A 288,358-nucleotide genomic window follows, 5' to 3' on the forward strand; every position below is an offset into this window, starting at 1 on the left:
GATATTCTTGACTACTACGGAGATACCCGGCGCGTTTACGCACCACCGGCTCCCTCCCTAACCTTAATCCAGGGCTCCCACTGGCGCCGACTCCAGACCCGAACTGCTCCCTACCCTATTCTCCTTCATGCCCGCTACCCCGATCAATTCCTTTCTTCTTGTAAGCTCTGCGGGAAACCGGGAGACTTCCTTCATGTCCTCCTCACATGTCCTGCCTTCCCACACCCTCCATCCCCCACCACGGCGGAGTCATACTGGGAGACTCTCCTGGCCAGCTCCGCTGCTGCTGACCAGCGCCGGGTAATTACCGACGCCCTGAAGCGGATAGCCCTCCAAGGGCTGTCCTTTGCCCTGTAAGGACAGCCCCCAAAGGGTTGCCTCGTGCCATGTTAGGGGGTTTGCCCCCCTCGGTATTTGGAAATAAATGTTTCCACCACCACCACCACCACCACAACCTCGGAGGTGCGCTGGAACAATCCTTGTCATCGTCAGGATTTCCTTCACCATCACGAATCGGGTTTGCGCTTAAATTGGTTTTTTTTGGGGAAAGGAAATGGCGCAGTATCTGTCTCACATGTCGGCGGACAATTGAACCACGCCGTAAGGGAGGGATAAAGGAGGGAGCGAAAGAAGAAAGGAAGAATGAGGTACCGTAATGGAGGGCTCCTGAATAATTTAGACAACCTGGGGATCTTTAACTGGCACTGATATCGCACAGCACACGGGTGCTTAAGCGGGTTTGCGCTTCAGGGTTCCACTTCACATGTGTCTTAGACACCAACATTTATTCCGCCGGTGGCGCAGGGTTCCCTAACTCAATTGGTAACGAAATACAGAAACGGCTTTTTTACTTTTTGCACGTCTTCTGTATGTGCAACAAGCCTTTTCTGCATTTAGTTGCCAAGATTTGCACATCTTGAGTGTACCCGCCGCAGTGACTCAATGGTTAAGGCGCTCGGCTACTGATTAGGAGTACCCGGGTTCGAACCCGACCGCGGCGGCCGTGTCTCAATGGAGGCGAAACGCAAAAGGCGCCCGTGTGCTGTGCGTTGTCGGAGCCCGTTAAAGATCCCCAGATGGTTGAAATTATTCCGGAGCACTACGGCACCTCTTTCTTCTTTCACTCCCTCCTTTATTCCTTACCTTACGGAGCGGATCAGGTGTCCGCCGATATGTGAGACATATTATACTGCGCCATTCCCTTTCCCCAAAAACCAACTTTCAATTTTCATCTCGAGTAATTTTATATAATATAATTGGTTTTTTGGGGAAAGGAAATGGCGCAGTATTTGTCTCATATATCGTTGGACACCTGAACCGCGCCGTAAGATAAGGGATAAGGGAGGGAGTGAAAGAAGAAAGGAAGAAATAGGTGCCGTAGTGGAGGGCTCCGGAATAATTTCGACCACCTGGGGATCTTTAACGTGCACTGACATCAAAGATCAGTTTCCATCTTTTGTAATCTTGTGCAATTGCCCTCATGCTTCATCATGAGCTAATCACGCGCGCGACGTGTACGAATTTATTATTGTGTAAATAGTTTGTACATGTTACTTCTCCCCCCATCCTCTCTTCCTGTCCGCTCACCTATTTCATTTCATTTCTCCATTTTGCCTGCTATCCTTTATCTCCACTGCCCCAGCTCAGGTGCTTCAGTATCGATGGCAGATGCAGGGGCTAGCAAAAATCTTATCCTTCCTTTTTATAATCATTTTAATAAACCACTACTACTACTACTACTACTTGCCCTCAAAAACGTCAATGAGAGGAGAACGCTAGAAGTGCCCGAAGAGCCTGTAGCGCAAACCAGCCAAGGCTATTGCTGAGTGAACGCTTAATCCCTCTCTTCACCTGAGAGGAACCAGCGTGCCATCCTTTGAAATAATCCGTGTGCCTGTCTGGTGCTTGTGCAAATGTGCATCCCGATTTACACATATGTGATTCTGGCCTGAAAACCCTACTTTGATGCGGAAGCCAAGGTGCGCAGTGAATGTTCTTCAGGTTATTCTTGCTGTATCACGTGAACGGCTCCTGAGACCCACCGCTAACTTTTTCACACTCATCCTTTGTCCAAAATAGCAGGCCAGAGACAGGTTGTTTCCGCTCACCCTTTCATCCTGCCTCTCCGTCTGTTCTTTCAAAATATATTCGTAACTTCATGTCGATAGCCCGAGAGTGCCTGCTATATATTATTGAGAGCGTTATTGTCGCTCTGCTGATTTCACTTTACTTGTCTGGATAAATTTTGACTAGACTGATCAGGCCGATATCCGCTCTTACTACTTCCGCTACCTCGCTACAGATCAATGAGATCATAACGACTTTTCCTTCTCGTGGCGTTGCAGGTGATTTTACTCGTGTTTGAAACAACATTTTGAAGCCAAATGCTTGATTTCCCCTTTCAGGTCTCCGTCGTAGGCTGCCAGTGATCTCTTGATAGTGTAGCCATAGTACATCTCACTTGAAATCAGTAATTTGATTTCGCTTTCAAGGTAACAAGCTGCGCTTTTTTCCCACAGAACTGAAAATGAAATTTGTTTTTTTTTTTTGGGGGGGGGGGGAAGGAAAGGGCGCAGTATCTGACTCACATATCGGCCGACACCGGAACCGCGCCGCAAGGGAAGTGCACCTCGAAAACTGAGCTCTCACCTGCCTCGTTCACTTTGTTTGAGGAGATGCCATGCACAAAATAAAGATGAATTCGCGGTGCCATCGGCGTTGTAAGCTGTTTACAAACGCGGTACACAAAGTCCGTTGAGTAAAGTAAAGGATCACATAAAAGAAAACGGCAAAAGCAAAGTTCCGATAATAAATGTTTATTTGGGTCATATTTTTTGCAGCTACGTTTAACTGGCTTTCGGTGCGGGGCCGCATTCCTGAAAAAGAAAATGATTCACTTTCAGTATAGCAAGAAGCGATTTCAGAAGCACTAAAAATTTGCTGAGGGCACATAAGTCAGCTTACGTGCAGGAATGCGAACGCATGGAAGTTTCTATAACGCGAATTTTTTTTCCACGGCGCCTGTAGCCACTGCGGTTTTGTCAGTTGTTTTAATTTTTATTTCTTTTACTGTTTTCTTGTTTATTTATTTTAATTTTTCACTTTTTTAACGTTTTCTTTATTACTTATTTACGTAGGTATTTTTATTTTTATATATTTTTACTCTTTACTTTTATTTGTTTTTTAAACTACTTACTGATTGACTAATTACTAATCCACCATTACTTAGTAATTGCTAAGAGTATATGAGTTATAGCAATTCTGCCATTGCGGGGCTTAAGGGGCCTTACGCGGCTGGGATATGGGGGCCCTCGCACATGTGGCGGGGGCTCCTTCCCACCAGGGGTATCTGTTGCTTAACCATTGTCGTCGCTTCAGATGACGCGGTTGTTGCGACGCGCGTCCTTTCTTTCCATCTTTCCTCTCGCATCTCTCAACTCTCCTGCAATCTGCACGTGGCGGCGATTGTGGCTCAGCTTGAGCCAGTGGGCAGGCCCCATGCACATTCCTTTCTATTCTTCCTGCAGTCGCAACAACAGCATAGAGGGCAAACCGGCCGCTGTCTCGGTCACGTGAGGGTGGGGGGGTCTCACTTTGCTGACCTGAAATTTCCGGCCGCCATCTTGATATATCGGACGGACAAGAAACGTTCGAATGCGAGTAGTAAGAGCTAACTCTATTAATAGGCGTTGTTTAACGGTCTCTCGGTATCTACACCCCTAAGGTAGCAGGTAATCGATCCAGCCATTCTGAACGTAAAAGCGCCAAAACACAAGGACACAGACTAAGGCAGACAACACGAGCGCTTTGTGGTCTGCCTTAGTCTGTGTCCTTGTGTTTTTGCGCTTTTACGTTCAGAATGGAAAACCAACTCGCCCAAATGCAGCCAGTATTGGATCCAGCCATATTGTACGCGAATCCTGGCGTAGCGCAGGCTGTAGAGGTGCTTGGTAGGGTGAGATGTAGAGACGTTAGGATGATGCGGCCTCGAGGTAGCCTAGATGTGAACTGGGAACAAAAGAAGGTGCTAAGGCAGTAGCAGATCAGCGCGTTAGTGGCAAGAGCGAACGTAAATTCAAGATCTCTAAAGATGAGATATACCGCTTTAAAGAAAAACGATATCTATGCTCAAGAAAACGGTGATGATCTCGTCTCACTGCTGACTGGGTTCTGGTTAACTCTCTGAGGAGATGAAAGGCCTGCTAAAGAAGCAGAATATGAAAGCCCTGAACCGGAGGTAGACGGCAAAACTGTCAACGCTAATCAGTAAACCTAAGGTAAATGACTTGAGGAATTATAAAAGAAAGAGAATAGAGCAGGCTGTAAAAAAGGGATGTAGCTTAACAGCAGGCACGAGGAAATTAGCCACTACAAAAAATCCCATCTACTGACGTCCTAGCTAGGTGACGAGGAGGGAACTGTCGTTACCAATATGGACATAACAGCCAAACTAGTTCAGCAGTTCTCCATGTATCTCTGCAGCAGTCGGGATAGCCGGGATGGCAGTCATGGAGCCAGTAGTGTGAACGAAGATCCCGCAGGTAACGATAGGAGAAGTAAAGAAAGATTTGCAGCAAAAGGCAGCCGGTGACGATGGGGTATCTGTTGATTTGGTGAACTATGATGGAGAGATTGGTGTACAGGAGCTTGGCACCCTGTAGGCGCAGGGGTCCACGACTTAAGGAAATATGCGATTATTACAAATCCAGACACCAAACTCTTCCCACACCGTGCAAAGGGCTGGGGAAGGCCAACGAGCGGGTACTCCTGCGCCTGCTCACTAACACGATGCTGCGCCCGGCAACTCTAAAGCGTTACAATCCGCAATTCGACATTCGGTGCTCGCACTGCGGGGAGTTGTCTGACACCTACCACATGGTGTGGGCCTGCCAGCAGAACCCATCCCTACACCCTATCCCAAACCCCACCCGATAGTACTGGGAGGCGACCCTGTCCGGCTGCTGCACTCTCGAGGCCCAAAGGGCCTTAACGCAGCACGCCCGGGCTGCGGCAAAGGCCAGTGGGGTGCCTGACTAGGCATCCCACCCAGTGGTTGTAAGGGCATGACCCTGCAGGTCACGACCCCCAACACCTCTCTCTATGATTAATAAATGTTTTCACCACCACCAACGACTTCGAACGTACCGGAATCTCGAGAGAGGGTAACAGTATCTTAATCGAAAAGAAATGGGACGTCAAGGACTCGGAGACTTGCAGACCGATCAGCTTACTGTTCGTTGTTTACAATGTATTGACTAAGCTAGTCTCTAATCAAATGAGATCAACCTGAGGCATTCGTCAACGTTAGGACCTGGCTGGCTTTCGAAAATGCTCCAATTGGGCTCCTACTGGCGTCCAAAAGCCGGACTGCTATTGGAGCCCTGAAATGAGGACACCACCCACAATAGAAGAGTTCGTCTCTATCTTGATTTTCCAAATAAATGCTTCAACACCACTCTTGACGCAAGGATGGCTCGAGACCAAGCGGGAGCTTTCACCACTTGTGCTCAGCAGTCTAAAAAGCAGGTTGTTTGAAACATGCATGTAGCGGTTGGGGAGATTTATATATCGAGCAGAGATCTGCTTACATCGGCACTACATAAATTAAACTGTCGCGGATTAGGGACCTTGATGCCCTCAGAGATGTCAACCGACCATATTTGAAGCGAGAACGCAAACGCGTTTCATATATAAAAGCTGTTCATTTCAAAACCATATAAAGTTTACGCCTGCAGTCACAGCTGAAAATGCTAAGGTACTCTGACAACCGTGACAAATGCCTGCCGCTTTGTGAGCATTATAAAAAATGGCTGGGGTCCAACTCAGTTATGCCTAATGAGACGCACGAAAGACCGGCCTCCATCGCTCCGCAGAGTGGAGCCCCCAACGGCTGCGTCTGAAACCAGCGCGGAGAGGCGCGCGCTGTATACGGCTAATCACGTGGTCAGACCACGTGGTACGGCGGAGGCTCGGCGCAGGCGGAGCTCGGTTCCAACCAATGCCTGTCCCGTGGTATGACGTCAGGCGTGTGAAGCCTGGCTCAAGGTTGAAGTGAAACCCTGTTCACCTTGAGAGTTGGCGCTCGAAGAGTGGAGCTTTCGCTCCTGTGGTAGCTTCCACTACGTCTGTCGCGCACAAACGCGCTAAGCCTGCGAAATTAAGAATATGCTGCGAAACAAAACGGCTTTCGCGTTGTCTACATTGTTCGCATATTTGGTTGCAAATGTGCCCTCTGTAGTCTCGTAAAAAAGTGTGTCGCGTGAGTGATTGTTAAGAACGATGGAGAGAGTGAGAGGAAAATGGACGTAAAGGCAGGGCGGTTAACTATGCGATACCCAATATATGCTACCGGACATGTGCAAGAAGCAAAAGGTTTTTGCTCTGGTTCCTGGGCATCTTCGAAATCTGAGTGCTTCGTAAGGGTGCCTAAAAAAAGGGCAATGCTTTTCTACCCTTTTGTATACGCTTGTCTGGAGCGTCAGTCTTCTCGAGAAGTCAAATGAGAAGGTCTGATAAAATGAGAAGGTCCGATAAAATGAGAAATTCTATAATCAGCCTATATAATGCGGATTGAAATGATGGATATTTGAAGACGCTAATTTTACTTCTAATGAGCTAGGAGCAGAAAATTAGTCGCCACGCCAATGATAATGTAATGGAAACTAACAGTGGTGTACGGAATTGCTTTTTGATACCCCCAAGAACGAGACTTATAAGTGACCACAACTGCGTCCGGCAAACGTAAAGAACCAAGGACAAATGAGCCTGGCCATTCAGAAATTGATGTTGCAGTGAGCGTTAGGACTGTGGTCTTATGACAGGGACTCAGGTCTATTGCTCAAAATATGTGTACACACTAGGTGATTTTTTTTTACCCTTTACGGATTCAAAATTCAACCACTGTGACAGATACATCGATGCGGTCTGTGCAGGTGAATTGTAAAGCAATGAGAACAATATGTACATGATGGAACTCATTAATGAGACGAAAATTAACGGATATTTCTTAATAAACTTTTTATTTAAATTTACAGGTGACAAGACTATATAGCGAAACTGAAGGCTTTCAACATCGAAGGTGAGCCAAGGTTTTCTATTTTCTTTAACGGCAAAGTGGTTCGGAAAAACTTTTCGGACGCAACCTATTGGTCAGATTTTGCTATTTTGCTCCGAATGTCCAATGTTATGATTTCTTTGCGTAAGTTGAAAAGCTAACATAAACCAGAGATGTGACTAAGTGTCACGTGGTTTTATTAGGCGACTTCAATGTTCCGAGTATCACATGGGCCTCAGTGAATACAGATTAGAATTTCGATGGTTTTAACTCCATAGCTGACACACTGTTGTTTCCTGTGTCTTCCTTCTCACTTGCAGAGTTAAAGCACTTCGCTAATCTAGCGGGGAACATTTTAGATGTGATACAAATTTTCACAGTAATTGTAATGAAGAGTGCATCGATCCACCAGTGCACCAAGATGTATGGCATGCTCCGAATGCTCTACACTGAAGTTTGTTTAACACGGTAAATGCAAGCTGTACAAAGGGATACGCATTTTCACAAGGTGATTATTATATAATTTACAAGCGAATGAAGTCTATTTACTGGTCTCCAGTGTTTGACTTGCCTGATGCAAATATGACGGTTTCATACCTTACGAACATTGTTACTGAGGTTATGAATACATACATTCTTAAAGTTGTTAAAAAAAGTCTATACGTCTTTTGGTTCTCAGCGGAGCTTAAAAAACTTCGTATGAAGCTTAAATGCCATCGACAGTGGAAGAAAAATCCCATGGAATGCTTGTATCACCGTTTTAGCACCCTAAGAGCGCAGATAAAAGCTGTTTAACAGCGCTATAAGCGCTGACATGATAATGTTCATGCACACATGAACGATGATCATAAGCGTTTTTTGGCAATAGTGGTTAGGGCGCTCGACTACTGATCCGGAGTTCCCGGGTTCGAACCCGACCGCGGCGGCTGCGTTTTTATGGAGGAAAAACGCTAAGGCGCCCGTGTGCTGTGCGATGTCAGTGCACGTTAAAGATCCCCAGGTGGTCGAAATTATTCCGGAGCCCTCCACTACGGACCCATTTGTTCCTCTCTTCTTTCACTCCCTCCTTTATCCCTTCCCTTACGGCGCGGTTCAGGTGTCCAACGATATATGAGACAGATACTGCGCCATTTCCTTTCCACCAAAAACCAATTATTATTACTATTATTAATATGTGCGTAGTAACAGGAGATCTTAAATTACGACCGCTGAGTAATCGATTCTTCTGGCGACATAGTTTCTGGTTCCGGCTTTGCTGCGCGCACGCTCGCAGATCATTTTCCACGGGTATGCTCTCGAGCGCCCAGCCAAAGCCTCCTATATTTCTCATGCCCGGTCATCGACGCCAAGATCAATGGGTGCCGAAAAAATTGGTTTTTGGGTAAAGGAAATGGCGCTGTATCTGTCTCAGGTATCGGCCGACGTAAGGGAAGGGATAAAGGAGGGACTGAGAGAAGAAAGGAACAGGTGCCGTATTGGAGGGCTCCGGAATAATTTAGACCACCTGGGAATCTTTAGCATTTTTTTATGGTTTTTGGGGAGAGGAAATGGCGCAGTATCTGTCTCACATATCGGCGGATACCTGAAGCGCGCCGTAAGAGAAGGGATAAAGGAGGGAGTGAAAGAAGAAAGGAAGAGTTGCCGTAGTGGAGGGCTCCGGAATAATTTCAGCCACCTGGGGATCTTTAACGTGCACTGACATCGCACAGCACACGGGCGCCTTAGCGTTTCGCCTCCATCGAAGCGCAGCCACCGCGGTCGGGTTCGAACCCGGGAACTTTAACATCTGTAGCATCTGTAACATCCGTCGCACTATTCGTTAAGGCTGTGAGCGCCGTTTCTCGGCGATCGGCAAAAGTACGCGTGCAGCGATGAATGATGCGCCCGCCACAAAGAGGCGCTAATACCTAAAGCCTCGTTAATCGCCACGTTCATTGTGGCCTTAAACGAGGGCGGATAATCTCGGAGGCCATGATCGCGGTGCGCCTAGTTTTGGCCCTGGCCGTGATGAGGCGTTCGGGTCGCAGACAACGCGCTCGGGGCAGATATATTGAACTGCGCGCGAACCAGCAGTGCATGCCGGCAGCATGCGCCCGTTGGCGCTGGTAGCCTTGATTTTGCTTGAACGGTCGCTTTCGATCCGGTGCCCAGACATGAAGAATATAGGAATATAGGAGGCTATGGCCCAGCATTACGCGGAACATTTAGAAGAGTTTGGAGACGAAAACATTGCATTTTTTGTATGTCGCGTCGCAAGATGTCTGCTGCGAAGCCATTCGTCTGCTGAAAGCAAAACTGTATGTTGACCATTACAGCGCGTCATCTTTCGTTGTAAGAGGCCAGACTATGTTCCTTCTTGGTGTGCTAGCGCACCTTTTTAATCTATGCTTATCGCAAATGGTATTCCCGGAAAACTGGAAGATGTCAGCAGTTATCCCAGTGCATATGAATGGCACTTCTCTTGATGTTAGAAAGTACCAGTGACTTTCCTTGTTTTGACATTCTCTAAAATAGTTGATATTGTGCTCCGAAAGCCAGCTGCTTTCTACTTCGAGAAAATAATATTTGATTTCATCATGACTTTACGAAAGCAAGATCAACTCAATCTAACTTCGTTTCCATTTTCGTTCACGTTACTCCAGTAGTTGCCAACGGAGGAAAAACTGACTGTGTATAGTTTGGTCTTTCCAGAGCTTTCGATTTAGTAATTCACCCCTTATTAATTACAGACTTAGAGCATTTGGGGTAAGCGTTCCTCTCTGCCTCTCAAATGCCTGTTTTTGAAGATTGACATTTGGCACCACAGTGTCGTAAACGAAACTTTAAAACTAGGGTCACATTCTATGCTGACACCATCAATTTCCCAATGTAATCTTTCCTCCGGAACTAAGAAATAAAAAGTGATTGATTAAATGTTGTTAATTAGCAGTATTAGTATTGAGCTACGACTGTTCATAAACAGCGCCTTGCTGTATAGCGCACCTGCACAGGCTGCACGTGCGTGTCTCTCAGACTTAAAAAATAAAAATGTGTAAACGTTAAGTGCCATTCGGTATAGCATTTCCGAGCAGAGAGACCAAATTCGTGTTTGCAAACTCAGCATTTGAGGACGCCGGAGGCGGCCTAGGGTATCGACTACGTCATTATCTGCTTTGGTGCGCGGTTCGCTTATCATGGCGCATGACGCACAGCTGTATAGATCTTCATTGTCATTAGCTAATCCAGGCAAGCAAGTGAACGTGTAATCATTTAAGTCTGCTCCAATAAAACAGGAAAAGAGGACATTGCAAACGGCCCTGATGTCGTTTCTGTATATATACTGTCCTAGCTTATTCGTGCAGCTCTACCGTTTATTAAGGCGACAGCCTTTCTTGGCTCATGAGTGGCGTGAACGGAAGTTGTAGACTGAGGCGGTGCGCAGAAGCGTCCGCACTTGTGTGGTAAATAAAATAATAACGAAAAAAATTCGGAGTCTAGGCGGGAATCGAACCCTGGCCGCCGGCGCGCGAACAGGAGACGCTGCTGCTCCGCCATGACACTTCATTTTTTTTCTTTATTGCATGGAAGTACACCCACCCTAAGAGCCGTCAAGTCCGACTTAACCAGGTCACATCTCGAAACCCGTCATACACAATCACTCCAGCATCCAGCTCTCACTTTGCCTGCACATCGAAATTCCGGCAGACACACACACACACACACACGCATCGAGGATAGAGAGCCAGGCAGGAGGCGGATTATGCGCTGCATATAGCCCCCCCCCCCCCCCCCCCCCCCCCCCCTCCGTAGCACGCTCTTCTCTGAACAAAGGCATCGATGAACGTGGCGGCTGTTCCGCAGGCTATACAGTCCCATGAGCACTCAAAGATCGCATGGAACCTTAGAATCTTCCATTGTAGGCAAAATTCTTATAGTATAGGACGTAATCTCAATGTCCTTTTTGAGATTTCGTTGATGACTGTCCTAAAAGTAACACAGCATCATGACAAAACACAAATCAATGATCAGTAGTATCTGGCTGCTGACACAAGCGACAGTTCACAGACCATGGCACAAAAGTCCCCTTTTCACGAAGCCACGGCTTGACAGGCAAGATTGACATGTGAAGTTTAAAAAAGGAAGTCTTTACTGCCGATTGAACACACATCCGTTGCGTCCGCTTTAGAGCACCATCGTCTAAAGAGGAGAGGTAAGGCTGCCAATATTCATCGGTAGAGGAAAGAACGTCTCAATCAAAACTTTTGCCACTTGTCTTCTGGATTCACTGCATTGAAATTCTAGGGAAAACCGTACAGTGAGGAAATTGAATGTGTCGGCGCCTTCTTTAAAAAAAGATAGCTTTGGTTTCAAATTTGGTTAGCCCTGGTGAGAGGCGAAAGCTTCCTTTGCATGGCTACGTTCACAAACGCCACGCACACACTGCCGAACGGATTGTCTGCAAAGCGTCGATGAAATGCCCGATGGGGCAGTTGCCACCTGCCACGGTGGGCAGATTGTGATGACGTCAGTAGGTCACATGACCTGCCACGTGACACCTGTCACGTAACTGCACTGACGCTGCCCTCTTGAAAACCTAGCGTAGTGAAGCTTTCGCTTCAAACACCCCACAAATGCACCCTCACTCCTACGGCCAGTGGGCGCAGACAGAATATGTAAATGAGCACTGAATCGTCTGTTAAACACAGCTTGGAGAAATGTTTATGAGGGTTTAATGTCCCAAGTCGACTCAGGCTATGAGGGACACCTTGATGAAGGGCTCCGGAAATTTCGACCACCTGGGGTTCTTTCACGCGCACCGACACGGCACAGTACACGAGCCGCTAGAATTTCGCCTCCATCGAAATTCGACTGCCGCGGCCGGGAACGAACCCGCGTCTTTCGGGTCAGTAGCCGAGTGCCATAAGCACTGAGCCACCGCGGGGGCCGCTAGGAGGAAGGGATGATTTTCTGTTTTTTCTGTTTTAAAAAACGAAAACCTTGAAACATCAGCCTCCAGAGGGAGACACAAATTGTCTCGACGCATGACTCTCATTGAGAGCGCACAGAAAAGTCGCAAAAGTTGTCCGCACGGTGTAAGAATATATTTAGGTGCTGACACAGCGCCCAGCGGCGCGACCAGATCTTGTTCGGTGCTCCTTGCGCTTCTCTCGAACGCGGAGAGATGGCGCCACAAGGAGGGGGCTTGTCAAGTCGCTCTTCTGCGGGGGCCGTAATGCAGGTGCTGCGCGATCCTTTGGTGTCGTAGCGTGTACTGACGTGCGGAAAGGAACAGGAGGATTAAAACTGCTGTCTACAGCGAATAATTTTTTGCGACTTCGTGTTTTACTTGCTCTGACTGCATGAATGGGTGGAATAGCAGTGAGGACGCTGCCCTGTGATCCTTTCGAGGTTATTATAGAAATGCATTCAGTGCAAAGTATATTTATTCCTTCCGCACAAATGCCGAGAGCATAGTTAACTGCCCCGGCTCTTACAAATAAAATGTCGGCCGCAAAGCGCATGCTCACAGATTTGGGGCAAAGAGCCTACGCGTACGTTCAGATATCGCTTGGGCAGTGCAATGCGCCGACGTGTGAGATGATGCCCGCCGTATAAAGAACATAGCTAAATTTTGCCAACTGCGGCTGCGTTTTTATGGAGGAAAAACGCTAAGGCGCCCGTGTGCTGTGCGATGTCAGTGCACGTTAAAGATCCCCAGGGGGTCGAAATTATTCCGGAGCCCTCCACTACGGTACCTATTCTTCCTTTCTTTCACTCCCTCCTTTATCCCTTCCCTTACGGCGCGGTTCAGGTGTCCAAAGATATATGAGACAGATACTGCGCCATTTCCTTTCCCCAAAAACCAATTATTATTATTATTATATTCCTTTATGTACAGAGAAACCTCAACGGCCTCACCCGCACTTCGCCTACATCAAAATATTGCCTCCGCAGCCAAGAATAGAACCCGCGCTCTTGTGCCGGGTCGTGGAACGCTTTCACATACGAACGAGCACAGGGACCGAAACTAACCCAAGTGTGCATTTGCGACGCTTTAGTGGCTTGTGCAGTGCACTTTTAGCGACGCGACGCGCAAATAGTTAGGGGAAGTTCCCCTGGCGTTCCTCGTGCCAAGCTAATTTTTTAATTACGCCGACACCGACGATGCTGAGCTGTTTGTTGCCTCACTCAAGGAAACACTGGCGTGCATGCGCAGAGGTAACATACTCACACGACTCCAAACTGGGATTGGCAGAGAATAATTGCAGTTGGCATGGTAAAGCTACTTGTTGACTTCAATAGTGTTGAGCCACGAAATTCTCCATCGAGCGTTCTAGGGCCCGGCAAATTATGCAGCTGCATATTTGTTATAAATCTTAAGGACATGTCTTCTGCCTTTCACGCGATCATGTTTTGTTGCACCAAAATATACAGCGGGTGGAAGCTGGCCACGAGATCGCCGACCGAAATTAATTGCTCCGCTGCCACGACATATACAGGTAACGCTGAGCACCAATAGAATGTTAAAGGGACTATGCAATAAATTAATTGTCCTCGAAGGGGGCGGTCTGCAGTTTGCAGGCGTTGGTGAGTGGCGACACCACGGGTTCCCGAACATCCGCAGGGACATCCCCGCAAGGGGATGATGGTGAACAGTGCATCACCACGGACCCCAGCACCCGCGCCTAGCCGTGCGTGGCATCGCCGTGTCCGGGGAAAAGGGGCTCCTGGTGGTTGAGCCGATGCCGAGCGTTTGGACCTTTAAGGCCCCTCGGCGGAGGCAACACACCACTTTGGCCCCAGCTTCCTGTAGACGGCACCTCCGGCCTGACCCGACCGGGGGAAATCGGCAGTCGCCTTTTCCTATCCTTCCCTCTATCTTTCACTTTCCTATCTCTTTCTTACAACTTTCCTGTATCCTCCTCCCTTGTCGGTTTTTTCACTTTTCATAGGCGGCTAGGGCTAACCCTGTGTGGCGAACTATCCTGGGTTTCGTCATATTTGGTTATAGCTACAGTGTACAGCTGGCGTGGGCAGGGCTTTCTTCTAAGTTCCTGTCCCGTCTCCTCGTTGGGCTCTATGGTGGGCGGTTGGCACTGTTGCCGAACCACATATTCATCTTATGGCTTCCCATTCCCTAAAAACTGATCGCCCTGACAAAAGGAGGTGGACCGATGCCACTGCAGATTTCATAAAAAGACTAAAGAAAAGTTTTGCCAAATATCACGTAATAAATTCCGAAGTTGAGTAAAGCCAGCCCGAATCTTGTCCCCCTTCCATGCACAAAAATGTCTGACAGATGCCCTATGCTTAAAGTACAAAGGGAGTAAAATTGGCAGCGGAGACCTGCTCCTCGAACTTGATAATGAATCGCAGCAAGGAAAGCTCTCGAACATTCAATCCATTGGAGAAGTACCTATCACTATCACTGCACATAGATCGTCGAATACCGTCCGTGGCGTAATTTCCGACCCTGACTTCCTCCACAACACTGAAATAGAAATGTTGGACGGTCTCGTGGACCAAAATGTGGTAAATGTTCAAAGAATCACAATCAGAAAAGACGATGAAAAGAAATTCCTAGTAAGCACATGATCCTCACATTCTATGCAAGCACAGTACCCGAAACAATAGACGTAGGTTGCCTGAAAATCCAAGTTCAAACATATTTACCCATTCCCGGCAGGTGCTTTAACTGTCAAAGTTATGCCCATGGGTCAAACAGCTGACGCTACCATAAAACCTGCGCGAAATGTGCCTGAAGAGAACACGCAACTGAGAACTGCGATTCAGTGGCGTCCTTTTGTGCCAACTGCGAAGAAGGTCACCCTGCTTACTATAGGTCTTTTCCAAGGTGGAAAAATGGAAAAGAAATTATAACCCTGAAAACGAAAGGAAACATAACATTCAAAGAAGCTAGAAAACGGTTGGCACTTGCAAATCCGTTTCTATTTACGGCAAAGACAAACTTCTCGGATGTGGTGCGCAGAGGTGGAGCACCACACCCGGCTCTGGCCACTGTCCAGGCAAAGCCTCTGCCAGGGTCATCCCCAGCCCCGGCCGACGCAGCGAAGGCTGCCCTGCTACCCCTGAAAATGGGCCCGCCGGCCCCTCACTCTGCAGCCCGCAAGGCTTCCTCCAGTCGGGAGAGGCCTCTAAACCGCACACTTGCGGGTTCCCCGCGCTTATCCAGAGCCTCTAGTGAGGCAATGGACACAACGGAAGACTCCCCCCCCCCCCCCCTGCAGCAGCGGCACAACTCTCTTGAGAGGAAAAGAAAAGAGAGGACCCTTGGTAACGGGACCCTCAAAACCAGGAACAGAGGTTTAATTGCACTCCCAAAGCTCATTCAACATGGCGTTCCTAACAAGTTGGAACTGTCGAGGAATTAAAAAAAAAAACTACAGCGATGTGACAGATCTTTTAAACTCTGTTTCCGCTGTGGCATTATGCCTTCAGGAAAGAAGCCTAGGTTCAAAACATATAAACATTTTAAAAAAGTATAAAGTCTTTCGGTGTGACCGAGAGCAAGCGAGTAGGCTCTCTGGAGGTGTTGCAATTATCGTTCAGTCTGGTCTTCAAACCTGTGAAATCAAGTTAAAAACCAAACATGAAGCCGTTGCAGTCACAGTTGTTCATTTTAAAACCATAACAATATGTTCAATTTATCTGGAGCCACAACTAACAGTTACACTCCATGACCTAGAAACACTTTAGGAACAACTACCAGAGCCATATTTGTTAGTCGGGGATTTTAATGCGGGCGCCTCTTTCAGGGGAAGTGAAGAAGCTAACACTAGAGGTCGCTTTTAGAAGATTTTATTCTGTGCAATAATGTCTGTCTAGAGAATTCAGCAAAGCACACATGTTGCTCCCCAAGCGCAGGAAAAATGAGCTGTCTAGATTTATCGCTTAGTTCGCCGTCTGTTTTTAATGATTTTAAATGGGATGTCATCAACAACCCATATGGCAGCGATCTCCCTGTACAAATTAGCATAACATCTTCATCGGTAATAATCCCAACAAAACCGCAACGTTGGAAACTTCATATAGCAGACTGGAAACATTTCACAGCAGAAGCCTCTTTAGAAAAAATTATTTTAAATAATCTCAACATCGACGAGACAAATGAAAAATTCGCAAATTGTATTATAGCTGCCGCACACTTAGCTATTCCTGAGTCCTCTGGAGTTGAGTGACAAAACCACAAAATGTGGTGGACAGAAGAGTGCAAGACAGAAAAAAAAACAACAAAACAAAGCATGGGGTAAAATTGGAACGCACCCAACACAGAAAAATTTGAAAATTGAAAAAAAACAAACCCGAGAGCTAAAGCTCGGTACGTCCATCGTAGCGCCGAGAAAGCATCATGGAAAAGTTATATCTCATCTATAAACAGCCTGATCTCATAGAAAAAAATGTTGGAGCGGGTTGAAAAATTAAATGGTAGCTACTCGCCCTTCACAGTTCCTTTTCTCACATGACCAGGTACACAAACAAATACAGCAGAACAGGCAGACATACTGGGGGAGTACTTTGCTGCGGCGTCAAGTTGCTCACACTTTAGCCAGTCATTTCTAAATACAAACCCACAGCGAGAAACACAGGCTCCCAACAAGTGGACGTCTTAATGAAAAATACAATTGTCTAATTACCCTCCAAGGAATCAATAGAGTACTGTATGCCGGGGAAAACAAACTGCTCCAGGACACGACCAGATACACTATGAAATGCTTGCCCATCTTTCCCTGCTTGCCATAGAAGCACTCTTGAATTTCTTTAGTAAAATATTCATAGAAGGAAAAATACCCAACGAATAGAAAAGAGCCATTATAGTGTCATTTATTAAACCTGGAAACCTGCCAACTTCTCATAGCAGCTACAGGCCAATAGCCCTTACAAGCTGTCTCGCGAAATCGTTTGAAAGTGTTTTAAATATCAGATTAACTTTTGTCCTTGAAACTCGCGAACTTCTTGACATCCATCATTGCGGTTTTAAAAAGGCATGCTCAACAACTGACTACCTAGTTCGCCTTGAAAACACAATCAGCACTGCTTCGTGGTGTTTTTTGACCTGGAGAAGGCATATGACACAACGGCAAGGTTTGGGATTCTTCGCGGCCTTGCAGTACATGGCAACCGGGGCAGGATGTTAAACTGCTTAAACGACTTCCCGTCGAACCGTTCATTTCTTTGTACAGGGAGATCGCTGCCAAATGGGTTGTCGATGGCATCCCATTTAAAATTTTTCCCTTTCCAGGAACTTCGTTCCAGAGAACGGCGTTCCTTAGGGGCGTATTTTAAGCACAACTCTCTTTCTTGTAAAGATTAATTCTATTAACAAAATAATTCCGAAGCCCATTATGTACTCAGTATATGTGGACGATCTGCAAATAGCCTGCACGTCCTCCAATTTAGTAACATGTGAGAGACAAAAACAGTTAACAATAAACAAACTACAGACATGGGCAGAAAAAAATGGTTTCCAGTTCTCCACGCAGAAAACAGTGAGTGTTCTGTTCTTACTAAAACGAGACCTACAATTCAACCACGCCTTACATCAAAACAACACCGAACTACCTGTAAACGATGAAATAAAATTTCTAAGTATTAATTTGGCCAAAAAACGGACATTCCTACCCCACATCAGTCCTCTCAAAAAGAAAGCAGCCCGATCCTTGAATATTATCAAAGTACATTGCCGAAAACACTGGGATTCCGATAGGACATGTCTTCTACAAATTTATCGCTCTGTAATCCGCTCTACCTTAGATTATGGATGTATAGTATATGGGTCAGCGAGACCATCGTATCTTAAAAGACTCGATGCAGTGCATAATTTAGGTTTACGTCTTTCTATTGGTGCATACAGGACATCACCCATAAGTAGCCTATATGTAGAAACTAATTAACCATCACTTACAGACTGAAGAACCATGCTTACCTGCTCGTGCATCCTAAAAACCCGTTCCCTGCAAAAACATCTACGTCATCCTACAGCTACAAAGTGCCCATCTCGAACGCTCTTTGACAACAAACCGCAGGCTACCGGACCACTGCTCTTGCGATTTGAAGAGATGTGCCAAAATCTTGGCGTGCAAAACACACTACCTGGTATTGCGCCAAGACGAGAGCCCCATGGTAAAATTTCCCCGCAATCTGCGATTTCACTCTTACACACTTCCGGATGAAACTAAAGCCACAACAACATATCATACAAGAATTTTTTGCACTCGAGGAAAAGTACAGTACTTTCAGAGCTTTTTATACAGATGGCTCAAAAGCAGACGCTTACGTTGGAAGCGCAGTGGTACAAGGGAATTGGAAGGAAATAGTAAGGCTTCCACAGTGTGCCTCCATTTTCACTGCAGAATGCTCCGCCATCTGTTTAGCCGTACAAAAAAAGTTGGACTGAGGCTTAGCTAAAGTGTTAAGCCTGGATATCTCGAAGCGAAAATCTTCGTGGCGATGCTCGTGGTTTAGCTGAAGGTTTCGTACATAGGGTTACAATTTGGGTATACCTTTCTAGCTTTTCCAAAACGTGTTATCTTAGGAGTACGAAGCTTGTACAATCGTCTAAGGTCCCACAAATGCCATATTATTTCACAAAAGTCACACACGTGGCCGAACGGGTTGTCCACAAAGTCTGTCGTAAAGACCATGGTCGCGCTGGCACTTTCACCGAGTTTCAACATGTAGTCGGTGTAGCGGCGAGTCTTTACCTCTTCCTCCATAGCGTCGTCGTCGTCGTCTTTACTCTGTTGGCTGCTAACACTGGTAGCAGACGCGGCTAAGAGCCGCTTTTGAGCGTCTTGTCGCCGTTTAGCGAGACGCTCCTCTCGTTGCTCGGGCGTTTCGGTTGCTCGTTTAGCTCTGGCCTTCTCATTCTTTCTTCGAAACCGCTCGACGTCTCCCGAGGTACAGTCTTCGCTCACCTGGCCACTCTCAAGTGACGCAGCCAAACGGCGCAATTCAGCGTCCTTTTGCCGCCGTTTAGCAAAGCGTTCCTCTCGTAATTCTGGCGTTCCAGCCGCTTGTCTAGCCTTGCACTTTTCATATCTTTGCTGCTTTTGAGCCAACTCCCACACTACCACTTCTGGGTCTTCTTCTCCTCCTTCCATGGCGAAAGGTCAGACGACGGAGGCAGCGCGCGGTGGCGACGACGGCTGCAGCAGGCGCGGCCACCTGCGCTTCGCGTGACGTCACCCGGTATCGCGCATGCGCAGCTGTGACAAATCTGTAGTGTGGCTCACGCGAAGCCCGGTGTTGACGAGCCTAGTGAAGCTTTTCGCTTCAAAGTAGTGAACGAGAACCTCGCAAACAGTATTATATACACAGACTCGCTAAGTGTACTTGCAGCCCTTCACTCTAGACAAGCAATCAATTCGCTCCTGGGTGACAACATACACAGCATAACAGCCATAGCTGAAGGTCAAAATATAAAACTCTGCTGGGTACGTAGCCATATCGGCATAAAAGGCCACGAAAGAGCAGACTTCTGCGCTGCTGAAGCTCATGATGAGCAAATCAAGGAAGTAAATATACCGGCAAAAGTTTGCATCAACTTAATTCAAAGTAACATAAGACAGAAATGGCAGTCTGGGTGGAGCAAAGAAGTAAATTACAAACTACACAACCTAGAACCAATTATAGGTGAATGGAAATCCTGCACCCGGGTGCCGGGAACGTTTTAAGGAAGTGAATATCTGCCGTCTTCGTATAGGACACACGCACCTTACACACAATTTCCTGCTGAGAAAACAAGATAAACCTGTTTGCGAGGAATGCGGAGATGAAGGTACGGTTAATCATATTTTATTTGCTTGTGAAAACTATAAGAAGCATGGAAAAGGTACTTTACTCAATTTTATAACGAATACATTCCTTTTCATCCTGCGCTGCTTTTAGGAGATAATGCAATTGTTGATATGTCATGCGTTTTAGTTTTCTTAAAGAAACGGGGTTTCTCGAGTAACTCTAAATTTTCTGCCCACTAGTCTCTTGAATTTTGGTACACCTCAGCCACTTTCTCACCCCAGAGGAGAAGGCTGAGGCGTTTATTTGATCAGTTGGGAGCCTCAAGATCCTTGCCAGAGCAAGGATGGCCGCCGGGGTTACCCGACGCCGTTTAAAACTTTTAATAGTACCAATTTCTAATTTTTTTTCTTTGTCCTTATGGGGTAGGTCTAACTTTGCGAGCACTCTAAACCACTGAAGATTTCTAACATTTGCATAAAACTACCCAGGAAATTTCTCCACACCTTGAGCTTGGCGCATGATGGCCTTAGTTTCCTATTTGCCCTAAAACCCAACACGGCAACCAATAAATTAATTGAGGTCACATAAAGCAGACGAGAGATATGCGTTTCATCACTCGTCACCCCAGTGCAAGAATTTTTGAGCTAGCATCAATAACAACCAAGGTATAGAATATTAAAAATTACGCTCCTCCTCTCCCCCTCAATTCTTACACGCGGGGCACCAGAAAAAAAAATTACGTAAACAGGTCAGGGACTGGGCCCCGCCTATGAACATGTCATCCGCTGACGTTATGTTTGCAACATCGGGTTGTCGCACCCAGCGCCCCAGCAGCAGCATCGGTAGCGTCTCCGCAGTCACGCTTCGCTTTTCTGGATTGCGGCGCACGTTGGATTCTTTTGCTTGTCGTCTGTTGTTGCGGACGAAAAAGACACTGCGGGTGGCTCCACAACTCCCGACAGAAAAAGGCGGCAGAAGTAAATTGAAACCATATGCGCGAAGGCAATGACCTGGCTCGCGGTTGACCGAAGGGCTCGCGCGGCGGCACGAGCAGAAGACATTCACGGCTACCGGAAGTGTGCCCGTGACGTAGTGGCTGCCGTGGCTGCAGCGAATGACAGCGTGTGGTGGCCTGCCGACGTCACGGAACAAGTGGCGTATATTTTCACGATTTTAGTTGCAAAATCGGTCACTAAGAGAACACCAATATATCCCGCGAATTTTGAAAAACACGGTTTTTAAAAATTCATAATAAATTGCCGGCTCAGTTCCAAAGGCTCATACTTAGTGTGAATGCTCCTTAGCATCATTTGTGAGCATTAAAAACATTCACAAAGTGACTTTTAATTCATTGCATAGTCCCTTTAAGTACACGGACCAATGCTCCAGAGAACAAACCCTCGCACCATGAATGCCGATGAAGACGGAGCTTGCACTTAAGTGAGGAGGCGCCTCAAAGTTTTATGATGGAAGAAGAGCATGCTCCTTCATCAGCTGACACGCATGGTGAACTCCAGCCACCTGTGAGCAGCTTCTTTTCAGGGCTGCATGATGGATTTTCACAGGCCGGCTCCGAGGGCAGTGCGGCAGAGGCGGGTGCGCAGCGCTTGCTTGCCTGTTTGCCTACTCGGTACACGTGGCTGCAGACTCTCGTTTTCTAGGAGGCTTTCTTCAACTTGCCTCTTTTGGCAGAGATTTGGGACACCTGGGAAAAATACTGGGCACAGCATTCGAAGAGAGTATCGATCTCTTGAGTGCATTTAAAAGTGCCTTGCTATTGAGGTCAGCGTAGTGCGATTTTATATCGTATGCTCTGGAAAATGCTTCGCGCAGACGTGGTAGCTCGGTTGCAATATTCTATCTGCTCCGGTGATTGCCTGGCGCCAAAGTTCTAGGCAAGCAGGCTCCGACGGAGCTTGAAAAAGTGACTCTTGGTCAGGACAACTCTGCTAGGACGATCTGCAGTTGGTTAAGAAGCACTTCTTACCCATAATCGCGTCTAGTCGGCTTCTGGAACCGGCTGGATCCCTCAGGTGTGCCACCGCAACAACTAACACATTACAGCCGCTATGTACATACATAGGTCGCAACGGCCATGCATGGCATCGGCCTGCGCCACCCTGTGCGTTTGCACAACGATCACTGCGGCTGTTCCCAAACCAAACTGCGACACAAAAAGCTGGTTCTAGCACAGTTTGTTCGCGCATGGTGCCTAACACAACGCGGAAGCGGAGAATCTCATTATCCGCACCTTGAGACGCACTGTGGCAGCGGAAGACACCGACAAACACAGCTTAAAACATCACCGAAAGCCGCGCAAACCGCCTAGCCGCGTCCTCCGCTCCGCAAGCGAATTGACCCTTCACCGCAGCGCCCCCGCGCCGCTGCGGTCGGCGCATCTACTAGAGGACGAACATGACCTGTGCGCACCCTCTCGGCCGCGGTGGGCGGGCAGTGTCAACACCTAAAATATTCTTACACCGTGGTTCTCCGATACGACTCATTGACGTTTGAAGCTGAATAGAGACGCGTCTAGTGAATGCACAGTTCTTACCGACGCATCTTCGAGATGTGTATTCAGGCCTACATAAGTAATTATGGGCATGTTAATTACTGATGTCGCAATGAAGCGACTAACAAATTTCCTCCCTGCTTGGAGTGTAGTCGTAGCGTAATCATGTGGCGCGCGCTGATAACCCCCCTCGCAATGTACGGCCCTGGACCAGCAGATGGCGCAGGTGGCGGTCAGTACTTAGCCTTCGCATCTTCATAAGAGGTGCACTTCATAATTTTTTGAGATCTTATGAGTACTCACGTAGTGAGCTCTTAATATGTGGCCGTGCCTGAAAACTGGTGCTATGAGCTCACGGTATCCTCCTGTGATGAAAGCCGGCTGAGTGTCAAAGCTTGTTTGCATGAGGTACCCAGTCGAGGTGTTGCGCACGAACACGGTGACGATTTCTTGATTCTGCAAGCTCACTGTATACTCGTGCGTCTGGTCTCTGTTGTTTGGGTCTTTGAATACGACCATGAACCTGAAATAACATTTTAATACGTACTCAGGGGCGTTGTTCACGAGCGAATAATGGCCCTAAAAACGCAATTTCGACTCCAGGTGATGCGTGGACAGTAAGGGCATCTTACAGACCGTTTACTGCGTGCAACGATTTGCTCTGAACTGGAAAGCATAAAAGAGTGCAGACTCCTTTCGTGCAATTTTTGTTCCCTTTTCGATGGTGGGGGCCCCTATGGAAACAGCATAGTAATGTTCCTTCTAACATATTTCATTTATTCGTTTTTCTTTTTTTCTTCTTTCGATACCCTAAGGACCCTTGCGGACGTTACATAAGAAGGCAGAGGGGATTCTTCAATGGAACCAGCATAACTGATTTACAAGAGAAAATAAAGAGGGCTGAAAGCACGAAAAAGCAAGCTAAGAAGCCAGGCACAAATTAATAAGGAAAACAAAATGGCCAGGAACAGGTTCTTGACGAACAAGAAAAATACACAGGTAGCAAGGTAGGTAGGCAAAGCAGTTCGGCAAAGATGAGGCATTCCACCTTGGGAAGTTACGAAATGTGTCATCTAATGTTGCTCAGGACGTAGTGGCCGTCTCTGTCACACACACACACACACACACACACACACACACACACACACACACACACACACACACACACACACACACACACACACACACACACACACACACACACACACACACACACACACACACACACACACACACACACACACACACACACACACACACACACACACACACACACACACACACACACACACACACACACACACACACACACACACACACACACACACACACACACACACACACACACACACACACACACACACACACACACACACACACACACACACACACACACACACACACACACACACACACACACACACACACACACACACACACACACACACACACACACACACACACACACACACACACACACACACACACACACACACACACACACACACACACACACACACACACACACACACACACACACACACACACACACACACACACACACACACACACACACACACACACACACACACACACACACACACACACACACACACACACACACACACACACACACACACACACACACACACGCACGCACGCACGCACGCACGCACGCACGCACGCACGCACGCACGCACACACACGTGAAATAAGAATAATCGGGTGAATTTTCTGCATATGACCAGTGGCGGAAGGAGGTTTAGCGATATTTTCAGTACTCGTGCAATTGCACGCCAAGAGCGTTCTAAAAGAATTAATCGGGCAGATTGTTTGGAAGAGATTCCAGCATGTTGATACAGTGGGCTTAATAATTATCCGAATTTGTAAAACCCGATCTCTCAGATTTGATCACTGTTTCAGGACTCACTGTTTTCAGGATCGGTCGATCGTCGCGGTAAAGCTGTTTCGCATTAACACCTATTGTTTCGGTGCTCTGGGGAGAAAATAAATTGAGGTTTTCTTTGAATTGCGGTAACGGCCCCTAAAATCTTGGGCACTGCGGGTTCAACGGAAATGTGAGGACCGATGCTGAAGCGAAGAGCTCCTTCAGCAATGAATGACATTGCTAAGGTTCTGCCTTTCTTTATACTGGTCACCGCTTGGCTTCTCTTGCGCTTGAGAGATATTGGGTCCAGGCAGACTCGACACATCCGCTTTGAGTAGCTACGTCGGGCTACTGACATCTTCGGTTTCGCTTGGAATCTCGCGACTACGTGCATGCTTGCCACACAGACTCCGTTAGACGTCGCTTGCATGCACAAGTACTTATATTTCATTGAATTGCCGGACTGTGCAGCATGCACCACGGGTGATTCCACTATATGAGCGCGAAATACAAACGGTGGCAACTTACACGAAGCATTTGGACAACAGGCTATTAATGGAGGACTTACTGTTAGGCGCTTGTCCACAGAGCTGGAAAGCTCTTTAGTGAGTGCGGGCGCTTTCAAATATTTTGAGCGACGCGGGCCCTCAACTCGAGACTGACATGACAACAAATGTGCCTGTGTATATTTTCGTCTTTCGTCTCACCACATCGTCACCCTTCACGACACTCTTCTCCTCTTCCCCTTCCACAGTGCAGAGTAGGAGGCCAGGTATTCATCTTTCTGGCCGACCTGTCTATCCTTCAAACCAATAAAGTTATCTTTTTACGCACTTTTGATGGTTCAAGTGGAGGATTCTTCGAATAAACTTTTAATATTAGAGTATTATATGGCATTATATGGTGACTTTATGGAAGTATTAACTGAAATCATTCTGCTGATGTTTGTCAATTACTCGCATCCAGTTTAAATTTAGGACAGAATTAGAAAACCAGCGAATAAGATTGACAATAGCCAGAACATTAATAGCAAAAAATAATGCATGCTAGGCGAGGGGAGATCTTCAGATATATTGAATTTTATAGTGAAATCGTACGATTCATGGAAGAGGGCGTTTATAAACTGGTTTTTATTCAAAACCCGCTTGTCCAAAATTTCAGGGTATGTTAATTATCACCGTAGACGGTCAATTCTTGATGTCGCGCACAAAATCCGGCGAAGTTACGTTTATTTTTTTTGTATGATCAGATGGACCCGCTGCGGTGGCTCGGTGGTTAGGGCGCTCGGCTACTGATCCGGAGTTCCCGGGTTCGAACCCGACCGCGGCGGCTGCGTTTTTATGGAGGCAAAACGCTAAGGCGCCTGTCTGCTATGCGATGGCAGTGCACGTTAAAGATCCCCAGTTGGCCGAAATTATTCCGGAGTCCTCCACTACGGCACCTCCTTCTTTCTTCTTTCACTCCCTCCTTTACCCTTCCCTTACGGCGCGGTTCAGGTGTCCAACGATATATGAGACAGATACTGCACCATTTCCTTTCCCCCAAAACCAATTATTATTATTATTACGTTTATTTTTTGTATAATGAGATGGACCGTAGAGGATGATCCGGAAAGGCGTCCACTTTTTTTCGAGGATGCCCAGTAGCCGCATAAGGTGACCCGACAGACAGGGCCTTCGACGTTGCGGCCTTGAACGCTGGCTGAAACATTCTGGTCTGTTCGAGCATTCCCGCTCGAGCTCTTGACTTCAAAACCTTCATCATCAGCACCGCTGCCTATAATTGGGGCCGGTGTGTAGGCTCCTCTCTCCTCCCCTAGTGCGATGCGCGATAAATACAAAGTAGGAAGGAAAATGGCTCAGTACAGCTCATGGAGAGAGCGCGGCAAATACAAAAGTGAATGCAAGTATATGCGCAATAGGCCCTGTGAGCAGTCCAGGGATGTATAAAAGTGGGTCTAATGTCCGTGGAAGACGTCAGATGGGGAGCGAATGCACTAAGGAGGGTGTGCTTGGCTGCTGCACACTGGGTGGGGCTGAGAGGTGGGCGAATATATAAAACGATTGCCGAGGCAGCAGCGATAAGAGGGAAACGTTGTGGAAGGTTTTCGCTTCCATGAAGGGCGAGCACGTGCAGGCTTGCGCAGCAAGTCGTCCGGCGAAAGTCAGCGGCTTGGACGGACAGTAGAATACTGGGAGGGGGGGGGGAGAAGGCACGGGCTAGCATGCACTGCGGGTCCGCTGCATGGCAACCACGGGGGGGGGGGGGGGGGGTGCGTTTTGGTGCCGTCGGCAGTGGAAGACGGTGGAGAAACAAAGCCGGTGTGTGTGCTGGGGACTTCTGGCGGGAGGGCCGGGATGCCCGGGAAATGCCGTCCGTGCTAGTCTTCAGGCATAGGCCTTTTCACGAAGCCCCCCCCCCCCTCCCCCCCCCCCAGAAAAAAAAAATGAGCCGACGCTGAGGCAGCGATCGAATATCGAGCGTTGACACATACAACATGGGGTCACCGGCTGGAATCCCTGCCCCAAGCTAGACTCTAACTTAACTAGTAAATCTATGCACGCGAAATTGTATGCCACCATCCCGAACACTGTGAAAAATGGTTGAGCCGCAGTGTCCATACGAAGACTCGTAAAGATGTGGAATTGGGGGTACAAAGGTCGGCAGTTCGAACCCCTGCCGCGAAGTTTATGCTGCACAAAACGCTGAATCGTATGAAACCATCTGGGACATTCTGCGGGAAACGGTTGGCTGACAAATTTTGCACGATTTTCGGGACTAAGTGGCCCGAAATTGACTTCTGTCTGACAGGGATATATATATATATATATATATATATATATATATATATATATATATATATATATATATATATATATATATATATATATATATATATATATATATATATATATATATATATATATACTGGATCAACACATTTAAATTTGGAGTTGTAGTTCTCAAGCATCACGCTGCCGCGTGTTATTGTTTTATGCCATTATGTAACCACCTTGGTTACCATGGCAACCACTGGGTTACGATTTGCGTTATAACGTATAACGCTGACGCTGAGATCCAAAACGCGAGAAGAGCTTAACGCTCTAATACAATGCTGTTGCTGCGGAGGCCGGCTTATTCCATTCTATCCGTGGAAGTAGGATAACTCGGAGGCTCGAAACGCGGTCAGTAGAGCTAACGCTGTAAAATGTTTTGAACCGAAAGCTTCACGACGCTAGGTAAAGCCGATTTCACCGTGCGTTGCCGGTTGACCTTCAAGTGAGCCAGAGGTCAGGTGTGGCTGTAGGTCTTACCATATGTGGTCCACCATGGTGACGCACCATTTTACCTTTGACCTTTCGATTCGCTGGTAGAGGGTGGTAGAATAGGCCGCAGCGTTCATTGGGTGACCAAGCTCTCGCGATCAACGATTAATTTAATCGCCACCTGCCAGGGTGGCAGGGTGGTCGCGCTGCCTATCCGGTGTGCGGAACGCACTGAACCTCACAGATGGCAAGCCGCGTCTGGTTGGCTGATACACCACAGCACTCGCTCTCTAACCAGATTCATCATCATCATCACCATCATCAGCCTGAATACACCCACTTCAGGTCAAAGGCCTCTCCCATGTTTCTCCAATGAACCTTGTCCTTTGCCAGCTGCGCCCACCCTATGCCTGCAAACTTCATAATCTCATGCGCCCACCTTACCCTCTGCCGCCCACTGGCACGCTTGTTTTTTCTTGAAATCCACTAAATTACCCTTAAGTACCAGCGGTTATTTTGCATTCGCATTACATTCCTTGTCCAGGCCCATTCCTTCCTCTTGATTTCGACTACGGTGTCATTAACAAGAGTTCTCTTACCCACTCTGCCGGCTTTTGGTCTCTTAATGTCACAACTCTCATTTTTCTTTCCATGGCTCGCTGTGTTGTCCTTAACTTAAGCTGAACCCTTTTCGTTAGCTTCCGCGTTTCTGCCCCGTAGGTGAGTACCGGTAATATACAGCTGTTGTACACTTTTCTCTTGAGGGATATTGATAACCTGCTATTCATGATCTGAGAGAACCTGCCATGTGCGCTCCACCCCGTTCTCCTCCTTCTAGTTTTTCCCTCACAGGATCTGGATCAGCTGTCATTACCTACCCCAAGTAGACATAATCCTTTACCCCTTCCAGCACCACTTTGCCCGAACCAGGTTCAGCAGTAGTTAAACCGCAGCTATTTTTTTAACGTTGGGCAGAGCCCGGGGTGCGTAATCCTCAGCTCTACCTGTACTACTAGAAGCAGAGTCAAGTATCCATGCAGTATGCTGGAACTCTTTGGCCTGCTTGTCCCATATCGACAGGGATTCCTTATTGGCTACTAAACAACTCAAGAGTTACAAAGACAATAAGCATCCCTCAGGAGATACATTCCCTCAAGATGAAAATAAAGAAGTGCATGCACATACGCTGGACACAAGAAGTTATTGTTACGTGAGGCCAGCCGAAGTATGAGACGAGATGACTGATGGCAATGAGATGGGTTAATGGCCGCTGGCCTAGCGCGCTGGCCATAGCGCAGGGAAGTTGGCAGTGGCCGGAGACTGAGCGCTCGCTCCAGGCCAGCGGCCATTAAACCATCTCATTGCCATCAGTCATCTCGTCTCATACTTCGGCTGGCCATCACGTAACATTATTATCACGTAGCGATGACGGGAGTCCAGGCAGTGAGGAAGACAGCGAAAAGTGCTTCTAAAAGTAAACTCTTTATGGGAATGACCTCCACCCACAATGAACTGAATCACTCGGCGGGGGCGAAAGCAACAAGCGTGCTCGGCGGTCGTCGAACAGGATGGCCGCCGCTCTCGGCCGTGCTCAGTTTAAAGCTGATAGCGAACTTTCAAGATACGGCGTGCAAAGTTAATACAACGGTCTGGAAGAACCTAGAATCGGCTCCACCTGGAAGTATCAATCGAGATAAATCTGATCGCGTCTTGCATCACAAACAAAGCGATAAAGCCCTGTGCCGGCAGCTTTGAACACTGAACAAAGATTACAAAGATTCGCGACAATATACAGAATGATCACCAGGGCAACGCAGATGTCCTTGCACAGAGAAGTCGAAATACGAATGTCTCACCCACTAGCCTCTCTTTTCATCTCCGCTCCGCTCTTCCCACTTGCGGTATGATATAAGGAGAATTACACGTGCTTTGAGTACCCCGTCCACTTACCCCCTCTCTCACAACTTAAAGAGGTTGGAGGTATGTTTTTGGGAGGTATAAACGTGAGCAGGTTCATGAATTTTGTGCGTCTGCCACGGACAAAGTTTTGTCTTAGGATTTTTTTTTTCAGTTTCGTCGAAACTGGTGTTATAGAGAAAAGAAGGCAGACCATTTTGCGCAACTACGCAAAATAGTTGTGCCTACAGACTGATAGCTGGAAGTCGGAAAGGGCCCACTTTTCACTACTGTCTGGACAGACAAATTTAGTTCCACGTGAACGGTCTAAGAAAGCTTAATGGAAAGGAGAACTGGCGCGCTCCTCCGAGAGAGCGCCTCGACTTCTATGGGCAGCTTGTGCTGAGCTGTAGGAGACGGCGACTGCAACGCTCCATCATCAGCTACCGTGACCATCGACAGACAAGGCACGGCCCCAGCCTCCGTCTTACGATGTTCCCGTCCATGGGCGTCTTTCATCTGAGGACGACGCTCCGTCTAGATCCGGTGGCGAGAAACTCAAAAGCGTAACTGCTCGCACGAGAATGGCTTGCCTGCTGGGACGCTTTTATCGGTCTTGACCGCAGGGATCATTGAACCTGTGCAACTGTTGTTAACCTCACTGGCCGCCTTCAATGGCTCACAGCGCGCTCCGCGACGCGATGGCGTTTACGACAGACGGACGGACGGACGGATGGACGGGCAGGTGGGAGGGAGGGGGCGGGCAGGCAGGTAATGTAAGGTAAGGTAAACTAAGGTGCGGTTAGGTAGGTAGGGAAGTAGGTCTTTATATTCTATAAAGGCCCATTTTTGAACACTGAATTCGAATCCAAATTTCGCTGCTGCACTTTAACACTAGTTCGTACGCCGCTCTAGCTCAAGAGGTTCTCTACCGGAACCTAGTTTTAAACAATTTTATGAAAAACGGTGTTGGTGCGTGCAGTTCAAAATAGTTGTTGTCACTTGTTCGGTTCAGGTCTCTTAAACACCTGTACTATTTTGAAACATAAGCGGAGCGTCTGCACTCCTTCTTATCAGACGAATTTGAAAGACGGGCGCTTGCCCAATAAATTATCTTTCTGACGTCACCGTCCTTCAAGCAGATCATGCACTCTCGTGCATTATGCAAGCAGAGGCTAACGAAAAGGGTTCAGCTTAAGCTAAAAACAATGCAGCGAGATACGGAGAGAGAAATGATAGGTGTAACGTTAAGAGGCCGGAAGAGGGCAGAGTGGGTGAGTGAACACACGCGGGTAAATGACATCCAAGTCGAAATCAGGAAGAAGAAAGGGGCTGGGGCCGAGCATGCTCTGTGAAGGCAAGATGTCCGCTGGTTCTTAAGAGTAACGGAGTAGATCCCCAGCGAAGGCAAATGTATCAGAGGGCGGCAGAAAGTTAGGTGGGCGGATGAGATTAAGAAATTGCGGGGATCCGGTGGCCACAGCTGGCACATGACAGAGTTAATTGAGTTAATTGGAGAGATATGAGAGATGCCTTTGCCCTGCAGTGGGCATAGTCGGGCTGATGATGTTCGATGAGAACAGTGCCCGACGCCAGCGAGACCTACCAAGGTGTACTGGTCGTATATCGCACTCTGGCTTAGACACACTGGGCATTGCGGGCACTAATCATGCGAGGCAACGGAATCAATGATCCGCGCCGGACCAACACGAATGTGTAGGATGCAAGAAAAGCGCATATCAAAAAGATTTATACAAGCGCGAGTCGAGAACTGTGCGTAGCACGGGCAAATCATTCTTCGGCTTATACATTAGAGAAATGTTCCTCTCAGCTACGGGCTAGTGGCTATTACCAGTTGAGGTAAAATACCAGCCCTGATTATGGAGTTGCGATTGCACTGTGGTGGCGCGCTATGAGGTTAAATGAAGGAAGAGACTCGCGGGCGGCTGGAATAAACCAGTATGTGCCACTCCAACAGAGGACAACTACAACAACAGCTTGCCCACGGCTCTTGGTGAACCAACTAACGCCTTCTTCTACGCTGGTGACCTGCAATATGGACAGGAACGCTGCGCCCCATGACGCTTCCCAGGCTCCGACATTCCCACGTACCTTCCGTTGATGCCTATGCCGTCCGTATTTCGCCATTCTTGACGCAACATCCCGACGCCTGGTTGTTACAAGCCGAAGCCCGTTTTCGCCTGGCGAACATTACGTCCCAGTAATCCTGGTTCGGCCACCTTGAAGCCTCGCTGCTCGCCGAGGTCGCGCTCGAGGTCCGCGACATCCTGGGAAGTCCCCCAGCTGCGGATTCGTATGACCAATTCAAGGCAACTATTCTACAAGGCATTTTGACATCTGGCCTGGTTCGAACCCGACCGCGGTGGCCTCGTTTCGATGAAGGTGAAACGCTAAGGCGCCTGTGTGCTGCGCGATGCAATCATGATCATGATGATGGTGATGACCAACCAACCAACAAACCAGCCAACCAATTTGACCGCAAGAGGCTGCAGCAGCTCCTTTCCGCGTCAGAGCTCAGCGACCGGCGTCCATCGCGACTTCTTCAGCAGATGCAGTGCCTGCTTGGCGACTGCGCAGCCACTTTTGACTCCTAACTCCTTCGGGGGCTCTTCCTGCAATGTCTTCGACCTTGGGTGCATATGTTACTGAAGACGGCCACCGACACGCCAGTTGCGACTTTAGGCGATCCCGCGGACAAGACCGGGGACGTCGCCACGCTCCATCAAGGGCCAGCCTCTGAGGCATGAGCTCGGTCCCCAGCTCTGGACGATCCCCCAATTTCGACACCATCCGTGGCGTTTTCTCAAGAACTTGCCGAGCTGCGCAACGACATGCGTCGCCTCCAAGACCTCGTTGCTGGCGCCCTGCGGTCTTCCAGGCAGGGCGTTTGCAGTCTCCGCTCCCGTCCTCAGCGGCGATTTCAGAGCCGTACCCACAACAGCTGGCTCCGTTCTTCGCCGCCGCCCATTTTTCGCGACACTCAGGAGAATCACGGCGTGCCGCTCTGCTGGTATCTCCGGCGTTTTGGCGCTGCTGTGGAGCGTTGCAGACGATCCTGTGGATGGCAGGGAAACACACCGAGAAATCACTAATGGCGACGAGAGGCTTCCCGGACAATCAAGGTCGCCTCTTCTACATTACCGACTCTACCAACAGACTCCTGTTTCTTTGACACAGGTGCCAAGTTCAGTGTACTCGCTGCCAACGCTGTGGACTACTGGTCCGCCGCTGTGTCATCTCCAAGCCGTGAACAGCTCGCAGATACCAGTTTACAGGAAACGATGACTCCTCGTCAACCTTGGTTTACTCCAATCATTTCTTGATTACGCCGGTCATAATCTTGGTGTCCGAGGTCCCCCACGCCATCCTTGGAGCAAAATTTCTCTGCCATTTCTTCCCCTGGTTGACATGACACGCAAGAAACTCTGCGATTTGGCTTCCAGGCTCTATAACTGGCCGGAACCCCATTTTCTGCCCCTTCGCCTTTACCGCCAGCTATAGAGCCCCTTCGCCATACGGGCAACTGCTGGGAGAGTTCCTGTCTTTGACAGCCGCCCCGACTGGATAAAATCTATCAAGCACGACGTCGTGCACCGCATTATTACCAGTGGTCAACCAACGCATGCAACAGCTCATCGCCTCGCTCCTGAAAAGCTCTGCATTGCCCGCCAGTAGTTCGAGCGCATGGTAGAGATTGGCATCGCCCAGCCATCCTCCAACTGTTGGTCGCCCCCTCTGCACATGGTCTCTAACAAGTCAGGCGACTCGCGCTCTTGCGCGTACAATCGCGCCCTCGTCTTGGCCACTCATCCTGATCGTTACCCCTTGCCTTAATAGCTTGATAGCGGTTCAGAATAATTATGTTCCTGCGAATGTTGGGGGACCCGGGGTAATAGCACGCGGGAATGCAGCGTGTGCGCTTTCGATTCCAACATTCCCAGAGTGCCTTGGAGTCCATATGACTGCGGATTCGAAGTCTGTATCTTCTTCAGTTCTGAGTATTCTATTTGCGTGTTTTCCAATCCTTCCTCTCGTATAGTTAAGACATTCAGTCTGGGAGTCCGTAATAACACACGGTACCTTCCTGGAAACGATCGCCGCTTCCTCAGTCTGGCATCGCGTTGACCGGTCCTGCCGCGTCCACGTAATTTGCCTCTCCCATCGCGCCCCGTGTTCTCCTGATGGCATTCGCCCTAGTCTTTCTTATTCTCTTGTGATATTCGGTTAGCATATTTATCACAATGGGTTGCACCTCGATCTTGCTTCTATACTGATCTCGCAAGTCCATTCTTTCCTCCGCAGACCAAATCCATGAGAGCTCTAGTCTATCGAGTACGTCCCTTGCGGTCCTGTTTCCTAATAGCCGCATCCTCTGCGGTATCGAATGGCGTTCAGTAATTTCATCTATTGTGAATGCCGATGTGTAGTAGTCTTTCTGTTCTTGCGTTGACCGGGATACCAAATGCTCTTTTATATACTTTGCGTATTATGACGTCCAGCTTGTTCTCACTTTTCTTCCATTTCAGATAAGGTGCTGTGTAAGCAATCCTGCTCACAGTAAAAGCCTGTATTAACTTTATGAGTTCTTGTTCTTGAAGTCCATGCTTGTGGTTTGATATCCTACTAAACATTCTTGCCACTTGGTCAGCTGTTGCCTGCAGTCGCCTAATCACTTCCGCGTTGTTGCCCTTGGCATCTATTAAGAGACCTAAGATTTCACAAGTGGCGCCTCTTGAATATGCGCTCCCCCCACGAATACTACAACAGGGTCAGAGTCACCTGTCTTCCTAAATATTGGTAACTCTGATTTGTTAGGCGCATATTGGAGTACGCGGCTATTAGCGTATTCTTGCACGGTATCCGCCGGACATTGTAGTCTTTCCTGCATGCTGCCAATTGAACCTCCGGAGGTCCAAATCGTAATGTCGTCAGCATGCAGCGCGTGCTTGACACTCTGTATGCTGTCCAGCCTACTCGGTAGTCCTAACAGCGCAGTGCTGAAGAACAAAGGGTACAGCACAGCCCTCTGCGGTGTGCTCCTACTTCCCAGTGGCGTGAACTCCAACTTTGCTTCTCCGACATTGAGCCTAACTCTTCGGTTCGAGCCGCCGCGGTGGCTCAGTGGTTACGGCGTTCGGCTCTTGACCGGAAAGACGCGGGTTCGATCCCGGACGCGGCGGTCGAATTTCGATGGAGGCGAAATTCTAGAGGCCCGTGCACTGTGCGATGTTAGTGCACGCCAAAGAACCCCAGGTGGTCGAAATTTCCGGAGCCCTTCACTACGGCGTCCCTCATACCCTGAGTTGCTTTGGGACGTTAAACCCCCACAAACCACAATATCTTTGGTTCGAGAGAAATTCTTTGATATAATTATACGTCCTTAAACCACAATTGCAGTCTTGTAGATATTTGAGTATGACATTGTGTTTTACATTATAAAAGGCACCTTTGAGGTCTAATGCTAGAATTGCCCTGGTCTGAGAGCCTCTAGGTTTGCCGATGATTTCTTATTTTCACTGTAAAAAGTACATCTTGAATCTAAAGGTTTGGTCTAAACTTGAACACTGTTTTTGGGAAGAGGCCCCTTTTATCTTAATGTCGGTAAATTATTTTATACATAACTTCTCCCATCAACTTACCGGTGCACGACGTCAGCGATATTGAACTGAAATTCTCGGTACTAATCTCTCTACCGCGTTTCAGAATAAAGACACCTTCTGCCGTCTTCCATTCCTCGGGAATCTTTCCTTCCGACCAGCATTTATTCAAGAATCCTGTGATATCCTCCAACGGCTGGTCGTCCAAGCTAGCTAGCATTTTAGTCGTCACCCGATTTTCGCCACGGCAGGTATCCCTCCTCATGTCCACGAGTGCGTCACGCACCTCCCAGGTTGTGGTCTCCGTGTCCATTTCCTCATTCTGTGTGTTCGTGCATTCTTCCATGTTCAGACCGATACCCTGCGATTGTATGTATCTCCTTTTAATTACTGCAATGAGCTCCCTTTCATTCCCCTTGAAGCTGTGCATGGCCTTCAACAGATTTGTTTCGTGGTCTGTTTTGCTCTTTCCTGGGTTCATCAGACATCTCAGTATGGACAAGGTTATCTTGAGGTTTAGTCTGGCATTTAAAGAGTCGCAGAGGTTGAGCCAGTTAGCCATGGCTAGATTAGAGGCATACTGCTCCGCGTGCTCCGTAAGCTCTGCTATTCTTTTCTTTAGTTTCTTGTTTAGTTTCTGCCCCCTCCACCTCTTTGTGAGACCCCTCCTCGCTTCCCATAGATGCAATAAACGCCGGAAAGGCCGGAAGGCCTGAAAGTTCTTCTATGTCTTAATCTTTTTGGCGCGCGGCATGAATAAACCAGTTTGCTTGTGGCAACATCATCTTCTACAGCAGAAACATGTTAGTCTGCCTAACCGCACGTCGCTGCAGAATTGTGTGGTTAAAAAACCATTTTATTCACAAAACATACTATGGCAATTATCTTCTACGGTTTTATTTCGCGGTTAAAGGAAGGGTTACTACGGAGGTTCTAAGCAGCTATCACAGGTAGTAAGAAGAAAGTTAGTAAGGGAAGACTTTTACTAACTATATCTTGAAGAGGGTAGTATGTAAAAAAAAACGTACTAATATGCAATAAGAGTTAGTAACTGCTGCGTTTACTACCGTCTGACTACCCTTTATTTAAGTGTCTATATGCGCTGAATAGTGGTGTAGCTTTTGGTTTCATGCTGGAAAAAGCACTAAAATGACCCTTCTTTCCGGCGCAGTCACCACGAAAAGAACACATAGTTTACAATGACGCTATTACATCACTTGATTCCTATAAGTACTTAGACATCCACTTAAGTAAGGATCTAACCTTGTCGCATCATATTCTCCACGTCACTGATTCAGCTAATCAAGTTATAGGGCATTTAGGTCGTAGCCTTTCCTTAGCCCCCGTCTGCGTTCGATAAAACTTGCTTACTTAGCATTTATGCGTTCAAAACTTTAGTTTTCATATGCTGCGTATCAACCCTAATTTGCTAACCTTATCCCCGTGCTGAAATCTGTCCACAACTGCGCTGCGAGATTCATTTTCTCGGACTATTCTTATCACAGTGGCTTTTCGCCACTAAAATTTCACCTGCATCTCCCTACACTGGCAGGTCGTCCTAAACCTCGCCCAGTTTGTATATGCAATAAATATTATTTTTATCGCACTTTCAACCTTGAAGGTCCCCTAATATTCATCCTAATGCCATCTACCTCAAGCAAACACGAGCCGAAACGTATCGTCAGTCTTTTTCCTCACAACAGCCAGCGACGCGATTGGCCTTGCATCCCAAGTGGCGACAATCATCAGTCCAGTTCACTTCAAATCCGCCATCTAATATCATCTGAATGCACGTTAAAACAATTTCCCTTGCGGACATTTAAGGAAAACAAATAATTAATAAATAAATACATGTGGGTCGTTTTTTTATATTATTCGGTAGCTGGTGTCAATCAAGCTTAACATAAGGTTTCAATTACCTTAAATACAAGCGCACGACCGAAGCTCGCGAATAAGAATATTGGTATTACTCCAATGAAACTGGAGACGCTAAGGCGATTAGCACTGGAAGAGGAGAATTTTTAGAAAAAGCGCTTCAGACTGGCAAAAAGGAAAAGACGGAGGCAGACAGGCAAGAACAACTACAGAGGCGAAGCTATAGTAGGATAAAATTTAAAAAAAACAGCAGTTGTTAACTTAGGCCACGGTCCGCAGCATACTGTATTACTCGACTAGCCAGTCACAAAAGAAACATAATCAGCTTTTCAATGTTTGACTTTATTAAACAAGCCAGGTATAAAAAATCTAGAGCTCATAACTTTTTCTCGAGATTAGCTTTTTGTTTAGGTAACAAGAGAAGTTTAAACAACGGACTACTTTTTTTTGTCGCGCAGCAATTCTGCGCGCCGGTCCTGAATGTGGGCGGACCTTCACTGCAGAGTTTAGTTGTATCCGACTATAGTCTTACTTTTGCGCTTTCTCTGCTTTGCTGTGCTCCTATGACTGCGCTTGTTTTTTTTTTGTTGCAGCCTGGATAGTTTTTTTTTGTAACAAAGCATGCTCAACCAGTTGGCGGAGGTCCAGAAGCATAACGTCCATAGCTTTTATGACCCTATCAATCCGTGTACTATAGCATGATACAACTTAAAAAGAAACACCACTTGTTAACAATGGACCTAGGTCCGCGGCGCACTGTTACTCCGCTAGCCTGTCACAAATGTAAACAAAATCAACTGTTTAATGTTTGACTTTATTAAAAAAGCCATGGTATCAAAATTTCCGTTTATAACTTTTTTCTCATGATTAGCTTCTTGTTTAGGCGTCAAGAGAAGTTTTAACAACGAACTACTATTTTGTCGCGCAGGAATTCTGTTCGCCGGTGCTGAATGTGGGCGGAGCTTCACTGCAGACTTTAGCTGTATCCGACTATGGACGGTTTTCTACACAGGCAGATGTGTAGAGCGCGGGTTGAGATATATGTTGAGAGATATATGTTGCTGGTCATGTCTGACGGCGAGTTGCTAAGCTCAGGTTTAAAAGCAGCGCGCAGGACTTTAGATAATTAGTTACTCACTTATTGCCGGACGTAAATTCTACCGCATACACGCAGAAGGAGCCTACCATGAGAGAAATGTTCTGAAAGAAATATTGGTCGGTCTGAAAGACAAGCAGTTCTCCCCGTTAGTTGACTTCAAAATTGGGCAAACAAAAATTAACAATCTTTCCCACTGCCCTTATTTATTTATTTAGTTAGTTAGCATATACTGCCGGCCTGTGTTGCAGGCCTTAGGCAGAAGTGGGGTAATGACATAATTATAAAAGCGTTAAGTCCATTGCAACAGAAGTAGCAAGCGAACAGGGTCAAAACCAGAGAGAAAGAGAGAACTTTATTGTCAGGAAGATGGTGATCTTCTTGGGTTCCATCAGCCACTCCAGGTGGCCGGGAGTTTAAGTGTGTCGTTGACCTCCTGCGCTCTTGCCGTGACTCGGGACTGAACCTCAGGGTCCGGGCTGGCGAGTAGATTCCCATTTTTCATGCGCGGGAGACGTGGCTAGATCTGCCGGAGGCGGACACTCGTGCAGTCCCAGGTTATGTGGTCTAAGATGGCAGGCTCGCCGCACAGCTGACAGTGCGTATTTACCAAATCGGCAAGGATATTGGAATACGTCCACGAGTTTGGCTGCGACCGCGTTTGCAGCCGCCTCCACGTGGTAGCCTGTTCGCGGCTGAGCGAAACGTGCGGGGGAGGGAGGCTCGCTCTGAGCTCCCTGTAATAGTTGTTTATGGCCTGACATGTAATGAGCGTCTCGCCCTTGGGGACATCCGGGTCCAAGACCCCCTCACCAGCTCGGCTGACAAAACCGTTGAGCATACTGGTGACAGGCATCGTGTCTTGGAACACCCGCATGGGCCGGGACCCACAACAGATCCACTTCCTTCCTATCTTTTGGCATCGTAAGAATAATTTTGTATGCAGTGGCGGAGGTACGTCCCCTCGCGAAGTTGCGAAGGGCCGTTTTGGAACCACTGAGAATTCTGCTGGTGCCTTCCTGAACGATCTCTAGTGCTATTGCAGCCTCTTCGGCCTCTTCCACTCGGTCCGTGACCACCGTAGCCGCTACTATGTAGGAGATGCTCATTGTGGTCAAACGAAAGCGTCTTTGCATGTTAAAACGTGCCGTATCAACATGCACGGTACTATCGTTCCCTCGATACTTTTTTCTTAACGTCTTCGCCCTGGCCCTCCTCCGGTTTTCGTGATGGTCCGCTTGCATGTTGTTGAGGATAGGTTTGAACCGGATGCGTTCGCGCATCTCTGTCGGTATAATCACCTGGTCTGAAGGTCTTCGCCCAGTATGCATGAGCTTCGCAAAATGTAGAGCCCCGTATCTGTCTGCCTGAGTCGCTGCTCTTGCGATGTAAGTTGTGCCTCAATGAGCCCTTCAAGGGTGCTGTGGGCTCCAAGAGACAGACGTCTAGCGGTGATACAACATTTTGGGCGAGTTGGTTACCTACATTCATTATTACAGCGCAAAGACGGCACAGAACAAGAAGGGGACACAACAGCGCTGTTGTGTCCCCTTCTTGTTCTGTGCCGTCTTTGCGCTGTAATAATGAGTCTAGCGGTGGACGTGTATCTCGCGGGCGGGGGTGGGGAGAGCCGCCTTTTACGCCTGCCTTATCCGGCAGTTCAGGTTTTCACCCTCTGCTCTCTTGAGATCCAGGTAAGGGGTGGCGTACACGAGCCGACGGACGACGAAAGCCTGAACGAGCCGACATGTGTCGCGCTCTCTCATGCCCTGTCGGCGAGTCGCAGCACGCATAATGAGCCGTATGGCCTGCTGGACCGAGGCCGTCAACCTGTCCAGCGTTACTTTGTTGCATCTCTTGGATTGTATACGCATTCCAAGCACCCGTATCATGTACACTTCCGAATTTTCGTTGCCTTGGATTTTGAGTTGTATCCTATTCGTCTTCGCTTTGAAGTTCCATTCGTCGTTACGGATGACCAGCAGTCCCGACTTTTGTGGGGCGCATTCCAGTCCTGCCCAACGGGCGTGGGCATCTACGACATCCGCCGCCGAGGCTATGACTAATACCCTCTATGCCGTCAAGTTTTCCAGGGAGCGTGATCAGCGCAATGTTGAATAAAAAGGGCGATAAAAGTGACCTCTGTGGAGAACCCTTATTTCCCAGTACAAACAACACAAAATCGATTACAAATCCAGAGAACTGGTAATGAAATCGAACTTGGCAACGAACGAAGGCATCGAACTTGCCCAAAACAGGGATACATATGAGCGCTATGCTTCATTCAGAGCTTGTAAAAATAAATTCACCGATCTGCAATTGACAACGCCAGCGGGTAACCCGTTCCACTTAGCGATGGTATGGAGAAAGAACGAGTATTTAAAAACATTAGTTTTACATGAAAACGTGGCAACTTTTTTAGAATGTTAGGAGCGTGTAGGGCTGCGAGATGTATGCTCCGCAACTTCTGCGAAACAGTGCCCCCAAGGCAGGAAATGTCATAATAACAATAAAATAATTTCATGGCTGTACTTTTTTCAGCTCATTTCTCCAAAACAGTAAACCGCTATCTATCGTAATAACGTTAATCAGTGCAATTAGACCACCATCACTTCTCACTGGTCTAATTTGTGTATCATGTGGCTGTCGACGTTACAGGTGTCTTTTTTTTAAGCGAAAGCTTCACTACGCTACCTCGTAATGATTTCGCTGTGCTTGCGGTCTTGACCTTCAAGTGAGCCAGAGGTCATACCCTTACGGCGCCGTTCAGGTGTCCATCGATATATGTGATGCAGTTACTACGCCATTTCCTTTCTTCAAAACCAATTTTAAAAACCAATCCAATTTTCTTCGAAATCAAAGGTAAGGAGCATAACTGACCCCATGGGACGGTGGACACCTCAGTCGCGCTTTTAGCTACGTGACGGTAGTGGCAGATCTGCGCTGCATGCGTCGACATTCAAAACGCTGTAGCAGAAACGCGGCACTGAAGTTAAAGATCCCCAGGTGGTGGAAATTATTCCGAAGCCCTCCACTACGGCTTCTCTTTCTTCCTTTCTCCTTTCACTCCCTCCTTTATCCCTTCCCTTACGGCGCAGTTCAGGTGTCCGTCGATATATGAGACAGATACTGCGCCATTTCCTTTCCCCCAAAACAACACAACCAAACTAAACTATGGGCCGTCGGCGTTCTTTGTGTTCATTGGCGTTAGCGTTGACAACGCTCTAGACTCCGACAATTTGAGGAAAGGAAGGCGCATAACTGGCTGCCTGGGGCAGTGGACTCCTCAATGGCGCTTTGAGGTACGTGGCGCTGGGGAGAGATATATGTGAGCTGCATGAATTAGCGCGGCCACCGCTGTGGCAGACGAGCGCCACTGCAGCAATAAGCCGCAGCGTTCATTGGGTGACGAACCTCTCACGATCAACCCTTTATTTAACCGCCACCTGGCAGGGTGGGGCTTTGCCTATCCAGTGTTCGGAACGCACTCAGCGTTAGAGGCCAAGCCGCGTCTACTTGCCGATACACCACAGCTTTCGCTCTCTAACTAGGTTCAGCAGTAGTTGAACTGCAGCTAATTGCTTAGTCGAAATAATTATCAGACAGCCAGTGGCAGAGCTTGCTTGGGAGAGTCATCGTGAAGAGCTCAAGAGTTTATGACGATGTTCGCACTCTGATGCACAGTTGTAGAAGCAGCCGGTTTGCGCAAGGCTGCGTGATAGCCCAGCTAAAACCGTTCGCACTGCGCCTGCGATCGCTGGATGTTCAGGCATTATTATAAAGTGCCATTTTGGTTTTACGCAACGACCTCGTCCTGCAAGAAGCTATCTTTGGCCACGGCAAGCCTTAAACTAGAGTCTGAGATGTCTCGTTATTTTAAGGCTACAGGCGCTTCAGGTGCATCTTCCCGCGATAAAACTAAAATATTGTACGTACCAGTTTATTGTTTGGAAGTTCTTGGTTCCCAGACTCGGCGGACCAATGAATCGACATGATGTAGCTTTTTGGAGCTTCAACGTAAATATACCAGGCGTCGGTGGCTGAGGGCGAGAAAAAGTACATTGCTTATGACATAACTCTAGATAATGTTAAACGTGTGCTGTTCACGAGCAGCACACTGAAACATATTTCGTCGTTAACCATGCAGCAGATTTATGAAAATTAATTCCCAGAATGAGTGCGCCGCAGGCAGAACTGCACAGACCAAGCCAGTGGGCACTGGAACTTCTTTGGACGTCCTGCAGACATCATTAGCGTCCTCAGGACGTCAATGGGCGTTTTAATGCCCATCGGAAAATGAAACATAACATAAAACGCTCCCAATCAGGATGTGAGAGAAGGTGAGAGGTAAGCTAATCAGCAAATAGAGGTAGTGAGCTTATAGGCATAAAAAACTTTCAACCAAACATTTGGTTCACGCGCTTACCAAGGCAGACCTCAGTCAAATAACTGGCCTTAATAAACGCTGCCACGTGCCTACGCACAAATGCAAATTGGTACTGAGCATCGACATACTGAAAAGAGAGGAGACCTGGGAACAACATGTGACACTGCTGACATTAGAGATGCTAACAATATAGAAACTATAATCTATGAATTTTTCTGTCATCAGGTTGCACACAGATCATTGTCTGACTTGCCTGCAAACTGAGGGATCCTTTTTGCAATATAGCATCACGCAGGAATGACACAACAAGAAGGAACGATTTATTCAGGCAGCCCCTTTTATAGCCCGCCGGTGAGGTGACGTTGTGATCACGTGGTCAAGCCAAGGTTTGCCGACGACGCATCATCTCTCCCCCCTTAAAGAGGAAAGCGTACAGGTGGCCGTCGCTGTTTGGTTGATCTTCGCAAACCAGGCGGGCCAGTTTCCGTCCCGGATGCTTCTGGGCTATCTTGCGACGTGGTCGGAGCGTCGTCCGCAGGTTCCCGCTTGCCAACTTCTCCAGGGGCTCTGTCTTCTGATTCAGTCCGACGTCTCAGTTGGTCCAAGTGCCGCCGCTGAAGACCTTGCTCCGAGTCAACGGAGACCATCCTGGAGCCCTGTTGACCATGCACTACTCCTGGAATCCACCTGCGACCTGCTCCGAAACTGCGCATCCAGACCGGTTCTCCCACATCCAATTTAGTCGCACCTACTCTTCGCTGGCTTTCTGCCGACTTCTCACCGGGCGTGATGCAATCCATCTTTGCTCTTATCTGGTAGCCGAATAAGTGTTCCGCGGGCGACTTGCCATGCTTAACAGGCGTTCGGCGATATCGGAACAAAAACCGAGCTATACGCATTTCCAGGTCTTTTCCAGGGTTTTTCTTTAGCCCTTCCTTGAGCGTGCGCACAGCTCTTTCGGCTAAACCATTCGATTGTGAGTGATAAGGGGCTGTTGTGAGTTGCTTTACGTTGTTTCGTGCCAGAAACTCGCGAAAAACGGCGCCCACAAATTGTGGACCGTTATCTGAAACGAAGGTTTTTGGAAGGCCGAAGCGTGCAAATATTGACCGTAGTGCGTCCACCGTTGTTTGCGATGTGGCAATTTTCATTGGAATTGCTTCTATCCATTTTGTTTCAGAGTCTACGACGACCAATACCATATGTCCGTCCATTGGGCCTGCGAAATCTGCGTGTAGTCTGCTCCATCTTTCCCCGGTTGCTGGCCACGCCAAAGGTATCTGTGCCGGTGGCATCGCAGCGGCCTGTGCACAAATAGAGCATGATTTCACCAGTCGCTCTATGTCAGAATCGAGACCCGGGTACCAAAACAGCGTTCTCGCCGTGCTTTTCATGGACGTCATACCAGGGTGCGTCTCATGGAGCAGCCCCAACAAACGCTTTGCCGCCGCCATAGGTAGAACCATGCGATGTCCCCAGTACACCAAATTGTGGCTCACGGTTAGCTCTGTTATTCTGTTGAAGTACGCCCGGAGATGCTCAAGATCCTGCGGTAGATACGGAGGCCATCCGTCGGCAATCCACCTTTTGACCTGTTGAAGAGTGGCGTCTCGGTTTGTCATTTGTTCAACCTCCCGGGCGCCGACCGCCGTTTCCTCAAGACACTGGGCATACAAAACGTACTCGTCGGGAGCGACATCCCGCGGCTCCGTAACCGGCAATGGCAAGCGACTGAGGGCGTCTGCATTGGAATTCTCGCTGCCCTTGCGGTACTGCAATGTGTAGCTGTAGTTGCCAAGGAACAAGGCCCAGCGCTGGATTCTCGCAGCCGCCATCGGTGGTATTGGTTTGCCTGGATTGAATAAACCAGTAAGAGGCTTGTGGTCGGTTACTAACACGAACCGATGTCCATACAAGTAGTCCTTGAACCGTGCGACGCCGAACACCAGTGCTAGTGCTTCTTTTTCTAACTGAGAGTAGTTACGCTCTGCCTTTGTGAGTGTCCTGGACCGGAATCCGATGGGGTAGTCAACACCGTTCACACGGTGGGACAAAACGGCCCCAATGCCTACTGATGACGCATCGCACTCAAGCCGCAGTGGCTTATCCGGGTCGTAATGAGCAAGGAACTTGGAAGCCACAATTGCCTGCTTAACTTTCTGAACAGCTTTTTCTTGTTCCTTGTTCCACTCCCACTTGGCCCCTTTAGCTAGGAGGGCGTACAGCGGAGCCAGCACAGTGGCCAGATTGGGCAAGAACTTGCCGTAATAATTTACAAGTCCGAGAAAAGCTTTCAGATCACTCACTGAAGTAGGTTCTGGGGCTTCGATAACAGCCTTGATGTTATCGTCCTTTGGTCGCAGACCCTTAGCGTCGATCCGATGGCCGAGAAAAGTGACTTCGTCTTGCCGGAATTTGCACTTATCCTTGTGCAGTCGGAGACAGTACTCCCGCAGGCGTTGCAGCACCCTCTTCAGCCTTGATACATCGTCCTTTTTTTCAGCTATGATAATATCATCCAGGTACACCTGAACTCCTGGAATATCGCCCAGCAGCGCGTCCATCCGCCTCTGGAATATAGCTGGAGCAGAACTTATGCCAAAAGGTAATCGGTTGAAACAGAAGAGGCCTTTCTGAGTGTTCAGCACTGCTATCTTTTTGGCATCCGCGTCTAAAGGTAGCTGGTTGTAGGCTTGGCGTAAGTCCAACGTCGTAAATACTTCTCCGCCATTCAGCTTAGCAAAAATGTCGTCCACTCGAGGCAACGGGTACTGTTCCATCACTGTGGCTGCTTTCACTGTCATACGAAAGTCTCCGCACACTCGGAGAGACCCATCGCCCTTTAAAACGGGTACCACTGGTGTTGCCCATTCGGCGGTTTTCACAGGCGCCAGGACATCTTGCGCAACCAGTTGGTCCAGCGCTTCAGACATCTTGTCCCTCAAAGCGTAGGGAACCGTACGGGCCTTAAAAAACTTTGGACACGCATCCTCTTTCAGCTGCAATGTGACCGGTGGTCCCTTGCATACGCCGAGTCCTGGAGCAAACACGTCAGCATATTCGTTGAGCAGCTCTTGCAGTTCCGTGCTGTCAGCTTTTATCTCGACTGGTTGCACACTCGCGACCACACGCGACAGCATTGCCACCCCAGCCTCGTTGAATGCCTTGATTGTGTCTCTGCCGCACAAAGATGGTCCGACGCTGTCGACCACTACGACCGTACCCGGAATGCCTTTCCCGTCGCATGTAGCCGTCATACTGAGCTGTCCGACAACTGGAAGTTCGCCCAAGAGGCAGGATAGCTTAAGCTGTGATTTGCGCAATGGCGGCCACAGCGCCTCGTACTTCCGGAACGTCGCTACGGAGATGACACTCACGGGTGATCCTGTGTCCACCAGCATAGTAAGAGGGACGTTATTCCAATTAATGTCCTTGTATATTGGCCGAACCTTGCGGATGCTGGCTTCTTGGTGGAGAACCGCTGCAATAGTGTACAGGGCTTCGCTGTCGTCCGAGCTCGTGTCCCCTGCTGCTGCCATTGCGTAGGAGCCCTGGCGTCGTTGGCCTCCCGGGTGCGATGCGTGCCGAAGGAAACTTGTGCTGGACTGGCACATTCGGCGCAGATGTCCTCGTTTGCCGCACCGGTAGCACACCGCGTGAAGGTGTTTGCATTCCGCCTCGGTGTGCGACTCGCCACCACACCTGCCACATGTATCGCACTTCTCCAGCCTTGGGCGCGGCTTCGATGAACGACTCTTTTGACGGGCAAAATGTACCTCTCCTGGCTCTGAAGAGTGCATGCTTTTGGCGTTCTGGGAGGCTTTCTGTGCCGAGACAACAAAGTCTTCCGCCTCTTCTAGTGTAAGCTTCCGTTGAGTCAGTAAGTGTCGCCGGACGTCTTCATCTTGCACACCGCACACAATTCTGTCCCGTAACATGCGCTCCAGTGACGTTCCGAAGTTGCACTTCTCCGCTAGCCGCCTAATTTCCGCAATGAAGTCCTGGGCAGACTCCCCGTCTTTTTGCGAGCGCCTGAAGAAAGCATAACTTGCAGCGATCTCGTTAACTTGCGGAGCATAGTGGTCTTCCAAATGCTGGACGACTTCTTGGTAACTCAGCTCATTCACTTGTTTTGGATGACACCGCCCCTGCACCACTCGCACCGCACTGTCTGTGAGCGAAGCTATGAGCAGCGCTCGCTTCTTCGTTGGTTCCGCGATGCTATGGGCTTCGAAGTAAGCCTCCAGCCGAACACGATACGTAGGCCACGTACCTTCTGCATCCGTGAATTCCGGTGGCCGCCCGGCACTCATTCTTGCGCACGTAAGTTCGCCTAGCGCCGGCGCGCTATCTCGTCGCCACTGCAATATAGCATCACGCAGGAATGACACAACAAGAAGGAACGATTTATTCAGGCAGCCCCTTTTATAGCCCGCCGGTGAGGTGACGTTGTGATCACGTGGTCAAGCCAAGGTTTGCCGACGACGCATCACTTTTATCAAGTGGATACCAGTACCAATTTTTTGAAAAACAGAGTGGTGCAACATCTGGTCGCTAAGGTATGACACAGAAAGAAGGCTCCAACTTTGTCTTAGGCATCTTGTGTCTGTTGGACGGCTAATAACACAGTAGACCACTCAAATGCGTCAGGATGGTAGGAGTGAATGGTACTGATGTAATCAGATGGATGCGGGCCGCAAAGTAGAAAGAAAGAGAAACCGGGAGTGGACTGCGTACCAGTGCTGTAGGCAAAAGTTATACAGGTGTGAATGAGGCCCCAGTTCGTGTGGTTGGAAGGGACATATATCGCAGTAGGTCACCTAGGGTGGGATGAAATTGTTTGATGAGACTATTTGCGGATGGTAGGGGGCACAAGTTCTGACGAAAGGTCTTGCATTCAATTCACTGGGCTTTGCACGCGCGTGCTCGAATCCCGTCCTCGTCGAAATTTCTTTTCCTTTCATTTAATTTGAATGACAGGTGGAGCGGACAGTTTTTGTGCACGTTTCCTGCGGACAGGTCTTGCGCACACTAATGAGGCAAGAAAGGCTTTCGCCTTAACACAGTGGTTGCCAACATCACTATATAGGCAACAGGGGCATGTAAATAAATCGTACTATGATTCGTATAATGATCGAAGGGCCCAGGCTATTGGCATAGTAGCGGCTACAGCTCACCAGCAGAGCGATAGGGGATGCCTTGCGGCGGCGTTAGCAGACCTAGAAGCAGTGGACATGCACGAAGACATACTACTCACGCGCTGTGTCAAGTGCAGTGAAAGGTAAAATCATTCGAACAATTTGCTCCTAAGATTTTCCACGTGCTGAGTGAGTGAGTCACCTCACATTGAAGCCGGATTTCTTGTCTATACAGCGAATTCTCTGAAACAAGCACTGGTATCCATCCTTCTGCGCAGACCCACGTCAAACTAAAAATAACCATTGACTGTGTTCGACAGCCCCTGCATGCACGGAAAGAAGTTTTTTTAGCCAAGATATTCCGGCTCTCCTTTGCAACTGAAGCTGTTTTCGAAGTCGTTGAGTTTAAAAGGGCCGAGTGTGTGAAACATGCTGGTAAAGCCTGCGAAATCGTGTTGCCCTAGCATTTGAGATGGTGGCGTAATCGCCGAATAATGCGGCGTCAGCGTTCAGGCTTCTCTGCAGTGCACAACGACGGGAAAGGCTACGATAATGACGTCACGTACGATGGCTCTGGGTTTCCAGTGAAAAAACGGTTTTTGCATGGAAGAAAACCAGCGCCATCGAAGGTGAAGCTCACAAAGCATTGTTTGGCGGCATCGGACGACGCACAGAAACATGCAGGCGAAGGCAGTAGACTTCTGAAATTTCTGCTAAAATGACGTCACCACGTGTTTCTCCGCATTCTGCAACTCAGTGATGAGAAGCCTGAACATTGTCGTGGTTTTAATAGACGATTACGTTACTATTTTAAATGCTAATGCAAAAACACTTTTTGTGCTTAATCTAGAAGCTTCCTAGATTCGAATACTTCAATATCCTCGAATTTTCAAAAAACCAGTTCAGTTCGCCTTTACGGAAGAGATAGCCCGGCATGTACCCATTGTATTGTCTAGTAGGCTGCTGGTCTGGGCTTATTGACAAACAATGCTCGATCTGAGGCGCGCAGAGAGACACGGGCGAAAGAATACAACCGAGAAGCGCCCGGTGATTCTGTCTCTCCCCTTATCCCCCCCCCCCCCCATGGCTTTCTGTGCGATTTATGTCAAACGCCTTCGTAGACACTATTTTGTCGGTATGTCTAAAATCGCCGGCGGGGCCCAAGCCAAGTTTGCTGAACTGTCCGGAGATGTGAAAACGCAGCTCAGCGGAATAAAGTAAGACACGCTTTGCCCATGAAAATAGAAATAATAATAGAAACAATACTAACCCACTATGCTGTTCTGGTCAACATCATCGCCAGAAAAATTGTTGAATTTGGCCTGAAAAATGTAAAGAAACAAAATATGTCACTGGTCTTGAAGTACTGTGAAATATTTGGACTTGTGTCTGTTTCAAGGAAGCATGCAAAAAAAATTGAACAAATAATGGACATCGGAAACCACACTATAACAATCACGGTCATCACCGTTAGGCTTACTACGCCCACTGCAGGGAAAAGGCCTCTCCCATGTCTTGCCTATTAACCCCGTCCTTTGCGAGCTGCGGCCCCCTTATCCCCACAAACTTCTTTACCTCATCCGCGCACACACCTTTCTGCTGTCCCCTGGTATGCTTCCCTTTTTATTGTAGTTGAGTTGAGTTGAGGTGCTGAAGGTTACAGGTGGGGTTAGCCTTGCTTATTCAACCGGCAATTGCTCCACCGTAGCGCCCCTTCTATGTTAATAATGCCCTAAAGCCTGTCACATCTACCCCGCTATACGCGCAGTCTCTTATAATAAACACATTCCTCTCCCGCAGTCGCCATCTATGCACACAATCACTCAACACAGTCCACATCACAGTCCACTCCAGAAGTCACCATCTATGCACATATTCAGTCACAGTAGAACAAAGGCCATTGCAGTGCCACAATCCACACACACATTCACTCAAAGTATAACGTAGTCCACTCCAGAAGACACTATCTACGCACATATTGAATCACAGTAGGCCATAGTCCGTTCCTGCTGTTTTTTTTAGAAACAAGATCCGTGTCCTGCTGAAATGTTAAAAGGAGGCATGCAGCCTCCCTTCCGCATGTCTGGTTTCCACTCGGGTAGATAATGTCCCGAACTGTACTGTGACGGATTCCTGTCTTCTTGAAGGAAGCGAACATCAAATACCTTTCCGCGTTGTACTCTGGGCAGCACATAATATAATGAAGTCTAAGGTTGGACGAAATATCGTCTGGTCGGGTAGTAGCGTCATAGGAAAACAAAAATACATGAATCGCCGACCAAAGGCTTGTGTCAGCGTTTGTGTGGTCGGCGATTCATGTATTTTTGTTTTCCTATGACATAACATAATGTTCGATATTCCCTCACACACCACATAAAGAACAGAGCGGAGACGATGCTATGCCCGTCTTATGCATCCAGGCAGGAGTGCGAGCAGAGGCCGTGCGAATTCGATGTAGAAGGGTCGCCTGAGATCTCAGTCCCTTGGTTACACATGTCTTGTGGGGTGGACTCGACAGGGTACTGAAATGATCGAGCACCGTTTTCCTGTAGAGACTTTTACCTTCTTGAGGTACTTTTTTTTATAAATTCCTTGAGAGACCTTTATGGGCGAGATTGTCTGCCACCTCATTACCATTGACTCCTATGTGAGAGGGCACCCATTGGAAATGTAAAGTATCTGCTGTGCAGATTCTTTACCAAGCGCAGAGAGCTTATAGACAAGGCGTCAGTAGAGAATCCGCGCTCTAACCTCTGAAGGGCAGATTTTGAATCAGTCAGGATGACAACAGGTTGAGCCGGACAAGACCCTAACTTCCGTAAACCCGCCTCAATAGCAACACTTTCAGCCGTTGTGGAAAATACGACAGCAGTAAAGCCTACAGACCACACACAGTCCTAAGAAGGAATGTAAAAAGCGCTAGTTTGTTGGACCTTGTCCACAGAACCATCCGTGAAAATTTGAAGATGGCGGGCATACTCTGTTTCCAAGTGTTCAAGTACAAGCGAAAGCGTTGCTGCCAAAGGAGAGCTGCGCTTTGCACTCACATGGGCAATCGTGACTTTACAGTCGAGGGTCGGAAAAGACCAGGGGGGTTTCAGCCGTTTCCTTTGTCTTCGGACATTAAGGCCTAAAGAACTAAGAGTATTGAGTGCCAAGTAAGCCTTCGACTCATATCTCTTGCAGAGCTGCTGGAGAAGGGATCGCCCAGCTACCGTCTCTCCTAGGCGGCCAAGATTCGTTAGTAGTCTCTGAGAAGCGACAAGGCTAAGAGGTTTCAATAGAGACTCATGAAGTACTGCCTTATTCGCAGCCATCTGAGGAACTGCAATGGCTCTTCTTAGGCCCTTTCTGTGGACAACTTCGATACGTACAAGCTGTCATGCCGAGGGGAAATTAACGGTAATTGATACATTATGCGCCTGACCACCAGCGCTTCATGAAGTTTGACCATTGAAGAAGGATGGTTTCCCCATTGCTCACATGCAATTCTACGGATCACATTGAGACGCGAAGATATAGATGAAACAATCGCGTCTACAGCTTTTCGCCACTGCAGACGGGAGTCAATAATGACGCCCAGGTAAGGCGTGTGGTTGAATTGACGGACGCAAGAGTGACCGAGGTCTATCTTCAACCGCGCTTGACGTCTCCCTTTACCCGGAAACGGAACAAAGCCGGATGTTTCCACTGACAGAGACAATCCCACACCTTGAAGGTAAGCTTGTGCCGAAAGTAGAGCTTGTCGAGCTATCAGCGCTCATCGCTTGTGTTGGTAGCCAGTAATCCAAATACAGATGTCGTCAGCATATATTGACATACACACTTGCCTGCAATTTTTTGCAACAAATCCGGAAGGCCAGTCATTACGAAGTTAAAGAGCGTGGGGGAAAGAACACTTCTTTGAGGCACACCTCGTGATAAAACCCTATCGGTGCTTGAGGTACTTCCTAACCGTACACGAACCGCGCGATCACTTATAAACTTGTAAATGAATCTTAACACATGATCCTGTATGCCCATGCCTTGCAAACTGTTTAGAACTGAGCTCTGAAGCACGTTGTGGTAAGCCTTCGCAACGTCAAGAAAAATGGCTAATGTGGAAAGGGCAAAAGCTCTGGTGTTCAATGTGACTGACCAAGTCTAAAACGCTACCTTGGGAACTAAGACCTCGGCGGAATCCTGTCATACGTGTTGGCAGTGCCTTCCCAAGACGCACAGCTCATCGGCCCAATATTGCAACAGGATGGTCCCATCCTGGTCCTTTGTAGGGCCAACTTTGCCAATACAGTTCCAATGTTGGGCCAATTACTTGTGCTGCTTGGGTTGTTGTCCTCAAGCCACCACGATAAGCGTTCATTTACTAGCTTCTCCATCAACTTAGATACACAGGAGGTCAATGACACAGGGCGATACGAGGCAAGGTCTGTCATGTCTTTGCCAGGCTTCAGTACTGGAACTACATGTGCTACCTTCCATGACGGAGGAACATCGCCAGTCTCCCAAACTCGATTAATGATGTTGAGGTGCTCCTTCCTGAGTTCCAAGGGCAGATTATTGAGCATTTGATTGGCGATGCCGCCGGGACCTGGTGCACACCGGCGCCGCAGGCCACTGAGCGCAGTCTGAAGCTCGCGAAGCGTGAACGGGACGTCCATGATACACCTGGAGGAAGCAGGTGGTGTATATATATCTATTACAGGATTAACACGTACGAACGCGTCTGCAAATTCCTCTGCCAAGCACTCAATAGGCTTTTCTTTGCGCATTGCAAGAGCTTCAAAAGGCTTCTAAGGGCGAGATTCTCCAGCAAGGTTGCCAATAACTTGCCATATTCTCGTCATCGGTGAGAACACAGTCAAACTAGCGCAGAATGAGGCCCATTGCAACCTTTAGAGCTTGTTCGTGTGCCGTCGAATGGCAGAATTCAGCCCATTAAAGGTTGCCTTCAAGTATCTGTCGTCCTTCTTCCGCATGAGTTGGCGCTCCGTCCTTCTCGCTGCACAAAGGTTCCTGAGTTTTAAATCCGGGGCCGGAAAATGATCAGGTAACTTATCCCCCGTAGTTGCAGCTAGCTTACTAAAATAATTTTGTCAATAACATCGCCAGAAACACGTTCTAGGTGCTCTCCGTTTTTGTCCCAGTTGACCACAATGCTAATTTTAAGACCATGCATACGAAAGTCGGCAGCAAACACAAAAATCGGATAGTGATCACTTCGCAAGTGGTCAGGCGCTGTTGAATACCTCACGCGGACGTCAGGTGAATGCAGTGTCAGGTCTATAGCTGTCGCTGAGACTGGAGGCCGGAATAAAGTTAGTCTTCCTTCATTGGCAACACACAGGTCCAAACAGTCAATAACGTCTACGAGTGCATCCACGGGAATCCGTGTTCCTCTCACCCCAGACGGCATGATGGGCGTTAAAATCACCGGGGATGATTCAAAGAGCGGGGCAGCAGTCGCAGAGCTGCTGTAGAAACAAATCCAATGCTACCTTCTTCCGCGGGTACACGTACACGGATGCAATAGAAATGGTTCGAAACCCGCGCTGTATTCTCACAGCCGCTACCTCGATGTCATCCGTGCGAAGATCGGCAACGCTTAGAGAAACATGTGGAATTTCCCTTCTTATGTAAAGCGCAGCACTTCCGGCTGGAAATGACTTTATGCTGCAGTTTTTATGGGCAACATATCCAGTCCAACATCTCCCGCTTGGCAGGCCAGCTTCTGACAGGGCCAATACTGGAACACAAGTCTATTTCAAGAATAGCTTTAGTTCAGCTAACCGACTTAAAATTCCAGCGCAGTTCCATTGCAATATAAACGACACTTTTCGGTGCATATTAGATCCACGAGGTTTAGCCCCATCCTTATTAGATCGAAAGGAAGTTCGCTGCGAATGTGTTAAATAGGGACTCAAAAGAAAGCACTAGCTGTAGGAAGTTCTTCAGGTTACCAGGCGCCATCGCTGGAACATGTGAACGCAGGGCCCCAAACAAAACATGAAGAAGGTCATACATACCTTGATTTTCGAGCTCCTTGTTTTGCGCAACGCACTCACAACATCGATAAAAGATGCCTACGGGGACACACTCTTGACTGCAGCAGCTGGGTTTTTTTGTCACTTGTGCATATGAGAGTCCCCCTTGCCGTCAAGTCTGGCTGTGATCCGGTCGCTCAGGAACATGGACACTTTTCGCTGGAGGTCGAACAACGGACTCGCACGCAGTGGACCTTGGCGTCTTGCTGGACTCAGGTCTCTTAGGGACATTGTTGGGTAATGCAACAACATCAGACTCCAACTCTGGGAACTCGTCGAATCCTGGGACAGGCGTCTCAGTCGGTTGGGTTTTGGGACCAGCAATAAAGGATATTCGATGGTGCAGAGCGCTCACACGGAAGGGGCAGCCTCCGAAACTCGCTGGATGATCACCACCGCAATTGGCGCAAGCAGAATCGGCCTTGCAGGTTTTAAGGTCGTGGTCGCCTCCACACCTCTTACAGCGTCGATCCTTTGTGCAAACTTTGGCCACGTGCCCAAAACGTTGGCATCTAAAACAGCGTGCCGTGCACTGCCGGACAAGGGCCACTCTTACTGCTCGTCCATTGCGCCGTCACCTGATCCCCGTCCAGTTCCTCAGTCCTCCCTGCGCCCACCTGACTCACTGCCACCCCGTGCTGCTAGTTCGCTTCCCTGAACCTAGGATTGATCATCATGTTATCATATCAGCAACTGCAGTGTCTGTGAATTCTCCAGATCAATTTTCGTGCGGCCTCTGAGTTGGGAGCTGAATATCAACACGATAGAGTTGTTAGGTTTGCAGCCCATTCTTTCTTGGGACTCCACACGACGCACAAGTCGTTTCACGCGCCAGACACTTTGTGGCTTCACAAGTAGTCGCGATCTGATAACCCACTTTGGTCAAACCCCAATAACACACCCAAATTACGCATGTGTTCTTAGGAATGGGGCAACCCCAGGTTAAATTTGATGCCAAAAATCTGAGAGCTCTGCGGGAGCTTGTCATCCTACTCTCCCGTCGAGTCATCCAGCTGAAGAGCCCCGTGCATGGTGAGCCGACTAAGAATCGGAGCTGAACCCAGCAGTGATTGAATGGCCGCGAAAAGTAAGATGGGATTCTTCTCTCTTAAATCAACCCCCTTTTCGGTGGGCTCAACCACTACCGGGATCCCGACCGTTCGTTGCTTTCGATGACTCACAAACTTGAAGCCCTCGTTGTCCACGTCAGCCATATCGGCCACTGACTCGTCACCGACCGCAATCGTTGACTCATCTTCCCCACTGAACGATGAGGTCTCGCTGGACGGGTAGTCGTCTCCATGTTCTGGTCGTTCCACAGCCTGGGAAGCCATGGCCGCCTCTTCCGAGCCAGTCTCATTAGATTGTCGTGGTCCTTTTAGGCTTGCCGGCGCCGGAGCAGCCGTACTCTTCCCATAGGGACAGTACCGCCTTGAATATGCTGCCGTCCTCTAATATTCAAACAAAATTAGGTAAATGAGGCAAAATTAGGCAAAGAAACGGAGCTGAGGCGACAGTAGGTCGAACAACGTCGTCGTCTTCCTCTTCCTCCCTTTTTCTTTGTAATCAGTTCGCTACTGTTAACGACCATCGGTTATCTTGCCTTTGCGTTACATGCCCTGCCCAGGCCCATTTCTACTTCTTCATTTCCACTAGGATATCATTAACCCGACCTGTTCATTGAGCCACCTTTCCCTCTTCCTGTCCCTTAACGTTACACCTATCCATTATCCTTTCCATAACTCGCTGCCTTTTCCTCAATTAAACTTCTAAGTTAGTCTCCACTATTCTGCCCCATAGGTGAGTACCGGTAAGATACAGCTGTTATATACTTTTTTCTTGAGGGATATTCGTTAACTGTCATTCATGATGTGAGAGGACCGGCCAAATGCGCTCCATCCCATTCTTATTCTTCTAGTTATTTCACTCTAGTGATCAGAATCTGCGGTCACTACCTGCCCTAAGTAGCCGCGTATTCTCTTACCACTTCCAGCTACTCGCTACCAGTTGTAAACTGTTGTTTCCTTGTGAGACTGCTAAGTACCACTTTGGTTTTCTGTACATTAATTTTTTCACCCTCCATTCAGCCCTTCCTGAGTAAGTCAGTGATCATGACTTGTAATTTTTCTCTCTAGTGACTTAACAAGGTAATGGGATCAGGTAATGGTAGATTACTACCGTATTCTCATTAACTGTTATCGCAAACTTTTTCCCCAATTCGTCTCTGAATGCCTCTTTAAACAGGCGGTGAATATCACTGGCGATATATTATGTCCCCCTGCCTTATACCCTTCCTTATTGCAAATTTTTTTGGACTTTATACGGACTATGGTGGCTGTGGAGGCATAGATATCTTCCAATATTTTTACATGGTTCGTCTACATCCTGACTACGTAATGCCTCCGTGACTGCTGAGGTTAATATATGAAGGCTATACTTAGGGGTCGTTATATCTTGTACCCTTCTCTATCACCTAATATAAAATTGGATTTTGAAGGAAGGAAATGGCACAGTATCTGTCTCATGTATCGGCGGACACCTGAACCGCGCCGTAAAGGAAGCGAGGAAGGTAGGAGTGAAAGAAGAAAGAGAGAAAGAGGTGCCGTAGTGGAGGGCTCCGGAGTAATTTCGACCACCTGGGGATGTTTAACGTCCACTGACATCGCACAGCACACGGAGGGGGTGGCTTCCTCGCCTTAGGCGGCTGGGATCTAGGAGCTCTCACCAATGTGGCGAGGGCTCCTTGTCTGCGGGAGTATCTCTTGCTAAACCGTCGTCGTCGTTTCGGATGGTGCGGTTGTTGCGACGCGCATCCTTTCTTTCTATCGTTGCTCTCACATCTCCGTCCATTCGGCTATTTTCTGCACGTGGAAGCGATTGTGGCTCAGCTTGGGCCAGTGGGCATGCCCGTGCACTTTCCTGTTCATTCTGCAGTCGCAATAAAAACAACAGCAGCAGCGTTTTTCCTCCATAAAAACGCAGCCGCCGCGGTCGGGTTCGAACCCGACCGCGGCGGCTGCGTTTTTATGGAGGAAAAACGCTAAGGCGCCCGTGTGCTGTGCGATGTCAGTGCACGTTAAAGATCCCCAGGTGGTCGAAATTATCCGGAGCCCTGCACTACGGCACCTCTTCTTCCTTTCTTCTTTCACTCCCTCCTTTATCTCTTCCCTTACGGCGCGGTTCAGGTGTCCAACGATATATGAGACAGATACTGCGCCATTTCCTTTCCACAAAAACCAATTATTATTATTATTATTATTATTATTATTATTATTATTATTATTATTATTATTATTATTATTATTATTATTATTATTATTATATAGAAGCGGTGGCGTTTCTAGATTACTGATTACTGATGTATTTCTTCTAGAGCGCGCTTGTTGCGATATAGTCGTCACTGAAGTTTTCGCTGATCCCACGTAATAGCGCATGCAAAGAAGTGGAAGCCGACGCGAGCCTATTCCGTAGTGTGACGTCAGCAGCTGCTTGCAGAGTTTCTTACATTTGAGCAGCCGAAAGTGAATGGCTAACGGTTACCAGCTTGACCGGTCGCTCTACGCCGCTGTCACAGGATACGCCGCGTTACGCCGGGAGGATTTCCGCTCCGATGGTCACCGCCTTGCGCGCGTAATTATGTACATGGAACTAAAAATTTTGGAACAAACGCGCGCTAAGGAAATTTGTACCAAATAGAATTATGTGGGGATACGACTGCCTATTATTTTTCGGTATCACATGCCGCTTATTGGAGTCACTAAAAAGCTGATTAAACAATTCTATTTAATTAGGCACCTGAGAGGGTCGATTCTTATCTCACTTTGCCGCCGCGGTGGCTGAGTGGTTATGGCGCTCGGCTGCTGGCCCGAAAGACGCGGGTTCGATCCCAGCTGCGGCGGTCGAAATTTCGATGGAGGCGAAATTCTAGAGGCCCGTGTACTGTGCGATGTCAGTGCACGTTAAAGAACCCCAGGTGGTCGAAATTTCCGGAGCCCTTCACTACGGCGTCTCTCATAGCCTGAGTCGCTTTGGGACGTTAAAACCCCATAAACCTAAACCTAATCGTATCTCACTTTGGGTCCCCTTGAAGCATACTGGTTGCGCCGAGGTGGATTTAACGTAGCTCCAGAGCCCAATTTTAAGAAATCGGTCAAGTCTAATTTTTATCACCATATATATCTTCAGTCCTTTACTCGTGGCTGAAAATTCAGCTTTTTTATAATTTTTGCAAAATACGAACAGAACATTGCTGAGGAATATAATACACTTGATCAGTGGTCTGGGACATGTACTACTTGACGACTGGTCAGGCGGGACACCTCCTGCAGCCGAACCAGGTCTCGATCCCTCTCCCTTTATCAGTTAAATCCTCGCCAGGACCGGACAACCACGACAGTCCCGGCCCAGACCCTTCGGACCCAACAGCGCCACCAATGCTTGAAATCCTATGAAGTATAACCTGGGCTAAGGTCGTTGCTCCCGCTTTCTCCAATACCCACTCTCTACCCTCTCCATTCTGTTTTGCGTTCTCCTGACCGGATGTGAACCGTAAGGTAGAGCTGCTCGAAAGCACTGGCATCACTTGAAGCACGTGTACATGAGGTCATTGAAGAGTTCAGTGATTAGGCAATCACTTCCATCGCCCGCAGTGCCTATAGCGCTCAAATCCGCCCTTCCCTCCTCTCCTACCTCCCCATCCAGCGACCAGCGGGACACTCGCCACGCGGTATCTCAGGTGAGTGGTAAAGAGCCAGGCCGAGACACAGCGTAATGAGCGCACGACACTCCACCATTCCCGAACAACTCCAATTCTGGCAATGGGACTGTTCGGTTTACAAACACAAAGGAGCCTTCAATTACATCATCATCGACTTGACTATGCCCACTGCAAGGTTAATGCCTCTCCCATGCCTCTTCAATTAACCCTGTCATGCGCCAGCTGCGGCCACCGTATCCCCGCAAACTTCCTTATCTCATCCGCCCACCTAACCTTCTGCCGCCCCCTGCTACGCTTGCCTTCTCTTGGAATGCACTCCGTCACCCTTAAGGACCAGCGGTTGTCTTCCCTTCTCATCACATGCCCTGCCCAAGCCTATTTTTTCCTCTTGGTTTCGACTAGGATGTCATTAACTCGTGCTTGTTCCTTCACCCACGCTGCCCTTCCTGTTTGTAAACGTTACACCTATCATTTCCCTTTCCATAGCTCGCAGCGTTGTCCTTAATGTGAGCCCATATTTCGTTAGCCTCCTTGTTTCTGCTCCATCGGTGAGTACCGGTACTGTTATAACGGTACTTTATATAGTTTCTTCTTCAAGGATATTGGAACTCTGCTATTCACTGTATGAGAGCTCCTGCCAAGTGTGCTCCAGCATCGTCCTCACCATCAACATCAGCCTATGTCCGCTGCTGAGCAAAGGCCTCTCCCATGTCCATCCAATTAATCCTGTCTTGCTAGCTGCGGAAACCGAGCTAGCCCGAGGTTCCCAGCGCCGCTTTGCCGTTTAGCTTCGACAGCCAGGAACTGAACAGGAATCATCATCTAGCACTTTAGTTTATTAATGCGAAAGCATTACTAGGCTATGTCGGTGGGGTCGTGTCATCACAACGTGTCAGCAGCAGTTGTGACGTTCTCAGAATAGTTAGGATCAAACAAATAATTGTAATCGATAGAGAATGACGTGGGGATGCTGCGCAAGAAAAAGTACATCGGTAGGATGACTAGTTATTTAAACAGAGTCAAAGATGTCGAAAAAACGTTGAAACAGCGCGCATATAGTTAGTGGACGGGAAAATAGCCATGGATGGCAAAATAGTAGAGAATTGTGCAAAAGGCTTTTGAAAACAGTGTTCGAAATGGATTGAAATGTGTTTGATGAATGAAAACTATTCGATTGAAAAATTTCATTCATATCGAGTAATTAGTTCATTAATTAGAAGCAAAACTCATTGGACAGTTGAATAGGTTGGACGGGTATATAGCAAGTGGACGGGAAAGCAACCATAGCGCCAAGCTGGAAAAACCAAAATGGGTGATTGAAGGCGGGTGGCGGTTAAAACTTTACTGCCACAAAATGGAAGGGATTATTTGGGGCTGGGGTGAGTCCAGGGTGGCCTCCAGTCGGGGGCGACCTTTTGAGCTCGCGTGATGAGGGCCAGTTGCGTTGTTTTTTCTTGAACTGGCCAAGAGCTTCCTCCGCCGCTTCCTCCGCCTATGTTGCTGGCAAGAGTGTCGTCGTCGGAGGTTTGCTAGCGCATTCACATAATATATATTGTCTTGGGTGGCGTGCGTCCCGTCACCGCAGCGCTGTCATGCAAGGCCATATTCAGGGGCTAAGAATTGCCTTTGTTTGTAGTCGTCTGAGTGTCGTAGCTTGCGCCCTGTCCAGGTAGGGGTAAGCGTGCTCGCAATGCGAATTCTGCGCAACCTAACTCTCGACCACAACATCAGTCTCGTATGGGTTCCGGCTCACGCGGGTGACTCCGGAAACGAGGGGGTCGACCGTCTAGCCCGAGGTTTAACCAACCGGGCGCGGGAGAGCTCTCGGGAACGGATGCCCCTGCCGAGGCGCCTCGCTCGTACGCGGAGATTACAAAATTTTATCGTGAGCTAAGATGCACGTATCCCGCCCACTCACCCCGACATGAGTGATTGGAGAGAATCAAAGATAGGCAAAGAGGGGCAAGAGTATCAAAGAGAGGCAAAGAGGCGCGACGATTGTCGAGGAGGCGTCAATGTTTTCTAATTCTCCCAATGCGGGTTTCCGCAGTGATCTCAAACGTATTTTTTTACGCTTCGCTTCCATCAACGGGCAGCCGCTAAGAGTACTGTGCGACGTAGGTGTTCGCGCTGCTACCAGCGGCTGCGAGGTACACAAATACAGAATGTTTGGAGGAGAGTAGCGTATTGCCTGCTCCTCGCAAAGGTATGCAAATGAAAACATAACAAATGCTAGCGCTGAGGCGTAGATGCAGGGAGGACTTTGCGCAGACCGTCCTCATTGCTGCTGTGTTTGCAAACCTATACCCCAGCGATCCGGCAACTACGTGCGCAATCGTTGACGCCGCCCTGGAAACTGATGTCACACGCTTGGCGCTGCTCAGGTATAAGCGCATGCTAGCACTGCGAATGGACTCCAGGCCATCGGGGTCTTCGATGGAATGAGGCCGCACACGCGGCTGTCCGAGCTCTGATCTCTTGGGTACCTCATACCGACTCTGATACCTCGTATGCGGGACAGCCCTTATTCCACTTTTGTGAAATTCTGAAATATTATGAGTATAAACATCTACGCTGCCCATCACCGGCAAAAGGGCTTGGGAAAGCATAAGAACGCGTGCTCCTTCGACTCTTCACTAATTCTCTAGTATGCCAGGCTATAATGAGACATTTCGACCATATGGTCACTGGCCGGTGCACGCGCTGTGGGAGGTGGCTGACACCCAGCACATGGTGTGGGCCTGCCAGAAAAACACAGCCCTTTCCCCAAACCCCCACCCTACCCGAGAGGACTGGGAGGCGGCCCTGCTCGGCTGCTCGGACCTCCAGGCCCAGCGGGCATTAGTCCAGAGGGCCTGGACGGCGGCTTCTACCAATGGGGTACCGGACTAGACACTCCACCTAATATGTAAGAAGGCTTCCCACTGAGGGAAGCCCCCGAATACCTCTCTGTATATACCTATGTCGAATAAACGCTTTTCACCACCACCAGCGAACGACCTGGGGGGCCGCGGTGCCGAGAGAAGCAGAGGACGCGCCGAGCCGCGTCACCGTCGCTATAGCAACGCTGCGCTGCGCATGCGCTGGGAGCAGGTGGGGGTGAGGTCAAATGGTGAACAGGGGTGGGCAAATGCCCTCATTTTTACTTTTCTCCCTCACCCTCATTCTTGAATTCATGGCCCTCCCTCAACCTCGTTCTCATTTTAAAAAGTTATCCGCCCCTCCCTCAGCCTCATCTTCACTTCGTGAAATGTGCTCTCCCTCGCTCGCCCTCACTCTCATATCATCGGCCCTCCCTCACCCTCACTAACAGTCGTTTTAATGAAAACTCGAGTTATTTTTGAAGTCGCCAACTTCTGGCGGTATTGCTAAGAATAAACAATACAAGACAAGCCTTTAAAGCACTAATGGGCGAGAGGCTAGATGCTTATACTGTTTGTTATGAGTGTGCGTGTACCTGTGTGTGAGTTGCTTGAGCTAATACGTTAGACAAAACCAATACAGTTGCGAGTTGGGCCCTAAAATATCACTCTGCCTTTACTCCTGACACGCTCTGCATGCATACATGTGCCCCGCACTTATAACATTTCATTGTTATCTATATGCACTGCTAACATGAGTCAGCGCGTTGTCGTGTCTGTGTACATAAACTAATTTACGCCAAGAATATTTATAAAACAATGTTAGTAGCGTTTACCACGACAATTAGAATAAGTGCTAAGCACAGAATAGACTCAGAACAAGGAAAGTTTGTAGCGCGCTTAATTACCATTGCCAGATGACATTGCGATGGCACTGGATCTTATGAATTTCACAGCTTCTATTCTCCCGCCATTACTTGCGGTCTGCTGCTTGCTCGTCTGATGAAGCTTTCATGCGCACAGATGGGAGATGGTGAAGACCACGCTTTCAAACTACAGCGAGAGAGAGAGTGGCAGTTTAAGACGCGTGCCACGCGGGTAGGTGACGAAGACGACGACATTGCGTGCACAGCTCGAGAGCTTGGCAGTTTTTTAATTATTATTAACGAGATTTATTGCCTCAGGGCATCAATAGGCGAAGGAGTGATGAAGGATCCTTTATTGATGAAAATATTGGAAAAAGGTTAGCCGAATTTCTGAAGTCCAGTAGTGAGCGATGGTGTGGTCCCTGCATCCAGGCAATATTCATGTATGAAGCAGGGTTGCTCGGTGTAAGACCCGCTTTGAAGTGCCACAGTAAGTGGTTAATGTCGGCTTCAACGTCCTCGCATTTATATATCGGACACCAAGGCCTAGGAAAACAATCTCGATACTGTGGCCGCTTCCGAGTGGCGGCAAGTGTGAGGCTAACCCCGATCCGTAGTAAATACCACGCTTAAAAAAGCAGCTGTGGCATGGCATAGTTGTGTGAAGCAGCAGCCTGCGGAACTGATTTTTTTAGCGTCGCCGCGGGTTCGAATACCACTCCCGCAGCTGTAAAGTTTTTTTTATTTCTTTAGTACCTTCCCCCAGTGCGATGCCAGCTTTCCGCTGCAGTGAGATTCTTATGCTGTCGGTTAAATTAAAACATTATTCACGCCCCTCGAAAACTCAACAGCTAGCTTAAATATAGCATTTGGGCTGAATATTGGTAATCACTAATTCCAAGAGTCTGGAGTGAACGGTTCTTGGGGTTTCTCTTTTAGTGTCCTAGCACATAAAATCCGCCGAGAAGGGGTTGTCTGACTGTCCGAAGCCTGCTTCTAGCTCGTGGGCCACCTTCGTCACATGACACTGTGACGCCATCACCGGATTGCGAGCAAACTGCCCACCGTGGAAGTTCAAATAATGATTACACGCGAGAGATTCCTCAGGAAAAACATGTGTCTCACAAGCCCGACCGATGGCAGGGCAGTGGCCCGTAGCCGAACCGCTGCAGCTCTGCTCCAGGAGCGGAATCAGGGCTCCCAAGTATCTGTAATTGTAAACAATGACCAATTCTACAGCAGTACAAGTCTACAATGATGCAATATCACGCAAACATACATCTTATAATACATCAACCAAAGTAAGCCGGTTCAGGCCAAACAAAAGCCTAGAAAATCAATATAAACCATACAAAACCTGGGCTAACTTAACCCTAAGCTAAACTGGCCATGATTTTTACGGCGTAGCTGTATACCTCTGCTGTCCAAGGATATTTTCGTGTCGTCGTCGTCATAAGCAAAAAACGCCAGGCTAAAAATTGAATGCTAATCCGAATGGAAAAGTACCCAAGAGCATTGAAATCGTATATCCTACTGATCATGAAGGTGTCGTAAAATGAAAAATAAAAATATAAAAAATCAACATCAAATAAAAAGAAAAAAGAATATATACAGTATAGAAATCGTATATCAAATTGATCATCGCGCAGTCGTAAGATAAAAAATTAATTTTGTCGCGTAGAGGTGACGGCAGTCGAAGAAGCGATGAAAACGGACAAAAGGTCTCCTAAAAGAAAACTGCTTATTGGGCTGAGTTGCTCCCACAATGGACTGAATCACTCGGCGGCGGCGAAGCGACAAGCGTGCTCGGCGGTCGTCGGACAGAATGTCCGCCGCTGTCGGCCGTGCTCAGTTTAAAGCTGATATCGAACTTTCGAGATAAAGCGCGCAAAGTTACTACAACATTCCGGAACAACGTAGAATCAGCTCTGCCTGGCTGCGATCAATCGAGATAAATCTAGTCGCGTCTTGCGTCGCAAACAAAGCGATAAAGTGGTGTGGCGGCAGATTTGAATAACGAACAAACACTGCAAATATTCGCGGCAATATATACCGGGTGTTCCGGCTAACTTGAGCCATTAAGGGTTAAAAAATGTTATTAGAAGCAGGCAAGTGAAACCAGTTGCATATTGGTGACAGCCATCTTGCGCACCACATGCAATTTTTTGTTTGGCAATTAATTATTAGTGCAGTTAAGTCTCACTATCTAAATTATAAAAAATGATTTTAGGCAACAAATTGCATTTGAAGAGTGGTCGAGCACCTTCAGAAGACCGCACCATCATTTATGATAAGGAAACCCTCACGTGCGTCTTTTTTCCCCAGCACCAAAGAAAGCCCGCGAAATGCAAGATAAACCACGTAACTAACGCACTTGCGCGCCGCGATCGTGCTGCTCTCAAGCGTAGGTTGAGCAAACGAAATCGCCTGCAGCCTTGACTCGACGGCCCCGCACCAGCTGCAGGCCGATATGTTGGTGGTGCTTTGTCGTCTACGTCAGCCAGTGGCACACATGACGGTGCGAGTTGCCGTCGACAACATATCTGCCTGCCGCTGGTGCGGGGCCGTCGAGTCAAGGCTGCAGGCGATTTCGTTTGCTCAGACCACTCTTGAGATCAGCACGATCGCGGCGCGCAAGCGCGTTAGTCACGTGGTTTATCTTGCATTTCGCGGGCTTTCTTTGGTGCTGGGAAAAAAAGACGCACGTGAGGATTTCCTTATCATAAATGATGGAATGGGGTCTTCTGAAGGTGCTCGACAACTCTTCAAATGCAATTTGCTGTCTAATGCCAATATTTGTGAATTTAGATAATTAAAATTAATTTAGCTAGTAATTAATTGCGAAACAAAAAAATGTGTGCGGTGCGCAAGATTTTCTGTCGCCAATATGCAACTGGTTTCACTCGCCTGCCTCTAATTTATTTTTAATCCTTGGCTCAAGTTAGCTGGGACACCCGGTATGTGTATAAGGTAAAGTAAGGTAAGCAAAATTTATTGGATCTTTTAAGAAATTCGCGGCTGCAGGACCCGCGTTGTCCTCGTCTCAGGCGGTCCCGGGTCCTGTCCTCGCAAGGTCGGGCCCCTATTCCAGGGCTCCGCTGAGCCGCGCTGCCCCGCAAGCGTGCTGCACCAGGGTCCTTTGGACTGTGAGCTCGCTGCTGACGAGCCGGCTCTCCCATTGCTCCGCACTCGGGTGTTCGTGTTGGTGGAATGTTCTGTTTCGCTCACACTCCCACGTGATGTGGTAGAGTGTCGGCACCGCCCCGCACCAAGGGCATGTGGCTCTGTACTGTGTTGGAAACATCTTGCTCAGTAGGCGTAGGTTGAGAAAAACACCCGTCTGCAGCCTGCGCCACCCGGTCGCCTCCTCCTTTGTTAGCGCCCTGTGTGGCGGTGAGTACCTATATCTCATGCCCCTGTATAGGCCCAGGTGCTCCGCGTACCCCCCGTCGCAGGCCTGGGTGTAGAAGTCGTCCGGTTGCCCCGCTCGGAAACTCAACTCGCGAGCGAGGCCGTCCGCCTTCTCATTCCCCTTAATGCCTGCGTGCCCGGGTATCCATATCAGGTTGTGTATGTGTTTTCTATCCAAGCATTTTACCTTTCTGAGTATGTTTAGGGCCACGCTACCTATTCTACCTCTAATGTTAGCTCTGGTTAAACCTGGAATTACGCGATAGGTACAGCTTGCAGAGTGGAGCTTGCTTAGTTTAATTGCAAAGTCAGTCTTTAGCCGCTCCGTTTCGCTGGGCGTTCCTTCATCTTCGTTCCACTTGACACGGCGCATGCGCACAGCTGTGGCAGCTCGGTTTCGAAGGCGCGCAGCGCCGCCGGCAGCAGCAGCTGCTCCGTGCCACGTGGCTCGTCACGTGACCAAGCATGTGACGAACCACGTGATCAGCCGCGCCGCCGTGCCGCCGGCAGCTGCTCCGGACCACGTGACCAACCACGTGACAGCGTGGCCGCGCCGCCACGTTGAAGGCTAGAAATGATACCGTAATGTAGCTATCGCTACAAAAAACAAAAATTCAGGGGGGCATTTTGTTGACCTAATGTGCGGCGAGGCGAAAGCCTTTAGCGCGGTGTTGCTGCTTGCGTCGGTGATGTGTGTAGATGATTTTGATTAAAGACTACAAAGAGCGTTTTGGGTGGAATCCTTGCAGATCGGCGTTCATGAGGCGTCTGGCAAGTTTGCTTTGGGAACGCTCCTCTCGAACGATGGTCACGCCACTTAATGACGTCACACACTCATAAACCACACAGCTCTATCATTTTCTTTGCGATGCCACCAGACTTATCTCGATTGATCGCAGCTGCGCACAACTTCTTCAGACTGTTGCAGTTGCTTTGGTGCCTTATGTCGATGACGACATTTAGTTGCTGGATGTAACGGATTTCAGAAAGATCCATGGCCGCGAGTATGAGCCATTAAAGGCTTTCGCCTTGAAAGGACCAAAAATTTCAGCAAGTAAAATTACATTGGATGACGCTCAAGCCTTCTAGAGCGGGACGCGACAGCGTGTTGCAGCGTTGTCATGGAGTCCACGGAACGCTTTCGTCCGTTCGTCGCGACGCCTTGCCCGTTGGACAATTTAAGGAAAGGAAATGACACCTGTCGCACATATCTTGGTGGACACCTGAACCGCGCCGTAAGGCAAGGAAAATGAAAATTGGTTCTAAAAGAATGGAAATGACGCCTGTCTCACACATGTCGGTAAGGAAAGGAATATTCACCGTAAGGAAAGGAATAACAGGGTTAAGTTGGTTGAATTCTTGACCAGACGGTATTCCGTCGAACGTTAGACTAAGGAAAGGAATATTTCCGATGCGTGGTGCCGACAATTTCAACTACGCGTTCCGGTAAACATTACGTTTGCAGCAGCTTCGAAAAGGGTTGACGTCATTCGAAGCCCTCGTGTGAAGTGCAAACCGCATAATCTATGATAACGGCGCCTGCAAACAATGCGAAGCACGTTCCTTCTCCCCGCGTGTGTTTCCCGGTAAATATTACTGTTGCGTTTTCGTGTCTTTGTCGTAAGCAGTGAACGCTAGGCTAAAAATTGAATGGAAACACCATCTCCTTTGACAGCTTCGCTGTCCAACCACGTTCACAGCGTGGAAGGGAGTCCCAATTTTTTTGCTTGTACGTCTATTCATTACACAAATGCTCAGTTTGAATTCCCTGTTATGCCTGCAAGAAATTTGGTTCATTAAATCAGGCACGTGATTGGGTGCTCACACGTCTCACCAGGGAGTGAAATAAACCAAGAGATGTACCTGTTATTTCGAGAGCAGTGCACATCGTACAATGCAAGGCGGAGCCAGCGTTGAATCAGACCGAGGTGGTTGAGCTAATTCATTATTTTCATGGTAGGAACACAGTGGTTGGCTTTGCTCACCACACTGCGGCACCACTTTCCTGTACTGAAATTCCGGCGAAAATAGAAAGAAGATACGACTGTACTGAACTATTGAGTAAAGCTGAGATTTGGGCGAGGTGGTAAGCATTCATGGTGGGTGAACAGCGCAACAAAGGCGGGACAAAGGCAAGACAAGCGCTGACTATATATAGCAACTTGTCAGCGCTTGTCTTGCCTTTGTCCCGCCTTTGTTGCGCTGTTCACCCACCATGTACTGAACTACTCACAGTGTGAATGAAAAAATTTCCACAGCAACGCCGCCAACAGGCTTTGATTTGGCAGTGGAATTTCGTAAAAAAGCATTTTTTTTTGCGCTGCTTGCAGTTCTTTCAGACCTCACTGTTCTGAAATTATTTCTTCCTGCAAAGAAGGGCCCCGCCGCGGTGGCTCAGTGGTTAGGGCGCTCGACTACTGAACAGCAGTACCCGGGTTCGAACCCGACCGCGGCGGCTGCGTTTTTATGGAGGAAAAACGCTAAGGCGCCCGTGTGCTGTGCGATGTCAGTGCACGTTAAAGATCCCCAGGTGGTCGAAATTATCCCGGAGCCCTCCACTACGGCACCTCTCTCTCCCTTTCTTCTTTGACTCCCTCCTTTACCCTTCCCTTACGGCGCGGTTCAGGTGCCCAACGATATATGAGACAGATACTGCGCCATTTCCTTTCCCCCCAAAACCAATAAAAAAAAACAAGAAGGCTTACAACTTGGGAATTCCACAGCCTCACACGGTATAATTTCTACGTGTTTTACTCTACAGTCTGATCATCCGACAGACACGCAGCTGATAATGAAAATGTTGACTGCCGTATTACGGTTCCCGTTGAACGGTGGCCACAGGCACGGCTTAACCAACGACCCTCGTTAGCGCACTGCACAGGGTGTTTAACCTAAGACTTTACACAATTTTTAAAAATAGGCTTTTTAGTTAGAAGAGAGCTTTTCTCGGCGTAACATTTTTAGCAGTGTAGTACATCGCGGCGACGGAGGTGTGCGGCACCTGCCCTTCGTGTTCGTCTCGTGCACGTCCAGACTGCAAAATCTATGTCTTCGCTTGGAATCTTCACACTAAAAAGAAGCACTTTAAAACGGGAAATCATTCCGGGCTACACTGACAAAAAACGTTAGCCCGGAGTACGAGTCGAGCCATCACCCTCTCCCTCAGACAGTGCTTCTTGGCCTCCCTCACCCCACCTCATGTCTTCCCTCCCTCACCCTCACCTCACCATGTCTTTCCTCCCTGACCCTCGTCCTCACAAATTTTCAAGCGCGCATCCTCCCTCACTCTCATCGAGTGAAATCCTCATGAGGTGAGGGTGAGGACACCCTCATGAGGGCTCGCCCTCGTGACGATGGCCATCTGTGGTGATGAAAGTCCCTTCTGAGGGTTTTGCTCTCAACTTTGTGGATCCAGCGTTTGGAGGAGCGCCGCCGTTTAATTACTTAGTATGCAAGCTGCGTCGATAAATGGATGGATGGATGGATGGATGGATGGATGGATGGATGGATGGATGGATGGATGGATGGATGGATGGATGGATGGATGGATGGATGGATGGGTGGGTGGGTGGGTGGGTGGATGGATGGATGGATGGATGGATGGATGGATATGTGGATGGGTGGGTGGGTGGGTGGGTGGCAACTTTTATTTCCACCGGAAATGAGTCCCTTACTGCCCCCCGCCCCCGGCACGCAGGCCAGTAGGACGGGGGCCGGAGACTCCGCGACTAAAGGCTAACAAAGAGGTTTTTGTCTCTTCGCGGCCTCAGCCTCCAGGCGGATGTCTTGTTTCTGCCGAGCGGGATCTTCGCTCTGCGGCAGGGCTTCCCAGCTCCTCCTTTCCCACGGCTCCTTTGTAGGGCTTCCCAGCTTTCTCTGCTGTCAATATCTTCTTCGATCCGGGGCAGTCGGCGCATTCCCATATTATATGGTCTAGGGTGCCCCTCTCCCCGCACGTTTTACAAAGAACGTTTTCGTATTCCCCTGGTAGGACGTGAAAGGCCTATACTGGGTTAACGAAATTTCCGGCTTGCAGGCGCCGCCATGCTGTCCTCTCTGTATTACTTAGCTTCCTATCCCGTGGTGGCACCAGTTTTCTGTTTAGCCTATAGTTCTAATTGATTTCGGAATAGGTTTGCGCGCCCTCGTCCAGGTTCAACGGTTACCCGGAAGTAGAGAGCTCGGGCTAACTCGCGTGCCGCTTCGTTGCCGGGATCCGACGAGCGCCGGGGTCCATATTAAGCTGACTTGCCGGGTCAGCTCTCAGCCGGACAGGATCCTCGCTTCTTCCGGCGAGATTCTGCCTTTTCTTTAAATTCCAGATGGCAGTTTTACTATCGCTGACTACGAATTTTGCTTTCGTTCCAATGCAAGCGAGCGCTATGGCAACTTCTTCGGTCGTCTCTACGTTGCGGCTGCGAATAGTGGTTGCCGACGAGGGGGCGCCTACTCCGTTGACTACTGAGGCAACCGCCGTGCCTGACTTCCCACTAGCCGCGTCCACGTAGGCGACCTCTTCGGGCTTCATTTTTTCGAAGCGTTTCGCAAGCACCTCGGCTCTCTTATTCCTCCTCTCAGTATTATGCTCCGGATGCATGTTCCTCGGGAGTGGGGGTATTGCTGTTTCCTCCCTACATTTAGGGGTGATGTCAGTTTTATGGTGGGGCCCGTGGTGCTATGCGAACTGCCTCTGCGTATTCTTCCCAGCTTTTGAGCACCCCCTAAGAGAGGAGTTTCTTCGTAGATGTGCACATCGGGAGTCCTAGGGCTCTCTTGACACATTTTCGAATGAGGGAGTAAATTTCCCTCTTTTCATCCGGTCTTATATTTAAGAAGGGTGGGGCATAGCACACTCGACTAAAGACGTAAGCCTGTATTAATATTTGTTGGCTTTTCTCTTTAAGGCCTCTACCCCTGAGAGAGATTCCCCTAAAGATGCCTAGGACTTGCGACGCTTAGGCGTCTAGATTATTTATGACGCCGTCGTTGCATCTGTTTTCCGGCATATAGAATCCCAGGATTATGATTTGCTCCACTCTAGAAACGGTTTGACCCTCCACTTTGATGTCGAATTTTGAGTTTGTTTTTCCTGAGGGATTTGGGATTATAGACGAAAAGTTCCGGTTTTTGCGGTGAGCAAGAGAGGCCCCTATTGTCGGCATAGGCCACTACCGTGTCCGCTGCCTCCTGCAAGCGGCGTTCTATGCTCGCATCGCTTCCCTGGTTGATTCAGAGGTTGACGTCGTCCACGTATATGCTGAGTTGCAGGCCCTATATTTTCTTGAGGGCCGTCCTCTCATGGCCACGTTGAAGAGGAAAGGCGACAGGACGGAGCCTTACGCGTTGTGCCCTTGCTCTGTGGCTCCACTGCGGGGGACTCAATGTCTTGGAACTTTATGCAGACGCTTCTGTCTGTCAGGAAGTCTTTTATGTAATTGTAGGTTTTCTCTCCTACACCTATTTCTATTAGGCCCTGGAGTGTAGCGTCGTGTTTGATGCGGCCGGACACCTTTGTCAAGTCTAGCCGTAGGATCACTTTAGAGTCCCTCGATTTATCGACCATGATGTCGTATTTTAGTCGGAGCATGACGTCCTGTGTGCTCAGTCAAGGTCGGAAGCCTACTATTTCGTGAGGCCACAAGCCATTTTTCTCCGTGTGCTTTGTGAGCCTAGCCTGCACGACTCGCTCCATCAGTTTCCCTACGCAAGAGGTTAGGGAGATTGGCCAAAGATCTTCTAGCTTTGAGGGCTTGGCAGGCTTTGGGATTAGGACCACGTTGGCCTGCTTCCATTGCTGGGGTAGTTTCCCGCTGTTCCAAGCTTCCTTCTTGTACTCTGTGAAAGCTCTGTTGGAGTCGTCGTCTGAGCTTCTATGGATCATATTTGGATCACATCGGGTCCCGGGGCCGATTTAGATTTAAGGCTTAATGGTCCTGCCTTTGCCTCTGCCTCCGTAATCGGGGCGCCCAGTGTAGCGTTCGCCGCTCCCGTGTACGCCGGGAGGGCGGAGGAGGTGGTGTCTCCTATCCACATTTGTTTTAGTTTATCCTTGAATTCGGCGTCTGTGCCTTCGTGCGCGTGTCTAGTTTTGGCCAATCTGATGCTCGATTGGGTTTTGGATTTTGTTGGGTCTAGTAGGTGACGTAGCAAGCCCCATGTCTTGGAGAAGTTCATGCCCCTTTCCATTTCTACGCGACTGTCACACCAATTTTGTTCGCACAATTTGATCGGATAACTTTCGATTTTTTTGTTGTGTCTAGCTGGCCTTCTGCGAAGATTCCTGTTCCGTGCAGAAGGCTAGCTAGACACAAGAACGAAATCGAAAATTATGCGATCAAATTATGAGCAGATAAATTACAGATGTCGCGATTAAGCGAGTACAGAAGTACGTTTCCGATAAATTTACTTCTTTCTTGGCGTGTCGTAGCGCATTCATGCGGCACACACGCACACACTGAAAAGCCCCCCCCCCCCCCCCCCCCCCGCAATGTACGACTCTGGCCTAGCAGATGGTACGCGCGTAGTAAACCAACGGCTGCCAGCTCGGCCACTTAGCCATGCCCCAAGATGAAAATTCAAATGGCCGACCGTGCAAAACTTTTGAATTTCCGCGCGTATGAGACTTCGGTTCAGCTGTAATTTTTTAAGCGAAAACCTTCACTACGCTAGGTAAAATAGTCGTTACGTAGGCCGGAGAATAACCTTGTACGACCTTCAGCCCAACCATGTTAGCCGTGTATGATAATATGAGGTACAGTTATGGGGTCGAATCCTTGACCCTGACCTTGACCCATGACCTTTAGTTGACCTTTGACCTCTGACATTTGACCTAAAGAACATCCTATGGGGTGATGTGAAGATGTGAAGTGACATCCGATGGGGTGTCGTAACGCCATGTGATACCACGTCATAGCCACGTAGTCGTGTGGGTGTATATATATATATATAGAACGCTTAGCAATTGTGCTTGCTTTTCGCTGAATTCGAGGGTTAGCCTTGTTAAGCCACTGCTAATTTTTGTTTTTTGTTTTTGCTGCTTGCTGCTTTGCCTTTGGATAGATTTTCTGAATATACTCACTCGTAAAAGTCGTCCATCCATTGCAACTGCGCTGGAGTAGAAACCAGGAGGTTGAAAATGGGCGTCCTTGATGTCAAAGGGTCCTTGCGGCCCACTGCCTTGCGCACCGGCATATTGTACTTTGGTGCCGTCCACTATTTGCGTTACGTACCAGTTTGTTCCGGTGGGACTGTTGTAAACGAATTTTACTTTTGTTACGTCCCTGAAAAGAGAGGCGACGTAGTGAAATTCAAAATACATGGTCATGAAAGTGGGAAGACGCTGCGTCGCGGGTCGCGTTGTCCATACACTGCGCGTAGAGAGACTCTACAAACTTGTCATGGAGCAATGCTTGCCACGGCTTGTGGCAACAGGCAGGTGTGCAAGCCGTCAAAATGTACCACGACGGGTACTTGGTCGAAGTTCTTTCCCTGAACAAAAAGAACGATGGAACCGGCGATGTGAATATATCTTAGCTTCGACACAATTGACCTGCCGGGCTCACATAGGCTTCTCTGAAAAACATGAATATACACGTGAAAAGATATGTTTGAGAGGGAGAGAGTGAAGGATTGATTTTGTTGTACTTAAGCTGACAGTTCGTCTAGTGCAAGTATAAATGTAAGCACAACTGTTTTGAGCCGTTTCGATGAATGTGTTTATGCATGTGGACACACGTTCTAAACTGCCATGGCACATTCTAGCCTCAAACGTTTCAGCAAACAATTTAATATTGTTGTTGACGGTTGAAATTGAGGGAAAAAGTGCTCGAAGCCACGATGGACATCACTAATCTTCAAAAGAAGGTTTATGATAAAACCAATCAGCATGTTATTTAGCAAATCATGAGACATGGGAAGAAAGGTGAGAGCAGATTTTTGCTGACTACGGTTTGGTTGTATGGTTTTATGGGGTTTAACGTTCCAAAGCGACTCAGGCTATGAGGGACGCCGTAGTGAAGGGCTGCGGAAATTTCGACCACCTGGGGTTCTTTAACGTGCACTGACCTCGCACAGTACACGGGCCTCTAGAATTTCGCCTCCATCGAAATTCGACCGCCGCGGCCGGGATCGAACCCGCGTCTTTCGGGCCAGCAGCCGAGCGCCGTAACCACTCAGCCACCGCGGCGGCTTTTTGCTGACTACATTTATTTACCTATCAGCATTCGCTTCAAATGAACAGATGCAAACTGCCAGTGTACCTGAAAATATTCCTTTGAATTTGCGCTACGCTATATTTAGGAATATTAAAACTTCGCTGAAGCACCCGCGATGCATGATATGGTAGGAAATTTCCAAGTAATTTCACCGCGTAAAGGGTGGGATTGTAGGGCTAAGCGTCGCCCATTGTCACCATTCCGTGGAATCTGACGGCTGTGCTTGGCGCAACGGTCAAAGCCGGGCCCAAGCAGATGGGCACGAACGTGAAGACCAGCGGCGAGGCAGCCGCCGCCTTCAAGAGATGACGCCCGTGCACGGGCTCCTGCCGAGTCCTGTGTGACGGGAAGCTTTCACGTCAGTCATGACTCAGGCTTCTTCACGGGAACATCTGGCATGTCCCCCCGTAGCAGAGAGTACCGCAAGCTTGATAAGTTTCCCTTGGCGATGACCCCTGAAAATGGCTCGGTCAATCTCATCAGGGACCACGTTGAACTACTAATAGAGAGTTGTAGGATGCCAGAGCCCTGTACGCTTGATCCCGGTATTCCTTTTTAAGATTAGAGAGGCTTGGAGATTTTGACACAACATGCCTTGTGTGCCTGAAAATGTTCCTATGACGGGCCTGTTCGGCCTACGACGGGCTACTAGAGGAATCCCCCAGAGTGGAGCAGATAGATAGATAGGAAGTTAATAGCTTTCCTCTTTAGCCGTGTTGCTGCGTCTGGTGGATGCCAGTGAGTAATTACTCCTTTGTTACAATCTACTCCATTTTGTGAGATTGACTAACGCTCTTTCCACTTCGAGTTATTGATCGATTCGCTCTCGCCCTACCATAAGCTTGTGGTCCTGGTTAGCTCAGCTGGCAGAGCGAATGCTCCGGAGAAGCGGGGGTCCCAGGTTCGAACCCCGGACCAGGTCGAATTTTTCAATAACTGGGAAGTTTCTGAGAAAGCTGTCTAGCTTTCTTTTGTACCGCATGCTGCGTTTTGGTGGGTTCCAATGAGTAATTACTCCCTCACTACAAATCCCCTCCATCTTGGGGGCTTCCCCTAATCATTTGACTATTATAGAAGTTGGAACCCAGTCTAACGTCATCGCAATAATCTACCGTCACCACGCGTTCATACTGCAAAAGGTCCTACCACAGAGCACCTCAGTTCACTTACATAAAAAGTCTCCAGTTTCTGTTAGGCCATAAAAAGTCTCTTGACTCCTTGCTTTTGCCGGCTTCTACAAAGCGCTGGAATTGTCTCGAGAAGGGCATTGTTGGTATACACCATCCACATATGTATAACCAAATTAACGTTTCTGCTAGCGCAGTAGGAACAATAGCTGTTCCTTACTTTGCGCAAAATAATATCGTGCGCAATGTGAGTGTCTGAGATTCCACCAAATAATGTATTCTTCTCTGACTGGATACATGGGCTTCCACAATGAATGCTCTCAGAAGCTTTAAAGGGCCACAGAAAAGGGCGTTTGTGGTTGGCTTTAAAATGTTTGCGCTGTGTAGACTTCAGTCCACCGAGCGTTCATGCCGCGTACGAGTCCTCAAAAGTGAGCGGGAAACTTACAATAAATTTTTTAAAATTCCCGCTTTCGCACCTCGCGGCGACGCGCGGTGCCGAGCTTTTGCTCGAAAACCTGGCAGACGACGTCACGTCTTGCAAATGACGTCTGCAGGGGGGGGTTATCATTGGTTCACAGCGCCAAATTCTTTCCGACTTCACGCGCTACTGCGGCCGCGGCCACTCGGCGCGCTCCGCAGCCGGCGGAGGTAGGGGAGGGGCCGAGTGAGTGGGGCTGGCGGAGGAGCGCTGCCGTTTTGGCGTGCGAGAGGAGAGGGAAAGGTGCGAAGACGCGGAAGCTCAAATTTTGTCTGCATATAACTCAGCATCCACAAAACGCATTAAAGTAATTCTTGCTGGGTATAATTGTGAACCGTCGTCTTTCAACATCCAAGACATATCGCACCTTTATTGAGACCCCCTTTCTGGGTCCCATTAAGTTTCATGGCATATTACTTGGTGATCTCAAAAAATGTAACATGGCGACATTTGCTCTGTTTACTTACGCGTTGCAGTTTTTCTTTTGTGTAACCCCTTCCCGTCAAGCAACGTTCCTATTTTGGAGCTTCCGGGGACACGTAATAAATTTAAACACTAGTTATTTTGTTGACCAGAGAAGTTTGTTCCCTTCTTATGGGGCCTGGTGAAAAGTTCGATGAGCGCGAGATTACAGTTGAGAAGCGAAAAGTTAAGTTCATCCCATTTCAAAGCGGAAGCATGCAGGCAACGGGCGTTTGTACAGGGGTCAGTGTCAGCGCGCTACAACAGCGACGTCTTAGTAAGAAAATGTTTGTGTCTGGCGTTACTTACATGTCAAGCGCGCTTTGCGAATACACATCTCGGTCGGCTGTTGCAGTGCTGCTCCGAGTTGGGAAAATTTCGAGCGCGGACCACAAAAGGTCGTAGCACAACAGGAGTGTATGAGTACTCACGCCTCGGGAGCGTAGAAGAATACACGGACTCCCAGGCCTTTGTAAAAGGGAGCCCTCACTTTTTCGCTCAGTGGTTGTTGCAGCCTTAGGCCATACTGAGTTGCAGAAAAAACAACAACGAGCGGGCAGTTAGAACAGGTAATGATGAATAACAGGAATAAAATAAAGCATCACTGCTCATTACGTTCTCTCGGGTTGTGCTCCAGTCTGCCCTATCTATAGTGAAATCAGCGGAGTGCCAGAAGTCATGAGTGCTCTACAGAGAGCCTGCTAGCTGAAAACTGCATAACAATACAAAAACGCGAACGGCACATCGACGTTATCCCCATCGCTGGAAGTTTACGTGAATGAACTGCTTGAGTCACGGTTCCTTCAAATATTAAATTTTCATTACCATGCAAATAAATTTCAAACATTTCATGACCATGGAGCACATAAACGCAGTTACCAATACAATTCTTTCACGCTTGCAGCAATTTCATGCGAACAACTTCAAGCTTTTTTTTTGTGGAGCTAATCTTCGCAGAAATGACTCTATCAACGTGTCATAAAATGTTACGCGGGAAGAGAAAACAGGGTGATAGTTTTTCTTTCTAGTAGGAGAGAGAGTTTGGGAAATATTGTACACATTAGGCAGAAAGTAGGACTTCCTGCGTGTTGAATGATACATGTTCGGCACGTGAACTCCCGTCGCTCAACATCAGTTTGTGTCCTTGCGTCGAGAGTAAAAAAAAAACTTTTCTCAGTCTTCCCTGTGTCGTGGAAGTCGGGAACTCTCAAGTTCCGCATTAATAGGCTGCCAGCGTAATTTATAAACGCAATGTTTCTTTGAAAAAAAAAAGATACTCCGCACGATCACCTCTTTGAATGCAGTTTCTCAGTACATAGTCTCCTAGCGTCCGTACATCATACATAGCAGCATAGTTAAGTCCGCGGATTCACTCGGATGATATTTTACGCCATAACATGCACCACGCTTTCCACGTACGCGCGCTCGCCTACATTCAGCTAAAGATTAAGCTCACGGCCAGGTCAGAGCTTAAAGATGGCAAGAAACGCAAAAAAAGAAAGCGAGACTGGGAGGCCCTTGTTTAAGGCCACTTCCGAGCCTCATAAAAGTGCCACAATTTGACAAACATTTCACACGCGTATATTTCCACAGTGAGTCCTTATATAAATTGTCTATACACAGTCTATAGACTTCACAAAGACTCTATTGCCTTGCTATAGATGTTTCCTTTTGTCTATTCATAGTCTATCGACTGTCTAAAGACAGAAGTCTACTAAAAGTGTATGGCCATAAATGTATATATTGTCTATAAGACTTGTATTGCCTGCACACTGTTCTCTAGGGTTTGTCTATGGAGAGTCTATAGACTTTATAGACAGGAGCCTATGGACAGCCTATAGACTGTGTAAAGAGATTTTTGTAAGGGCTAGCTGGCACCATAAATGTTCCGGCGGAAGGAAACTGCGGAGACCAGCCCTGCCGATCTCGGTTTCTTCGCCTCTTCGACAGCGCCTCCTCACTTTGCTATTTTGTGGATCATTTATTGAACTTTGACAACGATACATAGGTTGATGGGGCCTGCTAAACATCATAAAAGAACTGTTTTATCTACCGTCTTTTATCTCGCTCTTTTGTTTTTACATTTATCTTTGCGCTTAGTATACAAACACACCATCTGCGGGGATGCATTTCTGACGGCTGCGCTGCATCAGCACTTTGTACCGGTCGCTTAAATTTCATGAGCAGAGTAAAAAGCCTTCATTCCACAGCCTGCACAAAATCCGAACACCAACGAAGTTTTTTGTTTAGTTCATAATAAAGTTCGTATGTTAACCCCCAGGACGAATCGACCGATTCGACAGTAAACACGCGGTATCTTGACCAGCCACTCGCCACAGTTGTAACAGTCGTTTACGCGACGCGTTTGCATGGTAGGCATTTGTAAGAGCTCGTTTCCTTTCCTTCATTTTGGGAACTGTGTTATAAATAAATAAAGGTTGTAGAGAAAACTCTCCTGGAAAGGTAAAAACCGGCGGAACAATTTAACAGACGCCTGTACAACAAGGCATAGCCTGGCGTGCAATAACTCAAGGAGTCCGCCCAGGCGTGGAAACTCTTCCGTATCGGAGACCTCACTTCTGGTAACCACTTCCGGTTTGGTGACATGACTTCCGGCCATCACTTCTGGTTTGTGATGTCCCTTCCGGTGTCATTTCCTGTTTGGTGCCGTAACGTGGGATGTAACGTCCGCTCGCTCAGTCATGACTATGCAGCACGCGTCATCATTGACTTCATCATATGTCACATCATCAGTGAATGTCTTATCAGGTGTGACCCAATAGAGTTCCTGTATAACAACTAGAGTTCCATGTAGGTTCGCCATTTCTCTCCGCCAAACATCCAAGTTCTGAGGAAAAGCCGCAAATCTCGCATGCAGGAGGCAGTCTTGGTGCAGTGGTTAGGGCGAATACGGTTGCATTGGAATACACAGCTTGCTAGTAATGCGTCGGCTGCACCAGGGACTATCCCAATCAGTTACGAACAAAATGCTCGCCACGTGGTGGATGGTTGGCGCCATCTGCTGTATATGCCGCAAACCCCAAAGGTTTTCTTTTAACAGTCCGCGAACACTTGTGATAAACTGGCGTGTTGATAAAAAAACATCGTTTTCAGTGAACATGTGCACTAGGACAAAATAAAATGCTGCAAATCACGAGAACAGTTGGTGCATGAATGCACTGTCAACAATGGTGTAGTGCTAAGCGATGCAAAGGAATTGTCTTCTCCGCAATGAGCACATCCTTTCCAACCATGTGAGCGCATTTATCCAATAGAGGCGCGAGTAGAGCAGGGAAATCAAACGCGCGAGTCTAGGTACCTTATACAGTAACTCTAGGACACAAGACGGCACACTGCCAAATGACCGGACGATCTCATTATGCTCTCAATAAAAGAACGTTTTTAAAAATATAAAAATAACTGATATAAAAAGAACAGACTCACAAGGACGACGGTCTTCCTTTCCCGCTATTTTCTTTCTGTCAACATTTCCCCAATTGGCTCCACCAAGATACGCGCCTTCAAAACTTAGCTGTATTCCACAGCCAGCGAATAATATGACAGCCAGCTTTTAATAACCTGTCACCTTTGCTCCACTGGCATGATTAAAAGCCAAAAATGTGTTCAATGAGTAGTACTTGTGAAACAACTGCATTCTAGTTTTTACAAAAGTGACGAGCAGGAATGATTATTAAAAAAACTGTCATAAAATTAAGGAGGGAGGAAAGCAGGGACTTTCGGAACTGCTGAGCATTCAAGTGCAAGGTAAGAAAAACATGCAAGAAATACATTCAAGAACGGATACACACAAACATAAACATGCGCGACTACGTAGACGCAGACACCAATACTCACCTACACGCTCCTCACATACACACGTGCAGAGATCACAACGTGTCTTCATAGAAGTCATATCTAGCCAACCCATAAGTCAAAAGAGGAAATAAACCTACACTACAGCAGATGAACATCAAGACAAAATGTTAAAATAATCCGGGAGAATGCAACTAAAAACCTAGGCGAAAGCTGCGTCAATCATAAAACACACAACCAATATTATATAATATACGCAAACAAAGCGGCACATCACACGCGTCCTTTCAGAAATGTTGTCTTTGTTCAACAGTGCCAAGGAAGTTTCACGAAATCATTTTGCTCCTAATTTTGTTATCAGAAAGGCCTCAAGGATTTCTCAATGCACTTTGGCTTCGGCACGTGCCACAATAGTAGTGCCACTATACAATTGTTTGCATTTGTACGTCACGATATGTTAATGCAGGTTCCCTCTTTTATAGTTTTTTTTTGCATTCCTCTTGAGCGCATTGATTCTCTCATTGACACACCTTCCGGTCTGTTCAATGTATATGCACCCACAAGTGAGAGGCAGGCTGTACACGACGTTGGTGGAGCAGTCGACTTACTATTTTGCTCGCTTCTTCTCACGTCCAACACGTTTCGTGGTTAGAACTGTACAGATGCTTGGTAGCTTAGTAGGCGCGGAGAAAAGAAATTTTACGTCATTCATGTTGCCAGTCTTCAGCATGCGAAATTTCATCCATATATGGAATAACCTGAACTTGCTGTCTTGGTCGAGGCACACATGAAGTTTTCTTGCTACCGTTCTTTTTAGCTTTTTAGTTGAGAGAAAACTGACGCCACCCAATATTTTTTTAGCCCAACGTTTCGGGACCAACTCGGTCCCTTCTTCAGGGGTGACTAAAGTGTGCCAGCACAGCAGCGGGTTGCTGCCTTCGCTCTGCCTTGGTTAGCACGTGGCGCAGTCCAGTAAAGTACGCGGGGGAGAGCGTTCCTGGAGTCCTATTCATCGCCGCCTTTGTGAGCCGGATGTGCCATGAATCCACATCTCTACTCTTGAACAGGCCTGGCTCCACGGCCAAGACGCTTATATTTCTGTCACACGGCAAGTTTCAGTGGCCATCGAGTCGACGGCCTGCGAAATTTTCAATCGCCATCGAACTCGAAAGAGTTGTGTCGCTGCTACACGGCAAATCTTAATGGCCATTGAAATGGTTCTCGTGTCTTACGCCAAGCTTGTGTGGCGCCACAATCGCCACTTTGAATTTTGCAAAAATAACAAAAATAGTTAATAAATGTATACTAAATGCTTGAATACACGCATACGCGCATGTCGTTTAAAATCCTTTTAATTGCGCGCACGCGGCGGGCAGACGCAGACACTGCTGTAGCCACTCTAATACAAGACAAGCCAAAACCAAGGCAGTCCAACTGCGTCGGAGCGCTGCTTCGTCAGGCTTAAGATCTGGGTAATCGCCTTGATATCTGAAAAACTAGAGCTATTTGTCTCTTGAAACTTTACGTGAGGGTAAGAATGGACAAATCGAAGGCGAATACAACAGCTTAGAACACGATATTTTTTGAGGGATTAGCGACGAATCTATTATCGCTGTGATGCGGGCGGGCAGGGCGCTGCCGTGTCAACGCTAAGGACGCAAGCAACGCAAAGACCGCAACGAAAAATTAATGCGCTTAATGCGCTTAAAACCAGTCTTATACAATTTTAAAATTATTGTACTGACTGAATGCATTAAAGTTTAGGCGAATAATGTTTTCTCATGCTTTTGTACCGTGAATGTGTCGTGTACGAAAGTGCGCTTGGCGCAGCTCGAAGCAACGCTAGCAACCTTGGGCTGCGCTCGAAGACCCTCGAAATCTCGATGGAGTTCCGTGCTGCTCCGTTGACTCGATAGACTATTGACTCGATGGCCATTGAAACTGCCCGTGTAGCAGCGCTCGATCGCTTTTGAGTCGATAGACTATCGGTTCGAGGGCCTTCGAAATACCCGTGCAGAGGAGGTTGCGCTTCGGAGGATACGGGTCCGGGTTGCCCTAATTCCAGCTGTGACACGCAAGTGGCCGCATTTCAAAGATTTATATCCCCGCCCCGGGTGTACAGTCTGCAAGAGCAGAGACCGCGAGGCGGATATCCACCACCTGTTGTGGGACTGCCCGGCGCTCAACCCGACAAGAATTCGGCACCTGGCGGCAGTGGGACTCTCACAGGACAATCCGGATTCTTGTATTGCCTGGACATAGGGTCCATATCAACGTTCACTTCTTGATTTCATCAAGTCAGTCCATCTTTTTTCGTTTATTTAATCATTTTTTCATCTCTCACTTCATAGTTTTTATGCCCTGAGGCAATAAACATCGCTTCAAAAAAAATTGGCATTACCTCCTCGAAGGCTATTTGGGGGTCGGCGCGCTCGCAGTGTTAGGCCAGGGGATTGGATTCTGAATACTTTAGCGGGATGCCATTTTTGTGTTGCCTTATTCTTTGGTGGAGGTTTTTTGTTTTGCCGATGTATGAAGCCGGGAACTTGGAGCATGGGATTTTGTAGACGACACCTGATTGTTTTAGTCTGGGGATGCAGTCTTTCGGTCGTGGTAAGAAGCGGCTTATTGTCAAAACAGGTTTGTGAGCTACATAGATTCCATGTTTTCCGAGAATGCGTGCGAGTGACTCGCTGGTTCACCTCACATATGGAAGCACAACGCGCGCGCGTTTCGTTGTTTCATTGTTGGCTGATCCCCCTGTCCTCCGAGCTTGACGGCGACCCACGCGTTGAATAAAGCCACGTGTGTAGCCATTCTTCTGTAGGTCGGCGAGAATGGTGGCTTCTTTTTCTCCGCTTGGAAGGAGCAGATTGACTTTGCTCTCCTCAGGAGAGAGGAGGCCACGGATGCCTTGTGGGTAGTAGGTAGGCTGGTTAGAATTAAAATTTAGCTAGCGGCCGGTATGAGTCGGCTTCCTATACACACAAAACTTTATATCTACCCCTTTTCTTCTTATGAAGACGTCCAGGAATGGCAATGTGTTGTTCACTTCCCGTTCCATTGTGAACTGAATAGAAGGCTCGACTGAGTTGAGCTGTGCAAGGAAATTTTCGACCTGCGATGTTTTCAAAATGCAGAAGCAGGCGTCAATGTAACGAATGAAAACTTCTGGTTTTTCTTTAAACGACATAACTGCTTCCTCTCCGATGGTCCAATTGTCAGGCAGGCAGCAGTCACCGAGATCGCGGCGCCCATGGCAGTGCCGCTGGTCTGCTTATCAAATTTTCCTATGAAAGAGAAAGCAGTGCTTAGGCAAAACTGCGAGAGCCGGCAGAGTTCTTCTGGGTTCAGGCTCGTCCTGGTGCCTAGGTCAGCGTCCACTTCTAGGGCTTGCTTCGCTGTGGAAATGCAAAGGGCACAGGAACGCTGGTAAAGAGCGAGGCCACGTCGAACGAAACAATGCACTCGTCCGCTTCCGTGGCTGGAGTTGCGCATGTGGTCAGGGGCGATAGGACTCGCTGGAGGTAGGCCGAGAGTGCTTTAAGCGGTGAGATGGTGAAGTCGACGATGGGGCGCAGCGGAAAGCCAGGTTTATGAATTTTTGGCAGTCCGTGAAAGGCCGGTGCTGAGCCATTCCAGCAGATCAAGCGTAAGTAGAGATTTTTTGATTCCGGGTGTTGCTTGAAGGTGGATGCTAAAAGTTTGTTCATTCTGACCTGAAGTTGCGAAGTTGGATCCTTTCTGAATTTTTCGTAAGCTGCGCCGTCGAGGAGTGTTTTGACTTTTTCCTCGTAATCCTGTCGGTCGAGAACCACCATTGCACTTCCTTTGTCAGCCGGGAGGATGACGATGTTTTGGTCGCTGCGAAGGTCTCGGAGAGCTGACATTTCTCCTTAGGACAGGTTCTCCGGCTGTCGGCCGGGAATCTTGGACAGAGCCCTGATAGCTTTTAGCCCAACTTCTTCGCGTGCGGAAGATTCAACATGCTTGATACCGTCCTCCACAGCTGCCACTGGTTGTGCGAGGGCTGGCCTCGTTGACGTGGCGTTGAACCTGTGGTCTTTCTCTAAGCAAGACGTTTCGTTTGCAGACAGCGATCTCAATGATAGGTTGGTGACAAAGCTGGAGACGTCATCAGGCGGTCTACTTGCCTTGTCTCTCTCCTTTCGCAACTTGAAGAGCTTTGCTGCGTGTGATCACTTCTGTTCTTTTCTGCTGTGTTGGAGGAACAACTTCAGGCGAATGCCTTCCGTGAGTCGTTAACGTTGTCGGCGCAAGAACAGGTCCAGCTCCCTCCGCCTCAGGATGTCACAGCATTCATGTATCCTTGCGTGCACCAGTCGTCGCTCAGCCTGGGATACAATCTTCCCGACTTCCGGAGTGTGGAATAGGCGCTTAAGTCGAAGGCTTTGTGGAGCTAGAAGCATATCTCGACAGGTCTTGGTGAAATCCAGGTGGGTCTTGCACGTGGCCACAGTGTGGGAGCAGGTGACAAAACGCTTGGCCAGCTGTGCTGTCTGCAGGAATTGAACGAAAATATCTTCGACGCAAGTCCGTCTGGTTGGGTTCTTGAGATAGTTGAGAGAAAACTGACGCCAACCAATATTTTTAACTTTACCCAAAGTTTCGGTACCAACTCGGTCCGTTCTTCATGGGTGACTAAAATGTTCCAGCAGCAGCGGGGTGCTGTCTTCGCTCTCCCTTTGTTAGCACAAAGAGAAAAGCTTTTTTTGCAGCAGACTTACTGCGACACTGCGTTGATTGAATACCCTGTTTTCTCAAGACCATTTTTCTGGTTTTCATAGCTGTTCTTCACTTTGTGCGAACAGCTTCTGCTGAGTGCGGCTTGAAGAAGACCAGCAAGGATATCATGTTTGATGATCATAGAGTGGGTGCTTTCACGAGCCAAGAGGATTTTTTTTTGGTGCGTAGGTTACTCTTACAGCAAGGAGTGGAGCCAGCCCCACAAACGTCGAACAAGAATTGGAACTTGAAGAAATTGAACTTTATGGCTCTGTGATAATTGCAATTTAAACCTCAAGCCTTATTTTTCTTCCCCGGTGAAGAGGCGTACAAGTACGGACATGGCGGCATCAAATTTGCATCCAGGTGCTAATTTAAGCATGAGAAGGTGGTTATCTACGGGCCTCAGGACTTTGTGACCAAGAATCTCTACCAAACTGTTGGAAATCCGTTTATCTATGGCAGACAAGTATACCTCACAAAGCACGTGTGCGACAGAAGACCCAGTGCATATCCCCTCTTTCTGCACATAGAGAATTTCTTCTTAAAGGACCTAGCCGTGGAAGTCAAGTACAATTCAAGGAGGGTAATGAAGTTGTTTGTGATTAGACCGGTTGCACTCTGGAAGCTGATTCAGCTAGTGCGTTCAGTCTTCTGCCGGACAGTTTTTAGGAGTTTCCAATGTGGAACGTATCGTAAAGGTCTTCCACGTCTTTACAAAAGGCCGACTTGGCGCAGTAGAGGCTTTGAAGAGCATTGGCTTCTTCAACTGATCTTTTAATCGAGGAAGAGTCTTCGAAGGAACGACGCCTCACCCGGTGCTGCAGAAACTTGCTAACTGCGGCCTGCCATATGTTACCTTTTTTCGGCACAATTGTCCTCAGTGGGCTTCTGGTTTGTGAGTTTTGCCTTAACGAGTACCTCAAAGAAGTTCTCCGACGAACCCTCTCCAGGAATAGATCTTGTACAGCAAACCCCCCTTTTTTGCTCTTCATGGATACAATAAAGATACGTGACCCTTTCATATCTTACCAAGCGGCGATTTGGCTGATTCAGCGCGCACGTGGGTATTCCGGGCACTGTCAATGACTATGATTTCTCTCGGGTATTAATGCAGATGTGGTCTAAAAAATAAAGCTGGTTGGAAGTTTGCGCTCTGTCCGGTCGTTACGGTTCTTGTCTTCCTATTTTGAGGAAGTATATTTGTTTAATGCCCAATTGCAAAATAAACCAACTCGCCCGGCAGAAAGTTTTATTCAACAAAAGCCCCGCTACTCGTATAAAGTTTATTCTTTTTTTCTCTAAACATCCCTCGTTTTATGCCAAAGCGAGACCCATTACAGCACTCAGTGCAGTTCGCAGTCACTCCGCAAGGCAAAAAGGAAGCGCTGCGCACAAAAAAAAAAATCTTCGGCGTGCGTCTCCGGGATGCTTTGCAGCATTTAACACGCACTATACACAGAATGAACTAAAGAGATTTAACGTCAATGAGTCAGGACGCTAGAGCGCAAAGTCAGTGCCACTGGAGGGCTCCTTTATCGCGTCACCCGACTCGAAACAGCGCCGCGGCGCGGCAGCTCCTGCCAGCATGCAAAGCTCTGCCGAACCTTTGCGCGAGAGCTTCATGACCATGAAAGGTACTTAAGGACTCTTGTTTAAGTATGTCTGGTTTCTCTTTGTCATTTTTTGTGGTATGGTTACTCTTCTTGCCAGAGGTATGTTACACAACTACGTAAAAGAAATCAGCCGGAATTTCACTTACCGGATAATTGACATGCATCCCGTACCTCTGAAAGGCTGCGACACGGCTGCTGAATATTTCCATGGGCATGTCTGCCAGAAAACCAAAGGCGGCCATTTTGACGCAGGCAGCGATGACTCGACAATCGGATCTCCTGCATAATGCAGAGAGTTAGGTTGAAGGACTTCCACAGAGCTCGGCAGCGGTTTTGGTGATTAGCACCAACTGTGAAATAGCATATCTAGCATAGCCATTGACCCAATGCTCTGAGGAGTGCGTCCATGTTAAAACAGGAATGATTTAAAAAAGATCAGATGCCACGAAAAACGAGCAGGACGAAGAAAAAAAATTCAGAGGGCACTTAAGGCAGCCTGCGGATTGCGAAGACGAAACCATTGGTGTTTCATCGTAAGTGTTCGACCATGAATCAGGCTGCGCACTAAGAAAATACATGAAGACACATCTTCTAACGCTGATCCACAAAAGGTCCGAAACAAACTCTTGGACACCCGGTTAGAATTTCCATTCGCGATCCCGTTACATAACACACGTAGCTGAGGAGGACGCCATTGCGTTGGATGCACCTCACCCAACTTCCAAAACAATTATTTCTGACTCGCTAGGGGCATGTCGGGACGTCGAGCAGGGCTGGGTACCGTACCTCGGCTACCGCCTTCTCCAAAACAGCGTCTACACCGGGGACCCCTCTCACCGTAAAATCGTTTGTGCTCCTGCTAATAGGGGCCTACAGGGAAATCAGGCAGCTGACGCCGCCGCCCGCGCGCTCTCTCACCGGGCATTCTCCTCCGACCCCGACGATCAGGAATTCGAATTCACTCCTATATATATATATATATATATATATATATATATATATATATATATATATATATATATATATATATATATATATATATATATATATATATATATATATATAGGAGAAAAGGCGAATGAAATGAGGGGCTCGCTTCACAAACATATGAAGCCAACATTCACGAAACCATGGTGCACAGGGGAGTGTTTGTATTTTTCTATTAATTTGTAGTGCCAATCAATTGGTTTAAAGAAAATCACTTATAAAGCAGCAGAAGAACAACCATGCCGCCGGCGAAATCCGAACCCACGACCTCCGAATAAAAACAGCAGAACCAAACCAATCGACTGGCACTACAAAAAAAAAATATAAACATTCCCATGTGCACCTTGGTTTCGGCGCCTGTTGGCTTCCTTCATATATATGAAGGAAGCTAACAGTCACCGAAACCAAGGTGCACAGGGGAATAATTGTATTGTTTTCTTTACTTTTTTATTACTTCGATTAATCTGTCGCTTAAAGAATATTACTTACAAAGCAGTAGCTGCTTTATAAGTAATTTTCTTTAAGCGACAGAGTAATCGAAGTAATAAAAAAATTAAAGAAAACAGTAGAATTATTCCCCTGTGCATCTTGGTTTCGTTGACTGTTGGCTTTCTTCATGTGTTTGTCAAACGAGGCCCTCATTTCGTTTACCTTGTGTGCTTATATATATATATATATATATATATATATATATATATATATATATATGCACAGTGAAAAGGTCACAACTGGTTCGATTATCTAGGTTTATTCACCAACGGTTTCGGACGGTGGACCGTCCTTCATCATCAGGACGGTCCACCGTCCGAAACCGTTGGTGAATAAACCTAGATAATCGAACCAGTTGTGACTTTTCACTGTGCAAGTTTTCACTGGCCCGTTGAGCAACCCTAACTGCTTCCACTATATATATATATATATATATATATATATATATATATATATATATATATATATATATATATATATATATATATATATATATATATATATATATATATTCAGTGTCATTGAACAATTTCTTTAAAAACCTAAGCTGGGAAACTACTGTTGACCTTATTTTCGATCGTTGGCTGTTATTAGCTCATTCCTTACTTTTGCTCCGTCATCGGCGTTGGCGTCCGTATACCAACATGTCCCCAAATTTGCTGCCGGCAAAGTGGAGAGAGAAACACTACCTTCCAACTCTAAGGTGATTAAGGTTGAAGGGTTGAAAGCGGGTAAAAAGAAGAGGAAATAGGGCGAGAGGCGACGTGTGGCCCAGAGCTTGGGCGACCACCTCGGCTGGTTCGAAACCCACCGCCGGTCAAGAAATGAGTAAAAGCGTTCCCCGGCGCGGCACCCGTCTTTGTTCTTGATTTTCAAACCACAGCTAACGCTCATACACAACCGGCAGCCTTAAAATGGCCGTTTCGAAAACGACAAAACCCGAATACGACGAAACTGGGAATATGAATCCCGGCTATGCAGATTGTTTCACCGAAGACTTTAGACAAGTTTTAAAAGTGGCGATTTTGAGTTAGAAGAGCACTTTTTTAAGGCGTAGCAATGTCAGCGGTGTAATACATCAGAATACAGATAAGGCATGCTAATTAGAAGGTCGCATAACTAATATTGAATAGTTAACTTTAAACTAGTACTTCTAGGCTCTTTAATTACTGTGAACCGCGGAGATCATTGTAAGTAATATCCATGCAAGTTTTTAGGATTTAGAAAATGTTGTTACACTCTGCGCTACGGCCGAGCAAGTTACAGATATTTACTTGGACTGGAGAGGTTGCTTTGCCTGCAACTCTCTCGAAAGCGCATGTATTTTGGCGTGATGTAGCCAGAATTTCTTGGGCCACAGCACCGAGGATAACTGCGTTTTCGAAATTCTAAAAACAGATATAGATATTACATAAGAAGGGCTACATGGACTCGCAGTAATTGAGCCTATCAGCACTAGTTAAAAATATAAATATTCAATATTAGTTAACCCTCCTTGGAATTAACATGTCTTAGCTCTACTCTGGTGTACTACATGCCTGACAATTTCACGCGGAAAAAAATCGCTCTTCTAATTCAAAAAGCCTACTTTTAAAAAAAATTGTGTCAAGTATTAGGTGAAACACCCTGTATATGATGTAAAACAATATTACTACGCTTTGCATCGCGTGAAAATGGTGGTTTTTTTATGGGGGGGGGGAGGAAATGGCGCAGTATCTGTCTCATATATCGTTGGACACCTGAACCGCGCCGTAAGGGAAGGGATAAAGGAGGGAGTGAAAGAAGAAAGGAAGAAGAGGTGCCGTAGTGGAGGGCTCCGGAATAATTTTTTTTTTTGTGCCATATTACTTGAGGAGAAGAAGAAGAAGAAGGGCTCCGGAATAATTTCGACCATCTGGGGATCTTTAACGTGCTCTGACATCGCACAGCACACGGGCGCCTTAGCGTTTTTCCTCCATAACAACGCAGCCGCCGCGGTCGGGTTCGAACCCGAGAACTCCGGATCAGTAGTCGAGCGCCCTAACCACTGAGCCACCGCGGCGTGAAAATGGTGGACGAACTCGCTTTTTTTTTTCAGTCATCAGTTGTCGCCACACACTTTGTTCTCGAGCCAGCTCACAGAAAGAAAATGAACTGACCGCGTTAGGGAGAAAGCGCAGTCTGCAATAATTCGACGCTATTTTATGACAATGATCTGCGCGGAAGTGCAGTCTTTGTCAAAAGTATATACACCCGAAGGAGTCTGCTTCTGAGTCCTGAAGTGCGGCTCCTATTGCTTGCTCGGGGACCCTAATGTCCGGAAGTCGGGAAGAACTTAAGTCCTCAACCCTCCGAAACTTCGGACTGTCATATGGGCTAAAGGACCCCGCTATACGGCTTGGAAGCAGACCCCTTGGGCTGCATATTTTTTACAATGACTGCACATTATCTCCCCATTTTCAACCATGCTTATCGTTTTGGCCCGTGTGCTTCCCATTTGTTAACGACTTACCTATTACAGGCCGCGAGGGACGTTCGTCGAAGCTTTGTAAAGAAAAGAAAATGCAACCAATCTTGAATTGCTGCAGCTTTCTGATTGCTCTCCGTGCTCGAATATTCGATGGGATTCGTTCCCGAACACCGCTGAAATACTAAAGCAACGTTCCTTCAGCAGCACTGTGCTCGGGTAGGTGTCGCTCCGGTCAAGTATGATTAAATGTAGCGATATATCTACTGACGGCTAATTTTTTTCTTGTGCTTACCGCAGCTTGAAAATGGTGTGAAGACCCGCAATTTTTGTTGGATCAGCTTTAATCGGCGCCCTATTTCGTGCTCCGAACCAGCTCGTCAAGTAAAACGAATTGATTATGCTAGCAAATACAACCTGAAGTAATTCAACTCTAGAATTGACACCGCGATCTGCCCAGAAATACATGATGTCCCCAATTTCAAGCCTGCTGATCGTACCGGCAAGTTTGTTTCCTCTCATTTGAAGACTTACTTATTACGGGCCGTTAGAGAAGCTCTGGACATGCTTGTGTATAAGTCCTGTAAAGATAAGCGGGGGCAACAAACCTTCTCAGTTCCTGACTCGAAGCACGTCGTATCGGGTGGTCACTTTCTGGCGGCTACGAAAGAACGAAACACGAGTGTGCTGTTTGACTGATGACAACAGGCAAGACCTCTATTCAGGTTCTGCATATGGTTGCCATGACAGAGGCCATAAGTAATCACTAGCTGAAAGGCAATCGCAATGGAATTGAACGGGAGTGATACCAAACTAAGGATGTCTCGTAGCTCAAGGGAGCGAGCCATCGGTTCAGCGTAATCGAACTGTTGAAGTAGAAAGAGCGTTGTGTGGGTGCAAATCAGCAACACCTCTACCTGCACAGATAAGCTTGGAGGTTTCAAACTTCGTAGTGGCGCCCGCATACTAAAATTAACGCTTATACGGTGTCTGGACTCTGTCACAATATATAGCGCTCCGCCAGTGCCACGTAAACACAAGCGAGGACGGGAGGAATAGACCGTACGATGTTCTGCTCTATTCACGCATTAAACGAGAAATTCATAATGGAACATCGCCTTTCGCTTATAATATCTGAGTATACTGACGAGGTCGGTAACAACAATAACTGAAATGTGACCGTACACATGTTAGCGCTATGCCATTTATGCACAGAAATACGGTTACCTAGGAGACATTTGAGAAGGCTAAATATTTAATTTACTTCCTCCCTTTCTCATCTTAATATCGGAATGAAGGGCACTATCATAGGTGACTCCAAATTAGGGAAAGTTTCACAATAACGACCAACACTAATCAAAATCCGTAAGTAAGCTAAAATCACACCTGCGTAAGTCACTGTTCTAATATACGTGCTGGAAATAACGTACGCGATTACAGCGCGGCGTTTCTAGATGGGCAGACTTGCACGGACCCACCTTAATGCTTTGCACTGGAGTGCACGAGTGCTGAGTGAAAGTATCGAAAATTTTCAAATTTGTACAGCTGCAAATTGCAGATAAGGGCGCTCGACTGCTTCGGCCTTTCGAAAGCAGTGAAGCCTTTGGGCTCCGCAACCTGCACGACCCTCACCCTACCTTCGTTTTCTGCCTGTGTTGCGCACGCTCACCTTCCATCTCTTGACCGGTCCTTCGACCGTCTCAGTTGCGGATATGTAGTGCGTCAGTCTATACCGTCCGCTATGCGGTAGCGATTTAGTTTTGTAGCGATAGCTACACTACGCCAGCCACTTCGCGAGGTCAGCCTGGCTGCACGCTCAGCCGTGGCACCACCGCTCTGCCAGCTGTGAGCATGCGCGGAGTGAGGTCATAGCCCGCAGCTGGTGTGCGCGCCGCGCGCCTCGCCGCTGCACCGACGGCGGAGGCGACACCGCCCGCCTCGTCAGTTGTGCGCATGCCCGGATTGACGTCAGAGCACGCAGCTGGTGTGCGCGCCGCGCGCCTACATTACACTAGATTTCGAGCCTTCATCGTAGCGGCGCCGTGGCCACCGTGGCAGCTGCCGGCGGCGTGGCGCGTCAGCGAAACCAAGTGGGGTGGTGAGTGGAGAGGGGGAAAGGAAGGAGAGAGAGAGAATCACGTTCAGGGACGAATATGAAGAAGGAACGCCCAGCGAAACGCAGCGGCGAAAGGCTGACATTGCAATTTCGACTGAGCGAGTTCCACTCGGGCAGCTGTAGCTATCGCGTCACTCCAGGTTTAACCAGAGCTAAATCACAGCCATTTCTATGTTTATTGGCTTTAACGTCCCAAAGCGGCTCAGACTATGGGGACGCCGTTGTAGATGTCTCCGGATGATTTTTGACCAACCCGTGTTCTTTAACTACACCGACATGGTGCAGCACACGGGCCTCTAGAATTTCGCTCCATCGAAATGCGACCACATCTGCCGGGATCAAACCCGCGTGTTTCAGGTCAGCTGCCGAGCACCGTTAAACAGCACTGAGCCATTGCGGCGGCTAAGCGCGGACTGGTGCACGTTTGACTGATTGCGTGTATGTGCAGAAAACGCCCATTTGCCGCTGCTCAACATCCTGCCTGGAGGCTAGATAGGCACATTATACAATTTTAGAGCGCTAGCTGTAATTAGCTCGTTCTTCAATTTCACGCCGCCGTCCGCAGCGCCACCTGCCAACGGAGGTAGATGGCAGAAATGTCATCCCCCTCTCCTCTTCTAAGGGAGAAGGCGGAGACGAAAAGCGGGAGAGAGAAGGAGAGAGGGCGGAAGTGTACGGTTGCAAAACTTTAGAGCCGAGATGTGAGATAGATACTGCGCCATTTCCTTTACCCAACAACCAATTTTCAATTCTTTGCTCAACAATCAGGGGAGAAGACCGAAAGAAAGGAGATGGTGAATGGTGGCGGTGTCGTTACAAAAACTTCTTTAGACAGCCTGTAGACTCTCCATGCACTTCTGTCTATAAAGTCTATAGACTGTCTATAGACGAACCCTAGAGAACTGTCTATGGACAATACAAATTCGATAGACAGTCAATAGGCAGTCAGTAGATTTATGGTCATACACTTTTAGTGGACTTTTGTCTCTAGACAGTCTCTAGACTACGAATAGACAAAAATAAATATCTGCTGGAAGGCAGTAGAGCATATAACAACTCTATAGACTGTGTATGGACCGTTTTTAGAAGCGTAGACCAAGTGGCTGAGGCGATCCTGCTTTCCTGCGCTTGGCATTATAAGTACCGTGTTCTTGGTAGAGGCCCTTTCTGGGAAAGCCTCGTTTCAGACGCCTCAGACTCCAAATGCGGTTCGTATTACGCAGCCATCTTTGTTTCGGCGCAGATTGCACATCTATAGTCTTTCTCCGAGCACAATATTCCATCTCTCTTCTATTCGCACGACGCAGTGATAGGCTGGTTGCTGCCAGTCGATATGTCCTTACTGTTTGTTTTCTTCCTTACTACACCCAGTTCCTCACTGCATAGACCTGCAGTTCTGCCGCTGTAATCAGCTGTTGTCCCACACTTCCTTCTCTGATCCTGCTCACCAAATAAATGAACTGAGCGCACCACAAAATGGGATCTTCAACTATCCGACACCAGAAAGGACAATGATCTGTACGGAAGTGCCTAGTTTCCCCACTCTCAGCCGTGTTGATGGCGCTGGCCCGCGGGCTGTCGATAACTTTAGGACTTACCTATTAAGGGCCACGAGAGCTGCTCCGTACTTCCGTGAGTCGGATTCCTGCAAAGGTAAGAGGGCGACAGAGTTTCGTAGCGGGACCCACCTCTTATCGTGCGGCTTCTTTCCGGCGGCGACGCAAGATTGCAGAGCTGCTGTACTATTGGACTGATCAAGGCACACAAGGACTATATGAAGGTTCAGCATATGGTTGCTGTTGACAAGAGGCCATAAGTAATCAGTAGCTGAAAGGCAGGCAGCCTGCAATTGAATCCGTGTGATGCACAGGCATGAATGTAGCATAGCTGAAGGAACCGTGCATTTAGATCACCGGAGCCAAATCATTCCAGACGACTGAATTATGGCTCCGTCCACCTATATTTCATCTTGCTCAGAGAAGCTTGGAGGTTTCCAACTGCGCTGTGGTTCCTATGCAAACGCCTTTCTAAAAAAAGTAGCGCTTGCGGACGATTAAGAAGGCCCAAGAAGTGCACATTATTTACGCTCTATAATTACTTTGCTTCTGAAGAGTGTCAAACCACACTATTTATTCTGCAACAAAGTTGACCAGCCAGTAAAGGCAGAGAACACAGAGATAGAACACCAAACTGGAGGGTTTGACGATAAGAAGCAGAGTTTTCTAAAGAAGACAAAGGGAAATAAAAAGGGAAAAGAAAAACATCTTTTTAAAGATTAATGTAGGCGATGACCTCGTGAAAACAATTACGGCAATGGGATGCTATTGACAATTCATAATGACTATTAAAGCGCTAGCTAGGATGAGGCACCTAGCAAAGCAAAGAACGACAAACGGATTAGTGCACAACATTAATCAATACGAACACGCCCATTTTTTAGTTGCCTCAGGGCTGGCAATTGTTCAGATATCATTAGGTTAAATAACGATAGTTGCCAAGTAATAAAATCGAAAAGACTTAAGTTTCTTGTTTACATTCTCTCCTTAATCCTCACACCGCCCAAGGGAACGCAATTGCTTCAGCAAAATTCATTCTGGTCTTTGACAGGGATTGTAAAAACAAAGCCAAATACGTAACATCAAGTAATAAATGGTCCGTAGAACTGAATATTAAAAGAGACCATTGGAAATTGCTCAGGTGATTACACAGCGAAGGCTCTAAGTGCTGGGACTTCGCGACTACGATCATTTGCACTGAACTGCGCAAAATTCCAATACAGTTTACTGAAAAAATATTTGTTGCGCAGAACAGCAAGCAGCGGTTATACAGAGTACTTCACCTGATACTTTACATAATTTTTAAAAACAGACTACTTGAGTTAGAAGAGCGCTTTTTTCCGGATTAGCGTTGTCAGGAACGTAGTACATCAGAAGACAACAACGACGAGCTAACTACCAGGATGGTTAACTAATACTGAGTTGTTAATTTTTAAGCATTGCTTTTGGGCTCCTTAATACCCGGCGTGACACCTGCATGAAGTGATATTCATATCAGGATTTACAATTTCGAAAACACTGTTACCCTCGGCATTGTGGCCCAACAAATTTCGGCTATTTCGACGAGTTACGCGCACTGGAGAGGCTGCTTTGCCTGCAAGCTTCTCGAAAGCGCATGTATTTTGGTGCGATTTAGTGAAAATTTGTCAAGCCACAGCGCTGAGGGTGACCGCGTTTTTGAAATTCTAAAACCTATGTTTATTAAATACGGTGGACTTCAGACCTCTTAATGATTACGGAGCCTCACTGTGATAGTTAAAAATTTAACTATATTAGTATTAGTCAACCACTATGCTAGTTAGCACGTGTTAGCTGTATTCTGAATTACTGCACCGCTGACAGTGCTATGCGAAAAAAGCGTTCTTCTAACTGAAAATGCCTATTTTAAAAAAAAATTGTGTATAGTCTTAGGTGAAACACCCTGTATATTAGTCGAGAACAAGCCTTATCTGCGCGCATGCGAAAGCTCCATGCTAAAGCTTTTACCATTAGCCATTTTAAAATTATTTCTTCCTGTTACCATCACTAGGTGGTGTGAAATAAAATGTTAGGTCCTTAACACCACCGGTTTGTTATTTTTTGTATAAAATCCAGCACAAGACAATTTTGTATACCTTGCGTTTGGCGCATGATGGCCTTAGCTGCCTATGTGTCATAAAACCTAACACGCAACACAATACTCTCCCCTATCCGCTAAACGCAGTGGTAGTGACCCGTTTGGTGCTGGTCGACACGCCCATGCCTTTGCAGCTCTTCGTTAGTACAGCAACATGCACGGATGTACTGGGTTCTGCCTTTTACCAGCTGAATGCAGTGTAGTGCGGGAATTTTGAATTGCAATATCCGCTGCCGAACCAACGTCACAAGCTCTGCGGGTATCCTAGCTGCTACACGCTTATTTTTCGTCTGTCTTTACACATGAAATTCTACTCTCTTCTGTCTGCACGCGCTAGTGTTGTACTGTGTTAAAACTCTGCGGGAGCTTTTAAAAAGTCCTCCCACAAAAGTGTATTACTGCGCCCCGCATAACGTGTGCTGCGCAAGCTTCGCCGAATAATTCGATGAAAACATGAAGTGATATGAACAGACACAGTTGTCAGTGCAAATCACAATCAAGACAGTCTGGCGTTCAGTTGCTCAACCACACAGTTAATATTTTCAATCATGGCGATCCATTTTAATCGGCCTTAACGTCCCAAAGCGAAATGTTGGCAATGAAGAACCACATGCAAATAGGGAAAAGCAGGGCTTCAAGGGATGGATTTTACAGGAAGTAGGACTAACAGCGACAAGGAAGTAGCATTTCTCTAACGGCCTGACCAACATTAAGAGCAGGAGTCTTCTCCGCTTCCTGCACGAAAATACCTCACATTAGTTCCTACAGTATACAGCGGGCCCAAGTATCCCTTTATAAAAACTGCGCGAAAACAATGAGGTGAGGGCAGTGGTAAGGTAAGTAGAAAGATGTTGGACAGGCAGGAGGCGGCTTCAATAGCTCCGAAGGAAAGATCAGCGAGGATCCGTACTGCAAAACACCTACGCGCACACCTTCAGCTGTTGTTGCGGAAAAGGAAACCATGATAGACCTGCAGCACTGGGTCAGGGCTTTCACATGTTGCGACGTAAGGAGTGGAGCTCGCTTCCGCTTAAAAGAGGAGGGGAGCTCCGGAAGAGCTGGCGATAAACTGATTTGGCGCGTGAAAAGTAGGACAGCATGGCTCTATGAGCTTTGTGACAGAATGGAAGTTTTAAATAAGTCATACATAGCACAGAGCCCAAATCGCGGTCTAGCTCAAAAAGGCTGCCCCAATCTCTGTCTTCGTCTTCGCTTTTTTTTTTACAGAGTTGCCAGGGTGGCATAGCCACGTCAGGCTATTTCTAGGGTCTGCAATCTGTTTTGAACTGTACTTTAGAAATAAAGACAGGAAGAAAGAAAGCAAGGAAAGAACGAAATGAAGAAAGCGAGGCAAGAAAGAAAGAATGAAAGAGAGAGAGAAAGAAAGAAATGAAAAAAAGAAGAAAAAAGTAAAAGAAAGAAAGAGAGAAAGAAAGGAAGGAAGAAAAAAAAGGAAGGAATGAAGAAAGAATGAAAGACAGAAAGAAAGAAATAAACAAAGAAAGCATTCGAACTGCTGCAGTCCCGACCATATTTCAGCTCTCTGAGTAGATCAAATGGTTATCAAAGTATGAATATCGATACCACTATTATTGGAGAGCCTTATCACCGTCATACGGTAAGCACGCTAACTACGTTAACGTTGCTACCCTGGAGTAGCACGCCAGGCCGACAACCAGGCCGACCTCTCCTGTTCCATTAAAGTTCTCCTCCTCCTCCTACGGCCAGCGCAGCAACGGTAGCTACGGCAACGCGTTAGTATACTGGCCGTGGTGCTATGCTACCACTGGGTTTCTCAAGAGTTAAATGTCATCCGTAGCCGAATGATAATGCGACCTTTATGTATAAAGGTATACTTTCAAAACGTAAGCCTAAGGCTCAAAACCGGTTCAACGCTGGTTAGTGAACGGGCTCGTCGGAACAGAGAATTGACAAAATTCCGCCACACTTTCTCTTATTTTTTCAGCGCTGAATCTTGGCCTAGGGGTTATGTTACGACATAGTCCTACAGAGCATGCGTCCCATGATGCCATCCGGCCGGAGGTAGCGCGCGATTTGGCTCAACAGGTTAGCGACTCTGAGGGAGATCGAAGAAGGGTAGGCGAGATACAGCATGAAGCTATCAAGCATGATGCCACGAAATATCGCAATTGACAACCACTTCCGGAATAGGAAGAAAAGGATGGACGTCAATGAAGTTGAAAGCTGTTCTCAGGTAAAGAAAGCTGCTGGCAGAGCAGACATTCTTGGAGAAGGTGTTTGTCGCGTGAATAGATAAGAGGAGCCAGAGGGCGTATATTGCAGTGTTCTGTTTCGTGCACCTTTCTTTCGGATCTCTGTGATTGCTGTCGTCTGTCGCGGCCTCCATCACCTGAAAGCCACGATCAACGACAAACAACAAGAACAGAAAACTGAAAGAAACGCTGCCAAAATATGGCAACAGGATATAGCCCTTGGCGGCCCCATGATCACTGCGCAGGCTACAATATTTCTACAATATTGGGACGTCACATTCCCCCCCCCCCCCCCCCCCGGAACGCCCCTCCGCACAGATTGCGGACGAGAAGTCCGCGAAGAGACTTCAAGCTCAATGAAGTGGTTCGTGATAAAGTTTTAATCGGACTCTAACGAAGAGACAACAATGGCCAATCTGTTTCTACTACTACAATTCCTAATGGAACTCAGATTTAAGGATATGCTGTAATGCAACTACACTTTTAAGCTACATTTTGCAAAAATGCAGGGCTTTTAAATGCTTCCTTTCATTCCAATACCAAATGCGATCTTTTACTTCTTCAGTTTAGTGGCATTTAATCTGTAGTTTTTAAGTGTCCGTGAAGTTCAAAATAACACGCTTGCAATGTATACGTTTGGAAAGCCCTAATGAAAGCCCATGTTACTGAATGCCTGCCACACGAGTCATGTCACTTCATGTTTGACTTAATGACATTGAATCTAAATGTAATTTATACTTCCTAAAGGCAAACATTCGACAGACGCCAATCTGGAGTCGCCCCTGATGAAGGAAGCGAGTAGACTGATACGTCGTGTCATGGTAAGTTCGATGACGTTCTTTACCCACAGCAATTAAACTCAACTTATGCGTATCGAATGTTTTGATACAAACACGTGTTATCACCTTGCCTGGTGCTTGACACTTGCCTTGCTCACCCACACGTCTTACTCATACAGGAAAGCACAACCATTTCTCAGAAACAAATAAATATAACAATTTAATGCCTCAAAGGTAAATTCACAAAGGGCAAATTCTAGCACAAAACCAGCGACAAACATTCGGAAGAAAGTGACCAGGCTAACGCAAACAATAAAAAACCTACACAGGGTGACCGAAAGGTGACCGATAGAATTTCGCAAGTTCAGGAAGTGGATTCGTTTTAGATGGTGTTCCTTCAAAGCTACAGTAGCAGGGACTACACCCGCGATTTTCGCGAAAAAAAGTGTTGTTCTCGTCTCAGTAATTAATACCGGCGAGCTGTAGTCTTTGTGTTTGGTTCACATGGTGTTGCTTCATAAGCGGTAGGCACACCAGGTACAGTGGTACTTTCTACACAAACAGGCCTTGCTCCCGGCCTCCAGATCCCAGTTGAAGGGGCTAGCTTCTCGCTGGCAGTTGCACTATATTTTGTGATTGGGCGGTTGAGGCTCTTCGCACCTCAAGCCAACTGTTATGGTCGGGTGCTGTTGAACGCTGCGTATTGCGCCACGGAGTAAGTCTGCACCGTCTTGAATCGCGGGAACACCATGCGATTGCCGTCAGCCGAGGACCCCACTATGCGACCCGTGTTGAAGCCGTCGGCGTACTTCTTATGACGGGCCTCGTGAATAGCAGGGTAGTCGTTCGATTTCTCGAGCAGGACACCAGCAGAGGACCAGTGCAGCTCATTCTCGAAGATGCCCTCGTTGCTGTAAAGTGTCCGCCGGGGAGGAAACGGCACAAAGGCGTAGAAGAACTCGATGTCCACAGACACCGCCTTTCGTGTCGCATCGATACCGGCCTCGGCACTCCAGGCCTGCATGAGCTCGTAGGCAACGCGGCAGAACTGCGTGAGGAATAAGACAAACTGATCATCGAAGTAGGAAAATAATTCTGTGGGCACTTGGCGATCTGAAGTGCTCGAGGCGAAAGCCTTTCAGCGCCCACTTTGGCTGCTTCTTTTAATCTTTCATTTATTTTCAAATTTTCATTAAAACTTTTTTAAGTTCCTTTGTTTCAATTTTTTATGTAGTTATTTAGTTCTTCATTTTTATTTTACTTTGTTTTCATTTTGTATTTATATTTATTCATTTATCTAATTACTAATTGATGCCTAATTACACATTAATGACTGATTTCTAAATAATGATTATATACTAATCGCCCATTACTCAGTAATTGCTAAGAGAATATGGGTTACAGCATCCATGCCATTGATGACATCATGGTGTGACAGATTTCGCGGACGGACGGACGGACAACGATGAGCCATTGAAGGCTTTCGCATTAAAAAACGCTACTTCCGCTCCAACTTCTCTAATTGATATAGAACCTTTACCAAGGCGACCACATCAGAGTGAGAGGTTCAAGTTCATGCAGACTGGCTGGCTACAGCACATCCCTTATGGCCCGACTCACAAGTGGTAACATCATCTGCTGTCAGCATATCATATGCAATATGTGCTCTGGTTAGGTTGACAAGGACTGATTTAACGGCAACACGAATGGTTACAGCACGGACTCTCTCCTTGTCAAATTATTGCCGATTATTTTTAGTGACCCAGGTGGCTCAGCGCTCTCAGAAACACGGCGCAGAACGCTACGCGGGCAGGCGCAACTAACGATAGAAGCGAATGGGTCAATTGGAATCGACTCCACCAAAGGGCTATACTTAAATACAACAGGTTAACACCATTTCCGCTTTGGGCAACCACAACAGCCTTAGCCTGCAATCTTGTGGCTGGCCTGGTTAATTTTAGGGCTGAGCGGCAGGTTGAATTTAATCCAACATTAAACTGAAACAGTGGTCCTGCAGGACCCACGATGCAAACATGAGAATGTTGGCTCCATAGTTAGAGTTGTACAGGTAGGTGTAAACTTCTGGATGCTTTCAGAAGGTAGTTACAAGATTGTACGGCCAAAAAAGAAATTCATGATGCAACAATTTTCATGGATGCACTTCTGCAGGGGAAGGTCTTGCTTGTGGAAAACAAGATGCGCGAAGCTGACAACTCACACTACAAGAATACCTGTTTGGATATCCTCCAGCAAGCAGCATTTTCTTACCGGCTGCTGGAAGAGCATGTCCAAGTCATAGAAGCTGCCAATGAGATTGGTGTAGCCAAAAAGTATAGTTTTTTACCTCCAGGTGTTTTAACCGCTTCGTATAGTACGTAAAAAAAGTAAAACTTAGAAAGAAGCAGCATTTTAAACAAGTTCATTGGGACCAAGACAGGTAAACTGTGTAATGAAATAAACTTCTAAGAAACTGCTACAAATTCGATTCATTTAAAACTTTGCAATTCGCCCTTTTTGTACATATTTAGGAATTTAAAACTCAATTAAAACTTCTGCCTAAAAAATTCGTTTTTATCAAGCGAAAGATATATGCCTCCCTACTCTGAGCAACAGCCAATTATACTACATTCTTTCCACTGCAGCGACAAGAGGCACCGTCATCAAATCTTTGGTTTGGCTGAAAAATAGGAAGAGATGTAATCGTAGCCCTGCTTGAAAAATCTGGTTCACGCTCAGTGACTAAATATAATCCCATGCAGACTTCCAGTCTTCCTGTCTTTCACCGATATCACCTGTGGGCTTGGCATCTGAATATGACGCATCAGCTCCCGATCAGCCGCCTGCTGGCAGTATTGTTCGAGATGTGACGTCGACAAGAGCTTCAGCTATAAAAGAAGGCCTGCACAGCTTCATCTTCAGTGGGCATGGCGGACCGCGCCGGAACATCGCACTAAGCATGCCTCCGTTCTTGCTTATGCAGGTCAGTGTCGGTTATGCTTACAGAAGTGACGACCCCTTTTTGCTGGTCCTGCCGAGCCCACGGCGTGTTGTTTGTATAGCATACGAGTGTCTACACGTTTGTGAACTCCTCTTGTGTGGAGATGTTGAAAGTAACCCGGGTCCTGATGTACAGGTAATGTTTGATAAGATTTTGGAAAACCAGAAGTGCATACAGCAGGACGTGTCTGATCTGAAAATTCTGCATGAAAAGATTAATACAGCTTTCATTTTCCTGTCTGATCGTCTAATTCAAGTAGAAAAATCTGTCGAGCAACACTTGAATTCTGCTCGTCAGTCTCTTCATATGCAAAACCAAAAATTGGTCGGTTTGGAAGATCGTAACAGGCGCGCAAACATAGTCATTTATGGAGTATCAGAAAAAGAGGAAGAAACTGAAGAAGATTTAAAGCAAACCGTTCTTAACGAAGTATTTCACAAGCAGCTTGATGTCTATGCTTCATCAGTAGACCATTTCCTCAGACTTGGTAAATCAACCAATAAAAAGAGGCCAATAATAGTTCATTTCCAAGATCTTGATGAAAAGAACGCCGTGTTTAAAAACATAGGGAAACTAAAAGGCACTGGCATTTACATTCAGAACGACTACTCTCAGGAAACATTACGAAAACACAAGTTACTCTGGCAGTCAGCTCGAAAGGAAAATGATGACGGCCATAAAGTGAGGTTAGTTCACGATAGACTGATTGTCGACAATGAAACGTTTGTCTGGAACGACGCATCGAATAGCCGTACTAAAATCGCCTCGGACCCTGCACGGAACTCCGACTGACTACCCGCTCGCACTTCTGCAAACTATCGACACTTAACTATTATTAACCTCAATGCTCAGAGCATAGTCAATAAAACAGAATCGCTTGAAGTCTTTCTGATCACTCATAGTCCCCACATAGTTGTGATAACTGAAACTTGGCTTCACTCTGGCGTTAGTGACGACTGCGTTTTTCCTCCCTCTTACCATGTCTTCAGGCGTGATAGGGGTTCCCGCGGCGGCGGCGTCGCTATCCTATTAAAACGTGATACTAAATGTGAGGTTTTGCTAGCAAATAGACAACCATGAAAGTTTATTCCTAAAGGTTAATTACGTTGGTCACACTTTCATTCTGGGCGCGCTGTATAGGCCTCCAGATTCTGGTCCTGACTATATGCGCAAATTGCAGGATCATATGTATTCATTTAGGAACAGTAAAATCATTATTTCTGGAGACTTTAATATTCCAAATATGAATTGGTGTACTGGATCTTTTGAACCTTCTGAAAATGCAGACATAATTTCAGACCTAATGATTGCTCATGACCTTGTACAAGTTGTAACTGAGCCAACAAGGGTGCTAGGAATGTGCAATTCCGTTTTAGACTTAGTATTTGTCAGCCGCTTGTTTTCTGTACACATGTCTTCTGTATTGGAGGGAATATCAGATCACAGACTGGTACTTGTTTCTGTAATAATTTTCCTTTTGTGATAAACCGCGCAAAAATTTGCATAAAGATATAAGAGACTTTTCACGTGCAAATGATGAATCAGTACTTGATTATTTAGACATTGCGTTTGACAGATTTTCGGGTGAAGATGTTTCAGTTCTGTGGGATACTTTCAAGGAGCACTCTGAATTTTGTCTGTTGAATTTCATTTCAGACAAAAAAAAAGCTGTAAAGAAAAAGAATCCGTGGGTTAATCGCCACATTATTCATCTCAAACGTAAAGTAAAGCGCCTGAAGCGCTCGAAATGGGCAAACATAGATCTTTTAGCAGAACTTGCAGCTGAACTTTCTTCGAATATTAGATTTGCCAGGAAACGGTACTTCACAGAATGTCTCCCGGAACTCATAAAAAGTAACCCTGCTAAGTTTTGGAATCATATCAGAGAGTCTCATAAGCCGATCGAGCAAATAGTTGCGAATGGATGCGTTTTTAGGTGCTAAATGGGCATTGCCACTGCTTTTAATAATTATTTCCACTCTGTATTCTCAGCTGATGGAAATGAAAATGACGTTTTTTTTTTTTGCGATCCCTTTGAACCTTTAGACATTGTATCTGATGGGGGTGCCATTGAAATGCTACTCCGATTAGATACGAAGTGTTCTTCCGGCCCAGACGGCATCCCTAATGCATTTTTGCGGCGCTATGCTGAATCATTGTCTCGTTTTTTGTCCAAAATATTTCGTGCTTCCTTATCTTCTTGCTCCCTGCCGCCTGATTGGCTGACAGGGAACGTTATTCCTGTTTATAAAAATGATGATCGACTCTGTGTAAACAACTAACGCCCAATCTCTCTAACGACATCCTGTTGTAAGCTTATTGAACATATTATTGCCAGTCATATACTTGCAATATTAAACAGTAATGGTGCGTTAAACCCTTCTCAGCACGGCTTTAGGAAAGGATTCTCTACTACTACCCAACTGATAATAGCCATTCATAATTTCAGTGCAGCTTTAGACAAGTCAGGCCAAATTGATGTTTTATTTTTAGATTTTGCCAAAGACTTTGACAAGGTACCACATAACAAACTTCTTTTAAAACTGAAGCTCATTGGTGTACCACCTCCGCTCATTGCTTGGATTGCAGCTTATCTACAACACAGGACGCAGTTTGTGGACATTGGCGGTAGTTGTTCCCCCCGCTCCCTGTAACCTCTGGGGTCCCTCAGGGAAGTGTGCTTGGTCCTCTACTTTTTTTAATTTATGTAAATGATCTAGTTTACGGTATTAACCCAGCTGTTAAGATTGCTTTGTTTGCCGATGATTGCATGATATATACTCCGGTATCTTCCGTTTCTGACCAGGAACATTTAGATAATGCTCTGCTTAGTGTCGTTTCCTGGAGTGAAAAATGGGGTATGGAAATAAATACTCAGAAGACTGTGCTCTTGCGGATAACAAGGAAGAAAAATCCGTTTTCCTTCAACTATTGCATTAATGGCGTTCCGGTTAAAGAAGTGCCAAGGTATAAGTATCTTGGTATTGTAATAAACTCACAACTAAAATGGAATGACCATATAGACCACATTAAATCCTCAGATTTACGTAAACTTGGTTTTCTTCGCAATAAACTTAGGGGTGCACCTAGCAGCTGCAAGCTATTAGCCTATAATACGCTTATAAGACCAAAACTTGAATATGCCGCCATCGCTTGAGACCCCCATGCAAAAAAGACATAGCAGAATTAGAAAAAATACAGAGACGCGCAGTACGTTTCACATTTAATAGATACAAGAGAACTGATTCCCCATCTTCGTTAATGGCAGCAAATTATATTAAATCACTTCACGTCAGACGCAAGACAGCCCGCCTATCCTTCATTCACCAGCTAATCCATGGAAAACTAGGCATTTCTCCAGTCCCCTATGTGCAGTTTTCAGAAACGCGTAGAACTCGTCGTCATCATGATCACACCTTAGCACCATACTTCGCGCATACTAACACTTTTAAATTTTCTTTTTTTCCACAAACGATTCACGAATGGAACGCCCTGCCTCTACAGGTGATGTCGGCTGTTGATTTTGACAAGGCACTCTGTGAGCTATTTTAAATATATGTACTACATTACACAATTTTATTGTTCTGTGTTTTACGATGTCACTGTTGTTGTGTTGAGTGAATGTATTTTTCTGCCCTCCCTGCCTAGACTCAAATGAGGGTCTGCAGTATTGTGGAAATAAATAAATAAATAGATCCGAGCGCCTCTGTGAATGTATGATGTTCAACAAAAATTTAAAACTGCTACTTTGATTATCTGAAGATAGGAAAATGAGAAATACCTTTTTTAAAACAGGATACAAGAAACACGTAATTAGATGCTGTGCAACCATAGTGACTCCTGCTATACTAGTCACTAAAGTAATGACTAAGTGGCGGATACCCTTGTCACGAAGTGTAAAAAGTTTTGTTAACCAGGAGTTTGTTGAAACTTTTGTGGCACGGTCTTCAGAGCGCTTGTGACAAAGTGAGTGAGTGGGTGAGTAGGCGAATGGAGATCACAGTAAGCCGCTGGCCTCACCCCGGAGGAGAGGCCGCAGACCAGCTGATCAGATTCGGCCAGAAGGAAGATGTCGGTTAGCGCGCCATTCAGGGCAGAGCTTTGCCTCCGGGCTTTCAAGTCAAAGGCATGTCTTGCAGACTTCTGGTTCGATATAACCTTGTAGCCTGGAAACCTTAGTGAAAAAAGAAAAAAATCCCGTCCATTATCAAAACAAGTATAACGGCATGACTGCTTAATATAGATACTTCGGTACCGTAAAAAACCGCCCTTAATGGGAGTCTTGCGTAATGAGAAAATGTAAAGAAAACAAAAAAAATGGTTTAAACTTTGGTTAATCCTGGTGAGAAGCGAAAGCTTCCACGGTGGGCAGATTGTGATGACGTCAGTAGGTGACATGACCTGCCACGTGACACCACGGGACTTTTGTCAAGTGACTGCACTGATGCTGCCCTCTTGAAAACTTAACTTAGTGAAGCTTTCGCTTCAAAAAAGTTGGCGGTGGTTTAGCTCCGGTTAAACCTGGAGTGACGCGATAGCTACAGCTGGCTGAGTGGAACTTGCTCAGTTGAATTGCAAAGTTAGTCTTTCGCTGGTGCATTCCGCTGGGCGTTCCTTTTTAATCATCGCCCCGCCAGACACGGCGCATGCGCACAACTGTTGCAGCTCGGTTTCCGGCGCGCCGCACCGCCGGCAGCAGCAGCTGCTCCGCACCACGTGGCTGCTCACGTGACCAACCACGTGGCTACGTGGCGGTGGCGGCGTCGCCACGCCGTGGCTGCGCAGCCACTGGCACGTGCCACCGCCACGCCGAAGGCTCGAAATGCTGCCGTAATGTAGCTATCGCTACAAAATGTAAAACAACAAAGTGTATGACTAAGGTATGCTTCTGCACATACTTGTCACCTGTGATGTGGAAATCGCACAAATTGTTCAATATGAGAGCTCCAAGCGCGTTATGTTAGGGGTTATTTTTAATACTATGACGCAGTCGGCAGCCCCTAGTGGTTCATGTGAAACATGGTAGTGTTTCTTGGCGTGAAGGCACATCTATAGTTTTCCACGTCCAATGAACTGCGAGTACACGTCTGTACTGAGTCGGCTCAGAGCGCAGCACAAGCTGCAGGCAATTATTCTTCCAAGCTGTCCACTGAACACGTAAGCTGCTGACGCACGTACATCAGGTGAACTGGCAGCGTAAGGCAGGCAACCAACAAAATGTACACTACCAATCACGCATTTGCGCTTTCGCACTGCCCTTCGCTGATGTCCTGCTCTCAAGATACAGGAAAAGAACTGTCTTGTTGGGATAGTCTAGGTTGGGTCTCATCGCTGGCTGCATTAAAGTGACAAAATTCATGGCCGCAATTGTGTTCTGCGCATTTCATCCTGTCTATTGTCCAGATAACAAACATCCCTTTTAATGAGGCGTAAATGCTTTGGGCAGTGAGCGCAGTCAGTCTGATGATGATGGTATAACGCATTGAAAAAGCCTTGTACCCACATAGCCTGAGCATATTTCAGACATCAATAGTAACATAGGTCATATTATTGACTTACAACTGTACATGTTTTTCCTAAGTTCTGTCTCTCAGCCAAGCACGGCCAGTCAAACATGGCCGCAAATGACACAGTTCATCCTGCACTTAAATCCCAACTACCCTACCTACACTTCAAGCAGCCGTAAAACTGATATACCGAAAGCAGGATGGCGTAAAATAACCGTAGGCAGCAAAAGACCCTGTATGTTTGCATGATAGTAGCTAATATAATTCAGTTCAGTTCAGGACTAGACTTATATAGGGAGTAAAATTCTACTCTGGTTACTTGCACATTTAGCTTGCATGCTTCGGGAAAAAGCTTGCAGAGGCTCACGTGGCATTGCAATGATACCTGAACTTTCATTTAATAAATGAACAGTAGCAAAAATTTTTTACAACAGACGATATAAAAATATCTTAAAAGTAGTGTATTTTTTCATAGAGTGCTATTGCCAAGTACTATATTTTGTATATTTTGTATGGTTTACAAGGACAAATAACTAATATGCTACGATAGAATCGAACCACTTCTGAGACAAAATCCCTAAGCCCAAGCGTACTGTGTGATAAACTACAGTATAGACTAATTAGAAATTCACACTTAGAAATGTCCTTATTGTGCGTTGACTTACTTCGATTTTATCTCCTCAATAACGGCTGGGTCGTCAGTAGCAACGAAAACTCTCCTCTCTATGGTCTCCCCTTTCAGCGTCAGCCTGTTGTAAAACTCTTCGGCATGATGCATGTATTCGCTGACAGCGTGGTATATAGCCTCCCTCTTCTTGTCTGTACGTCGTATGTGTATCCTGTGAAGGAAGAGTCTTTATTAAAGTTTTAAACCTGTAAATTACTGGAATTGGCATTTACATCAGTTGTGACTATATGTGCAACAAGCTGCATCATCAGCGGATTTCTAACACAGCACCAAAATGATGGACAGCCAAAGGAAATGAACGTAAACCACAAAGAAACAGTGCAAAGATGAGCACTGCACTATCGAGCGTGCAGTGTCAGTGTAGTGAAAGAAATGAAAAATAAGTTTGCTTTCGTCATGCCAATATTTATTTATTCGACAATGAAAACAGCAGCCAGGGATTTCTTACGATTCAAACTGAACACCTAGCATAATTTGAGGACAAAATTGCTAATTCAGTTAAAAAACAGCTGAATGAGTTCAAAGATCGGTTTCTGCTATCCACTATGATTTTAACCATAGGCTACATAGGTGTTAGCATACATCAAAGGCAGTGAAGTAACTGAAGCTGCATGTCAAATCAAAATCCGCTTTATGACAAATTTTATTGGCCATCACCTAGAATGTAAAATAAGAGGAAAGAAAAGCTTGAGGCTTATGGCTTATGGGGGTTCACCACCCAAAAGCAACTCAGGCTATCAGGGGTGCTTAGTGAAGAGCTCCGGAAATTTTTACCACCTGGGGTTTTTTAACGTGCATTGACATCGCACAGTACACGGGCCTCTAGAATTGTGCCTCCATCGAAATTCGACCGCCACGGTATTTACTTAGCAAAACAAACTCAGCAGCATTACAAGGTTCTGTAGGTGTATGGTTTAACAGTCATTTTCTATATTCACTATGACACAGAATAATTGATTAGAGTACTTGATTTTGCTGATCCCTAATCAGAATTAAGCATTAGTGCTGCATCTCATCTATCACCTAAATGCTTCGAGCAGCTGCAATTACATAAGTGCTGAGAAACATAAATAATGGCAAATGATTATTCGCTATTGACGTGGTTCAAAAACATTTCAAAGCCATAAAAATTATTCCTGATTTGAACAATTTTATTTGGCACTACTGCTCATGAACACGCGCTTTCCAAATAAACTCTACTTATTCTGTAATAGTAAATACTTTCTTTTTGACGTTTACGCTGAAATGAGTCCCACCATAAGTGGATTCGTTTTGGACTGCATCACTGTTCATGTACACAAAAGGTATATATACTCACCCTACAATTGGATGCTTATAACCACTATTTTTCTTGAAGTCTTCTATTGCCAGCCGTGTTGTGTTCTGGAGTCGTAAAATGTAGCTGACAATCTGTCCATACCACCAAGCGTAAGGATCCGCATGGTTTGCAACCAAAATTTTCACAATAGATGCAGGCAGGTCGATAATCTTGCTGCGATATTTAATTCCTGCAAAATTGGCATATTAGGCTGAACAGTAAGCACAAGGTAGAAAAGCAGCACCATGCAAAAATACTGTTCAAATATGTGCAACAGAGGAAAACACTAATCGCTCGCATCAGTACCTCGCAGTGTTCATTCGCCTTTGGCCGAGGCTTATGAAGATCGTCTTCAAGATTAAGACTTTGGTTTATGGTTTATGGGCGCTTAACGTCCCAAAGCGACTCCGGCTATAAGAGACGCCGTAGTGAAAGGCTCCGGAAATTTAGACCACCTGGGGTTCTTTAACGCCTACTGACATCGCACAGCACACGGGCCTCTAGAATTTCGCCTCCATCGAAATTCGACCGCCGCGGCCGAGATCGAGCCCGCGTCTTTCGGGCCAGCAGCCGAGCGCCCTAACCACTCAGCCACCGCGGCGGCTCGATCAAGACATTGATTTGAGCTAGTTGGTTGTAGCATGACATGGCTTACACAAAAAGCGTATTGGCGCTAAAAGACGGAGACAACACGCACACAAGACAGGACATGACGCCGTGTACTGTCTTGTGTGTTTGTTTTGTTTGGTTTACAAGGGTTTAACATCCCAAAGCAACTCAGGCTATGAGAGACGCCGTAGTGAAGGGCTCCGCAAATTTCGATCACCTGGGGTTCTTTAACGTGCACTGACATCGCGCAGTCACGGGCCTCTAGAATTTCGCCTCCATCGAAGTTCGACCGCCGCGGCCGGGATCGAACCCGCGTCTTTCGGACTTGTGTGTTTATTGTCTCCGTCTTTTAGCACCATTACGCTTTTGGCGTAAACCGTATCTTCAAGAGTATTTCTAAATGAGTGCCAAGGTGCAAAATATTTTCTGGAGAAATCTTGTACACTTTATTCACATCGCAAATTATTTTTATTTTTTATTTAGGATAGGAGATACTGCAGTCTCGGATGGCCAAACAGGTGGGAGCATACAGATGCAAATTTTATCATAGCATTGCTTTCAGAAGCATACCTGTAAGGTGAGCTTGGCTCAAGAGAAGCAGGCACTAAAAAATGGCATGCACAACGGCTCATCAATAGCACAAAAACTTATCAGCAGAACAAAGTTATGATAAGATTTTACATTCGGAACAACGGCTTAAGAACAAAAACGATAGACACAGTAAAATGCTGAATACGGAACGGCGCTTGCGCATAAGAATCACAATTATATCACAAATAAATCTCAAACGTGCATCAAGATTGAAACACAGTGGTTGAAGCACACTCAAAATTTTCCCAAGAAAAAAACTGTTGCATGCAGATCATTCCACTCGGTTATTGTTCATGGGAAGAATGAAGGTGAACAAATTTGTGCGCGCGGCATATGGGAGCAAATTGTGGACGTGACGATGCCTGGATCAGCGCGATGGAAATGTCGTAATATGAGTGTTTAAGATTTTGGCGCTTTGTGCAAATGGCAAGTAAAAACTTATGTCGTGGAATTTTTCTTCTGATTTCAAGAGTGTGGATATTATTGTCTGCGAGGACCATTGAAATAGAATGCGTAGCGCCGTATTTATTAAAAATAAAACGAACTGCGCGTCTTTGAACCATTTCCAGCATTTTATTGTCTTTTCTGTAGAAGAGATTCCACGCAACTGAAGCGTACTCGAGTTTTGGTAAAATAAATTCTTTATAGACTTGGAGTTTTCATTGCGAGGGTGCCTGTTTTAACTTCTGTCGCAGAAAGCCAAGCTTGCGTGTAGCCGAAGCGCAAGTGTTTTTAATATGTGCACGCCATGAAATGGTGTTAGTAAGTGTAATTCCCACGTATTTATATTCTTTAACTTCCTTTACGGGGTTTCCATTCTCTTGGTATGAAAAGAAATGGGGACGTTTTTCTTTTTGATACGAAGCATCACTGTTTGTTTTCGGAGTTTAACGTCATACACAACTTCGCACGCCATTCATTAATTCGTCAAACTGGTCAATATATTTTTTTGATCTTTATCGCATGTTATATATGGTTATAAAGAAGGCTATCATCTGTAAACAGGCGGATATTGACATCAGGATGAATTTCACTAGTTATGTCAATAACTTATATTAAAAAAATAGGGCCTAAAACAATCCCCTGCGGAAACTTCGATGAAACTGATAACGTATTGGAAGAAAACTCTCTTATGTCGACAAACTGGGTGCGATTTGAAAGGTACGCATTTATCCACTTTATTATGAATGGAGGAACACCGAAATTTGCAAGTTTAGTCAAAAGCTTGCTATGAGGGACATGATCAAAGGCCTTGCTAAAGTCGAGGAAAATGTGGTCTGCCTGGCCAGATGAATCAAGAATTTTAGCGACTTCATGGACTATTGTTACAGGTTGAGTTCACGTTGATAATCTCTTTCGAAATCCGTGCTTGAAAGGAGACGACAAATTAATATTTTCCAGAAAACATTTGAAAAAAATGTGCAGTGATATGTTATAATAATTTAAAGCACGTAGAGGTTAAAGATATAGGTCGGTAGTTTTTCATCAAGAGACGATCACCTTTCGTGTGAACGGCTATAACACGAGCAACAAGCCAGTCATCCGGTACAACTGCAGTACATAATGACAAGCTAAAAATGGCCACTAACACATGGGACACAGGTTGGGCATAATGGCGAAGAAAGGAATTTTCCCCTGTACCCCTAAGTGGTCTTAGTACCAAAATTGTTACAGAAGGCAGATGCTAAGGGCAGGTAAAACTTTGAGGACACGGTGGTCCCATAAGCCAGGTATGTTTCAGCGAACACTTTTCAAAATTTCAGAAAATAGGCTTTTTATGGTAAAAGTACGGCTTTTGAGGTCTAGTATTACCAGCGCTGGTGGACAGGAGAAAAGCGGGGAATCGTCTTAAATACTAAGCTAGCTAACAAGTCTTTAATAATTAACTTTTTAACTAGTAGAGTTAGGCGCCCAGTATGAACTAGAGATTTGTAGCTGGTCATTAGTAATAGCCACATCAGTTTTTAGAATTTCCAAAACGCGATCACCCTCGTCGCTGTGGCTGAACAAAATTTCGCTGCATCGGGCAAAGTATATCTGCTTTCAAAATCATGCAGGAAAAGCAACTCCTCCAGTGCATGTAACTAGTAAAAAAAAGCCAAATTTTCTTGAGCCACAGTGCCAAGGGTAATAGCGGTTTAGAAATTCTGAAGACTGCTATGGCTATTACTAACGACCGGCTACAAATGTGTAATTGCAACTGGACACCTAGCTATATATGTTAAAATGTTAATTATCAAAAATTAGCTAAAGAGCTTACTTAAGACGACTAATCGATTTTATGTTGGGCGCCAACACTGGCAATACTATGTTGCAAAAGCCGTTTTTTTTACCATAAAGAGCCTTTTTTTATTATTAAAGTGCTCGCTGAAACACCCGGTATACATTGCAATCTGAACGTTATACGCTGGAGAAAAGGAAGCAATTGAGGTTCTTCATCAGAATATCACCATCATGTTTATGATGATGATTTCTTACCGGGAATACATGCGCTTTGTCGGCACGCAAAGCTGCTTGCGCTCAAGAACAAGATCTTCGGCAATTTAATCCTAACCTGTTTATGTAGCACAAGTCTTGGATGCAGTATGCTTAGTTGCATGTTTGACTTCATGGCCTAAGCCTATAAATCATAGGGGCTTTCTGAACAAACTACATTAGTAAATCATACCGTTGACATTTATAATTCACGATCAAAATTTAACACAAATTTCAGCAATCTCGCCACCTGACCAGCGTACATGTGATCCTCAATAATTAGCTTGCTCACATTTCTAGCCATGTTAATATACAATACAGTGTGTTTCAAATTGTTCAAACATTTTTGCTTTAAAAGTAAGCGCACAGTCGATTACGTGCAAGGCGGACATTGCTTATCGGGAACCGAAACTTCTTATTTTTGCTTTCATGGCAAAGTGATATCAGGAAATGGAAACGTAGAAAATTTATAAAACCCGAATCGGCAACGTGATTCGAGATACCGAACGCAAAAATAAAGATGACACCGAACACTCCATAAATGGGAGGCTCATCCGCTTTCTGACGATACCACGGAATTCAAGGATTCGAATGTAGGAATCTAGCAGGTAAGGCGCGAGAATTTTTTTTTTGGCTAGGCTTCAAAATATTGACGTAATCGGCGGTTAAATCAACGACAATGTTAATGTTTCTTTTCAAAGTGACGGAGCATAGCGGAGCTCAGTGCTGACGTCACGAATGGTGAGAGTTTAAATTTCCGCTAGTTTCGTCTAGTCCCTGACCTGCCCCATTGGACCACACCAGTGGTATCGGTTTCCTCCCCGTACAAGCAACCTTTTGTGCGTTGTAAATGTACTGCCGCCACAGATTACGTCATCATGCAGTCCTGTGTCCGTCGCTGTGTGGAGAGGTGAAGCGTTCACATTCTTTACTAGGAAGTGTAACACGTGTTATCCTATCTAGTTCGAGTTCTAAAACTTCTTCAATTTAAGTAGGCTCTCCCATGTTGCGCATTCATCGAATGGAGCTGCTGCACTTGGTGCTGCAATGAAAACAGTGTCAACAATTTTCAAGTCATATAGGACATGAGCTGTATCCGTATTTCCTGCACTAAATATTGAAGCGACGTAATTTGATGAATGCGCAAGTTAGGAAAGCCAACCATATGATTATTCAAACGTGAGTTTTTCGCGCAAGATATTTTGAAGCATCTTGCCGATTGCAATGTCGGCTTTGAATTTTATAACATAATCTTGTGCCCTGAAACCAGCGATTTAAATGTCCGCTATTTAAATTTAAACTATTTATAATTAGAAGAATCATGACTTCTAAGAAAAAACTCTAATGGGGATCATACTACTCCTAATATAGAAATTGACTACTTCCTTGCATGCGATAACGATTTATGCGCAGAAAGATATGCAGTCCATGCAGCATCTAATCCCATATACATCCCAACTCCGCTGCAGATATATGAATACCCTCTTACCGGGAACCTTCGATCTGTTCTGGGAAAGATAGCGCGAGATGCAAGGCACTATGGGCAGAGGGTTTGTGTACTGTGCCACCTCCCTTCTGTCACACCCACGTGCACGGACGTTTTATAGAACGAAAGTCTCTCATGGCTCATCAGCAGCGAAATAACGCTTTGTTGACCACAAAAGTTGCCACGAAAATTCAGTGTGACGTCATCGTTGTCCTGGAAGCGGAAGTGACGTCATCAGGTCGAAGCGAAGCCATGACGCCAGCTAAACCGGAAGTTACAAGATGGAAGGGACCTGGTGGGTTTGTTAAAGCGGTTTTTTTTATATGTGCGCGCATGTCGTGCGGTCTTTCCCAAATGCCTTGACTCTAGGCATTTGACCTAAAGGCCTTCATCGGAAAAGCCTTTGAGACATAACTACTAGTTAGAAACTTGTAGTAACCAGTAAACAGATATAGTTAACTTCACGCCGGATGACACATAGGTGGTGCCGCATTCACAGCATATAAGTACTCTAAAGCGCCCTCCGTAATTTCACGTAACACGCGTTTCCTGAGAACCTGCGCAATATCAGCTAGCGCTGTCGAAAAGTTCTGTTTATTGATCTGAAACAGCCGATGTAAGCCTTTCAGGAGAGACCCTCCATAGGCCGCCCTACATTCTTCTTAACAATGCTGAGAACAATAGTGAACAAAGACTGAATAATTCTAATAATTAAGACGGTGAAAAGAGCAATAGCGTCGCATTGCTTGGAGTCTTCTTTGAAAAAGTCGTGCCCGCATCAGTTGCAGGCTAGCTTCCAGAATCAGGTGAGCCGGCTTTCGGCGGCTGGGTTCCCCTGCTCAATGTTGACTGCTGTCTGCGAGACCCTTCTAAAAAAACTTAAGCAAGGAACACGAAGAAACTCCGGAGAGGTTCGTTGCAGGTCACAGAAGCCGTTGGTGGTGCCTTACTTGCACAAAACTGCTCACAACTTGAAGAAAGTGGCCAACAGGCATGGGGTGAGTGTCGTTTTTTCCGCCCCCAACAAGCTGAAAAAGCTGTGCCCCCGTATTTGCAGCCCAAGAAAGCGGGGTTGCCAGTTAAGGCACGAATCTCCATTCATCATGTGTTCCACAGGAGTGGTCTATGCTATCCCCTTAACGTGTGGGAAGACCTATGTTGGCCAGACTGGGCGCTGCATCAACGAGCGCTTGGGGGAACATGCCCGCAATTTATCAGATTTAAAGGATAAATATGCACATTTGGTTGCGCATATTATGGGTTGCGACGGATGCGAGGCACGATTGAGTCAGACTAAGATTCTTGGCAAAAGCTCAGATAAGAAGGCACGTGAATGTCTGGAGGCTTTTTACATAAGGAAACTTCGCAATAGGTGTGTCAGCACCCCATCTGTTTCACTTTTTTCGTCCGAGTTCGAATTTTTAGATGCCGCCCTTAAATAATCTTTGTTAATTTTTTTGTTTTTGTTTTGGTTACCGCTTGCTCATGTGTGCTCGCTGTGATGGTCGCTTAGATTTCTTTACCTTTCCTGCCCTCCTCCTTCTTCTTTTTTCAGTGAAATGTCGCCATACAAAGGCGCTGCCTGGTTTCAATAAAATTAGTTGTATGTTAGCGCTTTGTGTCTCGTCCTTGTCTTTTCGTGGTTTGCATGCTCTGGCGCTATTTTCTTCAAATCATGAATAATTCTTGACGGGTAATATAGCTCAAAAGACGGGGACAGAAGACACAGAAACCGTACATATTTCTGTCTCTTTTATCCCCGTCTTGTAAAGTACAGTACGTCTTGTACAGTACAGCCTTGTACAGCACTGTACAGTACGAGCACTATTTTTTTTTCTACTGAAATGCCGCAATTACTAATCTTTAAAAATGGGACTTGTCATCTCACTGTGCGGGAGAGAGTAGAACAAATCTACCAGACCAAAACTAAAGGCAGTACGGGACTCTGTGCTCTCATGATGCAAAAAAATAACAGCGCTCTCAGAGTTGCGAGCCCTAAATGTTTAACGACAAGGAATGAACAAAGGGTTTTGTATATACCCCGATATTTTACATTGCTACGTGCGCTTCCCCTTCAGAATAGCGCAAAACGAAATTCCATTGGCTGAGAAAAATTTTAAACTGCGGCCTTTACACACTCACACACACACACACACGCACACGCACACGCACACGCACACGCACACGCACACACGCACGCGCACACACACACACACACACACACACACACACACACACACACACACACACACACACACACACACACACACACACACACACACACACACACACACACACACACACACACACACGCACGCACGCACGCACGCGCACGGACACGGACGCACGCGCGCACGCGCACACAACAATTAACGAAACCAAGAGGACCGGGTTCTCCAGATGAGGGTTAGGACAAGTAGTCCAGTACTAGAAATGAAGTTCAGAACAATTGCTTTGGCGCTGTTACCCGCAAGAGTATATTACCAACTCGCCCGTTTGGAAGCTGTATTATTGAACTTCTTTTTTAGTACTTCCGGCTATGCTACTTGTCCAAACCCTCACGTGAATAACCTGGTGTGCAAAACTCGTGAAGCTTCATGGTATGCAAGACAACGCTTGTGCCCGCCTCGTCTTCCAGCGATGCGCGAATTCCTGTAACCATCCAAGGGCCGTTATTGCCGAATGTGCAAGATCCCGTCATCAGGATGATGGCACCAAGGCAGTTTTTTCTAAGACCGCTTGCCGGTTGCCTGCGACCACAGCGGGAGTCCTTCCCAAGACCAACGCGTGTTCCGTGATTGGTGCACGACTTCGGATGAGTACACGGAATTCTTACGGAGTACGGTACGACCGTAACTTCCTTACAAAAAATGTTCTTGAAATGGGGCCGAAGTTCTGCGTTGACGCGCACCTGCAAAAGGTGGAAAAGGCGACTCTTGCTGGATCAATTCCTGTTCTTGTGCAGGACGATTATCAACCTGTATGCATCGAGGAGAGTACGGAGGTTTTGTCCGGAACGCCGACTACTGTCTAACATACGGAGTGGTACGGTGCACTGGTGAACCTCCTAGTCTGAATCCGTTTATGACTGGTAACCGCACATAATCAAAGTTGTTTTGTTGCCTTGCGTGAAACGAGGTTTTCGGAGAAAGCGATAGATGCCATTAAGAACAACGTTGTTCGGGTTTCGCAAAAAGCACAGAGCGTAGAAATAAAGCATTGCGCTTACTCGAAGATTTGAACCTGGAACGTCTTGAAGCGGAGTGAATAAAGCTTAAAGCCAGTTTGAAGCTCTTCTCAGCCAAGAGAAACAAAGAGAACCTAATTTCGCACTACTGTGGCGGAGAAGGCTACTTCGCAATCCGAAATTTCGGGGTATCTATAAACCATTTGGCATCCCTGGTCATTAACAATCCTTCTATGGTGGCAACTCTAACAGCGTAGGGAATTTTTCGCTGCATGGGAACCCTAGGCTAGTGTACTACCTTTAGTGTTGATGTGGTAGATTTGTTTACTCTCTCGAGTAAAATGAGGTGGTGAGTGATGTTTCTTTGTTTATGACATTTTACAACGACGAATAAAAATTTATTTCACATTGTGGCATTTAAGTAGCAAAACAATAAAAAACAGTGCTAGTCCTGTGTTCTTCCCGCTTTCGCCCCCACCTTTCGCGGTGTTACACTGGAGAATGTATCACCAACTCGCCTGTTTAGCACTTGAATGCATAATAATAACCGGTTGGGGGCAAACAAAAGGCTTAGTAATTTTCCGACTAAGTAATGGAAGGGGAGTGAAATGAAGCAGGGAAAAGAATTGCAGGGGGCACTCAAGCTCCGCCGTAAGGGTATGACGCGTTAGCGTAATAGGTTAATTCCCATATATGCAGAAGGTGATCCTCTGCTTTGCATTCATAGATCCCTGTGAGCCCTCATACGCTTCCTGACGCAGTGGTACAGCGGTCAAGCGATGCGCTACTGCCCTGCGATGGCAGGTGTCCCGCAATAAAGGTCACAATAGAGGGGCACACACCAGCCCACTGGAGTGCTACTTTAAAGCGAGCGAATCATACAACACCCGGACAAAGCTGCCTCTTTGAATGATGTCGCTCAGACCACTAACCGTGATCGCGGCCGTGATCGTCACCCCTGACGATCGCGTTCTCCGTGTCCACACCATCACAAGCGGGGCCGGCGAGAGGCTGGAAAGTCCTCGTCCAGCCATCGTCACCAGGGGCGTAGCTCCACAGCGTGCTGTTGAGGACCACCGTGCGACCCATCTGCAGGGCTGCCACGAAGCACCAGAGGACGTCGTGGACGGCAGACGCTAACCCAAATTGGTTGTCCAGGAGGCATAGCAACTTGGGCGCCGATTCACAGTCGCTCGGATTCTGGAGGGCAGAGATACGTGGACAGGTTTGTATTATTGCCTCTCAGGCACGTAACAAGGTCAGAATATCGTGAATAAATGGCGTCGCCTTGCTTCATGATCTGTGCGTCATGTACCCACAATCATCAAATTCCTATTCTGTACAATTACTCTCTTGTCAAAATACGTGTTCTGAACTCCTCACAAGCCTAGCCGCCGCGGTGGCTCAGTGGTTATGGCGCTCGGCTGCTGATCCGGAAAAACGCGGGTTCGATCCCAGATGTGGTGACAGAATTTCGATCGAGGTGAAATTCTAGACGCCCGTCAATGTCAGTGCAATGCAATGTCAGGGCACGTTAAAAAAACGCCATGTTGTCGAAATTGCCGGAGCCCTTCACTACAGTGTCCCCCATAGCCTCAGTCGCTTTGGGACATTAAACCCGCATAAAGTACCATGACAAGCATGTATAGCATTGTTCTCAAAAGCATTCCGGATTCTGAGCAGCTTCTTTCTCAGAATCATTGCTGAAGCCTTGCAGCTAAGTCAATTTCAGCTCCAGGAGATCAAGAAAATAAAAATTTAAATGATGCTCAGCTGCACGGTGCGATAGGTGCAGCTTTAGTGCCTTGCTTATTATAACAATTAAAGAATAACTTTCCTCACCTGAAGCCGTTGAATTGTTTCCAGAACATAGTTCCGCAGTTTGCGCATGTTTTTCATGCTCTTCCGAACAGTTGGATGAGTTGTTTTGATAACCGCAATATCCGCTTCCATGACTCTGTAGAGAAACCACCGCACACAAAGGTCTTTTTATAGGAGGAAGTGGTACGTTTTGTCACTTACATTGTTTTCTCGTGCTGCCAGTTAAAATAAAACTCCAGTAAATTTCCTAAAACAGGTTCACGCGGAGAAAAAAAATAAATTGAATTCAAAATAAGCAGAGCACTCCGCGTGAAAAAAAACTACATTTAACTAGATTAGTTCCACCCTTCTTACACACATCAATAATAACGTCAAATACAGGGGTCTACCATGAAATCTGCTTAATGTAGGTTGCTCTGGCTAATGCAGTTATATCTATCAGCATTGAGAATTTTTTTAAATGTCGCATTTAGAGATGTGCTCATAAATGGCAACAAGTCACCGTGTTCATGGCTTTTGCAACGAGTTGCAAAAATGCTCCATTACAAGGGAATCAGAAACGTTGGTCCATTGAAATCTACATGTTATAAAGACCAACTAAGCTCGTCTGGACAACATACAATTCATGAATCCCTACTCCTATGTCGCAACGCTGCGTCGGCCGTCATAGTGCATTGGAATATTTCAAACATGGCTTCGCCATATCATGGTTGCTAGGAGGTCCTCTTCATTCATGTCACATCTTTTACGGGATTAAGTTGAGGAAAAAAAGACATACAAGAGAGGTGAGAGCGGTTTGACAATATTTAGATCGCGTGCAGAACAGCAAGACAATGCCGAACGGCAGAGGTGACGGCGTCCTTCGCGTTATGGGTGGAAATGGTTATTAACGAGTTAGACACTCCAGCGTGATCTACTCGCTCAAAGAATGCATCTTTTTTCGTCAAAAAGCTTTAAAAATTTTGGTTGACTTTTAACCACGTCGACAGTTGTGCTAGTAAATACTGATACCTTGAAAAACAACTGTGATCATGGGACGTTTTTCCTGCGAGCGCGTCAGTCATGGGAGTAAATGCTTTGTGCAAGCCTACGCGTCATTGTCTAAGCTGGCTGTGAGCAGTCCCTCGTGCTCTACATTTAATCGGACAGCTTCCGTCGAGCGCGCGGTAATATTCCATTAAAAAATGGCCTGTAGACAGTGTATAAACTTTTTGTAGACTTTATTGCTTTCTTATAGATACTTATTTTTATCTATTCATAGTCTATAGACGGTCTATAGCCAAAAGTCAACAAAAATTGTATGGTCATAAATCTATAGATTGTCTATAGACTGTCTATATGAGTTGTATTGCCTATGGACTGTTCTCTAGAATTGGTCTATAGTGAGTCGCTAGACTTCATATACAGAAGTCTGTGGACAGTCTACAGACTGTCTGAAGAAGTTTTTGTAAGGGACGGTTCACGTAGCCCTTCGCAAAGCGCCAAACAGAAGAGTCGCTAAGCTTCAGTTTCATAATTCACAGACCTATGGAGTCTGTGAACTGTCGTAGCGATACTAACAAAATCTGGCCACCAAACACTGTAATGCGTCATTGAGCTCCATTTTCCTATTTCCCTAACTCTGTTACGTTCAAAGAAAACTCGACCACGCACGTGCGCACGCCGACCGCCATGTGCGACGTGGCGCTCTGCTCAGTTTGTTAACGCCTGGATTTTTCATCATGAACGTTTACCAACTAGCTCAGTTTTCTGCCCTAATGCAACTAATTTCTAGTACAGTGAGCAAGCGCTGTGTCCCCTCTGTGTCGTTGTTTGTTAGCGCCTGGATTTTTCATAATGAACGTTTACCAACTAGCTCAGTTTTCTGCCCTGTTGCACTGCTCAGACCGCTTGGCGGGTCGACACACTTCGATCAGGCCCACATCGCTCCGCTTCTGGAGGTCTTCAAAAGAGCCATACTAAGTGTTTCGCTTTGTGCCCCGATGTGCTGCCAGAAGAGCGAGGAGGAGGGGAGCGGACAGGCAGGGGCCATGACTGAACCAGTCCATGAAAAGGTGTTCGACTTCTCCGAGCATCATCATCATCAACCTGAATACTCCCACCGCAGAGAAAAGGCCTCTCCGACGTCTTTCCAATTAACCCTGTCCTTTCCCAGCTGCGCCCATCCTATGTCTGCAAACTTCTTAATCTCATCCGTCCACCTAACTTTCTGCCGCCTTTTGCTACGCTGTCTTTCTTTTGGAATCCACTCCGTTACCCTTTAGGACCAGTGGTTATCTTACCTTCGCGTCACAGACCCAGCCCGAGCACATTTCTTCCTCTTGATTTTGACTAGGAGGTCATTTTAGGCAGCGGTAGCGAAGCATACTGGACTTGAACGCGACGTACTTTGTATTAGTGGCATACATTTTTGTGTTTCAATAGAGTATACCTTGCGCCTCCTGCCGCTGCTGCTGCTGCCAGAAGTATATTGTGATGTTTTCGTGTCTTCCTTAATTCCCTTTATGTTTTTGAATACTCGGTATTACCCTGTAGATGCTAACTGAAATATGAATGGAAAGGACCGAGCAGAGCTTGGTGGCTTTGGAGTAACTCGTGCAGAGCAGCAGCCAAACAACATAAAGGAAGTTAAAATTTTTACAGACCTGGTCACACGACTTGGTGTATTTGTAAAAGAAATGAAGAGGGACGTAGCAATGGTGACGAGCTCAAATGCCGAGATGCGAAAGGAACTTGGCCACGCTTGTGAGTCGATGAACCACATCAATGTAACCGTTGAGGATTTCAGAAAGGACGTAGAAGTCTTCCGCCGAGATAGATGAGGTGAAGCGTCGGCAACGAAGCAGAAATTGAACGGCTCAACCATGAGCTAAGGCAAGCCATGAAAGAGATCGTGCAGCTAAAAGAGTGTAGCAGGAGTTTGAATGCTGAAATCCTAGGACTTCCTGTAGTTGAAGATGAAGACCTGCCGAAGACGGTCGAGTCCATTGCGCTCAACCTCGGAGTTTCTATCTCGGAGGGGGACATTGATGTGGTGCACCGCGTGCAGTCGAATGATGATGATAAACCTAATGTTGTGTTTAAATTTTGTACAAAGACTGCCCGGGACAAGTTGATTGCTGTGGCTAGAAAGAAATGGCTGAATACTGGGGATCTGGGTTTTGAAGGTGAGGAACCAGTGTACATAGTGAACACCTTTGTGCAGAAACAAAGCTCTTACTGAGCAGAGCCCGAAACCTCAAGAAAGACAAAGATTGGAAATACATCTGGGTAGATCAGGGCAAAATCTTGATGAGGAAATTTGAGAAGGCGTTGGTTCTACATATCGCTTCGCAGGAGGACTTGGCGAAAGTCGATTAAGTAATTCAAAACTAGTATCTCGTTTTGGAAAACGAAATGACGTACGCCATTTCTCAAATAGACGAACTGATAAATAATGAAAAAACCGTTTCGATTCTACACAGTAATCTCCGAAGATTACGGAAAAGTCAATGAGTTGACCGCGTATATTTCGCGCTATAGTTGTACCATTGATTTAATTGCTGTGAGCGAAGCATGGCTGAGAGAAAACCAGTCCATCTTCACTGCAGTGTATAAAATATCCTCATTCCCATGTGATTCAGCTGCTAGGGGAGGTGAAGTAGAAATATCTGTCGGAGATAGCATCGCATTTCAGGTTTTGTCTAGTCTCTGTCAGTGAGAATGTTATAGGAGCACTCTTTATCAAACTTACAAGTGGCTTAAGGATGTGAGTGGTGTATCGCCACCCAAGTTCATCACTGACGTGTTTCACTGAGAAGTATGAAACATCCCTTGCCCTTTTGTCGCATGGGAAAAAATTAAAATTCCTATTGTCGAATACTTTATTATTGACTTGACCTCAAACACAGAAAATGATTGCACACTCTTGTTGCACTTTTTGCACATGCAAAATTTGATTGCTGAACCTACCCGTATTACAACCAACACAAGTACACCGATTGATCATGCGCTTTGTTACATAGATGACAGTGTTTTTTGCTGGTGTATGCTCTGACCTCATTGCTGACCACTTGCCCATATTTGCTGCCATGTAGTCTAGAGATACGAAAGTGTTGGATCAGAACAACAATGAACAGCGCAAAAAAAATAAACCACGCCTTTCTTCGTAGCTTGCTAGAACAAACAGACTTTTATGCTTTATATGGCAGTAATGTTGACACACAGAATTCAACAATTTTAAAACGAAAGCTTTACTAAGCCAGCCAGCGAGCCATTTCGGCCCGTCGCGCACTTCAGCCGTATGCCGTATGCCGTGTCCGACAAACGACCATGAGCCGTCGTTGCCTAGCAATGCCGCAGCCGCGCTCCAACGGATGGCGTCGCCGCTCGCTCCACCAGATGTGCTCCGCTGGGGTAGAGGGGGAGGAGGTGTCGCCTCGCGGGGTGTATATATATATATATATATATATATATATATATATATATATGTGTGTGTGTGTGTGTGTGTGTGTGTGTGTGTGTGTGTGTGTGTGTGTGTGTGTGTGTGTGTGTGTGTGTGTGTGTGTGTGTGTGTGTGTGTGCGCGTGTGTGTGTGTGTGTGTGTGTGTAAGCGCGCGCTTCGCCTCAGTGGATTCTAGTCATTATGGAGAGCGCGAAAGAGAGGCAACCACGAAAGAACGAAGCGAGGAAGAGACACCGCGCTCAAGAGCTGACAGAAGAACGCGGCGCACGATTCTAGAAGCGTCGTAACGAAGATGCGGCTAGAAAAAGTGCCACATCGCAGAGTCACTCTTCAACTGCGGAAGAAGCCGGTTTAAGTTCTCAAGAGCGTCGGAATAAGACGCTACGTAGACAACGTGCCGAGGAAACAAAGCTTTCACAATTCAACCAGGGTTAAATGGAGCTAAACCACGGCCAATTTTTCTTAATGCTCTTCAAAACATAATAACAAAAACTACTGAAAGCGTAAGTGTTTTTACAAAATGCAAGAAGCCTTTTGGCCCCGTGGATGATATGATCCATTCTTGAGGACTTAAGAAAAAATAGTACTGGTATAAGATATGGAAAGAGAATAAAACGACTACTACATGACCCAATTTAAGCGCCTTAGGAATAGTCCAGTATCCACGGTGAGGAAAAGGAAACAGGAATTTTATTCTTTTCTCATCGAGCAAGCAAACCGCAATAGAGCAAAAATGTGGAATGTCGTAAATGATGTCGTCTGCCTTAGCTCTAAGCAACACGTGCAACCTGATGTGATCGATCAGAATGTAGTGGACACTTTTAATTACTACTTTGTAAATATAGGCCCTTCCTTCATTACTATCGTCAATCATATCAATAATTATTATCTTTTTGCAGCATGCACCTAAGTGGAACTCATTGCTATCTGTGAGGACCTTGCAGTTTCATCCGCACAGTTAGGCATCAATTTCATTTGTGCTGCATCTTGCCATCAGTGGATGTAAACAGCTGACCATGAACCGGAAGACGAAGAAGAGCATCACTTCAACTCGTGTGCTCCTGGATGTTGAATGCGTGGTGTGCTGCACCCCCAGAAATTGTCGTTAAACAACTTTAACGTTCGAGGCGTTTCGAAGGCAGTGGACGCTATAGAACATCACTGCGTTTATCAGGGTGATGACGATGCTGATGATGATGACGGTGACGCCTCGAGCAGCAGCGGCAGCGATAAAAGAATCATAAAGCAGCCCCGAACTAGCCACAAGGGATAGCGCCAACCGGTGGTGAACAGTAATATATTTTACCCATAATATTGTTTGAAATAATGAAGCGGAAAATAGCGCTTTCGACTAAGGCCCGCAACCCGCCAAAATGAAAAATAAAAAGTGTGGCCCTTGTTTGCCCGTATGTACATGCTAGCTTCTTCCCATATCATGCTTGCTTTCCCTTCATATTTCGTTCACCTCGTTGTCTTTTCCTGTGCCCCATTTATTTCCACGAGCTACAGGTCATGCGTTTAGGATAGTCGACGGCAGCTTCCGCCTTTATCACTCTTTTTTTTTCTTCCGTTTTGTAGCGGTAGCTACACTACGCCACCTCTTCGAACCTTCAGTGCGGCCACCGTGGCCACCCCTGGTCTAGTGGTTAGTCACGCGGTGCGGAGCAGCTGATGCTGCCGACGGCACGGCGCGCCGGCGAAACCGAGCTGCAACAGCTGTGCGCATGCGCCGTGTCAAGTGGGACGAAGAAGAAGGAAAGCCCTGAGAAACGGAGCGGTGGGAAACTGACTTTGCAATTCGGATGAGCGAGTTCCACTCGGCCGGATGTGGATATCGCGTCACCCCATGTTTAACCAGAGCTAAACCACAGCCAATTTTTTTACTTCTTTATTAAAACTACCACAGCTAATACTAGTTGTATCTCGCCCCTTATCACCCACTCCGTGGGAACACGAATCCCAAGAATGTTCAGATATCACCCACGTTTATCGTGCAGTGCACATCACCAGGAAACAAAAACTGGTTGTGGGTAGTGCAGCAAGAAAAAGAAGAAAGACAAAGTAGATAACGACACAAACGAGCTTTTAATATTGCTGGACAACCCACAATTACTACTATTACCAACTCGCCCAGCCACCAAAACCTTCTTCAGACCGAGGACTGCCTGCACCTCGTGCGCATATTTCCGACCACTCAGGGAGGGAAGTCTGCAGTTGCCGGCGACAACACACTATACCCGTAGACGCCGTATCCCCTCATAACGTGCCACACGTAGCTCACTGCTATCAAAGCCGTGTTGAGCCTAGCCATTCATACGAATCTCACGCTCCTGATTCATGCACCAAGCCGCGTTCCGGTTACTCCTCGGCGCCATTGAATCTAGAGGAACAATCGCTCCATTTATGGTCACTGACATCGAATTTCGGGTCTTCGCTGTACTCTCTTCGGAGACCGCGTCGTTGGAGGGCGCTGACAAGCCTACCTGAGGTACTCGCGTGCTTTAGCCAGTGTTGTGTTCAGCCGTGTCTTGTTTATGCCTCTAGATGCCCGCAAATTGAGTTCGAGGAAGTCCCGCATTCCGGCAATATCCGCCTCGAGCCTGGCCAGCCTCTCCATGTGACGCTCTTCATTGCCTGGCGGGAAAAATAAATTAGTTCGGTTTAAGTACCCCTGCAGTAGGTACAGAAAAGAAAGGAGCAAGGCAAACTCAGAATAAAAATCAATAATGGAGAAATGTGCTTTCATTTGCAACAGCTGAGTAGCTCGAAGGTCTTCCGTTGGGAAAGGGTGGATAGGGGAAGGTTCCGATGTTAAATGTGCCATGCTTTCGTGACGTCCGCTATGACTCAAAGAAATCGGGTGAAAGCATCTGATGCTTGAAGTTTTCCTTCTTCCCATGGGGCTCCGCCAGTGGCGGTTCCAGGTTTATTCCTGCTACATTTATTCTTTTTTTTATATATCGCGAGAGCGTTAGAGCTGACGTTCGGAGGAAAAGTCGCGGCGTTGTCCCACTAATTCCGGATTGTTAGGCGGAGCATGAGACGTCACATCATAGTCAACCAATGAGAGCGAGCCACGAAGTTATACAAGGAGAACAGAGAGGTTGGCAGAATGTCAGCTGCGCAGCAGTCAGAACTAGTGCTCCTGATTATGCTCCCGCGGGGATATATGCTCCCTGCGGGAGCATATACAGGAACATTAGTAAGAACGAGCGAAAAGCTTCCACTGCTCTGCGGTTGACCCGTCAAGTCACGTGACAGGGTGCATGACGTGACTCAATTCGGATGCGTGCGTACAGACTGATGCTTGTTAAGTTGCGAAGGAGGGATAAGCGACTTCTAATGTTGTCGCGTTCGGATTCCTAAGGGTTGGTCAGGAGTTAGCAATTCTTTTTGCCTGACAGCCTCTGGACAATGGTCGCTGAAAAACCTTCAATATAGGCGTTAACTTTGCAGCGACGTGAGGGAGTATGGCGGTGCTGACATCACTGTAGTGCAGCATCCTTATGTACCTATCTGTAAGCGCGGAGTTTTCTGTAGCGCCCCCAGGAGGCGATGGAGGTGTATAGAAAAAGAATTACTGGTTTTTTTCCCACAGTGACGTTAATACGCCTTTCAGAGCAAGCATTAAAGAGTCGTGTTGCAGACCTTATTTCCTCACCTGTTAGCATTGTGGCGTCGAAGAACTTGCCAGCGGTACATGGCCGTCCCGCCCCTGTACACGCGACTGCATATGCTTCCGATGAACTGAAACAGATCGGAAACATTAAAGGAGGCTCCAAAGTACCCGGCACAAAAATTCCTTGCACTGGTACTGTCAAATGATAGCAATCGTTAAAGAGGCGTTTCATGCTGCATTTAAAGCGGAGACGGACGTAAGCAGGTTGAACGGTGGGCACTTCCATTAGTCCTTTTGGAAACAAAATATAGAGAGAATCATCATTCGCCTTGTAACAAATCACACGTAGCGCACAACAGTTTACCTGAAAAGAGGAATTGAGGAAAGTAGATGGGATCTTTGCTTTCCAAATTGAATACGGTACTGGTGTCTTCCAGGTTGGGAGCCAGGTAGGCTATCATCTCGATTGGCGACGCAGAAGACAAAGCCCTGCAAAGATTCTAAGGCACTCTCATCTCCAGAGTAGACACATTGAGCATTCTCGGCCTTCACCTCCAATCCAACGGACGAGCGACCGTCCCTGAACAGTTGCTTCAGGGACAATACACAGGTGGCGCACATGATACACCGAATCTCCAAAAGGCACTGGGAGCTACACCATGGCACTACACCATGAGAATCTTGCAAACGTTCCTGATCAGGGGTGTCACGTTTCACGCATCAGCCGTTCACCGTTCACCGACTGAGCCGAAACGACCTGCAGCGCCTCAATGTCCTCCTGCGATCGGAGGTACAGAGAGCCGTAGGAGTGCCCCAGTAGACATAGGCCCACTGCTTGCTCCAACATAGCCGTAGACAATACGGCAGCGGAGCTTGTGAAAGTCAAGAGGACCAGCCAGTGCACATCATACACCGAATCTCCAAAAGGCACTGGGAGCTACACCATGGCACTACACCATGAGAATCTTGCAAACGTTCCTGATCAGGGGTGTCACGTTTCACGCATCAGCCGTTCACCGTTCACCGACTGAGCCGAAACGACCTGGAGCGCCTCAATGTCCTCCTGCGATCGGAGGTACAGAGAGCCGCAGGACTGCCCCAGTAGACATAGGCCCACTGCTTGCTCCAACATGGCCGTAGACAATACGGCAGCGGAGCGTGTGGAAGTCCAGAGGACCAGCCAGTGTACATGATACACCGAATCTCCAAAATGCACTGGGAGATACACCATGGCACTACACCATGAGAATCTTGCAAACGTTCCTGATCAGGGGTGTCACGTTTCGCGCATCAGCCGTTCACCGTTCACCGACTGAGCCGAAACGACCTGGAGCGCCTCAATGTCCTCCTGCGATCGGAGGTACAGAGAGCCGTAGGACTGCCCCAGTAGACATAGGCCCACTGCTTGCTCCAACATGGCCGTAGACAATACGGCAGCGGAGCTTGTGGAAGTCCAGAGGACCAGCCAGTGCACATGATACACCGAATCTCCAAAAGGCACTGGGAGCTACACCATGGCACTACACCTTGAGAATCTTGCAAACGTTCCTGATCAGGGGTGTCACGTTTCACGCATCAGCCGTTCACCGTTCACCGACTGAGCCGAAACGACCTGGAGCGCCTCAATGTCCTCCTGCCATCGAAGGTACAGAGAGCCGTAGGAGTGCCCCAGTAGACATAGGCCCACTGCTTGCTCCAACATGGCCGTAGACAATACGGCAGCAGAGCTTGTGGAAGTCCAGAGGACCAGCCAGTGCACATGATACACCGAATCTCCAAAAGGCACTGAGAGCTACACCATGGCACTACACCATGAGAATCTTGCAAACGTTTTTGATCAGGGGTGTCACGTTTCACGCATCAGCCGTTCACCGTTCACCGACTGAGCCGAAACGACCTGGAGCGCCTCAATGTCCTCCTGCGATCGGAGGTACAGAGAGCCGTAGGACTGCCCCAGTAGACATAGGCCCACTGCTTGCTCCAACATGGCCGTAGACAATACGGCAGCGGAGCTTGTGAAAGTCCAGAGGACCAGCCAGTTCACTCGTCTTCGTAATTCAAGAACGGGCTTTGCCGTCCGCCACCGACTCGGGCACCCAGAACAACCAACCGGCTGCCGCAGGGGTCGCAAGCCAACCAGCCCAAACGCGCAGCTAAGATCTACGTTACCTCAGTCACGGAAAACATGCACCCCAAGCTACTCGTCGACAGCAGAAAAGCCGTAGTCCGTGCACACCTGCGCCATTACAGCACCGACTGAAACGTGCTGTATGTCAGCGGGGAGACCTACCTACTTGGCACAGAAGCTCTTGGCGTCGCTGCGGTTGTTGAATGCGTATGGTACTAGGCTGCTTGCCCAAAAGATGTGGGTTTGATCCCGGTCGCGCGGTCGCATTTTGATGGAGGTGAAATGCTAGAGGCCCTTGTAAGGTCTGATGTCAGGGTATGTCGAAGAACCCCAGGATGTCCAAATTATCCAGACCTCTCCATTGCGGCGTTTCTCATAGCTTCAGTCGCTTTGGGACGTTAAACCCCATAATATAATAAAATAGAGTACAGAATCTCTGGGACTAGCGGTCATGGACGGCACCGGATCGATAAAGATTGCGGGCTCCGTACGGGACACGAGCTCGAGCACGACGGCGAAGGACACCGCCATAGCAATAGCACTCGCATACATACGCTACATGCACACACATGTGGTGGACAACTCGCCATTGCTACATATAAAGTTATTGTCGACTAGCAGGCTGCGGGCCGCACCGTCGTAAAAATGTACTGTCGCTTAGGCTGGGCGCGCGATGTACCCCCATAAATTCCGCGCGCGCTATCTATCTAGGCAAACGCCCAAGCTGCTAAGCACGCCGATCCACCATGTACCTGTCCGGTGTCGGCTTTATACCACTGCGGTAGGCACGATGTTTCTGGATAGAGGGTCTGCCGAAGTACATATCCATAAACAGGTTGTAAAGAAATGCCTCGCTGAAGAAAAGTGCCGCGTATGCGTGTTCGCCTTTCATTCTGGCCTGACTGAACGTCAGGACCATAAGAGCCATTGAAGCCGGGGAAAGGGTCGCGCTTGTCATGGAGTCAGAGTGAACTTTGAGTGGTTGCACTAGAGGGGAGGTGTGCGGAGGCGTAAAGCTGGCAGAGTGCGACTTAATTTATCGTTCTCACACTCTGACCACCCGCCGGAGTTGTCAATATTGCTCTGTGTTGTAAATAAGTGAAATTCAGTCGCGATTACACATCTGGCAACGCGCGGGTTCGATCCCGGCCGCGGCGGTCGAATTTCGATGAAGGAGAAATTCTAGAGGCCCGTGTGCTGTGCGATGTCAGTGCACGTAAAAGAACCCCAGGTGGTCGAAATTTCCGGAGCCCTTCACTACGGCGTCCCTCATAGCCTGAGTCACTTTGGAACGTTAAATCTCTCATAAACCATAAACTATAAACATCTGGTAATGCAGACAATCAGCGTTACCAATCAGGCGAACATCAAAGCGCAGAGAGAGACGCAGCCCCTGCAGGCTGTCTACCCGATTGGCACGAAATATCTACGGGCGCAAGCCAGCGCATTACCCGCCATGGGACACAAAATTGAGCTGTCAGTATATTATATAATGTCATGGAAGCTATTTTCACCCTGAGCAGGCTCCGGCTCTTACAGAGTTGTCCGTCAGCCACAGAGTGATGTCTTCCCCCATAGTAGCCTTTAGTCAAACTTCCTGCAGTCGTCTTATTGAGAATGATTTTCTTCTGGGACACGCCCATAGCAGATGGCCAACATCCACATCAGGGGCGAGCGTGCATCGTGTAGGGCATATTCTAGACACTATTTCTTCTTGGGAGCCCCATCAGCAAATCACCAATGGAGTAAGGGCCGCCCCAGCCGTAATTCTTCTAAGGGGCACTTCTTTCAATCTGGTTAAATTACGAGAGAGCGGGTTAGTGCATAAGGGAATCGGGACACGTGTAATACTCATTAAACAGTACGTCAAGATGAAAACGTTGATCGGCGATCAAAAGGGAGGATTGTTGCGAGCGCGTTGTGGTCGGCGTCTAAGAGCGGCCGCTCTTCTCTGGGCAACGCCCTGGTCAACTTCTGATGTCCAGCCTACATGGATGCGCTTCGTTATTTCATTGTTGAGATCATGTATCTCTTCAGCGATACTTTTTGTCTTTGCAGCTCTTTAGAGTTGCCTAATAGCCGCGCACGTGTAAAAATGGGATTTTTTTATAGACACGCAGTAATACCCCTGCAACGGGGGAAATTTAACGTCATTCCTATCGCGTGACATTCGTTTAAAATGACATTTGTTTGCCTCAACACGAGAAAATGTAAATAAATTCTATGAAAACGACATTACGAACCGAATGAGTATGTGGAACCAATTCACTTGCGCTCTGCGAGCAGATGCATTACATTGATACGTGAGACGCGGTGAAAGTATTCATCCGAAATAAATTACAAAAGCTTCGCAAGCATTATAACACAATTTCGCCGACATAATCTTGCGGTCATTAATTTACTCATACGAAACACGCGAAATAGCACTGCGAAAAGAAAACTGGCATTGTTGCTACCAGCCAAACATGTGGTCGGGCGGCCATGTTTGTTTTATGCTGAATGCTGCTTCATGTGCACACCTGCTTCGGCTGTGCCGACGGTGGCGTTGAAGTGCGCCCTTGTCACTTGTCCTAGCAACTGTCCATAAACAGAAGAGCAGCAATAACATTGTGTCATTGAACTTCATGCAATGCGTTGGTTGTCTATCGCGATGTCCGCCATATGCCTTGCCTCTCGACTCTGGCTTGGCTGATGATGGCTAATCGTGTTAAATGAGTTGCGGCATTTGTGCTCACAGGCTGCGCACAAGGCATTCGAAAGGTCAGCAAAGGCTCCTATGCTGGTTTCGCGCAACTTTCGCAAATATTGAAGCGCAATCTGAAATATCTTATCCGGGCCAAGTTTTGTCCATCGTAAAGTCGACATTTAGAAATGCCTTTAGTTTTGGCTGTGTAGCAGCGCGTAAAAAATGACACTAGGTTGAAGTAATATCAGCCGATGAAAAGGTGTTAAATTATCCGCGTGGCAGTGGTATTATTTTTAGCCCTCATAGCATCACTGATAGCATAACGGTATCATCATATGGAGATCCGAGTGGTCAGAGACGTATTTCTGATGTGGGATTAACCCAGTGTGTGCCGGGCTAGTAGTAGTCGTTCCACAGCCGTTGTCTATGACCAACGTATCCTTATAAGCGATACACGTTTCAAGACTTATGCCAGCCGAAGTTAGGAGCGCCGACGTATATTAACGACACTGTTCAGTCGTCTTGATTGTAGCTATTGTCGCGTACGTCTATGAAGGGTGTTCTGTAATTTTTCACTCTTTGTGCTGTCACGTCATTGAATACGGCTGCTACAGGTATGACGTTATTTCTCTTTAACTGTGTTGTTACCTCTCGACGTTCAGCAAGTTCACTCCCTGCATACAGCTGAGCATATATTTATATTTTCGAGTGCCGTCCCCTGTCGGCTTGTCAACTGAAGGAACTGAGCCTGGTATAGAAATCGAGGTTTAAGCACTCAACGTACAAGACGTCTGGCCACCTAAGTCGGGCCCCTCCTCTCCTAAATGATGGGCGTTTGATCAAGTATGGCGTGGCCACTACTGCGTTCTTTAACCTGTGGAGTCAATGTGTTTCTGTGGCAGACATGAATGCCAAGCCCAAGGGTTCTCATGAGCTCGTCCACTCCTTGTAATGTCTAATTGCCAATTCTGAGAGGGACACTTTTACCTGCTAATTTATTCCTTCCGTTTTTTTGTTAGCCACGTGAATATAGCTGGTTCTGTGTGGCAACATTTGTAATCCTGCTTAGCGGACGGACATTACCAATATATTTAAGGGCTCTCGTAAATCAAGGTTCTGCTTCTCCAAGTGTACATAAGTGAGCCATATCGTGACATGAATGCGTGAATAGTGAACTGCACACGTGGTATTTCAGCTAATTTTTCACACCACTGGTGGGATATCTACATTAAGTAGTAAAGGGGCTAAAACTGAACCTTGTGCTACTTCATTGTTTGAGTTGATTTACGGAATTGTTCTCGGTTGAGACGGATAGAGAATTACCGAACCTTATGCAGCTCACATACAACTTTCGCATTATATAAAGGAGTCTATGGCTTCCATATTCCAAGGATCTTAGCGTGTGACAGGTTGTCATTTGCCTTCGCCACGTCCGTAGCCATCAGCATGCGTACAAGCGGCTACGAGGCGACACATGCATTACCTCTTCAGCCAGTGTAGCCAACCCAATTTCCTTGTGAATTCGGCACGGATGGATGCTTTACTGATTTCCAGCCGGCATGACAATCGCGTGGCAATGACCTTCTGACACATTGTGGAAATTGTGGGTGTCTGTGAGGTGGTCTGAAAAAATTGTATGCTGGTGAAAGGTTTTCCAGCCTTAGGTGTCGGGACCACGACCGAGTGCTCCCAGTCTAGTGGAATTTCCCCGCTTTGGCTTTCCTGATTTATTGTATGCAAAAAGACATAATAGCTTCTTCCTCTCATTTCCTAAAAGCTTCATACGGGACGCTATCATGTCCCGGCTTTGTTCTGTCGCTAATTCGTTGTTCTTTCGCTGTCGCTAATTCGTTGTTCTTTCGCTTCTTCAATAGCATCCAATAGCTCCAATGTGATAAATGGTGATATTTTTCCTGTCCTCTCTTAAGCGTCCTTTGTCGGCGACAAGTACGCTGCGAAAGATTTGCAAAGAAAAGCAATGCTTTTTGGTATGCAAACTTCTTTGGTAAGAGCTGTGGAGAGAGCCGGAGATTTTCAGCATGTTCTTGAATCCTTCGCTCTTCTTTTCATACCTATGAAAGTCGTACTGAGGGCCCTATTGTTTTTTCCTGTGTTCAAGATACTGCAGCAGTATGTCCACCTGTTGTAGATCGGTTGCCTCTCATGGCAGCGTGCTTGAGCAGTAAGTCGGTTTACCGCTAACTTAATTTGGATGTCCTGAGGGTGCCGAGTGGCCTGTATCTCTTCCTGCGTTCGACGAGCCTAAACGTTGTAGGTGAAGGTCGGTAATTGGCTGATATTCACTTGGTGTCCTATAGACCACCAAATTTTTGTTTACCCTGGAAAGAAGGGTCGGGTGCGCTCCTACTCACACCACTAGGCGCTGTCTGTCGGCGCGAGTGGTCGAATGCGGGTTCCGCGGGCACTCCGCGTTGAACGTGTTTGTGTGGTTCGTGCTACCTTGCTCTTTGCATCCATAGTCGGCGCGCTGCACTGTATGCCTAGCGTATGTCTGCGTGTACTGTGTCTCACATTTTCCTTCTACCAGACATTACTATGGATATCTGACGTGCACTGCTGCTCGTTAAGGTGACACCCTGTAGTTTACCAGGTAGTGTACGGACAGGAAACTGGTACTTATTTGCAGAAACCTGCGCTGGTTTGTAGTTTTTTTACCGTATTTTACATGCGCTGCAACTCATAATATAATGTAGCGGAATGTAGATTTATTGCTTTGAAAATCATGAAGTGGTATGCAAAAGGTAACCGGATCGTTAAGCTGTGGACTGAAGGTTTTCTAGGCGAAACACACGTCTTCGATCGCCAATAGTTTATCTTCGCCATCCACACGCTTAACTGCTCTTGTTCTCATTACGCACATTCCGTGTGCGGCAAACTAGACACGACCGCTACTACCAAGTGAGGTTTCCTATTCTGTATGTCAGAGGTATCGGCAGGTTAAATGGTTGACCGTAGTACCTATCTTGCGTTATCTGTCTGAGTCTCGGCAAGGTATGCACGATTTTATTACATTCTATGACACTTGTCAAAACTGCTACGCGTCGCTATTGCACGCGCCGAGAACCTTCGAATAAAATAGATGCAACTTCGGGCCGCAAAATTTGTGGAAGGTGGCTTCTCTGCTAATATTCAATATTTGATGAATTATGAGTGAAGAAAAGCTACATTTTTATGCGTGTGCTAGCATAAAGCACGACAAAACTTGTCCTCTGTTAGCCCTGCGATTCAGCTGAGCTCACAACGATAATTTTCTGATATGACTGACGCACCGTCACGGGAGCGACAGCACAGCCGTATTTCTGAGGGTGCTTTTGGCTGGCAGTAAGGATAAGGAGCCCGTTGAATTTAAAATTGCGTGCTAGCCATCACTTATGCTTCATACAAAAAGCAATTTCGTGGTAATTTCACTCTCATATCTCCCACCTGTATTTTGGTTCACCTGTTTCTGTTACGCTATAAAGATTGGCTCCATTAGGACAAAACGTTTGCAAACGTCCCTCTCTGTAGCATCTGCGGCAGTGCATCGGTATCGTTCTGTACTGTTCGGGGCGTACAGGCAATCTGTTACAGTACATCTCTCAAGGGAATTTGGTCCCTGTAACGTAACACGAAAGGTGAGGTTGCTCCCCATGGGACGTGCGGCGAACAATATATGCTCCCGATATGAGGCCTCTTGCCACCGTCGCCAGGGAATCGGTTAGATCACTTTATACAGGAAACAGATGTGAGTGTTCGTACCCGATGCTAAGACTGAATGGTAGAGGCTCCTCGGGTGAAACTGGTGTCTGTGTTACCGTCCACTTTTTTCGTGAGTCCTCAAGTAAGGGTTAGTACACAATGACGCTGTCTAGACGTCCTACGACTGAAGAAGCCTTGGTGCGCTCTAGTTCCTAGTGTTGGGTCAATTTTCTGCCGGATGGTTCTGTTGGGTATCTTGGCAATAGCAAAGTGCACTGTTGGCCTGATAGCCACTTAGGAGGAGTGCTGAAGGGAAGGAGTTGGGTAGTTGCGAACTGGCCTATCAGGGGCAGCCCTTACCTTCTGTGCCAGTGTCGTTTGAACTGGTGGCCCAGAAACAGAAGAGCCAGTAGCTTGCTGTTGCACCATTATAGCCTGCGGTACGTCTATGTATTCCTGGGTAGTAGCACGTTTTTTATCCGCGAACTAGTGCTGGCTAGCATGTCGCGTTGCGACAAGGACCTCCCTGCAGCTGTTGTCTCGCGACCACAGCGGACGCCTCTCAGAAGACCCATTCGGCAGTTCTATTGCGTACCAGGCGGTCGCAGCGGCAACCTGACGGTCCAGGAGCGTCTCTAGCCTTGACGACTCATCAGCGTAAAGAAAGCACGCCTCTAGAAGGCCCACCAGCCGATCCGCGTAGAACTTTGGCGGCTTTTACCTAGTGTATCGAGTCTGTGAACTACCATCTTGCCGCGCGGTGGGTGGTTGGCCTTCAAGGTCTTCTTTAGGAGCTTTGTGGCACTACTGAAAATCTTATACTGCGATAAAAATTAATCTCGCAAAGCGCAACGTTAGCATGACACACCGCGATAGGGGGTCTTCCTTTTCTTAGCGCGAAATTAGAGGGGGTCGCAAGGCACCGGCTATGTTCACGGGGTGGCCGCGCGACCGCTCCCACGTGGATGCCGCTCCTTGCGGTGTGCCACCCTGGCCGCTGTTCTTCCTCGTGCGGCCACTGTCGGCTGCATAGTCATTTTTTTACTGCACCAACGACGACAAGCGCGCTCAACCCGCGAAACCTCAAATTAACAGGCAGCACTGTAAAAAAAATAGAAAGCTGCATCTTTTATAACTTACTTCTGAAATGTCAAGGGTTCCGGCAGTCTGGGCGCTGTGTGAGGAAACTTCTTGAAGCGGATGCTTTGGCGAGAGAATTCGGAAAAGACAAGCCACAGAAGCCCCAGCAACGTCAGCAGAGCAAATGGCTGGACAAGCTTGATGAAGCACCGATTCTTCAGGAACATGGTGGCTGTAATCAAAGCAACATGTGACACGCAAGATGTGTGAGCTACATCATGCTCCGACATCGCTACGGTGCATACGCGATATTGCTGAAAGTGTATCTCCCATGCATGCATGCATCCAACGAAGAGAGCATTGTTACTGTGTCTTTTAAAGTTGTTGATTTTTCTTTTCATCGGCAGTCGCTGCTTTAGTACCGGTTGCTCTGCTTGAAGGCTGCATACGCAGACTGAGACGCAGAGTGAGTGCTGTGCACAAGGCTTAAAGGAGGTTCGCTGATATTCCTTCAACGCTAAATGTCAGCGCACTACTGTTTAAAAAATTGAAGCCAAAATATTATGGTCGCCTCAAGGATTTGAAGAAATGCCTCAAGCTTGAGGGCAGTCCTGGTACTGAAAAACAGCTACGCAACCGATGAGGAAGAATACGCAATACCGACGACAAAATGTACCGGGGGAAATAAAAGGCAATAAAAAACGCGATTTTTATCGAGTCCTGTTTCAAAACTTTCATGCTCGTAATTTCTAATGTACGCATCTGCACACAAAGATACTTCACGAAGCCAAATAGCACTAAACATTCACTAGGTCCACTTTTTATTCAGTTCGAACCAACGACCCTTCGTAGCATGTTCTGTGCGTGCGCTTGCCTCGCAATCCGAAAGGTCTTGGTTCAATTCCCTGCATCTGCACAAGAGTTTTCTGTTTGGAGATTTTCGTGTTACTACTCCAAGAACACAGACACTGGCTTTTCTGCTATACGAGCTCTTTAACGCTATCGCGTTGAAACATACCTCCGTTTACTGCGCGTGTGCAGCGGGATATTCAGCGATGGCACCTTGATAGCTTTAACCCCATTTTATGACAAATACCTACGTTAAAACGACCGTGTGGAAAATTTGGTTAGGCAAACACCGCGACGGCAACAAAGGAAGCTAAAGTTCTAGACAGCAAAATGCGCTGTGCACTTCGCCGTCATGTGACGGACTCTATGCGCACAAGGGCGAACGCCGCAATCACTAGTTTTTGCCACGGCGTACACAAGAGGGAAAAATTCGTACTGCGACAAGCGACGCCAGAGCGCTCAGCTCCTTGCTCGTCCCGCGTGTAACGCCAAAGTCGCATAACCGAACGCTCTTAATTTTCGCTGTAAATCAGTTGTGGTAGTTGCGCGTGGAGTATAACGTCTGAAAGCTATGCAGGGTCTGGTTTATGTTCGGTTGTGGCTCGTCAGTTGTCTGTAATTTTAACCTTTTCAAATGAGTTTCGCGCTTACGCAATCCACTTCTCTTTATTATTATTTTTTCTATCATAGCATTAGCATTAAAACCCTCACATTATCAAAACCTGTCTGTCTGGTGTTATGTGAAGCCGTTACCAACGAGAAGGTCTCTGCCACAACCCGGGCACCTTTGTCCTCGACCCGTAAATCGCCCTCCTACCTACCTAGCACCTAACAAACCATTCACGCACCAACACAAAAACCCACCGCCAACCATTTGCCTTCACCCACTAGCCACACACTTCTGCCAAAGGCCTACCTTTGCCGCCCAGAAGCCGTCACCACCACCAACAACCCACCTCCACCGTGCAGGAGACCCCACCTTTCAGAACAAAAATAGATGCCGGCCAGTTAAAAAGACCGTTGTTAATAATAATAATAATTGGTTTTAAGGAAAAGAAATGGCGAAGTATCTGTCTCATATATCGGCGGACACCCGAACCGCACCGAAAGGGAAGAGATAAAAGAGGGAGTGAAAGAGGAAAGGAAGAAAGAGGTGCCGTAGTGGAGGGCTCCGGAATAATCTCAACCACCTCGGGATCTTTAACGTTCACTGAAGTCACACAGCACATGGGCGCCTTTGTTGACGTTTCGGTTTCTAGCACAGAAGCCTTGTTCACTATGAATACATCCCAAAAGTGGATCCCTTAAGTATGCTTGAGTATTAGCCGCAAGAAACGTGCGTAGATCGGGCTTAGATTTCCGTCGTTTCGATTTAGCGTATATGACGAGGTCTGCATGATAACGAATTCCAGATGTAGGCGTGATGCGGTCAGTTTTAAACTTTCGACGATTCCCGCCTTGTCCCAGTCAATCTTGTGGTCATTCACGGCGGCGTGCTGTGTCGAAGCGTTATTATAAATATTTATATTTTTTAAGACCCTACCACACCCCATCCAGTCACTTTCTTCCTACAGACGCTCTCGTCTGCAAGACGCCCGAGCATCTCTAGGGCGTGAAGCGAGAGCGGAATAGAATTCAAAGCCGTAGCGATAAGACGATCCAACAACCAATGCAGCTAACGCCGACTCGTATCGTTACCTCGTTTGATCTCCCTGCAATTTTTTTTTCTAGTGGTTATGCCAAATACACAAAGAAAAAATTCAGGGGGCACTTTGGCGATCTACAGTGCGCGAGGCGAAAGCAAAACGGCCGAGGTGAAATTTCAGGGCTGGGTAGGCCAATCTGGGGTGATTCGGGCCAAATTTGGGGGTCATCATGCTGTTCGCCGTAGTCAAATTAGGCTGGATATCGATTTTGGTGCAAATCGGCCAAGGTCAAATTTGGGGGCGACCTGGGCCAAATTTGAGGGTCGGCACGATGTACCTCATAGTGTAATTAGCTGGACATCGAGTTTGGTGCAAATCGGCCAAGGTCAAATTTCGGAGGCCACCCGGACAAATTTGGGGGTCATCATGGGGTTCGCCGTAGTCGAATTAGGCTGAACTTCGATCTTGGTGTAAATCGGCCAATGTAAAATTTCGGGGGCCACCCGGGCCAAATTTGGGGGTCATCATGGTGTTTGCCGTAGTCGAATTAGGCTGGACACCGATTTTGGTGCAAATCGGCCAAGGTCGAAGTGTGAGTATGACGTCACTTTCGTTGTCGTGACATCCTGTTGGCGATGTAACGGACGGACAGGATCTCGACCGGGAGTATGGGCCATTGAAGGCTTTAGCTTTAATATGTCCTGGTGACCATTCCCGGTGTTGTCCCGGTAATGAAAACTCAGACTTGTTACGTCGACACGCTCACTATTAGCAGTATAGGCGCATTTTCCAATCCCACAAAAGGAACCATTAGCTTCCTGTGCGGCATCATCGACGTCGCCAATCCGCAGAGTTTTTTACTTGACATGCTCGAATTCACTTCACTCTACACGAGCAATCCGCTAGCAAAATCGATTGAGGCCGTTGTCACCGTTAACAGTGAAGGTGGTGTTCAGATATATTACTTTAGCTGGCCTGCTGAATCTGATATAACGTCTTGTGACCAACTAACTGTGACCGATTCTGAGTTTGTAACTGTGCCCTTACAATGGCTCCGTACAGGACTACTTTACTGTTTCGTATTTGTGATTAGGAAGAACTAGTTGGTTTTGATGGAGTCGTTGTTCATTCCGTTTTGTGTTGAATCCAAACTTTGTCTTCTCTCTAGCGCGAATATGAGTGATACTAGGGTGAACTAGGGGAGGTTTGTGCGATAACGTTTGTCTTGAACTGTTTTGTAGTGAACCACACGCGAGGAACGCCACTTTTTTCCCCGACATTTAGTGTCACCTTCAGAACTTCGTTAGAGATAAGTGGAAAGATATGCAAAGACGTCAACAAAACACGTGTAGCAGCGGGAAGACAGAGGATTAAAGTATCTAGAAGCATCGCGTTACAAGTACGCCTAGCAAGACCTACAATATGACGTTCTTTAGTAAGTTCAGTATAGAACAGAGCATGTTGAGAACAGGGTGGCCCTTGACGGGCGGTTCAGATCGCCACAACAACGGTACACCAGAAAGCGTCACAAGCATTGGCGCCATGTGCGAATCGGTAAAAGGTACGGCACTGCAGAGAAAGAGGAGGGTAGGGCTCACCACAGAACACGTGCGGCCAGGACATCACATAGGATGAGCATGAAAAAAGTCTGCAAACAAAAAAGACACACTCAGCAGGAAATCGAGATTCGACAATACATAGTTGTTTAATTTAATTGGTTTTTTGGGGAATGGAAATGGCGCAGTATCTGTCTCATATATCGTTGGACACCTGAGCCGTGCTTAAGGGAAGGGATAAAGGAGGGAGTGAAAGAAGAAAGGAACAAACAGGTGCCGTAGTGGAGGGCTCCGGAATAATTTCGACCACCTGGGGATCTTTAACGTGCACTAATGTCGCACAGCACACGGGCGCCTTACCGTTTTTCCTCCATACAAACGCAGCCGCCGCGGTCGGGCGCGTTTTTATGGAGGAAAAACGGTAATGCGCCCGTGTGCGGCGGCTGCGTTTTTATGGAGGAAAAACGCTAAGGCGCCCGTGTGCTGTGCGATGTCAGTGCACGTTAAAGATCCCCAGGTGGTCGAAATCATTCCGGAGCCCTTCACTACGGCACCTGTTTGTTCCTTTCTTCTTTCACTCCCTCCTTTATCCCTTTTCTTACGGCACGGCTCAGGTGTCCAACGATATATGAGACAGATACTGCGCCATTTCCATTCCCCAAAAAACCAATTAAATTAAACAACTATGTATCCTATAAACCATCTGTAGACACTGCCAGTATGCGCCCGTTTGGTTTGTGGTTTTTGGGGAAAGGAAATGGTGCAGTATCTGTCTCACATATCGAGGGACACCTGAACCGTGCGTGCCGTAAGGGCAGGGATAAAGAGGGAGTTTAAAAACAAAGGGAGAAAGAGGTGCAGTAGCGGAGGGCTCCGGAATAATTTCGACCACCTGGGCACCTTTGAAAGAAAATTCAGGACGAGCTCAGAGAAATTAGGCTGAATGCCCTTCAACCAAGCAAGATCAGCTGTATGAAATCCCGGACTGAGGTCTAGCAAAGTTATCGGTCCCTGCAATCTCTGATCAGGTCATTCAATTCATGAACGTTGCACAGAGAGCTAAGGACGCCTCATCTACGAAAATGCCTTTAGTATGAAATATCTCGCAAACGACTCGAGATAGCAGTAAGCTCTTCCTGTGAGCCTCGGTTTCGTTCATGGTGGCCCCACCATCAGCGAAAACTCAAGCAAGAGGGGCGCAGAGCACGTCTTCAAGGAGAAATCATTCTGGGAGCATCGTTCATGCAAGGAGACTAGTCGATCAAGGAGTTGAGTTTTTGGCTGGAGGAGGTCACTGTGCCATCGAGAAAAGCCTGAACTACGAAACAAGGTAGTGTACAAATCGTCAATAAAATACTAGGCATGGTGAATGGATACTCACAGGTTTCAGCAGCGGATATCAGTTTTGGCAAGGTGGCAGCTCTGATCGACTTCTTGTTGTTGTTTACCTCACAAAAACCGACTTCTTCTTGTGCCTAGCATTCGAATCAGTTCATCACCATCCTCATCTTCTTTATGATGATGAGCTCAGGCATTAAGCACGCACCTCTGGCCCGGTATGTAGAAGCCAGCAGATCGGTTTTGTAATTTTTACCCGGCATTGTTTTCACGCAAAAAGAAAATTCTTAGCAATTCTTATGACGTGTAAATGCGAGAGCAAGTGTAACCGGCTTACACAGTGAGAGGGCACCTCAGTCGCGCTTTGAAGTACGTGACGGTGGGGACGCCATCGGTCTATTGCTTTAGGAGGGGTGATGACGTCATTTGCGTGCCACGTTTTGGCCACCAGTTTGAAATTATAACCGGCTCACGGGGTCAGTGCACACCTCAATCTCATGAGTAGGCCGTGGCGTACCACCTACGAATTCAAGCATTGCGCGTCTCGTTTTCTCAAACCCAGTGGAAGGTTTATACTGCGTTGAGAACCCGTCGCGGCGGCTCAGTGGTTAGGGCGCTTGGCTACTGAGCCGGAGTTCCCGGGTTCGAACCGGACCGCGGTGGCCGCGTTTCGATGGAGGCGAAACGCAAAGGGCGTCCGCGTGCTGTGCGATGTCATTGCGCGTTAAATATCCTCAGTGTGTGAAACTGTTCCGGATTCCTCTACTACAGCACCTCTTTCTCTCTTCCTTCTTTCACTCCCACCTTCCTTTTACTCCTCACGGCGCGGTTGAGGTGTCCAAAGAAAGGTAAGACAGTTACTGCGCCATTTGGTTACCTATAAAAAACGCACAATTTTGTGGAAACGAAAGGCGCATAACTGTCTTCCTGGGTCAGCGGACATCTCAATGATGACGTCATTTGCGTGTCCCATTCCGGCAACGGGCTTCTGAAGACGGCGGCGTTTTCGCAAAGTGAACCAAGTAATGCTCTCGCAATAAAAATATATAAATGCTCCGGCAAAGTCATGAGGAGTGTCAACCTTGTCCTTCATGGGGTTAGCGTCTCACATGGTGGAACTAAAGTCCCTAAAAGGGTTGTCGTGGCGCACAGGCTATCTCGAACCCGAGCGCTATTTGGTAGCGTGACTGAGCCTTCGGGCTGAGGAAAGACTGAAGCTTTTCAGTTTGAAAAATGAAAACAAGCGTGTTTAATAGCACTTTTACGAAACTTATTTACACACTGAACAAAGAGCAGAGTAAAAAATTAGGAGTTCACAGCATCGAGTGACTGGACGAGATGTTTCGCCAAGGCCCAGAACGTCCTTTCGTGCTCAACACCGTCCTTAAAAGCCCCAAAATTCCGCCCCTCCATCAGGCGGTGGCCAATCCCATACGAGGCACATTTCACCAAGATGGGAACCAATCAGAGTAGTACAACACTGTAGTAGGCAGAGTCACTCGTCGCAGAGTCAACCCATGGGAACGGTCGAGGAGAAATCGCAAGTCCGCTGATAGTTCCTGTAGTGCAGCAACCGTTGTGCAAGCGGCTCCGTATCCTAGAAAACACGTTGTCCATGCGACGCCGCGGGCCACAAATGAAACCAGCGGCGAGCTGTCCACGGTGGGGCCGGCATCTGACAGAAACGGATAGTTACTTCATGGCTCCGGCCTTTTATTCCCCCGAACGGGCGCCCTTGTCCACTTACGGTCTTTGAACGTTACACCTATAATTTTCTTTTCATAGCTCGCTGCGTTGTCCTTAACTTGAGCTGAACCCTTCTCGTTAGCCTACATGTTTCGGCCCCGTAGGTGAGTACCGGTAAGGAAGGATTAAACAAACAAAAGTGTGGTAATTGAAAAATTGGTTTTTGAGGAAACGCAATTGCACAGTAATTGTCTCACATCTAGGGACACACCCACACCACGCCGGAAAAGAAGGTAGGAAGGTGAATAAACAAAAAAATGCGATTTCTGAACTGACTGCACCACCCTGAGGAGGGCCTCCGCATGAGCGCGAAACCGCCTACACGACTCGAGACCTGAAAATGCAGCTTCTTGTGGTCAAAACATTAAAAACTGGCTATTTGTATTAACCCGACATGGTGGCTCAGTGGTTAGGGCGCTCGTCTACTGAGTCGTGGTACCCGGGTTCGAATCCAACCGCGGCGGCCGTGTTTCGATGGAGGCGAAACGCTAAGGCGGACGTGTGCTGTGCGATTCCAGTGCACGTTGAAGATCCCCAGGTGGTCGAAATAATTGTGGGGCCCTACACTAAAGAACCGCTTTCTCTCTTTCTTCTTTCATTCTCACCTTCCTTCGTTACGGCGTGGTTCCGTTGTCCATTGAGAAAAAAACTGAAAATTTGTTGTCGGGGAAAGTAAATGGCGGAGTATCTAACAGCTCGGCGGACACCTGAACCGCGCCGTAAGGGAAGGAATAAAGGAGGGACTAAAAGAAGACAGGAAGAAAGAGGTGCCGTAGTGGAGGGCTCTGGAATAATCGCGGTCCCATACGCGAAAGTGATGAGATACGGGTACTCGGACTCTACATCCACAAACACAGGCGGCCAGACACTACATTGGCCAAACTCCGTAAGGTGGGGGACCAGGTGGGCCGCATGGTCTGCCGGGTTTCCAACAACCGCGGAGGGTTACGAAGTAAGGATGCCTTGCGGCTGGCAAACGCCTTCGTAACTAGTCGAATTCTCTATTCGACTCCTTATCTCCACCTACGGAAACAAGAGGAGGACGCCCTTGAGGTCATCCTTCGCAAAATTGTTAAACGTGCCCTTGACCTCCCCATCACTACTTCAAACAGCCGGCTTATGGCTCTTGGGGTGGTGAACACTTTCCGGGAGCTCCGGGAGGCGCACCTTACGAACCAGTACACGCGCCTGTCGCTAACGGAGTCGGGTCGCCGCCTTCTTGCTCGACTCCATATCCAACACACCCCTCCAATGGAAGACAGGTTTCGCATCCCGGAACTGTTGAGACGTGCCCTCCACGTGCGGCCTCTTCCAGCAAACATGTCACACGAAGACCATAATGGTCGGCGCCTGGCACGAGCGGAAGCGCTAGCCCGATATTATGGCAACAAAACAGGTGTCTACTACGTGGACGCCTCCGGCCCTCACCACGGGGGATGGTACACGGCCGCGGTAGTTCACAACAGCAACACAGTTAACGGCCTAACTTTCAGAGCCCGCAGTGTAACACAAGCAGAAGAGGTCGCGATTGCTCTCGCGGCCTCACATTCCAATTCAAAATACATAATCACCGACTCGCGAGGGGCCTGTCGGAACGTCGAACAAGGCTGCACTCCCTTCCTAGCCTATCGAATATACCAAAATTGCATACGGGATACGGACCCCGCACCACGTTACCTCATATGGGCCCCTGCTCATCAGGGGTTGGCAGGAAACGAGGCAGCAGACGCAGCCGTCCGCGCGCTCTCTCACCGGGCTGTTTTCTCCTCCCCATCCGATCAGGAACCCGATTTTAATCCGGTCTATACATTCAAAGATATTACAACATATCAAAATTGTCATCGCCTTTACCCTAGTCCATGTAAAGGCCTGAAGAAGGCGGATGAGCGGCTCCTTCTCCGCCTTCTCACCAATACATGGCTGTGCCCGGCAGCGCTAAAACATTTTGACCCCTCCTTTAGTGGCAGCTGCCCACACTGTAGTGCAGTGTCCTCTGACACCTATCACATGGTGTGGGCCTGCCCCTCCAACCCCGCTATTCCCCCCATCCCCAACCCAACCCAACCCGGGAGGACTGGGAGGCGACCCTGCTCGGCTGCCACGACTTACAGGCCCAACAAGCCTTAGTCGGGCGCGCCCGGGCGGCGGCAACCGCCACTGGGGTCCCATACTAGGGACCTCCACCTAGTGCTTGTACGGATCGGTCCCTTACGGGCTGATCCAAACATACCTCCTATTCATCCGTAATAAAAGTTTTCACCACCACCACCACCACCTGAACCGCGCCGTAAGGGAAGGAATAAAGGAGGGACTAAAAGAAGACAGGAAGAAAGAGGTGCCGTAGTGGAGGGCTCTGGAATAATCTCGGCCACCTGAGGATCTTTGACATGCACTGACATCGCACAACACACGGGCGCCTTTGTGTTTCGCCTCCATCGAAACGCGGCCGACGCGGTCAGGTTGGAACTCGAGAGGAAATGTGAGAGGCAGTGCCATTTCCTTTCCTCAAAAACCAATTTTCTTTCTTTTATCTTTTATTTCTGCTTACTAGAGGAATGCGAAAGGATGTTTTTTTGGAAAGGAAGCGATGCGCTCACATCTCAACGTCTCGGTAGACACCTCAACCGCGCCTTAAATCATGTAACTGAACGTGTATATACATGTGATCGGCCCGAACCGCTGTCGCAAGCTAGCCTCAAACTTGACTAAAACATGTAAGCTATATGGAAAGAGAAATGCTATGACACCGCCCGGAACTCTGTGCGATGAACTGTTGCTCAAAATTATGATGCGAATGTATAGTCGGCAGTGCTTCCATCATGTTGAAATCAGCTGGTAATGCTATCGCTGGTATTTCTACATCTTCGTGGTTTACCGGGTGGGGATGGGGGTTTGGTGGGGACTTGGTATGACGACATATTGCACCGTTATCACGTGACTAGATATGACGTCAAATTACAACGTTGTCACGTGACTCGGTATGACGTCATATTACATACAGGATTGTTACGTGACTTGTTACGACGGCTCATTGGTCGTTTTCACGTGACTTGGCATTACGTACCTACTATGAGGTCATCATTAAATCAAGTAATTTGTGGTGGTGTTACCTAGTTGTATTAATTACCATAATTACAGCCCGTTAATTATAATTAATTAATCACGCGACGTCTTCATCATGTGACTCGTCTCGTGACGTCACATGGTACCATTTCTTGCGGACATGAGATGGATCCATCTCATGCTTTCGCATGAAAAAAATTAATGTGGATTAGCTCAGCTAATCCAGGATATAGAAAGCGAAAGACGTCGGCGTTGGCGTTGGCAGTGTTCTTGACGGCGATGGATTTGATCAAAGGAAGGGCGTATAAGTGGCTCCCTGGATATGCGGACGCCTCATTCGTGCTTTGATACATGTGGCAGCGGTGAGAGATCGATGCGGCCTGAATGCATTAGCGCTGACAGCGTTGTGGCTGACATGCGGCACTGCAGCAATAGCTAGGCCGCAGCGTTCATTTGGTGATCAATCTCTCGCGATCAACCATTAACTGCATGCCACCTGCCAGGGTGGCAGGGAGGGCGCGCTGCCTATCCAGTGTGCGGAACGGAATCAAAGCAGGCTTTTGCAGTTGGACACCAACGCCACGTACATGAAAGCAAGGTTGAGGTCTCCACTGACCCACGGAGCCGGTCGTGCGCCTTTTATTTCGTGATAATGAAAGGCCTTTGCAAAAGTTGTCAACGCCAATGAACTCTGTCAATGTCAATGTCAATATCAGTGCACGTTAAAGATCCCCATGTGGTCGAAATTATTCCGGAGGCCTCCACTACGTCACCTCTTTCTTCATTTCTTCTTTCACTCCCTCCTTTATCCCTTCCCTTACGGCGCTGTTCTGGTATCCAATGATATATGAGAGAGATACTGCGCCATTTCCTTTCCCCCAAAACCAATTATTATTATTGTTATTAATGAACTCTATGAACGCCGTCGGCTCACTTGTTTTGTTTGGTTTTCGAGGAAAGGAAATGACACAGTAACCGTCTCACATATCCCGGTGGACACCCGACCTGCGCCGTAAAGGAAGAGATAAAGGAGGGAGGGAAAAAAGAAAGAGAAAACTGAAAATTGAAATTGATCCGGAGTTCCCGGGTTCGAACCCGACCGCGGCGGCTGCGTTTTTATGGAGGAAAAACGCTAATGCGCCCGTGTGCTGTGCGATGTCAGTGCACGTTAAAGATCCCCAGGTGGTCGAAATTATTCCGGTGCCCTCCTCTACGGCACCTATTCTTCCTTTCTTCTTTCACTTCCTCCTTTATCCCTTCCCTTACGGCGCGGTTCAGGTGTCCAAAGATATATGAGACAGATACTGCGCCATTTCCTTTCCCCAAAAACCAATTAATAATTATTAAAGTTGGATTTTGAGGAAAGGCGCGGCGCTGCGCAGCGGCGGAACACCTGTGGCTCGGTGCTACTAGTGGCGCATGAGCAGTAGTGACTATGGAGCGAGAGGAGAAATATCCGCCGCGAGGAGCGCGTTGTGACGACATCATATGCATCATTGGAGCACCGCCACGGCGAAATCGCAAGTTCGCGGCCAGTAAAGCTTTCGCTTTAAAATTTGCCTGTGGTTTAACTACTGCTGAACCTGGTTAGAGAGCGAAAGCTGCGGTGTATCGGGCAAGTAGACGCGGCTTGGCGTCTGTCACGTTGAGTGCGTTCCGCTCACTTGATAGGCAGCGCGCCCAACACGCCAGGTGGCGGATAAATTAATGGTTGACCTCGAGAGGTTGGTCACCCAATAATGGCTGCGGCTTATTGCTGCAGTGGAGCGTGTCTGCCACAACGTTGTCAGCGCCAATGCATGCAGCCCACATCTATCTCCCCACCACCACGTACCTCAATGCGCGATTGAGGCGTACACTGCCCCAGGGAGCCAGTTATGCGCCTTCCTTTCCTTAAAATCAACGAATTCTAGAGCGTTGTAAGGAAATGAATATAGGAGGAAATGAAGAAAGGAATAAAGAGGAAATTAAACATCGTGTTTTAATAAAAGGCACATTGCTGCGAAGCGGCGGAACACCTGTGGCTCGGTGAACTAGGGGTGCATGCGCAGTTGTGACTAGGGAAGCTCACTCGAAATGCGCCGCTAACTGGGCTAGTGTAGCTTTCGCTAGAAAAAGTGGCTGCGGCTTAACTGAGCTGTGCAAGGGTACACAGACCTAAAGCTCTGTTAAGCATGGTGCAACACGGTTTAGCTTTGGTTTATCTTTATTTCTTCAAGACTACAGCGAGACCAAATTGTTTCAATGAGAGCAAATCACGTGATGCACCACGAACCACAAGTGCGAGCGTCCAGAGCGGCGATCGGCGCACTGGCGGGCGCGACTGCCAAGCGCAAGAGCGAATCACGTGACCCATCACGTGCCACAGCTGGCGAGGAGGAGCGGCCGGACAGCAGCCAGCGCAGCGGCGGAAGTGACTATAAAGCGCGCAACTGTGGCGACGAACGTCAGGATGAGGCACCTGCCACGTGCGAAAAACTCTGTGCCCCCAATTCTTGGTCAATCCCCCTATTTGGGCACGTGCCATAGTATGAGGATAACAACAAACACAATTTTTACGCGAGAGCCTTTTCGGCTCGTGAGTGGCCTGGACGGAACTTGTAGATGGAAGTTTGTGGACGGAAGGCAATCATAACTTTTATGGTAAATAAAATAAAATGTAAGAGTTGATTAAGCAACAGTTGATTAGCAACATATATGTAATGAAATAAAGAAACAGACATGAGAAAAATGTAAAAACAAAATAGAGAGAAATAAATAAAACAAAATAAATGATGAAATAAAAAGAGCACCATGGCACAAGGTAGTTTTCAATGCACAACGTGGGGTCAAAGTCCCATTTCCCAAGCATTTCACCCCAAAGAAACCGAGCACCAGGCAAGGGAAAGCCTGTACCCATTGTATCACCGGTGGGTACCCGGCGGCACTGGGGATCGAACCCCGCACCTCCCACATGCGAGGCGGTTGCCCAACCACTTGGTCACCACTGCGGTAAATAAAAATGAAATAAAAATAAATAAAAGAAATCAAAATCTAACAAACATAAAAATGAGAAATGAAGGCAGAAATAGAGGGCAGGGAAAGTCTCGCGCGTCTTCTTCTTCTCCTCATTTTAACGCGATTGCGTTAAGGAGCTCGTATCGTAGAAAACCGGTGTCGTCGGCGTCGGCCGTTAGCGAAAAATCCTTCCTCCTCCTCCTCGCAATGCACGCCACTGCCTCAACAGATGCCGCGTGACGGCAGCGTAAGGAAAGGAAGGGATGCCTGTCATATTTCGGTGGACAACGCGGACCACGCCGCAAGGGAAGGAAAATGAATTGAAAATTGGTTTTAAGGAAAGGAAGTGGGGCCTGTATCACATATCTCTGTTTACGCCCGAACCGAGCCGTAGGGAAAGGAAAATAAAATGAAAATTGATTTTAAGGAAAGGATGCACCGCGTCTGACATATCTCTCGTTCGGGCGCAGTGGGGCCGAGCGGGCACGCAGGAATCACGCGGTGAGCGGCGAACAACGCAGTGACTATCCAAAACGCGTTCACCACGAAGCTTGCGGCTTGCTGCCCGTTCTTTAGGCGCGGAAGCTATGCTGCCATTCGTGGCATAGGGTTTGTCGAGAACTATGTGCCGACGAATTGAGACTGCAACTTGAGTGCCGCGCGTTTCGGCAAGGCGGCTGGCAGCGCTTCTAGGTGGTTTGCCGCTCCGCGCGTCCGTTTCACCGTACGTATAGCAAAGCTGTTTGTATAACGGGCAAGGCGTCACGCCGAACGGGCAATGGCGCTCCCTGGACTCCCTGGCAGTGCTGCAACCCGCTGTTGCGTTCCGCTCTTAAAGGGGAAGATTGTGTGTCCTCCAATATTTCTTTCTTTCTGTTGTTTTTATTTTTGTATTCTTTTATTTGCCTTTTTATTCATTTTCACTTTCCTTTTTTTATATTATTTTTAGTTTTCTTTCCCACGTCTTTTTATTTCTTTGCATACAGGTTGCTTATCAAGTGTTGCTTAATGAATTATTTTATTCACCATACAACTTATGATTGACTTCCATCCACAAACTTTCGTCTATAACTTCCGGTCATGCCATTGATGAGCCAAGAAAGACTCATGAGGCTTAAAATCGCACGTGGCAGTACGCGGGCTCGAACCCGACCTTAGCGGCCGCGTTTCGATGGAGGCGAAACGCAAAGGCATCCATGTGCTGTGCGATCTCAGTGCACCTTAAAGATCCTCCGGTGGCCGAAATCATTTCGGAGCCCTCCACTACGGCACCTCTTTCTGCCTTCATCAATCTTCATTCACGTTGCGGTTCAGGTGTCCCCCGATATGTGAGACAGATACTGCGCCATTCCCCTTCCCCCAAAATCAATTTTAAGTACGCGGGCTCGAACCCGACCTTAGCGGCCGCGTTTCGATGGAGGCGAAACGCAAAGGCGTCCATGTGCTGTGCGATATCAGTGCACCTTAAAGATCCTCCGATGGTCGAAATCATTTCGGAGCCCTCCACTACGGCACCTCTTTCTGCCTTCATCAATCTTCATTCACGTTGCGGTTCAGGCGTCCCCCGATATGTGAGACAGATACTGCGCCATTCCCCTTCCCCCAAAAACAATTTTAAGTACGCGGGTTCGAACCCGACCTGGGGATCTTTAACGTGCACTGACATCGCACAATACACGGGCGCCTTTTGCGTTTGTCAGTATGGCTATCTACGGAAAGCGTCAGCCGCTGGACCACAAACGTAGCCAGGGAGATGCAGCTTTTCGCTTTCGAGCAGGGTTTAACCAGAGCTAAATTTTAGCGTCACACTCATCCCGATTACCCACAAACTTACACAAATTCCGAGACTCTCCCATTCTTTCTACGCAGGGGACATTACCCTGTGGGCCACCGCAGGCAAAATCGGAAGCACAGAAGAAACTCTTTAAGCAGAAGCAAACGTGGTGGCGGAGTGCGCGGTCTCATTAGGCCTCGCTTGCTCCCCAGCCAAGTCCAAACTCCCGTTACTTCACCGAACACCACGTAAAAAGGATAACCACTCATTCTCATCAATATAGATGGGCAGCTGGTGCCAGAAGTGCACAAGCTTCGCGTACTAGGCATGTTCCTGCAAGACAACGGGCTCTATACGGAGACTATGTCCAAACTCACTGCCACCACGCACCAGATCGTTCCACTGATCAAACGCATAGCCAATAAACACCGCCGCAGGCGCGATCTCGACCTCCGAAGGCAGGTACAGGCATTCGTGATAAGCCGGGTGCTATACTCCCTGCCCTGCCTCTACCTCACCGAAACGAAGACAGAGAAGATAGATGCACTAAGCAGACACGTCTACAAGGAGTTCTTTTGAGACTCTCCAAACGCATCCCCTCTTTCGTCTCTTACGAATGGGAATCCACAACACGCTCAGTGAGCTCACGGAAGCACACCGCATAGCCCAGGTAGACAGACTGTCTTCCACTATTTCTCGACGCCACATTCTAGCCTCACTCCGGCTCCGACCGAAAAATCTGCCTCCCACTAATTCCCACAAGGTTCGGCAATACGTAAGGGACCGTCTCACTATTCACCCCTACCTAAAAATATGCATCCAGTACGGCACCAGGCTCGACGGTAGGCCCGCGCCCACGCCTTGCATAAAGCGCATGAAACTGAACCGGACAAAGCCTACGTAGACGCTGCAGAGTACTCCCAACCCTCAGCTTACGCCCTCTGCGTACTCTGCAACAACCTAAAACGCACATCAGGCTCGATCAGGGCAAACGCCTCGATAGAAGCCGAAGAAACAGCCATCGCGATATCGTCTTCCACTGCAACTCTTATCCTGACCGATCCCGAAACCGCCATTCAAAATTTTTCCCGCGTGCAGATACATGCCGCCGCCAATAAAATTCTCATCTCCAACCCCCGACCCCCTTGCCCCATCCAAATAGTCTGGGCACCGGCATTTTCGGGCAATCACGGTAACGAAGCGGCCCATTCCGCTGCTCGAGCATACGTCAACCGAGCGGCGTGTACCGAAGACCCAGGCAGCGTCAGAGACCGGCTGGTCAGATATCAGGACATTACGCTACACGACCGCGAAGAACGTCTACTTCACCCTCCACCACACACATCGCTGTCAAAACAACAGACGACCTGTCGACAACTCCTGGCTCGCACCTTTCCCTCCCCAGCGCTACTTGCGCCTTTCTTCCCTTCTACTCAAACCCCCGAATTTTCCCTCTGTGGGGCCCCGAGAGCCACATTAGGCCACTGCAGTATGTTCATCTGCCCACAACTGCAACCACCGGTCCAGTGGGGCCTCGCGGACTCGGAGGGTTGGGAGGTCGTGGTCTCTATCTCCGACCCGGCCTCGCAACTGAGGCTGGTGTAGTGGGCGGAGAAGGTCGCCGTCAGTCACGGGCTGCCGGCCACCACCCACGACCAGGAGCCAGCCCACCTCTCAAGTTGGGAACAATGAGGGCACCGCCAATAATAAAGTTTTTCACCACCATCTAAGCGTCTGAGGCTCGTCCATGGCAGCTCCGCTACACGCTCGCGACAGCCGTTTCATATATGCCCACACGCCCACGTGGCTATGAAGTGGTATCACATGATCTTACGACACCCCCATCGGATGTCATCACGTGGCTGCACATGACCCCATCGGATGTTCTTAAGGTCAAAGGCCAACCCAAAGGTCACCCAATGTCAAAGGTCAACTAGTGATATGGGTCAAGGTCAGGGCTCAAGAGTTCGACACCATAACTGTACCACATATAGACACGGATAACGTGGTTGGATTCAAGGTCGCTCAAGGTCATTCTCCGGAATACGCGGCGACTACTGTACCTAGAGTACTGAAGCTTTTCCCTTCAAAAACTGGCTTTGACTTCGTTCCGCACACTGGATAGGCAGTGCGCTCACCCCGCCACCCTGGCAGGTGAGCCACCACGGCGGGTAGAGGTGGAGGCCCCAGCGTTGGTGTCGCGCGGAGTCGCAGGTTCTTATCATTCCCAAAAAGCGCCCTTCTCGTCCTCTTCCGAAGGCATCTCGACAAGGGCTCAAGGTAGGCAGTCCACATCGGTGTGCTTAATTTGCAGACCACGGTGGTGTCGAGCACTTGGAGGCGCAGGGTGCGTTGAGTGGGGCTGGCAGGAGGAGTCCTCGAAACTGGCAAGCCAGCGCAGTACGTAGTGAAATCTGACCGCCTTGAATGGTCATCCATACATATAGGGATGGAATTTCGACGCTACAGCGAAGACGCTTCAGGTCTCCGTCGTCGAAGAGTTAGCATCGGCCATCGACAGAGAACGGCTGGCGTACATGATTAGTTTCAGTCCGTCGCTTTTCTGAATGAGGACAACGCCTCGGCCCATGTTGGTATGAATTTCAGTCTCAGCGCTTTCACCAAAGTGCCCAAGGATTGTAAGGCACTATGAAGAACAGTGAAGATCCTTGAAGGCTTTCGCTTGTGGCGCGTCCCATTTAAATGGTACTTCTTCCTTGGTCACTTAGGTGAGAGGTTCGCCGATGAGCAAAAATTTCTCGAAAAATCGTCCGTAATAAGCGCGCTATCCGAGGAATATGCGCATAGGTTTTTTGTCGACCGGCACCAGGAACTGCGTGGTAGCAGCTGTTTTCTGCGGGTCTGAGAGTACGCTAGCCTTGCATACGATATGGCCCAGGAACAGCAACACGTCATGAGAGGAGCGACGCTTCTCTGCTGTCAAACTTAACCCGGACGGCTTGATTGCTTTAAGAACTGTTCGGAGCCTTTTTAGATAGTCATCAGTGTTCGAGCCCAAGACAACGACGTTGTCTAAGTTTACTGGACAAGTCTTCTACTTCAGGTCTGCCTGTACTGTATCCACTACCCGAAGGAACGAGACGAGCACAAAGTCCGCGATATTGGAGAAAGGCCGGCACGTTGCACATGCGAGGTCCTGCCCTCTCGCCGCACAAAAGGGAGCAGCTGAAGAGGAAGAAAACCTGTGCTGACGTCACAAATCCGACGTCAGGGAAAAGGGAGGTGGTCGTCGCCCCGTCGCTTACAGCCGCCACGCGGGCCTGTAAGTCCTAGATCCAGGGACGAATAATAATAATAATAATAATAATAATAATAATAATAATAATTGGTTTTGGGGGGAAAGGAAATGGCGCAGTATCTGTCTCATATATCGTTGGACACCTGAACCGCGCCGTAAGGGAAGGGATGAAGGAGGGAGTGAAAGAACAAAGAGAAATAGGTACCGTAGTGGAGGGCTCCGGCATAATTTCGACCATCTGGGGATCTTTAACGTGCACTGACATCGCACAGCACACGGGCGCCTTGGCGTTTTTCCTCCATAAAAACGCAGCCGCCGCGGTCGGGTTCGAACCCGGGAACTCCGGATCAGTAGTCGAGCGCCCTAACCACTGAGCCACCGCGGCGGGGTCCAGGGACGAATCCGGAGATCCATATTGGCGCGAAGGCATGCGTTCCTTCATTCGTACACCTCCACACTGAACGGAGCGTTCCAGTCGTCGTAGTCCAGGAAGAGTGCTGCCGCTATCCGTGCTTCGAGGCCCGCAAGCAAGACACCGATGTGGCCGTTCGATGTGTACCACAGGAAACCGAGGTCGCAAGGCGCCACTTGTGGAAGACAGTTCTGCTCGGGCCAACCAGATGTTAATTCATAAAAAAAGGTGCGTAACGCGTATTTGTTCCAGATCACAACACGTAACGCCTTTGGCGTAATCTGGCCCTGGCAGAGCTATTCGATCATGTGAAGGCATGCGTGAAGAAGTGTGTCCTCACATCCTCCGATTCACTTTAAATTCTTGGTGCCGTGGTTCCTTACGCGGCTCCTTTTCACAACCCATTGTTTTCGCCACTACTCTTTAAACATCTTTAGGGACGCCACTTCCATTCTTTTCTTCTAGTTTTTCATCCCTCTCTTAGCTTTGCTCTTTTATGTCGATTTTATGATTATCCCTCATCCCCTTTTAAGCCGTGTTTATTGTTTGCTAGCATTGCATCATTTTAGGCCGCGTTCTTCGTTGGCTTTCATCGCTCGCTTTTAGGTTGTTAATTGTTTCCCATTCCAACCAACATTTCAGTTCATTCTCATTATGCATGTCTTCACTCCGTTTTCTGATATTTTAATGTCTATTTTGCTTCTTTGCCTTTTGCTTTTTATTGTTTTTACCTTTTAACCCTCTCATCGCCTACCGCACAGGACTGCCGGTGTGTGTAGATGTTTCTTTTTTTTTTCCAAGAGTTGTTATTGCGTCCCTTCCCCCGACCCTTCTCCCCATTCGCTGCCACGTCTTGGTTTCGGTGTGAATGGGGGTGTGCCTGACGTTCGGCCAACCGGAGTGGGTCGGACACCCTTGTGTCTTTTGTGTCTGCATGGCGTGGGTTCTAAAAATGCGCCTGCGCGCTGCTCCTGCTTTTTCGCCTGTTTTTTTTTGCTTTGAATTGCGCAAGCGCCCTGTAATCACTGCTAACCTTGGGCCACTGTATCAAAACGTGCTGATCGCCTTCCTTTGATATTAAAGTTGTTAGTTCAGCGCACTGTGTGTCACATCCTCCTTTCGTCCGTCGTCTGCCAGCGCTTCAGAGTTCACAATGGGGTGCACGCTGTGTTTGGAATAACTTTGTTCGAGAAGATCTCTTGTGGCCGAGTGAGCTGTCCCTTAGTGTCAAGCACCGGCACTGGTGTTCATTCCGATAACCGGCGCCTGTTGTCTGCTTTTACATTGGCGCGAACGATGCGCATCAGTGCTCTACCGGGGAAGGCTTCATTGCACAGTTTTCGGTAGGGATTTTGATCTACCGGGTTCGGCAGGAAGCTGTGCTGCGTTGTACGCGTGATCAAAGCCCACCCGCTTGCACGGCAGCCACGTACGCGAAAAAAAAAAAAGATTCCCAATGCGGCACCTTTGTTTCATATGAATACCTCGCAAAAATGATTGTTGCTCAGATTGGAATGGCCAAAAATGATTTTCTTCGATGCCTAGAAAATGTTTATTTTCGGGTGTATCTTTTTAATCGTACTGTAGATTTATTATATGAAATTGTTCGTAAGTGCGTTCCAAAATGCGCTAGACAGAACGGCGGCGCTTTTCAGATTTTTAAAAGCACGATGCCACGGCCGCGGTCATGTAACTGCAGCATTGGTCTTTTCATTGCAAAGGGGCCGTCGTTTCTCCTGCTTCGACCACATGAGAGAAAAGCTTTGCTCTCCTCATAGGTACGGGCCCTCGAGGCATGGAAGTTAATGACTCTTTGGGGAGGAGGAGGAACAAACTTTATTTGAAGGACAATGATTAAACCTCTTGTGACCATGGGAAGGCCCCTATAGCGCCCGAAGAGCCGTCCGCACTCCGGTCGGCCAGCCCCAGCTGGTTGCGGTTGCAGTGGGATAGCAGCTAGCAGAGTGTCCTCCCAGGGAGGGCGACAGGCCTTCAGCTCTCTTGCGGGCAGGTCCACAGGTAGCGGTATATGTCGGCCGTGACGGCTTGGCAAGTATAGTGCAGTGGAGTCTGTGCACGGTAGGATGTATTCGATGTGTCGCTGCGGGTCACATATTCGGATCTGTGTGAAGTTATATGCAGGTCGCGCTTCTCGTCGTGTCTAGCGCGCGGTGGGGCGGCGAGTACTAGTCTGTCTGCTCTCTGTAGTATTTAATGACAGCGAACACTTTTAGGACACTCTGTGAACAACTTGACAACAAAAAAAAAAGATGTGACAGTGCGGCTGCCTCTGCGGAGATATGGTTCCTTTATTATAACTAGGCATGAAATATTAGCTCCCATTCTTGGCTAGTTCAGAAGACCATCCGGAAACTGCGGCGAACCTGCGGGTGAACCTACGGCCGAACATGGACCAGAACATGAAGCCGCAGCGGTGGCGCTGCGGATGGCGCCGCAACAACGGCTGAAAATCAAGGAACAGCTAAAAAAGCTAATGGTATAAAACTTCAGCTCCGGCCAGGATTTGGGATTCGAACGACTGCCTTCGTTCTCTAGTGCCTTAGACCACTCGGCTCTTGCAACTGCCTCACGGGCTGTGTTCAACCTGCTTGCTGCTCAAGTGCGTCGCCGCAGTCTTTGCACCCCGAGTTTTGAGCTTCAAAAGGCCAACGTCAACGGCGCGCTGTTCAGCCGGAAAGGAAGCAGCGGATGGGTTGCTCTGAAAGCCTTAAAAGCAGCTATTCTATTGCGTGCTACAGGAATCGAACTATAGGAGCGTGTGAAATGTGTGAATATGCAAGTGTGGCTACCATGTATGACCCTTGCTAGAACGTGAGACGCTATCTGTGCAGTGCATCTCATGCTTGCACTGACCTTGAATTCAAGATGCTTAATTTTTTTCATCTCTGGCAGAGTGTGAGTAACGTCAGTATGCTGCCACTGGTCACGTCACTGTGTTCGTATCAGTCTGCGTGGCGAATTTACGCCAACGACACAGAATCGGGAAACGTGCAGTTAACAGATCTCGCTGTAAAATGTGGCCGTGCAAAGTTGAAACACTCATGTCTTTTAATATAGCATTGGATGGCTCATCGACACGAAAACGCGGCGTCATCCAAAAATTAGCGGAGTTACAAAACTCGCGACAGGTCGCAGCAGTGTGACGTCATGAAAGGCCGGAAAACGCAAAACGTTAACTAGTTATAGTCAGTTCTAGTGCTTACAACTGCAACCACTACAAAGGAATAAAATAGAAGGGTATAGATTTAAAGTAGAATTTTAATGAAATTGAACATGGTTTCGAACAGAATTTGAATAGAATTGCAATGTTTTCATATTATCCGCACATAAGTTAGGTTCCTTCAGTGCCGCGGGGAATTTTTATTGTAGGGGCGAGTATGGGCGGTTGCGGGGCGTCCCGACGCGCGAGGGCAGTCCGCTCAGGCCCCCTCCTTTCATGAGGTTGTGCGGCCTGACGCCGGTGATAAGGATCTGGCGGCGCGCGAGACCCACAAAGATGTTCTCGAGAGTGATGTCGCAGACGGAGAACTCGGGCAGTTCCTGGTTGCTTCTGAAGACCACCATCTTGGTGAACAGCTCGCTCCAGCTCGTGTACGTCTTGCCCACGGTGAAGCACATCATGCCCTGCGCACAAGGATCGTTCACAGTCGATTGTAAAACTCGCCATGCGTAAAAAAATTACGAGATCACTGCGGCACCCGCATTGAAGGAATGCGTAAGCATTGGCGCCTCCTCGCCCCTCTTTGCCCATTTTGCCTCTCGTTACTCATCTTTCTTTACTCATTGGCCATTTTGAGTTTTCAAATTTGGCGCCACGCTTCGCTCAGTCCACGCTTTCGCTTTTTCACTTTTGGCGCCACGCTTTAGATCCGCCCACTTCCGGTGTTTTTAAATTTGGCGCCACTTTTGCTCCGACCCGCCCACTTTTTGGACATTTTCGACTATAATTGATTCCCTAAATAACCCACCTCAGCTATTTTGTCACTTGCACGTCCTCTTTCGATTCTCTATCCGATGATACCATACTTTTTACTATATACCAACTAGTTCCGGCGTTATAGCACCGATATTATCTTTTCCATGCTGAAACCACCTGCATAGCCATACAATGCTTACCCATTAAAAATCTGTGCAGCTAGGCTCGCCAGCTTTGAGAATAAATAAGCGAAAGCTGTTTTAGCTTTGGTTCGGCCATGTAGCTCCGGGTTCTGCTGTGGAGCCACCTTCAGCTAGGTCGCGCATTGCTCCGCCTTCCTCGCAACCACACGCCACACTCTGGGTTTGTCCCCTGGTAGCCGTCGTCTGCTTGTACACTCCTCTGCTCGCGATAAGCTCGCTAGCCACAAGGCCATCTTTCCTCTTTCTCTTCCTTCTGGCTTCTCTGCCTTAATGTGGAGAGAGGGATTTCTGTCTTTTTTACTATGCCACCTGCCACGGTTAGAGGGTGGCGGCTATTGAACTGAGTTATCCTAAATAAAGTTAAAATTATGTTACCAAGATTAAATGAAATCTTTCACTAAGTGATTAGGTTCGTACGGCTGAAGCTGTAGATTCCAGGGTATAAATGAGGGTTATATGGCTCAATGAAAGCTGTAACAGATTTCGCTGAAAAAGCTGGCCAGACGGGCACTCCTGTAAAAACGCGAATTTCAGAATTTCAGGTTGTGAGAAATGCCGAGGTCAATCGGCGCGACTAGTATTTCTGGGTCATCATCTTTACCATCTGGATGATCATAATAGTGCGAGGCGGTTAACTTTTCACAGACGAAAATACACAAGAACAACACAGAGCGCTCTGTGCTCTTGTTGTGTATTTTCGTCGTTAAAAGTTAAGCGCGTTGAACCATCATAAACAACCTACTAGGCCAAATTCTCGCCATTTTATCTGGATCATCTTGACTACGCCCACCTATGCCTCCTTGACAGCCATAAAATATTTCTCTTCGGTCTATTCATTGTGTGTTGAAGCATATCAGGAAAAACGTAAGCACTTAACCATTCGAGGTTAATCAGTGATTACTGCGTTCACCTTCGGCTTGTGATCAATCCCTGGCGGATGCGGCGCGGTTTCCATGCAGGCAAGATGCAAGAGGCATCCATGTGCTGCACTGTATCTGGCCACCACAATAAACCTCCGGGGCTGAAATTATTCCGGAGACCTCTTCTACGCACCTCTTTCTCTCTTCCTTCTTTCCCCTCCTCAGTGATCAGTTCCCTCGGGGCACAACTGAGGTGTCTGTCGACAGTGAGCAACTTATTACACCTTTGATATCGTGGTGACCAGTTTTCTTCTTCATTGAGTATTTTCGTCTGTTTACTAAATGTGCACTGAAAGTGTCTTCATGGGAATACGAAAGCAGTTCCTAAGAGTGCGGCCTAAAGGTTGCTTCCACAGCAGTCACGAAAATTAAACGAAATGGTTCTCATAGATACTGCTGAAGAGCGAGCATCTCAGAAGTTATGTAGGATGTCCTGTTCCCAACCGCTTTCATGTCGTCTTTCTTTCAGAGCCGCTGCAGCCGGAAAGGCTGAGCATACTGGCGTTGTAGTTTGAAAAGAACGGTGGTAATTAACTCCGTCATATAATGCATTGCTCTTCGCAATTCCCAAGGGAGCAGTGAAGTAGGCTGACAAGTGTAATGAAATATCGTTCCAGTACTGCTTTATAAAGATTTTTTCAATTGGATCACTTAGAATAAGGCATAGTTCGCTCTGGCAATATGCCAAGGAAGCCGGGCAAACTAGTTTCATGCAAGAACCTGAGCAGGCCTACTGCTCATATTATTTTCAGTCAACCAATTGTTGATGTCTTCCTGCTTTGTGGTCATAGGTCGCACTTCCTGATTTATTAGTGCTCTCAAGGCTCTTGTCCCTACACAAGCCCACAGAAGGTCGCGAACACTCTACTCTGAGGTCGGCGTGGAACCCTTTGGTCATTTTCTGGGTCCTGAGTCTTCCTTTAAAAGCACCATCGGTACGTCACCGAAATAGAAAGGCCCGCTCAAGCCCTTATCCTTCCAAGCGACACCTGTTGCAATCTAGTTATTATGGAAAGCGAAAGTGCAGGGGGGAATCGAAGCACTTTTTTGTCGTCAAGAGGGCTCTTGTCCGTTTTGTTCTTTCATAGTGTCCTGGTGTTTTTTTTGTGCGCTGTTCGACTATGGAAAAATGAAGTACCAACTGGCCCAGCGTTCTACCTTGCCGTATCGAAGCATGTGTAAGTTTTCTTATGGAGAATGTTAATATAGAAAGAGCGCCGCGGGCATTAAAAGGAAGGTTGGTAGCGAATTCATTAATGTTCGGCACTTGCGGGAGGGTGACTTCTTTCCTTTGGCCAGCGTTCTCAACATATTCTAGGGTACAGTGCATCCGGTGCATTTTTACGTTTTTTTCTTGAGAGGATGCATATCCTGTTACACTTAATGTCATTGTTTGCTCTTTTCAGTGTGTTCGTGGCCCCTAAGGTGTCTGTATATATGGACTTCTGCTGATTTTATTTATGGATTTCATAACATCACGGACTGCCTTGAGCTCCCTGGCAAGCCGGTCTTAGTGGTCCAGCATTTATTCGCGATGTAGGCTTAACTCTGAGTTTGTAGGACTAGTAGCAGCTGTTCATATATGCGTCTATATATGCTATACATGCTCCTGGATATGCATCAACCACAGTTTGCGACGTTCTCATCTCTTTGGAACAAAGTTTTGTCGCCTTATTCGTTGTTATAATCGTGAATGGCCTTAGAAGAAGACCTGCCATTCTCGGAGTTGTACACTGCCGCATCCTTGTAGACAGATCCTACTGCCGTACTGTACTTTCGCATTAGATTGCTGCTTCTTCCGGTTCAGTTACTTTGTTTAGTGTGTTCAGCTGTGCATATTCTCTGAGAATCAGGATAGGGATAATTTTTGGTAAGGCCTTGATGGTTAGCATTACGCTACTCTTTATTGTTTCCATCGCTGTATGCTCTTTCTGTGCCACTCTTGCCTCCTATAGTACGCGACAGAATGGCACAGGAAAGAATTGGCAGTGGCTTAACTTGCCTAACCCTGGAATTCAGCGAAAAGCAACGACGTGTGCTAAGCGTCTGAGGCTCGTCCATGGAAGCTCCGCTACACGCTTGCTACAGCCGTTCTATATATACCCATACGACCACGTGACTATGACTTGGCATCACACGGTTTTAAGACACCCCCATCGGATTTCATCACGTGACTTCACATCACCTTATCGAATGTTCTTAAGGTCAAAGGTTAGCCAGAAGGTCACCTGATGTCGAAGGTCACCAAAACGTAATGGGTCAAAGTCAGGAGGTCAAGCGGTCGACACCACAGCTGTACCACTTATAGTCATGCAGGCCAACATGGCTGGGCTGAAGGTCGTTCAAGGTCATTCTCTGGCCTACGCGATGGCTGCTTTGCCTAGCGTAGTGAAGCTTTTTCGCTTTAAAAAAAACGCGCGGGAGGCGAGGGTAGTGAGTTCACCAATGTGTCTAGCATAAAGATTTAGGACTTTTTGCCAACCACGCAGGAACGAATAACTGAAGACAGTGGTGATATCACGCACTCTCTCTTCTGTTCTCTCAAGCATACCGTGTGTACTCAAACATCCGTCCCTAAGCTCGTCTCTCAACATTTTAAGTCAGGAAACTACAAAAAATTAGCAGTGGAAATCGTAGACTATTCGCATGCTGTTAATTTGAGGGGAGAAAAAAAAGAGAGAAATTTATGTTGAAAAAAGGGATTCGAGCTGCTATCGTATGCTTTGAAAAAGAAGCTGCCATGCCGTTGTTTCAGAGAAACTATGACAAAATTCTCTTTAATTTGTGTTTTTACGTGTTTTCATAAAACATGAGGTATTTGCCTTTAGGTGGTGCTATTTAACAAGAAGTCAGGGCTAGGTGCCCTTCAAAAAACGCCATTATGGTATCGCGCACTCATCAGGACTCACGCACACTTATAAAATAATAATATACAGTGCCTTTTAGAATTCCATACCAGACAATTCTGGGCGTAAGCATTTTTGAAGGGGAAAGAGTTTATGAGCGCAGTTTTTCATATATTGTCAGATTTCACTATAACTGTCAATATATCTGCGGACCTCTGTTCGACAAGCTTGCACTTTTTTTGCTGTCGTCAAGTGTTCCCCGTTGGTTTTCTATGGCAGTATTAACTGCTCGGTGCGAGCGATGGCAAATGTGTTAATGAAAGATGCATATGGAAAGAATACACCACTACCTTCAATATTTGCATAACTGTACCCTACAATTTTTCAATATTCAAAACTTTTGTAAAGAATGTTGGACATGGTACCCTCCCTGGCACAAATAGAGCTTACGGTTAAGGCCAACCTGCATCGCATGGTGGTAAAAGGCAAAATTTCGACAGCATCCACCAGCAATCCCACATGATCTTCATAGTCTACACATGTTTCGATTTATTTCTTGGTGTTTTCGGACATGAATTTCTACGATAGCAACATGACCAGTGAAACCTTCATCACTGAGTAAGTTCTTCTTGAACTTGTCAGTGCGAAACGAGAATCAAACCAGGCCGATAAACAGAGCATCGATATTGACAAGAAGTTGCGTGTACGAACCTTGTAGTTGTAGCAGAAGTTGCACTGGTGAAACTCCTCCTGCATCAAGTCGACGAGGCAGCGCTGGAAGTAGAAGTCGAAGCGCTTCTCAGGCGGCAGACGCAGGGTGACCATGTAGCTGCGGCCGTACTTCTGGTTCATCTGGAGGGCGTCGCCCAGCGCCTCAATCTTGCCGGCCTCCATTACTGCCACGCGGTCGCAAAGCACCTCGCAGTGCGACATGCTGCACACACAAACACGCAGCGCGAAGAGGTTTTACATGAGCCGTCTTACTCTTTGAATAAGTACGTAAACCCGGAAATGCTTTTTGTGAAGCAGTTACCCGCTTCAAAGAGAAAACGGTTTAGCGTCAGGGTTCCGAGGGCTTTAACTTGCATTAAAAAAAGAAAAAGAAGTGTAGCCCTACAAGCGAAGCGGATGTTACCACCCATTACGACTTCAAGAATGTGGTACAATGTAATAACCTCGCAGATATTTAAAGGCGTCCATAGGCTATCTTCGTTAATTGCAAGAAAGGCCTATGCAGGGTGCCTTATGAAAATTATTGTGACGAATTATATTGTTTGATAACAAGATAGCGGACGGAAAAATTGAAACAGCATGCTTATCCTCAGGTATTAACCCAACTCAATTCCTTCAGCGTGTCTTATCGACCTGCGGCTGGGGGAGCAACGTTGCACTAACAAAGGCTTTGCTGCTACCAAGCGCCGAACTTTACCTGCAGTACTATGCGGCGGCGCTGAGGGTTGGCAGGTTAGTGTGGCACTGAACCCTGCCTCCAATACCGGAAGCTGTATTACGTCATAGAGAATACGAAAGAAAGGGTGGACAGATTACTGGCGAGCTCAGTTTGTAAAAGCTAAGTGCAACGTTGAACCATGCAATTGTGCTAAAGTCCTCGCTAGCTATATTTCCCCCCCCCCCCCTCCCCCCTATAAGCCCAAGCTACAGCTGCAGAGACAAAGATGTTTACGCTGTCTATTCAGAGTACGCATGATGCACAGTCCTTTTTTTCCGTGACAACCGTGAAGCGAAGAATGGAGCCTTACCGGTGCGAGGTCATGATTATGGACATAGCCTGCGCACCCTTGAGCACTTGAAGCATGCGGATGATGTCGTTGCGGCACAGAGGCTCTACGTCCGAGTACGGCTCATCCACCAGAAGTACGGGGGGCACTCCGATCACCGCAGCCACTATGAGCAGCATCTTCATTTCACCGTGGCTGTAAAGCGGAGTTTCAAAAAGAGCGGGACACTGTAGAACGATCGTTCTCCATCCGTGCTTATCTGCGGCGGCAGATAAGCATGCCCAGTCAGTTGGACACACAACGGAAGGTGGTGCAATCGGAGGCAGGGGTTCTAAAAGCTATGTTCCGGCGAAATTGTGGGTTTCTCGGGGTGTTTGTGTTCTCCGAGGACTAAATTTGCGCATGCCTCAAGCTCCGCCTAGTTTTTGCCCATTATTTTTTAACAGGTTTTCACAAAATTGCTTTGAGCAGAGTGGTTCAACAACAGCCGCTAATTATTAAATTTGGAGCATTTACATATGGGTCATGTGCCTTGGAGCATTTGTGCATGCATGTTAGGTAAGAGGACTCAGGACACGAGAGATTTCTCACTTCCTTTCTCATGCAGCTGGGATTGTACAAGACTAAAAGGCTGATTACTCCCCGTGTAGAGGAAAAGTGAGGCAGCAGCAAAGTTGATATAAATTCAAGATTTATTTATTCGCAGAAAACCGCTATATTTTGCTGTTGGTAACAACCCCTAGAAAACGATAACCTGTGGAAGAACGTCAGGCACATGAAGTAGACCGAACGATTATTTGGAAGAAAAACAGAAAGGTGCCTACACTGATGCATTAAAATTTTGCTTGGTTTCCTCGCAAGCGAAGTTCGTTTGGGTAGAAGTTAAAACTTTATGATGCATCATCGCAAGGACTTTTGTGTTTCACCAGAACAAATTTATTGGCTGCTCTAATATTGTGTGCTTCAGGTTACCTGCGCCGTGTTTTGAGAAACAGCGCGTTCTACGAAGGTTTTGCACGTGCAGGACTCTGTGTAGTTGTCTAGATTAGGTCATGCGAATGGTTCAGGGTGAAACATGTCGAGCCACTTGGAGATGCCCATCTCGGAAGTTCTCTTTGAAGGTTACATCATCGTGGATCCTTTTCTCGAGCTCAAAATAAAACTTGCAATCTTTAGAAATTCTCGCGCATCTGTGCGTTTTAAGATCGTGCTGTTAGCACCTTCAAACATGCCCCTGTGCAAAGAAAACGGTTGCACAAAGCCTGAGTGATCAAACCGGCCTTTGTTCCCAGAGCTGATTAGCCAATGTGAGTGGGCACTCAGTTTTGTTAGGGCTCAGATGCCCAATGGTCATAGTCATATGATCCTGTGGTCATAATTAAGTTCGGTTTGACCTTGTGAGGCATTTAAAGTCATTTTCTCATCCACATAGATATCGGTAGCTGTACCTGGAGCACTAAAGCTCTCGCTTTAAAAATTATCCCTTTCCCCTGTGGCTAGCTTTAACTGCGGCTTTGGGTAACCAATTTCATTCAGTCAGGGCGTTTATGTACTCTAATATAGTCACTTGGCAATTTGTGAATCTCGCGAGGTTTATTTCGCACTTAAGAGGAACCACGCTAAAGCCTCCTGAAAGAAAACAGCTCGCACGGTTATTGTGAACTTGCTTTACAACTTATACTTCGAAAATTATGCGTAAAAGTTTGCGATCAAAAAGATAGTTAATAGATCTCTTAATTAAATCAGGATCTTTTAGAAAATATGCAGGTTTGAATACGACAACTGCCCTATAACCCTGGATTATTCAAACATTCTATAAGCACCCTTACAGACATACTCACTGCGTTTAATTTAGGATGCTATTGACTTTGCAGAATACATTCTTATGAGAAAAACTGATGAATCTTTGTATTCAACTTCAACAACCAAATGGCCGCGCGCATTTCACCCTTACAGACATACTCACTGCGTTTAATTTAGGATGATATTGACTTTGCAGAATACATTCTTATGAGAAAAACTGATGAATCTTTGTATTCAGCTTCAACAACCACATGGCCGTGCGCGTTTCACTTGGGACGGTATGCTTGGGGTAAATGAAATTTTACTTATTCAAATCAGTACGTCCTTTTCGAAAACGATAGCAATACCGAAAAAATACAAAATTATTTCATAGGGCACAAAGTAATAAAATGCCCTGCATGTCGTTTTTTCTACACTTTCTGAAACATGTGGCATAAACGACGAGGTGATGTGAGGTTTTGCGCAGCTTTCGCTGAAGCGTTCACATAAAATTTCATTGCCGGAATCACCAAATGTGAAGGAAAGTGCATTCTGCCAACACCCTGGAATAGGCGGGTAATACCTAGGTGAAGAACAAAGCAATGCAACACGACACGACCGAAACAAACACTGCACCGATACTCATTTGACGCCATGCTGCTGCATATATACTGGCTTCGAAGGGTGTACCAAAAGGTCTTGGTGGTTAGTTGCGATCAAGCACAGATTCCTAGACTTTCTGCGAACTTTACGCAGTCTATGGCTGGCACATAACAAGATGTTTAACTGCAAATTGGTGTTAGTTAACGCGCATTTTCACAGAAGGAACAGTGTAAAACAAGGTATGTTGCAGTACTTATTGTAGATTCTTGAAGCAGACATCTGCTTGTCAGGAACGTTTGTTTTCCGCTCTGAAACCGTGTTTTAATGATTGAAGTGAATGTTCCACAAATAACGCAAAAATGTTGTTCCTTTAGCCAGCCGCAATGATTAGGTTTGACTTGAGCTTTCCATAAGACGCTCTACGGAAAATTATTCTACTGGTGCTAAATTGTCTTGCACTGTCTTCTTGGTCACTCACGTCAGTAAACGCTTTCCCATTTTAATAAAAGAACTGAATAACATATGAATTTTATTTGAATTGCAGTTGACTCCATAAAGCCTCAATAACTGTCAATTTAAGGTCAATGAACGTTTTTATAAGGGTATGTTTACGTTTTTAAGGCCTGGTACAGGCTGCTTGTAACGCCTTTCAAATAAACACGTTGGTACCTAAGAAGTGCCCCACTGGAAGAATAAGCTATTTCTGAAGATAAGAGCAACAACGGAAAACAAAATCGAGGCTTTAACCATGCTTACTTTTTCCTAACCTTGTGGTCACTTATGAGGCAAAGAATATCATGGCTCTTGTGTGTGGTCATCTAAAATGATTTATGTTTCGACCAAGCAGCTGGATTAGGGTTCGTGACTTCCACAAATGAGTTTACGTAACAAAAGAAAGCAAATCCCAATTTTTCCCCATCCTGCCGGGCCGATAGTAACGGTGGCAGGAATAGCGTTGCTAAGCGCACCTGCATTTGTTGATCATCCGGTCTTCCCTGAGCCTGCCCACTAGGGACAAGGCCCCCAGTATCGCCTGGCGCCTCCACAGGACGCCGCGCAGCCTGGCCATCAGATCCAGCAGTTCGCCCACAGTAAGCGCCGGCATATCCGCCTCGTAAATGCCGTCCGGTGTGTACCCGATTCCCTGGAGCCAGGCGCGCAGGTCCATGCCCAGGGACAGTGCCGCGGTGTGGGCTCCGCCTCCCGTGGGCACCTGGAGGCCGACCAAGGTCTCCAGGAGGGTACTCTTTCCAGAGCTGTTGATGCCCACGAGGCCGATGCACTCGCCGCGGTTAAGGAGGAGGCTCACGCCGTCCAATATCTTGACCTGGTGGTAGAGTAGAGAAAGAGACAGCACATTGCTCAGCAGTTATGGGTTAGCCCCAGAGCATGGACATAGATGTTTCACTAGAGCTAGTTAGTCTTCAAGGTTTGTTCAGGTCAGAAATGTCTTCCATTAGAGAGGCGGCTCTTGGTACAGGTGGGGCATTATACCTGTATGGCGACTGTGAATGTGTATAGACAATGTTCGATGTTCTTGCAGTGTTTAGGAGAGTTTGGACAGGCTAGGGTGGTACCAGTGTTGTCACGATCGAATGACATCGAATGTAAGCGTGCTGCAAGCCATTTCAGCGCGACAAATAAAAAAAATGCCGCAGTTAAAAAAGCCTTGCTGAAAAAAAAAGTCATGAACAATTGCTTCAGTGGCAGTGATCTACAGTATATACAGGGTGCATTCGGAGCGCAGCACCAGAGTTAATTTTCAAATAACTGAGCCTATATGAAAACTACAAGCAGAAATATTTCAATTATGCGGTTGATAAGAGCGAAACTTCCGCTGCCTCTCCGCTGTAATCCATAGTGGGATCAGTTTGTTTCTATACACGCTCAAATATTCTCTCAAGCACATGCTACCTGTGAGCATAACTATCCAAACTACCATTTTCTTCCTACCTGGGCAACGAAGCCGATGGACTTCTGCATGTTGCGGATGACCATGGCTACGTCTTTGAAGGCCTTGGTTCGACATACCTGGTTCACCAGGTTCACCTCCCTTTCAACTTCGGGGTCCATGGACATGGCCACGAGGCGAGGGCCTCGCTGCTGCTCGAGCGGCTCGTCAGGCTCCTCGTCACCGTGAAAACGGCGTGCAGCGTACCTGCCCAGGGAGCAATTGTGTTCGTCGAGGCTTACTTCGTGGGAGAACGTAATGATTCCGTAACCGTCCAATTCTAGTATTTGTAGCATAATATCGCATTTTCGTTTGCACAACTAGGTTTTACTATCCAGTCAAAAAAAAAAAAAACCTATGAGATCACTGCGGCACCCGCATTGGAGGAATGCGTAAGCATTTAAGCCTCCTCGCCCCTCTTTGATCCTCTTTGATCCTCTTTGCCCCTCTTTGCATAAATAATCAAGTTCCGTCATTGCACATTGTTAGTTTTCAAACTTGGCGCCACGCTTCGCTCCATCTACACTTCCGGTTTTTAAAATTTGGCACCACTCTTTAGCTCTGGCCACTTCTGGTGTTTTCAAATTTTGCGCCACTTTTGCTCTGGCATGGCCGACTTTTTGGACTTTTTTGGCTCTAATTTTATACTAATTACCCCAAATGCACCTCATGGTTTCCCTTGCGTGATATTATGATGCTCTGTATAATGCAGCCATTCTTTTCCTTATAACTCAATTGGTTCGAACGTTATCGCAATGACAAGCTCGTGATGACACAAAACCGTAAACATAGCCATACAATGCTTACACATTGAGAAACGCGACGTCATTGTTCTTTGCACAATACGTAACCAAAAGAATGGACGCTCGCGGTAATCACAAGAAGGCAGGCAGTCAGTCACTAGAACCACGCACACGTTGAATAGCACCGTTCAAGGATGAGAAAACATAAGAGAGAGAGAGGAAGAGAAGAGAGCAATACAAAGAAATTGAACGCGACCTCTGATTGCAGTATTCGCCTTGCATAGCCAGCTTCTCATTTAGATAAATCCCGCATTGTCCTTCCCCTTTAAGCCAATAGTGATTTGGCCTATAATACTTGTAAGTAAAATTATTGTATAAGTGTTTAAAATACTTTTAAGTAAAGGATAGTAATAAAACTGTAAAAAAAAACAGTTTCTCCTGTGTGGTCTAGGAATAGCGTATATCACATTAATATGATTGTCTTTCGTTTCATGGAGGTCTGTAGTTAGATTCTTGTACGTTGTCAAGTGTGTATATAACACTGATGGCTACGGGATGAAACGATAAACTGAAACGAATTTAGATGCCGATCTACAGTCAACATTGAAAATGCGAACTTAAACAAGAGAAAGATGCAAAACATCAGGTTGAATTGTACTGGTTGAAGCACAACCTTCTTGTAGCTCTACTAAACACTTTTTTTTCGCGTATTCCGTGGCAAGCTGCATAATAATCTCGAAAAGTTCGTAGATCCGCTCTCAAATAAATTATATCGTTCAGTTGCACTGCCCTTAGCGGTCTCGAAATTACAAACACGAACTCAGCAGCTAATCCGCTTTTTTCCGCTTAGATTTTAAATGTCTTGCAAAGTTCGGTCTTCCTAATTCGAAGAACGCATTGTCGCAGAAGTTCTACTGAGCCGCCAATAGAAAATACTCACCAGCGCAAACTGTAGTAAACCTGCGAGTCCACCAGTGAGAGGATGGTCATGTAGAGGAAGCCCTCCACCACCATGCTCACGGCCTCGTAGAAGCCGCTCTCGTAGAACGGCTCCAACGGGTAGAGAAGGCGTGCAGTCTGGTTATCAGCTCGTGCTGCGGAACATCAGTTAGGCATTTTGATTTTACACGTAATGGCCAGATATAGACGCTGACAATAGACCACGTGAAATGTGTCCTAGTATAATGTGCACAAAGTTACCTCGCAGACATGTTTGTTGAACCGAATTTAATTTTAGCTTTTTCTGGTAACTTCGCGCAGTGCCTTGGCACAAGTATAGCACTATTTGAAACATGTTGTGGCATATCGCCCCGATTGTGCCATTCCTAAGCCAGTGCGCATCGTTAACAGGAAAAAATATTCAGAACTAAGAAATTTCATATTCCCAGTCCTTTAAGGATTCCTACAACACTTTCTAAATATGTGCATTAAGTAGAGTGAAGCGTATTCAGCCTTATGTACCGTACAGGTCCTTAGACGCAAGGCTGCATATGAAAACAAATTGTTGAAAATTTTGATTTTCATCCATATTTGCCGTTTCGGAGTCGCTGAAGATGTATTGGGCGTCTGAATGTGCAAGGGCTAGGGCGATGGCGGTCTCCTCTGCCTCCTCGGGAGTTCAGCCCGAGTGAAGACGGTGAGTTAGGGGGTGGGGTAGGGTTTGATTGTAGGCAACTGCTACCGCTTCATGTGTTTTACATGCGGCGTCTACCCAAACGGCATCGTGGGCTTGCCGTAATACTTATGGAGGGGATTAGCGCGACTTACGCTTCGAGGAATATGATTTTAGGGATGGACGTTTCGTGGAAGGGGTTTCGCAACTAGAGCTGTATGGATGTGTCGAGGGATAGCTGTAAGGGTTAACTGGTTAGCCGGTATGTTCATGCGAACGGGGGGAGAGTATATGGCGGCCAGTGGCGCTCGTGGCAAGTCTAATGTACTGTGTCTGAAGGTGTGCGTCAACTAGTTCCTGAATGGTGATACGCATTAACACTTCTTTGTGTCTTTGTGTCTCGTCCTTGTCTTTTCAAAGTGGTTTGCATGCTCTGGCGCTATTTTCTTCAAATCAAGGTGCTATGCATGCCTAGTGCAAGGAGTTTGGCTGTGCTAGTGCTACGAGTTAGGCTTAGGGCTGCCTTAGTCGCAAGGAGAATCATGGCGTTCACGCGTTCGGTTTCCGTATACTGTTCAATTTGAGATGATGGGTTGCGTATAGAATGCGGGTAAGCGTAAATGCATGCACTACTTTCATGCTGTCCTCTTCGCCTAAACCCTTGTTTAGGGAGGATACTCGGCGTAGAAGATGCAACACGGATTGCGTGGAGGCCTTGAGTCTTTTAAGGGTATGTTTATTTCATCCAGAATCCTGCAAGTGGAGAACAAGGATGCCGAGGGCGGGTGTGATGGGGATAGGGGATCCGTTTAAAGCAATTTGGACGGGCGAGTTAGCGCCAGATTTTGGCCTAATTAGGCCAACACTCCATTTTGGCCAACACTCAATAGGCAGGACCGTATTGTTCGTACTTAATGACTGAGGAAACGCTTAGCGGCACATCGCGGAAATTCATGGCAAGAGCGCCTTTGCTCTTGGCAAAGGTTCCGTAGCTACCTCAATGAAATACATCAAGCAAAATCTGGCGGAAGTAATGCAGGTACGTTGCTTCATGTTGTGCAGACATTTAGTGCACTTATTGTGTATCATGTGCTATGCGGGGTTTAATGCCTGAAAGCAACAAAAAGGCTATGAACTTATAAAAACCGTAAATGAATGTAACCATTATTCTATACATTAGGTGGAAGGTATAATTCCAACGTTATTCCGGCCATCGCAGAAAAAAAAACCTGCACAAGTCATTCATAAAATTGTTGAAATTGCATCTTTGATAAAAAAAATTATGCCGCCACCGTCTGATAGACGAAGTAACGAGCGGTAGCTGTTTGGTAGCGCAATATATCGTACATGCAATGTATTACCACGTGATTAGGCTACTTTTCCATACCTCATGGCGAGCAAGAGCTGCCGAGTGCCAGGAGCTGCCTTGTGAGCTGCCGAGTGCTAACGTCACGGCCACCATGTTAAGGCTACCCACAAATAAATATCAACCTAATTAGGCAATATTGGTGTCTAACTGTTCTACTCATCGAGCCCGTTACGATGCCCTTAGGTCAAGACGTCATTGGTTGATTATTTTAAAATAAATTTAAGCCTAACCATAAATAATAACTTCGTTAGTTAGTATTGGTGTCTAACTTTTCTACTCATCTAGAGAATTCCAAAGATCTAATTCGTTTTACGATTACCTCATTAATTACTGAGTATCAGCGATTAAACGTAGTAACGTGACAAGTTTATTAAGACGTCACAAAATCAGTGACGTCACGAGTCAATCCCCATTCGATATACTAATGACGTCACCAAAGAATCGCCAATTGGGTTGCTATATTGATTTACTATACGGGCCGTCATCTTCAATTCCTAGGACAGAAAATTTCACCCCGAAGGGAGGCGGTAGCAGACCCCAAGAAATCGAGAAACGTGATGATTAAGAGCTAACGCTGTTAAAACAGAGGACACCGCTGAAAACGGGCCGTCTGGCACAGTTATCAGCTGCGTTAGTCTTCAACGTAGCGCCCTGACGAGATATTAAGAGATCGCTGACCTTCGCAACAACGCGTTATGCGTTTGTCCACTGCGAGCACGGCGTTCTGGCAGGCCTCTTCGAGCAGTTTCCCGCCCGTGATGCAGATGGCGTTGAGCCTTGACAGCAGGATGACCTTGATGACCCCCCGAACTAGGGCGTAGGTGGGGAACCAGCGGAACACCAGGCCCCAGATGAAAAGGCCAGGTGAATTGGTTACGGTTGGCTCCTCCTGGACCAACACCTGGAGGATCTCCACTCCCAGTGATCCCACAATTCCTGCGGGGAATAGGTGAACGTCGACAGCCAATACCTTATTGTTGTCTTATTTCATTTGCAAGATGGGAGGCAGAGACAGGGGCAGCTTACGTCATAATGACGAGACAGCACACATACTCACAGATAGGATTACTCCTAAAAGCGGAGACCATCATTGCACAATCCACTCATCGCACTCGCCAGCGCATTCACACTCACATCATTGGACAATCCCGTTATGCCTGAGCCATGGTCCTGCACGATCACCTCTTCTCTATCTTAGTCTGCACTAAGACTTATCTGACCGTTTCCTGTAGGTCTTGACGACGAAGTGACCCCTAATGATTCTAGAGCTCAAGCCCCATGAGTTAAGCGGTTAATTCATGGTTAATCCCCTGCCACGCTAGTGTAGCTGGAGATTAATCAGCAATTATTCTAGCGTAACAGAGGATTGAACCGGGGTTAATCGCGACGTCATGAATGGCGGCCATTCGCACTAGCTGGAAAGCGTCCTTCGAGGGGCATTCGCTACTTCATTCTTGAGTTGTACCTAACCATAGATGTCGAGTCACCCTTCTCCTAACCATGACCTACTGAACTAGAGACCTGTACATTTGGCATTGCTCCAGCGCGCACCTTCTAGTTCATGCCTTTTACCGCTAGGGAACTGCAGCTACGGGCGGCTTGGCGCTACAATTAACCTAGCTGTTGAGCAAGAAGGCGTCAGTTATTTTACTTCAAGGACGTAATAGTTTTGTCATTTGTCTACGTTGTGGGTATTCATCATTCATCCATTGCCAGCAAAGATGCCAGGAAGTCTCACGCCTGGCATGCGCGCAAACAAAATATTCACCGCTAGGATTTGAAAAAAATGTCATATTTGCATTGTTCATTACTATGTTTCAAAATAATAAGACGGGACAAATGCACAGGGAGGCAGTGAGAGAAGAGAAATCATTTGTCGAAAGCAGACGATGATGATGATCATGACAGACGAACAGGTCAACTGAGCGCCCTCAACGGCAAAAAAGTTAACGAAAGTTGGCGCACGTAGCCCCATAGGACCCCGCCAAGTGTGCAGGGACGGAATCACAGGTCTCTAGTTCCGTACAAGACCTACTGCACTAGAGATCTGCACATTTGGCACTGCTCCAGCGTGCACCTTCTAGTTCATGCCTTTTGCCGCTAAGGAGTGGCAGCTACGGGTGGCGTAGCGCTACAATTAACCTGTTGAGCAAGATGGCGTCGTTTATTTTACTTCAAGGATGTAATAGTTTTATCATTTGTCTACGTTTCGAGTATTCATAATTCATCCATTGCCTTAGCAACGATGCCGGAAAGTCTCACGCATGCATGCGCACATACAGAATAGTCACCACTAGGATTTAAATAAATGCCATATTTGCATCGTTCATTACTAGGTTTCAAAATAATAAGACGGGAAAAATGCAAAGGGAGGCAGTGAGAGGAAAAAATCATTTGTCGCAAGCAGACGATGATGATGATCATGATGTACGATGGATTGATGGATGGATGGATGGATGGATGGACGGACGGACGGACGGACGGACGGACGGACGGACGGACGGATGGATGGATGGATGGATGGATGGATGGATGGATGGATGGATGGATGGATGGATGGATGGATGGATGGATGGATGGATGGATGGATGGATGGATGGATGGATGGATGGATACGGCTCAACCCTTTAAATCTGGCGGTGGCTCAAGCCACCTAGCCATGTCTTGTGAAATTTTACTCCTGTCTTGCTTTTAGCCACCAATCAGATAACCTTCGCTGGGTTACTTCTAACCTCTTAAAATCCACTTTCCCTTCACTATTACTAAACCCCAATGCTTTGGGTAAGTCAGCCCCGCTGCTTTCCACTGTACGGTGAAGCCCATTACAGAAAAGTATCAAGTGTTCAGCCGTTTCCTCCTCCTCTCCGCACGCAATGCACAAAGTGTCTATCTCATGGTACCTGACTCTAAAACTCCAGTCCTGGCCTCAAACAACAAAGAGCTTCCCCTACAATTATCATAGATATTTTCCTTGACAATTTCCTGTTTAAAGGTCCGGTATGTTCCCAGTGCCGATTTCGTCAGCATCCCTGTTTTCCACAGAGCTCTCTCTGTTTCTTTAACCTTTTTCTTAACCGATAATTGCTGATTTGCCCCCTTACGGCTCTCCAGATATTTGCTTGTCAATTTTCTAGTTCGCTTTCTCCATTTCGTGTCAACAGTCTTTATATACGGGTATCTGAAAACTTTCCTAGCCCACTGCTTTTCCTCCATTTTTCTCAATCGTTCCTCAAATGCAATCTTACTGCTAGCCTCTCTGCTCTCGAAAGACGCCCATCCCTTATCACCCTGTACCCCCTGATTTGGGGTATTTCCATGTGCTCCCAAAGCTAACCTCCCTACTCCCCGTTGTTTAATTTCTAGCCTTGCTTGAACATCAACCGAACAGGTCAGCCGAGCGCCCTCAACAGCCAAAATGTTAACGAAAGTTGCCGCACGCAGTCCCACAGGACCCCGTCAAATGTGCAGGTCTCTAGTTCCGTAGGTCTTGCTCCTAACAAACCATCCGTCAGGGTAGCGTGTACCAGGAAATGGAAGACAAAAAACAAAACAGTGATCGGGAAACACACGGGCATAGAAAATACTTTACACCGCAAAAATCAAAATGGTAATAAGCGAAAAGCCTGGGCTTAGACCGCTTTCACGTCGACTTCTCACTTGAGAGCGCGACCGATTTAGGCTCTCTCCTTGCAATAGCGGAGTCCAAAACAATTGATAGGACTGATGCTAAGTAACAGACTTTTTTAGAGACGTCACTTTGCATCGCAATTCTCCCTCGTCAGTGTGTGGTGTTGTCGGAAATCACACCGTGACTTGACATGTTTGCATTCTTCTTTCCGCAAAGGCGGCCTTCAAAGTCGGCATTTTTGATATCTCTGGAAAGAATACCTTGTTTATTGCATTTGTTTTCAGAACATTTGAAATGCAGGTTTTGCAGCCAATTGATGTGCGCTGTGACATATATTTTTTTTTGACACACACGATTGGCGTTGGCTTGGGAATTAGACGTGCCATGTAGTGCTGACCTTCTAAGCCTACTCCTATTCTTCTGTATACAAACGTTGGAATCACGTATAAATGCGATGGAGATTCGGCCAGTGACAACGTCGCGAATATTCATAGTGAATCTAAGTGCTCTTACTTAGCCTTAGCAGAGGCATTGAACGGTTAGGCATTCCGTTAAGCTCTCCAGAACGGACCCCTGGGTGCGCCGAGCGACTGCCTCTGTGACAGACTACTCTGAAGGCAGTGTTGCAGGCGCGAACAATTCTCGTCACTCCTGCATGGTCGCGAGCTGGTCACGTGACCCCTGCCACTTTTAGATGTGAACGCAACTTTGTAATATCTCATCCATCAACACGTCATCTACGCCGCTGTTTAATAAACTAAAAATAATTTCTTTTAGGACCCCCAAGATTACAAAAGGTACCTCTTGGTGTGAAAACTTTTTGAAGGAGTTGCGCTACCAAATTTTTGAACGCGTCCTTTCTTCTCCGAAATAATGCGCAAGATAATAATAAACATCTGTGAAGACGTGGAATTCGTCCACTCCACTGAATAATTTATAAATGAATTTTTTCACGTCACTTCGGTTACGGTTTCAACAGCCGAATGATGGCAGTGGCTTAAAAGACGAGTTCAAGTCACGCAAGGCACACAAGGACTGCGATGTCGTTATGTATAAGGTCATTAATCATCATGCTCGTTTTGATGGCTTTACTGATAAACTTATAAATACTTTTGCTACTAGGCTTCAACAGTGTAATAATCTTCTTTTGTGCAAAGTGAGGACGATTGTATTGAAAATTTACAATGTTTGCCGGCATATCCGATTGGAATATTTTACCATGCGAAATTAAGGCGTCGTTTACTGTTCACTCATTTTATCATCGAATTTAAGAGTATTTAATCGATTTTCTGTGTAATTCACATGATTATACGGTAATAACCCTTGTTTAAAGTTTTATTTTGTCTGTATTGTGAACTAAGTTGACATTATACTTTTTGCTCCATTTTTACTGACAAATATTATTTTTACCGCTGCATTTTGTAGGTTGTTTGTTTTGTACTAATTACTTGGTACGCTGCTTATCATTGTTTGCGATTTTACCCAAATTGATTTGCTCTAGGAGGTCTTCCACCCCCCCCCCCCCCCCCCTCCTACCGACAGTTGTGCACTATGGGGCGTCCTGCACCGATTTTATTGTACTTGCAATAATTGTGCACGGTACTGAATAAACTTGAACTAATCCTCAGGGTAAGAACGCTGGCTAGTGGTTAATTTGCGAAAAAGTATACTCTAGCGTAACACCAAAACATCTAACACGGAGACAAGATACAAGCGCTGTGCCTTGCCTGTGCGCTGATTTTTCTAGTGCTGCGCTGCTATACTTTAGATATAATCGCTGCTTCATTTTTTGCCACACCATATTTTGGGCATGCTTAAGTTAGCGTTGGTGTGAAATAAAATAAATAATGGAGCAACCATACTTCAGTTCTTATGCACCTTTGGCGACCTCAACTCTTTTGTGTCAAAGCCATCACTTAGCTGCTGAAGCCAAAACCAAAGCAACTTTAGAGAAAAAATTCATTGTTAAATTATTTGCCGCTTGTTGGCCCTAACCACGTGGCTGTCCATGTTTTATAATTAAATGGCTTTGCATCACTCCGAAGAAGCAACACATAACTAAGATTTGGAGTTTCCACTCTTAAAACAATAATACTTCATGCAAATAATTGTTAGTAATCAGCCTGTTCAAGCCAGACAAGCCGAGTACAACAGCGTAAATTTTCTGATATGCAAAGTCCATGGCCACTGGAAAAGGTCATTTACAGTGGGAAACATAGTGAGTACCCTGGAACAAATAAATATTCAGCACACTTGACATGGTGATTACAAAAGTACGTGTTGATTAAAAAAGTCGCAGCCGCGTCAGTGACAGCACTCTGGAGATTATCGGTTGTTGTTTATGGACCGCGTTCCTTGGAGTGGTGAAGTAACACTCTATCGCGTCGTAGTGTCGATAACTATGTAAATGGTACCTTGTATACATTTTAGAAAGGTGGTTTTCAAGACTGTCTACAACATTGAAATTGAAACTTACTTTCCAAAGCCAATTTTTTAAACATGGCTAATTTGGGTTTACTAATTAGTTTTGCAGAAGAAGAAAAAAATGCCGCGGCCTATGCCGCATGGCTGTCAATAGCACTCTGGTGGTTTCACTGACCTAGTACACTCAGTTTTATTTGAAAACTTGGTGAAATTTAATAGGGAGAACCGGTATATCGGCACTGATATAGGCTATCGTTATAAATTCATGAAATGGATTGAAACTGGGCCATGGCCTATGAATGTAGATGCGCTGAAAAAAGATTAGTACTGCGCGAATTAGACATGACAGGAGAACAGGAAGAAACACGACAACACAGGCGCAGACTTCCAACTGTTTATTCGAGACCGAAAGGCAAACGCTATATAAGGGATAAACCTTGGCACATAACCATAATTGTCATTTACACAAGTCCTTACTAAAATCTAGACCACATTGATCAAATTGTTATATTGCAGAAGTTCCCATAAACAACACAGAGTACTCAGTCAGCGTGTCTCCAGACACTCCATGTCAAGAAAATTAAAAAGTAAGGAACCTAACAATCAACCTGAGTAAAGAGGGTGAAGAATACGCGAAATGACAATGCAGGTGGTTCAACAGACAACAGTAAAAACTATGAAAACGAGACAAAATCATGGTGTGCCATATGGAAAAACCGGCATGAGAGCATGGAAACAACAAAGAACACGTGTAAAGGTGAAGATTAAAACCAGGTAAAAGAGTGCAATGAGGTATGGAAAACAACCATGACATGGACGGCAACAAAGAACAAGTGTAAAGGTGAGCATAAAACCTGATAACAACTACATTTCCGGCTTTGTGGTACATACATCCAGGAACAAAATTAGGGCAGAAATGAAACAATTATATGTGGCCTTCTAAAAACGCGATTTCACTCACTGAAAGCAAAATAGATGGAGTGCTGATACATTTTTCACCATTTTCTTACGATATGATAAGCTTCAACCACCCCCTTTCCTCTTTATCTCTCGATTTTAAACAAAAAGTTAGTGTTCCGCAAAACTGGCTTGCAAGGTACTTTATTTTTGCCCTTGCCCTTCCCTTTACAGTTCTTACAATGACGTGCCAGATGACCTCCTATATTGTTCTTCACTGCCAAGTTATGCTTGCGTGCCCGTTCATTGAAACACCTACCAGTCTGCCCAATGTAAACTCTACCACATGTGAGGGGAATTTTGTACACAAGGCCCGAATCGCACTTTGTGAACTTCTTTTCGTAATTGATATTGCATTGCGGCCTGGTTCTCTTTTCTGTCGACAGCAAACGGCAGACGCTGCTCAGCTTGATCGGTGCCGAAGATACCATCCTGACACCATATCGGTTCACCACTTTTTTGACGTCGTGGGATACCTGGTGTATGCAAGGCATCACCTGCAGTGGCTTTTCCTTGTCTTTTTCATTTTTACACCCTTTTAGCTTCTGTAACAGGCTTTCACACGCTGTGGTGATGAGGTGGGGCGGATAACCAGCTGCGCGAAAACGTTGAACTTGCTGGCTAAAGCTTTCTCCTAATTTGTGGTTGCATGATTTTACTAGGGCAGACTGGCAGGCTAAGACTACGTTGGCACGTTTTACGAGCTTAGAATGTGCACTTCCAAATGGCAGAGGGTTCTTTTTGGTTCTCCGACTGTATTATCAGCAGATGTGTTGACAGGCGAATTCGAGTGTAAGGTGAAGGTACTGCAGTCTGTTGGAATAAACAGTTGGAAGTCTGCGCCTGTGTTGTCGTGTTTGTTCCTGTTTTCCTGTCGTGTCTAATTCGCGCAGTACTAAACTTTTTTCTGAAATGAACCAACTAGCCAGCAAGAACGTTCTACTTCGTCACATTTATTCTACCCTGGGCTCGGTTTTGTGTGCGCAAACAAAGCGCGATGCTATGTTGACGTGTGGGCACCTCATCGCTGTGACCACCTGTCAGTCCCGTGTCCTGGCATACTGCTTGAAACGCAAGATAGTGCCGCCGCAAGTACGAGTTTTCTTCGGACAACTGGAACCATCATGGCGCCACGTAAGTAGAATATGCAAGGTGTGGAAATCAGAGTGCTGGAGACATGTGAGGCTCAATTCTCACTGGCTGCAGGCCTCACTTCAACAGGAGTTTGATGCTATCGTCGCAGCTACCAGGCATGCAGAGTACAGAAGGCTGGCAGCGAATGCCTCAGAATTCCTCTGGCAGCAAGCGAGGCTGGTCCTTTCACAGAGGCCTCGCGGCTCTCAGGCTGCTAACATGGCCACCGTCCTTGATGGTGTTGTGCTACCTAGAGACGTAGTGAGGATCCTAGAAAAAGGCCCCAAGTTCTCCTACCAGCCTCCCGTCAAGCGCTCTCACCTGGTTGCTGTCGTGAGACAAGTCGGGCAGCGTGTTCCTGAAAGTCGCAGGGAACGAGTCGTCGGCGACAGAATGGACTGCCTTCAGCGCTTTGTAAGTCATCTACCTGCTGAAAAACTACCTATCAAGAAAGTAGTCAACTATTTGAAAGAAAATGGCCTGACCATCATCCAGTCGAACAAAGAAGACGGTTTTGTCGCCTTACCTGTTGGTGCGTTCGACAAAAAGGCCACAGAAGCAATAACAAAAAACTTCAAGCCAGCAAAATTCATTCCGAAGAAACAAATAGGGTTTGCATTCAAGGTGCTTCAGAGCATGAACCTTGAAACCTTAGCCAAGAAAGTAAAGAAAGAAACTGGTAGTCTGCATGTATTCTTCAGTGGAAAAACCCATAAACTGGAGTGTCCTCTACGAGCCATGATTTCCGACAAAGAAACTTGGCAGGACGCTTGGGTCTGGAAATGATAGTTGGAAAATACCCGTTTCTTGTTCGGAGCTCAAGTGAAGTGGTGGCGTACTTGGACCAAAGCTTGCTGAAAGCCACGACTGGTTTGTCTATTGACATTCAAGACTTTTTTTATTCTGTACCACATGATGGCCTGTTTGATGCAATCCGCCAAAAAATACAAGAAAGTGGGGAAGTAGGTTTTCAGAAAAAGGCAGGGGTCAGCACGGAACATTTTCTTGAGTTCTTAAAATTTTACCTTATCTCCATTGTCATTGAATTTAAAGGAAAACATTTTCTGCAGAAAGCTGGAATTTGCATAGTGTCGTCTGTAGCCCCTGTCCTATGTGATATTTACCTGTCAGCGGTTGACCAGCGCACTCAAAAAAGATTGACCAGTGACAAGGTATGTTGATGATTATACTTAGTTACCCTTAACTTGTCCCCAGAAGATAACGTTGATGAGATGATGACTGACATTCCAGGAATATTTGACACCTCGTCCCAGGGCTTAATCTTTGCCCACGAGTAAGCTAACGACAACAGGCTGCAGTACCTTGACCTTGCACTCGAATTCGCCTCTCAACACATCTGCTGGTCATACAGTCCGAGAACCAAAAAGAACCCTCTGCCGTTTGGAAGCGTACATTCTAAGTTCGTAAAACGTGCCAACGTAATCTTAGCCTGCCTGTTTGCCCTAGAAAAATCATGCAACCACAGATTAGAGGAAAGCTTTAGCCAGCAAGTTCAACGTTTTCGCGCAGCTGGTTATCCGCCCCAGCTGATCACCGTAGCGTGTGAAAGCCTGCTACAGAAGCTAAAAGGCCGTAAAAAGAATGAAAAAGACAAGGAAAAGCCACTGCAGGCGATGCCTTACATACACCAGGTATCCCACAACATCAAAAAAGTGGCGAACCGATATCGTGTCCGGATGGTATTTTCGGCACCGATCAAGCTGAGCAGCGTCTGCCCTTTGCTGTCGACAGAAAAGAGAACCGGGCCGCAATGCAATATCAATCACGAAAAGAAGTTCACAAAGTGTGATTCGGGCCTTGTGTACAAAATTCCCCTCACATGCGGTAGAGTTTACATTGGGCAGACTGGTAGGTGTTTCAATGAACGGGCACGCGAACATAACTTGGCAGTGAAGAACAATATGGGAGGTCATCTGGCACATCACTGTAATAACTGTAAAGGGAAGGGCAAGAATAAAGTACCTCACAAGCCAGTTTTGCGCAACACTACCGTTTTGTTTAAATCGAGAGATAAGACGGAAAGGGAGGTGGTTGAAGCTTATCACATAGTAAAAAATGGTGAAAAATGTATCAGCATTCCGTCTATTTTGCTTTCAGTGAGTGAAATCGCGTTTTTAGAAGGCCCCATATAATTGTTTCATTTCTGCCCTAACTTTGTTCCTGGATGTATGTACCTCAAGGCCGGAAATGTAGTCTTTATCAGGTTTTATGCTCACCTTGACACTTGTTCTTTGTTGCCGTCCATGTCATGCTTGTTTTCCAAACCTCATTACACTCTTTTACCTGGTTTTAATTTTCGCCTTTACTCGTGTTCTTTGTTGTTTCCATGCTCTCATGTTGGTTTTTCCATATGTCACACGATTTTGTCTCGTTTTCATAGTTTTTACTGTTGTTGTCTGTTGAATCACCTGCATTGTCATTTCACGTATTTTTCACCCTCTTTACTCAGGTTGATTGTTAGGTTCCTTACTTTTTTCATTTTCTTGACATGGAGTGTCTGGGGACATGCTGACTGAGCACTCTGTGTGGTTTATGGGCCCCTCTGCAACGTAACAATTTGATCAATCTGGTTTAGATTTTAATCACGATTTTTGTGAATGACAATTATTGTTATGTGCCAAAGTTCATCCCTTATATAGGGTTTGCCTTTCAGTGTCGAATAAACAGTTGGAAGTCTGCGCCTGTGTTGTCGTGTTTGTTCCTGTTCTCCTTTCGTGTCTATTTCGTACAGTACTACCCTTGTTTCTGCAATGAACCAACTAGCCCGCAAGAACATTCTAGATGTGTTTTTCAACGTTTCACTTGTATTCAGTATTTCTTTGAAGCAGCACTTTGTATTCTACTCTACCCCTATTCTCAAATCCCTGTCATTCAAACGTGCGTTCAACCAAAGGAGCTAAAACACGGGAACAGTTTCAAAGGCCCAGTCAAACCATTTCAGAAAACAATTACGGTCCTTCAAAACAGCTCCAGAAGGGGTTCCTTGTGACTACAGACAGAGAATGATGTGTACTGTTATAACCGCTTAAGGTTTCAGTGAATTTTTTTGGCAGCCGGACCATAAACCGCACTCACCTGCTAGAAACAGACCGAGGGCCAAGAAGGAGAAAGCCCAGGTCGGGTTTCGGAAGAGCCCCGAGAAGAGGTATGTGAGCGGCATACTTGAAAACGCGTTGGCCACGAACAGAGCCAGGATGGCCACTGCGGTCGGTAAAGCCGTTAGCCTTCCTTCTGGGGTTAGCTTCAGCTGGGCGTGGGAACGCGTTAGACCACGAATTATGTGCTAAAGATCATGCGACCCTTTCGTCAGCGTGAGACCTCTGCATAAGAATTGGACAATGGGGGAAGTGGCGACGGCTCCACGAGAACTCGAGTTTCAAGCAGACACACATGCTGAAGAAGCCAGCGTTTACTGCCTGCTGTAGCCGCGCCACGCACACAGAACTTTTTCCTTCTGTGTGAATTTAAGTAGAAACAACTGGAAACTGGTCGGTTTTCTTGGAACAATGGCTTGTTAGTGAACATAGGCCTTTTATGCAGAGTTTTATAATTACTCTGTCGGGGGGTTATCAGAAATCTTGAATAAGGAGAGGGACACGAGAACAGGAAACTTCAGTGTTTCAGGAAATGGTTGGGCGTGCATACATCAAAGAATTCACCGCAGGTTGCAGCACTGTATGAAGTGGCAACTCTTAGTATTGAGCCTTGCAGCATGTTGTTGAACAAGCAGTTTTTTGCCAAAAATGAGATAAAACGATACTGGCATATTCCTTTATTACTCTGCTCATGATGAGAATAAGGAGAGCAGACGTCCTGCTTTTGGCAGGAAGGCATATTTTAACTCGCAGCATCATTCAGGCCAGAGGGGACTCTGGCGCAGTGCTGTGTTAAAACTTCGTCGCTCCGTCGGAAGTCGGGCTGAGAGTATGGGAGTGACAGTAATACAGAGGGTTATTTTTCTTTTGGACTGCTTTCATGGTTTAACTCTGCTTTATGATTATTTCGGTTAAAATGAAAACTACGACTGCTGCTTTCGGCAAAAGTGGTTTGGGATAAAATAGTTACATACCAGCACTCTTGCTTTATTCGTGGTATTGTAGTGTTTTAAATCTACTTTGGTGCATTAAGCTATAGTTTTAAGAAAACCTCTGGGTCGAGTTAATGTCACGTTATATTATTTCATGACAGGGTTTGCAGACGTCGGCCACCCACGGTGGGAGAGAGACAATATTTTGTTGTTTCACCGTGTGTCTCAGTTCTACAGCCGGGAAAGCATTTATTTGGGCAGAGAAGCTTCAATTTTCACAAAAAGAATATGCTCAGTAAGATTTTGTTTCCAATTTGTTTATTGCTATTGTAGCACCATTTTCAATATTTCAACAGGTTTGGGGAAGAAACGTACACAGTATGAACTAAACATATCACCTGAAGCAATACAGAATTCTAAGAGTACAAAATACAAATGCAGACCAAATGGAATGTACACAATTTCGATAAGATAATAGAAAATATTAAACGATAAATGCAAACTACTGTGGTACAAAATTTTCATTACAAACTTAAGATAATAGAAAATATAAAACCACAAATTAAAACTACAGTGGTATAAATTTTCAAAATAAACATACCCATTCAGGCAAGGAAGTCTGTGGACTGTTTTGTTAACGCACTATTTCGAGAGATATAATACAGTTGAGCGGCATCGCCATCTCCTTAAGACTAAGTGAAGAAGGACTTCATCTTAAAAATAGTACGACACGGCTGTGTGATTGGTGCATCTGCTTCAGTCGTAACAAACTGTAAGGCATGCTTCAAATTTGCGGTTCCATTTTTCTCAACGAATACCCTTCTTCTGGATAAATTCTGACCACGATGCCACCCTCGGCTCGGGCAGAAAACGTACGGTGGTAACTGATCGGGATCTCCATGTGGCTGAGGAAGATGATGAACATGAGAAGGAGGCTACTGGATAGCGCCGTGAGCATGTCGAACAGGAAGTGGCCCAGCCAGTAGACGCCACCCGACATGCCGGTCATGAGCTGCAGGTGCTTGAGCCCGCTGCTCCATTCCGCCATTGGGGCGAACACGTGGCTGGCAGCGTAGAAGCTCATCGCCAGGGACACGAAGAACGAGTAGAGCACGCGAGTGATGAGGTTGCGTGTTGCAAATAGGTCGGTCTCGTGGCCGAGGCGGTTGAGACCTGCAAAGCACGAGCACGATCGTCATCGCCGAAACTCCCATTGTGGAAAAGCATACTAATACGTGAGAAAGATTCTGGACATTTTCATGTGCTGCTTATATGAAAGTAACGTAAATATAACTGGCTGTTGCCTAGGAAGGTAATTGAAGCGAGAAAAAGATATGTGTGCAACATGTTCGATATACAGTTAGTACCTACAGCTGATTAATGCAAGGCGTGGGCTCCAGTGTGTCAGCGTCGCAATTGCCGCCAGTTTGCAGTACTTCGAATTCTTGCAGCAATACTCCGTTTCTTATGAGAAACCGGACAAAAAGGAGCACCCAGGAAAACTGAGAACATGGGAAAGAGGCTCCTATCTCTCTCTCTCCTATCTTCTCAGTTTTTCTGTGTGCATCTTCTTGACTGGTTTAATTTATGAATACAATGCACAAACAAGCCCAGCAACGTGTTTTCAGTTTCATATATAGCAGGCAAAGCTGCTAAAGCTTGCGGCCCCATTCGTGCAAGTTAAGATCGCGTTCGAAAAGTGGTTCGCCATACAACCAGAGTGAACACAGGCCAATTCCGTTTTGACAGATCTCGAGTGCCGTAACTCGGGACCACGTGTACTTCATTTCACCTATACCAAATTTTCGTGCTGCGACTCATCGAGACTTCAAGAAATAAGAATGACATGTGGTGGTGTGATACCAGCTTACTAAAGAAAATTCACCTGCTTTCCGATGTCTGCCAACACTGGTTATGCTATGCCACCAAAGCCAAATTTTTTCCCCAAGAAACCTATTTTTGAAAATTACTTGTACCTCCTGGTGGATACCTACCCCACGCATGTGATCCTGCTAAAATGAACGCGAAGAGCATTTACAAGAAAGATTTTACAACTCAAAAGTGCAGAAATGTTCGCAACGTACGCGCTGTTCAAATGGCTTCTCGAAGTGCTTGCTCACCAGGTTCGAGCATGATCCTTCCATAAAGGCTCTCAAACTTCTCCGTATCCAGGTGTTGCTTGTCGACGAAAGGTGAATTCACAAGAGTGATAGTTGATCCTTTCTGGCCCGTGATGTTCCTCAGTAGGGCGGTGTTGAACATGTTCAGGGACAGCAGGGCACTATAAGGGCACTGACCGTTGAACCATACGAACGCTCTGCGCATTATGGAAAGAATAGCATATGCTACTGCAATCTCAAACTTTCAAAAGCTGTAAATATTTTGTTGCTCGAACACGTTTTTCATATAGTTATTACTATGTCTTCATAACTATAACTACATTTTCTTAGCAATTATGCATAGTTTTACTAATATCCATAGTCACGGAGTTTGTTCTTCAGACTAATCAAAAAATAAATACAGCTTGTTGTTATGTTCTCTATGTACTGAGCTATGTAAGAACACTGCAGATTTTATATTCCATGAGTAGCGGAATTCCTCATTTGTGAGCCGTGTTTTACAGATGTTCATCTTGGTTATTTTAGTACTGTTTCGTTTGTTTCACTAAAAAAATAAGACGTGTATTTTTTTACATATGTTTTACTTTATGTTTCACGACACCATCATCTCGGCTGCACTCAACGTAGGGCAAAGGCCTCGCCCGTCGAACTCCAATTAACGCAGGCCTAAGCCAGCTGCGAGCAACTTATACTGGCAAACTCCCTAATCTCGTCTTTCTGTTTGACTCTACATACGATATATATATATATATATATATATATATATATATATATATATATATATATATATATATATATATATATATATATGCTATCTATTGGAATGTTCACTCCAGGGGCGCATTGAACATCTGCTCCATTACGTATCGTGTCCAATCCCCTTTGCCTTAATTTTAACTCGTTACATAACTACTTTTCCCATTAGCTTCCTGCTCTGTCCTGAATATATTCTAAAGCCTTAATTTTTGTTCAGCTTCCAAGTTTCTGCCCCAGAAATACGAGAGTGGCAATCAAAACAAAACACAATGTGTTTGCCAGGCACTGCGACAGTCCCACGACTGGAAGGTCAGGACGGGGCCGTCCCGAAGACTAAATTGCGCTGCCTCGCAGATACTGCCTCGCTGGGTGAGTAGTGTTGACCCGGGAGCCGTGCGGGAGCGCTTCTTCGAACCTAAAACTACGGCACTGGCTGACAGACGGCTGGCGCGCCGCGTCAGTTCGTTACTTCGCGCCAAGACAGATGCGCACATTCACATAGCGTCCACAAAAAAATCGCTCTCTAACCCTCCCGCCACGGCTCGCGTCGCCATTGGTCAGGCAAAGAGAGAAGCTTACAGAAAGCTCCAGCCGCTTCTTTCCGACCAGGCGCCACTGCGCGCACCCGAAGTGGAGATAGCATTGCGCCGCACGCTCATGTTATGCGCATTCCGTCGTCAACAGATGAAATTTTCTCCAAACTTCTCAAATCGCCAATAGCGCGCACGGGGGAGCTAGATTCCTTCCGCGGCGTGGTGGCTTTCCAAATATGCGACAGTTTTTAGGACGCTGTGTGGCTTGCTACTATTTGCCGGCATTCCAAATATTTTGAAGCCGAGGAACTTCAGTCTTCATTGCTCTAAATTTTCCTCGCTGCTTAAAAGTAAACACCTTGGGCTCTTTACTTTTGTCAAAGACTGTACATGCGTGGAAAACGAAGCGTTCAAGGAAGGTGGTGAGGCTAAGGAAGCTATGCAACAAGATGACGCAGATGGTGAGATATATTGCTGGCTCCATAACACCGAAACAGGCCTTTGTCCTACAGTGGATTAAACTTGGCCAGTGTTGATGATGATGGCGATACCACCCTGACCCGTTGGCTTGTTAGAAATAAGGCTACACTCTTCATATTAGAACTATATTTTTGGTGCATAGCGGCGCATACGCAGAACTCAAAAGTATAATTTGAGACAGACTCTGCAGTCAGAGTCGTCCTGGTGACTGCATGATAAGATAACGTTATTTGAGGAGGCTCTTGGGGATACAGGCCTAATGGGTGTACGGTAAGCTGTATTGACATGGCACCCCGCGAAATGGCTCCGTACCTGTTGTCTCCGAAGATGCTCGCTCCGTACTGGTACTCATAAACGTAGGCGCGGATGCTCTGCTGAGCCCAGAAGAGCAGCTCCCGCTCCACGAAGGTTGTTGTCGGCGAGAAGACCCGCACGGAACGCTCGGACATATGAGGGAGCAGCACGGTGTTGGCGAACTTTTTGCTGCACAGATTGGCAGCGGGTATAACTGGTACGTGTTTTGGAACAGTTCCGCACACTGCTTAGTGCATGGAAAAAGTTGAGTTTTCGGATTCGGTTATCATCGAGCTGATTCTCTATACTGAATTTGTTGAAGAGAAAAAAGTCGATATGAAACAAATAATTTTGAAGAGGTGTGGGTTTTATAATAATAATTGGTTTTAGGGGTAAATGAAATGGCGCAGTATCTGTCTCATATATCGTTGGACACCTGAACCGCGCCGTAAGGGAAGGGTAAATGAGGGAGTGAAAGAAGAAAGGAAGAGAGAGGTGCCGTAGTGGAGGGCTCCGGAATAATTTCGACCACCTGGGGATCATTAACGTGCACTGACATCGCACAGCACACGGGCGCATTAGCGTTTTTCCTCCATAAAAACGCAGCCGCCGCGGTCGGGTTCGAACCCGGGAACTCCGGATCAGTATAGTCGAGCGCCCTAACCACTGAGCCACCGCGGCGGGGCTTTATTGCAGTTTTTGCTTTCGTACCACATGCATATATAATTTACCTTGGGGAGGTGCATACTGAACAAACACTATAAACACTTAAAGACAATTAGCTATTTACATATGTCTGTAAACGCGCTGCGATGAGATATTTACATATGAGCACTGCGGCCCGCCAGGTGCAGTATTTGGTTGCCGTCATCACATGCACGGGGACGCAGCATTTCAGTGATGAGGTAAGGTTAAGGAACTTGTGGAACAAGATGATTCGGGCAGAGAGATGTGGCTGGCTCCATAACAACGAAAGGCGCCTTCATGGCCATGATCATCACTACTGAGGTGTGGGTATACAGTTTCTTGTCTATTTGCCAATATTGGCCAATATTGCCAATATTGATATTGACTATTTTGCCAATACACTGATATGCAGTCCCTATCGCTTCGGGGGATTGCATTGAAAAGCGTTTGTAAGCTGCCTATTCAGCATGAATCTCTCCATGACTGAGAGAAAGTTGTTAGTTGGCCCCAAAAGGAATGCATTCAGGACTGCTATGTTGCCCTGTTCTCAGAACGACAGCTGCATACGGACTTCAAGTGGAATGGCGCTGCCGTCGGCATCGATTTTGTAGCCCATGATAGGACGGATCCATGTTCTTGACCTGCCCAATGGTAGTGTTATTGTTGGACAGGAAAAGCGAATGCGAAAGTGTATACCACGTAAAGCTTCGCTAGAGCTAATTTCAAGCTTTTATCCGGCACCTTTGTGTTGTTTTGTAATCTCCTGTTACAGTCCCTACCCAGAGTGGCGCACTGCTAAAGTTATTTATACTTGGCCCAATATTCTAGTTATAACCTAAGTTTGCACTGGAGCGCCACCCATTGAAATAACTGCCCCATGGGATTCGTTCAAAGTAGCGAGTTGTGAATGCTTTTCTTATTGCTAAAGAACAAGGTAACCACAGGACGAAATGGCTCTTATCCTCCAGGCTGTTAAGTACAGTAAAAATATTAACACGTGATTTCTCTTACTGTACATATTGGTCAGTGGATTTAGAGACCATCCTCAGAGTCATAGTTCATTGTTGCCAACTGCTGCTGAAAAAGTGGTATCCTACTAAAACCCCACCTGCAGCTTAGACAAGTGGAACGCGGGAAACGTCCGCTAAAGACACTATGCTGCGCTTGTGCACAGTTGGAGGCACCACCGACCTGGCATTATCAGCCTCGATGAATCCATATGAAACGTCGAAGAGTCTCTCAGGCATGTACGTGAAGCTGGAGGCGGCCAGCGAGCTGTGCCTGGGCAAGAAGTGGCGCTCACACAGCGCCAGCAGCACCATGGACGCCACTGGGATGCCCACGGACAGAGGCTTAGTCCACCACACACGCGTCCAGATGAAGGCGCGCTTGCGCAGTAGCGCCAGCAGCACGGAAAACATGCCCGCCTTCGCCGACCGAGCCGTGCAAAGCTGCTTCACGGAGTCCAGCTCTGGGAAACGGACGCATGCGCTTAGAGCAAGTTGTGATGGAGGCTATCTCAGCTCTAACTTTGCACAAACAGTTGCAGAGACGACGTGGAGCCCCTATATTATCGGCAACGCATGCAAATTCATACCCTTTCTATAGTCACCAAAATATTGTCTGATCTTTCCCCCATGACATCCTAGTTTCCATATCGTGTGCATGATTTCACGCAGAGTCCTTATAAAACGTGGCGGTTTTGGCTTCTTGGTTTGTAATGACAAAGCGTACAGCGCACTAAGAGATGAGGACACAAGGACACACTAGTGCTCTTGTGCCCCATGTGTCCTCGTCCTTTGGCGCGCTTTACACTTCAGTCTTTGACAATTAAATGTTCTCAATATGCGTTATCGCATAGCCAATGTTATACACTTAGTACTTTCGATATAGCTTCCATAGGAGTAAACGAAAAATATATTTTGAGGGAACCTTGATGGCATTTCATTAGGGCATATTGTAAGCTGTTGTAATGGGTGTTAAGGTTGCCAGACATTCGCACTAGGCGTGTGAGCAGTGTTCACACGTTATTTTTATGAAGGGTACGTGTTGCACAGACATGTCTTAATCATTGCTAAAATATTTATGGGAAAGGAGGGGGAGGCACATTATGGGAGTTTTACCAGAACGACCAGGAAGTTAATCATAATAACAAATGGTTTTGAGGGAAAGGAAATGGCACAGTATCTGTCTCATATATCCTTGGACACCTGAACCACGCCTTAAAGGAAGGGATAATGGAGGGAGTGAAAGAAGAAAGGAAGAGAGAGGTGCCGTAGTGGAGGGCTCCGGAATAATTTCGACCACCTGGGGATCTTTAACATGCACTGACATTGCACAACACACGGGCGCGTTAGCATTTTGCCTCCATAAAAACGCAGCCGCCACGGTCGGGTTCGAACCCGGAAACTCCAGATCAGTAGCCGAGCGCCCTAACCACTGAGCCACCGCGGCGGGTACGAGGAAGTTGCAGGTAGAAATTCCAGTGTTCTATCTTGGAGTTGGGCTACTATGTGCCACGAATTGAGTACCACTAAAAAAAGCAGTTGCCTTGGAATAGCTGTTAGGCTAATATAAAGGCGCTATATCCGGCACCGATCTTGATGCCAGCTCTATATAACCAGATTATCAACACACTGTATAGTTTGTTCTGGCAAGCCAGAACATGTGTATAGGAAGCCAGATTTGGTAGCTGTCGCAGACTCACTGCACTGTTCTGTCATGCATTACAGCAACACTGAGCATTGAGAGCCAGTAATTACATTGACTTCTCATTGGCTTGTACGAGGACCGCTCTCCCGTTGTCTCTGTTCAAGCTGTATTTCTTTTAAAATGAACGTAACCCAACTAGCACAAATTGTCATTCTATACTTTCGCTTTCGTTGTCGACATAATCTATGCTGTCTGCTCCGTCTTGTAATTACCAAGTGAACGTTATGCGTACAACGCTACCGAATTTCGTGCCAAGGTAAAAGTGTAGTCTCATTTGACATTTGCCAGTCTTGTGGTGTATCGTTACAGTTCAAACAACTCGACCTCACTACCACGTGGGCTGGAACACACTGAAAATGCTGCAAACCTACCAGCCAGAACATTTGGTTGGGACTTAGCGGGTTGTTCAAGCACAAAGACGCCAAAGTCCTCCTCGTTTGGGAAAGTGTAACAGCAGTCAAAGCGCCTATAAAAAAACGAAATGCTAGAGAATGAATGAATGAAGCCTTTATTACAAGGAAAGAATGGCTCTCAGCCACTGTTGGGGAATTACGAGGGATGGCGGGTGTAGGTGCAGAGGCAACTTTTAGTCGCAATTTTTCTTAGCCTTCAGAGCCCAGCGTCCTCTGTCAGTTGACCTCTCTTAGACTACTTGAAGCAGGCGGCTCTCACTACCGTATGCCAGGATGGAATGTTGCGCTGCGGTGCTTGATCGTATCTGATGTGCTAAGGTGGGCATATCATCCTGTAATATGTGCTGAATCTTGTGTCTCCTTCGCGAGAAAGGTGGGCAAGTCCACATTAGGTGTTGTAGATCTGCTTACAGTGTACTTGGGAGTGGATGCATCAGTTGTGCACAGGTGTTTTGTGTCTTGCAAGAGACCACTTGTGAAGTAGATATGTAGTGTACGCTTCGTTTGCAATCACTTTAGGAAAATCTCTTGTGGCCGAGTGACCTGCCCCTTAGTGTCAAGTACCGGCGGTGGTGTTCCTTCGGATAATGGTGCCTGCTGTCTGCTTTCATTTTGGTGCTAAAGTAGTGCGTAAGTGTTCTGCTGGGGGAGCCTTCATTGAACAGGTCTCGGTAGAGATTTTAATCTACTGAATTCGGCAGGAAGTTGAGGAGTGGGGCGTTGTACATTTGATCAAGCCCACCCGCTTGCGCGGCTGCGGTTCCGCTGTCCAAGCCAGTGTGACCCGGTGTCCATATAATTTTGGTGTTTGTTCCCACGTCTCGCACCCGTTTCAATCTCTTCCTGATGTTGTTGGCCACCGCGTCCTGTGTCGTAGGTGCAGACAGCTCCGCTATCACTGTGTATGAGTCTGATAATATTCTATAATTCTTTGCAGTTCTCCGTTCCGCAACATCCCATACGGCAGTCGTAATGATGTTGACGTCCCCCCCCCCCCCCCCAAATGGCAAGAATTTCGAGTGTAGGTTTGAGCCTCCGAGTAGTTGGCATCTGTGCTGGCTGCTGAATTGCGGTACAGGCGCACAGACCCAGTCCATACGAAACGTACCATTTATAACTGCAGCATCCGTGTAGATTTCTATTGGGTTCGGCAGTCTCATCAGCTCTGTTTTCTTTTCAAAAATTTGCCTAGCGACCATATTTCGCCTAATAATAGGTCACTGCAGCCTTCGCCCGATCACCAGAGTCTCCCAGGGAGGTGATATGTATTCCAAACAGGCTCTCATGCGCCGTTGATTTTGTCGTCCCGTGCATGTTTTCCAATCGGTATCGCGTTTGTACTTTCGTTTCATTGAAGATGTGTCGAATGGGTGGTATGGTTACCAGTCTAAGCAGCTGTTCGTTCTTTGCGTGTTCCAGCAAACCAGTAATAGTGCAAGGGGTAGCTTTGCGTAGCTTTTCGAAGTCTTCAAGGTGGCGATGAGAAAACTCATACACGAGTGCCCCGTACAGAATCTTTATGGCCGCACTGTTTCACACGATTTCTGCCGCGCTTCACCGTACTTGTTCGATACTCTTCTATGTGCAACATCGGAGCCCAGCTTCGCTTGAGAATACGAATACATTTGTGAGGATTGTTACAGCTAGCGATCTGTGGTCCCAAGATCTTCGTCTGCCCGTTTGTAGATAGAGAAAAAGTGGAAATGTCATAAATGCCAAGTTGCGCTTCTTCACAAGCAGTAGTGTCTGGTAAACAAAGGTGCAAAACATTGGCTCCCTGAGTCGCACGTGAACATGTGTTCTTTCCAATGCCACAGCGGGTTAACGGTGGAGGTGGGAAGTCATCGGTACGCTAGAAGTCTGAACATAAAAAATTACGTTTCAGGAAAGTGTGCACGAAGCCCGACTATGTGCCACAGAAGCCAAAACCTCTAAATCACAAAGAAAATGGCACAGGATGGTACTGTATGGTGTGGAATGTTATGGTAGAGTACGTTATAGTATGGAATAGTATGACTAGTATGCCATAGTATGTCATAGTATCGAATAGTATGTTATATCATGGCATAATTAATATGGCATGGTATAGTATGGTGTGGTATGTTGTAGTATTTTGAGCTTAAAGTACCGAAGCTGTGCTCACGGATTACCGAGACGCCGTGGTAGAGGGATTGCAATTAACAGGAACTGAGTAAGCATCATGAGAAGGTTGAAGGCTAATTATATGCATGCTACTCTCGACATTTACAACTACTTTGCTAAAGACACTTTACTAAATACATTAGAAAAATACTATAAAACCCTTTTTCCTACATAGCAGCTGCTGGCGCTTTCAACAAGAGTTGTAAAATGTAGGACAATTGTCCCGCAGTCTCTTTCATCGCAGTGTGTGGTACTTCACTTGCTGTTCTGACGACAGCCTTGTTAGGCAAAACTTCTTTCTAGAGCTTTTAAAAACATAATTGAATTCTATGGCACCCCTCTCAGAAACAGCTTTCTTCGTTCACAGGAAATTAGACCCTCTTAGGTTCAGGTTGCCTGGTACTGGTGGTGGTGTGGTGCGGTGGTGTAACATGCTTATTAAAACAGCTTTGATGTTAGGCATTTGATAGGTCCTACGCAAATGTGACGAGAGCGCGTTGCAGGTTCATGTTCCGGGAGGCGAGCCAGATGGGCCACAGGAGGGAGGGGGGAGGATAGACGGGGGACTGGAAGGCTGAGTGGCACTGTGTAAGGCAGTGTTCTACACATGCACATGCATATGTGTGTGGACCGTTTGAGCATTGAGATGTGGTAGTGTACCTGCACAAAAAATAGTTTGGCTGGTGTATGAAGGAGCCTAAATCATATTCAGTGAAGAATACGATCTTCAAGATTCGATAAGGATCGTTGTGGCGGTGGTAAATCAGCTAACTCCAATTTTTGATGCGTGTAGTGTTCGCCGGCAGTGAGTTTGTATGCCACGACTGCATGCACCATCGGTGGGCTCATCTATGGGACTCCTGGTGCCCAGTGTATGGTGTCACAGGCAAGCTGGTGAGCCAGCTCATTGCCGGGAATGCCCATGGGACCAGGGATACACCGAAGGGCCACCGATTGTGGGCTCAATGCTGTGAGGGTGGCATCTAAGGCTGATCGGATAGAGAAGGGGAGGGCTCTTTTGTGAAAGGCACGTAGAGCTGCCTGCGAGTCTGATAGACCCCGTATGCGGTTGCGGGAGATAGGGTGGCGATGTGTGTGATGGCATCGACGATCTTGTGTACTTCTAGGGCGAGGGTGGGAAGGTGTATGGACCGGCTGTGTGAGCGCTGGTTGTAGAGATTGGAGGGTAGAGGAAGAAGGCTGCTGTGGAGCCTGCGGTTAACGTGAGGCAGACGTCTGTGTCCAAAGGTGGCTTGTGGTTGTACGCGTATGCTTGGCGGCGGCCTGCGTATGTGTGTACGGACATGTTACGTGGAATGGCCGCGAGGCGGAGGTTAGGCGGGTAGACCGGAGTCTGCGGTGGAGCCTGTTACTCAGAATAAAAAAATTCGATTCGTTGGACCTACCACGAACAGTATCTGCTGGTATTCAGGGCAGAAGTTTTGGAGAAAAGTTGAAAATTCCTTTACGAAAACCCCGTGTCAGTTCGTTTTAGTATACTATACATGCTGATTAAATCAGTGTCGTGTGACGTCACATCAAGTATGTAATACACCCCCAGATCAGCTTTCCCTGTTTTACTGAGAATATCTAAGGTACGAAGATTCCCCCGACACTATCACACAGTCTGATTATGTCAAATAACCTCAAATCGAATTTTAACCGTAATTACTTACATCCCACGTTCCGGTGTGGGTGTAACAAAATGCAACGCTTATGCCACAGCATGTTGAATTGTGATGAACTTGAAGCAGCGCATTAGCACATGGCCTAAGAAGGGCAAAGGAAAAAGTAGAAATGGGCACAACACACCAACATGTGGTGTGTATGGTGATGCCAGGGTAGCAAGGTTGATTAGATATTAAGGTTGCTTTCTCCAAACTGTGGTACACACTTGCCGTATATGCACAAATTCAAACGATATTCCAGAAACTCCACGCTCTCAACTTCCTTCGTTCATTGGTCATTCCTTTGTGCCTTTCTTGCGGATATGCGTTTGAATTACATATTGCTAACTTTCTATTTTTTTTAGGATACAACTTTTAAACGAAATCAACTTTTTAATGTTTGACTTTATTAAACAAGCCATTTAAAAAAAAATTTTCGAGCTTATAATTTTTCCTTCAGATGGGCTTCTTGTTTAGGTGACAAGAGAAGTTTTAACAACGGACTACTTTTCTTTAGCGCAGGAATTCTGTGCACCATTCCTGAATGTGGGCCGACCTTCACTGCAGACTTTAGTTGTATCCGACTATATTGAATATACAATGTTTATGAGAAGATATAAGCGAAAGCCGATCGCATATGGGCCAGGCTGTCGATGCTTAATTTCTGGTGCACCTTGTTTCTCCTTGGCCGCGTCCACGTTCTGCACTTGCGGAGTTGCAGCGCGAGTGTCGCCGGCGCCTGACTTGGGCTTCAGTTCGTTGGCAGTGACCATGCTGAAAAAGAAAAGCAAAAACAAAGCGCAATGGGCTTCATGGACTATACTGGCTTTTACCGACTGCGGAAGCCGCCTGTGAAACGTGCGCTGGTAATGTAACGTGCGTGTTTCAAGTTTTTACGCAAGGGGAATGCGAAACATCGTTGATTACAATGCGCAGAGCAACGTATGTACACCTGACCAAATGTTTAAATGGCGGAATTTTCGTATCCGTAATCGCACCTTGTAAAAGGCTTCTCTCGGCTAAATCGCTTGCATATTCATGCTGTAATCTGACGCGCGTGGGGGCATTTCGTGATCCATTTTTGAAGCGAAAACTTCACTACGCTAGGTTTTCAAGAGGCCAGCATCGGTGCAGTCACGTGACAGGTGTCACGTGGCAGGTCATATGACCTACTGTCGTCATCACAATCTGCCCACCGTGGCAGGTGGCAACTGTGCCCCATCAGGAATTTCATCGACGCATTACAGACAATCTGTTCGGCAGTGTGTGTGTGTGGCATTTGTGAACGCAAAGAAAGCTTTCGCTTCTCACCAGGGTTAACGAAAGTTCATACCAAAGCTGATTTTTTTTCACATTTTACTTAAGTGGAGCACATGCCTCATTGGATCACAATTATCAGAAATGCGCATCGTCTGCGGCTACGAAGAGCCAAAACAAGCGGCACACGCAGCAATGGTTCTGGTTCTCCTCCCATGCTAGACAAGTCATTTCGTCATCCGTGGTGCGTCACAAAGCGCCACGGATGTCTTTTCATGCGTAGTAGCGTGTTTTGCATCTGGTCTCGTATTGCAACAGGTCATGGTGTTTCGTGCGGTTGCTAAAGCATTCACCTGTGCTTTCCCTTTGTGGTTAAGTCACAGTATGCAGCGACAGCTAAGCCTGCTGGCAAATGGCAATCATATATGAGCGCGGAACAACTGGTTGCGTAACTTGAGTAACGATTTAACACTGCCACTTCGTGGCTCGAGACGTTTAGCGCAGCGCGTACTGCACCCGGCATTGAGCACGTGCTCATCGGTCCCAACGCGGCAAATGCGCATGCCAACTGGCCAGCCCAGGGCACCATGTACTTAATAATAGCACTTTATTGCAATGAGAGCATCATCACCGCTAATACATAATAGGAATGTCGAAGCTGCATTGGGCTTGAAGGGCAGTGCTAGCAGGCACCGTTCACATTGTGAAATGGCACACCACAGATTGTGGTGCCCCCAAGGCGATCTGCTAATGGGCATTCACGGCGCGTGCTAGGCGCTATGCTAAATGTGTCGAGTCATCGCGTGTTAAGTGGACATAGCCCAATCTCAAGATAAAAGGGGCTAAAAATCTGGCAGAATCAGCTGCTGTTAAGAAGACTTGCAGCACCAGCTTGTGCTCAGTAGAGCAAACCAGATGGCGCGAAAGCATGCTTCCAGAGCCATTTCGTGCTAGGAGGGCTTGAGAGAATTGGGCGAAGGAGGCAAAAGCTTTAGAGGAAGCAGACTTGCCGCACCAACTCGTGCTAAACATACTAAACGAGATGGTGCCTCACGTGCTCTGGTGCTAAAAAATTCTAGCAGGAGCTTTCGTCGTAAAACACGAGGGCTATGTTACGAGCATAGCTCAATGCATTCGATAATGGCTATAGACTAGTCACTCGTAGTTTGCTAATTTATTCCCCTCATTCTCCACTTGAGGTGCCTTCAGTTATTCCATAGCACGCAGAGTGAAAGAACAATGAGTCCATATTTTCCTACTGTTGGCAGCAGTGAGGACTGGAAAAACCCTCTCGCACCTTATGTAGACGTCCTCCAGCGTACAGGAGCTGATACTCATGAATGCGATGCCGAGGACCATGCGCCTCTTCTCCAGGTAGTGCAGCATTCTGGCCATGCGGGAGGCATGCTGAACGGGTCACCATGGAGCGAGAAGATTCCGTGGGAACGTGGAAGCGAGCGTTAGCCAATCAGACGTCATAAAACCAACAGCTGCACGATGTGATAAGTCGCAAAAAACTCAGAACCAATGGTGGCATCAACTTGCCCTCTGTTTCAATACCAGTCACATTGCTCGCTTCACAATTCAGCCGGTTAAAACGCCTCATTCGTTTTCTCGTCGAGAAGTGGCGCCAGGTACGTGGAGTGTTGGCTTACGTTATAGTGCGGATTACTGGGATGAAGACGAATGCTAGTTAGCGTATTATGTGCTTTTTCTTATAAGGTCCTCTCTCACCTCACTGCACATATGGAGCAGGCAGGAAGGCTAGCGAATGAGACAGCGGAAGAGAGAATAGAGGAAGAGGACTTAATTTGTCAAACCCAGCTTGTGTGGCTGTCACTGTAATCAAGGTGGCGTTTTGTTAATTCTGTACTGCTTCCGAAACCCATACACACGATGCCGCGCCCGCACGATTATCTTCGTGGCGTCGTGCTTCTGTGAGCGTCTGTGTCACTCACTACATCGCATCTTTTCACAGTAGGTATCAAGTGTGAAGATCGGGCAGAAAGAAAATGGAAGGCTTTAAACGTAGTTAAACCGAGTAGACGTGTGAAAGCATGTGTTAAGCCTGGTTGGCTCATGGTATTGCTTTGCCGGGACGTTGGCATGCCTGGCGACGATATTAGACTCCGGTTAAGCTTTGATCGAGGATAAGCTGATCTGATCTGTTCGCGCCGCAGATGAAAGGTGATGAAGGCGGCGATGTGCAGTGCACAGCGTGAGAGGGCGTTATGTCGAGGCGTAATCTCCTGCGGCGATAGCATATTGATCTCGACCAGTGGCCAGCGAAGGTGATCTGTTCGCGCCACCACGGGTTCGAATCCCAGTCGCGTTCAGGAAGTGTCTGATTCATTATTGATTAATTCGTTTCAACCACGTGAAAATTAACGTGGTGTCGCTGTTGCTATACAACAGCCCCACACCGTAAGATCGGTTGACAAGATTCATGGTCAGACTCGCAAGAAGCTCAGAACACTCAAAACCAATGGCGATGTCAACACACTCTCTATCTCAGTACCAGTCATATTGCTCGCTTTGCAATTCAGCCGGTTAAAACGCCTAGGTTCGTTTTCTCATCGAGATGTGGCGCCACGTACGTGGAGTGATGGCGTCATAGTGCGGACTACTGAGATAATGACGAATGTTAGTGTATAATGTGCCATGTGCCAGGTCATGCTGATGAGAACAAAAGTTTGTGTGTTCATATGATGTCATATGACCCCTTCGCACTAATATGAGGTAGCTGCTCCTTACCTGGAGAGAGTCATTAAGGTTGAACACCATCTCGAGCTTGGTGACGCGTTTCGGCTCAACTGCGCCCATGTGGTACTGGACGACTTTTTTGACGTCGCTATCCCTGCGGAGCAAAATCGATTGCTCGCGACATATCATAAAAAAAAGAAAACAAAGAAGCGCCCTATTGTTTCATGCAGAAGACGCCAGCATTGGAAGAGAGCTAGCATAAGGTGGTCGAACCAAGCGGGATGTACTTTCTACAAGCTTAATAATTCAGTGGCCGTCGACGAATAGAAAGATTGGTTGTCCGACGTGAGGACTCACATATTCACGGTTACGGAAAGCCTGAACTAGTAAACTCTCTTCCCTCAGTCAATCAAGTAACAGTGTAGTGAATCACTAAATTAGCTGGTTTCAATTCGTGCTTATGATCGGTCATCTAATCGGGTTGTCTATCAGTCCCTTCAGAAATAAATCTGCTCGTCAGTGTTTATGGGGGTATAACGTTCCAAAGCAACTCAGGCTATGAGAGACGCCGTAGTGGAAGGCTCCGGAAATTTCGACCACCACGGGCCTCTAGAATTTCGCCTCCGTTGAAATGCGACCGCCGCGGCTAGGATCGAACCCGCATCTTTCGGGCCAACAGCCGAGCACCATATATCCACTGAGCCACCGTGGCAGCTGCTGCTCGTGTGCAGATAAACTATAGGCGAAAACGCGTTTATCGGCCACCAGAGAGTGTAAGTACATGACCCGGGTTGACCCCGCACCTGAAGTTAGCCAGCTTGGTGAAGCGTAGGAAGAAGCCGGAGTCGAAATTCGTCTTGAGCCAGGTGGGCGATGCGGCGCAGACCACGCGTCCCTTGCGCATGACGATGAGACGATCGGCGAGCACATCGGCCTCCTCGATGCTCTGCGTGGTGACGAGGACGCTGCTGCGGCGGCTGATGCGCGCCAGTACCTCCCACACCTCGTGCCGGCCCTTGGGGTCCATCAGCCTGGTCGGCTCGTCGAAGATCAGCAGGGGAGTCTGGGACGAGGTGCGGACACACTGAGCAGTAGTCACCCACAAGCGTTGCATGAACTCAAGAAGAAAACTAATAACAGAATAAACAACACAAGCGCTTGAGTTGTTTTGTCTTCCTTGTTCATTGTCCTGAGTGCGCTTTATTAATAAAGCATTCCTAGGCTATGTCGACGGGGTCGTGTCACCAAGACGTGTAACCAAAGCATGTCCGCAGTGATGGTGAAGTTCTCAGCAGAGGTAGCATCAAACGAATGCAATGATTGATAGAGAATGATGTGAGGATGATGCGCCAAAAATTTGATGTCAATTGGAGAATTAGTTAATTAGAGCCAATAATGTCATTTTCTTCCTTTCTTCTTTTTGATGACGTTGTCATGCACAAGGGCCCTCTAGAGTGTTGTTTATGCAGGGCCTGAAGAGGCAAGTGCCAATACTGAAGTATTTGCAAGAGTTGGAAAGAAAGAAAATATAATAGATTATGAATCACGGGAATTAATATAGAGTGAATTGTGTTTGATTAGTGATGGTTAATCAAACAAAGTTTGATTGACATAAATTAGCTAATTAATTAGAACCAAACGTCAATGGACTGAAAGAGGGGCATATAAAGGCAATGAGTGTTGAGGAGGCGTCAGTGCGTTCGCATTCCTCCAATGCGGGTAGCCGCAGTGATCTCTAACTTTTTTTTTTCCATGCTGCTATACAAACTAGCTGAAAAGTCGGTTGTACTTCAGTTGCATCAATCATCACTCTCGCTGCGATGTGTCTGTTATTGTGCTTTCCGCCATCTTCTCAAGCATTCAGAGCGCTAGACTGTGGAAGATGTGATCTTAAATTTAGTTTGGAATGTTTCAGCAAGCTCTTATTAAAAAAGCTTGCTCATGAGAGGCGTGGACGGAAGTTGTAGACGGAAGCTTGTGGAGGTTGTCCCCACGAACCGCCAATCATAATTTTATGCTAAATAAAACAGAAATGTAAAAGTTGCTGAAGCAACAGTTGATAAGCTACACATGTGTAATGAAATGAAAAAAATAAAACAAAAACAAAAATAAACAAATAAGAAAATGAAGATAAAAATAAAAAACACAAACCAAAAATAAAAAGTAATAGCAAAAAAATGGCAATGCAGGGACAAAAAGAGGACAGGGAAAGGCTTTTGCATTTCCGCTTTTAAGCAGACTTGTGTGCAATCCTCTCATTTTATCCTTTTTGCTGATGACATTGTCCTGTACAAGGGTCAACTAGAGCTTTGTTGATTCAGGGTATGAAGAGGCAGTGTCGTTAATAGTGCAAAAACATAAGGATTTTCAGCAGTTGGGAAAGACAGAAAATTTTATAGATTATGAATCACGGTAATTAATATGGAGAGTAAATCTGCAGAGGGCGAATGGCTACGTTAGGTATGAATAAGTAAGAAAGTGGAGTCGGAATACGAAGGGGTTGATAATATACAGCCCCCACACGCGATGCGTTCGAAAAAAAGACGAATGCCTTTTTCAAACACAGTGCGCATGCGTGCTCGGTACCTCACGGTGGCGAGTATGCACACACACACGGAAGGAAACGTCAATGGCTCTCGGGCAAGCTTGCGCGATCTTCAGCTGGCCGCCACTTCCGTCAACCTTCAAGCTGCCCCCTATAAAAGTTGGCATTTCCCCACCATAAAAATTAAGCGCGCTGTCCAGACTACTAATTTCTCCTAAGCAGTACGCAGATATTAAAATATAGATATATTACTTGCGTAACATACCATTTTTCACTCTGGGACCGAAAGTTGGTAGACTGGCAGAAACGCAATCATGTATAGTCGGGGACAAATGTCTGTGGACCACCTGTTCTTCGAACGAAGCCGCTAGCACTGCTATTAGTCTGCGGGAGGAGACTCCGCTTATGGAGATGACAGAAGAAAATATTGATTTCCACCTCCACAAGTTTGGCCTCCAGCCGCCAGCTAATAGCAGATCTATCGGCTTCGTTTGAAGAACACGTGGTATAGAGACATTTGTCGTCGACTGTACATTAGCGACGATGCAGCCACGGACAGAAGGTCGTAGGTGTAATATTATGAAGAGTAAACATGACGCGCATTGGTCAGACATGTGATGAGGAAAGATAGAAGCAAAGACACCTGCACAACATTTGAGAAAAGTTTATAGCCCAAAGGGTTTGTTTCTGGGCCCAGCTGGGTGGCTCGCTGCGAATCACCTGCATTTAAAATCTGAAGGTCAGTAGAACCTGCGAAAACTGTTTTTTCTATGCATACTACAAATATCATATGGCACTCGGTCAACCATACAGTCTTGAGTCGATTAACGAGAGTGTCAAAATTTTGATACCCAAGGCAACACAGGAATGCAGGACATGGAACGTCTTTGTTGAGGAAGCGGGTGGAAGTAAAGTTGTACCTGTTGCATGGCGCACATGGTGATGGCAACGCATAGAACACGCTGTAGGTGCGGTGACAGCTGCGATACCAGAGTGTCCTTGTACTGCTCGATATTCATGGTCCGTAGAACCACGCCGACAATATGCTCAGCGTCACTCCATGCCACCTGATGAAGCTGCATGTGTCCAGAGGAAAAATATAAAGGTCTCACAATCTTTTGAAGCGAAAAGCTTCACTACACTAGGTAAAGTAGTGTCGCACAGGCCGGAGAATGAAGTTGAATAACCTTCAGCCCAACCACGTTAGCGGTGTATGACCATATGTGGTACAGTTATGGTGTCGAAACCTTGACCCCTGACCTTTAGTTGACATGTGACTACTGACCTTGATCTGATTTCTGACCCTCGACTTTTATCAATGAACTTTAGTTTGACTTTGACCTTGATTTGACCTCTGACCTTTGACACTGGGTGACCTTTGGGCTGTCCTTTGACCTTAAGAACATCCGATGGGCGATGTGAAGCCACGTTATGACATCTGATGGGGGTGTCGTAAGAGCACGTGATTCCACGTCATAGCCACGTGATAGTGTAGGTATATACAGAACGGCTGTCTCGAAAGTGTAGCGGAGCTGCCATGGACGAGCCTCAGATGCTTAGCAAGAGTCCTTGCTTTTCGCTGAATTGCAGGGTTAGCCAAGTTAAGCCGCTGCCAATTTTTTTTTTAAAAACGCAGGTGTCGATGAGCCGCACCAGTCATTCTGCATGAAAGACTGTGAAGGTGCTTATGTGTGTTCCAAACGCTGCAGCAGTATGAGGTCCACGGTACTGTTTTAGCGAAACCGAGTCAAATCAAAACCGATGCCTGCAATTTGCGACTTATAACGCCTGCAGGCGTGACGCCCACGTTTGCGGAAGCAACCGAAGCATAACTGTATTCTTTTATTTGAGGCAAACGTCTGCCTTTGAACTGAGTGTTCTAACCGTTAGGCCCTACTTGTCTAGTCTATGGCTCCCTCTAGCAGCTACAGTGAAATGTGTTTATATACCACAAGATGGGTATCTATAAGTGGCATAATGGTAAAGTTTCTTTATTTCCGCACGACCTCTTTTCAAGTTGTCATAAATGATGCCATTTTACATGCGAATTGTGTAAACACGTTCATGTGTAAACGTTGTGACAGTTTTAATTCTCATTGATATACACAACACTGCGGAAGTAATTTTTTTTTTCTACAATTCGGGACGTGAGGACTCTGCATCCAAAATCTTGAAGCGACGTTATCTTGCACTGATGTGCCATTCTTATAAACAAGTGTTTCCACGAAGTGCACATATAAACTGCAGACGCTGACAATCATGCACCTGAAAGAACAAAAGTTGATGATTTGAGCTCTGAAGTGTTGTTCGCGGAGATTCCATATGGAGATATCTCTGACGGTGACTATTCTGTTTCGGCGATGAAATGGGTGGGCATTCTTTCAAGTGGCACTGTGAGGGCGAATCGTTTGCATGTCTGTTCAACTAAAATGAATAAAAAGCTGAAGAAGGAAAGAGGTGAAACTTTTGATCAGAAGATTTCGTGAAATGGAAACGTTTCTTTGTCCGTTGGCAAGATAACGGTGTTGTCAAGAAGCTTTAACCGTGGTGAGCATACGGGAGCATGGTTCGAGAATTCAGGGAAGCTGATAAGCCAGAAATCAAAACTGATTGACCTAGCCAAAGAACCTCGTACAGTTTGAATACTGATGCAAGAAAAGAACCCATAGAACATAACTGATTGCCGTAAAATTGTAGTGAAATATATCAAGCTTATATCAGGCATCCACAATCTATATTTTCAATGTCATTATACCCATTGCGCACATGAACAAGAAAATTGGGGTAGCGGATCATCTCACATTTTCTGTGATTTGCTCTTTGCAACAGTTGGAACATCTCAGAAGTGGAAAATAAGAGCAACTGCCGAAATAAACTATGTTGAATGTACTCTCCTTTCAAACTGAGATTGTTAATAGATAAGTCCAATGGAAAAAAGCAGCTGTAAAGAAGAGCGGCCTAATGAGCAACGAAAGCCCATGAGTGGCCCCAAAGCAGTCTCACAATGATGAGCCGCTGCCGACAAGCACAATATGCTATGACAGATGCAAGCAATGTCCCAGCATGTGAACACGGCATGTCACCAACGGTGCAGACAAATAGCCGCTGCACATCAAAGAACCGTGTTCGCACAAGAATGCTGCATCTTTCCTGTCTGACCTGAACTATTTTGCAAAGAGTAACCCTGTGAAGGGTACTGGATCATAAATAACGGCTTATCAATGCCTAACAATACCTTGAAAAAGTGAACATGTTAGAGTGGGTTTCCGCATGCAGCATCTTTGAGTCACGAGTTCAAGAAATGTGGACGCAAAATTTTTGTAACTATTTTGTGTGTCACCTTCAGCAGTCATTCCAATCTTGGTTTACGCAATAAATAATTTTCCACTCTGCGCATTTTTTTTTTGCCACCTAGAGGGGATAAAGTACCCAGCCAATCGGCATCATATAATTTGTGGGCGATTCCTCTGCACGTAAGGCACACAGAGACCGGCTCGCAGCAGTCATACAGACTAAACAGGTTTAATTGCTTACATCGTCAGTAGGTGTGCATTTAGGGCAGGTGGTTTTCTAGAGTGTCGTGGTAAAGAGTGAAGACTTAAAACCCAAAATAAAGAGAGGTGACTGCTCACTTCCAGGCCACTGAGGGAAGACAGCATTTATTTGGAGATGAGTTGTAGACGAAGGGGGGAAGGTGCGTGGGATTTTAAATACCCGTAGCAAATGGGCCGTACAGATTTAATTAATGACAGCAGAATTAGAATGCACCAAAAGACCAGACGAGAATATGGTGATCAAGAGCCAGTTTGAACGCATCCTAAAAAGGCTAGCCACCTCTGAAAGCAAAGAACGTCAATTAAGTGAGTCATAAAATCAATCTTAAATTATTTAAAAATGTGTCGCCTCCCTTTCTGAACGTGAAAGCAAGTTACGTGCAATTCTACTCGGAAGCAGAAATAACATTGCTGCATGCACTCACGAAGGAGAAGAAGAGCAATTGTTCCTCGACGGTAAGGTCGTCGAAGAGGGCGCTTTCATCCGGGCAGACGCTGAAGTAGTCCCACGAGCGGCCCGAGATGCCTGCGGCGTCATAGTTGCACACGTACGCTTCTCCGCTCGTTGGTAACTGCATTCCTGTCCGGAAAATGGGATAGAAAAAAGGTTCGAAATCACTGCGGTAGCCCGCACTGGAGGAATACGAAACCATTGATGCCTCTTCCCCCTCTTTGCCCCTCTTCCTCACCTTTTGCTCAACTCTTCACCTCTGTTTGCTTCACTTTCTCCTCAAATTTACTCAGATCAAGCACTCCACACTCCGGTTTTTCAAATTCGGCGAGACGACACTTTTACTCCGCCCACTTTGAGTGCTTTCAAAATTGGCGCCACTTTTCATTCTGGCTCCGCCCACTTTTTGGACATTTCTGGCTCTAATTAATTAACTAATTACCACACATGCACCTTATAATTTCCTCTGCGAGATTTTTCGACACTCTATTTTATGCAAGCATTCTTTTCCTTATAACTCAATTCATTCGAACATTATCGTAGAGATATGCTCGTGATGACACTAAACCTCAAACATAGCCATACAATGCTTACGCATTGATATGAGAACAAAAACAGAGCGACACCCGATTGCATTGCATGTTCGCAATGCGATAGCATTCAAAACTGTTGATGCTTTTTCCCGAAGTGACGCCAGCGCGCCGCCAGCGCCAGCGCGCCGCTATCCGTCGAAACAAGAGGGCCTGAAAAATGTTCAGTGGCTGTTTGCCCGCGTGGCTAGAGATGGCGCCACCATGCTTTTGCGCTGAAAATAATCTTTAGCGGCTCGGCACCAGCGCCCCCGACGAAGAGACTTGAGCCACTAGCGGATGCGCACTCGCTGCTACACTTACAGTGCACTAGATTAGGGCCTGCAGCCACACGTCTTGTAGCTGCTGTTTTTAAAGGTGATAACTCTGCCAAGTGTGTTATGGCATTTAAAGCAATTGTCCTGTAATTCCGCTTGCTGATGGCTCTTGGCGGCCATAGCTTGCCTTTACATCAGCGTAGGGGATTGCACTAGTAACAGTAACTGCGTTCTAACTACTGAAGCTAACAAAAAATACCACTAATATTTCCCGCAAGTGGGCACTTAGACCCTAACACCTTACAAGGCGTAGGCCTCATGATTCAAGCAAATTGAGAGCAGCAGTTCACCCAAAGTCATCTACTGCGTTTGCCCCTATAGCAAGGGCATGACAAGTAGATTCTGCAACTGACAGTACGTCGTGAACGCCTTTGATTTCAGCACACTACAGTGTCGGCAACTTGGCGATGGGATATCGGAACGATGCTTCTGCTTCTGAAATTTGAAAGCATTTTCAGCGGCTAAGCAGATGTGGCCTTAGCAGTGACATCTTGTCGGGGATTTACGCAATGAAAGATTTTATTTTACAGAAGGAAGCGCTTCTAACATAATGGAGCTTAAAGTTGTGGTGCGTTAACGCAGTCTACGTTGATTTTTATCTGAAAGTAGGAAAAGAATGGCGAACATAGAAAGGACTTAGCATTTGTATGGTGCTTTAGAAATGTGATTTCTTGCGAGTTAAACTGCTTCTCAAAAGAGTTCTTCGAGCAGAATATTACGCGCTACGTACCGGTGATTATGTCGAGGATGGTTGAATACCCGCAACCCTGAGGCCCAAGGATCACAGTGATCTGCTTGTTGTAGATCGTCAGGCTGACATTCTTGATGTCGCTTCCATCCTTCCCAGCCTGTATTCGGAACAGCTTGGCATAAGCATTTAGCAACTCGCACCCTAGTAGATAAGCACCAGTTTACAGAGGTTCAGCGGTTTACTCGAAATGAAAATATACATTCCAGAATTGCTTGTACACAAGCCAAGCTTTTTTTATAAATAACTTTCGAAACTAATGTACTCGACATAGAGCGTGTTTGATCTAAGTCATTAGACAATTTTTAAAAACAAGATTGAGTTACAAGAGCAGTTTTTTGGCATAGCATTGTCAGCACTGTAGTACACCGGAATACAGCTAGGACGGGTTAACTAGCAGGCTGGGTAACTAATATTGAATAGGTAGCTTTTTTATTATTACTGTTAGGCTCCTTAATTATTGAGAGGCATATAGTCCCCATAAGTAATATCCACATCAGTTTCTAGAATTGCCAAAACTTAAACTTATATATTAAACTGATATTAAACTTATTTTTGGAATATGGCAGAGTGCTAGATGCATTCTGACACAGGTCGGCCCGGTATTGCACTGCCTCCGAGATCGGCCTGGGGCCTATGGGCCTATCAGCGCGCAGCGCCTTTTCTTTCTATCTTTCCTCTCCTGTCGTTTAATTCTCCTACTTACGGCACGCGGCAGCGAGCGCGGCTCAGCTTGAGCCAGTATGCAGGCCCGTGCACTTTCGCTTCCATCTTCGTGGCAGCAGCAGTACAGTACATTACAGTTACCCTCGGCGCTGTGGGCCAAGAAATTTTGGCTATGTTGCACCAAAATAGCTTCAGAGAAGCTTGCAGGCAAAGTAACCTGTACAATGCACTTAACTCGTTCAAATAGCCCAAATTTGTTGGGCCCCAGCGCCTAGGTTAACGGTATTTTCGAAATTCTAAAATCTAACAGGAAATTAATTACGGAGGACTACACGACTCTCAATAATTAAGCACCCTAACAGTAATAGTTAAAATTTAACTATTCAATATTAGTTAATCAGCCTGCTAAGTAGAACGTCTTACCTGCATTCTGAAGTACTACACCGGTGACAATGATATGATAAAAAAGCGCAAAAAAAGAGGGAAACATGCATAACAGAAAGGTCCCTTCAGGCTCCCAGAAAAATAAAATTGAAGTAACTTGAGAATTAAAGGCAGCTAAAAAACAATCATAACATGAATATTATAAATTTTAGAAATTGGCAATAGAAACAACTGCTCAAAGAAATTCAAAATTCAATCAAAATAAGTCGAAGAGACACTTCAGTAGTCTCACTTGATCATGAAGGCACATTTGTTTATGATAATGTGGCTAAAGTCAAGTGCTTCAACTTTTCAGTGTCTGTATTTGGTAGGCTTACGAATGGCAGGGTGAAAAGTTTGAACTTCGGCAAAATATGCACACAGAGTAAGGCTTCAGGTGTTATTGATTCTAGAGGACTCTAATTATTTTCAAACCACCTTGATAACTTGAAAAGGTGTTCAACATGATGAACTGCCTGCAATTTTAATGTCTTTATAAGTTTCTTCCGTCTCATTACAACGAAGCAACTTGCGTGATGAAAAGAAGCTTACCAATGTCGTACCTGTGCATAAATCAAGGCCTCGTTGTCGTATTGTTTCCGATTACTAGCCTGTTTCTTTAGTAAGTTGCATTTCTTATATATGCATGGTTCCACTAATGCAGTTTTTTATTTAGGAAAGTGTTTGATGTTGTTCCCCACTACGTATTGTTTTAAAAGCTCTACAGTAAAATAATAACCATCTAGTAATTTTTTGGATCAAATACTCAAGTTCAAGACATCAACCAGTAGTTTAGGAGTTCCGCTGGGAACGATTTTGGGTCCTCAGCTGTTTTTAGTTTTATAAATTATATAGATATTGGCCTTTCCTAACGTGTGCACCTCTTCACAGGCTCATGTTTTCTTCATCACGTTGTTAAAAATAAAGATTTTGCTGCTTTACAACATGATTTGAAGGACATTGCCGACTGGCGCAGTGTTTGGGGTATGCATATAAATTAGCCAAGAGCAGTATAATACATGTCCATTACAAAAAAACGAACCTCCTATAAATGTGAAAATGTATACCCCTAAACTCCACCGAGAGATATTCCGTGCATCTGAGTGCAGATGTCTTGGAGTATATTTTTCCCCTTATTACTGATGTAACCACCATATTCAACACATCACAGCCAAAGTATGTAGCTTACTAGGTTTCTTGCATCGTATAATACTAAATGCTTTCATTCAGAAATTAAGGAGCTCTTGCATGTGAAATATGTCTGATCTTAACTTGATTACGCTTGTACTGTCTGAGATCACCGACTTTAGGCTGACATTCAACATATTGAAAAACTGCAAAATTTTGTGGTTTAATATGTTTTTCGCACTTACACAAGTCACTTCAATGTATCTGTGCCAAACTAAGCGCTGGCTGGAATTTATAAAAGGAACGCAAAAGTGGGTTAGGGTGTACAGCGAGACGGCTTCTTCTGTCTTGCTTTTCTTCACCTTGAGGCCAAACACAGCAGATAAAAAAATATGTGCAAATGAGATATTTAAAATGTTGCTTCTCTTCTGCACGATTCTGGAATAGAACCATTATCTCTTGGTGTTGCTATAAGCATTAGAAATTATAATTTTTTTTATTGTTGCTGAAATTAAGTATGCCGTGCTATTCACAAATATTTATTTTCTATTTTTATTTTTATTCTGGTTTTCAGGGATAGATGTATGTTATTTTGCAGTAACTAGATCCTGTAAAGTAAGTTCTTTTTTCACTAATTTGCCTCTCATTCATGATGTTCCTTCTTTTTTCCCGATTAGTTGTGAAGTGTAATGTTTCCACAGAAAAAAGTCACCTAATTTTTTACATCTTCTTGTAGGCAGATGTTACATTTCTCCAAAATTTCTCATACGAATTTTTTTTCCCCACCCTTCCCTACTGTAATACCTTGTTGGCGCAGTGGGAATTGTGAAAAATGAATAAGTGTATAACAGCAAAGCCATCGCACTCGCCGCGACGAACAAATTACAGTCATACTTGGATAATGACCCACCCTCATACTATTCATTATACCCAGTCCGAGGCCCTCCCTGGTTACGCCCAGTCATCCCCCGCCCTCCTGCACAAATTCATAACATTATAACATTTTTTTTGCACGGCAGTAGAACAGTGATGACTCTGGTTAACCCATTTTGCGACACGTTTATGCCCCTGAAACTCTTCATTAGTATTATTGTTTTCATACAGCCTTAAATTAGAGTGGTGACAGTAGTCAACTCCCATCCTAGACCAGTTTCTGAGAACTCACTGCGCTCAAGTCCACCAGCTGTACTACAGGCTCAGCACCCTTGGGGTCCTGTTCGAAGTACCTTGGGTCCAAGTTGAGTGCCGCATTGCGGATGTTCCACTTTCTGTAGGGCGACCAGTAGTCAGGCTGCGGGAGGGAATGCTCTTAATATGGATGGACACTGCGCGCTTAGTGCTAAGCCTAAAGGCAGAACCACAAATCGGCGTTTCTTCGGCGCCGTGTCAGCGTCTGAGCAAATGGCGTCGCCGGAAGCGAAATTTGGAGCAGGGGAGGCGTTTGTGTTATCCGAACACCTTCCAAACACTAGAATTTCGCCTCCGGTCATGCCACTAGCGGAGACACTGACGCGACAACGATGTAGTGATTGAATGGGAAAACAGCAGTGGACGGTAAAATAGTTAAAAATTGTGCAAAAGAGCGAAAAAAAAATCTGAAAGGATTTCAGAAGTGTTTGGTGAATGAAACTAATCAATTAAAAAGTTTGATTGATGCGGAGTGATTAGCGAATTAATGATAAGCAAAAGTAAATGGACGGTTGAATAGGCTGGACGGGTATATAGTGAGTGGGCGGAAACCAAATTTGAAAACTAAAAATGAGGGTATTAAGGGGAAAAAAGAATATAATCAAAATTAATCGATAATTAATCAGTAATTCAGTTAATTAATGATTGGTCAACAAAAAATAAACAATACATAATTAGGCAGTCGATTTGTGGCCAATTGCGTAATCAATGATCGATCAATGAATCGATAATTGTGGGCATACTCAGGTAAAACTGGCTAATTAAGATCAGTAATTATGGAAATTACAAACAAATGAAGAATTAAGTTAAGGTGAAAGCAACCATGGCGGGTAGCTGAACTGATCTCTAGTTTCTTGCATGGGTTGCCGCCAGGAATTTGTGCATGCGCAGACAATTCGCGCTGAAGTGCGATTTAAACGCCCGCGTTTGGAGTCGATGCTATAGCCGTGAAGATACGTTTTCCGTTACTTTACTTGTATATTAGCACATGACTCAGTCCAGGTTGCGAGATGATAAACTATTCCTTACGTGTTGCAGGGAGGAAATTTTCACGCATTAAAATGCAGTAAAGGTAAGCATAAAAGCTGCATATGGCATAATCATTCTGGCCCTGCTGGCCATCACACAACTGCACAAAATCCAGCGGCACAAGTGCAAACATCTTGTAATACTTCAAACATTAATTGATTGCACGAAGTAAAAAAGAAAAACCAGGAAAAAATGCGACATACAATCACCTTGGAACAGACACTGGCGCCGAGAATTATTTTTAGTTATTCTATTTGCTCTGGATAGAAGTTTATACAACATTATCACATTCACCCACAATCACTTCGCAATAAAAAGTGGGGCATCATTGTCAGCCCTAGAACACATGTGAAGGAGAGATTATCAAAGTCGAGAACACTTATGGGGAAAATGAAGTGGAGAGACTATCATGCCTCCAAGAAAGAAGACATTAAGAGATTGAAAATCAATACAAACAAATTGGCGGTTGCGTGAGCCGATATTGCACAGGCGAAAGTAAACGCGACACTAAACGTATTTAATTTGCCTTACCAGTGAACTGGGTGAAAGCAGAGGGTAACTTTTTATTTGTGTGTGTTTCTAACAGTCTCACTGGTCACACTTGCCTAAAACTGTCTCTGCCACCCAGACGCATGTGAAGGATCATTGGGAAAGTTACTCTGCTTTAATTTTGACCGATAACACCACAGTGGAAAAACTAAGCGCTATCTGAACGATAAATTGTGCGGAGATGTGAAGCCACAAAAACCTGCAATTGCGTCAGGATCCCTGAAAATGAACTCCCATCAAAGCGGGCCATCACGTGCCTTGAGCAAACGACGCACTTACCGAGAAGAAAAAATAGAACGGCTTCGGGACACCGTAGCCCCAGGGCACAATGTTGTCCAGGTACCATATAAGTCCCACCATGACGAGAGCGGAAGAGAGGCTCAGGAGGCTCAGCTCACCAACGCTCACGTTGTCCAACGTGGTGGCGCTATCGAAGGTGTTCTTCCACGTGAGCCACGCTCCTGCAGTGGGGGGGGGGCAATATCAACATGCAAACCAACAAAGCTTCGATAGAATATTGCCCCCACAAGCCGAGCTGAGTAGCCCCTTCTATTGACCTCCTACTGACTGCAATTAACACTGCTCTCTGCCAGCTACGACCAACCATAATATATTACTATTACTAACCACCACTGTAATTTAGCGCCGTCTAGCTTCTCACGAGAGGAAACATCCGATTAAGAAACGCTGAAGCATGAGGGCATCTACCTCTACAGACAGAATAGAACCAGCAGAGCTATTAAAGTTAATAAATAAGCCCAGGGTAGCCGACATAAGGACATTTAGTGTGTAGAGAACCGAGCTCGCATTAAAGAACGGAGATAGCTTAAAGCTTCATTTAGGATGATAGAGTCCTTAAGGGTAACAAAGTGGATATCGAGAGAAGGCGAGCGTAGCAGGGTGTGGCAGAAGGTTAAGTGGGCGGGTGAGATTAATAAGTTTGCGGGCATACGATGACCGCAGCTGGCAAATGACAGGGTTAATGGAGAGACAAGGGAGAGGCTTTTGCCCTCCAGTGGGCGTAGTCAAGGTGATGATGATGATGAACTTTTAAACATGTAATCAAACAGACTGGATATTTAGCTGGCAAGAGTCGTCGCGTATGCGCTACAATTCACTTTAAGACTGACGGGACAGGTATCTTTAGTAGAAATGTTCATAAATGCCGCGAATTTCTGCGCGTCACCTTTCCCGCTATTCTGCAGCTAAGCAGACGAAGCGTACCAGATTTACGTAACTATTCCTTACAACTGGCTATTGGCCTTATGCAAAACTTAAGTGTCCTTGGCATCGCATTGTAATGAGGGAATTTTAGCAGCAGGTTACACGTGAGGCCAAACACGGCATCGCGGTCTTCTGCAGCGTAAATAGTTTTATTGCTTGCGCCAAAGCATCGCCCTTGTTTTATTGCTATCAAGAATGGCAGGAACACACAAAGAGGAAACATTGGTGGCAGATTTGTTTTATTAAGGCAGTAATTACTCATTGGCGTCCACCCAAGCGCAGCCATACGGGTACATATAAAAGCTATACAGCTTTCTCAGAAACTTCACACAGTCTGCTTACGTGCAGGAATGCGAAAGAATGGAACTTTCTAGAACGCGACTATTTTCTATGGCGGCAGCACGCGTTGTATTTTTTTCTGATATTATTTTTATTTCTTTAATTTTGATTTTTATCATTTCTCTGTTGTTGTTTTCTTTTTATTGTTTATTTTGATTACTTTACTTAGTTTAACTTTGATGGCGTCATATGATTGACAGGTGAGGCAGACACTTCCTGCAAATGGACACATCCGGCGGACTCATGAGGCAAGTGTTTCGCCTTAAAATTCGTACTGGTCCGGGGTTCGAACCCGGGACCACCGCTTCACTGGAATGGTCAGCTACCAACTGAGCTGACCGGGATAGAATGCTTATGGTAGGGCGAAATCGAATTTATCAATAACTCGATGCGGGAACAGTGTTGATCAAATGTTTAGGGAAATCCCCCACGATGGAGTATATTTGTATTAAGAGAGCAATTACACATTGACATCCACCGTTACTATTGACATCCATAATATTTGGCCGGTACCACCCTGAAATGATGCGTATTTCTTTGAACTTCGCAAAGCAATGTCTTTAGAGCTGGAGCTCTATCACCGAAGGATGAGATGTCCTATGATTATCATTGCCCTCAACCCTGTCAAGCATGAAGCCACCCTCCATTATGTGGCTTTTAAATCCGTGAAAAGAAATTCGGGTCATGCCCTTGTTCCAAATGGTGTCAGTAATTTAAACCCATGTCCACGATAATACTGCCAGGCAGACTTTGATCCATCAAACACAGCAACTAAAATGCAAATATTTTCTTTCACACATTCATGCTATCAGGTAGTGAATTTTGTTGTGTTTGTCTCCCTGGCGGGAAGGTCGTGGAGTAGCGCCTGAGCTAGTGATGCACATCCAGTTGAAATATTCATATAGCTATTCACTTTCACGCAAAGCTTCCATGGTATTCTGGAAGGAAACAATACTGATTTATCAGAAATTTTCGTTCACATTGGTATCTAATTTGCTAGAGGACTAGGCAGAGAAGGTGTAGAATTGAAGACATTTTCGAGCGCACTGAAATTTCGTGGCGTAGAGTTTAGCGCGCAGTGAAAACCGATGCTTGTGAAATGCAGTTCTTAATTAATACTGCGATAAGATAATAGTTTGAGACACAAGTGCGGGGATTCTAGTGCAGAGGCTTCGCTGGCGCTTACCGTACTTCTCGAATCTCTCGATGACCCTAAAGCACCAGTGCAAGTACATGACGGGACTAAGCGCCGAGACCAGCTTGGAGGTCCTAGGGACCAGGTAGTAGCCAAGGCCGAACATGTTCTGCAGCAGCCCATACGGGAACAGACCCAGCACGAACCAGTAGACGACGGCTGCCGCGAATGCCACGCCCGCTGCAGCGAAGATAAGAGGAGCAGGAGAAGGAACGGTGCCCATTGTAGAGGGTTCGAACAATGTTTCGTTTAGACTGTACGCTTCAAATATACTCTCGAAAACAGAACGGCATAAGGCAGCATTCGCGTGACGCTGTTTAAGCCATAATTGGACATCACAGCTCCTCGAAGCTAGATTGCGTCCCTGTCACTAGTCGAAGACACTCACCTCATCCGGCCAGCCATGGCCTACTCAAATCGATAAGCCGTAAGCTATACTGACTCATGGTAATGTGTCGCGGTTGACTCTTCAAAAGCTGTCAAGAAATGCACTCGTGCTACAATTTCACCTTTGACTTTCAGTTTTCAGCAGAGCTGTTTACCCTGAAGAGTAAAGTACGTCGCAGCGGTATTCTACCAGTACTAACTTGTAGTGGGCAGAAACGCGGAGGTTAGCGAAAGGCTTCGAACTTAAAATTAAAACAGTGCAGCGAGCAAAGGAGTCTAAAATGATTGGCTTAACGTTAAGAGACAGGAAGAGAGTAGAATTGATCAGGGAACAAACGCGAATTAACGATATCCTAGTTTAAATCTAGAAAAAATAGGCATGGGTGGGGCATTTTGCGAAGGCAGAGTAACAGATTACCCCCATAAGGCAATGAACTCATTTCCGAGAGAGGGCAGGTTCGGCAGGGAGCGCCAGAAAGTCAAATGGATAAGTAAAAGATTATTATGTTTGTGGGGATTAAGTGGCCACGGCAGGCACAGGACAGGGTTAATTGGAAGGGTATGAGAAAAGCCTTTGTCTTGCATTTGAAGTAGCTAAGGTGATGAGGATTATGATGATTTGGAAAAACCGTGCCGGGTGATGTGCATAATGCTGACATTACGTCCACCGTTTTTGTCGAAGGCTACCGGTCGAAACCTAGAAAGGTAGCACGCAGTACCTAAGGCATTCAAATTTATTTGGCACAGGGTTGAGAATTGCAACAGCAATGCTATTTAATGTGCTGGATAAAAACACGAACCAAACTACAAGGTTAAGCAGCAAGCTATGCAGCGTATTGCATGTATTCGTCGTAGTCTGCGTCAAAAGCCCCACAAGTGGCTAAAAAATTGGGGGCTCCGCCTTAGTGATATCACGCGATAGCATTAATGGGTGACTGCACATATATGCGGAATTAGTGATTGTCGATTTCCATAGGTCCCTGGGAATCCTCATACTACTCCTTGGCAATGGTGCAGCGGTTAAGCGATGCGCCACTGCCCTGAGATGGAAGGTGCTGCTACCGGTGGGGCTTGTGCGAGCCAGGTCGCGCCTCCCGTGTAACTACTCAAGACTTATGATTCATTTAACTGCTCCCTGCCATGATGTTCAGTTTGCTCACAGTCTGATGGACAGGTTGTGATGACGCCACAAGTTCACGTGACCAAGGTGGCTCACTTAGGTTGCTTCTCTGGTGATTCGTCGCTCGCAGCGCATATGCCAATGGCCATGACAACACCGGAGTTTCTGCCAAACGAGAGCCTCAATGTTATCGCGGTAAAACTAAGTATATTCATCATGAAATAAGTTCATCGCACAGGTATTAACTCTCGTCGAGTCTCTTGTTGAAGCGACGCACTAGCAGGACTTAAAATCCTTAACCAAGATATTGTTGGTGTTACGTTTATGAAATATGTCTGCAAATAGAAAGAAACTAACAGAGGTTTAGCGCTTCTTAAATCTAGAGATACGAGCGAAAGCTCTGTTAAGCATGGTTACGCATGGATTGACACCTCAGTCAGTCTGGCGTGCACCTCATCCATGGCGAGAGAGAGCGACTGAACATCAGCGAAGATACCCCCGCTAGTCACGTGGTACAGCAGTGGCGAGGCTCCGAGCGAACGCAGCTGCAGCCCTCTCCACAGCGAGTGGTATGACGCTACCTGCCACATCTCCGCTTCATTGGCTCAAGGTCAAACGCGCACCAAACTTGACCTTGGGAGTTGTAGAGCGATAGCTTTCGCTCTAAAATCCCAACACGCCGCATACAGGGATCCGCAGAGGGCTGTCGTACTTACGTCCCCAGAGGAAAATGGAGAGCAGCATGGCGTGGAGGATGGTGAGCGTGCCAAAGAGCAGCAGCAGGGCCATGAAGAGGCTCGGGTTGACGTGCTCGAGGAAGGCCATGTCGTGATCGTTGTGCAACACGAAGAGTGGCACGAACATGAGCAGTATGGCGCACGAGATGACGAAGCCCGTCTCGAGGAAGTGCCCCAGCCAGTAGGACACGTCGCTGAGTCCCGCGCGACGAAGGATCTCCTGAGCATCGCGCGTGCCCAAGCATTCGGTTATTGTAAGGAGAAATGAAAAGGAAAGGTTGGATTTTGAGGAAAGCAGATCGCGCAGTAATTGTCGCATTGTGGATGCGCATTTTAGGACATGTACCTCATGGTATGCGGGTATGCCCCTCAAAGCCTGTTTACCGCCTTTTCCCCTCACCTACCCAAGAGAGCTGGGAGGCAGCCCTGCTTGGCTGCTCTACGTTGGAGAGCCAAAGAGCCCTCAGGGTCCGAGCTGCCGTGGAAGCCACAGGGGTCGCGGACTAGGGACCTCTCCTAGGCCATGAATAAATGTTTTACACCACCACCACCCACTTCTCGGTGGAAATCTCAATCGCGCCGTGAGGGAAGGGAGGAAAGTAGTAGTGAAAGAAGAAAGAGGTGCCGCAGTCGAGGGCTCCGGAATAGTTTAGACCACCTGGGGATCTTTACCGTGCACTGACGTCGCACAGCACACGAGCGCCTTTTGCGTTTGGCCTCTATCGAAACGCGGCGGAGTTGCAACTCAGGCTCAGCAGCCAAACGTCATTAACCATTCAGCCATTGTGCGGGGTGTTATAGGTGGATTTAGGGGAAGAAATACTAAGGGCGCCAGGGTTGTAGCAATTCTCTTCTCCAGAGAGTTCTATTGAACAGTCTTAAATTCCCTTCTTCCTCAAGTTCTCTACTGAAACGTTCAATGTGAACCGCTCGTATGAATTTCTGAATATGGAGTCCACAATATGAGGAAATATATATGGAAGTCCTTATATTACTTCGCGGTATCCATAAACATTAACCATAATTTCCAGTAGACTTCCACACAGTGTACATTCCGTCATATGGAGTGCGTAAGTTCCCGTTAGTGCTTCCATACAGCCCGTCTGACTCCATATTCTTCATACTGACTACCTAAAAACTTCTCATGGAAACACGGAACCATAAAACTCGTCATATGGAAACTTTCAGTAGCGTTTCATTGCGCTTATGGGATGCCATTTCCTATAGAGATTCGCCTTCAGAGACTATATTCAGTCTCAATTCCGGACTTCCGTAATAAAACTGGCGCCAGCAATTCAGAAGGTGAATTTTTTATAGCAAATATTTTGCTAAAGCGATTCGTGTCTGCCTCGCGCCTCAAGATAGTCAAGAATCAAGATGCGGGCCAGTGCAGTGCCTTTCTCGTGTATGACATGTTTCTTGAGTACTCATTTGTCAGCCAATATTTTAAAGACAAAGACACTGGGGGTAAACTGATGCTGCTCTGTATTGACAGAAAACCACAATCTTGAGAAGAAGGCTAATATAACTCAATACGGAACTTTTTATAAGTTAGAATAGAGCAAAAAACTAAACACATGCATCGTCGTCATTGGCTGGTTTTGCAATAACAAGGCAATAACATCAAAAGCGGTTTTTCGACACGCGACACTTAAGCTGGGCCAGAAAACTGTCCACGTCCAAACAGTGTCCGCAGATTCCTTCTTGGCTGCATGTCGCAAATTTGAATCGAGTAATGTAAAACCATATTTCGCAAATACGAATGCGTGTTTTCCTGCCCGAACAAAAATTGACAAAAGGGACAAAGAATCGATTTTTGCTCAGAAAAAAAAAGTGGCATGATATTTTCCTTTCAAAGGGCCTCTGAAAAGGGCTCTAATGAAGTTTCTGTAGGCCTCGGATGTTAAACCACGTCGATTTGGAAATATTGTACAGCAATAATTTTTTTTAATGCGCTTTGTATAAGCTGACTTGTCTAGTCAAAATTTGAATTTCATGCGGCCTCTTCGCGCTTTTCCCTATCCTCTCATCACTTTTTGCACGCTGGAAAGTCGGCACTCCTCCGCTAGCTCCAGCTCCGGGGGTGGAGCGTTCTGACTCCCCAGAGCTAAGCCGCTTATTGGCCACGGCCATAGTATAGCTCTCTGACGTCTGAACGAATCTAACCAATAGCCATCTCCGAACTTGTACACGCAGGTGCAAGCAACGGAGGAGGGTGCGAGCGTGAAAACATGCCGCTCGGTATTGTGTATTCTCTGCTGCGTGTAGAAGTGTGTTATTTGGCTCAGGCGTTCATGACAACAGAATGCAGTGATTGAGAGTGTTCATGTGCTCTCCTCCAAAGGTGTTTAAGGGCTATTTAATCTAAGCAGCAGCTTTCATTAAGGGCGAAGGTAAAGCGGGTAAAGCAAATGAATAGCGTGGCATGTGGTGGGAACATTAAAATAAAGCGCAAGTCTACCTTTTTAGTCGTTTCCTCTGATAGATGCCTTCTACGACTTAATGACTTCTGATGTGTGTTCCCGACGAGACTGGGTGTTCCTGGATGTGTTGTGAACAAACACTGATGCAGTAACGCCTCGCCAACAAATCTGTCTTTTAGTGTTATGTCCGGGTTAGGAAATAACAGTCAATAAACAAATATTGACCGATCAATTAACGCAGTATTCGGAAGTGAATAAGGTTACAGGAAGTACAAAAACAATTAAGATTCGTCGTTAGCTGCATGACGTCATTCGGCGAGGCATAATAGACGGCTGCATTAAATGCATTAAAGTAACGCACCTTGGTGCCGACTCGCTTCTCCTGCACCAGTTTGACGACGAGCACGCAGAAGGGCACAAAGAAGCCGATGCCGAAGCGAAGCACCACGTTGCTCAGAGTGCGGTCCTCAGAGCCGTAGAAGAGCCTCGGGTACGGGAACCGAATCAACTCCACCTGCGCAGAAAGGGTTGGGAAGCATGCACGATGAGGAGCAGTGATGAAAAGTTGGAGGGGGGCACAAACTTTGCTTTAAGGGTATGACGCGATGGCATTAATGCATTAATGCTCATACACGCGGAATTGGTCATTGTCGGCTTTACATTCATAAGTCCCTGGGAATGCTCATGCCACTCCTGGAACAGTGGTGCAGGAGTTAAGCGATGTGCCAGTGTTCTGCAACGTCAGGCGCAGCTTCATGTCAGGTGCTGCAATTCCAGAGGACATCTCTCCAACAACTAAATACAACACGTTTCCTAGGAGACAGGTTTGCAAAAACCTCTCATGGACACTCCAATGTTGACACGCTAAGAAAAGACATCTCCAGAGCTGTTGGGATGCTCAATAAATTAAGGTACCTCCTTCCTCTAAAAGCTAAGCGACAAATATGCCCATGTTCACTCACGTTTCACACACTCATCTTCTCTGGTGTTAACAACAATCGAGAAAAACCTAAACTCAGTGTTATGTTTACAAACGTTAGCGCTACGGGCAATAGGCAACGTTCCTTTTACAGACAGACTTTTCCCCGTACTTCACGTGCTATAACAAATTGCCGATAAAAGAGTTATTTAAACTTAAGCAGTCACTGGAAACCTTGCTCCAGTTTAGAGTAAACAGTACGTCGTTTCAAGGAAAATATCCTCTTAAGCAGACATCATACAAGCTAAAACAGAATATAATAGCCAAGTCAAAATCACGTAAAAATTATGGTTTACAGAGACCAACCTCAATAATTCTAGAACTGAATAAATACCCCGATATACTGAGCCTCCAACACAATAGTCTCCTAAACACAATTTAAGAGACAAGCAAATGTATAATTTTTCAAAGTTTGCGAGCTTAGTAATTACTGTTTTATTCATTTTTTATGTCAGTCTGGTGTACTGCATTTATATTTTATTTTCATTCAGCTTAAACCTACTGTTCTCCTGTAAAAATAGTGTTTTATGAGTAATTGCGCCTTTACTCCACCCCTCCTGGAATATTCCACCTTTGTTTCTTTTGTGTTCTTTCCTCCAAATTAGACATTGTAAACAGACGTTGTTTGTTACACCTATTTTTGTTATGGACTGCATTGTGCCTTCATGATGCCTGAATGATGTCTGAATGATGTGCCTGAATTATGTGCAATGATGGCCGGTTATGTTGCTGCGAATGCTTCCAGGGTAGCATAGCCACGTCAGACCCTTTTCCGGGTCTTTTGTTATGCCTCCCGAGGCAATCTGTTTTGAATTGTCTCTAATAAAGTAAGAAAGAAAGCTACCGGTAGGGTTTGTGCCACCCAGGTTGCTCTTCCCGAGCAATCTCTCGCAGCCAATCATTAAATCAGCTGCCACCTACGACAGTGGTCAGTTTGCTCATAGTCCGGAGGAGCAGGTTGTGATGACGTCACACGATCACGTGAACTAGGTGGCCCACCTAGGCTGCTTTTGGTGCGATATCGAGTTACTGTAGGACGGGAGCGTTAGCGTTACTGCTTAAATAAGCCGTGGGCAGCTTGCCGGTTTCCAAAGACGACAGCATCTGAGACAGCTTGCGTGATGAGTGGACATGCAAGCTTTCAAAAGTGATGAAGATGATGGCTAAATTTTGCTGCCTCAAATGCACCTCGTCTTAAAAGCGCTTTGGCTATAGCCGGATACATCTCAGGAACTAAGCGGTGAGAACACCTCAATAAAATTTTTCTGCAAATGTTGTCGATCGCTTACCATGATGTCGTGGTTAATGCGCTATAGCGTAAGATCAAAGGTAGCTGGCAGGTGCTTCCGTGAAACGAGTGTAACTGTGACATCATGACAATGGGTCGCCGCCATCGGGTGGAAGGACTTTGTCAGGTGTGCTTGCTCTTTCGTTTTTGAGGTGCACCCGAAATTGAAATTGGGAATTGGTTTTTGAGGAAAAGAAATGGCACAGTATCTGTCTCACATATCGGCGGACACCTGAACCGTGCACCGTGAGGGACGGGACAAAGGAGGGACTAAAAGAAGCACCCTACTATAGTGTGTTTTGGTTTTCTTGAGTAAAGGTCATAGATCAGTTTCTCTGAATATTTTTGTCCTAGAATTGCCGAGTAGGCTGGAAGGAAGATTTCACCGGTGTAAAAGTAGTGCGTGCACTGAGACAATGGAACAAACCCCAAATCTTCTGTATACGACCCTGGTGCTTAAATTATAAGGCCATTGCTGCTGTCCTACATACTGTTATTAGAAGAGTGAAGTCAAGACACTAAAACCTAAATAAACAATGGGCGGCCAAACACTGCCTAGCGTCATCACGTGTCTAACAGTGAAAGCAGGCCCAGCATGTGGGAAGTAGGCATCTGGCCGAGAGTGTGTGTAGGCGGTCTGGTTAAGAATGCGAACAGTGAAGTGGTGCTGTGAGGCAGTCAAGCTCTCAACGTGCAGCATTTTTTCACAACTTTTCTCCATCTGAAGTTTTCCAGGTGGCAAAGAACCTTTGATTTGATTTGGATTTGACCTTGCCTTTGCATTCGCACTCTCTATCTTGCTGCTAGAACATGTATTACACACAGCTCTAGAGGTCTGGTTAGCACTTTTTCTTGTACGATCTTGCCGTTAATTAGCCGACGCCGCGACAGTTGTGGCGTTCAGCTGCTAACTGTTCATGGTTTGAGGTTGTTTAACGTCAGAAAGTCGACTCAGGCAATGAGGGACGCCACAGTGAAGGGCTCCAGAATAATTTCAACCACCTGGGGGACTTTTACGTGCACCGAAGTCAAAGAACCCCAGGTGGTCGAAATTTCAGGAGCCCTTCACTACGGCGTCCCTCATAGCCCGAGTCGACATTGGGATGTTAAACCACCGCAAACTATGAACATTTAGCAGCCGAACTGTTAATGACAACTTTCTTGGTTTAATACAGGCAGCGGTGATTTATTATCAATCGAAGCGATACATGCCTGCACTCACATTGATATTCGTCATTATAAGCAAGGTGCTTTGAGTCAACCTCTGCAAGGGCTTGCTATACAGCCCAGATTATTGTATCGTATCATGAAATCTAGCTGTAACTATGACGCTCCATGAACGTACCGTTCATGTACATTAGCATGTACGTTCATGTTAGCATACTGTTCAGCCGCTTCTCGAAAAGAATAAATGTTTGATTTTCCTGACCATAAAGCCAATCATGCATAATAATTATTTGTGGAAGCCAGGAATGAATCCAAAAACAATTGCTTTTTAAAATACGCGAGACTCACTGTCGTGTTGAACTGTTTCTTCATGGATACAGCCGTCATATTTATAAACGTTGATTCGATGAAGAACTGCAGGGGGAGTAGCAGCCCTGGAAAAGTAGATGGAGATAGCTTTAGAGACTCCTAAATTCAAATTTATATAGCCAGAGTTACAATACTCAATCGAGAAATTACCCAAGTCTTCTGACCAGGGACGAGACCTCAACATAGGAGCACTAAATCAAATGTTATGACTAAATATCATACCTTACTGCCACACTTGTCTCTACACCTATTGACTGACCTCGAAAACTACCTCCAAACTACCCGTTTACACGCCCTAACTTAAATCACTGGCCGTTTCCTTCACGTTGCCATTTTGTATAATAAATGGCCGTCTAGCCAATGCAAAGAAAGATAACTCTCAACGCAGTTTATGTTTCGGCCAGTTGGCGGTCCATAACCATAAAGCAGCCATTATTCTATTATAGTTACAGCCTCTTACAATTCAAGGTGGCATCATCTTTCCCTTCACATTACTCCTCGATATTTCTACCCCCTTTTTGAGTGCCTGGCTAGTGTCGGATAATCCATTAGAAGATAATTCGTTTTTCAAGTATTTTCTAATTCTCGGTTTTTCTTCTTTAAATTCGCGTGACTTCAACCATACAGCTACAGAGCAACTATTTGTACAATCCGCGAAATTGAAAAAAAAGTAGTGTTATTTTAAGGCCCGATTTCAAGCTCAAAATCTCCATTTCTCTGAGGAAGTCACTCTGTCAGCTGTTCTAGCCTGTAGAGCTAAAAGCTGGCAGGGTGAGGCCGTATTCATCAGCTGGAAGCGGGAGCCATAGAAGTGCAATGTGTGAGGAGAGTTCTCTAAATCTGCGTACAAAAGAAAATCACTAGATGCGTCGCACCTGTAGCGTTTGAAGCAAAGCCACAGACCTTGCTTCGCACAAGTTTAATTTCACGGCCCTTTTGAGTCTTTCAACAACTTTTCATGACAACATATCTTTCGTGCTACACAGTGGAGCCTGTAAAGCGCTCCTGACGATTAGCAATGGGTGATGAAATGCCCCTTGCAAAGGATTTTAGCAGCACGATGCTGGAGAGTCCTGAAACACGCTTTCGGAAGCTTTGGGGTTCTCCAATGTCCTTCCAACGGCACTGAATTGCTTTTAAACTGTAACTGTCATCGTGAGCAACTCCAAGTACTGAGAACCACGAAGGCGTCTTCCAGTCGCCTCTCAGGATGGCATCGCGCCAAACTCTGCTATCTTACTCAAAAAACACTGCCAATCTAATCACTCCGTTGCAGCATTTGCACGTCTTCAGTCCATTTCTCTTCGCTTTGCAAAAACGTTTATTGCGAAGATAGCGATACAGTGCAGTTCTTCTGTATGGTGCCCATGTGTTGGCTTCACTAGAATGAGAACCACTGTGTTAGAGATAACACTACTGATGTTTAATGCAAGCACGAAAGAAATATGTCAGCTTATCATGAAGTGAAACGGATTCCAATGAAAAAAGGTTATTTTATAAAATGTGTCACTATTTCTTAGTGTGGCCAAAGAAATTGTTAACATTAGCCCTCCCTGTGAGCCTGAATGGACCTTCCATTCGACTGACTTTCTCGCGACTGCCACCTTAAACCAAGAAGGCATAATTTCGATAGGTATAGAAAGGTTGTGTTAGAGAATAAAACTGTGAACCACAACATGATGAAAGCATTCAAACTGATAAAAGCCGCTAATAAGACCGCACCGCATGCCACAAAATACAACGAAAATGAATGTCGTGCAGTGGTCGCGCAAGACGTGTCATAGCGAAAGCTCTTCGAAGTCTTGCATTATCTCGAGATGCCACTACAGAAGTGCCTCTGTCAAATCTGCATTAACTTTGCCCCGACCAAGTCACTTGAGATGCAACGATCGATGATGCGCGAAACTTTAGAAGAAAATATTGCCTACACCATGGCAAACTGATCTAAAAAATGCAGCAGTTAGCTCAGACATCGGGCATTTCTGCCTTCGATAAGACTGCATACAATAGAAGAAGGCGTACAGATAATATGGATGACAACGCACTGGCAGAAGAAACAGAAAGCGCTTAGAAATAGCGGATATGTTCTCTGTCTCGTATTTGTCTGCGTTGCGCTGTGCACTACATACTACCAATGACGTCTGAAACGCAACATGTAAGACACCTATGAAGACTCAGCTGCTAGCTGGACCAACACCACGGGTGCTACAGAAGCTCCGGGAGCAATGAGGATAGCGCCCATCTTCTTCACAAATGCCTATATTGCTGCACTCTCACGTTCCCTACTTGACATTTATACCTAGACTAGCCCGAGTGAAACTTTTGCTGCTACAATATTTTGCCTTTCGGAACAAAAAAAAAACGCTAGAGATCACTGTAATAACCCGCATTAGAGTAATGAGAAAGCATTGTCGCCTCCTCGGCACTCATCGCCTCTCTTGCTCCTCTTCGATTCTCTTTACCCCTCCTTTTCATTCTTAACATCTCTTTGGTTTTACTTTCTCTCTTTATCTGCTTTATTGTGTTTATACGCTTTGTCACGCTATATACCTTCTTCCACACCGTTACACCCAGATTGACACTCTTCGGCCTCCGGTGCTTCCACAACAGAGTTGGCTACGTTATCGGTTTTTGCCCATTTCGAGTTTTCAAACTTGGCGCCAGGCATTCGCTCCGCCCACGCTTCCGGTTTTTCAAATTTGGCACCACTTATGCTCTGCCCGCGCCCACTTTTTGGACACTTTTGGCTGTAATCAACTACTGATGCGATTCTTAAAATTCTTTTTGCGACATCAACGTCACGTCGTCCTCTATCGATCACAACCATTCGTTTAGAGCTATCTCTTCTGAGTTCCTCACAACTGCTGCGGACATGTTTTGCGAACACGATCGCTGTCGACATAGCCTAGTAATGCTTGCGCATTAATAGTTTCTCATCTATTTCAAGTGAAAAAACTATCCTCCAAGCTATTCTCTCCCCGTCGCCATTCTTAACTCATTTCGTCGAATCTGTCCGTGTTGGTAGGTCCAGGCACGAGCAGGCTTCGCCAATAGTTGCCGTCCAGGTCGAACACGGCGTCGGGGATGCGCACGTGGTAAGTCAGGCTATCCGCCGAAGGACGCTCGAACCACACAGCGACGCGGCGGTGCACGGGGACGGGGCTCTCCCGGTCGACACTAACGCGTGCTGCCGCCGGCTGACCAGTGAGGCCGACGTCGGCGAAGTGGGCCGCCGAGGCCGCATCCTTCAGTGGCACCGGCTCTGCGTCACGTCAGAGCACTTGGTGTAGAGACAGCGCAGAAGCAGTACTGCTGAAGCAGGCGCATTTACTATTAATTTTAGGGTAAAAGGGGCAGCATCGATTAGCTGTACCAAAGCGATTGTTTCAAAGAGTGAAGAGGCACAGCAGCTACCATCGTTGAGGTCCGTGCGTGAGCAACCTGTCGCCCCCGATCATTAATTTAAGTGCCACCTTCGCAACTCCCTTTATGCCCTGAGGAAATAAATAGCGTTATAAAAAAACTGCCACCTGTCGCGGTTGTCAATTTGCTCACAATCCGGTGTAGCCTGCGATGAGGCCGCAAGGTCACATGACCTAGGTGGCCAATATCGGTTGTTTCTCCGGGTATTTTTCGCTCAGAATGCCGACAACGACGCCGCACTTTCTGCAGAAGTGGAGCCTTAATAAAATTTCTGATCACAGTGTGCATGAAATGAACACGAGAAACACAAAGTCAATCCTGCCCCGCGCTCCCTCCATTAGGGTTAATTCCCCCAACACTCACTCCACTGATCGCCGAGTTTCTTGCACACCGTGCCGATGAGATCTGCAAAGAAGGGCTCGCTGGGTGCGAAGGCGATCGAACCGTGCGACCAGGACTCGTTTGGCCGTCCCCAGAACTCGATCGCGTCGGCGCTGTCGAAGAACTGCTCCTTGTTTGGGTGCGCTCGGTACGGTGCCACGGACTCCTCCCACACCGAGCTGAGCACCACCAGCATGCACACCAGCTCGAGTAGCGTACGCAGGTAGTGACGCCGTACGCGCACCAGCCACACCTGGCGCCAAGACACCAGGCCAAGCTGGCCGCAGCAACCAGCACCTTCCATGACTGCTTCGCTCTCCGCTGTGGCTCACAGTACCCAGGGTGTTCTGCGGGCACACATGTGTGGAGAACCAGACTGGTGGTCAAGGGTGCACATTTTCTTCATGTTAAAAGCACCTGTGAACTTTTGAAGCTAAAAGCTTCACTACGCTAGCTGAAGCAGTCGTCGCAAAGGCCGGAGAATGACCTTGAACGACCTTCAGCTCAACCACGTTAGCCATGCATGCTCATTTGTGGTAGAGTTATGGTGTCTACCCTTTGACCCCTGACCTTGACCCATGACCTTTAGTTCACCTTTGACATTGGGTGGACCTTTAACCTTAAAGGGACTATGCAATAAATTAATTGAGATTACGTAAAGCAGACGAGAGATAGGCATTTCATCACTCGTCACCCCAACGCAAGAATATTTAAGCTAGCATCAATAACAACGAAGATATAGACGATTAAAAATTACGCTCCTCTCTCCCCTTAACTCGTCCAAGCGGGGTACCAGACTAAAATAAAGAAAACAGCTCTGAAACTGGGGCCCATGAATACGTCATCCGCTGACGTTCCTTTTGCAACTTCCGGTTGTCGCTCCAAGCACCCCAGCAGCAGCGTCGGTGGCAATTGCGGCGCGCGTCGGGTTTCTTCGCTTGTCGTCTGTTGTAATTAGCAGTAATGGACCCGGACCTCGAGGCGCATCTGCTCGCTCTTACGGCCGCGATGGGCATCGAGTGTACCGGCGAACGCCAGCGACGACAGTAGCGACTCGACGAGCCACTGCGAGTGGCTCCGGGAACTCCCGACAGGAGGCGGCAAAGGAAAATTGAAACCATATGCAAGTACATCTACCTTGCCATATGCACGAAGGCAATGCCCTGGCTTGCGCTTGCCCGAGAGGGTCGCGCGGCGGCACGAGCAGACGATTTTCACGGCTACCGGAAGTGTGCCCATGACGTCGTGGCTGCCATGGCTCCAGCGAATGACAGCGTGTGGTGGCCTGGCGACGTCATGGGTGCAGTGACGTCTTTTTTCACAATTTTAGTTTCAAAATCGGTCACTACGATCACACCATTCGGCCCGCGAAATTTAAAAACACGGTTTTTAAAAAATTCAAAATAAATTTCCGGCTCAGTTCCGAAGACTCATACTTGGTGCGAATGCTTCTTAGCATCATTTCTAAGCATTGAATACATTTACAAGCGACTTTTTCTTCATTGCATAGTACCTTTAAATTGTCATTTAAAGGGGTGTTTGAGGTTGTCTATAAAATGTTCGCATTATGTAGAGGACAGCCCAACGAGCGTCAATGCCGCGTACGAGCCCTCTAAAGCGAGCCGGTTATTTACAATTTTTAAAACTCTCGCTTCCGCACCTAGCAGCGACCTGCGGTGCTGGGTTTTCGCCCGAATCCGCGCTCGTTACGGCAGCATCCAAACTCGTTACGTCAGCATCCGCGCTCGTTACGTCACGTAGCGCTCGCTACGTCAGCAGCGGATTGCTAGCATTCCATGGTTCGCGCGCGTCGGCAGCCGGCGGAGAGGGTGTGCGAGAGGCCAGTGGAGGAGCACCGACATTTCAGCGTGCAAAAAGTGGCGAGAGAAGAGGGAAAGGCAAGAAGACGCGGAAATGCAAATTTAGGCTACAGATAACTCAGCTTCCACAAAACGCGTCTAAAAAATTCTTGCTGGAGGATGTTTGTGAAGCGGCGCCCTTTGTTGAGACCACCTTAGTCGCAAGCCTGAGCCGGCCTTAGCCGCGAGGGCTAAACTATCAGCTCATCATTTCATCAAATGACTCCCTCTGTATTGACAATGACTTCCGCTCCTCTCTGTCTTTTTATTCGCTTCATTCGCTGGGCAGAACAGCCAGCGAAGCCCGCAAGAGGACTAGAATTGATGCGGACCGGCCGGTACAGATAGCCTGTGAGCGCTCGTCAAGAGATGCAATGACGGTCTACATTACCAGAGGGAGCGAGGGTCTCGGTCCAGCAATCAGAAGCGTGGCTGGCCCGCACGAGGAGGCAGGATTCGTAGAAGGCGATTCTGTGGGTCGGGTAGGCTTTCTGGCGTCCCTCGACCGGACTAAGATGTCTTCAAGCGTTCATGACAGTGACGTACAGAGAAGGCGCTCACAGCACCGCTATGCCTCGACGATCAGGGCGCGCAGGAACAGATTGGACAGCGCAGAACAGCTTCTGTGGCCTTACCTAAGACCACGCGCCGACACGCTCTTCTTCTTCCTCTTAAAACATGGCACATACCCAGATTGGGGGATGGACCAAAGTGCAGTGGCATAAACAAGGAAATTTCCATAGGAGTTTACGATTAAATATTAGCGCCAAGCGTGGATTTTGAAATAAGTATCAATGAGAAACGGCGGATTATTTAAAGTAAAATAACAAACAGCATTTTGGTGAAAAAAAGAAGAGCTCGAAGAATTTTAAAATAGTTAAAAAAAATCAACCTACCGCTTGCAATTATGTAATCATGGAGAAACCCACAAATTGAACCCATTGCAAATCCTTTGGCGCTCGCACCGAACGATAACACTGGCAGAGATAACGGGAGCCCTAACCTGGAGAGGGGGACCTCCAGGAAAATTTTTCTCTGAAGTGCCAACTTTGGACAGTAGAGGAGAAAATGGTCTACCGATTGAACTTCCCCGCATGAATCACATTTATAGGTTTGTCGGTGTCCACCCACATCTGCATAGATATAAATTCAAACTGGGGATCCTACACCGCAAACGCGTCATTGATACCTCACACGGGCGGACGTTCCAATTATATCCTAGTGCTGATAATCAATGATGATGATGATAATGACGATGTCTTCAGGCTTAATGGTGCATACCCAAGGCGGGGGATTGCCCAGGGTAGCCGCGTGAAAGCTGGGCTTCTTCGTCGCTTGGAACGGCTCACGCGGCTTCGTGAGGCCTCATCGAGATTACTTAGCCTCTGCCGATTTCAAATAAATGTGGCGCGAGCCTGAAACTACCGATCATTTTTGGCTCTATTGTCGCCGTTTCCCGTCCTTGAGAAGGCTGCTGAAGAAGCCCCTGCAGTATCTTGGCCGTAGTTTGAGCAGCCTGCTCTTGCTATCATTTGGCGCCACCACGCTTGGGTTCAGCCACGGATCTGTTTGTACCGCTGTTCAAAATTTCTTGCTGGAATCTCATTGATTGCCTTACTAAATATTACAATATTTTTGTTTCAATGCATTCTTCTATTTCGACGTAATAATTACTCCTTTTTTTAAATCCCTCTCCTCCACCCTACCCCCCCCCCCTTTTTTTAACATCCAAAATCCTATCCTTTTTCATTCCGTGCTCTTCTTGTTGAATTCCCGCATGCTTTTCTTTTGCCTCTGCCCCTCGTTTCTTGGCCGATCCTCCAGTGACATCTTTCGAAAGGCTAGCAAAAATAAATGTGGCGCGTTGTAAAGAAAAGTCAAACGGAAGGTATAATTGCAACATAGTATACCAAGTAGACTAGAGCCGATTGACTAGAGGCGACTAGAGGCACCTCGACTTCGGCGCTTCGACCAAAGGCGATGTCAGACTAAAGTAGATAGACTTTTAGCGAAATTATAGCAAAACAAATGGATTCTTCGTTATTGTTCAAGAACTCGACCTCAGGACCGACCTGCCTAGAAAAAGGGGGATTTCAACGCACTTTCATCGCCTGAATTTTACTAAAGCGCGCCACTCATTATTTCAACTAGCGAAGTCATAGGGGAAGCAGGACTTCCTATTTTTGCGAAAATTCAATGGAACTTTGGCTCGTTCAGCGGCTGCGCGTAATTCGGCGGTTCTTGCTTATCTCCAATCGTCTCTGCATAGGTACTCCTCCGCGGATCTTGCCCCTGTTTAACGCTGACTGCTCCCTCACTCTAAGAAAAAAGGGTGTGAGAAAGGGGTAAAAAGGACTTTTACCCCCTTTAGAGGACTATAGGAATAACTTTGCACCCGTTAAAAGCACGCTACTGATCACTTACCCCCTTTTAGAAAAAAACTTACACCCTACTTACGCTCTCTACCAGTGTTGATAACTGCGCGTCCTTTCTTGCCCCCAAAACAGCGGGGTGATTATACTTTGCTCGCATGCCGCGATGGGGCGCTCGTGGAAAATTTTGTGTGAAGTGCTTCGATGCGCACGCCGACTTCATAGAGGGACGGGAAAGAATTTATATAATGGTTGATTTCTCTTGTGTGGCAAATACATCAAGTAAAAAGATTAAGCTTAGCAGTCTACGCTCAAAACGGAATTCAAATGCTTACATCTTTTTTCCATATGGACTGTTTCTAGTACGACTAAAAGCATTCCATGCTTTAATTTGACATGATGCGGCGATCAGCTCCAACGCTCACGTTCTATGAGCATTTAATCTGTGTCCCTTTCAAGCAGTGCATATTTCCTCCTCGCGCTCAGCTGCACGTAATGGCAACATCGGCGGGCCCTGATGTAGTGTCATGATTAAACTTGCACCATATGCTCACGCTCGTCTGTAGGACATTCGTGCTTTACATAATACTTCAGTTTATGTTACGAGTGATAACGCAAATGCAATTTGCCCTTAACAGCCTTGCCGTTAACAGGGCTGGGGGTGAGCCCAAGGTAATCTTTTACAAATGAGCAGAAAGAAATAGGGAAATGCTGAGTGGCGCATACGCAGATGAACCTACTGATTTGTGGGAAGGAGTCTTGGGTCCTCTGACGCTTTCTCCTCCTCCCTGGCAATTGATTTTTTTGTTTATTTCTGAATTAAATTTGAAAATGACTTCTGAATGCTCTACGCCAAGAGAAAAACAGAAAGCAGAAAACGTGCTTGTCATAAATAATTATGGTGTAATCAATAAAAGAGTGCTCAAACTTTGTTATAGCTCACATTTCTCATTGCACACTCGCAAATGCCTGTAGCAAGGGCTGGACAGGAAAGGGGAAAAGGAGGGCGCCTTTGGCCACGTGTCACTGCAGCAATTAGTCCAAAAAGTTTTTTGTCGCGAGTCCGCTTCTCCAGATTTTTAATCCGCTTTGTGCTGCTTCATTCTTTCGGCGAAGTTCCTGGTCTCGCCGATGTACGACGCCGAGCGCTATTGTGCTCCTGCGCAGAAAGCTCTGACTTGAATCATCATTCAGACGCGGGGCAATGTTAACACTCGCTAGGAATACTTCTCCCCTCAGGGTCTACGTTCAGTGACCCGGCGGATGACTAACCGAAGGCGGGATAGAGAAGCGGACGCGCAGCTCGGAAGCCACGCTAACCCCTCACCATGCTGTCCTTGCTGTCTATGCACAGCGCTGACTTCCTGCTCACAGGAGTACACTCAAGGGTTTGAAGTTATCCCGCATTAGAAGCTTTTCGACTGATTTGCTAATGCGAGCGCAAGTGAGCGTGAATCCTAGACACACGTGTGAACACTGCAAGAGCGTTGTGAAACTTATTTTTTATTAAGTATGCTTTTTGACTGAGCAAATTTCACTACGTTCAGGTCAGCGCACAAATCTGTGTCCCACATCTTGTGGACCATCTCTACATGCACATTTTATTGAATATATATGTGTGTGTGTGCCTAAGTATTTTTAGTATACATTGGCTTGATTTGCTCTCCTGTGACAACTACAAGCTGACATTTGCTTGATTTTGATATCTGGCACATATTCTTGGCCGTTATTTAATAATAACGCTTGGAAGATCTTTCAAAGTATGGATGGTTCATGGTTTATGAGGGTTTAGCATCCCGAAGCGACTCAGGCTGTGAAGGATGCCGTGGTGAAGTGCTCCGGAAATTTCGACCACCTGGGGATCTTTAACGCCCACTGACAGCTCACAGTACATGGGCCTCTGGAACTTCGCATCCACACAAATTCGACCGCCGCGGCCGGGATCGAACCCGCGTCTTTCGGGTCAACAGCTGAGCGCCATAACGACTGAGCCACCGCGGCGGCTTCAAAGTATAGAAGATATGACGATACGTACCAGAGTTGTACGTAACGCATTACATGTAACTGATTACTTGTAATCAGATGCACTTTCTTGCAATTTTGTGATTATTTATTACTTTTTTTTTCAAACGGCAAAGTTCCAGGCAAATCAATTACTTTTTCTGTAGTTGATTATAGGTAACCAGTTCCTTCTTTCCAAAAAAAAAAAAAGCTGGAACCAAAGGTACAGCTTTCCTGACGGCAAGCAGTTTTCTTTGTGACCGAGCGACAACAGACCGGTTGCCGAGAAGCATCGCGCACGATCATGTCCGCACCACAACCGGGTGAACGCCGTCTTCTATGGGAGTTCTCCTCCCGAGAGGTATCACGTGACCGCTCTGTAGCCCCCCCCCCCCCCCCCCCCCCGCGGTCGTCAGAGTTAAAAGAGAAAAGATGCAAACCCAAGAGTTGGTGGGATGAGGAGGTCAAGAGGGCAATAGAAAAGCGCAAGGAAGCATCCAGAGAACACAGATATTCCAAGAAGAGGGGGGAACCAAAACCCGAAGTAGACAGAAAATGGGATACCTTCATAAAGTGTAGAAGGGACGCATCCTATTTGATTAATGAGAAAATTAGAAGAAAGGGTGCCCAATGGATGTCAAAAGTAAATAAAAAGGATAGAAAAGCAGCCCAAAAATTCTGGAAACATCTAAATGCAATGAGTAATAAAACTAGGCTAGAACAAAGGTTTATTGTTACAGATGAGGGTATTCGACTAGAAGGGGATGAAGCAATAAAACACATAGGAACAAGGATGACGGAAAAGTTTTCAGCAAAGCACGTGGTACATAGTTTATCGAAGGAGGATAGACCGGTTACAGCAATAGCTTCACTTGAGCAAGGAGAGTGGGAAAGGGCAGAGAAGAAGGTTCCTAGTGGCACATCAACAGGACCAGATGGTATCCCGATTATGTTGATAAAGAAGTTAGGACCAAAATCCAAGCAAACATTATTACAGGTAGTGAACAAAATGATAGTAGATGAGAAAGTCCCCGATGAGTGGCGATTAAGTAGAATCAACATGATATATAAGGGAAAGGGGGACAAAGCAGACGTAAGTAACTATCGCCCCATAACAGTGACATCTGTGGTTTACAGGGTGGTGATGCAAATTATAAAGGATAGACTGCAGGCTTGGGTGGAGAATGAGGGAGTGTTAGGGGAACTACAGAATGGGTTCCGGAAACAAAGGAGGTTGGAGGACAATCTACTTTCATTGACACAGTGTATAGAAATTGCGGAAAAGGAACATAGGCCCTTATTGCTAGCATTTCTGGATATTAGGGGAGCCTATGACAACGTTACTCAGGAGCATTTGTGGGACATATTGGGCACATTGGATGTGGAAAATGGAGTAATTAATCTTTTAAAAGATATATATAGAGGTAACAGAGTGCTCATAAAATGGGAAAAAAATGTATCAGGGCCTGTAGAGATACAGCGGGGGCTTAGACAAGGATGTCCTCTGTCCCCTTTGTTGTTCATGTTGTACCTGCAAGGTTTGGAAGCCAAGCTAGAGGGGAGTGGACTAGGCTTCAACCTATCTTTTTTCAAGCAAGGGGAATTGATTAAACAGACATTACCGGGACTAATATACGCGGACGATATAGTGATAATGGCTGACAACAAGGAAGACCTGCAGAAGTTGTTAGACATATGCAGTACAGAGAGAGATAGATTAGGCTTCAAGTATAGTAAGGAAAAATCTGCAGTCATGATATTTAATGAAGAGGGCGGCGAGCATAGAATACAGGAGTTCGTGCTAAAAGTAGTGAATGAGTACAAGTATCTTGGGGTGTGGATAAATAACAGTGTTGAGTATCTGACAGAGCATGAAAAATATGTAATGAATAAAGCTAGTAAGAATGCAGCTGTCATGAAAAATAGGGCACTGTGGAATTACAATAGGTATGAGGTGGTAAGAGGGATCTGGAAAGGGGTGATGGTCCCTAGCCTGACCTTCGGGAATGCGGTCCTGTGTATGAGGCCAGATGTTCAAGCAAGGCTGGAAATTAGGCAACGGGGAGTAGGGAGGTTAGCTTTGGGAGCACATGGCAATACACCAAATCAGGTGGTACAGGGGGATATGGGATGGGCGTCTTTCGAGAGCAGAGAGGCTAGCAGTAAGATAGCATATGAGGAACGATTGAGAAGGATGGAGGAAAAGCGGTGGGCTAGGAAAGTTTTCAGATACCTGTATATAAAGAATGTTGACACGAAATAGAGAAAGCGAACTAGAAAATTGACAAGCAAATATCTAGACAGCAGTAAGGGGGCAAATCAGCATTTATCGGTTAAGAAAAAGGTTAAAGGAACAGAGAGAGCGTTGTGGAAAACAGGGATGCTGACGAAATCGGCACTGGAAACATACCGGACCTTTAAACAGGAAATTGTCAAAGAAAATATCTATGATAATTGTAGGGGAAGTTCTTTGCTGTTTGAGGCCAGGACTGGAGTTTTGCGGACTAAGACGTATAGAGTCCGGTACCAGGAGATAGACACTTTGTGCATTGCGTGCGGAGAGGAGGAGGAAACGGCTGAACACTTGATACTTTTCTGTAAAGGGCTTCACCCTACAGTGGAAGGCAGCGGGGCTGACTTACCCAAGGCATTGGGGTTTAGGGATAGTGAGGGGAAAGTGGATTTTAAGAGGTTAGAAGTAACCAAGCGAAGGTTATCTGATTGGTGGCTAAAAGCAAGACAGGAGTAAAATTTCACAAGACATGGCTAGGTGGCTTGAGCCACCGCCCGATGTAAAGGGTTCAGCCGTATCCATCCATCCATCCATTATACCCAAAATCGACGCAAGGTGTTCTAAAAGTGATCAGTGCAGCCGCTGATCGCTTCGCGAGTAAACGTAGGAATGTTTTTGACCGCAGCTTCGAAAAACAATTGCCCTCGGAAATTAATAGCGTAGCACAAATCATGGCAAACTAAACATTTTGGCAGATTTGTCTGTCTGGTTGGGTTTGAAGACTTGTAATAAACTGCACTTCTCCAAACAAAAATTTTAATTTTTGGTTGGAACATTCCGAGGACTCCGACCATAGAATCAACTTCGAAGGAACCCGCATCCTGGGAACCGAAACAAATTACCACAAAAGGCTCCTTCTGGAATCCTGGCACATTCAAACCACCCTGAACAACATCAACCGCACAAAAGGAAACCTGCCCCCAGTATATGCCCAGGAACTTCGCTCTTCAACTCAACAAAAAAAAAAAACGTCGCCATTGACCGCATCCCCACAGTGCGACAACGTGACTAACAGCCTTAACGCCCTCTCTCCCTCCACCATGCCTTTCACATCACAGCTGTCATTCCTTTGACCCCCTCCTCCCCTCTATACTTAAAAGACACTAGCTAAAGCCCTCAGTCACCCATGATGAAGGAGCCGAGTCAGCCTGGAAACGTTGGGTTAAAATTAAAAATTTTGGTTGGAGATGTGCAGTTTATTAAAAGAACAAATCATCAAGCAAGCAGCTGTAGTTCACTGCAGTCTGAGTAAATTTGTGTCATGGAACTATAAATGTTGGGAGGAAAGTAACGAAAGAGTAACAGCCTAGTTTTCTGTAATTGTTACGTTACTTTCCTGAGACTAATTCACCCCGGTATTCATATACGTTTCTGATGGAGTCATTTCAATTGTACTCGGTTACTTATTTTCCGTAAGGTGTTGAAGAATGATATATAACGGAGCTTTGTCAACTTTTAGTTTTCTTTCTGGCAATAGTAGTAGCAATTTGTCATACATGTAAGAATTAGCAGGAACAGAATCCGAAAACAGGCTTTTTCCGCACAAGTGCGCGCACTTGCTCATTTTCTAACTTATACGCAATATTTCAAATAACTTATATTAAAGCACGCTTGCACCACCTTCATAGTGGCTGCCATTTTAGAGGCGAGAAGCGAAGAGCTTATGTACATTCGGCATATTTCCTACCGCACACTTTTTTTCAGTATTCAGCCGAGAAAACAGGCGACTTTTTATGCCGACAGTTAACCAAGGAATTTTTTTACATATGCGCAGAAGCAAGCACCCGGCCGGGAAGGGCCATCGCACGTGCACAACAGGCGTACCTAAAACCGGTAGTATGTCTCCGGTATGCTAAATCCCTCCACCAAGAAAGCACACGCGGGGGACACGCGGAATCCGGAACGAAAAGAGGAAAAGAAAAAATATGCCCACAAAAGGAGGTAAGGGTGAGGGGCGGGAAAGAAAGGGTGCAGAGGACGGGTGGGTTCGCTCATTCGCCCTTCCGCGAATACAGCGCTACCGGTCGTGTCACTGCCTAGTACTGGAAGCTGCGGCAGGGCGCAGTTTGCACTTTGCGTCTCTGGACAGTGCCTGTCTAGCTATCTGTACCTGTGGTGCGCAGTCGCCGAGTGAATAACGCGTCTCGATAGCCTGCTAACAGGCTAACTTTGCGATGACGCCATATCAGTCCTGGTAAGTACGGTCGAATGTTTATCTGCTTGTATTTTGTAGAGGGCGGGTGGTGGTGGGGAATTACGCTCATGTTCACTTTTAGTAAAACAACTCAATTGCGCTCTCGCCAGTTCATGGATCTTAGTATAGATATTAATTGTCATGGTACAAATTGTGCAATGCACCGTTGAATCTCCAGTAATAAGTTTTAGATACGAAGCAATTAGCTGTTTTCGACACAGTCGCCTTTCTTGAACTCTTGGCGGCGGGTGTACGTTGCAAAATGCATGCAACCTCAAGCATGAGTGCAGCTAATGTGGTTTTTAGCTTCAGAGGGTGAGTCCTACTTTCTTTCGGAACCTTGATGATTGCTCTGAGTGGTTGAAGTTTAAAAATTGATTAAACTGGAGTACAAACCTTTTTTATGATGAGGCACAAAGCCATATTTCATCTTTTTTCCAGATGCAGCTGAGTGGCGCGGTCAGGATTTTCTCTTCTTTTAATGCAGAAAAGGGGCCTGTTTTTTTACCCGAACTCGAGCATTAGCTCCCTGCTGCTATGGCCCTGCTTAACCTTCACCCGCAAACATTTTTCTATCGCTATTTCAAGTCACTTAATCCTCACGAGAGTTGACAACTTGCAAAATAGACCATTTGCAGAAATGTGTAAGTCAGCTTCTCCGCAAGGCTTGTTTTCCAACCAAAAGGTCTCGTTCCCGGACGACACTCTCGCATTTTTTTGTACAAACGAAAAGAGTGAAGTTCCCTCTTCTTAGTAAACTCAGGAATGTTGCCAGTTTACTTCAAAGTGGCCTGGAGAGAGCCATCAAGAGTACAATTGTACTCATGCAGTCAACCTTCGGTAGCACTGCAGTAGGGGCTAGGCAGGGAATAGAAGGCAATGTGCCTTTGTTCCTGTGCGCCGGAAGTAGTGAGCTACCTCACGCTTAACTTTCTAAAACTTTTCTACTGCACAACACCGTCGCGCTAACTTCCTTCCCTTCCCCCTCCCCCGCGCACTCCTAGCCAGAACAAGCAACAACCCCCTCCCCACTGCTCTCTGAGGAATGACGGTATCCCTCCTTTTTGTGCCTACACTCTGCTGCAGGCAGTGGGCGGCCATCCGGAGTTTTCATTCGCTCGAAGAATGTGAGTGTCCTCTGGGTTCGAGACATTTACCACCGCCTTCGTTATCACTCCCTGTTCTTGCCACGAAAGGGGAGATGGGTTAGTCGGTCCCGAAATAAATTAAGGGGAATCTACCCTTTTTCTGAAAATGCGAGACTGCTGTCTGTAAACGAGTACTTTTGGTCGGAAGACATCCTTTTGAAGAAGCTGACTTATATAATATTGCAAGTTGTTGCAGAAAGAAACGCACTATCTCAGTGCACATACGCTTTTGTTGCGCGCAGGCGGCAAAAATTCAGCCACAATTTTCCTAGCTAGCGCCAAAAGCATAACTGGACAACAGCTGAACAAGAGCTCACTTCAGGTCATTTTTGTTTGTAAAAAATGTTCCATGGTCATACACTGACTCTAACTAGATGGTAGCACCACTGCATGCACGATAGCAACGGGGTGAGTGAAGACGCCCTGCTTATCATTTTACAAGCGTCAAATATACTGCGGTACGGTTTCTTATGTCTTGCAGATTTCAGCTGCAAAATCGGGCCCCTTTGAATCAACGCCGAAAGAACGCTGTAATTAAAAAAAACTAGGCCATTTACGGAAGTGGGAGCTGCGCTCTATACTTCAACTGCATGTGAGATATGTGTACTGCACACCAAATGTAGGAGCCTTCTAGTTTGGTCTAGCTGGTGGGGCATGCATGTTCTTCAATCAGTATCATGATTTGGTATCCAGAGCTCGTGTTGTTCATTCTTTTACTTATTTCTTGGCCTGTACAGCATGCTCGCTTGGAAAACACCACACATACGCCTTCGCGCTTCAGACCAAATTGTCGCAGATTAAATTTTGATCTTATAATTACAATTTATGCGTTAAATGTGTGTACTGCCCGTCATGTTTCAAGGATTTCTTTTTGTCACACAGGTTCGCTTGGAGAATGGATGCCATCATGACGTTGACAGAAGACTGCTGAGTTATGTTGCCATTTTAAATTCAGTAAGAAATAAACCCTGTCGTCCATACTGGTGTACAATCACTGGAGTCCGAAACTGCACTCTGAAGTGCAGCACGGCACGCCACAATCTTATCACACTGACACGAACATAACCAGGAATGTGGAAGAGAAAAACATCTGTGAACTTGATGGAGTGAGGTGCTTATCATGCCTTTTCAGCAAGCAGCTTTGTTCTGTAGGTGTATTGTAATGCTGCGTTTGGTTTCGATGTGTGTAATACATTAAAGTAAATGCACCATTACCGACACCTACAAAGTGAAGTGGTTTTCTTTACAGGCCCAAAAACGATCTTACTTACTTTAATAACAATGAATACCTAGTATCACAGCGAACGTGTCTGTGCCTTACATTCGAGAAGTTGTAACAATACACTGTAATATGGGATACATTCCTCTGGACGGTAACGTTACCCGTCAAAAAGAGACGTAAGGATGCACCTAAAAGAGCAAAACATACACACTTTCAGAGCAATGTTATGCCCACTGACGTGGTGCAAAGTTGCACCATAGAAGCGTAAAAAACTCATTAGGTAACTATAGCCCCTGCGAGGGTAAGCTTACGCTTACGTTAGCCTTCCTAACATGGCGTAAAGGTGCACCTAAAAGAGGAACCCTATATGCTCTTGCAGAGCAATTTTACGCCCATTGATAAGGCGCAAAGTTGCTCTGTAGGAGGGTTGTAGTAAGCTCATTAGACAGGATTAACTGTAGCCCTTGCAAGTATAAGTTTGCACCCTGGGATTGAGCATAAGCTTATTCCGAGTGGGCGCAAACATGCACCAGAAAGTGAAGCATATGTTTACACTTTCATGGCCTAAGCGTTAGTCTTTCTGAGGAGGGGTAAAGTTAGTCATCAAGGGGTTATACTTACACTTGGCCAGACGGAATAACATTACCCGATAACAGCCTAAACATTACACTGTGCGCACTTAGTCTCCCGACGAAGGTGTAACGTTACACCAAAAGGGGGTCGCCACAGCGTCAGTGGATTTACCCCCTCAAAGGACTAAGACCACTCCTTTTTTTCTTAGAGTGCTCTGACTGGATGAACTTCGCTGCTGTGGCACCAGATTTTACTGCTGCGCCATAAATTGATGGCGCCTGCTTCTTACCATGAGGCCGTACACGCACGTCATCAGATTTTGAAAATCATTAACAACGAGGAGCACATAAAAGGAGACTTAAATGCAGATTACGCAGCCAGGCACGCAAAGTAAAGGAATATTCCGGGGAATTGCGAAGTTTATGGCTTAGTAGTTAAAACACTCAGCTGGTGAGCCCGAAGGCGCGGGAACAAATCATGGACGCGGCGGTCGCGGTTTTGCGGATTAGAATACGCCAGTGTGTTGTGCTACACCAACGCAAGGTAGAAGGAAGGAAGGAAGGCCTCAGACGTTGCTGGCACATACCCACTACGGGGGAGTGGCCAAGACACAGGCGGTTAATTACTGGATACAGGAAAGTTTTGACGGGAAAAGGAGTGGTAATAGTATATGTAGTCTGAGAGATTGGAAAAGGGAAGGAAAGGGGTCCAGTTAACTTGGAGATCAAAGACGGGACAATTGCTTAATGTGCATAATAGTACACAATGCCTGTAATGTTGCAATGTCGTACTGATTGAGGGCGGGAAAAAGAAATTAAAATGGGAGTCGCTGCGTTTCTTGAAGAAAATTTTGCACAGCAGAGCGCACACTCCTGTCGTTTCGTCCAAGCAAAGAAGCGCCAATGGAAAGAACAACCGCGGAAGACACAGGCAAGCCCAGTTGATGAAATGGAATCTGCAAAATACTCTTCCTCAAATGAGAAAAGCGGCGGCAGAACAGCAGGAAGTGATCTATTGTCTCAGGTTCGGCACAAAAAGGGCACAGTGGGGAAGCTGCCAGGCCAGATCTGTGAAGGTAGAAATTTAGAAGGGGAACCCGGCAACGCAATCGCGTGAAAGAGACCTCTAGTCTGCGTGAGCGCCAGTCTTTGCTACTCCAAGGATGCAGAAGATGCTGATATTCGGGAGATGATGTAAGAGCCGAGGCAGCAAATTCTTGAAATATTGTGTAGCTGCGAAACCGCACCGCAGCTGTATATGCACATGATGGCAGGACAGCAACAATTGGGCCGCTGAGAGAGGCTCTTGATAAGGAATCTGCAACCTCATTTAAGTGAAAGCCCATGTGACCGGGTACGCAATGCAACCTTACCGAATTTAGATGGAGCGGAATCAGGAACTTAAAGAGGCGTAACGGCCGAGAGTCAGTGGGTGAGGATAAGGAAGAGCAAATGGACAGAGAGTCTGTCATAACCACGACCTGGGAAACTAAATATAAGGTAAATATCCCGAGCTCCTCTACGGCACCTTTTTCTTCTTTGCCATCCTCCTTCATTACTTTCTTTTAATCACTTCCTGGGCCTTTATTTTCATCAAGAGTAATTGATAATACACGAATGAAATCGGTGCGCAAACATCTTCTGTAACTGCACATGCCGTGAACATTTTTATTTTAAACTTTGAAGAAATATTCAGAGACTGCTTAGCTTTGCAGTTATCGCGACAGGCCAGTGTTTCGAGATATACTCCCCTATGAACCTTCAACTTAATCCAATTACCTATGCTAGATGGCGGTGATCGGCTCCTTTTGATGAAATGCAGCTTCTAGAACAGCGTTTTATGGTGGAAGCGTTACTTGCCCCATTAAGTGAAAATCTGTCTCTCTGTTGTGTGTGTGTGTGTGTGTGTGTGTGTGTGTGTGTGTGTGTGTGTGTGTGTGTGTGTGTGTGTGTGTGTGTGTGTGTGTGTGTGTGTGTGTGTGTGTGTGTGTGTGTGTGTGTGTGTGTGTGTGTGTGTGTGTGTGTGTGTGTGTGTGTGTGTGTGTGTGTGTGTGTGTGTGTGTGTGTGTGTGTGTGTGTGTGTGTGTGTGTGTGTGTGTGTGTGTGTGTGTGTGTGTGTGTGTGTGTGTGTGTGTGTGTGTGTGTGTGTGTGTGTGTGTGTGTGTGTGTGTGTGTGTGTGTGTGTGTGTGTGTGTGTGTGTGTGTGTGTGTGCGTGCGTGCGTGCGTGCGTGCGTGCGCGCGCGTGTGTTCATGCAGTGCCGATGCACTGTCTGTCCGAGGCACTCGACTAGAGCCGCGCAGTATTTTCCAGCTCAATGCCATCATGGTGTCAATAAAGTGAAATTACATATGTTCAAACCATCTCAAATTTGCACTACATTCTTGAAAGACGTTTAAACCTAGCACGTATGTGTGTTCTACAGTGTAAAACGCACGCTGACAACGCTGGCCGTGACATACGACCGAGCCCCAAGTGAAGCCGGTAGTTCGTCGCTGATGTAGGTGCTCTGAACAGTGCTATAGGCGCAGAATATTCCCGCGGCACCGATTAATACTGGGGTTCCGAATAATATAGGATATCGGTCCTGTTTCCCAATCCCGGTCTCTGAACCCGCGGTCAAACATGCACATATTTTTCAGATAGAACGGCAAAAATCAGAGAATCACATCAAATGAAACAGTGTACATAGTCGCGGGAGTTTGAATAAATTCGATACCGAAGATGAAAGTTCACACCAACAAGTAACAACGCTAAAGATCATTTAATCTCTACTAGATCATTCATCACACCTTCACCCATCATTGATGCCTTGGGGCAATAAATTTCGCTTAAAAAAAGCGCAACTGTGCAAGCCATTAAAACGAAGCTGTAACCAAGCAAAACCGAATGCACATGAAAGATGGAGCAAATACAAGACAATACACAAACAAGGGTACTTGTAAATTTGCTAGGGTGTACGTGGCTGTCTAAACAGATAAAAAAAAGAACCCAGCGGAACACTTTCATTAACACGTCTTGGTTAGGTAGTACGTAAACTTCGCTCTTGGGCTCTTTCTCTACGAGAGTGGCATATGCGATGCGACGCAGCTTTGGAAGGCCCGTGCGAAAACCCGATGATCATGAAGGAATTTAGAAAAGGCCGTGACTTATCCGCCACGGTGGCTCAGTGGTTAGGGCGCTCGGCTACTGACACGTACTCGGGTTCGAACCCGACCGCGGCAGCCGCGTTTCGATGGGGGCGAAACGCAAAAGCGCCCGTCTGCTGTGCGATGTGAGTGCACGTTAAAGATCCCCAGGTGGTCGAAATTATCCCGGAGCCCTCCACTGTGGCTCATATTTCTTCCTTTCATCTCTCAGTCGCTCCTTTATACCTTCCCTTACGGCGCTGTTCAGGTGTCCGTCGAGATGCGAGACAGATACTGCTCCATTTCCTTTAATAATAATAATAATAATTGTTTTTCTGGGGAAAGGAAATGGCGCAGTATCTGTCTCTATATCGTTGGACACCTGAACCGCGCCGTAAGGGAAGGGATAAAGGAGGGAGTGAAAGAGTAAAGGAAGAATGAGGTCCCGTAGTGGAGGGCTCCGGAATAATTTCGACCGCCTGGGGATCTTTAACGTGCACTGACATCGCACAGCACACGGGCGCCTTAGCGTTTTTCCTCCATAAAAACGCAGCCGCCGCGGTCGGGTTCGAACCCGGGAACTCCGGATCAGTACTCGAGCGCCCTAACCACTGAGCCACCGCGGCGGGGCCATTTCCTTTCCCCAAAAACCAATTTTCAATTTTTGCCCCACTCCATTTTGTAGTCAACATAGTGCTGTGCGCGCGTTTTTATTGCTCTATCATGAACTAATCACGCGCGCAACCTGGACACATCTTATTGTGTAGTTTGTGTATATTGCCTCTCCTCCTATCCTCTCTTCCTGTCCCCTCCCCTCTTTCATTTCATTTCTCTATTCTGCCTGCTATCCTTTTTATTTCGGCTACCCCAGCTCAGGTGCTTCAGTATCGATCGCAGATGCTTGGGGCTAGCAAAATCTTTTCCTTCCTTATTATTATTTTAATAAAAACCACTTACTACTACTACTGCAGTTTTTTGACTAAAGGAACGGCGGATGATAGGGCCCATCTTTTTACAGTGTTACGTCGGCCAACACCACGTAGCAGATTCATGGCATTGGTGGATGACTATAATCAGTTTTGGTCCAGAAAGAAATGACCAAGCTCAAAAAATTTTGATAGCGAAAAGGGAGGTATCCGCGACTGCGCCTTCTTGAACTGCTGTTATTGGACGGATGAAAATATACCTCCTGACGAGCTGCCTGAAAATTGTTTCGATACTAACAGCTTTTCTTTTTGGTCTCAAAAATTTATTCGTTTTTATAAAGTTTGTAAAAAAATTTGCCCGGGGAGCAGTATTTGACTAACTTTACCGGTCTTTACCTCAACGAAATGAAAGGAGCTAGAACCGCCGAAATTCTGACGCGTTCTAGGCAAAGTTATAAGTTTAATTGTATTAAGTTCATCGAGATATATTTTACAGATAAACAAATAAGGGTGCGAGAACCGTAGGAAAACAGAAGTAGTTGGAGTGAAAATCAAAATAAATTTCGATTTTTTATATTCTCTTCATGTATTACATTTAGGTTGATATGAATATCCAGAAGCATTAAAATTACGTTGCACAATAGTGACTGAATGAATATTTAACTTCATGGTTTTCTAGACGAAAAGTGTCTGAAAAGATAATAGCAAACTACTAATACTCGAAAAACGAGGGACACGCTCGAAAATAAAGCACACAGGTTTGGTTGCAACCTGTCAGCTGTGCACCCTTCCCCCTCCCCCCTCTTTGACGCACCGTAGTGATTCTCGACGTCACCCTTTATTTCATGTTTTAAAGCGAAAGCTTTACTACACCAGCCAGCGAGCTATTTCGGCTCGTCGCGCACTTCAGCCATATGCCATGGCCGACGAACGACCTTGAGCCGCCGTTGCCTAGCAACGCCTCGGCCGCGCTCCGACAGATGCGACGCCATCGAGCCGCTGCCGTCGCCACTCGCACCGCCAGATGTGCTCCGCTGGAGTAGAGGGAGAGGAGGTGTCACCTCGCGGCGGGTATATATATATATATATGCGCTTCGCCTCAGTGTATTGTATTTATGGAGAGAACGACAGAACGAATCGAGTAAGAGGCAACGTGCTCAAGACTCCAGAAGAACGCGAACACGCCGTACGACTCGAGAAGCATCTAATGAAGATGCGTCTAGAAGTCGTGCCATGTCCCGGAGTGACTCAACTGCGGAAGAGACGTACCGGTTTGAGTTCTCGAGAGCGTCGGAATGAGACACTGCGTAGAAGACGTGCCGAGGAAACGAAGCTTTCGCAATTCAACTAGGGTTAACCAGAGCTAAGCCACAGTGAATTTTGTTGAAAAGCGATGCTTTTTTTAGGCCTACCATACTGTGCTACCACACTGTCCTACCATACTGTCCAGCATAGATTTCAGCTGTGTTACTGGACTGCAGTTGATTTCAAATGTATTTGACTTTACCGACGACATGAAGACAGGTCTAACCGCTTCTAAAAAGTTTGAAAAGTCGCATCCACAAAGGTGTGCGTGGTGCCGCAGGGGTGTCTCAGTGGTTATGACGCTCGGCTGCTGGCCCAAAAGACGCGGGTTTGATCACGGCCGCAGCGGTCGAATTTCGATGGGGGTGAAATTCTAGAGGTCCATGTACTGTGCGATGTCAGTGCACATTAAATAACCCCAGGTGGTCGAAATTTCCGGAGCCCTTCACTCCGGCATTCCTCATAGTTTCAGTCGCTTTGGGACGTTAAACCGCCCCTAAAACTTATTGCGCAGCCACTGAGTAGCTTACGCCGCTACCGACGTCTCAAAGTAGCTCAGGCTAGACACACTGTCTGGATGGGGTGTAAACACTAGACCGAGTATGCTGTAAACAGCGGTGGTCTCTGGCTGGCGACTGCGTCATTTGCGATAGTCCATACATTAGGCACGTCGTGAACGACACAGTTTAGAATGATTAGCTTTGATGTAGTAAAACTAAGACCGGACCACATTATGGACAGATAATTGGTCGCCAGGCACGATAATGATGAATCAACATTTATTACGCCCAAAATAAATCGGTGGTGCACGCAGGCACCAGACGGGGTGGTTCCCTATTTACGGGACCCATATGTTTCCAGCAGCTCCTGGCCCCTGTCCGCCAGTGCGAGCTGGATCGGTAGGGCGGGGTTGGATAACAAGGTCTCCCATCGCTCAAGGGGTTGGGGGTGTTGGCGGTAAGGGGAGGTCTTGAGTTCTGTGCACTCTGCCAAGACGTGCGGCAGGGTGCCCTTTTCTCGCTTGCAAAAAGGACAGAGCATATCGTGTTCCGCAGGGTACATGCGGTTCATCAGTACGGGACGCGCAAGCGATCCCGCCTGCGTTCGACGCAGGATCGTCAGTTGTTGCGTGGTGAGTTTGGGCTGCGGCTCTGGCAGTCGCACCATTCCTCGCGGTACATCTGGGTAATGTCCCGAAAGCTGGTGACCGGGTGCGGTAGCTCTTCCGGCTCGTGCTCGGCCCAGATTGACATTTCTCGGGCATGGTAGTCGGCGATGATGTTGCCAGCTACCTGCGAAAGCGTTTAAAATTTGGAAGTTACTGCTTGCAGGACATAACAATAATCTGAAAGAAAACTTAATATTTCTGTCCGGGTGACAAAATATAAATTTACGGTATAAAAGTGGATGGGCAGCGTTACAACAGATGTATAGATATCGGGAAATTTAAAGGGACTCCAGAGCAGGGCATAGTGCGTTGAGCATTTATGAGGACGCCACCCTCTCACATAGTGAAGCGGTGGTATCCAAAAATACAGATATCAGGAAAATTTTATTGAACCTCAGAGTCCTTACTGGCGTCATTTAACCAGACTTTGGTAATTATTGTGAGCTTAACGTCGAATATGTTGATAAAGCTGCTTAGTGCATCAGCCTTTGGCTGAAGAGTTGTAATGTCCATAAAAAATTGGCCGTGGCTTAGCTCGGCTATGCCAGGTTATACCGCCGCTGAACAGCGGCCGGACTCCCCTTCTCGTCCCCCATGCGAAACGACTGTGATACACCCGCTATGTCACCTCCGTATTTTATACACGCAGCTGTGCATGCGCAGTTATGCACATAGCTAGCATGTGGTAGTGTTCCTGTATACGCTCCCGCAGGGAGCATATACAGGAACACTAGCATGTGGAATCCACGTGTGTCATGCGCGGCCCCAGCGGCGAAGGCCGGCCAGCTCCTCCTCTCCGGTTGCAGCGCATGCGCACAACCGCTCTTCCACGTGACGTTGTGCGCGGCGTCGGCGGTAGAGTCGGCGCGCGGCCGCAGTAACGTCACGCGCAGCGCACCTGCTGCTTTTCTTCGGCCGCCGCGCATGCGCGCAACTGGCTTCTCCAGAAAACAGCGAAATTCTCGACTGGTAGCGAAGTGTAGCTCTCGCTAAAAAAGAAATAGATGTGACTGTGGTTGTGAGAATGACCTAGACGAAAGTTGCTAGGGCTTATGTTGTCTCATATTCTCGTTTTCCTTATGAAGCAAATTGCTCTTCTCCCCAATTTTTTATAATTCATCCCGAAGTTGTTATGAAACATGTTCAGATTTCTCACATTCCAGATGTTTTCGGGTGGAGCAAGTTCGAAAGGACGATACTAACACCACATCCTTAGCAATTTTCGCTGACCGTAAGAACTGTCTCTAGATCATTAAAATAGGAAAATCTGACAACTACGGGCCTTTTATTTTCTCCTTGACACTGCCCAAGCCTATTTGCACGCACGATGTCGCGAGGCTGAATGAAACTTTTCAATCGCGAGGAGCAAAAGTCAACGTCCTTTTCTTCTGACCGCACCCATGTCCGGCCTCTAGCGTCAGTAAACCCAAGAAACACCAAATTTTATCGGCACACCCTATCTTCAGCATCGTCAAGGCGAATCGTTCCTTATAAAAATGGCCTCTAGACAGTCTATGGGTTTTTATAGACGCCGTTGCCTTCCCATAGATATTTCATTTTGTCTATTCATAGTGTATAGACTGTCTATAGACAAAATTTAACTAAAAATGTCTGCCCATAAATCAATAGACTGTCTATAGGATTTGTATAGCTTTTTGACTGATTTCCAAGGTTTGTCTATAGAGAGTCTAGACTTTATAGACATAATTCTATGGACAGTCTAGACTGTCTAAAGAAATTTTTGTAAGGGGTAAAAGCAGCTGTTTGCTTCGAGTTGCTCGCCGAGAGCTGCTGAGCAAAGCCGACGTCTCTCTCGATTGAATTTTATCTGCATGAACTCGTATCACCAGGAAGAAACGAAAATAAGATTGAGGGCAAAACTTTTACAGCGATCGCTGTTAGGCGCCCGTCCTGGGTTTCGCGTCGTAGTCGGCGTTGGTGTCGTCGCCGTCAGCGTAAAGCCTATTTCACATGCAAGCGAACCGCTCGCGAATTCCGCCGCCGCGGCTGGAGCGGCGAGGTTAAAATTTTGTCGGCGGCGACGCGGCAGCACCGCATCTCAAACAATGACGGCCCGGCGTTGCCACGTGACCAGTAGAGTCCTCGTGCAAGAAAGCATGCTCGTAGACCGCTGTTTGTGTGCTGCACTTGCAACCGTGAACATGCCACGCGAACTGTTCAATGAACTGCTAATTGCAGATCTAGAGGTTTCAAAGCGGCCACTACTGTGGGATAACTTTCGGAACCCGGCTTGCAAGGAAGCGCTTTGGGAAGAAGTTAGAGACGCCCTGCGCAAGAACTACGCCACCGGTAAGCAAAAACACAAGTCGTAGAGAACTCTTGGATTGCGAGTTTTTTTTACGGCGCAGTTTCTTGAAGTGCATGACGCTGCGTGTGCTTTGTCGTAACAAATTGTTCTCGCCACTCTGAGGCGGCGGAGCTTGTCGGAAACTCGGGTTTTTGTCGCCGCGCAGACCGCACCTGTGCGAGTGCAATGATTCGCGCACGCTCTTCGTAGCGTTTTTACGAGCACGGATTTTCTATGCGTATTTGAGACGAATAAGCATATAAGTATGTATTGTACTGGGCCACGCACACGTTACTGTAGGCTCCTCAGAATTAAATTATTTTTTCCTAGTGCGCGCGGATGTTCTGTGCAGTCGAGATGTACTAGTATTGTTTTCTTTACGTAGCCGTGAGAAAAAACCTGGCATTCGTTTGTAGCCTTTTAGTCAGTCGTGGAATGTAATTTAATGCACTGCCTGCCTGTTTTTATATGCAACTCTATGACGCGTTTGCAAACGAGAGTCGGCCCTTTCGAGTTCGCACAGGCTGCAATATCTGCATGTTCATGCACGATTTTGACACTTTTATGTGCACTCATAATTCGTTATTTTCTATTTTGATTAACATCACGCTGCGTGCTGCTCCCGATATCAGTGACCACGGAAGAGGTAATGAATCGGTGGAAAAATTTGAGACGCACTTTGAGAAAAAAGATGAGGCCGACAGTAAGAGGAGTGGGACAGCAGCTGGCATCAAATCTTCATCGCCATACATGCAGCAAATGGAGTTCCTCAGGGACACCGTTGAAACTAGACGGTAAGCAATGAGTAGTATAAATGTAAAAAAGATTTAACAGTTTGCGTAAATTACACCCAGGAGCTTCTGCAACCTGGCGCCAACCGATTTGTCGGTTGGCAGTGCAGAGCTGCTCATGGCCAGCCCTGTGGCAAACGTAAAGAAGCCAGAGGCGCCTCTGGACAAGCTTGAGGCTATATTTCAAGGGCCAGGCTGCACAGAGGGCAGTGAAGCCGGGCTGCCTCCAGCGGCAACCCCAAGCAAACTGCTGTTCCCTCAAGGGGAATAAAACGGCAGAAAAAGCGGCAAGCCGTTCAGGATACAGAGCAAGACCTACACTCTGTGAGAAATGCCATTACGGCCCGCAGGCCTATGGACGCCTAAAGTCACTTATCTCTCAAGCCACAAATGGATGCTACTCCACCACAAATGCTCATGCATTTAAAAATGGAGCTGCTGCATGTGTGCAAACTATATAGTCAAGAGCAATGCCCAACTGACATGGTTGCGAGAGCACCAAGTGATGAGTAAAGTGAACTAGAAAACTGTACTAGAAAGGGTGCCAGAAAAGTGCACTAGAAAACTACAGGCCTATTTCTGTAACAAGCATATGTTGCAAAACAATAGAACATTATATATATCGCTATGATGAAACACCTTCAAAGCAATTTCTTTTCGAATGTGCAACATGGATTCAGGCCTGGCTTGTTATGTACGACTCAACTGGTAGAGTTCTCCCATAATCTATTTTACTCTTTCCAGCTTGAATTTCAGGTAGACTGCATATTTTTGGATTTCCGGAAAGCTTTTGACACCGTTTCTCATGCGTTGCAGTTACATAAGTTATCTTGTCTCGGTATACACCCTACAATAGTAGATTGGATTAGAAATTACTTGTCTGGGCGAACACAGCATGTTTGAATAAACAGCACTAAATCAACACCTGTCACCGTAACCTCTGGCGTGCCCCAGGGGTGTTTTGTGGCCTTTGCTATATTTAGTCTTTATAAATGACATTGTCCAAAATCTAGAATGTAAAGTGAGGTTATATGCTGATGATTGTGCCATATACAGGAATGTAGAAAATCATTGTGATGTTAGTAGTTTGCAGAAAGATGTAAACAAAACTCATGCTTGGTGCACTAAGTGGGGTACGTCTTTGAACAATGCTAAATGTCAACTTGTGTCATTCACTCGTAAACGCTTTCCTGTGAGATCAGTGTATAAACTGGACGGACTACTTGAAAATGTCCAACATTACAAATAAGCCGGCACCTATTTCTCAGAAAATTTAACATGAAACAGACACATTAAATATTTAACCTTAAAGTCATCTCGTATGCTAAACCTCGTTAGACGTAATTTTTATAAAGCCCAGAAAGTAAGCTTTACATTACAAATGTTCCTCCGGTTCTCAAATACGCTTGCAAGGTATGAGACCCCCAAAAGCTCTAATCTTATAGAAAAGCTTGAACGCGTCCAAAACTGCGCTGCAAGATTGGTTTCTGGTAGTCATAACTTCCACAGCAGTATTACAGTAAAAGGAAACCTTGGTTGGAAACACTAGCACACCGCCAATTAACCGCAAAGTTAGAACTTTTTTTCCAAATTTACTCTGTCTTCACAGGAATAACTAAGAACTTGTAATTTTCCCTCCGCACTTCATCTCTAAACGATGTGATCACGAGCTGAAAGTTCTCGAAATGCGCTGTGGTACTGATGTCTACCGTAATTCATTTTTTCCGCATGCTTCCGCACACTGGAATAGGCTTCCCAAGAGCATTGGTGAATGTAAAACGCATTCCGAGTTTCTGTCTTTATTGTCACGCAGTCTGCCGTAGATTAAAATCATCTCGTTTACTTCATATCTTTTGACTGACATTGCACTTCATGCGATAGTGTACCCTTTCCATTTCTGTGTTGCAAACTTTGCACCGCAGTTCACTGAAGACCGTTTGCCGTCGAGATGACTCATCGACTAATATTTTGTTATTTTCTTGCTTTTACCACCTGTGCTTAGCTGCTTTAAGATTTTGTCACATGTTCATTTTCCTCCAATTGTCCTCCCCCTGCAATAATGCCCTTAGGATGCTGCAGGTACTTGTGTAAATAAAAATAAATATTAAGTATATTTTAGTAAATGTTTATTTTCATGTCACACTTGCTGCACCACACACACGCACACATAGGCGACATAATAGCATTGTATTCAGTGCCGCAGCCCAGCTGACGCCCACTGCCATGGCAGAGCTCCTAGAGCGCTTGTAAAGTACTGCTTGAAAATGTCCCTTGTTGCAGCTACATTGCGACTGTAGTTATGGACCACTGGTGGCTCCAAATCATGCATGGCTGTTGCATCTGCTTCTTGCCGCCACTGACCTTCAGTTTGGAGGCATATAAGCTGCATCGTCAGTGAGGAAATTATGTGGGACACATGCAACCATTACCACATAATCTGCATTATCAGACAGCAGATTAATAACCCGTCGAAAGATTTGAAATCTGGAGGCCATCACCCCAAATGCATTTTCAACACACCTTCTGAAAAGAATTTTGATAAAGCACATTGTATTTGTGATATCCGCGTCAAATTCTGTCAACATTCTTTGCCACCCGGCTAGTGATGACACCTTTTCAAAAAATCAATTTATCACTGCAACAAACCTTGCTCGGCTGAGCAAGTGGTTGAACATTCTTTTTTCGTCATCCAGACCTCTGCCTGGGTAAGGCCGAAGAAAGTCTTGTCAAAGCTGGAAAGCTTCATCCCCAATGAAGACATGTGGTGCCACCGTTGCTGTTTCGGGCAACAATTTTGGTGGCGGAAGGCCAAGAAGGTTATGCTCAAGGGATTTGCCAAATCTTGAAGCTCGAGTGTTCCACCATCACTTTGCCTTCCATAGGCCCCAACGTCTATTAAAATAAACTTCAAGTTGCTGTCAGCAACAGCCATCAGCACTATACAGTACGTGCCCTGTAATGATGAGCAGTTCATATATACAATAGTGTGATTTGCAAAAAAAATGGGGGGGGGGGGGGGAATGTGGACATTACGTTATAGTTGAAGTACAGGCTTCCTGAATTTGGTGGGGCCTGTATTTGGACGTGTTTCCCATCCGCGGCACCTACACAATGGGGGAAATTCCACCTCAAAAAATTTCTTGGCTACCTTCTGCCAGTCAGCAGTAGAAGGCACCTGAGGTGGCAGTGAGACACAAAGCATTTCTGTTGGAAAAAGACCAGAAGTGCAAACCAAAAACAGGTATGCGAGAGAAGCACCCGTCTTGCACTTCTTCAACATCTCTGAACACACAAGGTCAGCAACATACACTGTTCCATAAATTTTTAGTGTTTCAAGCAACTGATCACGTGCTGTTTTCTTTTTTTTGGAGGGGAGGAGGGTTGCACGTGAGCTGTAGGACTATAGTTTACTAATCATGAGATTCAAACATGCACATGTGGATAGGAAGACATAACGAGCTTGCAATTGCTTTTGCAGCATATGCGTAACTGTTGAGTTTGTATTTAAAGAGACGGGGGCTTCTGGACATGTTATATCTGGGCATTCCTGACATGCGCTCCTCCCTTTTATCTCATAGTTTCCTTACCTCATTTTCATTGTCGTTATCATTTAAAATGTGTAAACAGAGCAGACAGCATCTGTTTCTCATCATTTGTTGCTGGGCTGTAAAAAACAAAGGTCTTAGATTCAACACTGAATTTTTAAGAATAATTTTTGTATATTAGGCATTAGAGCCTTTGGTGCCTTTCCATTATATACGTTCCCTGCTCGGTTATGTGAAGCAAAAAACAGGAAAACGATTTAAGCGAATTCCGTAATACTAATACTGTCTGGAGCTCGCTGGCCTGTGCTGTGAGTCAGCTCTCCGTCACTGGTGCATCTGCACAAGCAGTGTGCTCTAAAGCCAATATTTAGCCTATTTACCGGGCCAAATTAGGAATCAGTGCATTTACGTTCTTTTGCTACCAACAACACACCTTGAGGAAAACGGGCCGGAGAACTTGCCACAGCACCTGGCATGTCTCGCAGATAATATGATCCGTTGTGGAAATACCCACTCTGAAGGCCATGGCGACATCCTGAATTTGCACCCTGATGCTATGTACCTATAAGGAAACGCAGAAATGTCAGCTAGGTGTGTGTACTCGTGTCAGCGATCGCCAGTAAAAGTAGGCGCACTCCGGAGTACCTTAGATTCATCGGAAGTCTTGCTCGTGACGGTATGGGTTTGCACACAACGAAGAGCTTTGTGAGCGGCCTTTCGGCTAAGGAATGCAGCTCCTCAAACGTTTAAGAAGACATCCTGTAGTACTTCTGACAGTACTCCGTGTCCCTGTTCATGAGCAGCAGCATCTGTATGAAAATATTGCAGTGTAAAGAACCAGCACACGATAACTTTTCCTATGCAAACTCACCACGTTGTGGAACTGATTCCTGCCTCCGATTCTCCCATATGGTCTCACCCAACAGCGCCGCGGAGACGGAAGCTCCAGCAAAGCCTTCTCTTTCTCAAAAGGCAGTACTCCTCGAGCAAAAGATGAATTAAAGAATCGTCACATGGTGCACATACATCCATTTCCGTAATGAGCTCGGTCATCTCGTCCGACTCGCAAGCGTCCATTTTTGGAAAGAAGTATCTCCCGAGTTTGTACGCCGCACGTACGAACTTTTGCTTAAAAAAGAAATTGTATAAAGTGCTGTTTAATGCTTAAAGCACAAGATTTAAATTTGTTTAAATAAACTGTGAAAAGAAATGACAAAATAATGCTTATATATTACGCTTTTTTTGTGTTTGCAGGGCACCAAAGCCAGTTGCAAGTGCATATCTTTTGGCAGCAACATTGGTTTTCGCAGCAGTGGAAAACGCGCAGCGGCGATGCATGTGAAACGAAAGCTCGCAAACTGCTTCGCAGCACCGCTGTTCGCCGATTCGCTTGCATGTGAACTGCCCTTAAGCGGTCAGCCTGGGTCGCATAAGCCTACGGGTGGCTCTGGAACCTGCCAGGGCAGGAGTGCATCACGTGACCACTTATCACGGATCTCCCCGAATAATAGTCGGACCGAAAGAATGGACTAGGCGACAGGTGCACCCACACAGACGCACATTTAATACACCTTACATGACATACACACTAGAACACAAAACTAACAAAACACATAAAACACAAAGAATAAAAGTACACACGACCCGGGAACACTGCTACCAGCGTCTACTATTAGCGTTCTACTGTTAGTGGTCGGCGTTCGTGCTCACGGTCAGTTCGGTGCGGCTGCAGCGTTGTATGGATCCAGTAGCTGGCGTCGAGGCAGCATTCAACATGCTTGAGTTGGCATTGCTGGCTGCGTCGTATAAGCTCCTGGTCCAAGCGCCTGTGGAGGTGATGCCGGTGTTGTTGGCGTTGTGAGGTTTCTTTTTTTTGACAAAAGCTTACATTCCTGTATTACATTAGAACCGTGAAAAGGAGAGTAGCCCAAGTGCTGAACTTACTCAAAGTGCACTCGCGGAAACACTGGGGCTCCGATATAGGATGTGCCTTTCACACATCTATCGCTCCATAGTACGCTCTTCCTCAACCCGTCATATGTAAAGCGAGTGGATTCAGTAGGAAACCTATGTTTATGTTGTTCAAATGGCAAATGCAGAACATGTCCCATAACAGTCTCAACAAGGAATCAAGACAACCGCCTTTAGCATACAGGAGAGCAATGCTGACTTGTATACTGAAAATAATGTACCGAAAATAATGTTCACGCTAAAATAGCTCTGTTGCACCATAATTACTAAGTGCGTGTACAGGGCACGTTTCAGCATTAAACCCCAGTCTATTAGGCCTTTCCTACCACGCTTGTGGATAAGTGCCAAGTTATGAATACTAGATGTCCTTCCCAATGTTGCCCAAAGACACGAACAGCTCCTGTCATAGCATAACCTTCCCTTGTTTGTGACTTCACATTATCACGCTTTCATAAAAGGAAACACCGCAGGACTACATGCTACAACAATTCTTCTCAGTGAAACAAAAATATGGCAGTTACAGAGTTTTATCCCAATGGCTCGAAAATAGCAAATTACTTAAAGTGTTGCAGTAAAAGATAAGTAGGAAAAAATAATAAGACTCACAATGTGTGCAGCCATTTTTATTGCAGAATGTATTGCATTGTATGTAGCTTTAGGCAAAATATTAAATTAGAACATGAAAAACAGCGTAAGCTATAGTGATTCCCGTCGCCAACTCCCAGCGCTACATTCCAGTAATGCAATTGAATGCTCAGTAGGCAGCATCATACGTAGAATGAGAGATCACGACACAAAGATAATGTAACGGGTAGATTTATGTATTCACAGAGGGGGATTAATATATACAGAAAGAGACAGTAGAGGAGCCATAGACTAAGGGCCAGCGCCGGAATAAACTTCGTCCTCCTCTTCCACCATACACACAAGCACCATGCTTCATCTTCATCTTTGTCCAAGCCTACAGCCGTCAGATAATCCCCCTTGGCAAAAGCACCATCCCGGCGCCAAGGAGAAGACGTATCAGGGGCGTGGTATGGCTTAAGAGGGTTCACCAGTGACAGTGTCCTTGGGAAATACATGGGAACTTTCAGCTGTAGCATGTCTAAAAATGGCTTAAATGGCTTGATTTTCGTGAGGTCTGTGGCTGCACTTTCTTCTTTAGAGAGTAGAGGAAATTTTGCAGACAAATATTATTTTTGTTTCCTTTTTTTACAAATCATAGGCAAATATCCAGAAAAACTGCACTTTTAGATATGTCGCTCTTTCATCTCACCTCGTGAAAAAACTAAGCCAAATATCGGAATTTTGTCCACAACATTTCATCCTTTTTTCTTTCTTGATTGTCAAGCCGCAAATTTCGTCCATATCAAGCTTAGTTTTTGCATTTTACAGGCTTTGAAAGTTGTGTATGTATTTTCTCTAGGGATTTGAATTTAACGTGCGACGTGGCTCCATCTGGGGTCAGAATATTGTCGCTACTACACTCTACCAGCAATCTCTTGGTTGCCTGTGTTTGTGCACACAATTTTTACAGAGAACTTGGACAGACTTGAATTCTTTCTCTCCTTGTTGCTTGCTTGGGCTATATTCGGGAGGATTTCTGCTTTCCTTTTTTGCTCGAGCTTGTGGTGCGGAAAGGAAGTGGTATGCAAGGCCACACCCAAAAGCGCCCCCTTCTTTCCCTTCCTGGCAGCCACTCAATAAGGCATTGTTAGTGCGAAAACACAGGAAGGGGCTCCCTATTCAGGATAGTATGGGAGAACAGCATTGTTCCTTCACTAGGGCAGGGGCGCAGTGACCCAGATGGCGATACAAGTCAAGAATGTAGCGGCAAATATTCCTTATGGGAGGCACTCGAGCCAATAGCGGAGCTTACATGAACGCAACACGGCCTGGTTGATTTTACGGGCCGAAAACCGGTACTGGGTTCAGTTAAACGCGCACCGAGTCGGGAGTCCACGGATCGGGTCCAGTCAACTCCACTGTATGGGGTAGGTTAACTCGACTCGACCCTCACCTGATGTGCTTGTAAACGCCGTCGGGTCGAAAAGTAGGATTATTGAGAGGGGAGAGGATAAATGTGAACTTGCTTTCCACGTTAGACGTCGCGCCTTCGATACAGCGATGGCATGCCTCATTCTTGGAGGCTGCTACTGCTTGCTCGACACTTGGTGTCGCTACAGTTGAACCGGTCTCGAATCGCTAAAATCGAGTTTATGTAAACACGCACTGGTTGAGTTGGATTCACCATGTTCAACCCGACCCGATGGTATGGGGTTCATGTAAACAGGGCTAATGGCGTAGCGATTAACCCTTTCACTGAGGCACTTGCCAATCACCTGCGATTTCACGCTATATTCGCGGACAATTATCTATAGCAGTGTAACAGTCCATATCAAGGGGAAAAGGACAGTCTCCTTCCTTTTCCTGCTCAGCCTGTGCTGCACTGCATCTGCGACATCATGAGAACCGGTCGAAGGCAACATTCGCCTTTGGCTCCAAGCTAGTGAAACCAGAATGTATCGGATCGGCATCGAAACATCGGTTCTCTAATGAATCTTCGGTCGAGTGTCGCTCTTTTCTCTCTAATTCTCTTCCTGACCAGGCATATCTCTGCCAAAATGTTCGCGTTATCAGTGTAGGTGCTGTCCACTGTACACGGGTAAGCGTGGGCGCACCCTGTCTGCAGAAAGCAGCTCGCAGGTTTCCGAGCCCTCTACTCCAGAAAAGACATCTCCGCGGTGTAAACAACGTGATGTCAAAGGTTCATGACCTGGCTGGCAAAATCTTCAAGTTTTGCTTCTGAACCGGTTTTGCATGTCTCAGTTGAGCATTCCCAAACCGTCTTTTTTCTCCAAATAGGTGGTGTCCAATCTAAACGAGCCGCAGGGCATGCTGGGTACTCCAACTTGCGGGTCGTTCGGAGAGATGCGTATGTACAGCGCTTTGCTTAAAATGCGAAACTTACAAGCTTGAATTCAGCTCTTCATGCGTTAATTCGCGCGAATGAAGCCGTAAAAAAGGTCAGCATGCTCTACTTGCATTATTATGTCCGTGTTCGACATTCTATCTTTTATTTAATGGCGAAAAAGCGTTGCAAGTGCGAACGTTTCGGCTTGCGTCGTCTGTTTGCGCAGAAGTTTAGGATGCATCATTCACTTGTTAAAAAGTTCTCCTGTTGTTACTCGACTGCTACATTGATCTCTAATAATATTTTAGGATGCATATTTCTGAGAGGTTTCGTGCTACCAGGCGCTGAATATATGGACTACCCGCAACCGTAGCCTAACATTACGTATACGAGCGCACTCCTGCGCACATTGCACCAGAGTGGCTGCGACGGCGAAGAGCTTGCATCATGTAAATCCTGGGAGGACTTGTACTTTTTCTACACCAGCCGCGGTGGCCTAGGGGTTAGGGCACTCGGCTACCGAGTCGGAGGACCCGGGTTCAATCCGGGACGTGGCGGCCGCGTTTCGATGGCGGTGGAGCGCAACAGGCACCCGTGTGCTGTGCGATAGAACCCGTCTAAACTAATCCGGAGCCCTTCCCTACGGCGTCCCTCATTGTCTATGTATCGCTTTTAGGCGTGACATTATAAAATTAGCAAGATTTTGTGATTTTCAAGTCTTTTCAAAGATTTCATGTGCACTGCATCAGAGCTGCAAGGGTTTCTTGGCATGTGGCAGCACCGTTCGAGCTGTCATTATCTGCAAGCAAGGTAGACCGCGTTTTAGTTGCTGCACTAAAATTGACACATGCGGCACGTTGAGCTGCTCCCAAAAGTCTGTACTTAACAATGCTTCCCTAGCTTAGCAAAGCTTATGGAATAATTACTGCACAAGCTGGCATGCATAGCAAGTGTCCAAAGCTACTGAATTTCAGTTCTCCTGTAATGATAAAATGTAACTGCATGACAAATGTGTTGGATTTTCAGCACTACTGTATTCTTTCTGCCAGTACGAATTGTGCCGACTTTGTGGCTGAGAACCTCTACTAATGTGCTCCAAGGGCATGAATAGGCAAGTGACATAACAGCTATTCCAATTCTGAGAAAGGTGCACCCATTTACTGAGGCTTCAGTACGTGCATAAGAACCTCACCCACACACAAAATTAGCCACGCAATGCATTTCACAGCCTGCGTGGTGGTGTGGGACATTACGTGCCATTTAATTCTTGAGGCCCATGTACTGTGCGATGCCAGTGCAAGTTAAAGAACCCCAGGTGGTCGAAATTTCCGGAGCCATTCACTACGGCGTCTCTCATAGCCTGAGTCGCTTTGGGACGTTAAACCCATATAAACCAAGCCAAAACTTTACATGCTATTTGCATGTAACTTGCAGCTCTGAATGTTAAGAATTCCTGTGCTTGATTTCCCAATGCTGGTTGCTGCTTTATGTAGATGAAAAAGAAGTACTAAAACAAATGCTTTGTGTTATGGCATGTGTTGAATGTTCACTACCTTCCGAAAGTAAATCAATGTGGCTTCCCATCAAGCCAGAGGAGAGCCTGTAGCCATTTTGCTGTAGTGAACTTAGTGCTCGGAGCCTAGTCGAAGAGGAACCACCCGCGAAAATACGGACAAATGTCCCCAATGGCTGGCACCTCAGCTGTTGATGCATATGTACAGAAATGTGGATATATAAAGCTTATACGTTGTATGCAAAGTGTTCAAGGTAAGGTAAGTAGGTAATCACACAAGCTGCTGGGCAGAAAAATTCCTTGCTTTGTGTTTTTCTTAATAAAAACCCCGAGTCAAAACAAAGCACCAAACCTGCTGCACAACTTTGCTTTTGGCACCACAACATAAAATCAGGCACAAAGACAAAACAGAAAGCAGACACGCAGCCAAAAGCAGAACTGTTCACACAGGCAGCTACACTGTTTAAGTACAAAATGAGAAAGCTCATCGGCTGTTAATTGGATACTCTTCTTGTCATACCAGGCATGTATTAAATGATTTTAATTCAGGAGATGAGTGACAAATAGTAAATTATAATATGATAGAGTGTCAAAAATCATGTTTCGGCTTTACGGGCACACACATAGGCTTGATCCGAGTTGTTTTCAGCATTTTCTACAAGTTCCTTTGACTAAGTCTTGTGCGATGTTGAACGAAAGGCAATCCCATCCAGTTTTTGTTTTGGCGTGAACATTGCGGCATAGATTGTATGTTAACTGACTTTGGTAAACCATCCGTAAGACACTAGTGATATGAAAAAACCTGGAATGTCTGTGAACACAATGTAATCCTTGGCCTTTTAAAACTTGCAATTTTATAGCATGTTTATTACTCTTTATCCTTACGAATAATTGACCCAACAACCAAAGGACCGGCCTCTGCCGTCGTTGCAGCATTTTGCATTTCTTGAAATCTCCAATGTCACTCTCAATAAGTCAACCACTGAGTTCAATATTCCTATATGCATCATGCAATGCATCACATGTAGGCTAGAGACACAGATGTTTACCTACTTCTGATGCATGTTCGGCACCTAGACAATTTTCATATGATACTTTGCTGCACAGCGAGAGCTCAGTACTATAAAATTTGTCTCAGATGTCAGTTCTCCTACGTGCTGTACAATGAAAGGTGAAAAACAGCTAGAGTAAGTTGGCTGCTATATTTTTTTTAAATTCCGACGGTTATCCTGAAGTGAAGCTTCGCATAACTTACTCCCTCAGAGTATGAAAAGAACGGCGATGAATAATTCTCATCACTTTCTGATGTGATCAGCTTGTCCGTCAACCTCCCTCTCCGCACACAGGAAATGAATAAACTTAACTGCAACATGTGGGTCCACACAAACTGGTAACTTTAGCGTAACAGCTTGCTTATAATTTCTCCACACCTTCTCTGTGCTCATGTTTATCGACTGGTCTGCTGGTGAAAACGTGTTTCACTTTGAAGTTGGGAAATGTGTTCTCAAATAACAATTTATAAATCCTAAAAGTGCTCGTAAACTTATACTGCAACCGGCAATGTCAGGCAACTGGAGCCCGCCATGGCCGGTGTCGCCGTTTCGGCAGCTGCCGGTTTCGGCCACACAGGGCTAAAGTGTTAGCTCTGAATTCCAGAAACACGCATGCAGCATATACTCCTGATCAATAAATCGTTCTGTCCTTTAACATCTTGTCGAGCTGTAGTGATGGAGGCACAACAGAACATACATACATTTATTTTAACATCAGGGATGTTAGGGGTGTACCCAAAAAGTCTATGACTGGCATGACAGAGTGGCGCACCCCCGTACATAAAAACCGCCAGCAACAGAACACGAACAGAATAAAAAAAAGTCTACAGTGAATAGGTAAATGTCATAATGAATAAAAATTTAGTGAACATCCTCTTGCAATAATAAATAAGTGAAGTTGGGAGAATTAACATGAACCGCTCAGGAACACTGAAGAAAAACAAAGAATAACAATAAGAAAAAGGGAGAAAGGAGGAGAAAACTTGCAGGAAGAAAAACCGTATCATTAGGTCCTCAGTGTTCATTGCGCCAGTTAAGAAGAGTTGGAATTATATGTTGGAGCATTTGAGGACCGTAATTAGTACGAAAGGATGGCACATACCAGACGTCATTGTTACGTGTTGTGTAGTAATTAGCTTTGGGCCGTAAGTTAGCTGTGCTATCAAAGAAACCGTCATAATTTTTCCATTTTCTTTCATATCGTTTACTTAGCAATAAATTATATAGGCCATTAATTGGAGTTACTTTTAATGATGCGAAAAGGAGTTGAGTGTGAGCAGTAAACGGGGCATTTGCAATGATACGAATGACCTTTTTCTGCACCTTCTGTAACCTATATGTATTTGACCATGTTGTACTCCACACGAAATGACAATATGAAAGGTCAGACAGAAATAGTCGTTATAAACTAAACGTGTGACACTCAGAGGTAGTAAAGAGCGGACTTTGTGTAACATGCTGTGCATTTTGCAAGTTTTTTAACCAGATTGTCAATGTGTATGTCCCATGAAAGATTGCACTGCAGAGCCACACCTAGACACTTTACTGACGCCGCTATTTCAATGCTTTGAGAACCAAGCATTAGTGTAGGTAAATGTTCCAGTGGTTTGTTCTAAGGTCTCAAAAGTACAGCTTTAGTGTTGGTAGCGTTAATTTTCAATAAAGGCTCAGTACTCCATTCGACCAATTTGCCCAGAGTTTCATTAGCCTTTAATGTCAAGTCATGAAGTGTTTTAGCACTAAAAAATATGCTGACATCATTGGCATACATTATACATTTATCGCTGTTGTCAATGTTCACAATGTCGTTAATATAGATGTTAAACAGTGTAAGTCCAAGAATACTGCCTTGCAGCATGCGAGAATGAATGGATCTAAGGCGCGATGAAGAGTTGTTAATTACAACCCATTGCTGGCGGTGCTCTAAATGTGTTATGAAAAGCTGAAGGAATGTTTCGCAAAATCCATAGCGCTCAAGCTTAAGAAATAATATTTTGTGATTTATGGAGTCGAATGCTTTGAAAAAATCCACATTTATGCACACCTACGACCGCATGGTGCTACCGCCGTCATGCCAGAACGGCTGTGTCCGAAGTTGTCCGAGCGAGAAATTGGTGCTCCTCAATGAAATAAAACAGCCTACTTAACAGAATCCACAAACTTCCACAACGATCTCAAACATTTACCGCGAACAAAATGGTCGAAGCAAAGCCAAGAGTTGTCCGTGGAGCTCCTAGAAGGCAGTCAAGTCTGCAACCCGATCGCAACGGCGTTCTGTTTTCGCCGTTCACTATTTGACGGCACTCGGAACATGTTGCATTCCATTGCTTTGAAGTTGCTGCAGTATGAGGCAGCGCACAGTGCACTTTTTTATGCGATGTGGGCATTGGTAGTAAGAAAAAAAGCTCGAAACCGCACGACTGCAAGCAATGCCTATAGAAACGAAACCGCAGGAATGACATGGAAGTCCAAGTTCAGGGGACGGAGCTTAGCCGTGATGCAATGTCCACCTTATTTTGGACCCCACCTATTAGAGCTGCTTATTAGAGTCGCACCCCCTGCACTACGCTGCCAAAAGTCACATATTTCAATTAGAAAAACGCTCGGAAGAGGCACTGCATAAATACTTCTATAAAATACATATATATATAAAGGTAGATTATATATAAAAGTATATAATATATAAGATATGTAAAAACATAAAAAGCAGGGCTCACAATGAGACTTTCCCGGAAACCATAGCAGGTATGGAATTTTCGCTTTCAAACGCGTGACGTCATGACAATTCAGGTGTGCTGCCGTTTCCATGTACAGAAAGAACACACAGTGTTGGCGTGGTCAGTGCCAATGTTTTCTTTGATTAAATCGCAATTTTAGTAATTTTTTAAAATAAACCACTAATAGCAACTTCGTCCAGAACAGTTCGAAGTCACTTGTGCAATGTCGAAATTTGCGTTCAAAGTCGCCACGAATAGCAGCAGGATGATCTCAGTGCTTTTGGAAACCACACAAGTGGTATACCCGCACGCCAGTGGTTTGGAACTCGGACAAACAAACAGTACTACCGTTTCGCGGCATTACTTCTCTCCCAAAGAAGCATCGACCAGATGCTTAAACGAAAATTAATGTCAACAACAGCAAAGACAATGCAAAATAAACACTGGCACCGCAGAGAATGAGAGCGGAAAAACTTTTCACTGAGGCCGCCTCGTCGAATCGGCGTCCACACTTGTACATGGTCACCAGGCTTGTATTGGGTGTGGCGACGGAGGAATACACGAAATACGGAATAGCCGGCTGAAGTACAGAAGGGAAGTGTTCTTAAGGTGTTTCAAAAGATGACACACTTATCTGTTCTGGCTAGGCGAAACCAACACTGTTTTCGACTACAGGCTGTATACCCCTCCCTACCATTGCAAGTGAATTTTTGCAGAAAAGATGCGAGGGAGCTTAAGGGACAGAAACCACAAAATGTACTTTTCGTTGTGGCAGCTGAGTGGTGGGCAACTGGAAAAGTGTCCATTCTCTGACCACCACCCCTTGAGAGAGGCTATTTTTTTGTGCTTCTATCTCCCAGCTTTGGCAGCATTACAGTGTAGGCAGCATATACATAAAAAGTTCTCAGTCCTACTTTTTGTAACTAATACTTTTGTGTCGCGGTCAAGGAGGTGAGCCCTCTTAAAGTGCACGTTAAAGATCCCCAGGTGGTCGAAATTATGCCAGACCCGTCCACTACGGTGCCTCTTCCTTTTTTCTTTCACTTTATCTCTCCCCTTATGGCACGGTTCAGGTGTCCGCCGATATGCGAGACAGATAGTGCGCCAATTCCTTTGCCCAAAAACCAATTTTCATTTTTTTTTTCAAGCGTTTGCAAGGTTATTTTTCTGTTGCAGGATTTGTGTTGGCTGTACCCAAACTTCGCAATAAGAGGAACTCAAAGTGTACGTTATGCACATCTCTTTCAAAAGAGACCCTTTTGCGGCGCTTTCCAAGTTCTCCGGTGTGGTCATGATCTCCTCACCGAGATCCTTGCTTCGAGCCACCTACTTTGATGCGATATAGCTAACCGCCGTTTAAGTATCCACCGCAGTTCATGGGAGGTCATCCAGCTTGTCATCGTATTCATCAGATTCTTGGCAGAATTTGAGTTGTCGAATACATACGTCACAAACGAGTCACTATCAGTTCGATGCGCTTGTCACGCCAAGTGCCTGCCCTGAAAGGCGATCGAGGAAACGACGGTGATGGGTCAGCGTATCTTTTCATCATAAGTGCCTTATCCAGCTGTCGCTTAAGACAAGGTTTTGTGCAAAATAGTTGTTTCTGTCGTGCTCAATGAATTGCCACACCTGTGTGATCAGCCAGAGACTAATGGCCATTGTTTTGCTCTGTGGCTTGATGGTGTTTTTAAGAGCCATACTTCAGCGTACTCTGAGAACTCCTTGTCTTTTTATGCTCATGGGACTGTCTAGCCTCTGGAAGAGCCGCATGTAGGCACGCAGAAACGCCACGTTCAACTATGATCTATTCCAGTAATTCTTTGCAGGTTTCCCGTGGAAATTCACCTCCTTGTTTTCAAAATCCATTGAAGCGTTCGTAGGCTCCAAAAGAAAGGAAGGTTTTATGAGATATACCGAATTTTCGCAAGGCCAGAAAGATTGAAAAAGTTCTTCACTCTCTTATGCAGGACACTACAAAACAACATCACAAAAGCGTCGTTTGAGTGTGTCACATTTGTCACACAATATCAGAAATATCCGAAGCTTCGCGGAGGACTCCGAGAGGGTAGCTCTCCGGGTTTCGCGAACTGGTGCCCGTTGTCACCATGCCTGATGCACATGTCAAAGCGCTGCTGGATCATGTTTGCTAGGGTGTCTGTCTGGATGCCCGCTCACATTGTGGCCACAAGGCCATACCACAAGGTGTATTTTTTCAGTAAAAAGGTATATTTAGCAACACTGCACAGCTTGATACAGCTTACTATTTCGTCGCCTGATTAGCTGCTTGTTTAGACCCACTTTTTTCACAGAGGAATTCTGTTTGGCAGTTCTGTATGTGGGCGGAGCTTCACTGCAGACCTTGAGTTCAAAAATTCGCCAGTATGAATGATTAAACCTTTTACACCCTGGGTATCATCTGCGATACTGTCTGTAAAAATGATTCTGATCTGTGTTCATAGAAATACATGTGCTCTCCTTCTCTACGTAATAAAAGCAAAGCAGCTTTATTTGTGCTGTAGTAACCTTTTTCTCAAGTGGCCTCCCAGTTTTCTTTTACATTTTACCGATTAATAGAGCTTCAGTGATCCGACGTTTTCAATGACTCGGCATTACACTGTTAAACAGGCAAAGAAAAGAGAAAAACTGGTGCTTAGGTTACGCATTTTCAGTCTCAGACTTAGCAAGAGAGTACAGTCGAACGTTGCTAAGCTCATGGAGCACGGCCTTTGAACACCGTCCATAGTCATCGTTTCGAAGCCGAAATGCTGATGGAGGATTAAGTAATATGTGGGCAATTGTCCGGCGACCAAAGCCGCGTGCACGTTCGGTTCTAAATCTCGTGCACAGTGCGGAGCGGTGAACAAGCTTAATAGCATGTTTGTGCAAAGTAAAAGAAGCCAATGAAAACAAATACCCGAAGTGGGATTCGAACCCACGGCGGGACGAATAAAACAGCATCCCAGGCCACTGCACGAGAGCACAAAGCTATCGCCGCAGCCGGAGACGCCTTGTGTTGAACTGCAACTCATTCTCGCACTGGAATTGCACACCATCGTCTTCATGAATTACCATCTGATGACGAGACAGAATTTTGTCTTCATCATCGTCGATATCGTTAATGCAATTCTTCTTTTGTGCGTTTACAGAATTTCGGCAAAAATTCCGTCATCTCCTCCGTTCCACAAAAATATCGAGCCCTAGAAACAAACTTTTGCTCCAAGTAGTTTTACAACGAATTATGTAGCCAAAAAAAACATTAGGCGGTGAATTGATTTAAGAATAAGAACGCGCAGACGGCTGACCGTGGCTTGTTGACACAATTCGAACCAATGCGGGCAGTGGGAAGGAGACGAGTGAATGAGATGGTTGGAGCAAACATTTTCCAGCTCCGGTACAGTACCACAACACCACCACAACAGTTTTGTGCCGTTCCAGAGCGAGTACCGGGACGGCGTTATGCAGCCGGGCGCCAGCAGCCGTCGAAACGAGAAGGCCCGAAGGCCACCGATGGCGAAGTGGCCACGTGGCCCAATGTGGTGGCGCCCATGCTGCCCGCGCTGTAGAGCATCGCCAAGTGGCGTTGCTGCTGGAGGGACGGATGGACGGAGCATCCCCTTTGAAACGGAGGGATGGCAGTTGCCACTATGCTTAGCTTTTTTATGTATTTTTATTTAAATGTGTTGTAAGGCTCACCAGCTGCGAAGCAACTCAAGTCTGAACTTTTTCTGTCAATAGATGGCAGCACTTAAGTACCACTAAAAGGAGGGAACTTCTATTACCCCTCCAGGTGTGTGAATTCTACCCTGACACCTCTTTGACCGCAGCACGAAAGTATTAGTTCTTCTGCGAACAAAAGCACAGATTCGGAAGCACAAACGAATAACCCCTCTCAAGGGGTGATGGGCAGAGAATAGACCTTTTTCCAGTAATTCACCACTTAGCTGCCACAAGAAAAAGTACGTTTTCCGGTTTGGGTCCCCCTAAGCTCCCTGCCATCTTCTCTGTGAAAATTCATTTACAATGGTAGGCTGGGGGTATACAGCTTGTAGTTAGAAGCAGTGTTGGTTTCGGCTAGCCAGAACAGACAAGTGTGAGTCATCTTTTGATGCACCTTGGAAACACCTCCCCCTTGGCACTTCGGCCGGCTATTCCGCATTCCGCGTATTCCTCCGCCACCACACACAATACAAGCGTGGTGGCCATGTGCGAGTGTGGACGCCGATTCGATGACACAGCCTCAGTGAAAAGCTTTATGCGCTCTAATTACACTGCCAGTGTTTATTTTGCATTGTCTTCTCGAAACTGTTGTACTACTTGTTTGAGTTCAAAACTGTTGGCGTTGTTAGATGCGGGGCTTCTCTCCCGTAGCAGGCCACCGGTGTTGGGGGATTGCGCTTCGATCCCACCGCTGCCACCAGTTGTTAGATGCGGGCCCCTGGTTCGCCTGTGCCGTCTCTCGCCAAGGTCGGTGTCCCCGGGTTCCGGATCGGGAGACTGCTGTAGTGGGGTTGACGAAGAGATGAGAGGGTCTTCGAGGTGAAGGAGAGACTGAAGGGTTTATTTACATTTATACAAAGATTGAAAGAGTGAATCGGGAGCTGGCGAACACACGCCAGATCGCTGCTTAAATAGGGTCCGCTGTCCCCAGGTCCCTAGTTGGGGAATCTAGTTCATTAAAAATGCGTCGAATCACTGTGATGTAGATCACGTGTCCAGTCTTCCGGGTCCGCCCCCATCCACACACTCTTGCCACTTCTGGCAGATTAGTGTCCGCGCTGTCCAGGCTTCAGTGATGAATAGCCCGAAGGGGGTCCCATTGAGAGCGTTGAAGGTCAGTCACCTGCACTTCACAGCGGTAGTGTGGGGGCGAATGGATCCCACCGCAGTTCGCAGAAGCTGTCACGTAGAGCGTGGGAAAGCACAGTCCAAGTCGAAGTTGTTTTCGAAGCACGAAGATTCCAGAGACGTTGGCTTAGCCAAACCCGGCCGCATTTGTCACGGCTGATTTGCAGTTCCGCCGCTCGCCGGCTCCCCCGCCGTCCCCTCCGGGAGAAAAATGTCCCGGGTTGGTCCGGCGTTGAGAACAAAAGACAGGTTCACTAAAGCCTTTCTCAGACAGCGGGGAGCCGTTTCACCCCTTAAACAGCAGGGGGGGGGGGAATGACCCTTGTAGACGCCACCACCTGCACTCGTAGCGCTGCAACCACATCGACGGCCCTTTGAAGCCTCGGTAGATTGATGAGTCCCAGTGGCTTTAATATTCTTGGCATGTTGGCGTCTCCAAACGTAACAGCTCCTCCGCGGCCAGGACAATCTCGATCGGCCAGTGGTCACAATCACTGGTCGAGGAGAGATGACTTGAGTTGTAGCGTGGGAGGCCCTTCTGCATCTTGTCTGCAAGCACAGAGTAGAGTCCTAAACCTCGGACAACGGAGGCATTAGTCGAAATCAGCCACTCAACATGGCGCCACTCCCCAGGCAGTGCACGAAATTCACCCGAGAGCCGCCAGGCTGTTTTGCAATACTACTGCATTGTCAATGTAAACGTAAGCACAAAATTTTGTAGCTGACAGCAGTAATCTCGGCTACTAAGAACAGCTTCCATGTCTGCCAAATTCGCTGCCAAAGTCCGATTCGCCGAACACGGCTTGAAGAGAGGTGGCAAATTTGGAAGCAAAAGAAAAAGGATAATAGGACACCACGCCAAAACAAAGCTAACTAGCACCTAAAAAAAATACGAAAAGGCACCGAATTGCCACCGAACGGATACCTCAATTATGGGAATAACCTGCTCAATCCGTCGGCATTGCCATGACATTTGCCCCTTTTGTATCGCACAGAAAAGTTATATTGCTGGAGGGCTAGACTCCATCGAAGCAAGCGGCCATTCTTGGGCGACATTTGACGCAGCCATGTAAGCGGACAATGATCTGTCTCGAAAGTAAATTTCGCCCCGTAAACATAACAGGCTAGCTTCTGTGCGGCCCAAACCAGACAAGCGCATTCCTTTTCCGAAGCGCTGTAGGCTTCTTCCCTTACGGTTAACTTCCTGCTAGCATAAAGGATAGGGTGCTCCTCATTGTCGTCTCCGACTTGGCTTAATACGACCCCCATACCCCGGTCGCTGGCGTCACACTGGACCACGAATTCCTTGCTGTAGTCCGGCGCGCGTAACCCGGGCCGCGAAACCAGCACGCTCTTCAAGCTCTGAAACGAAATTTCTTTTGCTGCGTCCCAGATAACGCTATTCGGCTTTTCTTGGCGAAGCGCATCGGTCAAAGGACTTGCTAGCTGTGAATAGTTGGGTATGTACCTTTGGTAGTACCCCACCAGACCCAGAAATGACCGTACAACCGTCTTAGTTCGGGGCTGCGGGAATTCAGCGATAGGGGCTATCTTGAGGTCTGACGGCCTCCTCGTCCCCATCACTTGTACAGAAAGCTGCTACAGCTGTTCTCCGCAGAAGTCTGTAGCCTCACTTCATTCGCTTAATCTTTGAATAGCAAAATCGGCTAGCTAACCCAGCGCCGCTAAACACAGGTACTCAAATGGGCACAAATTCACGTACTTTCATTGCCTCTGCAATGCGTTAGCTACACTATCGCGAATGAAACAAACGTTTGGTATCTAACTATGGCCCCCAACAAAACTTGTCGTCCGGTATTTGCTAAAGATACAAAGCGAAACGTGCGCTCAAAATTCAAACACAAAGAAATTTGCTTACTCGGAACGGTTCTACATAAGCAAACAGCTTATCATCAACTCGGGATATGTCTTCGCTGAACTCCTGTGAGTGCCTTTATCACTTAGTAGCATCTCAAAGATAAACACGTCCTTTCTAACCCAATCGCCCAATTAACTTTATTTAAGTGTCAAGAAAACAGTGACACTTGATCAAATCTAAATTTTTTAACCTAAAACAAAGTAGCATTTCCTTTCCCGATTTTACACGCACACACAAAAAAGCGGAATAAAAAAAAAACAGCTACTTCGAATTGCTACGCGGGGTCAAACATGGCTCACCACCCCCGCGTCGAAAGGATTAGTCCTTCAGCCGCGCCCTCCGGGGTCGCGCTCTGACTGATTGTACGACTGTCACCTCGTGACAAAGGGCCACTGAAAGAAGACATTCCTGATCGCTATTGTCCTCTCCACAGTCCCTCGACGCGCTCAGTAGGCCCCGGTAGCCCATGCAGTGCCGATAACCGATTCCGGGCGACGGACAGCGACCGGAGCGAGAAGCTGCTCTCTGTTCTCGCCCCAAGCAAGCCCGCCTACCCTTTCGCCCTGCGCGCTTCCTCGAATACAGTGCGGAAAGTGCAGGACGCATCCTTCTCCAGAGCGCGCGCTGAACATGCCGGCGTGCGCGGTCTCTGTTGCTGGACCACTGCGCTCGCATGCGCCGGGTGTCCCGCGATCTAGCGCCCTCTGATCTCTCCTGCCACTTTGCCTTTTTCTTTACCGCCTTTCTGTCAGGTCGGGGTTGTCTGGGTCTTAATGCCGGCCGATGCCCTTTCAAGAGCCTCGCTTCTGTTCTGCTTGGTAGACGCGTTTTTCTCTTTCTGTTACTGCGGTCACCTTCAGAAGCATCTGCGCGTGCCGCCTGACCAGTAACTTTAGCGGCAAAATTACTAGGTCCCATGCGGGAAGTCTTTTCTTTCGCTTCTGCCGCACTTTTATCTGTGCTAACGTTAGCACCTGTCTGCGCCCCTGCATTTAGGGCTCGGCATTTCAACCTTTTTTTCTTGGTCCGTGCCCTCTTCCTGTTTTTACGTCTAGACACTTCCGTTTGTGTCTCCTGATCGCAACTAGCTTGATCTAGTTTTTCAGAGGCACCTCGGAGACCTTCATCCAATTGCAAACTGGCCGCTTTGCCTTCGCAGGTCAGTGTCAGCTCCACACCGCTGACAGACGGACCTTCCGCGGCCCCCGAGTTGGGCAGTTCGTTTTCCTGAAGGCAGTCCTCCACCGCCCGCTTATCGGCGTGAGCGCTTACCCCTGAAACGCCCTGCTCGTCTGCAATTGAGCTTTCGTCCTCTGTGTCAGCGTGGCTTTCGATACAGCGTTTCGACACACTTACAGCTCCGCAATCTTCATGCAGGTTGTGCGCTGTTTCACAGTACTGTCTGTCCAACTGGAACGATCCGGCCTGACTCGCTCTCTCAGGAGTCTTGCCTCTCGAGATCTCATCATCCAGTTTCTTTAGCTCATACGTATGCGCTGTTTCACAATACTGTTTTACGTCGTCATGTCTGTCCAACTGGAACGATCCGGCCTGACTCGCTCTCTCTGGAGTCTTGCCTCTCGAGATCTCATCTTCCAGTTCCTTTCTCTCATGCGCAAGCTGCAACCTTCTGAGCTCCCATTTCTTTTTCTCTGCCGCTAGCCTTTGTTCCTCTATGTTTCTCCGCTCATCTTCCTTTTTCTTTCGCTCAGCTTCCTTTTTCTTTCGCTCAGCTTTGAGGAGTTCCCACGTATCGGTAATTATTCCTTCCTCGGCGGTTTCCAAGAGCAATTTGCAAATGTCCATCTTTTTTATCTTAACCCCTAAATCTACACCCAACTCTTCGCACAATGACAGCAAATCTGACCTTAGCAACTTCATTAGGTCCATGTTTGCTGCTCTGAGCCTTGACTTTGCTGAACAACCGTTGACGTGAGCTACACACACTCAGACTCACTGATCAACTTCCCTCGATTCCCAGCAGTTCAATGTATTAACCCAAACAATTGAAGCCTGGCGAATCTCAAGCAAAGTTCAAGCACTCACCCACGGAAGCAACACCACGCCGCATGGTCGATCCAACCGCTGCCAACCAGTTGTTAGATGCGGGGCTCCAAGTTCCATAGCAGGCCACCGGTGTTGGGGGGGGATTTCGCTTCGATCCCACCGCTGCCACCAGTTGTTAGATGCGGGCCCCTGGTTCGCCTGTGCCGTCTCTCGCCAAGGTCGGTGTCCCCGGGTTCCGGATCGGGAGACTGCTGTAGTGGGGTTGACGAAGAGATGAGAGGGTCTTCGAGGTGAAGGAGAGACTGAAGGGTTTATTTACATTTATACAAAGATTGAAAGAGTGAATCGGGAGCTGGCGAACACACGCCAGATCGCTGCTTAAATAGGGTCCGCTGTCCCCAGGTCCCTAGTTGGGGAATCTAGTTCATTAAAAATGCGTCGAATCACTGTGATGTAGATCACGTGTCCAGTCTTCCGGGTCCGCCCCCATCCACACACTCTTGCCACTTCTGGCAGATTAGTGTCCGCGCTGTCCAGGCTTCAGTGATGAATAGCCCGAAGGGGGTCCCATTGAGAGCGTTGAAGGTCAGTCACCTGCACTTCACAGCGGTAGTGTGGGGGCGAATGGATCCCACCGCAGTTCGCAGAAGCTGTCACGTAGAGCGTGGGAAAGCACAGTCCAAGTCGAAGTTGTTTTCGAAGCACGAAGATTCCAGAGACGTTGGCTTAGCCAAACCCGGCCGCATTTGTCACGGCTGATTTGCAGTTCCGCCGCTCGCCGGCTCCCCCGCCGTCCCCTCCGGGAGAAAAATGTCCCGGGTTGGTCCGGCGTTGAGAACAAAAGACAGGTTCACTAAAGCCTTTCTCAGACAGCGGGGAGCCGTTTCACCCCTTAAACAGCAGGGGGGGGGGGAATGACCCTTGTAGACGCCACCACCTGCACTCGTAGCGCTGCAACCACATCGACGGCCCTTTGAAGCCTCGGTAGATTGATGAGTCCCAGTGGCTTTAATATTCTTGGCATGTTGGCGTCTCCAAACGTAACAGCGTGCAGGAATATCACTGTTATGCGAGATGTAATCAGCGTTATCTGGAAGGATTGCAATCAGGTGCAACTATTTCGACGTTATTCTGGGTTGTTGTTTTTAGCGCCTTATCTTGAAGGTTCCTCTTCGATGACCCCCCGTGCACGTTTGATGTATCGACATCACCGAATTCTTCAGTTTATTTATGGGCGATAGTCATTTCATTAACTAAATTACTGTTTAATTACTACGTTTCATGTCTCCTTCACTGCTTATAATTTCACAACGGAAAAAATCAAACTTGGTAAAAGCATGAGATGTGTGGTTTGCAAAAGCACTGATATCTTCCTGTTCTATTCGTGGTGACTTCGAACGGAAATTTCGTCATTGCACAAGCGACTTCCGACTGTTCCGGACAAAGTTGCTATCAATGATTTATTTTTAAAAATAATAAAATTGCAGTATAATAGAAGAAAAGATGGGTGCTAAGCACGCTAATTGTGTGTTCTCTTTCTGTGCATAAAAACGGTAGCAATTTCATTATGCACCCGGCTTCTCTCTCTATATATATACATACATCTATGAAGGAAGCCAACAGTCATCGAAGCCAAGGTGCATAGGAGAATGTGTTTATTTTTTTTATTTGTAGTGTTGATTAGTGTTAGAATAATTTTTTGATTAATCAGTTGGTTAAAGAAAATTACTTATGAAGCAGCGGAAAAAACAATCATGCCACCGGTGGGATCCAAACGAACCTTGTTGGTGTGGCTGTTGGCTTCCTTCATATGTTTGTCAAACGAGCCCCTAATTTTCCTTTACCTTCTCTGCTAATATATATATATATATATATATATATATATATATATATATATATATATATATATATATATATATATATATATATATATATATTCTTTATGAAGGGTTGTTTCTTCTGCTGCTTTATAAGTAATTTTCTATAGGTGATAGATTAATTTAAGTATTATCGCACTGATTAGCACAACAGATTAAAAAATTTAAATCATTTTCTTATGCACCTTGGTTTCTGTGACTGTTGGCTCCCTTCATAAGTTTGTCAAACGAGTCCCTCATTTCCTTTACTTTGTCTGCTAATATATATTCTTTTATGTATTATACATTTTATATATGTATTTATATAGCGCCCCTTCTGAGCGTTTTTATGAATGAAATATGCGACTTTTCGAAGGGTAGTGCAGGAGGTGCGACTAGGTGTGGCGCATACTGAGGCATATTTAATTAGGAGAAGGAAGATGGTTGGGGAACGCTCAATGTACACATGCGAAAGCGGTTGAGAAGCAAAACTGAATGATTCTGCCAGCCAGGTCATGAACCTTTGACATCACTTTACTGACACCGCGGAGATGTCAATTCTAGAGTAGAGGGCTCGGACACCCGCAAGCTGCTTTCTGCAGACAGGGTGCACCCACGCTTAGCCGCGTACAGTGGACAGCATCTTCAATGATAACGCGAACATTCTGGCAGAGATATGCCTGATAGAGAGGAGAATTAGAGAAAAAAGAGCGACACTGGATGAAAGATTCATTAGAGAACCACCGTGTCGATGCCGATCCGATACATTCTGGTTTCACTAGCTTGGAGCCCGAGGCCAGCTTATTTACAAATCGCAGGTTATTCACAACTGCCTCAGTGAAAGGAGGTTAATCGCTACGTCATGACAACTGTCTATGACATTAGCCCTGTTTACATGAACCCGATAGCGTCGGGTCGGGTTGAGCATGGTCAATCCAACTCAACCAGTGCGTGTTTATATGAAATCGATTTTAGCGATTCGAGACCGGTTCAACTGTAGCGACACCAAGCGTCGAGCAAGCAGTAGCAGCCTCCAAGATTGAGACAGGCACGCCATCGCTGTATCGAAGGCGCGACGGCTTACGTGGAAAGCAAGGTCTTATTTGTACTCTCCCCTCTGAATAACTACTTTTCGACCCGACGGCGTTTACAAGCCCATCGGGTCAGGGTCGACTTGAGTCGAACTAGCCCATGCGGCGGAGTTGACTGGACCGGACCCATGGACTCCAGACTCGGCGCGCGTTTACATGAACCCAGTACCGGTTTTCAGCCCGAAAAATCAACAAACAGGCCGTGTTGGGTTCATGTAAGTGCCGCTATTGGCTCGAGAGCCTCCTATGAGGAATATTTGCCGCTGCATTCTTGACTTGTATCGCCACCTGGGTCACTGTGCACTAACAATGCCTTATTGAGTGGCTGCCAGGAAGGGCAAGGAGGGGCCCTTTTGGGTGTTGCCTTGCATACCACTTCCTTTCCGCACCACAAGCTCCACAAGCTCGAGCAAAAAAGGAAAGCAGAAATCCTTTCCGAATACAGGAAAGGAAGAGCTCAAGTCGGTCCAAGTTCTCAGAAAGAAACTGCACGCAGAAACACAGGCGCAATGAAGAGGTTGGTGGTAGAGTGTAGTAGAGACATAATATTCTGACGCCAGGTAGAGCCACGTCGCACGTTAAAATCAAATCCTCGCAGAAAATACATACACAACTTTCAGAGCATGCAAAACGCAAACACTAAGCTCGATATGAATTAAAATTGTGGCTTGACAATCAAGAAAAAAAAAAGCGAGGAAATGTTACAGACGAAATTCTGATATCTGGCTTAGTTTTTTCTCGAGATGACATGAAAGACCGACATATCGAAAAGTGCAATTTTTCTGGATATTTACCACTGATTTGTAAAAAAATGAAACTTTGAAAATAATATATGTCCGCAACATTTCCTCTATTCTCTAAAGAAGAAAACGCTGCCACAGACCTCATGAAAATCAACCCATTTTTAGACAGGCTACAACTTTTGAAAGTTCCCATGTATTTCCCAAGGACACTGTCATTGGTGAGCCCTCTTTAAGCCATACCACGCCCCTGATACGTCTTCTCCTTAGCACCGGGACAGTGCTTTTGCCAAAGGGGATCATCTGACGGCCATAGGCTTCGGCAAAGAAAGTGACGAAGTATGGTGCTTGTGTGTGTGGTGGAAGAGGAGGACTAAGTGTAAAAAACTATATAGTTACATAGTGATATATAAAAACAGTATATAGACGGATATAGTGATATAGAAAGACGGCGAATCTATATAGAAAGACGGAAAGAGGCTGAAGCGTTGAAGCATTTGGGCTGCTTATTTGCGTTGCGGACGTTCGAATGTATCTGGGCGTGATGACTCTTCAGATCTCCGAAGGTCGACCGACGCGGACTCCCTTCTTCCTTCTTTGGTGAGGACGTGCCACGTGTTGGGGTTTTGGCCAGGTGTTTTTTATTGCTGTACCGATAGTTAGGAACAATGTCCCCTTAGGCCTAGTGCAATGTCTAGTTTCCCCGGGTGGGGGTCCGGCTCCCTGGTTCGCCAGCCTGCCGGCCCAAAGTTAGCCCTTGGCTTCTTTCAGTCGAAATGGCGTCAGCGACATCACAGTGGTGATTGTACCCTTTGGAGATGGGGTCCTAAAATTGAACAATTCTAAAATGATCCAGGAGCAGCTGAAGGCTGTTTCCAGTCACCACCTGGAAATATCTGAAGTGTGCCTTTTCGGCCGTAGGGGCATTCTGTGCCAATCCTCGGACATGCAGTGCGTGTCAGAGTTGCTGCGCTGGACTTCCTTCGCATCATTTCCAGTAAAGCCTTTCATTCCAGAGCAACTCTCATGTACAAAAGGGATCATCCGCAGCGTGGACCCATCGGCTTCTCCTCGGGAACTACTTGACGACTTTCAGGATGCCAGTGTTGGCGTGTTATCAGTTTACCACTGCAAGAGAGATGCTAATGGCTCACGTGTGCAGACAGAGTCTATGATTGCAACACTTGCAGGATCTTCATGCCCGTCTGAGCTAAAGGTTTGGCCCATAGCGTACCGAGTCGACCCATTACATCCTCGTCCGTTGCAATGCAGGAATCACTGGCGCTTCGGTCCTGGCAGCAAAGCTTGCAAATCGGCGACGCGTTGCCGACTATGAGGGGACAATCATTCCGCAGACCTCTGCACATCTGAGGGTCCCATTTGCAGTCTCTGTGGCGGCATTCACCCGGCTGATGATGCTGGCTGTCCCAAACGTTCAGATGAGCAGAATGTGCTGGACATCATTCAGCAGAAGAGGTTCTCTAGAGCTGATGCTTATGCACAATTAGACCGGAAGAAGCAATCTTATGGGGTCTTGCAAGGCAGAGGCAGAGGTGTTGCTGACAGTCTGTGGTTTCCGCTGTCGAGAAGGCGCTTGCAGGTGTTGTGGGTTGTATGCTGACTACACACAGTGAAGCTCTAGCCCAGGTCATTTCAAGTCAGGTTGCTCATTCAACTGTTGGCCTTACCGTTCTATCAACTATTCCTTCCCATAGCCTCTCTGGTCTCTCCTTTGGCTCCTATTCCTGCTGCGCCCTCGTCTGTGCCTATACATGGTGCCGGGGTACCAGCCTTTCTACCATTTGAACTACGGACACCAAGATGGGGAATCCTTCCCAGAAGCGTCGAGCTGCTTCCTCCACGTCGAAGTCTGCCCTCCCAAGCAACAAAAGCAAGAAAGGTCCCCCAGTATTCCACATAAAACTGATGTGTTAAAGGAGGCTGTCACAGCCTCTCTGCTTTTACAGTAACAATGGCGGGCTTAAAAGTACTACAGTGGAATTGCCGTTCAGTCGTATCTTCTTTTCACGATTTACAAAACCTTGTCGCACAATTCTACCCAGGCATAATTTTACTTCAAGAAACTTGGCTTAGTTTCATTAGGTCATTCTCTCTCAAAAATTTACGGGTATTCCGAGCCGATCTCAATTGCGGCCGGAGTGGTGGCTTGTTAACATTTTCTTGTAAATTTGTTCATCGGGCGCATGTGTCACACCAAATTCAAAGACCTGACTGCAAACTGTTGGCTCTTGATATCGCAATTCCACAATGTGCTCCCCTTACCGTTGCTAATGTTTACTTTCCTTCAGGTGTCCACAGCACAGATCATATAAATGTTCTTTTGCAGTCTAATAGAGTGGTGATTGCCGGTGATTTCAATTCCCATCCCGTAATTCGGGGTTTTCGTACTGGTGCATGTGGGCAGCTTCTTTGGTCATGGATGTTGGCAAGGAACTTGCGTTGCTGTAACAGTCCAGGAGTTGCTTTCTTTCATTCCGACTCTCAGTCTGTCATTCACTTAACATTAGCTGTGAATGGGGTGCAGGTTTCTTCATGGTCTGTAGTGGATTGTGGTACTTCCAGTGACCACTTTCCGATAACTTTCACAACAGCAGCTTCTCCCCTAAGGGCGACTGCTTCTCCACAAATATTCGTAAACTACACACTTTTAAAAAAAATTGTGCAATCCTCTTTCTCCTCCATTGCATCATCTGATAACTTGGATCGCGCTAACCAAGTTCTCTATTCCGTTTTAGGGGCCTCTGAGTGTTCCGTGTTCACGGTGCAGTCTACGGTCAAAAACAAACAGCCCTCCCTGTGGTGGAATGATGACTGTGAGAGAGCATATTGACTTAGGAAAGCTGCCTGGGAAACCCTCTCTCATAACCACTGCCCACGGAATTGGATAAATTACAAATTTTTCGCGGCTTCATTTAAAAGGAGCATTGGTAAAGCGAAGGAGGAGTACAATGTAAATTTAAAGTTACTTATCAAGCCCTAATAACCGCAAAGCTTTGTACTGATTCATGAAACGCAACCATAAAACGCCGTCTTCTCCTGTTACACAGTCAGTGGCGTTAACACCCGAGGATGCAAAAAAACAACTTGACCAGATAGCACAAGGCATTGCTCTGCGCTTTCAAGCGTAGTTGGTGGTTCTATTCGTACTACTCCTCCGCGCAGACTTAACTGCGGTTACACCCTCTGAATTATTTTACATTGTTACTGGCCTCAAACCTGCAGCTCCCGGATGCAATGGTGTCTCTATCGGTATGTTGAAGTCTCTTGTGGAAGAATTTACCTCGGATGTATTGCATATGGTTAATGTGTCCCTGGAGACAGCTTAGCTCTCTCCTGAACGAAAAATTGCGAAAGTAATCTTACTTCTCAAAGATCAAAAAAAGGGTTTTGTAATTGATAGCATTCGGCCGACTTCCCTCTTGTCTAATTTAGTGTGTAATTTAGTTATTGAACGCATTGTTCACAGCCGTCTTACAGATCACGTTCTTGCAATACAAGCCTTCAGTGCTTCTCAGATAGGATTTCGTCGGAGGGGCTCGATTTGGACCGCACATTTAGATTTGGAAAGCAGAAATGGGATTGCAATGAAGAAGCAGTCGCGGCTTTAGTCACTTTGGATATCGCTAAAGAATATATGACAGCGTAGAGCATTCAATACTATTGAACAAGCTTGACGAAATTTGGCCGCCTTTCTAAATTATTGCTTGGGTTCAGGAGTTCCCAAAAGATAGGAGTTTCTTCAGTTCTGACGGTTCCTTTACTTCCGAGACTTTTTCACAGACTAGGGGTGTGCCTCCGGGTTTGGTACTGTCTCCTTTACTTTTTAATGTACTTATGCGAGACACCAATTCAGGGTGACGTCAAAGTGTATGTGTATGCGGACGACATCACCTTTTTGCTTCTGCTAGAGACATTCACTCACTTTACCAACTTTTGCAGGCCTACCACAATGCACTTGAAGTATGGCTGGGCAAGTTATATTTAATTCTCAACGTGAACAAATCTTCCCTTCTCATTTTTCCTCCAGCGTCCCCTCTTTATATCTGTCTACAGTAATGTGGCGCCCAAATCCCGCAAGTTGAGTCCTTAAAGTACCTAGGTGCAATTTACAACCCTCATCTACTGGCGACTTCATATCAAAAGTATAGTCCTTAAAGGTGAGCGAGCTCTCGGTCGCCTGATGCGAATCAGCAATAAGAAATTCGGTATGCGCAGAGACACTCTTATTTCTCTATAAGACTTATGTAAGACCAATTTTAGAGCTCGGTTGCGTCCTGTTCTCCGGTTATCCTACATACAAAATTCAACCCCTGGTTCTTTTGGAGAGGCGCGCTCTACGGCTTTGCCTGGGTTTACCAAAATCAGTGGCAAATTGTGTCCTCTTTCTGGAAGCTCGCATATGGGACTTGAACTCTCGCTTCCAGCTTCTCACAATGCGCACCTTCTTAAGGGAACTAGAGCCAATGCCAGGAGTGGCTCCTCCAATTTTTTTGACTAACCCAGCTTTGTTTCTAGATAAACATTGGCTGCTTTACAAACTGCCTCAATTTGTGTTTACTGAGCACCTTTTGTCTAAAATTGCAGTCTCGCTTAGGTCTGTTCAATGCATCAGCAGTTTGCAGGCTGCACCAGCTGTTTGCTTTGACCATATGCTGCTGTTATATGCAAAGCCCTTATCTACCAACGTGCTAAACGGTCTCCTGGAGGAATATCTGTTTTAGTATTCGAGCCATGCTGCATTTTTTACAGATGCCTCTCAACAAGGCGAAAAGGCAGCAGTAGGTGTTTATTCCCACAAACTAGATTGGAGTTTTCTCCGGGTCCCTGATTATACACCAATTTTCGCTGCTGAATTTCTCACTTTTGGTTTGGCCCTTCAAAAAGTTCCTAGCAATATTTCTCAAGTTATTATTCTCTCAGACTGCCTGTCAGTCTTGGTTGCACTAGAAAGTTCGGCAACCAGTCTCCTGTACCAATCCGTAATGTACTTTGTGCCACGTCATGTCCTAGAGGTGCATTTTCAGTGGATCTCAGGGCACTAGCTGTGGCATTACCTCAAATTCGATGGCCAATTTCTTAGCGAAATCAGCCATCAATGGGCCTGTTGCCCATGTCGTTCTGAACCTCACCCTTATGACCACGTCCCATTATGAACGTTACTAAATACACCATTACCTGAGCCATGAGCCCATCCTTGGTACAGCGGATTTTGAACATTTGAAATTCCCATGGAACATATGTTCCTGCGCATCAACACAATGTCAGGTTTCCATGATGCTGTTGCGCTGTAGGGTTCCTCACCTTAATCTGTATTTATGCTGTTCTGGGTTCACACCATCGAATCTAGGTGGGCTTGGTGGCTGTACCATGAAGCAGACCACTAATCCGCTTTTGCTCATAACGCAGGTGCTCGCAGCAGTCGTCACACACGCACTGCTTCCCGCCCTGGTTTCGGCTGGGGTGGAATGCGCGCTGTCAGACCTGCCTGGATACCCCTGCAGTGATACGCATGTCCGTTGTCTCAACGCCATCAGCGCTTCAAACCTGCCAGCGTCATCGCTGGAACCCTGGACACTTCCGGAACCTTGGACACACCCATCGTCATCGACGGCACCTGGCACACCGTGTATAAAAGAGCGGCAATCACCGGCTGCGCTCTGTGGGCTTGGTGGCTGTACCATGAAGCAGACCACTAATCCGCTTCTGCTCATAATGCAGGTCAGTAACCCATACGCCTTATTTGCTAAGAAAACTAGTAATTACTGCCTGGTGCAGCTTCCGAGCCCACAGTGTTGTGTCGATGTTGCTATTGAATGTTTATAAATGATTCGCATCTTGCTACTATTGTTCGGGGGCATAGAAACGAATCCGGGACCTGCCAGTGCAGAGGCAGTACTTGCTGAATTGAAGAAGTTGTCCTCAGGTCAGGCTACAATAATTAGTGACGTCCAAGACATCAAAAACAAGTTAACTACAGAGAAAATCATTACAGATCTAATTCAGAGGATTGCCGATTTAGAGAGCCACTACCAGAACCTGGCTACTTTGAAAACAGATGTCGAATGTATGCAATGCAACACAGAAAAGGCTACTCAACTGGTGCGGGATCTGGAAGCCCGATTTGATGACGCCGAAAACCGCTCACGAAGATGCAATCTGATTTTTTACGGCCTTTCCGATCCTACACCATCCGAGTCATTTGCCGATTCCGAAGTCATAATCCGCCACTGCTCCGATCAGCTCGATTTGTCGTTAGATAGCAAAGTTATCGAACGTGCACACCGTCTTGGGCGTCACAACACAGAATGCCAGCGTCCCATAATTGTAAAGTTTGCGTCTTTTAAGACTAAACAAATGATCCTCTCAAATGGCCCCAAACTAAAAGATACTGATTTCAGCATTGGTGAAGATTTCTCCCGCCGAGTTCAAAATATAAGAAAGCAACTTGTTGCATTTGCCAAATCAAACAACTAAATTTTCTTTGCGGTACAAAACCCTCCATATAGGCCCCAAACGCTATTTTTTTGATGAGTCTGAGCAAACAGTAAAAGAAATCTTCTAGCCACCACGGCGACGCAAGTCGGCACTACACCATTCCCAAACATGTCCTCATCCTAATCTTACGTTTTCGGCAATCTTTACCAATATACGCAGTTTCATCCCGAAGCGAGAGCTCGTGTCAAACCTGGTGTTATCATCTGATAACAACTTGCTTATATTAACTGAAACGTGGCTAACAAATGACATTAGTGATAGCGAGGTGCTTGCTGATCTGCCTAATTTTTCTCTCTTTCGTTCAGATCGTAAAAACGCAAGTGGTGGTGGTGTTCTGATTGCGGCAAGCAACCACTTATCATGCACTGCTTTAAACATTTCATCCGACCTTGAATTAATTTGGCTTATCTGGCGATCCGCACCACATTCCGTGCCGCTGGGTGTCTGCTACAGGCCGCCTCACAACACTCCCCATTTTTGCCGCCAGCTGAACGCAACCTTGTCTAAATTAACCTCGCGGTATCCCAACGCTCACATTCTCCTCTTCGGGAATTTTAATTACCCGACTATTAACTGGCATAACCCGGTGCACTCCATAGATAATCGAGCGGATACAAGAGAATTTCTTGATATCTGTTCGAATTTTAATCTTGCCCAACTTGTACTAGAACCTACGCGTGTAGTAAACGACACTGCAACTATTTTAGATTTAGTATTAACAAGCCATCCGGAAAGTTTCTCCTCCATGACTTACTTGCGGGAAATTAGTGACCATAAAGTCATCCACACAGTCTTTAATTTCAAACCAATTCCTCGCCACAGTCCGGGAAAGACAATCCGGCTGTACGATAAAGGCAACTATGAAGCAATAAATAGCGAGCTGCACGCCTTCTTTCCATCTTTTAACGCAACTTTTCAAAGCAGATCTATCCAGGAAAACTGGTCAATATTTAAACAAAAGCTTAACTCTCTGGCAGATAAATACATCCTGAAGACTACTTTTCATGACACTCGAAACCAGCCCTGGTTCACGAAGTCACTGAAAAAACTCGAAAATAAAAAGAAACGCCTATTCCGCGCAGCTAAATCCAATCACAGCACCTGCTTATGGGACAACTATTATGCCGCCGAGAGCTCGTATTTATCAGCTGTCAAAAACGCTAAGCAACACTTTTACCACGACGACTTGTCGAGAATCCTAAAAAGTAACACAAAAAAGTTCTGGCAAATTATAAACCCTACTAATATGCATTCAGTTACCCTGAATAAAGATTCAGGAGAGCCATTTAGCGATACTGAATGTGCTAATATCTTCTCAGTTGCTTTTTCCTCTGTCTTCACAAGCGAGCCCGATGCGCCCTTACCTATTCTGCCTACAACCATTCTGCACACCATGCCTGTAACCAATGTTTCTTCTAATGGAATAATGTCCTTAATAGATAAAATTAAACTTTCATCTGCAGCAGGCATGGACGAAGTAAATTCTAAACTTTTAAAAAACACAAAGTGCATTTCTGCCGAATGTTTATTGTTACTGTTTGCTCAGTCACTTTCCATGGGCACCATACCTGATGATTGGAAGAAGGGAAAGGTCGTTCCAGTCTACAAATCCGGTAACAAAAACTCACCATTAAATTACCGTCCTATCTCGCTCACACGTGTACCATGTAAAATCATGGAGCATATCATCTACTCAGAAATCATGCAGTTCCTGGATGGTAACAAATTCTTTCATCCTGCACAACATGGATTTCGCAAAAACTATTCCTGTAACACACAATTAGCACTCTTTCTTCACGATCTGCATGCGAACCTCGACTTAAAAATCCAGACTGACGCAATTTTTTTAGACTTTGCTAAAGCCTTCGACAAGGTTTCCCACCGATGTTTGATGCTAAAACTTTCGCAGCTGAACTTGCATCCTAACATCTTAAAATGGATTGAAGCATTTCTAATGTGTCGCTTTCAGTCAGTTGCTGTTAACAGCCAGTCATCCCCTTCTGCCCCGTAACCTCAGGCGTACCTCAGGGCTCGGTCCTAGGTCCTCTTTTCTTCTTAATATACATAAATGACTTGCCAGAACACCTATCATGCAATATCCGTTTATTCGCCGACGACTGCGTTATCTACCACTTAATAACTAACACTTCCGACCAAAAAGCCCTTCAGGATGATCTTAACCGCATTGAAAAATGGTGCGATGATTGGCTAATGACACTTAACCCTAACAAATGCAAGCTTATTTCGTTTCACCGCAGACTTAATCCGTTGTCCTTTTCCTATAGAATTTCTAACAATCCAATAGAGCACATTCATTCATACAAATACTTAGGTATCACTGTGTGTCATGATCTAACTTGGCGGGAACATGTTACTAATGTTATTTCATCTGCAAACAGAACCCTTGGCTATCTGAAGCGCCATTTACGTCACGCAACAAAAGAGGTCAAATTACTCGCTTACACATCATTGGTAAGACCAAAACTAGAATACGCATCCCCCATTTGGAGCCCCCATCAAACATATCTAATCGATGAACTTGAAGCCGTGCAAAATCGCGCCGCCCGTTTCATTCACTCCCAATATTCATACGAGGTCAGTGTGACATCCCTGAAATCACTGTCCAACTTACGATGTCTTTCTTGCCGTCGTCGCGTCGCAACCTTATCTCTTTTTCATAAATTTTATTACAGCTCACTCAGCCATGAACCATACATCTGCGCACCTCCGTCGCGCATATCACATCGCACTGGTCACCCCCTTCAAGTTACTCGTCCACGTGCCCGTACTGTAACCTTCTCCACCTCTTTCTTTCCACGAGCCGCGTCAGACTGGAACGGCCTCTCCCACTCCGCTGCTGCTATCACCTGCCCGTCACTCTTCAACGCCAATATTGAACTTCATATGTCATCGTGAAAAAATGTACAAATTTTTTATTACCCCACCCCTTATGTAATACCCCGAAAGGGGCCTTTAAGGTAAATAAATGAAATGAAAAATGAAATGAAACGTGCGCCATGTG

The 288,358-nt window shown here is 46.6% G+C and overlaps 4 protein-coding genes and 1 long non-coding RNA gene across 5 annotated transcripts; all 5 read right to left on the bottom strand.

Annotated features, from left to right (window-relative positions):
* Window positions 1–2,800: 2,800 nt before the first annotated feature.
* Window positions 2,801–93,594, bottom strand: LOC144110406 (uncharacterized). The gene is made up of 10 exons (XM_077643263.1): window positions 93,549–93,594; window positions 89,790–89,823; window positions 85,969–86,101; window positions 76,079–76,173; window positions 72,443–72,644; window positions 48,739–48,790; window positions 41,880–41,983; window positions 37,986–38,047; window positions 22,608–22,827; window positions 2,801–2,876 (listed from the first exon to the last, which is right to left on the bottom strand). Exons 3-10 carry the CDS (start codon window positions 86,062–86,064, stop codon window positions 2,847–2,849), a joined length of 861 nt encoding a protein of 286 aa, XP_077499389.1. The 5' UTR covers window positions 86,065–86,101; window positions 89,790–89,823; window positions 93,549–93,594; the 3' UTR covers window positions 2,801–2,846.
* A 5,252-nt stretch (window positions 93,595–98,846) lies between these two features.
* LOC144109919 (alpha-(1,6)-fucosyltransferase-like) lies at window positions 98,847–142,419 on the bottom strand. Its single transcript, XM_077642689.1, has 11 exons — window positions 142,314–142,419; window positions 140,975–141,024; window positions 136,942–137,113; window positions 127,331–127,416; window positions 126,153–126,303; window positions 119,247–119,361; window positions 118,337–118,604; window positions 109,057–109,246; window positions 107,716–107,889; window positions 105,564–105,717; window positions 98,847–99,593 (listed from the first exon to the last, which is right to left on the bottom strand). The coding sequence occupies exons 2-11, from the start codon at window positions 140,997–140,999 to the stop codon at window positions 99,219–99,221; spliced, it is 1,710 nt and encodes a 569-aa protein (XP_077498815.1). The 5' UTR covers window positions 141,000–141,024; window positions 142,314–142,419; the 3' UTR covers window positions 98,847–99,218.
* An 18,980-nt stretch (window positions 142,420–161,399) lies between these two features.
* Window positions 161,400–214,816, bottom strand: LOC144109709 (phospholipid-transporting ATPase ABCA3-like). Its single transcript, XM_077642507.1, has 22 exons — window positions 214,649–214,816; window positions 212,769–212,894; window positions 209,369–209,486; window positions 207,706–207,860; window positions 204,647–204,802; window positions 201,985–202,244; window positions 201,233–201,335; window positions 199,776–199,885; window positions 197,821–197,995; window positions 194,155–194,278; window positions 191,479–191,758; window positions 189,619–189,789; window positions 187,538–187,734; window positions 186,294–186,590; window positions 184,466–184,591; window positions 173,905–174,162; window positions 171,186–171,339; window positions 169,505–169,709; window positions 168,520–168,878; window positions 165,188–165,361; window positions 164,139–164,361; window positions 161,400–161,414 (listed from the first exon to the last, which is right to left on the bottom strand). Exons 1-22 carry the CDS (start codon window positions 214,727–214,729, stop codon window positions 161,400–161,402), a joined length of 3,867 nt encoding a protein of 1,288 aa, XP_077498633.1. The 5' UTR covers window positions 214,730–214,816.
* A 2,112-nt stretch (window positions 214,817–216,928) lies between these two features.
* On the bottom strand, window positions 216,929–231,839 carry LOC144109710 (retinal-specific phospholipid-transporting ATPase ABCA4-like). The gene is made up of 8 exons (XM_077642509.1): window positions 231,652–231,839; window positions 229,384–229,748; window positions 228,593–228,859; window positions 225,577–225,662; window positions 222,156–222,308; window positions 219,351–219,591; window positions 217,119–217,307; window positions 216,929–216,936 (listed from the first exon to the last, which is right to left on the bottom strand). The coding sequence occupies exons 2-8, from the start codon at window positions 229,703–229,705 to the stop codon at window positions 216,929–216,931; spliced, it is 1,266 nt and encodes a 421-aa protein (XP_077498635.1). The 5' UTR covers window positions 229,706–229,748; window positions 231,652–231,839.
* Window positions 231,840–249,501: 17,662 nt separating this feature from the next.
* On the bottom strand, window positions 249,502–257,330 carry LOC144110085 (uncharacterized). Its single transcript, XR_013309698.1, has 2 exons — window positions 257,259–257,330; window positions 249,502–249,712 (listed from the first exon to the last, which is right to left on the bottom strand). It is a non-coding gene; the product is annotated as an uncharacterized LOC144110085 (long non-coding RNA).
* Window positions 257,331–288,358: the final 31,028 nt, after the last annotated feature.

The sequence above is a fragment of the Amblyomma americanum genome, chromosome 11, assembly GCF_052857255.1.
Source record: "Amblyomma americanum isolate KBUSLIRL-KWMA chromosome 11, ASM5285725v1, whole genome shotgun sequence".
Lineage (NCBI taxonomy): Eukaryota > Metazoa > Arthropoda > Arachnida > Ixodida > Ixodidae > Amblyomma > Amblyomma americanum.

Bases quoted from the DNA above. Each gene is read 5' to 3' on its own strand.
- LOC144110406 (XM_077643263.1), bottom strand. From the start codon at position 86,064: ATGGCCGCCTTTGGTTTTCTGGCAGACATGCCCATGGAAATATTCAGC. The intron at 72,645-76,078 runs GTGAGTACTCAT...CTCTCTTTTCAG, and splicing joins TTCTTCTACGCTCCCGAGGC to GGACGTAACAAAAGTAAAAT. The intron at 22,828-37,985 runs GTGAGTAACTAA...ATGTTATTTCAG, and splicing joins GAATTTACGTCCGGCAATAA to GTTCATGGTCGTATTCAAAG.
- LOC144109919 (XM_077642689.1), bottom strand. From the start codon at position 140,999: ATGTCCTGGCCGCACGTGTTCTGTG. The intron at 127,417-136,941 runs GTAAGTTATAAA...GATCTGTTTCAG, and splicing joins GAACCCTTGACATTTCAGAA to TTCATCGGAAGCATATGCAG. The intron at 118,605-119,246 runs GTGAGGAAAGTT...TCTGCCCTCCAG, and splicing joins AAACAATTCAACGGCTTCAG to AATCCGAGCGACTGTGAATC.
- LOC144109709 (XM_077642507.1), bottom strand. From the start codon at position 214,729: ATGGTGGGACTTATATGGTACCTGGACAACATTGTGCCCTGGGGCTAC. The intron at 197,996-199,775 runs GTGCGAGAGGGT...TTTCTTTTTCAG, and splicing joins CTGGAGGACGTCTACATAAG to CATGGTCACTGCCAACGAAC. The intron at 187,735-189,618 runs GTACGGAGCCAT...CATAATGCGCAG, and splicing joins AGCATCTTCGGAGACAACAG to AGCGTTCGTATGGTTCAACG.
- LOC144109710 (XM_077642509.1), bottom strand. From the start codon at position 229,705: ATGGAAGGTGCTGGTTGCTGCGGCCAGCTTGGCCTGGTGTCTTGGCGC. The intron at 228,860-229,383 runs GTGAGTGTTGGG...GACGTGACGCAG, and splicing joins GAAACTCGGCGATCAGTGGA to AGCCGGTGCCACTGAAGGAT. The intron at 217,308-219,350 runs GTAAGTACGACA...TCTTCGCTGCAG, and splicing joins CTCCATTTTCCTCTGGGGAC to CGGGCGTGGCATTCGCGGCA.